At 41.3% G+C, this 288,358-nt stretch overlaps 5 protein-coding genes across 7 annotated transcripts in view; 2 read left to right on the forward strand and 3 right to left on the reverse strand.

Moving 5' to 3' along the window:
* The first annotated feature begins 34,239 nt into the window (after positions 1-34,239).
* EZR (ezrin) lies at positions 34,240-76,108 on the forward strand. Its single transcript, XM_063124493.1, has 14 exons — positions 34,240-34,342; positions 35,956-36,049; positions 50,136-50,219; positions 58,629-58,724; positions 61,866-62,140; positions 63,395-63,478; positions 63,972-64,118; positions 67,535-67,631; positions 69,334-69,497; positions 70,404-70,534; positions 71,544-71,704; positions 72,984-73,076; positions 73,781-74,032; positions 74,704-76,108. Exons 2-14 carry the CDS (start codon positions 36,038-36,040, stop codon positions 74,866-74,868), a joined length of 1,761 nt encoding a protein of 586 aa, XP_062980563.1. The 5' UTR covers positions 34,240-34,342; positions 35,956-36,037; the 3' UTR covers positions 74,869-76,108.
* A 567-nt stretch (positions 76,109-76,675) lies between these two features.
* SYTL3 (synaptotagmin like 3) lies at positions 76,676-118,055 on the reverse strand. Of its 2 annotated transcripts, XM_063125679.1 has the most exons (17): positions 117,977-118,055; positions 115,608-115,675; positions 115,081-115,244; positions 112,370-112,579; positions 109,809-109,873; positions 105,289-105,340; positions 99,740-99,806; positions 97,857-97,929; positions 94,103-94,230; positions 93,156-93,296; positions 92,551-92,729; positions 88,937-89,039; positions 86,155-86,325; positions 84,394-84,520; positions 81,364-81,472; positions 79,019-79,224; positions 76,676-76,927 (listed from the first exon to the last, which is right to left on the reverse strand). In XM_063125679.1, exons 3-17 carry the CDS (start codon positions 115,188-115,190, stop codon positions 76,797-76,799), a joined length of 1,872 nt encoding a protein of 623 aa, XP_062981749.1. In that variant the 5' UTR covers positions 115,191-115,244; positions 115,608-115,675; positions 117,977-118,055; the 3' UTR covers positions 76,676-76,796. The 2 variants fall into 2 exon arrangements, with proteins under 2 accessions (XP_062981749.1, XP_062981750.1); XM_063125680.1 differs by lacking the exons at positions 115,608-115,675; positions 117,977-118,055 and adding an exon at positions 113,597-113,661 and having other exon boundaries at positions 115,081-115,096.
* A 6,534-nt stretch (positions 118,056-124,589) lies between these two features.
* DYNLT1 (dynein light chain Tctex-type 1) lies at positions 124,590-130,663 on the forward strand. Its single transcript, XM_063125681.1, has 5 exons — positions 124,590-124,754; positions 125,807-125,848; positions 129,190-129,313; positions 129,571-129,648; positions 130,267-130,663. The coding sequence occupies exons 1-5, from the start codon at positions 124,728-124,730 to the stop codon at positions 130,335-130,337; spliced, it is 342 nt and encodes a 113-aa protein (XP_062981751.1). The 5' UTR covers positions 124,590-124,727; the 3' UTR covers positions 130,338-130,663.
* Positions 130,664-136,314: 5,651 nt separating this feature from the next.
* TMEM181 (transmembrane protein 181) lies at positions 136,315-172,869 on the reverse strand. 2 transcript variants are annotated; one of them, XM_063124494.1, is made up of 18 exons: positions 172,588-172,869; positions 163,710-163,754; positions 161,309-161,412; positions 159,145-159,200; positions 158,081-158,201; positions 156,623-156,744; positions 153,425-153,541; positions 151,052-151,132; positions 150,034-150,133; positions 148,568-148,698; positions 147,884-147,975; positions 145,807-145,864; positions 145,038-145,140; positions 144,895-144,946; positions 143,862-143,944; positions 140,980-141,069; positions 140,659-140,725; positions 136,315-139,741 (listed from the first exon to the last, which is right to left on the reverse strand). In XM_063124494.1, the coding sequence occupies exons 1-18, from the start codon at positions 172,731-172,733 to the stop codon at positions 139,663-139,665; spliced, it is 1,647 nt and encodes a 548-aa protein (XP_062980564.1). In that variant the 5' UTR covers positions 172,734-172,869; the 3' UTR covers positions 136,315-139,662. The 2 variants fall into 2 exon arrangements, with proteins under 2 accessions (XP_062980564.1, XP_062980565.1); XM_063124495.1 differs by lacking the exons at positions 163,710-163,754; positions 172,588-172,869 and adding an exon at positions 167,298-167,421.
* Positions 172,870-184,874: 12,005 nt separating this feature from the next.
* The window catches only part of TULP4 (TUB like protein 4), a 133,652-nt gene continuing 30,168 nt past the window's right edge, over positions 184,875-288,358 (reverse strand). The window contains exons 2-15 of the mRNA XM_063124498.1: positions 272,310-274,641; positions 221,668-221,796; positions 220,568-220,729; positions 209,792-209,972; positions 206,249-206,383; positions 203,942-204,108; positions 203,230-203,454; positions 201,664-201,898; positions 200,839-200,983; positions 198,636-198,780; positions 197,770-197,863; positions 195,870-196,013; positions 191,463-194,074; positions 184,875-185,946 (exon numbers count right to left, since the gene is read on the reverse strand). Coding sequence (XP_062980568.1) covers positions 185,830-185,946; positions 191,463-194,074; positions 195,870-196,013; positions 197,770-197,863; positions 198,636-198,780; positions 200,839-200,983; positions 201,664-201,898; positions 203,230-203,454; positions 203,942-204,108; positions 206,249-206,383; positions 209,792-209,972; positions 220,568-220,729; positions 221,668-221,796; positions 272,310-272,561 — 4,743 coding nt within the window. The 5' untranslated portion in view covers positions 272,562-274,641 and the 3' untranslated portion in view covers positions 184,875-185,829. The remainder of the gene's footprint in view (positions 185,947-191,462; positions 194,075-195,869; positions 196,014-197,769; positions 197,864-198,635; positions 198,781-200,838; positions 200,984-201,663; positions 201,899-203,229; positions 203,455-203,941; positions 204,109-206,248; positions 206,384-209,791; positions 209,973-220,567; positions 220,730-221,667; positions 221,797-272,309; positions 274,642-288,358) is intronic.

Here is a 288,358-nt window from a genome sequence, read left to right on the forward strand (position 1 = left end):
TATTGGCAAATGAGTCAGCCTTGTCAACAGTCACAGCAGAATGCTGATGGATTATTTTAGGTGTGGTTATGACTATGGATGTACAAATCAGTTGATATCCAGTCTGTGTTGGTTTCATATGTATTCACTCACATTTGTCTTTCTCAGTGGAGGCTTGTAGTTCCAATGTCAGTGGGGCTGTGAATCTGCTCTGGGTTTCAATCAGAACTCTAAAGGAGCTATTTGCACATGGACTAGCTCCTTTAGAGTTCTGACTGGTTGTGACTGAAATGCAGAGCAGACTCGCCACCCCACTGACATCAGAGCCACCAGCCTCCACTGGTGTGTTCCATCTAACTGCATCGTTCTATGAACTGTTGTTCTAAAAAGCCACAGAAAACTTCACATTTATTTCCATACACCACTTTCCTTAACATATTTTGGGAAAGCCACATACTCATTTTGTATGCAGCTTTCTCAAATATACAGTTTTGTATGTGATTTCTGAGCTGAGAACTGCATCACAAAATTCAGAGATGCATGGGATTCCTCTCCTGATCCATGTATTAATCCAAATTAGGTCAGTCAGCTTAAAAATACAGAGCAAATGAAATTCTCCAGCATTCCTAACTATGAGTGTATCCAGTCCAGTACAACTTCTTAAAATTTTGACCAGTCATAGGACAGAGCTGAACTGCATAATACACCCTTCTTTTCTATAATTCCATTTGCTTTTTGAGATTTGGCTGCTTGTAAAAACTCCATTTCATAAAGATGGGCCTGCACAGTGTGGTATCTCCTGCTATTCTGGTCTCTAGGCCCTTCAAGGTCAGAGCAGAACTCTTGCCAATTAAACATAAGTTTTTATGCTGCACTGCTGTGAGAACCTTACACTTACTTACACACACACCTTGAAAGACTGAATAAATTATTCAGCAAGTTAAGGATTGGCTAAGGAAGTTCACCTCACATTTGTCAAAGGCTTGTGGGTATAAAGCAAAATGGGGCAATGCTGATCTTCATCTTGATTTGGTGTTTTTGTCCTTCATCTTGCTTTTGACTTGTGACTCCTAGGGCCATGATTTAGGCCCTGTCCTATCTATGCTTAAGTAATGTAATGGGCAAGTCTAGGCAGAGTTTGTTTTGGTTTTTTGCCCAAGGCGTTGTTACCAAACGTACTCTGGTTCTTGCATGCCTTTCAGTCCTTCCCTACCCCCTTCCCCACTGTAAATAAATTTAACATGTACCTCAAGAGTTGTGTGTGCTTCCTTCCAATTAAGCCTTAGTACTAAATTCAGAGCCTCCTGCTTGGGTATTTGCTACTGTTTAACCTTTCAAGCTTGAGGTTTAGGTGTGGTGATTCAACCCTTATTCCCTAAGCCTCAAGAGTGACCTGCAAAGTCTGAAAGTATCCTGGCTCAGGCTGAGGTAGACGTAAAGAGTGCTGGCAGCTTACCTTGATAATTTGCCCTTCCTCCCTTCACACCTAGATATTTCTAATATACAACAACCAGAGCAAACTAGTGTTAACTCAATTCAAACAGAGATCTGGATGGTGGTGTAGTAACCTGATGAAGCTGGCTGGTTGTTCTCCACATCCCTGAGTTGGTAGAGTGTCTTTGTTTTGGCACAGTTAGATTTCATCTAACCATATCAGATGGATGGAGGGTTAATTCTGACTGAATCATTCTGTTCTACATGCACCATTCTACATGCAGAATGCCCTCACTCTGCTGCCTCATGGATCTTACTGCATACCGATTGCTATGCCAACAGTTCAAGTGGAACGTTGCCACTTGAAAGAACGCCGCTGCATTCCACTGTAGCAAATCGGTTTAATCGTTAACTGCGCATGGAAGTAGCCCCACCTTGTCAAAACCCATCACGTATTCTGCCTGTTCTCAGCAGAACAATCTGTAATTGTTCAACAAAGTCCATGTTATAAAGCAAGGCCTGAAAGTGAAATGCATGGAGTTGGATCTAGGTTTAGACATGCTTGGAGAAGGCTCATTGAAATCACTAAGATAACCAAGTTAAACCCCATCGATTTTTAATTGGGCTAGGTATGACAAAATCTGGATCTGAATATTCTAAGTAATGATGATTGTGGTGGTGGTGGCAGCAGCATGGATATGCAGCGTGTTTGCTTGTATAGAATTCTAGGTCTCAAAAGCATGCCTTTATTTGCTTGGCAGTAATTGAAGCAATGACTTGTATGGAAACAGCAGTGCAACCTTACCAACGTAGGGAGGTGAAATAGACATCAGCTCAGGGAAGATTGCTCTATATTATCTCAAAAGAGTAGTGGGTGCATGTAATAGCCATGACTTAGCTGCGAGCTGGCATGCTTTAAAACTTAAAGGCAGGAATCCTGAATGGCAGCTCCCCACACTGCAACATTTTGTTGCAAATTCCACTTGACTCCCGAAACACTCAAAGTGAATCCTAGCTGTTAGGAGATGTAATGCCAGCTGACCCCTTGAAGAAACATCAACCACCATCTTGAACTATTAGCCACCAATCCACTCAGCAAATGAATAACAGCAGCGGTACTAATGTGTTTATGTTTAACAACAAAGGTCAGGATCTATAATAGTTCTCCTGTAAGGATATGTCTTATATGGGGGTGATTGGGCCAAAGTTAAAAAATCTGTGATACTGATTTCAATGGGAAAGTTAAGTATGTGTTTAACTTTCCCCCACTGCAATCAATGGAGCTGTGTTTTTAACTTTGGTTGAATCATGCCATATGTCAGGCTTCTCCATCCTGGTACTCTCCAGGTTGGAGAAGAATATGTTAGGCTACAACTCCCATCATGCTGGGAGTTGTAGTCTATGTATAGACTCCCATCATGCTGGGTGTTGTACAGCTTATGATGGGAGCTATAGTCCAGCACCAGGTTGGGCAAACCTACCATATGTTAAATGGGGAAGGTACCAGATTGGGGAAACCGTCCATATGTTAAATGTTGCGATGTCATAGATTTTAAAATATTTGTTCTGGTCTTTGTAAATGTGTACACAATACTTAGTGTTAAATATATTTTTCTGTGTTTCTACAGGGAATCTAATATATGCAAGATTCTACATCATCATTTGGGAATACCTACCTAATATTGAATTTGTTCTGGTGAAAACTGTCCTGAAGGCAAACAATAAATGGAACATTACTGATTTTAAAATGTTTGCAAACTCAGTGATTTTGTTTAATCATCAACCCAAATTGTTCTAAGAAATTATCATTATTTGCCTTTATTTCTGTTCTTATTTATTATAATTGTTATGGATAACAAAAAGCTTACTATACTAATTAATATGACAAAAATATATAAAAGTTACATGTGCATATATTTTTCAATACATAGCTTTTATTATACTCTTTTTAGCAGTTATTAGTTTTAATATTGTTCTATTTTTGTGTTGATTGAATTTTGTTTACTGCCCTGGGGACTGTTTGTTAAAGGTGGATACAATTCTTATAAACAGAAATAAGTAAACATACTATCCATTGTTATATATGCTTTATATAAAGAGAATTAAAATGTATTAAAAATAAATAAATGTTCTACCTTTAGAAACTGTTGTTATATTTTGTAATAGTCTTATAGCTGTTCCTGGGATATAATAAATTACTTTCATATAATTACCCCCCTTTCTTCTGTTGAATTGTGGAGTATATACATGTTTGTAGAAAATAGGATAACTCTATTTTCACTCTATTTTGTTCCTTCCGAAGTCAGAAAGAGAGGCATTTTCCACTTAATGGTGCATTTAGACATGACAGGGCAGGACATTAGAGCACCACCAACCTTCTCCCACTTATCTTAGAGCCACTAAGGCTCCAATCCTATATCCACTATCCTGGGAGTTAGCTCCATTGAACTCAATGGGACCTCCTGAGTAGACATGTATAGGATTGCACTCTTACATATCACTTATAATTGCATGAAAGTTTTAAAACACAAATCGTTGGAGGGGGGCTGGTCAGGATACGGACTATGGCACACTGGAAATTAACTCTTTCCTTCCTGCTGCGATCCCAATAAACACCTCCACCCAGGGCCAGCCTTGTGCCCCGGCTGAGGAATGCCTTTGGTCTCCCCACTCCGTGGTCACCTGTGCAGGGCCATCCAGAGAGTTTATGGGGCCTGGTGCAGGTGTGATGTTGGGTGGCGCCTCAGAACAGCTTTGCACCCTCCTCAGCTCTGCTTGGTGCCCCCTTTCTGTTCTGCTTGGCACACACCACAGCTAGGCTTGGCACTCCACTTAGCTCAGCACCCCGGGCAACCACTCAGCTCACTCATCCCTAAGGCCAGCCCTGCCTCCACCACCTCAACAGGTTTTAGGACCAAAATGGAAGCTCCCATTGGTGCTAATGAGAGCAATCTTGAGTTAAATGGGTGGTGTGGCAATATTTCGTTCAGCATTTCCAAATTCCCTGCAAGCAATAGCCAGTGATGGGAATTTGCTGAGTGCAATAATGCAATGTCACATATTTCTTCTGCTAGATTTTTATGGGCAGAGATGGGGAAAGACACAGGTTTGCAGACACCATGTGTTCCTTCTGACATCTAGCTAGGCCCAAAAATTAACCTTTTACTGATGTAAAATCAACTACTGACTAAAAGCTCAATCACATGTGGGAAAACACACTCCCTACCTTTGCTTCTCTGCTCCTGGTTTCGTTGCTCAGTTACTTCCAGTTTCAAAACAGGAAGAAAACAATGAGCAAGAAGTTCATTCAGTCAGGCATTCTAATCATGCTGCTTCTTCTGCACACAGCAGGAGAGAGCAGCAACTTCCGGTTTTAAAAATATTTTGGACTTTCTGTGTTTTTTCTTGTGATGCAAGGAAGGCCAGAAGGGATGGAAGGCACATGGGAGGCAGACATCATGTGAAGGACCTGTGAAAAATCTGTGAGTGCCCAGTAACGAGTGTGCAATAAAACGCTCGTCGGATGGAGCCCTAACACTGAGAAGTAAAAGGAATGATTGCAGAATATTTAATATTCTGTATTTTTCTTTTGTTTCCCAGAAGGTCACTTATTTGATACTGGGACATTTCTGTGGCTGAGTTTACATTTACAGATTTAATGTCAGTCTGTAATCATATCTGTACTTTTCAGATTACATTAGTTAAACAAATATGACGTGACGATAATTCTATGATATAAACTTTCTCTGATAATAATAAAAAAAACATGACAGGTTCCCAAATCTGGTTTCATATGGAACATTTGTTTTATGATATGCTAGTAGTTCTAGGGCAGTATCCAATGCTGCCACTGTACTCTCATGCCACTGACATAGCATGAAAATAAGCAATTTCTAGAACCATGCCAATAGTGTATGCTAGAGCGACAGGTTCTCCAGGTCAGCATCATCAGCAATGCCAGTTAGATAATGAGCGTCATCAGACAGAGGGGGGAATTGCATTTCCTATCATTGCTTCCCCCCCCCCCCCCGCTTCTGTCCCACGATACTTCCTCTTTCTTCACACGAGGAAGAGGAAGTAAACAATGACCAGTGGGTGTTTCTATCACACTGCTTTTCCTGCACACAGCACCAAATGACGGCATGTTTCACTTCCCCCAAAAAAATCAGATTTACTGGGTCTTATTTTGTTGCAAAAAGAAGACCAGAAGGAGCAGATGTACAGGAGGTTGATGGCGCCGTCAAAAAGAGTCACAAGAAACCTTGAGTAGCCAGTAACAAGCATGCAATAAAATGCTTGTCTGATCACGCTCAATAAAAAGCCCTTTAGAAAATCTTGAATCCTCTCCTGGTCCTTAAAGTTTGAAATGAATTGGCTAGGGGAATCTCCTTTGGAATGAAGGCAAGGGGTCACATTATAGAGTTGTACAAAGTTATGCATGCTCTGGAGAATGTGGATAGGGAGATATTTTTCTCCCTCACCCATAATACTAGAACCTTGGAGTCATCTCATAAAGCTGATTGGTGGGAAATTCAGGACAGATAAAAGGAAGTACTTCTTCACACAGCACATAGTTAAACTATGGAATCCACTACTACAAGATGTAGTGATGGCCACCAATTTGGATGGCTTTAAAAGGGAGTTGCATAAATTCCTAGAGAAAGCGGCTATCAATGGCTACTAGTCCTGTTGGTTGTATACCACCTCTAGTAGCAGAGGCAGTAAGCCTGTATACACCAGTTGCTGGTGAACATGGCAGAGGAGTGTTATTGCACCCGTGTCCTGCTTATTGGTTCCTGGTCACCAACTGGTTGGCCACTGTGTGAACAGAGTGCTGGACTAGATGGCCCCTCGGTCTGATCCAACATGGCTCTTCTTATGTTATTAAGGAAGTTCTATGTAGAAGGTGGCACTTTGAAGAAGGCCCTGGCATTGGTAACTATCTGCTGAACTTCAGATGTTGGAAAATTCACAAGCCAGATGCCCTCAAGGCACATGTGGATGGTTTGGACTGAATTCCCAGTGGAAAGAGACTGCAGGGTAGATGATGGAGCAGAGATAAAACTTGCGCAGAAGACTGGTTTCTCCCCCTTACTTGTGCATTTAATTTCTTTACGTCACCTGTCCATACCTGGACAAATAGCATCAGGGGGTATTTCATTGGTAGAGTATTCTCTCATTTCCCCTTCATTGGTAGGTATACATCACCAAAAAAGAGTACAAAACAGGATACCAATTTGCATAATGATTTGCATATACTGATTTTTATATATAGTTGTAAATCAAGAAAGAATTACTATAACTTAAATGGAAATATATTTTGCCTTACACAGCAGAGATTGCCTAGAAGACTTGTGTGCCTGCTCAATCACCCGCCCAGGTGCTAGGTGTTGATGTGCAACTTCAAGGCCCTGCTCTCCATTCTTATGGGTCTTTTTCTGTAATCCGGACTTGGGACGGGACAGCCCTTCCAATTGGAGACACCTTCAAACAGAGGATTGTCCTCAATAAAGTAAGATACATGACCACCCTATATTGGGAAACACTGCCTGGGAAAACACATATTAAAATACTCACCCAATACCATAATACCAATCTGGATCCCAGCACTGGCTGCTATTTTGCCAAATATGAAAGAAACAGATCACATATTTCCATTGCCTCAACTAGTTTGGCCCCCTCAACAATAAAGGAAGGACTTCTGCCACAAACTTGGCACACAGCTATAGTACCAGAGCATTAATCGTTAGGCAGGATAAACATGTCAAGACCACACACAAAAAATGCTGCACACAGAGGGTGTGTTTCTCTACTTCTAATGATCCCAAAACCATTGCATCCTTGTGAAAATATACATTGTATAACGTTGCCAATATAATTGTTTGCCTGGAATCATCAGGGGAAGTGGCAGTTGTTTAAGGCAAATTGATCTTTGTGCAAGGACTGAGTGAAATGCAGGTTTTAGAACTGACAAAGATATTTCGAGCTTATCTTCTTGGCCAGCAATCTGGGATGCAGCAAGCCCTTCTTTTCTCAATTATCATGTCTGTTAACAGGACCTGGTATGTGGAATCACATCAAACAAAGTTTTGATGGCCAAGGAGGGAGGTCTGCCAATCACATTAAATACTTCTGAGGATGTAAAAATGGCATTACAAGTGAATTGCAGAGGCGTTACCTCCCACCACTTCTATACAGAGAAAGGACTACTTGAGGCTTGTAAATCAGGGATTTGCTGCTTGTAAAAATACCTGAAATTGTTCCTAGTGATTCACCAGAAGATATAATTTTAAGAAAATCAGGATGAATGCTAGTTGGAGTGAGATGGAAGTCAACAATGTAATTCATCAGGGCACCAGACTGGGGAAGGCTGCTCTACAAGGCTTAAAGGCCTGGTGTGGAATATATTGAAAACTAAATTCCAAAGGAAACGTACGCTGCAGTTAGTTTTCAGTAACTAAAATATACTAAATATGTTATGAACCTAATTGCCACCTACGTTCTTTCTTTTAACGAAGGAATCTGTGCCTTTGGCATGCAGCCCTTGGGCAGGATCTGATGCTGCCACTGTGACTCCACTCATTCGGTTGTGCCTGCAGGCCCTAGCACTAGTGCGCAACAGGAACTAGCGCTTCCTAAAGCAATCCTGTAAATGAGCAGAAATGCTCATGTCCAGAACGGGAGAGTCAGCAGAGCTCCCTCCCAGGAACTCCGCTGACTTGACCTAATCCAGAAACTAGCATTTTCACTCATTTCTGATTGCTTCAGGAACTGCTTCCTGTTGCAATAGCACTAGGTCCCGCTAAAACACAAGCATACTATGCCCCTAGTAAACAGTCCTACTTAATTCTTTACAATAGTCACTCCCTGTGTAAACCAATGAGCTGGCCACAAACAGAAATGCTTCTGAGGAATAACGATGTGCGGTTTGAAATGTGGGTAAATTGTTTGCTGCCCAGCTCTCCCTAAATATAGCTCCTCTTTTGTATCACTAAAGCTGGATATAAGGAACAAAGGACAGATGTGGAAGGTACCACTGCTGAAAAAAAAACATTTGGTGCGATCAAAGCAAAAACATTAGCTGACCTCATAGAGAATATGAAACTTACAGGCTCCAAGCCTATCTAGGGGCCATTTTTGTCTGATCCCACTAATCAGTCAAATCTCACAGCGCAAAGGGTACATCTCTTTTACAGATAATCAAGATGCATGATTACCCAGACTAGTTTTGTGCTGGCTGTTCAGCCTTGACATGCAAAGCTAAGTGCTATTCAAATGTTCAGGAAACTAGCTGCACCACCTCAACGTGTACCATGGAGCAGTAGTGCCTTGTCAAAATCTTCCAGCAGGTACAAAATTAGCATTTTTCCAGTTGGGGGTGAAAGCTGGATTAGAATCCTGCATAGTCATGCTCCCTTAGCACTCTGCCCCAGAGAAGTGTCACACTACTTCCAACAGTAATGCCAGATATGACATCCACTTGGACCTTTGTAAACTGTTAACAGGCCATAGCTAGACCTAAGGTTTATCCTTGGATCATCCAGGGGTCAAACCTGTTCATCTAGGTGACACACAGGGGATCCAGTGCTCAGGCAGGAGCGAACCCTGGATGATCCCAGGATAAACCTTAGGTCTAGCTGTGGCCTTACATCTCAGTGTCTGAATAGCTACAATGAGCAGAAAAGACAGTTCTATATCTCACTGCAGTAAGAACACGTCAGTTTACTGTTTAAAATCATATTCAAGTTAAGATTAAAAAAACATGTAAGGCAAGTTCATATATGCTTGCTCATCACGATGAGTAGCATCGAAAGTTACAGGCATATGGGAATGAATTATCATAGATCAAATGCCACTTCCATATCACCTCCAAACATTCTAAGGACAAGGCTTTCCTAAGACATCAGCTCACCCATTCAGCTTTAGGTCATCAAGTACTGAGTTATCAAGCAGTGCATCAAAGATGGACCATAGCTCAGTGTGATAGAGCACTTGCTTGGCACGCAGAAGGACCCAGGTTCAATCCCTGGCTTCTGCTGCCAGTCGTTGACAATACTGGGCTAGATAGACCAATGGTCTTAGTATTAGATGGTTTCCTTATTGTGTGAACCCACATTTCTTTTGCAATTGGTTGTTGTTGCTTTTGCATAGTAAAATGATTACAGGATTTATTTTTGTCAATGTCATTGTTTTAATTCATTTACAGATACACTCATATTGAGGTTTTTTTTTTCTTCTTCTTCTGTTTTAAAACCACCCAGTGGAATATATTGCATATTTGATTGAGTAAATGCAGCAAAAGTGATGCAATGCATGTATAAACCAGTAGGATATGCTGTACCTTATAGCAAATATTTATCTCTCGCCCTGCCTAAGTTCTTTGGGTTTGGGGGCCCCATCACACCAGTGGTTTATCGCACTCTTGCCATGCCTGGTATGTGGTTTTGCAGCATAGTACTCAAATGACATCATCCCTGTCCTGCACACATCTCGCCTCTCCCCCCCCCTTTTTTCCATCTTATTTTGGAGCAGGAAAAGTCCAGTTTTTTCCTCCATGCACAATAAAACCACTCTTCTGTCCCCATGTAAAGCTGTTCTTGCGCTATCGGCACATCCCGATTTTTTTGTTGGGGGCGTGTATGTTGAAGGGCGGTCTCATTGACGAAAGAAGAGGGTGGGGCAGTTCTCCAGTGCACCATTTGATTCCTTTCCTCATTCTGCTTGAGGACACGTGCTGAGTCGGTGGAATGAATGGTCAACTGTACTTTCACTGCTCCAACTCCTGCTCTTTCAGCTTTCCTCTTTTTTCTGCCTGCTGTACGGGTGTTCAGATGGAATTGTGCAACTACACCCTGATGCCTATCTGCTGTAACTTTTTTCAACCATTTACAAACACCCCCATGCAGCTCGGACGGCAGAAACAGGCGCAACTGATAAATCCCCAAATCGCGAAAACCTCCTTTCCGCTTATTGTGTGGTTCCCCAAAGGCATCCATCACCGATTGCCCATTGCTAACAACCCTTCCCCCCTTCACTCATATTGTTTAATACAATCCTAGGGCAAAGTGTTGTGTTTCAGCCTGCAGTGACTGCATACCTTTGTATTTGCACAGAAATAAAAAAAAATGGTTTCTGCCAACCAGGAAGCAGTTTTCGAGCAGCTCAAATGCCAGAAATGGGCAATAAACCCCCAAAATGTTAGACCGAAAACCCAGAATGAGTCAGGGAGTGCACCCACGTCCATCACAATGTCCCTCACAGCCACAACTACCAATGAACTTCAGGGGAAAGGAGAAGGGAGGTGGCGAAGAGGGTGTAATAGCAGGAGAGAAAGGAAATGAGAGATTTCACTGGAATAGTAGCGATACAAGGAAGCGCAAACCAGCACAGGTGAAAAGATGCACGAGCTGAATGCACACAGGTGAAAGTGACCAGCGCTGGCAAACCAGGACAAAAATCTAGGTGTGATGGAGCTCTACAGCCATATAGAAAGAGAAGGCAGGTGCCATAGTAGCATGGATTATGCTTGCTCTATCTGCTGATCTAAAACAAAATGTTCCCTTAAAGCGAATTCTGTGGATGCTCAGGGGTACCATGCACCTTGGCTTGGGAGAGGGGGGAATTTGCTGCTCCATCTCAGGCAGCAAAATGCCAGATCCTTGTTTGTCACAACCAGAAACAGGGAAAGGGGGACCAACCGTAACTTGCCACACGAAAGAAGAGTAACTGAGCCAGCCTGCAGCAATAACCATACGAACGGAGGTCAAGATTAGAGAGCATCTTGCGTTTTACGCCTCTGGTTTTATAAGCAAACGCACCCAGGCCGCCTTCCAAGCAAGCAGCCCGTAGAAGGCCGAGGCATAGCAGCAGATTCGCCTCCCCTCAGGTAGGGCGAGGCACCTGGCTCACCTCTCGACACGTATTCGTCTCACTCGCCGCAATCTCAGCTATTTATAAGGCGCTATTTTAACCGCTCTCGCTCATTGGCCGGGCGGCCTTTGTGACGGCACAATCGCACCCAGGGCAAAGTTCCACCGCCCTCCCATTCCCCCGGAGAGCGAAACTAGGCAGGGCGGGGCGCCGATCGAGGCAGGGCGGAAGTCGCGGCCGCCTCCGCTTCGTTGGTGCGGAGCTTGAGCCTTCTAGCAGGGCGCCTGGCCTTTAACGCAGAGGGAAGGCTGCAGATGAGCAACGCCGATGACGTCACCACGGAGCGCTGTTAGTTTCCTGAGTCAAACGGCACGTGGCGTGGGAATCCCGTAATTAGCATTCCCGGCGTCTTTTTCTGTTCCGACAGCGGTTGTGGGGCGCGGCTTGGATGGGTGGGGGAGGCTCAACTCGCCCACCGCCTCCGCGGCTGATTTTGACCAGCTGAGAGGTGGCACATAGATCAGTGGTGCTTAAGAGCAGTGGATTAATAAAATCTGGGAGACTATGAGTATGTATAAACTTAATTCAGCAAAAGCAGCGACCAAAGAATCCTAATGTCAAGAATGATTTAATGACACCATGGTTTCCATTGATAACCCTGGGCTGAGGCACTTCAAACTTTTGATAAAGTTCCAACAAAATATTTCCACACACTAATGGTGCAAACCCTATGTCAACTCAGAAGTGCATGCTATTGAGCTCAATTGGACTTCTGTTGAAGGCTTTTATTATGCGCTTGCCCTGCCTTCTTCCGGTAATGTTATGAAGAGTCCAGAGATGACTGCTTCTGTAGGTCACCCTCCTGTAGTTTCCCACCACTTCTAAGAATATAATAAGGACCATGCTAGATCAGACCAAGGCTCCATCCAGTCCAGCACTCTATTCACACAGTGGCCAACCAGCTGTCGATGAGGGACCCACAAGCAGGATACAGTGCAACAGCACTCTCCTACCCATGTTAACCAGCAACTGGTGTATACAGGCCTACTGCCTCTGATCCTGGAGGTAGGACATAGCCACCAGGATTGCATCTGCCATTTGGATACCCATACTCCCAGCTTGGAGAGATCCTTTTGGAGCTCCTCACAATCCCTTTTTGTTTTAGCTACCTTATTAAATTGGTATCATCAACAAACTTGGCTACTTCACTGCTCATTCCTAATTCCAGATCATTTATGAACAAGTTGATGGTTGTGCGCTATCTCCAGTATTCGAGGCAATAAGTCTCTGTTCACCAGTTGCTGGGAAACATGGACAGGAAGGTGCTGTTGCACCATGTCTTGCTTGTTCATCCCTGGCCAGTGACTGGTTGGCCACTGTGCGAACAGAGTGCTGGACTAGATGGACCCTTGATCTGATCCAGCATGGCACTTCTTATGTTCTTAAGTTGAAAACCTGGCCTGTGAATTTCTTATTTCAGGGGTGTCACTTCAAGGTGCTTCTAGAAGGAGGTACCTGTTCCATCTTTTCCTCCTTAATGAGTTTTTCTAGTAAGGAAAAAGATGAGAGGGTTACAAATGGGAGGCAATGGCATCTGGACTCGGTATAAAATTCCATGTTTGAAGTAGGGCAATTGCACTATAAAAGCCTCGCGTGTAAGTACTGGGGCACAATATTATTATTGACAACAGCAATAACAACAATGAAAATATATTATGGCCTTAGCCTGAGTTTTTTCTCCCAAGTCATATTCACACTGCTTTGGGTGAAAATGACTATTCTCAGCAAGATATAATAAAGCATGTTTTTGGATATATTCAAGATGAAATTGTAAAAAGAAAAGGCAGTGTACTTCAAAAGTTGTGGCTATTTTCTGTATCTCATAACTAGAAAACTCTTAACAGCGGACAGTCACCTCTTTTGCTTTTTAAACAGATTGGGTTGTGCTTTTGGCCAATATGCACCAGTTGCTGGGGAACATGGGTGGGAGGGTGCTGTTGCACCATGTCCTGCTTGTGGGTCCCTTGTCAACAGCTGGTTGGACAGAATACTGGTCTAGATGGACCCTTGGTCTGATCCAGCATGGCTCTCCTTATGTTCTTATGCTAGTACATGGGCCCATTTCATTATTTATAACTGTTACTCAGAAGGTAGAGCCTAGCCAACTGAGCGAAGATTTAGGTCATTAGGAATAATCCCATGTGGTCTGAAATACAGAGGGAGGGGGACAAGCCCAATTAACTCCTGATGTATTTTGGAAATTTGGTCTGACAATTTTGCTTGAATTATTTCTTGATCAGGTAAGTTATGCAATTGTTTTCCAGATATAAAGATCTCAATTATTTTCTAGAAGGATAGATACAACCATCTAGAGCAGGATAATTTAGGGCACAATCTGATGCATGTTTAGACAGAGAAAAAGTCTGGGGCATGCTGAGAGTTGTAGGACTTTTTTCTGTCTAAACTGACATGCATAGGATTACACCATTAACCTTTTATTTGGGATGGGGGAACCAACCCCTCTGTCAGTTCTTTAGTTCAGGCAATCTGACCCAAGATTCATTAAAGGCATAACTGTCCCATTAAGGGGAGATCTCAGATGCAAGGCTGTTGAGTAGATATTTTATACATCTTTCTGCCTAAGAAAAGTACTTTTATTTGCACTCCAGGTCCAATTTTATAGATGGGTGTTGGGAACACCAGTAATTGCTGGGGACAGGGAGTTGTCAGTTCTGCCATGATGCTGTATCCACCAAGTCACTTTTTGAATTCCATATAAAAGTTCCACTTTTTGCTGAGAAGTCTTTTCTGACTCTCCACCACCCCATCTTCCCTCTTTCCTCCTTTACCTTTGTCATATATGTATGTGAGCATGATGATCCCAGTGGGGAGGAATCATGCTGCTTTTTATATTCTGTACAGCAATAAACAAGCCAACTGCTGATTAAATTTCAAACAAACAATAACTGGCATCATCGATGCTTCATTCCCTCAGAATCAACTGCTTACGCACAGTGGAAAAGGCCAAAGTTCAGAGGACATCCTTTGCATGCAAAACTGAAACCACCAGTTAAAGCTAGGAAAGACTCCTATTTGGATCTCTGAGAAGCCATTGCCAGGCATTGTAGACCAAACGTGGTTAGAAAGTAGATCTTCAGATGTTTGGGACTTCAACTCTCAGCACTCTTGATCATTGACCATGCAGGCAGGGGCTTCTGGGACTTGAAGTCCAAAATATCTGGAGATCTACCTTCTGCCCACCCATGCAGTAGACAGTACTGGACTAGATATACAAAGTGTCCGACTAGGATATATGAGGGCTGCTTCAGTTCCACACAGCTTTGTCTATATAGCATAACCTCATGACGGCAAAGGACTAGGCTGACCAAGCTTTTGAATTTTGCATCATTAAAATGGCCTCCTGTATATCTTTGTTCACATGCTATTGGTGTTTTTTAAAAAAAAAAATCCTCAAGGCACAGTCAAGTTGTGGGGTGGGAGGGATTGAAATGACACAAGGCAGGCAGTGAAATAATGGTGCTAAGTGGGTCTAACTTAAAGCCTGAGTTGTCAAAGCCAGTCAGAAAAGGTGCCTTTAACAACTGAAATGGCACCAAAGTCATAAGTACAGAAGGCCTGTGTCACTTCTCCCACCATGCTGTGGAATAACCACATCAGCCACACATCTTGTGAAGGACACGAAAGCATCTTTCAAATCCAAATGCTGACAACCTCATTCCTTCAGCTTTATTCCTTCTTTTCTTTTAGTTTCCCCTCCCCTTTCATTTCTTTATTATCTCTCTGCCAAAGGGTACTCAAATAAGGTTGTCAACCGGCCAGAAAAATATCTGCCTGGCCTACGTGTGTCTCTTTAACAAGTGGTCAGCAGATGAAGCTTTTATGGCACAGTACTAAACACGCCAATTGCTGCAGTTCAAACTGCAGTTAAAGGGACAGGGACAGGGGCTGCTTCAAAGGCTGGCAACTCTATGCTCAGGGGCAGTGTGCAACAATACAACTGGAAGTTTTACAAATCAGGAATATCTCAGAACATAAAAAGACAGAGAGGTAAGAGAAGAATTGACATGACTACTTGCAGAATATGATCTGTTTCGGCAGGAGTTGCTAACCAACACTCCACATAGCTTTGCATTTACCTTTCCTACTATGAATCATAGCTAATTCCTCCACAGTTTTGCCCCTCAGGTTGGGTGTGTCACAAGGAGGCAGTTTTAGATTACCTCAGTGATTTGAATTATCAGGTGAGAAGGAAGCTTCATGCTGCCTTTTTCTCTATTCTATACCCACCCACAGTATAATGGGATTTGTAATGGGCCATTTGCTTCCAAAATGCTACTCCAAATGTCCCAGTGGTTGATTAGATAAGCAGCTGAAGTACAGGACATGCTGGAGCTAGGTTGTAATAATTTTGTAGGATGCAGTCCCTGTGAATAGGTAGGGTGACTATATGAAAAGGAAGACAGGGCTCCTCTATCTTTAACAGTTGTATAGAAAAGAGGATTTCAGCAGGTGTCATTTGTATGCATGTAGGACCTGGTGAAATTCCCTCTTCATCATAACAGTTAAAGCTGCAGGAGCCCTCCTCACAGAAGTGTAATTGTATTTTAGGATTATAAGACCATTTCATAAGAACATAAGAAGAGCCATGCTGGAACAGACTGAAGGTCCACCTAGTCCAGCATTCTGTTCACACAGTGGCCAACCAAATACTGTTGAAAATCCACAAGTAGGACTTGAGTGCAATAGTGCTGTCCATTTTTGTTCCCTAGCAACTGCTGTAAATAGGAATTGTGATACTGGAGGTAGCATATAGCCATCAGGACTAGTAGCCATTTCTTGTTTTGTACACCACCTTAAAATCATTGATGAAGGGTGTTGTAGTAGTAGCAGCAGCAGCAGTAGTACAACTGGAGTTGCCAGCTTTTCAACTGGGCCTGAACATATATCTTCAACAATAGCCTGACACACAGAAGTTAAGCATGAAGGGTTTCTCTTCACTTCCTCTACCAGGAAAAATTCCATTTGCTTAATTATTGCCTGTCAAGCTACAGCACAGGAGAAAGGCCAGTAAAAAAGTTGGCATTCCTTAGAGCAAGGGGTGGGTGACTTAAGGGCCTGCAACTCCCACTGTCCCTTGCTGGCATAGCTCATGGTGAGGATGATAGGAGTTGTAGGCTAAAACATCTGGAGAATCACAAGTTTCCCACACACATACACCTTAGAACTATGGGAGTATTTTCTCCCTGTTACTCAAAAACCAAGGTCTATGTTAAATTGTCCAGCTGACATGTAGTAAGGGTGGAGGTTCACTGAGTAGAGAGTGAACCTTACTGGTGAGGGGAGCCACTTCCCCCTTGTAAAAACTGCTGATATGCACTGAGTTTTCAGATTTTCCTGCACATCTACATTGCTCAAGCTCCTGTTTTGTTTAAAAAAGAGCAAAATTGGTCTGGTAGATCTGTAGTAATACGAGTCACACTAACATATTCTTATATAGATAGTGCACATCCCCTGTGGTCTACAAGTACTTTGATATCTGCTTTGGATGTCTAGTGAGCTTGAGCTATCAGGGTAAATTTTCCTAGAGTCAATCTATTCTCCTCGCGATTTCTCTTGTATTACGTTGAGTTGGATCCCAGGCAGATGGCTCCAATGTCAGTAGGGTGATGAATCTGCTCTGGGTTTCAATCAGAACCAGTCAGAATACTAAAGGAGCTATCCAAGGTTCTCCACGCCTTATTCTAACTGGTTCTGACTGAAACACACACACACACACACAGGAGCACCAGCCTCCACTGCTTAAACATAACATCATGATTGTCAAAGATACAACACTCTTGTACTAATAACTGCAGGTGAATTAGCCACTCATCAGTTGTTTTAGTTGGACCTCAGTCTCTTTCAGAAAAATGTTTTCATTGTATGGAGGCATTTCCCTTTAGGCTGCAAGTGTGACCTCTCAAATCTTGGGCAATATCTTCTGCTACCTATGCACCAGTGATACCCATTGCTAGCACAATGGTGAGCTAGTAGTTCTTAAAGCAACCCCAAAGGTATGAAACTCTTGTTTCTGGATCAGAACAGGCCAGCACAGCTCCCCAAACAGAGCTCAGTGAACCTGTCCAAATCTGAAAATGAATGTTTCCACTAATTTCTGGGGTTACTTTAGGAAATTTCCTGTTGTGCTGGCAGTGGGTCCCCCTGGTACAACAGAAAAAAGAAGAGTGCTGCAGTATTATTGGATACTGCCCTGTGCTTTCCTGGTAAAATTGTTCTCAAGAATTTATAACCCTTAGGAAGTCTCATGTTGACACCCTATGAGAACCTCTTCAGGGAAACTGAATCACATAAGCCTCCTCCCTGAACCTAGTAGAGGCCCACAAAACTGTATGTTGCAACTCCTGTGTTTCGGTAGCTCTACCCTTGCTTCCACCAGCAAGCTTACAGTATCATACGAGAAACAGGAACTCTTTGGGGTAGGTGTATTCTTTAGCTCTTGCCTCTCATTTTGCACTCTGTGTACAAAGGTTAATTATCCCCAACTGGGAACTCCTACTGAGAAACAAATGTGAAGCTCACATAGGTGGGATATAAATGCAATAATAAATAAATAGTTAATACAGTGTGTATCTCTAGATAATGTTTTTTATGGCAATCCATTGCATTTCTACATTTTGCTGATAGGAGAGATGCAGTGACCTACTGAATGGAAGACAACTTACAAATATCAGCCTATAATCATTTTCCTGACCACCACATTTCTCTTGGCTTTTTATTTTCCTCCTCCTTTCTAAGCCACTTAGGGAGCAATCCTATGCATGTTTAGACAAACAAAAAAAGACCCACAATCCGCAATATGCTGGAGGGGTAATGCTGAGAGCTGTAGGACTTTTTTCCTGTCTAAACATGCATAAGATTGCCCCCTTAATAGTTTTAATTAAAACTATTAAGCTGCAAACTCCCTTTATGGGTAGGAATTGTCTAATTTTATCAATCTCCCTCCTGCTCTAAAGATTGTAAACATTTAAACATTTACTTCATTCTGGTAATGTTTCCCTTTGCAGTAATTTCCTGAACAACACTGCTAGTTTCAGGTAAATTTTGGAAGAGCTGAACACCTGTGCTAAGATTGCCAGATCTACTGAGCGCATTTAAAGTCAGCTTGGGGGCTATTCAAATGTTATTACTGTGACATGCTTGCACCAAAAATCATTTCTGCATGTTTACGCGCCATGTGAGAATTATGTCTTGTCTTCCCACATGAGTTGCCTGGATTGTGTGGTAAGTACCAATGTTGGTCTCTGTGGAGGTGTAGTATTGTCATGTACATTTACCGCATAATCCGGCTAACCCAGGTCCTGGCTACTCAACCACAATGTGTATGACCTACCTAAGTATTAGGGGGGGGGGTTCCCCTTAGCATTGTTAGCACTTAATTGCATAACTTAATACAGTTCCTCTCTGAAGCAATTACTCAGTACAAAGCACTCTCTGTATTATTACCATGGGGTGAAATATTTTTCTAATTACTCATACTGCAGAGTGCGAACTCTGGCTTTTAACCAAAAGATTTGCAGTTATTTGTATGGTGGCAAGAGATAATAGCTAGTCTCAATGTAAGATAGATTTATTTTGTTTCCAACAGCTAGCCTCAATGCAAAATATATTTTAAAAAACAAAATATCTTTGTAAACTGTTCCTGTTACAGGCATTCCAGCAGTTTTTGAAGTTATTTTTAAACTTATTGCTATTGACTATGACAGTGGCAGCATAAACACAAGTATCACCAGCCTCTGCCTAAATTGAGGTTTTCTGCATATGATATAACATAAATGACAATTTACCCCCTTTTTCTTTTTCCCAGCACTCAAAGCTACAGCTAGCTAGTCTCAAATGCAGAACAGATTTTTTTAAAATGCCAGTTAAGCACATATTAGTCCCACTGATTTCACTAAGAGACATATGTATGCCTTTGCAGAGCTATGCAAAGTTATACCTCAACCCACTAGTTCCCAAATAGTCAGGCTGGAGGGGTGGGTCACATAAAATTACTATGTATCTCAAACATAAAATGAATGATGCTTCCTCTTCCCAAAGGGGCTTTGAGTTTACAAAAATAATAATTATGTCACAAGGAACTCCCCTGTCTTTATATAATTGGCTGAGTGAAATAAGGCTCCAGTTGAATTCATTTAGCATTTTCTGCTTGCTTGTAATTTTATTTATTTACTGTATTTGCACCCCACCCTTCCTCTAATGAGTTCAGGGTAATATATTATTTATTTTATTTGTACCCTGCATTTCCACCAAAAAAAAAAAATGGCAATCAGGGTGGCTAACATATGTAGTATCTTTCCCATTTTACCTTCACAACAACCCTGCAAAGTAGGTTAGGCTGAGAGTGCCAACTTACCCAGAGAACCCTTTGGTTGATTAGGGCTTTGAACCTATGTCTCCATAACCTGGCACTCACTGCCTCATTACTCTGGCTCTCTCCTTTGAATATTGATGGAGCAATTATACATGGAATGAATGCATCAAACTGATTAACGGACAATGTTTTTAAAACCACATATTTATTTCATTCAAAAAATTTATATCAGGCCCCTCCAATGCTTTTGAATTGCTCAAAGAAGCTTACAATGATTCCCATGGTGAAAAAAAGCATATAAAACAGAACGATATAACACAATATAAAAATAGAAACTGGCTCAGCAGACCAAAACAAAAAACTCACTGAACAAGGCTCTGTCACATAAAACATTATCTGCCTGGCAAGGCAAAAGATCCAGCAAGTGGAGGGGCCAAACTACTCAGGGCAAAATATCCCATAATCTGGGTGTTCTTGCCTCAACTCATGTTCGACTTGTCAAGGATAAAAAGGCAACTCTGTTTTATTAAGCGTAATACAGCTGTGTGGAGAAAGTCCTACAGACAAAGAACTTCTCAACTGGCAGTGAAAAGCAGGTATATTTATACATAGTAGGATCTTAACCAATTAGCAATTAGCAAAATTCTAAAGCAAAACAAAGACAGATCAAAGAAAATTTCTTCATTATACCTTATCAACAGATGGCCCCTAACTCTTCTGGCAATGTCAGATTAACCTGGATGGTCAGTCCTCCTTATCAAGCTAGCTTATTTGTCTTCTACTATACCAAAAGGTCTTGTCAATTAGAAATTCCAATTAAGCAGTTCCTTGCTGGTATAACAGTTTTAGTATTACAGCACGTTCAGGCACATATATTAGTCCAATCACATCGTGCAGTTCACTTGCAAGAACCAAACTACATACAGAGGCCTACATATAGAGCAGGTATATCAAGGCTTCTGGCCTTGTTTTCTCAACTGTTTGCCCAACCAGGCAGCTAAACTCATATCTAATCCATTTCCATATAAATCAAATCTTCAACTTTATGGAAACGTAACTTTAAAAAGTAAACACCCAATAAATGCATGGTTAATACACTGTAAAAAGAGGAGTTATGGCAGTTGAATTGAAAGAAAGGGTATGGATGACATGAATGGATGAGGAATGGATGAAATGGGATGGGTGGGGAACCAATACAAGGCTAGGTCTTCAAGCTGTAAACCAGAACAGTAGCAGAACCAAGCTACATGGAAGTTCCTTCCTAAACTGAGGACCAGCCCTTACAAACTTGATTAGAAAAGTTCTTCCTAGGTAAAACTAATAAATTCATGATAACAAGACATAGTCAGTTGCCAACAGATTGATATTGGGAAACTGGAGCAGTTACAAATGCAGAACCTAGGAAGCAAAATGGAGAGACGGGTAAGAAATAAATTTAATAATAACAACAACAACAATGAAATGCCCGATTAGGGAAGAACACTGGGTGCAGTCACCAAGAAGGTCCTTTCTCTTGTCCCAAGCAATCATGCCTCCACCACAGCTGAGACACAAAGGGTCCTCTCTACAGATCTTAGGAAGCAGGCAGGCTCTTGTTAGAGGAGATGATTACCGGTAATTTTGAAGCGCACCTGTGCACTTGTTGCAGGAAAGGTGTCATATGATGCCATGGGAAAACCCCACTAACATATTTGCTGCTGCATTCTAGAGCAACTGAAACTTCCAAAGACCATTTAAAGGTAGCCCCCATGTAAAGAGCACTGCTGTAGTCCAATCTGAATGTAACTAAGGGATGTGTTTGGCCAGGTCTGAACTTCTCAGGACCAAGCATTGTCACTGATCGGCATCTGGTTTAATAAGTTACTAAATTGTTCTCAGACTGTCAGGGCCTATCTGTGATGTTATTCTTGAACAGAGCCTAGCAAGTTGCAGGTAATTTAAAAATAAATTAATCATCAACTCTTCCCAACAAAAAATATTGGAGCATTCTTATGTTAGCATTTTGTTTGCATAAAGGCTGTAGGCAAATGTTGCCACTGAAAATATATATGTGCATACCACTGATTACCAGTTACTGGAGAACATGAGCAGAAGGGTTCTCATGTCCTGCTTTTGGGCTTCACAGAGGCATCTGGTTGGCAATTGTGGAACGAGGATGCTGGACTAGAGAGGCTTTTGATCTGATCCAGCATGATCCTTCCTTTGTTCTTACACTCCTGTGAGTGAGCTAGAGGTTTTCTTTTGTTTCATACTTCAAAACTGGAATTTAATGGAGCCAGTATTTCAACAGAATATTGAGGCATGAATTGATCTAAATTATGCTTGGCAAGAAGGTCTTCCTTTCAAGGGGTGATGGTGGTGGGAGAAACTTCAGCTTTGTAGTTTCTCACTGCTTCTGTTTTCCACCTACTGAGGAACCAGTGTAGTATATCTGCCAAGGGTGGAGACGGTTCAAAGTCACATTGGCTTTTATATTTTCAAAAATGAGGGATCAACCATTGTTTGTTTGTTTCTTCCTCCCCCAGTCCCAGATGCAACACCCATCACATCACCTAGTAGACCTAATTTGAATGTCTGCAACCCCCATCTCTTGCAATTCATCTTAAGACTCTGATCATGCAGAATAGTCACCCTCTCCTCTCGCTTCTTCCCTCTCCTCACACCTACTTTTTATAATAACTTGTCTGATTAAGAGAACTGGAAATATCAAAAGCATGCACATTTTTGGTGACCTTTAGTAAAATTATTACCCAAATATGGATTTGTTTTTTGTTTTTTCCCCCAGCTAATACCTTTGCTTTTCAAGAATTCTTAGCTGCAGACAGCAAGCAAAATGGGAGCATGGTTGAGAAGTGTTCCAAGGCAGAGCACAATGCCTTGATCAGCTAATCCACTTGAGAAGACCTTAATCCACTACCGCACATGATCTCTAGTACACAAAGACAGAAACAGAGGACACACTCACCAGGGGCTTATGTTCTCTGCAAGAATCCTCAGGCAGGCCACAGTTAGCAGCATCTATATCAGCCCAATGTAGAGGGTGTATGCTCTCTCTTACCTGAACCCTTGCATCCCTTTAAAATTTTATTTAAGCCCCAAACTGAATGGAAGGATTTTACACTTCTGTAACCAACTGAAGAGACAAGTACCTCCATCACATTTCTGAAGTATTTGAAAGAATTGCTACAAAGAAAAGTTCTGGGCATCGTTGAGAAAAACTTATAAGATGGGAAACACTGGTTTAAAATGTCTGTTAACTGGACTGACTTGCAAACATATTGTAACTTTTCCAATTCCCACAACTTGAAAGTTTGGTTTGTTTTTCTACCAACAAGTTAGTCCAGTGAAAGATATCATCTAAACTTGCTCTGACTCTCCAATGCCAATGTACCAGCAATAATTGTGCCTACATACCTATTATTATTGTTGTTGTGTACAATGGAATTTTTCTTCTGTGCTTCTTCCACCTCATAGCCCAGTAAAATCACACTTCCTTCTCTTTCCATGAGAGAACAAGTGTTCATAATGATTTACAGCGTTCAGATCCTTTTTCCCAACTGCCAAGGTGTCCATCATTCTCACCTCAAGTATTAGTCTGACAAGGTTTAAAGCCAAACTAGACTTGCTGGCGACAGCCATCACATATAAAGCAAAGACACTGCTCAGAGAGCTTCGGCTATGGGGCGGTATATTTATTTATCTATTTATTTATTACATTTATATATTGCCCCATATCCGAAGTTCTCTGGGTGGTTTACAAATGTAACATTATAAATGTAACAAAATATAAATAACTAAAGACAGGACTTATTTTAGCAACAAAAGGGGTGCATTGGAGAGGAGAGCTGAACTCTCACCCACCTTACTCTCCTACCCACTCTCTTACCCACCTTCATACACTTCCCCCAGCTCAGCTCTCTTCCAGTATTAGTCTGGGGTGAAAAGAGGTTTTGGGCAACCAACCAAAGGGAAATACAGCAGGGGAGAGGGTTCAACTCCCCACTTCCTTACACCATTTTTTATGTTAAAGTCAGACCCCTCAAGCTCTCCGCCCTCCTCCATATCAGGCCATTGCCATCCCATTTAATTTGGCCCTAAGCCAACAAGGTTGTGAGTTTCCTCATTGTCTGCAATAAAAACAGCTGAGGCCAAATGACAGAGTCACTTGCCAACATTTCTCACAATACCTTGGCAACATGACAAACACCTGCCTCAGGTAACAACCTCTAAGGGTAAGGAGCTTCTTTGTTCAGTCATTGGGGGTGTTTAATGAAGACTGCTTTGTGTTTAATGAAGACTGCTTTAATCTAGATGGCAGCTGCTGAGAGGTTAGCTGACCTGTGACTGATAGTGTGATATGGCAGTTAAAGAATTGGGCTTTAACCTAAAGGAGATCCAGGTTAAAATCCCTGCTGAGCTTACCAGGATGCCTTGGGCAAATCATTATCTCTCAGTCTAGCTTAGTTTACAGGGTTGTTGTAAACATCCTTTCAGCACCTTAGAGGAAGGGGCAGATTCAAGTTTAACAATTAACAACATGGCTATTCTATTCAGAAATACAACACAAATATAAAGTGCCAACTACAGTCCACTGTCAATATTTACAGTTAACACACCTTTTAACACCTATTTTTGGCCCATTAACTCTTAATGCTTCTGCAACCCCTGAAATATTAGAATTAATTTCTTTACCACCCATTAACATGGCTACAATTTAGCTATATAAATAATTACTAGATACGTCTAAGTTTGATACACAGGTCATTAGAGAGGAGTGAAATGGGGAACTGGAACATCCCATACTTGAAAAACAATGGAAGGTCATCTTTGCCTCTGTGCATTCCGTTTCTCTTGATTTGAAATTAAAATTAATACAACAGAATTTGCTTTTCCATTGTCTTTTTAGAAAAACATATCCAGTATTGGCATTGCAGTATGGACTTTCCATCACTCCCCCAAATGATGTGGGCAAGTCCTGTGGTGACTTTTTTTTTTGGTGGGGGGGGGGATGGAAGTATTTATTTATTTATTACATTTTTATATGTATTTTATATGTATTTATATGTATATGTATTTTATTTCTATGTATTAATTTTGTATTTAGAAAAAATGCTGAATTTTACTGATGTTCATGTGCTTTTGAATTATATTCCTGTGCTCTAGGATGTATCAGATGGTAAACAAAAGTGGATGTTGAGAGCAAAAAGACCATACATCGAAACTGGAATCCCAAGTCCACACCATTGACTCTTCAATGGACATAGGATCTTACTGCCCTTTCTACATTAGAACATGCAGCTTATTACAGATAGCAGTACCTCCAGATACAGATTTAGATATTTGGTTATCATACACTGATATGAATGTTTGAGTATCAATTATAGCTTTTGTTTGTCTTTTAATGTGTTTCAACTTAGTCCCAACCCCCTCCTCTATTTTATTTTTATTGTATAAAAAGAGACAAAAACTAATCAAAATATTAAATTATTATTATTATTATTATTATTATTATTATTATTATTATTATTATGGCTATTTACAGCTCATGTCATATAGACCGGGGTAGGCAAAGAAAAGATGTGTCTCCTGATGTTTTTGACTTCACCTCCCAGCATACTTGACCATTAGCCCTGCTGGCAGGGGCTTCTGGGAGTTGAGATCCAAAACATATTGTTTGTTTTTATGGTTTTAAATTTTGTATATTTGTTTTTAATGTTCACTGTTTTTTAATCTTTGTAAACCACCCAGAGAGCTTTGGCTATGGGGCAGTATATAAATGAAATAAATAAATAAATAAATAAATAAATAAATAAATAAAATCTGTCCACCCCTTTCTGGACTACCAATCTCAAACTGTTTACTCCAGTGTTACTTGAAAAAAACTACTGAAGCCATAGATAACAAAACAGCAGTGTCTTCTATTACATGACTGAAGATAGAACCAAGCAGGCAAGATATTTTGTACGTTCTGCTCTGGGGTTTGGGTGAATAATGAAAGGATTCATTTCATTCCCAGTTTTCTGAAGCTTTTTTATGACAGGAATATGAATGTTTGGGTAAAGAAAAATTACTGTCACCCACCTTGCACACATAGCATAGGAATGCCTACAAAAATAACCAGGCTGACTCAACCAATGAAGGGCTGCTGTAGCTCAGTGGTAAAGCATAGGCTTTGCATGTAAAAGGACCCAATGGTTTGATTTGCTGTACAGACGCTTCCCATATTCACAAGCACAGAGAATTTTGTTGTTTTATCTCAACCTTCCTTAACCTGGGAGCTGTCTATAGGATGCTGCTTTCACTACTGACCCCTCCAAAAAATTGCAGCATTGCAGCTGCGAAGCAGCAACAACAGCAGCAATACACGGCATTGAACAGACTATCCTGCCCAGAAAATTTGCAGCACCATTGTCACACAGTGGTAACGCAGAGCAAAGCTAGAGTAATGGAGGAACTGTCTACATATTATTTTTAAAAAAAATTCTGTGCAACTTTGTACTGTTGAAAGATTGTATCTGCGCATTTAAGCAGCTACAATTCATTGATTCTTTGCTATATGCACATTTACTATCCTTGCTTCATCCCACAATTGTACTCTACCGTTGCCATGGTGTCCTTTTGTAAAAACAAAACAAAAAAATCACCTGGATCCCACCTCTATCCTGCAATCTTGCAATGCTTCGTACATGCACAGAGATGTGTCCAGATGAGACATCCTAAGCCGCACTGAAGCCATCACTGATACATGCATAAACAACTGTGGTGACAGGGGAGCAAAGTTAAAAAAGAAGAAGCAGTAAAACAAGACCTAAAAACACGCAGCTTCATGACAAAAAGGATGATGTGGATGCGAATTGTCAGATGCTTCATGTAAACAAAGGTGTGCAACTTTGCAGCCACAATGGAGTACATACAGAATGTAGACATGCCCAAGGTGCCCTCCAGATGTGTTGGACCTCAGTTTTGATCATTCCCGGCTGGCATGGCCATTTCCTAAACATTATTTATTTATTTATTACATTTCTATACCGCCCAATAGCCGGAGTGCTCTGGGCGGTTCACAAAAATGTAACATTACTACATTGAGGAGCAGCACAAACTACTTGCTAAACTCAGACACATTATTATTATTATTTATTTATTTATTTATATAGCACCATCAATGTACATGGTGCTGTACAGAGTAAAACAGTAAATAGCAAGACCCTGCTGCATAGGCTTACATTCTAATAAAACCATAATAAAACAATAAGGAGGGGAAGAGAATGCAAACAGGCACAGGGTAGGGTAAACAGGCACTGGGTAGGGTAAAACTAACAGTATAAAGTCAGAACAAAATCAAGTTTTAAAAGCTTTAGGAAAAAGAAAAGTTTTTAGCTGAGCTTTAAAAGCTGCGGTTGAACTTGTAGTTCTCAAATGTTCTGGAAGAGCGTTCCAGGCATAAGGGGCAGCAGAAGAAAATGGACGAAGCTGAGCAAGGGAAGTGGAGACCCTTGGGCAGGCGAGAAACATGGCATCAGAGGAGCAAAGAGCATTCTAAAAAATAATAATAATAGAAGAAGAAGCTTAAAGTTTGGGGATGGGAGAATGGGTGTTTGAAAAAGCAGCGTCAAGCATGCCTGGGCTCGTACACCCCCCCCCCACAAAAACGCATACAACACCCCTTGTGTGCACGAATGAATGGGAGCTTGCTGCATCAGGGCCAAAGACCATGAAGCACTTTGGACAATAAAACTGCCATATCTTATCAATTATTTATAGTTACTCAACATTTCATCTAAATGTTTCCTTTCCTTTGTGGTGGTAGCTGTGCTGATTGCCAGCTTGGCACTACCAACAAAAACTGCTTTTCTCGGGGTGGGGGTGGGTGTTTAAATGCATCATCAATTCTGAACAATAGTAGACAAAAGAGGTGTTGTCATTTTGCTTTCACCTTCCATCCTGTTGCTTATATCCTGCACTCTATTTCCTTCTCATTTGTGATAACTTCCTTGCTTTGATAGACAGATTTTCATTTTCAAGAAAAGCCATCCAATCCTGAAGAAGCATCAAGAATTGAATTGGCCCTTAATATATACAACTAGTGTGAAGACAGGTATTTGTGAAGTATATTCATATGAGGGCTGAAACTTCTTTTTAAATGGCATCTCTATAATGGGAGGGAATTAATTGTTCTCCCAAGAAGGATGTCTCTTAATTGACAGTGCTACAATTCCAAGCTACATGAATCCAGGTGTTGTTTACCTGGGTACCATTCACAGAATAAATGAGAGCAGTTTAGATCTAGGGGGCTTTGCCCTGCACATTTATAGAAGTTAACATGGACACAGACAATGTTGCCTTCTACTTGTGACCCTCCTGTGCTTTCTTATTGCTTCTTCTGTCTTCTTAGAAAATCCATTAAGGAGAAAAAAGATGGAACAGCTGCACAATGCCATCTGATTGCTAGCCGAGAAGCACCCCTAGGAATACTTTGAACTCACTCTTCTCCGATGATCTTCCCAACCTGCTTTTTCCTCCATCTGCTGCTTTCAGAATTCCATTTTAGGATTGCAGAGAGAGAGAGGGGTGAGCTCCCAGTTGCTGCTTGTCTTCCATATGAAGAAAAACACTTCTAGAGTCCCAACACTCATTGACCCCCCAGGGGATCCTTTGTGCTTACGGACAAGGCTTTTATTGTACAATTGCAGTGCCTCATTTATAGAATGTTGTCTTCAATTTGTAGCTCTCCTTTGTTTTTCCACTGCTTCATCCATCTTTTTCATAACATAAAAAAACTCCCAAGGAAGAGAAAAGATAGAATAGCTGCATAATACCTTTTGATAGTTAGTGCTAGGAGCCTTCCATCTGGAACCAGACCTGGAAACTGTGAATCTGGGCATAACTAGCAAGTCTAAAAACATGAGCTTTATTGCTACTATGTGACTAGCTGGGTAACAAAGTGCTATGAATTCTGGGCTAGATTATAATTGGTAGCTTTGGAAGAATTGCAGATTATTTTTCTCCTGTTCTTTCCAAAGAACTTTGGTTTGCATGAAAAGAATGAGGAAGTTAATTCAGTGCCAAAGAGCCTTCTCAACTCTTTTTATTTGTCCACAGCCTCCTTGGACGTCTCTGACCCACAGCTCATTCAGACACTGGGCAAGGTGAAGGAAGAGGTGGTTATATTAATGAATAACCTGTTTCAAAGTATCCAACCAGCAAAAATAGTTAAATCTTTTCAAAGGATCAGTCACTCTATTTCATGTGATATTACATAGAAGCTTGCTTGATGAAAGCTGCAATCCTATACTCACTTACCAGGCAGTAAGCCCCACTGAACCCAGTTGGACTTACTTCTGAGTAGATATGTAGAGGATTGCACAATAAATGCAGTGACATCTTCAAAAGCCAACAACAGCCAGAAGAAAATAGAAAGGGCATATACCCTCCAACTCTTTGCCGATGAAAACAGGGCCTCTTGCAATGCCTCTGAGCTCATGCCAAGAAACACTGATCAGGTCCTCTCTGCTCAGACACATTGCTGAAGGTTGTATACTTCACCTTCTTTGCGTGTTGTACTCATTCACTCTGCAGCTGCTTGTTTCCACTGATGTAAATGTTGGGGCAGGGGGAGAGCAGCATCCATTTCTTTGGTAAAAGGTAACACTAGAAAAGCACAATCGTTCTCAAGAAAAGCACATTATGTTTTCAAGCCTCCTCCAACCTCGTCTCCTCTGACACCATATGTATTGGAGCCCCATCACACCCAGCCAGCACAGTCAGGATAACAGGTTCAAATGATATCCCACCTTGAGCAGCAATTTTGGGGGGAAAGATGAGATATAAATTTAATAAAATTAACAAATAAACAAAATACCTAAGCTGTGGCAGTATGCAATTGTCAGGTGATGTACTACATGGTTCTTTAGTGTTCATGCATATCTACTGGCATGATGCATCAACTGAAGAATGACAAATCTAGCAACCCAAACTAAAGAACAAATTAACAAGACCATCCCCCAACCCAAAGGCAAATATAGGGACAGTGCTTTTCCAAAGGCAGGAAACAGTCCAGAGTAACTGTCCTTATAAATAGGGACAACGGGAGCCCATGCATGGAACAAACAATGCTCTGAAGATGTTTCTATTTTGGCTAGCATGCCTACAGCACTGAAATCAATGACAGAATCCCTTTGGTCAATGGCCAAATCTCTTTGATGGAGAGACTTAGAATGCCTTCCATTATTGCAACCAAACAAAACAAACACTTCCCACCAGCTGTGTATTTTGGCTTGCCAAGTGCAAGACAGCCTACCTGTTTGTGAAACCTCAGGCAAGCAACAACACCATTAACAAGGGGGTTTATCAAGCCCCTGGGGAGATGCCATATGAGGCTGTTTGGCTACACTGAGGTCAGGGGTCATAGGTTGTGCAGGTCTGGGACTAGGAAGATCTGAGTTTCCATGCTGAGGCAGGAAATTCAGCGTGCGACCCTGGATCTCTTAGCCTAGCCTACCTTGGAGAAATGGTGGGACATTTATTTATTTATTTATTTATTTTACCACCATTCAAATTCCCAGGGTGGCTTACATTAAAAAGAAAATACAGCAAAACAGTTAAAATAAAAAAATACCAATAAATCATTAAAAGCAGTAGGGCAGTATATCTCAAAGCAATATAAAAACTGTCAATGGAATCCAAATTAAGATTAAATTGCTTGGGAAAATAAAAAGGTCTTTGGGAACAAAAAGACAATAACATAGGTGCCAGCCAGGCAAACCTCTCTGGAAAGACCATTTCATAGCTGGGGTGCCTTGACTGAGAGGTCCTCTGTCTTTGAGTTGCAATGCATAGTACAGAATTTGCCTTTGCATCCATTATGGTTCAGGTATATTGTTTATCCACTACAATTCAGACATAAATTTTTCAGCTTAGGAAAGCAAGATATTCACAAGTCTTGAACCTATGTACTCTGTCCTTGCACAGAGTCCACCTCTTCCCTCCTTCTTTTTTGGTGTAACTCAATAAGTACAGAAGTCTTCAATAAATTATAGTTTCCCATTTTGTCCAAACTGGGGAAACATGGTTACCAGGTTTGAAAGAATCTTAAACCATGGTTTGAAGTTGGTTTAAAATCCTGTCTTCTTCCAAACCTGGTATAACCAGCATTTCACAGTTCAGACATAAAAGGAAATTATTGTTAATGAGGACTTTCCTCTGGGGATAATTGTGGCATACCACAAAGGGAGGAAAGCTAGGGCAAAGTGTGTGCTACAGGACTTGTGCATATAGAATCATAGAATCATAAAATAGCAGAGTTGGAAGGGGCCTACAAGGCCATCGAGTCCAACCCCCTGCTCAATGCAGGAATCCTCCCTAAAGCATCCCTGACAGATGGTTGTCCAGCTGCCTCTTGAAGGCCTCTAGTGTGGGAGAGCCCACCACCTCCCTAGGTAACTGATTCCATTGCCGTACTGCTCTAACAGTCAGGAAGTTTTTCCTGATGTCCAGCTGGAATCTGGCTTCCTTTAACTTGAGCCCATTATTCCGTGTCCTGCATTCTGGGAGGATCGAGAAGAGATCCTGGCCCTCCTCTGTGTGACAACCTTTAAGTATTTGAAGAGTGCTATCATGTCTCCCCTCAATCTTCTCTTCTCCAGGCTAAACAGGCCCAGTTCTTTCAGTCTCTCTTCATTGGGCTTTGTTTCCAGACCCCTGATCATCCTCGTTGCCCTCATCTGAACACACTCCAGCTTGTCTGCGTCCTTCTTGAATTGTGGAGCCCAGAACTGGATGCAATAATCTAGATGAGGCCTAACTAGGGCCGAATAGAGAGGAACCAGTACCTCACGTGATTTGGAAGCTATACTTCTATTAATGCAGCCCAAAATAGCATTTGCCTTTCTTGCAGCCATATCGCACTGTTGGCTCATATTCAGCTTGCGATCTACAACAATTCCAAGATCCTTCTTGTTTGTAGTATTGCTGAGCCAAGTATCCCCCATTTTGTAACTGTGCATTTGATTTCTATTTCCTAGATGTAGAACTTGGCATTTATCCCTATTAAATTTCATTCTGTTGTTTTATCCCAGCACTCCAGCCTATCAAGAAGTTTGTTTCTGTCTTCCAGGGCATTACCTATTCCACCCAATTTTGTGTCATCTGCAAATTTGATAAGCGTTCCCTGCACCTCCTTGTCCAAATCATTAATAAAAATGTTGAAGAGCACTGGGCCTAGGAGTGAGCCCTGCGGTACCCCAACTCATTGCCTCTCCCCAGTCTGAGAAGGTTCCATTGATAAGTACTCTTTGAGTCCGATTCTGTAGCCAACTGTGAATCCACCTAATAGTTGTTCCATCTAGCCCACTTTTAGCTAGTTTGTTAATCAGAATGTCATGTTATGTCAGCTTATGTTTGTCTGAATCAAGCCACTGACTGGAGGATTGGTAGCAGCTGACCTAGTGTATAGATGCTGCATTGCTTAAGTGTTCATGATTACACACCAGAAGGCTAAAGAAAATTTAATAATATGAAGGCAGATGAAATTCAATCACAACCAAACATTACTTCACATTAAATGTTCTACATCTATAACGTATAATATTGCAAGTCAGAACACAATAAAGCTTTGTTGCAAATACTGTTTTTAAAGATATTTTTGATATGGTAAGTACAAGTGTTACCCAGGGTTTTGTTTCCTTAGAATGAGGTTACTGGAGACTGACTGACTGCTGTTTCATGATATACGGTTTATTTACACATGCATACAGGTTGAGCATAAGTGGAGCTGCACAGCGTTAATACTCCAACATTAGGTTTCTAGTAACCACCTTAAAAATGCTTCCAAAGCTCAGTGAACCACTCTGAATCCTCAGACTGATTTTGAGTCTCTCTTAACTACAACTGTACTTCAAAAAATTGCACCTTCTTCACAAAAGCCTTGATGACATCATCTCCTGCAGGCGGGTGCAGGGAGGACTAAAGCTGCAATCCTTTGAACACTTGGTTGAAGTAAGCCCCACTGAACAAAAGGGACACAACTTACTTCCAAGAATATTTATTTATTTATTACATTTTTATACCGCCCAATAGCCGAAGTATAGGATTGAATTGTAAGGCCTGATTCCCCAAAGGGTCTTTTCTTCCAGTAGAGTCCAACTATATAAAATATCTTTAAGGTATTTCGCCAGTCTTTTACCTGACAAAGCCCAACCTGTCAAGCAGGTTCAACCACTTAGCAGCCCTTGTATTGTCCAACCTCCAAGCTTGTTGTTGGACTACCTTGACCACTCATCAGTGGCTGGGGCTGATGGGAATTGGAGTTCTACATCATTTGGAGATTGACATGTTACCGACCCCAGGCGCAGAATTAGGCAAATTAGATCTCCTGGTTTAAAAGTAACTACAAGGATTAATTGGATTGGGGCCATAGCACTAAGGTATACATTTTTAGCCCTCTCTCCCATCATTATTTCCCTGATTGAAATTATTCCCCCTCCCCAAGCTCCTATTATCTGCATTGGGGAGTGGGGGAGAAGAGGACAGTTACAATATGGGCTCCGATCTTCCCCTTCCATGACCAAAAGCTGTGACCCATTCCCCGCAGTCCAATTCAGGGCAATTTGCCTGCATTTTTCAACAAAAACTGTCAGGAGATCTAATTACCGATCTTGTGCAGTAACATGTAGTTTCGCCCCTAATCACCATCCCAATAAATTTATGGGGCAGAGCAGGAGAAAGAGACCTAGACCAATACGTGGGGAGTAAAATAATGTCCTTGTTGAAACGGATCAAAAATCCACTGGAGTAGGATTATATAGGGAAAGGTGTGGGAGAAAAGAAACAAGACACCTTTTTCTCCCCTCCCTTTTGTTGGGGCTTCCTTTTTATCCCTGGTTGTTGTGGTTTGCTTTGAGTTGGGTTTTTTGTTTGTGTTGTTGTTGTTTGCTTAACATCTAGCGAACTCAACAGCTTACACATTTAGGCCGCGATATCTAGTTGTTCTTATTTTACTATCCTTGAGTCTCGTTCCCCACACCCAAACCTGGACCGACACAACCTGATGGTGGTAGTAGTGGGATTTCAACCAATTTCTATCACGGTTGCCCAAGTACTTCACTACTCCGGGCTGTTGTGTATTTGTTTGTGTATTCTCCCTAAGAACCCTGTTGCTAATGCGACGCGATTATTACAGCACCCTCCTCAAACGCCTTACAAGCTCTGAAGTAATTTTCCAGGCTGCGGCGCTGGGAAAAGAGCGCGGAGATTACATGGACGGGGGTGGGGGAGTACCTAGGCTCCGGACTTTTTCCTCCTTTAAGTAGTTAAGCCTCCGCTTAGGAAGCTTCACCGGTACTTTACAAATCACAGAACTGCAGTAAGGACGTCTCCCACCATCTTCAGGCGTTTTGGGTCCTCCCTCGGTTAAAAGCTAGCAGAGCCCTCGCCAGGAAGAAAGTGCTGTTGCTGCTGCCGCTTGCGCGCGTTGCTGGCGGGCGCTGGAGGAGGCGGGGTGGAGGCAAGGCTAGGCGAACGACCTGCAGCGCTTGCCCACTCCGCGCCGTCAGCCATATTGTACTTGCCACCGGGGAGGGGCAAGCAGCGACGCCCAGGGGAGCAGAGAGCAGCTGGAGCGGAGGCGCAGCAGCAGCTTTGCCCGTCGAAGCGAGAGGACGCGCCGCTGAGGTAAGGGCTGCCTGGCGAATTCCCCTCTTCCCCGGGGCTTCTCCTGGAGCTGGCGGGAAAAGAAAAACCCGAGGAGCCGAGTGGCGTTGTGGAGGACGCGGCTTTGGCAACAGGTGTGGCGGCGGCGCGGGCGGATTAACGCTCTGCTCTCGGAGGGGAAATGCTCTCCGCAGGTCCTTCTCGGGCCGGGATTTACGTTCTCCCTCGATAGCCACTTCGGTCCTCTTTCCTTTCCACTCCTCTCTCCTATTTTTTTTAAGGGACTCTTGCGCGTTTTAAAAGTTAACTAAGATTGCAATCCTGTACCCACGTAGCTCAATGGGGCAACGTGGGTGTATAGGTAAGTCCCATTGAATTCAATGGGGTTTTGTTCTGAGTAGACATCGAGCTCTTAAAGTGTGTCTTTCTCACCTACCTACCTCGTTTAGTATTTCCGCTTCCCACAGCCCTACCCCTATTTGCTTTATTTCGGAAGTTAAGTCCCACCGAGTTCAGTGAGTCTTACGCCCAAGTAACCGTGCGAAGGATTGCAGCTTGATCCTGGGCGTGTTTTATTCGCAAGGAAGCCCCGGTAAACTCTAGTGGGACTGAACTTCCTCAGGTAAGCGAGGATAGGATTGCACCCTGAATATTTTCCCTTTGAATGCCCGCTTGAGATTACGTACAGAGCAGGCCGCCTGCATGCTTACTTAGGAGTAAGCCGCCCAATGTTCGGTGGAGCTTACTCTCAAATATACGTGACTTGGAGAGCAATGTTAAGGCGGATTAGTTGCCCCTTGAGCCGCACTCTTTTTCAATAGTCACCAGAGTGGTGGAAAGGGTGGATTTCTCCCCCCCCCGCCGCCGCCCCACTTTCAGTGTATGTGTTCAGGACGGGGGTAAAGTAGAAATGGGTTTGGTAGCGGTGACTTGTTCTGGATTGAGTAAAATAGAGTGCAAGGGAGGGGGCAGTTTATGCACCTGGGCCCTGGAAGGAGGGTTCCCCCTCAAACATTTTTATTTGAATGGTGAGTTGGGAAGATTGTAGGTTACAGCAGACCGACATTTTGACTTCTCAAGGAACTGCTCTTGGCCTGCATAGCTCGGAGGCAAAGTGAGGTGATGACTACCTTGCTGGGAGCAAGATTGCCCCTGCGCTGTGCTTCAGCCATTTATAAAATCCTTGCCTGCAGTCTGCTTACACGGGATCATTGATTTCTTTTAAAGGGACAGTAGTTAGTGAAGCGGGTAGGACTACATTGGGTTTGAATGAGACACTTAAGTTAAAGTTTTCCTTCAAACCAAGTCAAGAGCTTTCGTTGGTTTTTGTGTTGCTTGGATACTTGCTTTAGGTACACCCCCACCCACCCCACTACACAGGCACGCATGCACACTTCTTCAAAAATCTTCAAATTATAGTTGCTCCTTTGGGTGTGGCTGGCCAAATGACCTTCTTTACATGCAATTGGATTCTTCTTTCATTGGGTGAGGTTGCTGGTTTTAATGTTTTTTCTAAAGCAGTGGCGTTACTAAGTAATTATTGGCCATGAATGAATCATCCTAACTTGAAACTCCAGCATATATTGTGTCTTGGTTTAACTTCTGTGTAATAATTATTTGGATTCTTTGCTCAGGTCTCTTTAAAGAAAGAACATCCTTAGGCTGTTGCATGAATATTGGCTTTTGGACCTTCAGGAATACTTCCAAGAACCAGAAATGCCAAAACCAGTAAGTGCTTTCCCTCCCAGTCGCAATCCTATGTATGTTTGGCTGGGGCATGCTGGGAGTTGTAGGACTTCTATCTGTCTAAACATGCATAGGATTGGGTCCTTACTCTGTTTGTTGATCAGTGTTCTCTTTTTTAAAAAAAGTATTGTAGAAGTTATATAAGCCATCATTTGCAAATCTTTTATAACTGCCTCTAAGCCAACATTCTCCAACCTGGTGCCCTCTATATGTGTTGGATTACAAATCCATCATCCCCAGCCAGTGTGTGCTGGCTGAGGTGATGAGAGTTGTTCATTACATCTGGAGGGCACCAGGTTGGGGACGTGGCTCTTAAATATAAATCAGATGTTTCTTAGCACTGTAAATGTTTCTTTACAAATTCAAATAAAATGTTTGGTTTCTTTTTCCTAACAAAAATGGTAGGGTAAATTATCCTTAATTAAATTTCTGATGAAGTTATTCGTAGTAGCAAATCAACAATGCAATTCTGTGCAGGTCTACCCAGAAGTAAGTCCTACTGAGTTCAGTGAGACTTATTCCCAAGGAAGTGGGTATAGGATTGCAGCCTATTTTTTATTTTATTTTTACTTTTCTGGTTATAAAAAGCTTAATTACCTGATTGAGGCTGCAATCCTATGCCCACTTTCCTGGAAGTAAACCCCATTAACTCCATGGAACTTACTTCTGAGTGTTTCATTGTGCTGTAAAACAAAGTTGCAAGAAATCTATGTGTGTTCTTCATGTGATACTAGGTATGAGACTACCTATTTTAAACATTTTAAATATTAAAATGGTCCTTTCTGATGTTTTTATAAGCCTGCCATATTTGTTTTTGTATTCTTCATACTGTAAGCCTTAGCAGAGGCATTTCACTCTTTTAGAATGAGGGGAAATTCACAGAAGCCAGGAAACCACCCAGTGTTCAGTAGTTGGGGAAAAGGGGCAGGACAAGAGGGCATGACCATGCTGATGGACTGGGCTCAATTTGCTTCCTGGGTTTGAGGTTCCCCACCCCTGCTTTATGGCTTCAAAGTTGGTTGGTCTAGATTTAGATTGCTGTTTTTCCCTACAGTGTGTAAAGTCATGCTGCATGATTCTAAACTCAGAGGTAGTCTCAATAGGACTTACTTCCTAGTTCAACTTAATGTTTTGATTGTGCCTCAGTAATGAAATTGGAAGTAACTAATACTTGTGACTTTTTTATTATTTAAAAGTTTTACGGGAAACTCAAGGCAGCTTTCACAAAGAAACCATTCAAACAATAAACTTCAGTGCAGTTTTATGCACGTGGAAAGGATTTAGTGTTTCTTCTTAAGGGTTTTTGACTTGAATGGCTGCTGTGGTCCCCTTCTGACCTTGGACTGTGTATTCACACTGAATGGCTGTTGCTCTAAATTACTTTTCACAGGTCACATGCAGACAAAGAATTTGCTTCTCCTGCAGAACTGGTATCTAAGGAGCAGTTTAATAATGAACTTGTATTTCAGGGAGATGGCAGAGTTCATTAGCTTGATAAAAGAGAGTTTCTTCCAGGAAAGATACTCTTGTTAATCTGTACAGTTCAAGCTTAGTAAATGTATACGAAGTGAATAGGTTATACCTAACTGTACCTAGAGATTAACTGTATACATAGGATATTCTCCAGTTCAGTTAAAACTCCACAGATGCTATACAGGTTCATTGCCAAAGAATACAGTTCCCAGGAGCCACAGTTACTTTGTCTCTAAGCAGTTGGCTTGTGTGGCAGTGTCTTGAAGATCGCTACGTTCACGCTCAGATTCTGCTCACCTTAAGATTTTGCAGTGAATAGTTCTCTTGCACTTGGTGCGAAATCTGTGAAGGGCTTTGTTCCTCTCTTCTCCCCTGACCTAGGGTGCTTCCAGATGAGGCAATGATTGTGCTATTTGCACTGTCTCACTCACAGAATTTTACAGGGGGTCCAGACAATGTTGTCTTTCATTTGTAACCCTCCCACGTTTCTTCACAATGTATTCTGTATTTTTTTTCTTGCTAGAAAAAAAGTCCTTTTACAGTGCAATCCTACAAATGTCTACTCAGAAGTAAGTCCTGGTGAATTAAAGGGGACTTACTCCCAGGTAACTGAGTATAGGTTTGCAGCCAAAGGAAGAAAAGGTGGAAGAGTTGTACAGTGCCTTTTGATTGGTAGTGCTAGGAATCCCCCATCTGGAAGTACCCTTGATCATTCTGTTGCCACAGCTGTAAGAATAAACTATGTATAAAGCATGAGCTCACCCCCCCCCACCCCAGCATCCCACTTGGGAGAAATAGCAGCTGAAAAGTTGCAGCAGTAAGAAGGTAGTCAGGGGAAGGTGGGTCAGCTGTTCAAGAGAGCTTTTCCCTGTCCAGGAGTAAGCCTTCAATCCTATGGATGCTTAGGTAGGAGTAAGTCCCTTTGAACTTGAAGGAACCTAATTATGAGTGAAATGGCATGGGACTGTGTTTTAAGAGTACCAGAGGCCTGGTTTAACAGGAATCTGTTAGCCCAAGGGGATCTGCTTAAGGAGAAACATTTTTTTTCTTCCAAGAAAATTATTGCCATTGCTGGTACCACTCTCTAATTTTTGGAAATTAATTGCTACATATCTGATAAATAAAATAGAATTGATTCTCTCAAGGAATTAGGACCAGCTCCAAAGCCTTTGGAATCTGAATGGGTTTAGTGAAAAGAGCCTGATTTTTGGAGGCAACTTTCCAATATAAGACCTACATATTTGAGGAGACTTGCTGTTACAAAGTCCTGGGAAGATCCATCTCTTTGACTCGAACTTTTTTTTATCATGAGCCAGCTGTTCATAAATCATACATATTCTTCAGACCATTAAGAGGCCTAGTTTAATGGTGATAGGAATTCTTGACTACCTCCTACTGCTGAAGACCTTTTTTTCTTAGGTGCAGCATAGCTCCACAGGTGTGGCAGGTGTGGGTTGTAATAATTAAAGCTATGACGAGAAAAGAGAAGATAAATATATTTGCCAGTTGCTGATTGCAGTGTTTCCACCCTTGGAAACCAAAAGGTTTACTTAATTACATCTATGTGTGACAGATATCTTTCTGTGCAAAGCTAACTTGTGTTACTCTTTTTTGTTTAAATACTGTTTTTAAAATCGTCTGAGGATTAAATTTGCCAGTTTCTGAATATCTTCAGTTTGTTACTTTTATTAACATTCCATAGCACTAACAGCACTGCAAAAGTGAAACTGCATTGCAGCCTTCAACTTCCTTATCCTTTAAACAACTCATGAGACAAGAAATGATTCCTAATTTACAGATGATCTGCCTCTGAGCTGGCAGTGGCTGACCAGGAAAGGGATCTTGGGGTCATAGCGGATAACTCAATGTAAATGAGCCACCCAGTGTGTGACAGCTCTACGTTGGAGATCATTAGGAAAGGAATTGAAAATAAAACTGCCAATATTATAATGCCTGTGTACAAAGCTATAGTGCGATCACTCTTGGAATACTGTGTTTCTAAGTTTGCCGTAAGCACAGTATATCCTCCCTTAATACTGATCTTTTTCAAGACCAGATGTTATACCTTTAAGTACAGCCATGCTGTCTTCTGCGTTTTCCTCCTTCCATCATGCATTTCCACTCTGCCTCCCCTCCCCCAAGAGCTTATTGCATTGATAACAGGAGGCCTTCCTCCAGCATAACATGAGGCTTTCTTCACTTTGCAATCAAGCTACATAGAAAGTGAGGTGAATTTGGCAATCAAAATCTTATGACATGGTCCTAGCTCAATATGTCCTCCTGGACTCTGGTTAGTTACACAGAAACATTCTGTAGGTTGATGGATGTTCCTTCCATCTTACCAACAAAAGCTGCTTAGAACAGTGTTCTTCTTATTTGTGCCTGAGCTGGGTCTGTCAGCTGACTTGTGGAGCGATAGCTAGGAGAGGTGAACTAGTTCTTCCTTCTCCTGCAATCAACACAAGTTAGAAGGCCAAAATGCTGGTTTGGTCTATGGGGTAAATGGGAAAGGGCAGGCACCACTTCCGTTCTAGTGGTTTCTGAGCTATGTAATGATGCTGCTAGGAACATGTAGGCATGGCTCTGTGACAGCTTCTAATATAGTGCATGCTCAGCGTTCTACATAATCAGTAATTAAGTAGCTCTTTGACAAATGCAATTATGAGGAAAGGGGGAAGAAGAGTCATATGGGGATTACCTGATTTAAACATATTGCTTATCTGCCAATTTTGAAAGAGGAAAGAGTAGCTTAGGAATTTCCCATCTCTTTCTCAAGCTTTATTCTCCATGTCTTCTAGTACCACTAAAGAGAGGTGTATATTTATTTTTGCTAACCATTATGGTATGTAAAATAATCCTATAGTTGCAGCATTGAAACTACCCTAAATTCTTTATAGTCTCATCGGGTTGCACCAGAGGATCACTCCCTTCAAAGCATAGGTGCCTTTCTCTCGGGGGAGAGAACCTTTGGATCTAAACCATGGTGTTTATCCCTGCTTGAGCTCTATGAGGTCACCAACTATTTTCAGTTTAGATGGGGGAACAAAAGCTGAGAGAGTGGCTCAGTTCAGACAACACGTTAGTCAATGCAGTGTGAAAACTCCACTCAACGGTTGAGTTTTTAGGAGGTACTACCCGCATGACATCTTCTAACTTCACCGTTGTGTGACTGTGGGCTACCATGGAGCTGAGTAAAATCCATCGAGATGTTTGATTAACAGTTCCTCCTCCCCTGTCCTCCTGATGGTATCCCATCAGCCATTGCTGCAAAAAAAAAAAATCCTGTGGCTCTCCTAGAGTGGCACTCCCTCCTTTTGCCACTCTTACCAGGGAACTCTGTAGCCAGTGGGAAAAGTCAACACAACGGAAAACTCCACAGAGCCCTCCACAAAACATGCAACACAATGGTTGTGCAGGAACTCTTCTCTGCACAGCATGGATATTCTGTGTGGAGTGTTCTAAAAAAAACACTACTTCACCATGGTGTGGAGTTTTCCTTCCAGACAACACATTTCTCAATGGTGGTGTAAAAACTCCACCGTGGAGTTCTAAAACCACTGTTGAGAAACGTGTTGTCTGAACTGAGCCATTGCCTTGCCTAAAGCAGCCCTAAACACCCTATTGTACACAGTGGGGTTTACTCCTGAGTAAACATGCATAGGATTGAACTGTAAGCCATCCAGTGAGGCTAGTGCTGTGCAGGGATAAGAACTTTATTAGACCTGTACCAAACTTCCAGCTATATTTAAAGGTCTCTCTTAGATATTAAGATTAGAATCGGTTTATTATAAACATTTTTTTCAGTTATCCCTTAAAAGTTTCCATTAATGTTGGGAAATGGGACTGCTCTTTCTGAATATCTTTTCTTATGAATTAGTCCGACTGAAGCATAAATCTAAAATTCATTTATTCTTAATAAAGAAGGACTCAAATATCTTAAGAGTCTGCAGCGTTAAAAAGGAAGAAGAATCTTACATTTTAGACTTTACTCAGTTGTGAGAAACAAAACCGCTCCTAACATCACAACATTGTTTTCCTGTTTCTCCAAGAGTTGCAAGTTATAGCTTGAGATACCAGTGTAATGGGTGGGGGTGGGGAGAGGATAAGCAGTGAGAGTATCAGCAAACACCTAGGCAGGTAGCACATTAATTGAAATGTCCAAAAACAATGTGATGATCTCTACTAAAACGTACAATTTCTCTGGCTTTCTGTTAACTGATAGTCCTGTGGTATATGTATGCCAAATGGGGGGTACGGGACGGTGAGGGGCAGAATTTTACTCCAAAGTTCTGTTAACACAAAAAATTGAATTAGGCAACCTGTATGAATTAGGCAAAATGTGCATTATCTCTTACTTTACACAATTGATTCTGCTTTTGCTAGGCAAGAAGCAAGAGGGAGCCCTGAAGCCCCACTGGCTACCTGAAGAGTCTTATTCGGGAACTACTTGAGATTTTGGGATTTAACACGCATTGCGTTTATACTTTCAGGCATGCTTTTGCAACCCTAAAAGTTCCTTTTTAAAATATGTAAGCCAAATTTCTTAAACTATATTCTGGAACCAATACTACATTACAGACCTTTTCTAATTTCTAGTATCCTGTGGAATTGTGACTTACAAACAGGCCTGTTTGTTTCCTGAGTATTACAGTTGTTGCGAGATCAGTTTGAGTTGTGAAATAATGAGTGAAACAGCAAAGGCTGTGCATGTAAAAATCATTTTTCACCTTCTGAGGTTTGGTTCAAGCTATAATGCTTGTGTGTCTCCATAGTCATGTACACACATCATTGTTTAGACATGCAAAGTGAGCTGCAAGCAATTTTAAACTGCAATTCTGCATGATTTGCATAGACTGGAATAGGATGAAAATGTTTATTAATGAGTCCTTTCCACCAAATTAAAGAGAAACACCTTCTAGAGAAAATGACTGGCTAGGTATAATTTGCTATTGAGTAACTATTTCAGCAAATATACATAGCCACTCAGGGCTGAGCTAGACAAGATACCATTCCTGCAAATAGCAATTCCTGAAATTGCTTTTTGTAGACTAACTAGTAGTTGTGTGGGTGACTACAGTGATGGCAAAGCCTTCCCCACTTCAGCCAGGGTCCCAACCAGGATTAAGCCCCTTGCACCTGCTATTTACTTGAAAAACAATGTCTGCAATTGCTCATTGTATGAATGGAATCACATCCAGTTTGGTGCTTAGATATACTTGTGCTTAGTTTGGCATGTAGGTATCACTTGAGCCCTGTCTGAAAATATTAAATGTTAAAATAAAATTGTCACAAGAGAGGTGTTGCTGCAAGCAGGGTGAATTTTACTTAATATGAAGGTGTAATATTTATGCTCCTGTAAATGCTCCGCTTCCTGTTGTCTGTTTTAGAGCAAGATCATTTATTTCTACATCCCCATCACTTAAGTGAGCACACTGTTCCTCTGCCCCTGCCACCCTCCTGCCCAGTGCTACATCTCCGATGTTTTGTCTGTTTTATCAAAATCTTGGCTAAGAAGTAAGTCCTATTGAGTTGTCTAAAAATGGGACTCATTCCCACATAAGGTTGTGTAAGATTTTAGCTGGAGTCATGCTTCTGCTTGCTTTATGCAGTAGGTACAGCTATAGTCAGGATATGGAAAGTGCAGCTAAAACGTCATATATGTTGCCCTGTTCCTTGTGCATAACAATGTTGTTGGTTTATTTATTTATTACATTTCTGGACTGCCCAATAGCCTAAGTTCTCTGGGCAGTTCACAAAATTGTTGCCTCCTTGGAAGAATTGGAGCTCTTACAATGTGAAAGTTTGTTTTACTTTCAGGGCCAGAAGCAGGTAGCTATTGGCGAATAACCAGTGCCAAGAGTGTTTATTGTTCTCTACTCACCCCTCCACTCTGCCACTAAGCTCTTTTTTTGTATTTAGAACACTTCGTAAACGAAGCTTGAGCATCTGTTCTTGTAGCATCACCATCTTGTTTATTAATGAACTACCAATTTGCATACAGCTGTTGCAACAAAGCAGTCTGTTTAAAGAAGAGTTTCGTACAATCGCCTGCTGCGTTTCTCTGTATTTATTTAGTCTTTTATACAAAGAGTCTGTCTGTTCTCTTTCAGTCTCTTTGACACAAAGACACATGAATCATTTGTCACCCCAAATTGGACAGTGCTAACTTAATCTGTGTAAATGTAAACATGTACCATATTTCTAACAAAATGTTTAATTCTGCTGGCTGCCAGCTTCAGAAGGATTTTCTTCCATCATGCAAAAATAGGGCACAATAAATGAACAAGCCTTATGGGTTTTGTGGGATTAATATACATTGTATATCTGAAAGTCATATGACCAGAAACCAACATCTTGAATGTCTTCCACAACTGAAAGGGATCTCTTAGGAAACACTGCTGTATCTCCATATCTCCAGAGATTGAGAGTTACTATTCCCAAATGAAAGTTAGTGAAAGAAGCTGTATTTATTTAATCAGGGATATACATTTTTATTACTGCCATATAACTCTTGCTTGGTATAGAGTTCTTTAAAAATCCAAATGGCCAGGTCATAAATAATCACAGAGATACAAAAGATATATAGCCAGGTGATGTTTTTTAATACTGAAAGGAGTTCCAATAAGGTATTAGGTTATGCAAAATCTTGAAATTTTAATTGAGAATAACCATTACCAAAACATGAACTAAGTGGGGAAGGGTTTAACAAATCAGTTTATTTCAAATATGTATCTCTCCTTAATATGCCAAAGCATCAATGAGTATGTTGGTTGTACACACATACCTTTTGCTTCTCACTATGGGTAAGTGATCAGATCAGGAAGACTTCATTAACTCTAGCAGTTGGGCCAGAAGGCAAACTGTTAATGCTCAGAGGTGTTCTTGAAAATAAAACTGGTTCTGGAGCCTGGCATTTCACTTTGCAGCATGCCATCCTCCCAGTTTTTTTTTTAAAAAAATGTTAAAAGATCAGGAAGGGCAGGGAGCCAGGTGGATGCCAACAGAGCTGTTTGGGTCTATAGACTATAATGTCTTGTCTGAATTGGAAAACTATGGTTAATACCTTTGAAACAAACCAGAATGTTAAGCTGTGGTTTGAAATTGGCTTGATATTCTGGCTTGTTAACCATAGTTTCTTGGGACCAAACTGGAAACTAATTAGATAAAGAGTTTCTGATTTGTTTCCTCCTGCAGTGAAAAGGCTGTATGTACACCTGCAAGGCTCATTCATATCTCTGTTTATTAAGCTGAGGTTTGATCATCCAGACCACCCCATTTTTATAGCTCAGCTTGTTTGATTTGATTTGGGTTCCAAAATAATCATGGACTGTGGTGTATTAAGTCTGAGGTCTGTGTTCCCATTTAACTTTTTTCCCTTTTGTCTTCAGAACTGAATCTGTAGTTTTGGCAGTGTCTGAAAAGAGCTTTGATTTCATGACACCAAGGGGGAAAGGGGAGCATAATGTGTGTTGTTTTATGGATACAAGGAGTTGGAGCTTGCTTATAATGCTGGAGCCCAGGGTTGGGGAACAGTGAAGCAATTGTACTTTGATATTTAAATTATTTGTATTGCATAATACCCTAAATGATACTTTAGACTGTTGCCTGTCTTGTGTTGCTTCAGTTTAGTCGCCTTTAAAGTTGAATGCTTGATGTCATTCACCTAAGTCAGTGGTTCCCAAAGAGGCCGGTACTGCCCCTTGGGGACAGTAGGATTACATAGGTGGGTGTTAAGAGGCAGGGGGGCACTAAGAGGCAAAGGGGCGGCAGGGGAGTGCTCGAGGTGATCTTTTCCGTACCAGGAGTTTTGGTTACAGAAGGAAACTTCTGATTGCTATCCTGCACTATGTAGAATGGTTCAGAAGCTCCTGGTTGCATTTCCAACATCATATTCATAGAATCATAGAATAGCAGAGTTGGAAGGGGCCTACAAGGCCATCTAGTCCAACCCCCTGCTCAATGCAGGAATCCACCCAATATTCAGTGGAATGTGTTTTTAGTGTGGTCTGCCTACTTCTCTCCAAGTAAAGAAATTGACTCCAGATTACTAAACGTGGTCATTTAAGACTCATGTTAAGTGCCTTTAAACCAGACATTGGGAAACTGGTATCACTTCATCAAGCCCATCCATCACATTAAGAATTTACAGAATAGTGAGGTACTCTACCCTAGTTACTAAATGTGATATCTAATATTCTTGCTAAATGACTATCAAACTTTGAAAAGATTATATCACTGGATCAAGTTGATCAATTATGTTTAATTGAATTGGATTTTGAATAAATATTCAGTTGTTACTGTTTTGAATTTTATTGTTATCTTCCTTAGTGGGTCATTGAAAACTGCTATTCTGAATAATGATTTTTATAGTGTAGGGTAGGGGGCACTGGGTATGAGTTTGTGGCACCAAGGGGGCGGTTACCTGAAAAAGTTTGGGAACCACTGATCTAAGTGAAAATCAGGGTTTTCCTGGCTGGCTTTCTTCTTTAAATATGGCCAGGATCTTTAAAGTACACAATTCATTCCATGCACTCAAGGAAGTTTTGTGTTTGTGTTTCTAGAACAGCAGCTGTCTCTGCAAACAACTTTTGAACCTTAGGGGACTTTGAGAAGCAGATTGTGATACGGCATGGAGGTTTACTGGGTTAAGGGGAGGAGTAAAAGAAAAAAATCCCACTGGATGTGCCTAAGCTATTGACTGTGCCTACAAACCCATAGATCTTACTAGGAGCATAATTCTGATTACCTAGAAATTTTTAACCATAATAGTTGAGTCCCACTCCCAAACATCTTTCACATCATAGAGGCAGTGAACATTAAAACTAATAGGTATTCCATTTTAATCTGTTTTATTGTGTATGTTGCCAGGGAACTATTGTTTTGGTACTAATAAATGGAATGAATTATGAACAATAAATAATCATAAAACGAAACAACAATGAACAATATCACTATCCAGTGAGCTCTGCATAGATAGATACTGCCCTTGAAATGTGTTTGGGAACTTCAACTGGTGCAAAATGCTGCAACCAGATTTGTCTAGTATATGGACTATATTATACCAGTTGCTGTTGCATTGGCTATCAATTTGTTTCCAAGCCTATTCGGGGTAATGATTATTACCTACCAACAAAGGCCTAAACTGCTTTGGGCCAGGTAATCTGAAGGACTACCTGTACTTCATGTTCTTTATATGAGGCCTTATTCTATATCCAACCACCATATGAGGCCAGATTGGTGGGAATATAGGACAGGGCTGTTCTGTGGCAATAGCCCTGTTTGTGGAACACCTTAGAGAGGTTAGATTGGCTTCTTCATTGCTTACCTTTCACTGAGCAGTGATTTTTAAAAAAAACTTGTATGACTCTTCGAATGTTTGTATTGTGCCTATTTCTACACTACGGTAGTGTAGAAATACTTTTAATTAATAAAATGTTAGTATCCAAATTTTCTCTCTACGTCTTTTTATTTTCTAATAAATTTCCTTCTCTTGATAGCCAACAAGACTTCCAATTACAAGTGAGTCTGAGATGTCTGTTATAATAGATGAGGGAGATGGCAGCTAATTCTTTTGCTCTCCTTTCTTCCAGAGGTTTTTTTTTTTTGGTGGTGTGTGTGGGGAGATTTGCTTCTGCTTCCCCCCACACACCGCACCCCCTCCATATACTTACATTGGTTATGGTTATACATTAGATGTGTGTTACCAATCAGCAAAAAGTCTTGTGTTACAGTTAGATAGGCATAATCATTCTTATCAGGAGATATGTGGTCTCTTGAGTTATTCCATGTCACATGACCCTTCTTTAAATAGGTGCATGCTGTCATCCCATGACAGTGCAACTACAGATGCTGGGTGGCCAAAGAGTTGGTACTGCTCCTGTCTCTTCTCCCACCCCCACTAACAATCTTCTTAGCATTAACTTTAACCTGCTCTGGGAAGATGGCCCACATAAAGATCCTGGCCTTAATGTACCTACAAAAGGCAACCTTTGGAAATCCTACAATGAACTTTAACCTTCTACATAAAAAAGGCATAAAGCTAACACTAGGAAAAGATCTGAATAAACTAAAGTATAATAGCTACTCATGACAAGTTTGAAGTGTCTCAGCTGACAAATATTTGTGTTTTGGTGATATGAATACTTGTTGTGCTGTGACTTTTAATGTGTGATAACTCCTTTCACACATGCAAGTCATTATTATGTTGCAGAAAACCAAGTGATTGTACACATATGAGCTAATCTTGATTCAAAACCATTTTGGGGGGGTGCATATTGGACTTTAAATGTTGCACATTTAACTTTCCCAGTGATTGTTATTAGGAAGCAACTTGAATCATTTTGATCCGTGATGCCTTGATAAGGGTGCAAGCACTTTTGAGATTGGTCTGTGTGGCTAGGGGTTAATCTGTATTCTTATAAATGCCTTAAGTCGGTACGTATGGTTTCAAATTCAGCAGCTAAACCTCTTTTCCTCTTCCTTTGTATAAAATGATGGGTCAAAGACAGAGTTCACTATCTAATAAGCAAAATTTCTATACTGGATAAGGCAGGATTTACATCACAGAAAAAATGAAAGAAACACATAGTTTGTTTGAGCTTTCCTTAGTAATTCAGTGAAAATTTCTTTTACATGGGTATTGGTTTTCACCAGGAAGTGTAAACAATATTCAGGACTTGCAGCTTTAGTGTTCCGTAAAGAATTTGATTGCACACATTCCTTAACCAGGAGCTAGATTCTAGCTGCTAGAGATAAATCTTATCAGATTTCATTATCTCATATGGGGTTGGGAAGGAAGTTTTCTTAATTTAAATACCTTCATATTGTTCAGTCACTATACACGTCATGGATATCCTGAGTTACTGAGAGAAAGGGGGGAGGGAGGGAGAACAAACACACACATTATTAGAAAACCGCTTTTGTTAAATTGAGGGAAATAGATTTGTATATGGAAAAGGTATTTTGAAGATCCAAACCTATTTCAACATTTCTCCATTCTGTTTAGCGCAACCAAAAGACCAAGTTCTGAGTATACGTAATCTACTTGTATTCTCGTAATCCCCTTTCCATTTTAATTGAGCCTGGAATGTTCAAAGTAAGAGTTCTGTCCCTAATTTTCTGATGCTTAAAATCATGAGAAATCAGTAGCAGTCTTGTACTGTAACACTGCATAATGTTGTCCCCCATCCCCAAGAATAGTTCTTGGCGTGTGTCATGATGGTGTCTTATAAAGTTGAGCTCAAATGTATGGAGTTCTTTTTTCTGTTAGGTAAGACTAATCTTTTTTAAAAAATTAGAATATAAAGGGAAGTTCTGTTAATATTGACCATGATAGCTAAATGGGAGTCTCCTTGCTCAAGAGTAATATATCTCCGAGATCCAAATGCCGAATACAAACGAGAGATGGCCATTACCTTTACCTTTGGAGGAAAAAAAACCTTGAAAAATGTTAAGAGTACTAAGTTTTCCTTCCTGTTCCTGAACCTGCTGCTGATCAGCTGTTCAGTAGGCAAGAAGAGGAGAGAGTTGCTTCCTGGCCCCACTCAATCTCTGCCCATCCACACAAACATTTCCCTTTGCATGCTCGCACTCTCTCTCTCCCTTTCCACTCCCAGCCTCTAGCCATGCTATTTCTCATTCCTACCACCTCTTTTGACTAGCCAGATCCCCACAGCAGATGTTATGTGACTAGCCACATCCTCTGTTGGAACAATTTTTGGTAGTGCCCACAGCAGTTTCTAAAATTTCAAAATGGGTCCAAAAGGGTTGAGAACGCCTGCATTAGATAGTCTGCTGTGGGGAAATGAATGTGGGACTAGATGATTGTTCTTTATATTAATTCCTGACTTACTAGGGGTCAGTATAAGAGAATAACTAGTTTAACAGTTGCAGAAAAACAACCTTTGTACCTTATATATTTTTTGTACAATGTGACTTTTTTCATGTACATCACTAGTTATACAGAAATACTTCAGTTATTGTATCTCACTGTCCATAAATCTCTCTAAACTCATTTTCTGTTTTCAGTAGAACTCCTTTTAGTGCTAACATAGTGCATGTTTATTGGATTAATGCTGATTAGTTTGGAAGAATAATCAACATCCTTTTAACTCTTTAAAAGCCAAGTAACTCCAGCTCTTGATATAAGAAGGAGGACTGTATTATAATTTAAAAGCCATCCCTTATTGTGGTCAGTTACTTGTCCTAATTCCAAAAGGATTTTAATTAAGAGGTCAGTCTCCATAGTAATAACAGTCCTGGTTGCTATTACTGAAACAGTATACTCTGAAACAATCAACACTAAAATGTCATCTTGCTTAACTAAAAGCTCAATCCAATTCAACGCTGAGTCACAAAGCCAGTAGAACACTCAGGTTAATTGTGTATCCTGGAGAAGTTGTAGAGGTCATTCCTTTTAAATGATACAATGATTACTTTTAATGGAGTTTACTAGTAAATTGCATTTTGAAAAAGCATAGATTTTTATTGCCAAACTATAGAACTAAAATCTTCATGTAAATAGCAATAAACTGTCAAACGCTTGGACTTTCATGACCCTCTGTTTCCTTACTCATTATTTTAATCTCTCTTCTAGGTCAACGTTCGAGTTACCACTGTGGATGCAGAGTTGGAGTTTGCCATCCAGCCTAACACTACAGGCAAACAACTGTTTGACCAGGTTAGAATGAGTGTGTGTGACATTTTCTTTAAACACAAGTGACCCTTGTAGAAGCAGAATGTCTTGGAACCTTGCATCTGGGTGGCACCTTGAAGATCTGTCTCTATAGAAATCAACAATAAAAAATGATTGTTCCTAAAGAAATCTTATGGGCAGTATCCAGCACTGCCCACACACCAGGAGGAAGCTAGTGCTTCCTAAAGCAACTGGGAATTAGCCCGGACACATATTTCCAGAACAGAACAGCTTAGCAAAGCTAGTAGAAGGGAGTTCACTGACTCCTTGCATTCCGTAAACGAGTGTTTCAGCTTGATTCTGAGGTTGCTCTAGGAGTTTGCCATCCAGCCTCACACTATACTGTCTTGCTGTGCTGGCCCTGCTGGTGCAACACAAACAGTGAAGGCATGGTAGCAGCATTGCATGTTGCCCTATATCTGCAAGTGCCTGAAATACTTAGGGAGGAGTTAAAAGAAGTTTTCCCTAGCTGTTCTATTTAAAAGGGAATGGGAGGAAACCCCTAACAATAAAAGTAGGGCATGACTTAACTACATCAGTGACTTCCAGCACCAAAGTAATAATGCATATTCTGTAAACCTGCAGTAATTCAGAAATAGGAGACATCTGTAATAAGGGGGAATCCTTCAATTTTTAAATGAGTCAGAAAACCTCATGCCGAGATTGTATTCTGACATCTACAGCTTTTATTTATTTTCTCTATAATTTACATTGAATCAACATGAGTAATTATAGAAGTATGCATTAATTATACTTAAACTATTCAGCATCTGTCACTGCTGTTGGATTATCAAGTAGAGAGAAGAAAATACCTTGTAATAATGAGGAAGTAGTAATGACTTAATGGTCTCTATCCCAAAGAATATTGGAGAGGCTTAAATGTGCTTGATCTGCATGCTTTGGAAATTTTAGCTGAGCAAGGACATCACAAAGTTTCTGAACGGAAGGCCTGCACCATTCTGCTTCATGAGTTATTTGATGTTTATACTATATCTTTCAGGGATTTATCTGCTGCTAGTAGTTTTAGAGAAAGAAAAGACACAAAAATAGGGGGAAATTAAGGGGTGTAAATATTCCTGAACATGACGAAGAGCGTGTGAGAGAGAATGAATCCTTTTCATCTTGGTGCAGTGATTGCATACAGGTGTGGTGAATTTCCACTTGCACCCCCTTTGCCATTCTTTTCGATGGAGGGGCCCAGCAGGAATAGCTAGGACTGCAAAACTTTTGTGAAGACATCTGAGTACATATTGGAGCTTTAGGTAGAGAGTGTTAACAAGCTGTGTAGTGCAGCATTAGAGCTGGGTCTTTTTCTACAACTGAGAATTCAGAGGAACACTACTGTATTACAAGTTACACTAGTTTCTTTCTGATACTTTGGGTAAGTATTGCACCAATTGTCGCTGTGTATTAAAAGCAGCAATGTCTTAATTCGTTTTCAAACTTGTTATGGAGAGAAAAAGGATTTTGTTAATGAACAACAACCGTAAGTGTTGTTAGCACTCAGTTCTTTGTCAGGAATATAATAACAGGCTTTTCTTACAGATTAAGTACAGGTTGGGCAGAGTATGTTGTAGTGTGCAGATTCTGTGCTCTTCATGTAGGAAATACTTCACGTTGGAGACTGAACTAGGGAACTGAGACAGTGGTAGCAGCAACAGCCTGCCTGATGCCAGGAGCTACAAAGCAAGGTTGTCCATAAGAACTGTGGATGTTTCACAGTTGTCTTTCTGGCTCAGGTCAAGGTTTGTCAAATCCTTAATTCTGTCTCCCAAGACTGTAGGAGATGTCTCTGAAAAGCTCATGCAGAGCATGACAGTGATAAGCCACCCCATCTCCAATATCTGGGACTCAGATATATAAAGCCTTTGTAGACCAAGGTTACATTTAGCTATCGTAACCTCAGTCTACAATTTAGCTAATAGTTGTTTAAAGCCTGTCCTCCATGAGTTTGACAAATCCTTATTAAAAAGCAATCTAAGCTAATGGCATTACCATACCTTATAAGGCAATCTTCCCCAGGTGGGTTGGACTGCAACTCCCATAACTCCCAACTAGCATGGTCAGTGGCAATGTTGGCTTGGAATGATGGGGGCAGGGGACAGAGAAGTGCTTCATTTTTGTTTGGCTTATATGAATCAGTGGTTGGATGCACACATAATGCTTAGCCATGATGGGTTGTTAACTGTCATGCATTGTAGATTATGCAAATGATCCACTATACTCATTCTGCAGGGCATAGGTTCTCAGAGTGGGGTGTTTGGGTGGATTAATCTCTCATGGGTGGTAGAAACATCCCACAGATGACACATGAACCCATCATGGGTTCTGCCAGTAAATAAACCATCATAGCTTAGCATGTTGTGTGAACCCAGATAGTATCTTTCAGTACCTCTGTGGGGCTGTTCAGATACCATGCTAACACATTATGGATCACTCAAAGACATGATCCGTGGTGGGTTAGCATGTTGTGTGATGGGAGATTTCCCTCCCCATGGGTGGGTCAATTACCCACACCTTCTGCAAGATGATTAGCAGGCACAGTGATTCCCATGTCATCTGGCACAAACACCATGGGGGTTTGGCCTCGAAACAGCAAAAACCAAGAAAAATGGCAATGACCATAGGGTCACTTCTGGTGACACTCTTGCCACCGCGGACATTTTATATGGTCATGGAACCCTTTCAACGGCTGGAGAGGCTGCTGCAGCCACTTGGATAAGGAGGTACTGCAGCACGAGGCTGCAAATTTATCCATGGAACGATGAGAGGTAAATAAACCACTGTGCGGCAGGCAGCCACGTTGTGGTTTTCCTACTCGCTGTTCCATGGGTAAATTCATGGCCTTGTGCCTGCATATCCCAATAGCCACAGCAGCCTCCCCAGCCACATGGATAATTTATCCTCCCTCTCCCTGTGATCATATGTCAATAGGGTATCTGTGCATAAAAGAGGGAGAAAGGAGATATTCCACTCCATCCCCTTATTTGGGGCTTTCTAGTTTAGAATAAGGGTGTGTTCGTTAACCTTTCTTCATAAGAGAGATGTTCCAACTCTTTAGCCTTACCACTGAGCGACTACAGCTTGTATCTGCACCTTACGACTAAGGGTAGGGGATTCTAGAGCAGATGCTGTGGGTCTTATTCAGACCTGTGAGGGCTATATAGAACCTATGCACTGTCTCACCTCCTTTGCCAATATTTTTTACAACCAGAACATAGTCATCCTCCTGCTAAAAATATAGTTTCTTGGTTGAATCACTGAAGATTATCCAATTACCCAAATGACTGTATATTCAATGGGAAGGAACTAAAATGGTTCAAGGTTCCAAATGCATGATGCTGGAGGAGGTGAAGAAATTTGGTTCAGTCACTGTAAAGAAGTTTGGAGGGGGGATACGGTACAAGCTTCCAAATATCTGAAGACAAAGCAGTAGACTTCAGACAATTGGATGGTAGATCCTACATCTCCTGGGGTAGAATTGGAAGTTTACAAAATGATGGCTGTATGTGGCCTCTCTAACTGGTGGCTTTGCTTAAAATGTTAAGAAAATCTTGCTGTACTGGGGAAATCCATTGGACTCTGTCTGCCCTGAGAATGAACAGATTATTGTATTCCTAGTTTAAGAATATTCATAGTTCTTGCCATTTTTTTAAGCCTACTTTCACATGTCCATTGGAATTCTACACATTGGCTTCTGTAAGGCATCAATAGACTAGCTTCCCTAACCCAGTACCCACAAATGGTGGTGGTGGTTGGGGCTGATGGGATTTATAACCTAACAGATCTGAGGACACTGGGTTGCAGAAGGCTTCAGTAGACGTTTGATGACTTTGCTGTGATACCTGTAGGATTGCTCTAGTGCAGCCTCTCCCAAACTGGCATTCTCCAGATGGTTTGGATTTCAACTCCCCATCCGCCGCAGCCAGCATGGCTGATAGTCAGGAAATCTGAGAGTTGTAGTCTAAAGCATCCCAAAGTCACCACGTTGAGCAAGGCTGCTGTAGTGGATTAAGAGATGGAATTGGTAATTCTTTCACGAAAAGGAAGACATGACCTAATTACAAGTCCTTGATCTAGCACATATTTATCCTAATTTGCCAGTCTTAAGACTAGGTTATATGATGTGCTGCAAGTGTATCACTGGGGTGGCAGCTGCAGGCTCCAGAATGCCTTCGGACATCTCACTTAGTTTCCACTAAGGCTCACTGCCTAATTCTTTTTAGAAAATACTTTTTCCTCCTTTGGGTGGCTGGAAAGTGACAAAGCTCTGGCCTCGGGCAGCCCTACCCTCCTCTTTGCCCTTGCCTAGAATCCCTCTGGGCCCCAATAGGGCAGCTTGAGATTCTGGCAATGCTGCAAGCAAGATGGATGCAGATAAATAGAACAAGAAATGACAATAGAGATGATGAGAGATAGAGAGGATCTCAGTAACGTATATCTTCACATATCAGGACATAATAACAATCATCTGTTCCTTAGCAGGTCTAAACATTAGGTAAATACAACGTCAGATGAACAACAACACATGACATATTACACCGTGTCATGATTTATTTAACAGAAATAAAGCCAAAATGGAGAAGCCATGTGTGAAAAAGTAAGTACACCCTTACTGCTTCTATAGGAATTAAGATGCTAAGTAGCAGACAAGTGCTGCTAATCAAATGCCCATGATTAATTGATCATCAGCAAATGTGACCACCTCTGTAAAAGCCAACGTTTTTTCAGTTTGCTGGTCTGGAGTATTCAGGTGTGTGTTAACACAATGCCAAGGAGGAAAGACATCAGCAATGATCTTAGAGAAGCAATTGCTGCTGCCCATCAATCTGGGAAGGGTTATAAGGCCATTTCCAAATTAGAAAAAAGACTGAACAAGTATGGTTTGTTTGGAAGGGTTGCCATGAGAAAGCCTCTTCTCTCTAAAAAGAACATGGCAGCACGGCTTAGGTTTGCAAAGTTGCATCTGAACAAACCACAAGACTTCTGGAACAATGTCCTTTGGACAGATGACACCAAAGTGGAGATGTTTGGCCATAATGCACAGCGCCACGTTTGGCGAAAACCAAACGCAGCATATCAGCACAAACACCTCATACCAACTGTCAAGCACGGTGGTGGAGGGGTGATGATTTGGGCTTGTTTTGCAGCCACAGGATCTGGGAACCTTGCAGTCATTGAGTCGACCATGAACTTCTCTGTATACCAAAGTATTCTAGAGTCAAATGTGAGGCCATCTGTCCGACAGCTAAAGCTTGGCCAAAACTGGGTCATGCAACAGGACAATGATCCCAAGCACACCAGCAAATCTACAACAGAATGGCTGAAAAAGAAAAGAATCAAGGTGTTGCAATGGCCCAGTCAAAGTCCAGACCTCAACCTGATTGAAATGCTGTGGCGGAACCTCAAGAGAGCTGTGCATAAACAAATGCCCTCAAACCTCAATGAACTGAAGCAACATTGTAAAGAAGAATGGGCCAAAATTCCTCCACAACGATGTGAGAGACTGATAAAGTCATACAGAAAACGATTACTTCAAGTTATTGCTGCTAAAGGTGGTTCTACAAGCTATTGAATCATAAGGTGTACTTACTTTTTCACACATGGCTTCTCCATTTTGGCTTTATTTCTGTTAAATAAATCATGACACGGTGTAATATGTCATGTGTTGTTGTTCATCTGACGTTGTATTTACCTAATTTTTAGACCTGCTAAGGAACAGATTATTGTTATTATGTCCTGATATGTAAAATCATATAATTCCAAGAGGGTGTACTTTCTTTTTCACACAACTGTAGGTCCTTACAGTAGAGGGACACAGGAGAATATATGAGGATGCCTCGATCCCAAAAGGAAAGTTGTTTAAAAAAAAAGAAAAGATTGTCAACAGCTGCCCTAATAGGGGCAAATCCTAAAAGAAATAGTTACAACTGTGTGCCCCTGATCTATATTCATAACCAAGCTGATGCTGTCAGTTCAGCCAATGTTTTTAATGCAATTATACCGCTCATTAAAAAATTTAATCAGATCTGGAAAGAGACAAACAGCTCATGGACCAGAAATCCTCATTAATTGTGGTCAAATTGTACTGGAGAATAGATTTAAATATAGTCCTGCAGAACATGAATTAACTTAAACCGGTTTAATATTACTGAGGCTAAAGACTGTTCTCTCTCTTGGTTGAAAAACAAGTTCGATATCATGAGACTTTTCTAGAATGGATAGTTCCAAATATCCTAATCTTTTCAATCTGAACCTGATGAAGGTGGTGGTTGTTTTTCCGTATGCAGCTCTTATTTTTGCATAGCCTTTATGCAGCAGAAAATATTTTATTCCCATGGATTCAGGTTGCCACCTTTCTTTCCTTGCCAGAAATGTTTTGAGGAAATTCCAATTTGTGCTTTCTTTGAAAGTACCTTTGAATATTAGAATTGTGAAACAACATGTTTTGGACCATACAAACCCTGAAATTCTGGATGTGTATGTGCACCCCCAGCCCACCACCATTATTTCCATTAACGTTGTGTCTTCTACTCTTAAGATTTACCATAGCAAAACAGTAAAAACCTGTAAACATTTCTAGGTAAAATAGGGAATGCTGAGAAACATATATGGCTCTTTTAAGTGATGACAGAACTGGGTTGTATCCAGTGGTGACTTTGTGCTAAGTGGAAACCATTTGCACAAGGCGAGACACCCAGGTTTTGCTGATTCCCCTCCTACCTGTTGCAGTCCTCTATGCCATATCCCACTGTTCCAGAGGTCCCTCCAGTCTTCAGGAGCAGCCTTTTGGGGGCTGCAGAGTATACAAAGGATTGGTGAATCAGCAGAATTGGGCACCCCACCTTGGGCGAGCTGAAGTGCTTTCCGTAGTCAAGGCCTCCACTGGATACAATCCGCTGCAATTAAACTGATAGCTATATTTTCCTATTACTTGAACTACCTCTTGGGTTTGTTTTCAAAGACAAGTTTTTGTTTTGTTTTTTGAGGCTTAGTATAAAATATTTTTTGTGTCTGAATTATTTCATTGAACAAATTAAAGTAGCATTTCCCTTGAATTGTGAGGTTTTACTTAATTCTGAAAGGACAAACAACTCTTCCTTCTCTTTGATGTATTTTAAGCTACAAAAATGCTGTCTTCCCTTTAAATAGGGCATCCATTTTTTTATCTTTCTGTATGTTCTTCCATCGATTCTCGTTTTGTTCCCAATTAGTTGTTGACATTAAATTAGTTACTGATTAAATTAGCTGCCACTAATAATCTAGTGCTCCTGAAGGTGACAGTCCCTATAGAGTGTTAATTAGGAGAAATGCCATAAATGTGCTCATGGGCTTTAAGGGCAGCTTATGTTTTCAGAGGAAATCACTGTAGAGGTAATGCCTATTAAACAACTTCTTATAAATCTAATTTTTGAGGTCTGGACCACAAGCAAAGGCTATGTTAGGTAATGTTATACTACTTTTAATTATTTCTCCTATTTTATGATTGTATAGAAATGTATTAATAAAAAAAAAGTTTCAACAAAGCAGATGCTGCTATTTCTTTAGTGCTGCATTCCGCTTCCCCAAAGGTCTGTGAGATTGCTTGAGCAGAAGAACATTTATTTATTGCATTTATATTCCGCCTTTTTTCCTCCAAGGAACCTAAGGCAGCGTACATAATCCTTCTCTTCTCCATTTTAATTGCACAACAATAACCCTGTGAGGTAGGTTGGGCTGACAGTCTGTGACTGGCCCAAAGTCACCCAGTGGGTTTCCATGGCTGAATGAGGACTAGAACCCGGATCTCCCGACTCCCAGTCCAACGTTTTAGTCACTGCAGCACGCTGGCTCTCACCAGTTTTAGATCTACTAGTTGTTACTCTGAGCTACTAATATTGGAATTAATTACAGAAAGCTATTATTAAAGCTTTCAAACAACCTTGTATGTTTTTTCTTTTTAAAGCAAGCTCGTAGATTGAAGACACAGGTCCTAGCTGAGTGTTCTCTGGGCAAGAGTCTTGCTTCTCACTGTTGCCTTTGAACCCTGAGCCTAATTAGAGAGTTGGTTTTTATTTTCAAAGAATTGCAAATGGACTTATCTCTTTGATGCCCATATTGCACACTCATTATGTCAAGGCAGCTTTTCCTTTTATCACTTGCATTCACAAAAACAAACAAAAAAAATATTTGCCATTTTCTCCCTTATCCTTCATTTTTTTGTCCACTTAAACCTGTCTAGAATATTTCAACCAAAGTTGCCTTCTAGAAGGCCTTGAAGCCCACATCTTCTTTTGTGTGGGCGAAGTGGTGATCAACATTTTCAGGCAAGCAATTGTTTAAAAAGTCAATTTTAGGAAGAATCTTAGAAAGTGTTGTAGCTATTTGATCCATGATATTTTCCTCCTCTTCCAGGTGGTTAAGACTATAGGATTGCGTGAAGTGTGGTACTTTGGTCTTCAGTACGTGGATAATAAAGGATTCCCAACCTGGCTGAAGCTTGACAAAAAGGTAAATGAAATTTGAGGTTAACCTTAATCCTTAAGAGTGTTAAACAAGAATCTCTGTGTGCACACCCAGGAACTATGTGTATCCACACCCATCCTAAATGTTTGCAACAGGAAATAATATTTCAAATTGAAAAGTATATCTTTAAATATTGGCCAGCTACTGAATCCAATAAAAACAGGACATACTCCAAATGCCAGCTTCTCCCAGGTACGTTATTCTTTACCTCCAAAAGCCAGCTCTATTAGAGTTTAATACTTCCTTAGGTTGAAGTTTAGGTTTGGGGCCTGGCAAGAAGAGAACCCTAGTTGTGCATCAGCCACCTCACCTGCGTCTCTGCATGCCCTTACTATCTAAATACGACGCCCAGATACCCTTGTTAAAAGAGTGCACTTGGTCCATATTAGTGTGCAATGCAACATGTAGGACAAGAAGCCATTGAAGGATTCATGTGTTGAAATCAGCACTCCCAAGTTGTGCCTGGCTGATACTGTGGAGCCACTATACCAGGTGCTCCATCCAGTGCTCCCAATAATTGCTGTGTGACTTTCACAGGTTAAACAACTCAATATGAAACCCTCATTCCAAAAAACAAACAAAGAAAAGTACAATTAAAAAAAAACATTTCAACACTCTAGTGACTAATGGCCTGGCAAACGGAGTTCTTGCTTAATTTCTCTGCATGAAGACTGACAATCTGAACTGTTTCATAGTCTAGTCCCAGCATGTCTCTGCCTATTCCAAATAGCTGGCTATTGTGTTTCTTTCAGTTAGCAGAACCTCTCAGTATACACTTCTTAATCTTCTAAAGACTTTGCAGGACTAGTTGCCAGGCTGCCTAGAATGAGCTGTTTTCATAGAAGAATAATGGTGTGGCAACTAGTCTAGACATATTGCTTGTTCTAAAGATTTCAGCTTTTAAAATAAAATAAGCCTCTGTGTGCACTTAGCTCTAACTATCAGCTTCCCAGCTTATGATGGCTGTTATGGTTGGTGCTGTGGTGAAAAATTATATGAAGCTATATTACTATAGGCCTCTCCTTAGCTGATTCGTTGTTTCATAGAGCACTATCCTTTCGAGAATTGTCTGAGGGAAATGTGCTTTTCTCCTGCCTCCTTGTGAACATTCATTGTGAGCTATAGATAATATTGATGTATATTAGGAATACGGATGAACTTGAAAACTGGCCCTGCACCACTTAATCCTCTATCAACAGGTGGGGACAAACACATCACAGCAGCACTGGAAAGGAAATGTTATGAATTGTGTTAATCTTCTACAATTCCATCTTCCAGATAAATATGATGAGTTGTGAATTGCCATTTGGTATTTCAGGGCCCCTGCTCCTTAGTTTAATTTTTAAAAGTAATATGTTTAGTCTTATGGCTGTTAGGATCAATTCTGTCCCTATTCGAATGACCAGAATAAGCCATCCATATAAGGTGCTTGGGGTCAAAGTGACCCCCATCCTATTTAAGGTTACTTGTCATGTCTGCAAGTGCTTAGCTCAAAACTTGTTCTGTTCATTTCACGTGGGAAAGGAGTGTAAAGGGTTAGAGAAAATACTGGGTGGGTGTTTTTTTTAATTTTCACAATAGACAAATTAATCATTCCTTAACGTCACTACAAACTATCAAGCGTCATTAGTATCCTACAGGTTTACAAAACCTCTTTACAAACCTGCATAAAAAACATTTTCTCCAATTAAGTTAGGACCTTTCTGTGATCCAGTAAAATATTTTTTCCTCATGGCTATAATTTTATGCAAAACTTGCTCCTCCAAATTGTGGGGGTCATTTTGGCTCAAGCTGCAAGACTCTACCACCTTGCTTCATATCATAAAAAATACTACAATTGATGAACAATAAATATCTTTTCAATGGAAGGTCCCAAATAAAACAGTATTTGGGGCCCATAGTATGTAATAGCCTTCTGGCTCTGTTGCGATTCCAAAATATCATATGATAATAATACTAGCATTTATAAGTGTGCCCCAGCAACTCGAAAACTTGGCCAGACAGTGGCTGATAAACTAACACTGTATTCCAGGGTTCGAGATGAATTATAATCAATGTTTTCACCAGTGTGCCACTAAAAAACTGACTCTGGGTGGCACATTGAAAAGAGAATGGGGAGTGGGGAGCCTGCCATTGGTCCTTTTGCACAAACATAGATGTGAGAACAGCAGATTTGACACTTGTTATATACCAAAGAAAGGACGGTGGCCGTCTTCAGTGCATAAACATATAGCAATATCAGAAAATAATATATTTTTATCTTGGTCTTCTCTTGATACGATTGCAGTTGCTGGTTTTATTGTTGGCTTTTATTGTCTTTATTGCTGTTTTATTGTGTTTATTGTTTTTAGCGCTTTTAATATTTTAACTGTTTTTATGTATTGTATTGCTGTAAGCCACTTTCAGGACAGGGCTTCTGTCCTGAAAGTGGCCAAGAAATAATTTAAATAAATAAATGCTTATTAACTTCCAAAAGGTATTTTAATTGTATAGCTTTTAGGAGCACATTTGACCCCAGTACCAAATTGGTACAGTCAGTTTTCTATGTATAGAGGGTTAAAGGTGGTTGGAAGTGTGTATGCAGCATTTCTTCATATAAGCACCTGGACAATTGCTATATATCATCCTGCCATTTGACTTAAATAAATGAAGAGCCCTGTTCAGAAAGAGCACCCAGAATGTAGTACAAGGCAAGAAGGTAAGGAGCAAAACCGGCTCGTTAAAATAGAAAGCCTTATGGTCACCTTGTCAGGTGAACCATACTTGAAAGTATCTGCTGTTGACAGACCATGGGTCTAACTTTGAAGGTTGTATTCCGAAACGTTAATAGTCAAAATGTTTAAAAAGTTAAAGAAGGAAAAGCAAACAGGTAGAGCCAATTATATGAAAGTGTGTTTTTTGGACAGGATAATTTTCCATGTCTAAATGGAGTTCTTGATTTATATGTCTGTATGAAAATTGCATACAAATGGAGAACTCCACCCTTCAAAACTGGAGAGGGCCCATGGTTAGAATCTCTGGATTGAGTCTGTGCAAATCTTATGATAGAAAATAACTTGTTTGTAAAATAAATTCCACTGTGCTTAACAAGCTGCTCATTCTTTGCTGGTCTTTTCTCCATTTTAGGTTTCTGCTCAAGAGGTCAAGAAAGAGAATCCTCTGCAGTTCAAATTCCGTGCCAAGTTTTTCCCTGAGGATGTTTCTGAGGAGCTTATCCAGGACATCACACAAAAGCTGTTCTTCCTGCAAGTGAAGGAAGGAATCCTTAGTGATGAGATCTACTGCCCACCTGAAACTGCAGTCCTCCTTGGGTCTTATGCTGTGCAAGCCAAATTTGGTGACTATAATAAAGAATTACACAAGCTTGGATACCTCAGTTCTGAACGTCTGGTCCCTCAACGGTGAGAACATCTGCTGAAAGTATATCTAGAGAAGTCACGTCCCTGGGATCTTCCTTTAATACTGGACTTGTAAAGATTTAAAGCAGGATTTGCTACTTGCTCACCACTGGTAATTAAGTCGTGAGCAAGTAAATAATTAAGTGCTGCAGATAACTTGCTTTGTTTATGGTGTTTGCTTTTTAAAGTTCAAATGAAGCCAACATTCTGAAATAGAAAAATAGTAAATATGTTGTAGTTCTTTTTGTGATTTGGCAGAACTTGAGACATGACACTAGAAGCAACTATTATTAAAATGTTTTGGAGACCACTTAACTGATGGAGACCAGAAATGAAGCTATTAACTAGCAAATAAATATAGTGGAATTGAAGGGGATTTGAGATGTTTTGCAAACAATTCCTGTTGGATGTTGAAAAGGGTTAGCTGAGACTTCTCAGTTGGATAGGCCTCTCATTACTGAGTCCAATTATAGTTTCAGTGCCACAGAATCATGAGCTGCCTTAAGAAATCATGAACTTTGATACTTAATCAATTGGAGAGTCTTTATGCTTGGGTTTTGCATTTCTTTGCAACCATAAGTCAAGAAACCTGCCATTCTTTTTTTTAAAATTGAAACGAGGATTTTTGGCAGTCTCTCTTTCGGGATCCCCTCATCTTTCCCTCCCTCCTAAGTGGTATCATTTGGCATTTTCAAGAAACAGGTGGACACAAAGACACAGGAATATTTCTGTGGGAGTAAAACCACTTCCTGGGCAATCATTCTTGTATAATAGAGACCTTTTCTTTTCATTCCCTGAAACATTAATAACCTCTGTGTTTCTCTTGCCGCTCCCTACCACTTATCTTTGAATAAAATTTCCTGATTTCACAATAAGAGGTGCAGAACATCCTATGCAATTTTGCATTACTGCTTAGAGCTGCCTAATACAATCTAGTTGCCCAGATGGGATTGTAGTCTGCGGAGTCCGGAACTTTTTTTAGTGCAAAATTAATGGGGCCATGTGTATATGTGCAGGCCCTCTGGAATAATCCTTTGGTGTTGGGCAACAATTCATACTTTCCTTTAACATAAACAGCAAAGAATGTGATGGATATCTTTCTGATGTAAACTAAACTTTGTAGGCAAGCTTCCTTATCTAAAGCTTTACAATGATTTTTTTGTAACTCACAAACTAAACTAACACAACCTTTAAATATTACAAATGAACCTTCCTAGAACTATAAACCTCATCAAATATCTTTTCTTTGTATGTTAGAGTTATGGACCAACATAAGCTATCTAGAGAACAGTGGGAAGAACGGATTCAGGTCTGGCATGCTGAACATGGCGGAATGCTCAAGTGAGTTCTATCTCCCTTAATATGCTTATTTTGTTTTTTATTAAGATTTTTTTTAAGTAGGGTTTTTAGCATTCTAGGACCCATGACATTTGACATTCCCATTCTATACCCAACTCTTAAATGGGAGCTAAGCAGTAGCCACGAACTTCAACAGGTTCTTAAAATATCTCTTGGTCTAAGCTTTTACCTTCTCGGCATTCATTATACAGAATTGACAGCTGATAGATACACACAGAAATTCTAGTGCTGTGCACATTGTATGGGTGAAACACAACATGATAGTCTTGGGTTGTTGAAATGATCTTGAAAGTACAGGGGGACAAAGACTTTAGCCTGAGGTTTGGCAAAATTGGACAAGAAAATAACTATAATAGTGAATCCTGTTCATGGTTTCCGTTAATCCATTTTTGCTATTCTAATGGGTGTCTTTATTTTCCCACTGCTTCAAAACTTTCATAACATTTCCTATGTATGATTCCTTCATGCCAAACAGAGAGAATGCCATGCTGGAATACCTGAAGATTGCTCAGGACCTGGAGATGTATGGAATAAATTACTTTGAAATCAAGAATAAGAAAGGGACAGATCTCTGGCTGGGAGTAGATGCACTTGGACTGAACATTTATGAGAAGGATGACAAGTAAGTTATTCTTTTGTGAAGTTGAAGAATTGGCACTGGTGCCAAAGTATTCTCACTATCTGTGCTCTGTATTTTATAGCAATCTTATCGAAGCAAGTCACCTTGCCTTTCAGAACAAGTGCTAAATGCAGTTGTGCTGAGATGCACATGGTACCAAAGTGACTTGCCTTTGCCTATCTTCAAACTGACCTATTTTTCCCCTTACGTTTACATACCAGCATGTTTCTTCAGAAGGGCAGGCAGAGGTCAAATGGAAGGATCCTTATATGGTGCAGAAGGCAAACTATATATCAGATACTAATGATAGGGCTGGAAGAAACTACAGAGGCTGTCAAGTCTATCTTCAGTGCCAAAAAAAACTGGGCAAAAGCAGGATTAATGATCTCCCTGACAGATGTTTACCAAATATATCTTTTGAGGCAGAGGGGAATCCGGAAGGCCAGGCAGAGCCTGGGTTCGGAGTCTGAGCCAAAGGATGAAGTAGACTAGGGGCTTTATATGCAGTATATCCAAGTGGTCAAGATAACCAGTTAGTCCATCCCTGCCTTTCCAGGTATGGTGGGTTCAAATGGAGTATGCCAGAATGTCCTAGTTTGCATAGTCACCATGGGTTAAACAAGCCACTGTGTGTGTCGGGCATCATTTGCCTAATCACTTCTCCGGGCATAGCTTGTCATGTCATCCAAAGCTGGATAGCATGGCTTGTTGAATGGGTGGGTGGGACGCAACCCTAAAATAAACCATGGGCTGTTGTTGGGTTATTTGAGGGATGTTTCCCCATCCAACAAAACATGCTGCCAGGTGGGTGATTAAGCAAATGGTGCCCAGGACCCACCATGGCTTTTTTAACCCGTAGTAATCTGGGCCACTGAAACATTTTCCTTGCTCACTCAATTCTTCCACAGAAGGTAGGAGTTAGAGGTGGCTTATACAATATGCTCAGCTTATGGAAATGGCTTTAAATCACTTTCCACAGTGGCGGTCTTCAGGCTGTGAGCCATTTGTGTGCACATGTTCTTAGCTGGCAAAGTTGGGGTTAACCTGGAAGCTAATTAGGTTGAGTCTTCTGGTGTTCACAGATTTGCAATTGATCCTTTTGAATAAGTAGCTGTGGGATCTCAATTATGGGAGAGAGGTGGGTAAAAAGCAGGCTGGTAAACAGGAAGTGAGAGAGATGAAATGTAATGAGAAGAAAATATAAAAAGAAACTGTTCCTGTTTACATACATGTTTGTGTAGTACAGGGAACAGGTGTAGGATCAAGAGCTGACGGGTAACAGTTTGGAGGAATCTGAAGTAAGGAGCATGCTTGAAATGCAGCAAATTATTTGTCAACTTTGCTTTATCATTTGTCTAAGGTGACGATAAAGCAAGGGGGGGTTGGAGCTATAAGCCACATTACCGTACAAGTGGTCTTCATGGACTGAAAAGAGCATAGGCTAGGCCTTGATAATTGCTTTTAATCGAAATTGTATTGAGACCAGAGAGCAAGCATGTTTTTTTCTCTGCAATGCTATTGTGTGCCATCACCCAGAAAACAAGGAATGTCACCCTAGGTATTGCATGAGTGAAACTACTTCTAGTTTCTTGACTGACAGGCCTCTTTGTGTAGCCACAGTCACGCAAACTGGTTTTACAAGCTGTATAAGCCTGCCGAAAGGAACCTTTGCCTCTGAAGGAGAATCGGGGAGGTGAATATGCACAGCAATGTAAACACTGGCACATCTAATAATTCTTAATTTTCATAACATGAAGTTCATGGATTCCCCCATCTCCCTTTATTTGTATTGTTAGATCTCTTGTTTCTTAAATGAATTAGTGCCGGAACGTACAGGGAGAAGAACTGCAGAATGGAATAGGGCAAACCACACCTGTGGTTGATTCCTTTGTTACATTTCTATACTACCCCAAAGCCAAAGCTCTCTGGGTGGTTCACAAAAATTAATACATATAGCAGGGCCTCTGCTTTTCACAATGAGAATAAATTCTTGCCCTCAGACACCTAATTGCTGTGACAGTATTTTAAAGGGGTGGACTGTGGGCTATTAAGCTCTAATGTCACAGTTATAATTTAGTAAATTATACTTTCCACACAAGAGATACTCTGGGGATAAACAGTGAGAGCGAGAGAGGGATTCCCTTATGGATCAGATTTAATTCCAAATTAAGCTTATAAACCAATGCGTATAATTTTTTAACATGAATAAAAGCTGCATAGGAATGATGGACAAAGGACAATTACGTCTCCAGAGGAGAAATTCTGTGGCTTGTTTCTACCCAATAGTATCAGGAGGACAGAAAGTGTAAGAGAGTTGAGCACTTAGGAACCCAAGAAAGAAAAACGAATACATTCAAGCACCAGTGAGTGGTCTGGATGCACCTGGTGCTTTAGCATTGTTGAAGCAGAGTTGATCAGTACTTGGACGAGCAACCACTAGGACTCCCATATAAACCATTTTGAGTTTTCAAGAGGAAGAACAGGATATAAATATGTCTCAATCTCAAAGTCTTAAAGTCAGGAAATTGAATAAGAATGTAATCCTATGTATGTTTAGAACTTCCTACAACTCCCAGCATTTCCCAGCCACCATGGCAGGCTGGGGAATGCTGGGAGCTGTAGGAATTTCTTCTTTCTAAAAATTCATAAGGTTGCACCATAAGTGACTGAGAATTGTTTTTATACCCCAGAGAAGATCCGACAGGCCCAGTTCGCACAATCATCATGGCTTAAACAAGCTACAACACATGCCGGGTGCAGCTTGTCATGTTTTCTGAACCCAAGCAGCATGGCTTGTTGGAGGGGCAAACCACTCTCAAAAACTCAACAACAGCCCATTGTTTTCCATCCAAAAAGCCACACTGCCTGGGTTCAGATGGTGCAACAAGCCACCCTCAGGCAAGTAATAAGGCAAATGGTGACCAGCATGCGCTGTGCCTTAAAACAGACACCATTACTTCATTAAGCCTCAGTGACTGAGAGAACCAGGTCTAATTCAGTACAGTTCAGGAATGGGCAGACTTCAGGATCTACTGTGTATTTTGCTAGAACCCCCAAGATGCAGCATCTGGATATTCATATAGAATTCAGGAACAAGGTGCCTCTCTGAGCTCATGTCTAGCCCAGGAATTTGTTTCCAGTACCAGAACTGAGCTTGGTTTTCCTTAATCTTTCTTTCTTTCAGCAGCCTAATAAAGGAAAAGGCACTTTTTTGCTTTTGATATTGTTAAACAATTGGCACCAGAAATATTTGCCCATCTACTGCAAGTCATCCAGAGCTCTATCAGTAGATCCTGATCTATTGTCTGCCCAATTCTGCTGTAAACTGGAACAATTTAGCTTTAACATAGTCATAATTAAGACTTCATGCAGCATCAATGTTTTTTATTTAAAACATATGCATAACTTTGTGTTCCCAGATTAACCCCTAAGATTGGTTTTCCATGGAGCGAGATCAGAAACATCTCTTTCAATGACAAGAAGTTTGTTATAAAACCAATTGACAAGAAAGCACCAGTGAGTATAACTGATGAGCATTTCTTGCTAAATTGAAAACTTTACTTTGATACTAACAACTCAGTTGTGAATTGCCAAATGTGTTAGCAAACAACCACTACTTCAGTATCCTGGTTATTAGACCCTTCATTGTATACTGTGGAATGAAAAACAATATTGGCTATATTGACAGTGGTCTGGTTTGCACATCTCATGCTCCTACAGGTTGCCCAATCCCTCCCAGTCTAAACAGGAGCAGCTAAACAATCCATGGACCTTTGTTCTGGACTTTGTTTAGAGTGACATGTGAACCCAGACCTCTGGCTTGCCTCTCTCCCAACAAGGAAGAGAAATAACCCACAGTTTGTTGTTGAGTTATCCTTCTGGCTTGTAGGGGGAGAGGCAAGCTAGAGATGCATGTTTGCACATCACATTAAACAAACCACTAACCAAAAGTCCTTGAAGCAGGGGCATTTAGTTTCTGGAAGAACCCTAACTTATTGTGATTGTTTAAGCCCTTCCAGTTCTTACCTGTTAATACATGTTTGTCTCTCTTCAGTGTTTTCTCCAAAATACCTCCAAAATAGACCCTGTTCAGTTGACACACTAAGCCACGGTAGTTATGTATTTTAAGGCTTTGCATGTTGTGTGAACCATTCCTAGCCACGGTGGCCACATAACCACAGTTTAACTTGTTCACTAAGCATTTGCTGCAGAAGGGTTAGTGGCATAACCATGGCTTAGTGTGTTCTCTCAACAGGACCATATCCTTTGTGACCTTATCCAATGTTCCTCAGGAACCACGAGGGCAACCCCTCATTAACGCTTCTGAGCAACAACCCACCGAATGTACTGTTTTCTGTAGCTGAAGGAAATATTTTCTCCCAAGACTTCTAAATAACTTACTCCACAGGCCAGCTGTTCTAAATAATTTGTATTTGCACATTGCTGTTTTATCTCTGAAGCTGTTCCATTTGAGTGTATGAAACCTCTTCAGTGATTGGTGCAGAGTTTTAAATATTAAAAAAAATATGTAATGTGGGGGAGTGGGCTTAATCCAAGCCTCCATCCCACGGGACCTTTGTTCCATTTGCTGATGAGAAGGGAGAGAGGTAAGAGTTGATGTGGAAATGCATTCAGAATGTGACCTTCGCAAGGGCATTGGAGAGACTGGGAATAGCTCAGAGGCAGGTCTTGTTGAGTGAACCTGCCTGTCCCTCCGAACTGTGTACTTTTGATAGTTGGATAATATTGAATGCTTTTATTTCCAAGAAATAAATCTGATTGGTAGTTGACACTGAATCATTGAAATCCAGAATGCTTCCTTCTTCCTCATCTTCCCATAAGTTGTTTATCATGTTATTTTTATTGCATACAAATATTTGTGAATCTTGGGCATAGCTTTCATCCCACTGTCCAATGCAAATTTGGAATGTTTTTTTTAAAATGGGAACTTGCAACAGACTATTTCCAAAATCAGCTTTAGCCAAGAGAAGAGCATAATATCTTTTATGTATGTTTGCTTTTACCTTGTAGTGTGCTTTACAATGGTTAGGTTTACGTGTAATGCTAAGCCATGATGGGCTGCTAACCACTATGCATCATAGATTATACAAACAGCCCACTATGCCCATTCTGCAGTGGGAGATGAGACTACTTAAGTGAAGCCCCACACGTATAATGTTTTTAACCTACTTGTTCTTTTCATACCACTTTTTGCCAGGACTTTGTTTTTTATGCTCCCCGTCTAAGAATTAACAAGAGGATTCTGCAGCTGTGTATGGGAAATCATGAGCTGTACATGCGCCGCAGGAAACCTGACACCATTGAGGTCCAACAGATGAAAGCCCAGGCCCGTGAAGAGAAGCAGCAAAAACAGCTAGAAAGGTATGATGAAGGCGGGAGGAGTAGGAAGTATATGGCTCCCTTGAATGGAGAAAGTGGCTGGACTTAGTCTGTCATTTAACTAAAGGTGGAACAGGTAGAGATCGGTGGTCAGGATAAAATGCCACCAAAGCAAATTTAGGAATTGGGACAACTCTGGGAGCTGCCACTGTTTACTCACTACATGAGTTGGGAGGAGCTGACATAAAGTGATAAGTAACTATTCAAAAGAATAAATGGTTTACAACAGTATCCTAGAGTGGTCATACCCAAATGCTCCAGAGACGCATTAAGAAATCTTAACTACTGTGATGAGGTAAATGTCAACTAATTCAAACAAAACCAGGGCCCTCATGTCCATAAGTCAATACCTTCGTCTTCCTTTACCAGGTCTTGCCCTTACTAGTTAGGTAAATCACACTCATCAACAGTATTGTCATTCCTCATGCAGCATATATTTTATTACATAGGTGCTGTCTACCTCAAAGCAGTTTGAGTCTGACTATTCTTCAGTATGGATGGAGATATCCTTACAGTGCTGTGGATATTCATGGTGGGGCTAACAGAAATTGTATCTACAGTGGATGTAACGTGGCGAAAGGCTGAGTTGCCTAATTGTGACCTGTGCACATCCTTTTCCATTTATTTCTGGATTCTTAATATGAACGTTTGTGGTGTCTAATTGTTGCCTGCCTGCCTGAATGATTAGAACTGCTGCCACTGGCACCATATGCAGCACTGCTGAATTAACGGGAGTGTTGGCTGCCATACTTTCAATATCCTCCTGTCCCAGTTATTGTAGAAAATCACAAAAGAGGCTTTTCACTCCAGTGTAGACATAGTTGTGTAGAGTAGGCAGATGTATAGTCTCCAAGGTTCTAAAACAAATTCATTTTTATATACTTGCAGACAACAGTTAGAAAATGAAAAGAAGAAGAGAGAGACAATTGAGAAGGAGAAGGAGCAGATGTTAAGGGAGAAAGAAGAGCTGATGGTGAGACTGCAGGAGTATGAACTGAAGACACAGAAAGCAGAAAAAGGTACTATTTGCATTCATTCAGCACTCAACTAAAGTCTAAGTTTATGTTTCTACCTTTCTTTTCCTCAGACTTGCTTAGACATCCAGCATAGCATTATGTTTACAAGTCTTACCTTAAACATCACCATCCCATGACATTTCCTGGTTGATGGACATGTGCAGACAGAAAAACATGTCCCTCACAAAGCACAGTAGACCCACTTTAATAGATGGGGGTTTAATAGCAACTTCCTCTGAGTTATAGTCTGTGAATCAATTATAACCCATTTACACACTTCCCTCTAAAAGGCTGTTGGCATCACTACTACTTACTCCAATAGCAGAAAGAGTAAGATAAGCAGTTTCTCAAAAAGTAACATCTAAATACCCTTGTTTATCAAAAAGGCACTTCATTAATCAAGCCATATTTAAAGGCGTACTTCCTATTCTAGTCCATAATCACAGCAATTATAAACAGATAATAGATAATCCATAACCATAGGGAAGTTGTATTGAAAACCCAACATATGAGGTCCAGTATTTAGCATTACTGTTGTACAGTTCCAAAAATGTCTGCCCCACATGGTGACAGTTTAACTGATGTGAAGCTTTAACTTTAGCTAAAATAAAGAATTTTCAGCTACAATGGTTGTTCAGCTTCCCCAGCTGGCCAGCAATCAAATCTGAATCAGTCCCCCTCCCCCGGCTTCCTTTACACTCCCAGGCATCTGTGAATAAAATTATGAAATCAAGGTTCATAACATCCCCTTGTCCTCCCTTTAACCTACACCATTCTGATACTTTAAAATCCATAACATTCCTGCATTCCTGTAAATGGCATAATACAAAACCGTAACTATTTAGTTTCAACTAAGATTATTTTGCATATAAGACAAGTGACAGCATTCAGAAAGGAAGATCCTTTGTGTCCTGTGTAGGCAGAAGACACTGAGTTGGTGTAATATCTTTTTAAAACTGGCATTTTACAAAAAGCTGATATTTTAATCATATGTGGATGTGTCTCTTTCCAGAGCTCACAGACCAAATCCAAAAAGCCAGACAACTGGAGGATGAAAGGAGAAGGGCTCAGGAAGAAGCCGAGCGCCTAGAGAATGAGCGTTTGAGTGCTCTGCAAGCCAAGGAAGAACTGGAGAGGCAAGCTGCTGACCAGATGAAGAGCCAGGAGCAGCTGGTATGACATTGGGGGGGGGGGGGAGAATATAAATCCTAGCAAACAAGTTTGCCCGAGTGCTACATTGTGGGACAGAGTGAAGTTATTGGCCAAGCCAATGCAAATTCTACAGTGGTTTGGAGCTGATTCATAGGGGATTATATGAGTCTGTATTTTTGAGGGTCTTAGAATGAAAAAAACAATCAAGCTGTGTGTGTGTTTTATAGAATTTGTATCCTGCCTTTTCACTCTCAATAAATTGCAGAAGGCAACTTAGAGTATTTAAAAATAATTTTAAAAACATTAAAGTTATGACAAGACATTAAAACTAAAGCACAGTAGAGGGGAAATACAATACAACCAGGCAAATGCTTGCCTAAGAAAAATCGTATAGAGACTGGACACTGCAGTTCTTGCACAGTAGGGAATTCCAAAATCTGGGTGCTTCCACAGAGAAGCCCCCTCTCCCTTGTTACCACCAGTTGTTTTCTCTGTAACAAGGCCCTCTTCAGCTGACTGGCAGGATTGTATTGGAGAAGGCCATCTTTATGCTGTCCTGGCCATAAACACTTTAGGTTTTTAAGGCCATAACCAGCACCCTACGTTGTATCTGGAAACGAACCATCAGCAAGTAAAGATGTTACAGGAGTGAAGTAACATCCTTGCTAAAGCTGGCTCTGATCAACAACATCGTGGCAGTATTTTATGCTATCTAAGTTTCTGAATGCTTTCCTAAGGAAAGTCACATGTAAGAGTGCACTACAATAGCCAAACCTTGAAGTAACTAGGCCATGTGTATCCAAGGCCAGATCTATTTTCCCCCCTCTAAGAACAGGTGGCACAGGTCCACCCATCAATGTGGATCAGAAGCATTCCTGACTACTGCTACCACCCAAAAATCTTAAGTGTAGCACAAAGATCCAGAATCAACCCCAGATTGCAAACCTGTTTTAAGGGGAGCATAAGCTCATCCAAAGAGATCTACAGAGAAAGAATGCATATTTATGAACCGCCCAGAGAGCTTCAGCTATTGGGCGGTATAGAAATGCAGTAAATAAATAATAAATCTCAATATGCTGGAAAATAAAACTTTATTTTATTATTGAAAATAAAGTTATATTTTCCAGTATCTTGAGTAAAGTTCTCTCCCTGTAGACCTGTGGCGGATGCTTTCCAGTTTGCTTACACTAATCCCATCCAAAACAGCCTTTTTCCCTATTCCTAAATCAACCAATTTACAGACCAGAAGTACTTCCATCTTGTCTAGATTATGTTAAGTCTTTTCTCTCTGTTAAACAAGGCCACAGAGCTTGCAGAATACACAGCTAGGATTGCACTTCTGGAAGAGGCAAGGAAACGCAAAGAGAATGAGGTGGAAGAGTGGCAGCACAGGGTAAGTGTGACATTTCTTTAGAGGTCTATACCACTTTGTCCTACCTTCTTCATGTGTTCAGCAGTTTTAGACTGCACAATTGAATAGTTTATTTCAGTACCATTAATCTGTGAATATGAATGGCACAAAAACGTTTTTGCTACTCTTGCAGCCATAAGAACATAAGAACCATGCTAGTTCAGACCATAAAACTTATCTAGTCTAGAGTTCGGTCCCCACAATGGCCACCCAATTGCATATGTTAAGCCCACAAGCAGGACATGAGCATAATTTAGCACCCTTTCATTCATATTTCTCAGCAACTGGTATTGAGAAGCATAATTCCTTTGTTACTGGAAGTAGCATGTAGCCATCATGACTAGTAGCCATTCATAGCCTTATGAATGTCTAATCCCCATTTAAAGCTGGATAAGTTGGTGTCTATCACTACACCTTGTGGTAGAGAATTTCATACTTTAACCATACCTTTTGTAAACTGCCCAGAGAGCTTCAGCTATGGGGTGGTATATAAATGTAATAATAATAATACCTCATTTAAAGAAACCCTGGAGGAAACATAAGAGTAAAGAGTGATCTGTATCAGGATTACTGGAATACAGTGGTGGGCTCAAGGCATCCCTGGGGGCTACAGTTTTGAAGCAGTTATACTGGGATCTTAATTAAAGGACACTGTAGAAATTTGCTTCCTTGTTCCATCTTTATAGGCTAAAGAAGCCCAAGATGATCTTGTAAAAACAAAAGAGGAGCTACACATGGTGATGACTGCTCCACCTCCTCCTCCCCCACCTGTGTATGAGCCAGTGAACTATCATGTCCATGATAACTTTCAAGATGAAGGAACAGAGTCTTCTGGCTACAGTGCAGAATTTTCAAGCGAAGGCATATTGGATGATCGTAATGAAGAGAAGCGTATTACTGAAGCAGAAAAGAATGAGCGTGTGCAAAGGCAGCTGAAGGTAAGATTAATCTGGTAACCACTGCTGGCAATGGCTGCCTGACCTAGCCCCTCCAGAGAGTAAGGAGCTTGTAATGTACTAGCTACTCTGGACACATTAGAATTTGCTATTTGACTACTAGGCAAAGAGATGGAGGGATGGTTAGGGTGCCTGATGCCCCTCCCTTTCCTAAAACTGAGCACCTGAGGAGTCTGATACTTAAGGGTTAATATCATGTGAGTAAGAGGAAAATCTAGAGAGGAAGCAGCAGATGCCAACAGACAAAACTTTGTGACTCAGAGAATTTTTTTAAAAAAATTATCACTGATTGCCAAGCCCATCTCTTTGGAGGAGAGTATGTAGAAATCTTTGCAATGGTGTGTAATGTCATAGGTGGGAGAAAGAGAGCTGGGATTCATGGAACAAGAGCAGTAGGAGAATAGAGCCCAAGGGTCATGCAGTGGTCAAACAGAACCTTACTACATTTCTTGAGCTATATAAGCGGGGGGGGGGCTACAAAACTCATCCTCAGTTTTTATATGAAAGCTGAGAATTCCCAGGATACCATGTGAGCTTCCTGGTTCCTCTTTAGCTTCTGCATATAATGGGTTTTCTCCTATTAAGGTTTTGTATGTTATTGCCCACACTTAGGTTTTTGTACCCCTCTATAACATTGTGTTCAAATATTGTAGACGCTCACTGATGAACTAGCACAGGCCAGAGATGAGAACAAGAAGACCCAAAACGACCTCATCCACACAGAAAACATGCGGCAAGGACGTGACAAGTACAAGACACTGAGGCAGATCCGACAAGGCAACACCAAGCAGAGAATTGATGAGTTTGAGGCTATGTAAATGCACCAACATAAGACTCTGGGAAAGGCAGATTTTGAATGCTGACTTTTCTTCCTGAAGGGTCACTGAGCGGTCATACCAAAAAAAAAAAAAAGTCCCCAAACCCTCACACTATCAGTTGCTACCTATTGACTGTATAAGGATAGCTGCCACAGTCAAATCTTAGTAATATTTGGTCATATTCTAGTGCCAAAAGGCTTCTGAAAATTGCCGTCCCCCCACCCTCCATATGTTGATAGTATGCTGCTGCTTGAGTATAGATATCTCTATTGTGGCAGATATTCTGGCGGGGGGAGAGCCCACTATTAGTATGTTGTGCCATGTTCCTTGCTTTTAAACACCACATGTAATTCAAGGTTGTAAAGATCTCCCAAGTTGTCAACTTCTCTTCCCCTTTCCCACTTGTTACTCCTGCAGAAATGTCCTAACAGTGTCATAGAAACCTCCTCTTAAGTGTAAGTCTGAGGAAACTTTTTAATTGCACTGTTGAATTGGAGAACTTCCCACAGTGATCACTCAGAAGAACTGCGTCACAGGCACACTTGGATGCCTTCTTGCATAAGATATAGTCAGGGATATTGTTGGCCTTCAATGTTATTGAAGTGTGGTACTCCAGCTTAACCAATCAGCTGTAGTGTAGTATTTATATATACCTATGTTAAAGATATAAGTGACAAAATATAATTCTAGTTTGAAAAGGGAGGATAAAAGTTTTTTGCTTTGTATATTTTGTTACTACTTTCAAACTTAATATGGAAAAGGATAACCTGTAAAGAAAATCTCCTAGTCTCTGGGGTGAGGCAGTGTAGGAAACTGATTGTGATCTAGAACACATTTGTAAAGATTTTTTTTTTACTTCAAAGAAAATTGTGATACATTCCTATGATTCAGTATATACAATTTCACTATACCTATTTTTTTCTAACAAATTTTCTAATTTTTTAAAAAATGATATAGTTTCAGACTCCAACCATGAAGGGATTTTGTCAGCTTTTTATTTTCTCTGTTGAAGAGATTGTCTATGGATTTCCTCTTCCATCATGCCCATGTGAACCTTCACCCCAAAAAATAATCCCATCTCAGGCTTTGGAAATCTGCTAGAATGTCAGAGTACAGTATGTTGTTAGCTCTTCCTATGCTGCTTTGTACTCAAGTTTGAACCTTTGTATCCTGATACAGTATTGTGGAATTTGTGTTTGTGCAATTTACCCACAAATAAATTAAAAAATCTGCAAGGCAATATGTTTTTGAAGTTATGTGGGGGGTTTCCTCTGAGAATTTTTTTTTAGAGTAACAGGGGAGTTGAAGTAAATAACATGTTCTTCTACCTCAGAGAGAGTGTTAAACTAGAACATGTGTGGAAACATATGGGAATCCAATGCAGAGCCTGCGGAGTGGCGAAAGTCCTTTCCCTGCTCCTTCCACTCTGCATTTTCACTAGACTGGCTGGAATGCTTTGGTGGCGGGGGGGTAGGAAAACGTCATTCCTTACATGGAAGCATCTGACAATCTTATTGAGACAATTGTTGCATGGGTTAGTCTGCTGTTGGGCCTAGTCTGTGGAGTTTGCAGTGAAATCTATCCAGGTGGACTATTTTTTCAAAACCAGCATCATTGAATTCCCACACTATTCTTGATGTGTAGTTGGAAATCTTTGCAGCTGACCTGGCTGGGATACCAAACCAGTTTCTCAGAGAAATTGGTGATTTATAAGATTTGCAGTTAAACACTTCTGCGTGAAAACATTAGATACACAGTTTCACATTGTGAAGTTTCTGACACCTATACAAAGTTCAAGAAAGCTGGATTGTTCTTCATGGCTTTTATTGTTTTTGGATTAAAATAACTGGTCTTCCATACTTGTCTGAGCATGCTACAACTAACTTTCCCTCTTCTGTTAAAGTGAGAGATGTTCTGAACATGATTGTTCAGAACTTAAATGCAGAAGCATTTGGATACAGTGTAAGTGTTATGTCTGTCCACGTATTTGGGCTGTTGAGCATCTTTTCCCACTGAAGACATGCTTGTGGGGTTGCATCCACAGTGCCAGTTGATGTTTCTGCAAACATAAAAAGGGAGAGTTACCCATCTTGACTTTATCCATTCAGCTGCTCTCTCATTTCCTTTGAAAAACCCAAGACCTCATGACTTCTACAATGTAATTCCATCCTTAATTGCAATTTAACAAAGTATTAGATGGAGGCTCCTTACGTCTAGAGTGTCTTTCAATTCACAGCATCATGTTTGCAAAACAGATATCTCAGCTGACAAAACTATCTGTTTCTTTGCTTATCTTTAATGCTGACATGCAAACTGAGATGTAAAGAAGCTCTAATTTCCACAACATCATCACTTTTAAAAGAACAGACATTTCTACATGGCAAAGGAAATTGTTTTCAGAGTGTGAACATGTTTAAAACATGACTTCTCAAGAAAAGCTATCCTTTCACAATAGGAGTTTCACAACTGTTCTTTGAAACTACAAGTTGTGACCATAGCAATGCTGAATTATGGGGCCACAAGCTCTGAGTACTAATAACATTTGTAGCTACTTTTTATTGACATGAAATGAGTATATATAACCATATCTTTCTAGTACAAATAGAACTTCAAAACATGGGATAAAAAGATGCTGAAATGAACAGATTCAGGGCTGCTTCCTGCGTGTACCTGATTGAGGATTATCTTTGTGTGGTGGAGCAAGGTGGAAGCAGAGGAGGGGACACTCACTCAGGAGAACACTGACTAACTTAAGTGTGTGAACCAATCTTGAGTATACAATAGTCAAGGATTTCTCCTGCACTCTACATAGCTTTATACATACTGTCATCCAAGGAAGATACAGATATATCTTAATTTCCTGGTTTGCATCTGTCACCTCAGATTCTGTGCAAACAGTTTACTAAATGATGATCTTTGGTAGTTGAACTGGATTTGGAGCAGTTAATTGGTACAGTTGTAAAGCCTCAGTCTTTGACCTGTTTTTAATTAGATGGGTCTTTGGCAGAGGGGAAAGAATGGATCACTACAGAGAGTACATAGCAGGATACAAAGCAAGCTGCGAGCAATTCCAATTAGTATTGCTAATGACATGTCAGTATTCCTTTGTCCCTTTGATTGTTTGCCAAAGAAAAGGATGTAATGAGGAGAGCCAGAATAGGGAATAAGGGTTATTTCAACAAGTAGCAACTAGGTCAGTGGTTCTCAATGTGTGGGGTAGGCCTCTCTAGGGAGACGCAGAAGGTTACTGGGGAGGTTAGAATTGTTCTCCTAGTAAGTAACCTGGCTGGACCAGGAGACCACTGCTAATGTTTATGCTGATTGGCTGTCTCAGGGACCAATAGGGTAGCCATTTGTATTCCCTGAAGCTTCCTTTTAAAAATACAATATGCTCCCATTCATACATTGAAAAGTCCCTTACATAAAGTCGTCCAGCTGTAGCCATAGAGCAAGAGAGTAGCATATGAAGCAAGGCCTGCACATATAACATCTCTCTCTGTGCTTGGTTGAGTGGAGATTCCAGAGGATTAAAGTATCTGCATGGATAACTTTGGGAGGCCCACTAGGGAAGCTTAAGAATCAGAGATCTATTTACATTAAAGATGAGTTCTCTTTCTGGGTGGTTTGTGGTTAACAAACCATGTTTTATTAGCACGACCATGTTCATACATTACAACAACCCAAACCATGGTTTAATGTGCAAATTAGGCCAGTCTGGGTTAAGATAATCACAACTCTCACTACAGCCTCAACCCCTTTTCCCCACAATCAATGGGAGGGGATGCCATGGGCCACATAAAATTGGGCAGCAGGCCAAATAGAGGTTGCAAATTCCCTACTCCTGCCTTAGGCAATCAGTTCTGCAAAGTAAAAGCCTTTTTACTATAACAGAAATATAGTTCCATATTCATTACTTTAGTAATCCTTACAACAGCTTTGTACTGTAGGCCAGTGGTATTATCCCTAGTTATGGATGGAAAAGAGGATTCGAAACCAGTGAATTCATAGCTAAGGTGAGCTTTGAACTAGAGAATTCGTGACTCTCACTCTGTTCTCTTAAAAACTCCCAATTCAACATTGTGCATTATGCTGTTATGTGTTATATAGCACTATTGCTCTACATATGTCTTTCAATTCTTTAATAACTTACGTTTTCCAAGTCTTGCTCCACCCAAGAACTGATCACGCAAACCAATGGGTGCTTGATCCCAGATGGTTAAATCCAAACAAGATTGATGCAGCTGAGATATGGTAACCCTGTTAAAAACAAACAAGTGCCTCCATTGTGGCTGGGCTTGTTTCTTCATCACAGGAGTCCTTTGTTTTAAGTCACGCTGGCCCAGGATGGAAAGGCAGCTTCCAAAAGAGAAAATTAAAAACCATTCAGAGAAAAAGGTTAGGTCACAAACCACCTAAACTTACGCATGTTGAATCTCCTTGGTATCAATGGGGGAGTTAAATGTGCCCCTTTGAAAGTAATGGGGATTTAAATATTTCAACAAAGATTGAACTGTGCCCTTATTTCACAGAAAAGACAGTATTTAAGGGTACCTTGAAGATGGAGTTATCTATTAAGACTTAAGCTTTCATAGATGAACAAATGAAGCATCAGATGAAGCAGGCTCTAGCCTGCAAAGATTCGTGCCTAAGTTCATTAATTGTTAAAGCATCAAAAGACGATGCCCTTTCCCCTGCAACAGACTAATATAGTTAATCTTCTTGAATTACTTACAAGAGTTTTATAAGATTTCCTTCATTTCTGCCATTTTTTTTACAATAAGACTTGTCATACACACACATACATATTGAAGGGAGACTGCACAAATACAACAAAGAAGTACGTTGTGCATTTCCCTAGTGCAAGAGACCTGCACTTAGAGGTAATGTTCTGTAACCCCATTCAATTAAGAGTATCCTCCCATCTCCTCCCACCAATGGCAATGGCTCCATCTCTTGACCTGATAGGACAAGCAGATTTTCAAAAGGTGCAGGGTCTTCCTGACATGGGAATGCAGTGATGGAGCCAATTGCACTTTGGCCAATCACACAGCCATGACAGGCACAAAGAACAACACAGTCGTATCTTGAGCATCGCTACTATGGTCTGGATTTCTCTCTGGGCCATCATGCATGCAGGTGTCAGTGCAGTACTCCTTACTATTCCATGTTATATTGGAGTGCTTCCAGATGGAGGGCTCTTAGCACTACTAGTCAAAAGGTATTGTGCAGCTGTTCTCTCGTTCCCTCCTTTAACAGATATTTTGTAGTAAGAAGTGGTGAGAAGGTTATAAATGGGAAGGCTATAAATGGAAGACCATGTCCCCACTTGTAACATTCTGGGTTTGGGGGAGGGTATCTGAAAGCACCCATAGTTACAGATCCAGGCTGATGACTGACCACATCTAGGGTCCAATTTGTTATGAACTTCCTGGCCAAAGTCAGATTCAACAATGCTGAAGTTGCATGTTCCTAGCAACTCTTTGCAGGATGTGGGTGGCTACATTTTGCACCATTTACAGCAACTACCTCCCTGAAGATTTAGGCCTTGATTATTATCTATCTTCACTAACAGGCCTGTTTGGTGAGAAGGCAGTGCTGCACATGACATTTTTATCTCGTTTGTATATTTTTCCTCCCCTAAGTCTTTCCAGCATTCCCAAGTCAGCTATAAGCCTAACCAAACCACCATATTGTCACTGCATCTTAAGATCTTTTACACATCAGAAAATCATCCCCACGTGACGCTGAGTTGGACCGGGCTTGGGCTCACTTCGTGATGCATAGAAGTATTCTGAGCGCAGCAAAGCCACCTTCTTGTTTCACTCACAATGTGCAAAAGTGAGCATTTCAATAGCAGATGCTTAACTCCCATAGAAATGAATGGAATTAAAAAGTGCTTCACTATGGGCTTGTTTAGTACATAGTTATGCTGCTCAGTCTTAATATCTTAAGATCTACCTCTTGAAATCTTTTAACATTTATCTTGCATACTAAGTCCTGGGTTCAAAGACCCATGTTAGGCACAAGCAAGCAACTTGATGAATACAATAGAGTTTCCTGTTGTATTATTATTATTATTTGCATTTTTATACTGCCCAACAGCCGAAGCTCCCTGGGCGGTTCACAAAAACTAAAGAGACCTACCATTTATTAGAGTTCTTTTGACTTTGGGGAATGGCTTCTTGGATTGTAAGCCATACGGCAGATTGTCTTGTTTTGTTTTATTTTGTACAGCGCCATGAAAATTGATGGTGCTTTATAAATAAATATTAATAATAATAATAATAATAAAAGGTATGAGCATTGCTTTTGAAGGAAGCTCCACAATATATACGCTCCCCCACCCCTGCCCCACCGCCTCCTTACAATCTTTTGGATCCCAGTCAGGGGTATGAACCAGAATCATGACATTTTTTACTAAAGCGATTTAAAAAAAACACAACCTCTAATAATGAAATAAATCTAAATTTAAAGTAATCATTCTGTCAACCATACCCTTTAACAAATGAGTTCAGTAGGCCATCTGGTTTTATCATGGGCAAGTTGTTGGCTCCAAGTATTACAAGATGAAGCTGGTAATCACACTGTTCTCTGTCTTCCATCCCTGAAAGAGGAAACACTATTTAAACATTAAGAATACAGGCTGGAAGAGAGTAAGTACAATGAGCAGGTTAAAATGTCCAGTTCTAGCTGGACTTTCCAAAATCACAACCACAACTGTTACTAGTTGTGTCCGATACTCTAAGTAAAGGAGTCATAAAAAGGCAAAAAAGTACTACAATATATTTCTTAGTTGCTAACGTTGCAATCCTATAACCACTTACCTGTGAGTAAGCTCCATTAAACTCAATGGGGCTTACTTCTGAGCAGGTATATAGAGGACTGCACTGTAAATGGTTTATTGCAGAAGGAGAAAATCTAAAAGTATCTGCACACACATGCACCTTCCTCCCCAGTTAACATATAAAATCATCTGATTCCCTTTAATGGCACTGAAAATCACCCACTTGAGGGCAGCTGCCTTATAGTAGGGCCGGCCCTGTGCTAGAGACGAAGTAGGATAAATAACTTTTGATCACAATGTACAATACCAGAAGCACTACTATAATCTAAATCACAATGCAAAGTGCTTTAGAACAGTTTATTTATTTGTTTGTTACAATTATCTGCTGCCTCTCCATAAAAAAAAATGCCTAAACCATCTAAACAATAAAATCCACAAGATACCATTTTAAAAGAAAACAAATAAGTAGCATAAGACCATCTAAACTCAGGCAAGAACAAATACAAATAGCAGCCAGTTAAAACATCATTAAATCAGAATACAGGTTAAAACACTGAGTTACAGAAAAAGAAAAGAACTATATTAACACCTGTTTAAATAAAAAAAGCCATCAATGAGAGGGCTAGTCTAGAGAAATCTCCTTTCTTAGGGAGTTCCAAACTCTAGGTACAGCCTCTGGAAATGCTCTTTCTCACACACACCGTTCACACATTAGAAGTTGGTGGAACAGAAAGATGGGCTTCTTTGGAAGATCTCAGTAATTGGGCAGGCTCATAGTTTTTTGGCAGTCCTATCCACTTTCCCAAATACTATAAGAATCTGGAAAACCATCATAAGCTTCTTCTGACGAGCGTTTTATTGCATGCTCGTTACTGGACACTCACGGAGTTTGCTCAGGTCCCTCACATGACGTCGTCTGCTTTCCGTCCCTTCTGGCCTTCCTTGTGCAACAAAAAACCCCTCATTAAGTCCAATGTTTTTTTAAACTTGGAATTGCTGCTCTCCTGCTATGTGCCAAAGAAGCAGCACCATTAGAACAGCGGACTCAATGGGCCTCATGCTTATTGTGTACTTCCTCTTTTGAAAAGAGGAAATAACTGAGGAACGAAAACACGGGCGGAGAAGTGAAGGTAAGGAGCATGTTAACCCCCATTGTGATGGAGCTTAATATCACAGAAGTGCAGGAGACAGAAGGCATGTGTAGTATCCAGAAAGCCATCCCACTTCCAAAACTCGAAAGCGTTCATTTCTCGGCACAACCTAAAAGCATTCAGTTCTCAGCATAACCCGGCCTCGATCAAATGGAGAGGTGGGTAAGAAATAAGATGATGATGATGATGATGATGTGCCACAGAATATTTGTATCTTTAATCAGGCTACTCTTCTAGAATTTCATATTTATGAAAGACTTCAGCCCTGTTCATGCATTCACCTGAAGATGTGAGGGCTTAAAGTGGGTGGAGGGATGGGGCCATGCACACTGATCCTGCTTCCAACATCTCCAGGTGTGCTGGTCCCGCCCACTTCAGTTCAGATTTTGCTGTATTGAATTGGCAAGGACTTGACAGGAGCTCTGCTCGCATTCACTGGAACAGAAGTAGAACTTACTGCATGACCAGGAACCCTCATAAGGCATTTATCCACAAATGCATAGGGAGTTCTACTTGCATTCAAGCAAACACGAGTGGAGCTTCTATTCAGACCTTGCCGATTCAACATGACAAGGTCTGAACTGAGGTGGGTGGGGCCAACACGCATAGAGAAATAGGGGACAGGAACAGTATGTACTGCTCCGTCCACCTACCTTAGCCCCTCACATGTTCAGACAAACACTGAACCGGGCTTTTGTATTGCTTACATCTCAATTTAATAGAAGCAGCCATGGAGGATGGCACTGAATAAGGGAGAAGCTTGCTTCCCACCTTCCAAAAGCCTTTACCACCACTACGACATCTACTACTCAACTTGAGCTCAAAGCCCAACAGTATGGCATGAGGTTTCTAGGCAGAGATCTTTAGAAAACAATTCAGTAAAAGAGGGAGGCCTGGTCCTCAGAAACAGCACATGAGATGGCAAACGAGACTGCACATGGCGACTTACAGGACTGAGTGCTTCCCTCTTCTTCTTCTTTTAATGCTGCATACAGAAAGCTAACATGTCATTGAGAAGGCTAGGCGAGAATCCTTCTCTGTGATATGCCAGTTTCCTATGCACAGGGAATGTGTTGGCATTCAATCTGACCCAGATTGAATGCAAACACAGTACTACCAGACTCAGGTTGCTTCCACTTCACCACAGCAGGCTAGAGCTCTAAGCTTTATGTGGCAGGACATTTTAGCCTCAGGAAGGGAGAAGGAACAGAGACTAGGGGTGCTTCTAGATTAGTTTTTTTTATAGCACCATCACCCTGCTCCGTTTGCAGAATTTTACAAGGCATCCACACGACAATGCCTCCCACTCATACCCCTACTGTGTTTTCCCACTGCTTGTTCAGCCTTCTTTTCTTATCACAAAAAATTCCATTAAAGAAAAAAAGGACAGCATTACTGCACAATGCCTTCTGTGAGGTAGTGCTGGAGCCTTCTGTCTGGAAGCATCCTAGAAATCAACAAGCCAGACTTCCCTGCTCTTCCATCTGAAAGCTTTTGCGACCAACCAGCACCTTAAGCAAGGAGAATGTGTGATTTTTGAAGGCTTTACATCAATTGGCTTATAATTATAATTGCAAAGGCAATACATACAAGGCTTTGTGTTCTCTTTTGTCTGCTCTTCATATTGGAACTTGTTACGCATGGAAGATGAAACCAGCCTTGCACGCACTAGAAGTTCTCCACTGTACTGGACCACATTATTTCCGGACTTTTCAGGCTGTGCAAATGTTGAGAGAGAAATACACACAAAAAGGATTGACAGCTTGTGATCGTCCTATGCCATTCCTCTGTTTTCATTAGTCATTCTACATGGTCAGCTGAGGCAGGCATTATCAAGAGATAAATGACCCACGCAAAGTTGTGTGGTAATCACAATTATGACATTAGATAAGCCCTCTTCAGAAATCTGGCATGCAGATAATCTCTGCACAAGAGGAAGGGAGTAGGCACAAGCACACCTCCACAAACACAACCTGCCCCCCGCCCCCCTACTGGTCACCCCCAACGTGTAAAGTGAACTCTACCCATGGAGGTTCTCCATACAAAACTGATTTTCTAGGTTTCTAAATTGCCTCCATGGATAAACGAGGCTTTTCACTGCAGGCACTCATCCTCTACATGTGGAGGGTGACAACAACAAAGAGAGAGCAAAGATTACATGCTCATATCTGCTCCCCATCCTCGCACTTAGCATTTACACATGTACCAAACACCTGTAAAGGGCTTTAGTAATATGGGAAAACAACATCATCTTTTGCTGATCTATTGATAAACTGGATAAGTGGCTCAACTCTCATCTAGGTCAGGCTGGGAATCCCCAATTTTTATTTTTTTCAACCAAACTGTCTTTCAAGGACTGAGGAATGCCTTGCTGCTGCCATTAGTATAGCAAACAGTCATCCCACATTGCATCATAGGGACAGGGACTATGAATAGATCCACCAAAACAGGAGGACTACTGAGATAAACCTGACTTCCAGTACTATCTCATCACTGTCTGCCCCATTCACATGCTCAAAACCACCTCCTGGCACCACAGAAGTGTTGGGGAATTGCAGTTCTGTGAACTTCCTTCCAACACTTGTGCTCTTTTTCCTACCACTCCAGCTCCTTAATGACCAAGTCCCAGTGAGGCCAGCTTAGTTTATTAAATGTTCATATAGCTTCACACAACCAAAAGGAATCCTGAAGCGATTTACAGAAAGGAATAAAATACAAAAATGCAATGTACAATATCATATTCATTTAAACCATTCAAATTTAGTAAGAATGTCAATCCAAAAAGGCCACCTAGATCCCCCAACTATTCTACATAAGACAACAAAAATATGGGGTCAGCTTTGAACAGTCCTGGCTGACGTTTTCACAATGATCCCTTTTAGCACACCCCCACCAAGTGCAAGGCAGTTTGGAGTCACAGCAGTTTGTATGGGACTTGAGGATTAAACAGATGACATGTATGAGAAGTGAAAGTGAGTTCTACCATGGGTCTTATTGACAATTTCCAGTCCAAGCCCATTTATGGATGGGGTGTGTAAAGAGCGAGCCAGAGGGCAAGCCCCTGCTGTGGACTTTGACACCATCACCCTTTGCACATCCTATCTTTTCCCCTGGAGAGGAGGTAGGGCAGGGCATGGGGATGAACGCCAGTGGTGCTGTGGTCACAGAAGGGTGGGACTCTCTGCAGCATGGTCTTTTCTAAAATTATAAGAACCATCTTGCCGGGTCAAAACAAGGTCTGTCTAGTCCAGGGTTTGGGTTCCAAGAGCACCTACTCAGATAACGACTTTGTTTTTGAAATAATAAGATGGAAAATTAAAGTTCACAGATCTAATGCTAAGCCTGAGTCACCTTTGATTTAAGTTGATACCAGCTGAATGACTGAGTTGAATTGTCTTCAAAATCCCAAGATTCAAATGAGATCACCACTTCTCCAAGGAATACTTGACGTCTGAAAGTTCCAGAGTGCCAGACGGATATCTGAAGCTGTCGGGTTTCCAGCTGGGAGTATTGAATCTTGTACTGTAAAGATAAACAATACTGCTAGTGTGCAAGGCAGAAGGCTAAAAAACACATTGTATGTGGTTGCAGCATAAAATCTGCCACACCCAAACCCAGCTTTTCAAATAAGGTTATGTTGCAATAGAGTGGGAAATAATCTGCCAGCCAGTTTACCTTTCCCTAACACACAACTAACATCCTGGTTTCTTAAAGGGTAGGGCAACTGTTTATAAAGGGGACACTACAACCAGGATCAAACCTGTAAGGAAAGCTCTTCAGCAGCAGGCATGGTACTGTCTAAGTGAGCACTGATTGGTGCTCCATTAGATTTGTTTTTCCAGACATGGTAAAGCAGGAGTTCTCAAACTTTTTGGCCCCAGACAATACTACTGCCAAAGAAGGAGGAGGAGGGCAGAGAACCCCTGCATACTGACATTCAGAGTTTTGTGGTTGGGACTCAGATCTCATCAATAGCTCTAACTCTCTAGCTCTAACTCCAGCTCTAACTCTCCATTTCAACTGATGCCAAGGAGGCTGTGGAAGTCCTAACTAAACCACTGCCTGGATGCAGTGAGGGACCGGATGTGGGTGAACAAATTAAGGCCCAATCCAGACAAGTCAGAGGTCCTCTTGATCAGTGGACAACCTAGCCTGGGATCGGGGGTACAACCTGTTCTGGATGAGATAGCACTTTCTGTCTGAAAGATCAGGAAAACAGCTCGGGGGTATTCTTGGATCCTGTGCTACTCATGGCAAGACAACTGGCAGTGGTATGCAGAAGTGTCTTTGTCCAACTTTGCCTGGTTCACCAGCGGCATCCTTTCTTGGGGAAGAAGATCTGGCCACAGTGATTCATACCTTAATCACCTCTCATTTAGATTGCTATAATATGCTCTAAGTGGGGCTACCCTTGAAAAGTTCTCAGAAACTAAAGCTAGTACTAAATGAGGAAGCTGGAGTGTGTTTTATGTATCGCATTACACTGAACTTGCATCAACCTGAAACAAACAGGGCACAATTCAAGGTGTTGCTTTTGACCTACAAAGACCTAAATGGTTTGGGGCCAGGACATCTGAAGGACTGCCTCCTTCCATATAAACCTGCCCATAATTTATCATCATCATCACCATCATCATCATCAGAGGTCCTGTTATATGTCCTACTACTTAGTAAGGCTAGGCTGGTGGGTACTTGCAAAACAAGCACCTTTGGAGAGCAGCACCCCCATTAGCGTGCATAGTACTGCACCCTTACATTGCTCTTCTTTAAGAGTGCTACCAGACCAGACCATTTTGGGTGATCAGCAATCTGAATCAGAGTACTGAACACCCACAAACCAGAAATTCAGGTGGAAGGGGTTGATCCCCATTCTCTCCACTACTAATCCACATGAGTTCACAGGATTAGCATGCAGATGAGGGCTATCATCACACCTAAGCAGAAATAATAACTCAGAAACTGTAGAAGTTTTCTTCTCACTCCTAATACTGATTTCTGGAAGTTACGCAACATCTTTCTGATTGAGATATGATTCCTCTGCTGCAGCAGCCAAAAGAATTCTGCATTAAAGAATAGGGTAGGTGTGAGGAAAATTCTACTTGCAACTAATTCTTGGATCAGTCTCTGGCTCTCCACAACGTTCTGATGTTTAGAAAGGCAGAGGGAGAGCTCTGTATGTAAAAGAGGGAACTTGAGCAAGTTCGATTGTCATGTAGGGACAAGAAAAGCAGCCATTATTGGAATTACCTCTTCTATACAACTATTAAAGATAGTTAATTGTGTTCTATACAACTATTATAGATAAGAGGAGCTATGTGCTCCTTTTACAGTATGGTCAGCCTACCATTCCTTATCTTGGTGGCTCAATTAACGTTTTAAAATAGAGACCTCCACGTGTACTTATAAAAGAGTTAACATCTTCTGAACGTTTGGAAATCCGCCCAGATACAACTGCCCTTTCCATGAATTGGGGATGAGTGTCCCTAAATCCTGCGTTGATGAGTCACTCATAGCAGCCAGCAAGTACTGACAAATTTCTAATGCTCTTATTGTGAAAGTTAAAACTGTTTAAGTGAACAAGCCCAAGCAGCAATGAATGAGACATTCATTGTGAAAAGAGGATGCTTACAAAGTGGATTGTAATTCCTTTCATCTTAAGAAGTATTCGGTCCTCCTCATGATCCAGTGAAAGATACACTTCCTTTAACCTTCATGAAAAGAGACAATTGCTCAGGATGTTAACCATATGTGGAAGTTGTCCTTTGTGAGTGTTCTCTTGTTATAGCCAGGAGTTGTTGTTTTTAGTGCACTCTAAATGGCTTGGCTACATCATAACTGAACAATAATTTTCTATACTTTTCTATAGAAAATGGTAACTTCTACCTTTCTAACCTGTCTTAGTATTTTTAAACGTCTATTTTGAACGGCTCCTTTAATTGTGACTGCATCTGTTCCCTCTTAAAGCCTAAGCTGATTTTGAAGTACTGGAAATAAAAACTTTATCCCCACTACATTGTGCTTTCATTCTCCCTGTGAAGAAGTTTGCTAGAAGTAAGCTCTGTCAATGGGGATTTGGTGGTGCCAGAGAATGGGGGCGGACAGAGACCTAGATTACAAATATATCTTAGTGTACCTTTAACGTTTCTTGGAACGTTGGATCCAGTGTGTTCTTTTTGACACAGGTCTTCCGTTTACTCTGAGAAGATTTATCAGGCAGCAAGCAAGTTTTGATGAACCTTGCAATCAGAGATGGAGACAATAGATAAGAGTCATGAAAAGGAAAAGGAGGAAGGAAATAGTCACATGTTTGCTATTAATCTCTGCAGCATTCACTGATAAAGGGACTCTAGGCCTTCCTGCTCTATCAGCTTATCATTTGTTACACACAATCCCCTCGCACTTCAGTTCCACAGATATGACATGTTCTGAGCATTCAAAATGCAGGTTTTTTTCAATAGGGGAAAAATAAAATACTACCCCCAACTACCCCATTCATTGGTGTTACAATTGCTGTGTCGAATGTGGTTGTCTGTCAGATTTTTCATTTTTCTTCTCTTTTTAGTGACCAGAGACACAACTCCTCACGATTGCTCATACCCCAATAATTTTATAAACCATTTATAAAGCCCTACACAGCACTATGGAGACATCTCCCCCCTCCCCCCCAAAAAATACAATTCTAGTGCAAGAGTTCTCATCCAGCCATGATTGTATTTTAAAAATAGCCATCACTGGCAAGGGTATCCTCAGTCCTCCCTCAGCAATGCCATCTCGTTTTTGAGAACCTTTTGTTACTGTTTATTTCATCTCATTTTGTCCTATTTCTCCTACTCAGGGCCATTTCACTTTTGCAAGTCCATCACTTGATGGCTTGCATGTGTGAATGTCAAATCAAGCCCAATTGCATGAATGAGCCATCACAGATGTTACACTATGGGCAGAACTTTCACAATACTTTTTAGTGATGTTCATTCATGCACCCAGCACATTATTTATTTATTTATTTATTTTATTACATTTATATACCGCCCCCCAGCCGAAGCTCTCTGGGCGGTTTACAACAATTAAAAATAGTAGACATTAAAAGTATACAAAAAATTTAAAAAACATAAAAACAGTATAAAAAACAACAACAGTATTCATTTAAAACAACTGATAATTAAATTATCAGGTGAAGAGAAATCAAGAGACTTGCAGGGGTGAATCACTGGCCCACAACATGGGTGCAGAAGTGATGCCTACCATGCTTTGGCAACCATATTTTGAAAAAGCCAGTCTATCAAATTCTTTTCTAACCGGGGGCATTTCTATATGAGGCTTTTATCGCACACCTTTCCTGAAGCTTCCAGATTCTTCGTGGGATTAAGATTGGCTCCTTTATGGGTGCTTTTTTCAGGGTGGGGCAGGTTTCTTTCTCTGCCTTTCTATGAATTTCATCATATGTGAACTGCTTAGGGATTTTAGTGGTATAGAAATATTACAAACAAACAAACAAATTATACAACCACTAGATGGTGCTGTGGTGTAGTGGAATTGTGCAAATACGCAAGAGCTCTTTAGCACACTTCAGAGAAAATACCAGATTTTCCTCCTTAAGGGAAAAAACACAATAGTGGTGCAAAGCACAGGAGAAGCCTTGGACTCCCCAATCTACTGTGAGTGAGGAATCATGAGCACACAATAAAAGACTCGTGTAGAAAGGTTCCAGATGTTACTGTTCCAGCTTGTCACAGCAAGGAAAATGTAACAGCCATAGTGGCCAGCATAGGTTGCCAGCATCTAACCTTCTTTTAACAATTTTATAAGCAGGAAATACTAGAATTCAGGATCATCCAGCAAAACATTGGCAGGAGATTCGAGACAGATAAAAGCTTCTTCACACAGCACTTCTTCACACAGTATGGCGTGATTTATTTATAGAATTTGCTGTCACGTGATTTCCCATTAGCTTAGACGGCTTTACAAGGGGATTACACAGATTTATGGAGGATGAGTTTATCAAAGGCCACTTGTCATTATGGTGATGTGGAACCTCTATGTTCAGAGGCATTATGCCACTGAATATCACTTGCTGGAGAGCATCAGTGGGAGCAGGCTGTGCTCTTCATGACCTGCTTGTGGGCTTCCCAGAGGCATCTGGTCAGCCACTGTGGGAAACAGGATGCTGGACTGGATGGATCTTTGGTCTGATCCTGAAAGACTCTTACATTCTCACATTCAACAGATGAGATGTCTCCCACCTAAAAGCCACAGTTACAGGAGAAGACACGTGCCAAGTCTCTCTGCCAGGAAAGGTACGAGTTTGTTCTCCATCAGTGCTTCATTTGTAAATGAGAAGCTCTGGGACTCAGTCCACACACTCTGTCTCTGAAGCCGTTCTTCCTAATCTCAAATGAATAGGGATTGTTTGTAAAACTGCTCAAAGGGAAGGGAATGTGAATGGGGATTTGAACAGTGGGGTCCCACAGGGATCTGTATTGGGACCAACGCTTTTCAACTTGTTCATAAATGATCTGGAATTAGGAGGAAGCAGTGAAGTGGCCATGTTTGCAATGACACCATATTATTTAGGGTAGTGAAAACAAAAAATGATTGTGAGGAGCTCCAAAAGGATCTCCCCAAGATGGGAGAGTGGGCATTTAAATGGCAAATGTGGTTTAATGTAAGCAAGTGTAAAGTGATGCATGTTGGGGCAAAAAAATCCCAACATCAAGTATAACCTTATGGAATCTGAGCTACTGGTGACTGACCAAGAAAGAAATCTTGGGGACAGCTCAACGAAAATGTCAGTCCAGTGTGCGGCTGCTATAAAAAAAGGCAAGCTTCATGTTAGGTATAATTAGGAAAGGAACTGAGACTAAAACTGCCAATATCATACTACCCTTATCTATGGTGAGACCGCACTTAGAATACAATGCACAGTTCTGGTCACCACACCTGAAACAAGATATTGTATAGCTGGAAAATGTGCAGAAAAGGGCAACTAAAGTGATCAGGGGGCTGGAGCAACTCCCCTATGAGAGAAGGTTACAATGGCTGGGATTGTTTAGCATGGAAAAAAGGAGGCTCAGGGGAGACACAATAAAGGCGTACAAAATTATGCATGATGTGGAGAATGTGGACAGAGAGACATTTTCTCTCTGTCTCCTATTCCTAGAACCTGTGGTCATCTCATGAAGCTGATTGGTTGGAGATTCCAGATAGATAAAAGAGAGTACTTTTTCACAGAGCACATAGTCAAACACCTCATGGAATTAGCTACCACAAGATGAAGTGATGTGATGGCTACCAATTTGAATGGCTTTAAAAGGCAGTTAGACAAATGTGTGTCTAATTGGCAGTTTTACTTATTTCATATGTAGCTGCTGACAAAGGACACTGTCTGAAACGCGTAGAGTGAGTACACTGAAGAATTTATTTGAAAATAAAAATAAAGATTCAAATCACCAGAACTTTGCTCTCCACTTTTTTCCCTCTTCCTTAACTAGCCATTTTGTCTCTTTTTGGCAATCATTTATTATTTATTTATTTATTTAATTTATTTATTACATTTCTATACTACGCAATAGCTGAAGCTCTCTGGGCGGTTCACAAAAATTAAAACCATTCAAAGTATAAAACAACAGTATAAAAACGAAACACTACGTTGCAGAAGGGAAACCCAATGTTTACAAGCCCATCACTGATTTTACTGGAGTAAAAATTGCATGCCTTAGGGTTTGGAAAAGTCAATCAAAACAAACATACGGATTGCATTTTTTCTTTTTCTCCTCTCCATAAGCCAAGTTCTTGCAGGCCTTGATGCATACTTCCAAAATGCCAGATTTGAAGTTATATCGGATGGCAAATTCTATTTCACCACTGACGTCAGCGTACTCAAAGTTGCCATCCTCAGTGCATGTGCTGTTAATGCTGCATAAGCTACCCTGTAATAAGACAATAAATGAATACCATGTAAAAAGCCAATGACACAATAATTTATCTGCTTTTTAGGCTAATTGGAATGTATGATACAATGCTAGAGTTTCAGCAGAGTTTCTGAAGGGGAAAAAGATTCACCATCCATGTGTCTGACCTTTTCCACTCCAATCTTATGTGAGTAAAGCTTGCTCTCCCGCCTCCCCACTCTGCTGTCAGGAACCAAAGATAGGTTATCGTAAGTATAAGCAAAATGCAATTGGATCTACAAATATCACAGCATTTCTCTGAAAGAGATTATTCATGAAGCTGTGTATATTCTTGGAAGGCAGAGGGAATTTTCCGCGGATTGACTGCAAGTATGCTTCAAGACTCTATTGCATTTTCCCTGCATAGTGATGAAAACACAGGTTAAAAACAAGATCACAACTTACATGTCTTATGCCGGCAGAAAATACAGTGTCACTTATAGGTCTCAATGGAATGATCTCTTCACTAGAAGTCTTCTTGGAAGCAGTTCCATGACCATCTTGTTCTCCACTTATGAGCCGGTAAAGACTTGGGGTATTATTTAACTGTAAAAAAACCAGATGTACTAATTAGTTTCTCATATTTATTTTTACTTAATAAAAAAAAATTGTACCCCACTTTTCTTTATAAAATAAACTCAAAGCAAGTTACGTAACATCATGACATATGCAACACATAACAAACATTACCAAAAAAAAAAAAATAGTTCAAATGACTAAAAGCAAGAGCAGTATAAAACAATTCAGTCTAAACACATGGACACAGAACTTTAACCCAAACTAAAGGCTCTGTTAAATAAAAAGATCTTAGCTGCTCGCTTGAAAGTTAAAAGAGATGTGCCCAAACAAATCTGGATGGCACAACAGAAACATTTGCTCGCTTACTTGTTCAGTTAAGACAGTTTCCCCAATCAAGCAATTGATAACAGGGGCAGGGGCGCTACTCGTACAGAGTATGCTCCCACTCCAAAGGACTGCATTCACTTCAGTGGAGGACACAACTTGCACAGGCCTCCATTTATAACCCTGAAATTACTTCTGAAGTTACAAACTGAAGTTACCAGGGCAGTCTGCACATGCAGAAGAAACACATGGAGGCTTCTCCCAACTCTCATTTTCTAGTCTGAGGGGTTTGGGATGGATCAAATAAAGTATTCCAAATTATACAAATATATGTAACTAAGGGCAGAAAATAATCACAACTATGTAAATATTCAGTTTGCATAATTTTTTCCATGCATAGTATCTGTTGCATTTCCTGGCTACAGAATTTGGTACTGTTTTAAGTGCAGAACCCTAGGTTCTGAAAGTATATTAGTTTCAATATATGATGAATGTGTATAACTGAATACCGTGGATGCAATATCAATGGCAGTATCAGACAGGCTTCTCCTCTCCTTCACTGGATCCTTTTGCTGTCCGTAATTTGCTGTTAGAAGATGGTTCTCAGTTGTCACATCATTCTGGGACTTTGAGATTTCTAGAATGAAGAAAAGGAGAGAGAATTTAAAAAAAAAACACCGTCAAACAAATTCAGCATATTTATGAAGATAAACATGTTAGATTATGAATGAAATATGAATCTTCTAAAAGGAAAAAAAGGCTACTGGCATATTTAAATGTATCATCGCATTTAAGGCCATGCTTGGATCGGACCTATGCTACTCAGATGATCTCTGCTGTAAAAAAAATGTGTATGTAACTAAACAAAAGGTATGGAATACAAGCTGTACATAATTGACAAAATATTTCAGATATATTAGTTGCTTTAGAAAAAAAACCCTATGAATTCTATGTCCAGCTGGGAGTTTATTTTAAAGGGAAAAATGAACACTTTACAGGGCAGTCATGTTTGTCATATGCTTTAGAGGGGAAGGTTTCATAGCCCAGGGTTGGGTAGAGACCCTGCTTGGCATGCAGAAGGTTCCAGGTTCAATCCCTGGCATCTCTAGATAGGGATGGGAAAGTCTAAAACCCCAGAGAGCTGCTGCCAATGATTTAACGTAAAATGCCATTGCATCACTGTCCTTTAAAAGAGCAATCAATGTCTACTTATTTTTACTTATTGATTTATTTTCCGACATTTATATGCTGCTCCTCTTCTCGACAGATTCCAGAGGAGTGAACAATAAAAGATAAAAAAGAATAAAATTCCATATTCAATTTAAAACACACACACACACAAAAACAGAATACCAATAAAAACCGTGGTTGGGCAGACAAGGAAGGCTTCCTGAAAGCAGATCCAGTCCTTTCTCCATTCCCCCACCCTGCCCCCACCCCCACCTGTTTCCACTATCCACACTGGAGTTTGACAGCTGTCAAACTCCACGCGGCTCATAGAAAATGTGTGGGAAAGGGGCGGAATGCACTTTTATATGAAATCGCAGTCCTGCCAGCTCAAGGTGAAGTAGATGAGAAAGGGGCTTCCCCAAGGGTTGAGGAAAGATTTTAAGTCCCAGAGGGCACTCAGCTAATTGGGTGATCTTGAGCAGTTTCCTCAGATGTCAAAGTGACCTCAAGAATTTAAATACTACCCCTTAGGGATCCCTTCCTTCTAGGACACACCTCCCCGAATATACAGCACCCTGCTTTCATATAAAAGTTCATGCCACCCCTTTTTCTCTGCCAAAGGGAGTAACTACTTCTAGTTTGACTGCTGTCAAAACAGAAGCAATTACAGCGGTTTGTAAAGAAAAAGTGGGTGGCGTCTTGGGCACCCTTAAAAACAGTTGCTGAGGATTCAGGCAAGTGGGGATTCCCAGCAGGGCAATGCATTAAACCCTGTGACTATCCTTGCTAGGGGTGTTGATCTATACCATTTCGCCACCTGTCAACTGTGGAAGACTGTTTTGACAGTGTGGACTACAGTGTAACTTTGACTGTTACCTTGTGCATTTGACATACAAGGGAGCAGCCAAGGTAAGACCCTATATTTTGGATACGTGTAGCTATTTGCGCACATAAAACAGGGCTGGGAAAATGTGGAAAAAATGCCTAGCCCCATTTTTGCATTATTATTATTATTATTATTATTATTATTATTATTATTATTTTAAAAGGCTCCAACTGTGAGCAGGATACAGAGCAGCTCACTGCCTGATGCCCTTTATTCACGATGAGCTGGCATGTCTGGGTTTGGCCAACGCACCAACGCGTCATGGGTAAAACAATGCCAACAACAAACCATGGGGTTTCAGGGTGGATTGTTTTAAAAAAAAAATCCTGATAAACTGCTCGAGGTTTGCATGACACACTAATGCGTCATGGGTTGTTCAAGCAACCCAACTCTTGTTTTGAGGCATGTCTGTATGCACTTTAACTTTCACTTGGTTGCATCCCTTACTTTGGTTATGAATTTGAAATTGATAAACAAATGGTCAAAGAACACCTAATTTCCTTGAATGAGTTCAAATCTCCAGGGCCCGATGAACTGAATCCTAGAGTAATGAAGGAGCTAGCGGAAGAACTCTCAGAACCTTTGTCTATTATCTTTGCAAAATCATGGAAGACAGGTGAGGTGCCAGACGACTGGAGGAGGGCTAACGTTGTCCCTATCTTCAAAAAGGGCAAAAAGGAGGAACCTGGGAACTACAGACCAGTCAGTCTGACATCCATCCCTGGGAGAATTCTGGATCAGATTATAAAGAAGTCAGTCTCTAAACACCTTGAAATCAATGCGGTGATCACTAGAAGCCAACATGGATTTGTCAAGAACAAGTCCTGTCAGACTAATTTGATCTCACTTTTTGATAAGGTAACCTCCCTTGTGGACCGTGGGAATGCTGTGGACGTCATATATCTTGACTTCAGCAAAGCTTTTGACAAAGTACCACATGGCATTCTGATTAACAAACTAGCTAAAAGTGGGCTAGATGGAACAACTATTAGGTGGATTCACAGTTGCCTACATAATCGGACTCAAAGAGTACTTATCAATGGAACCTTCTCAAACTGGGGAGAGGCAACGAGTGGGGTACCGCAGGGCTCAGTCCTGGGCCCAGTGCTCTTCAACATTTTTATTAATGATTTGGATGAGGAGGTGCAGGGAACGCTGATCAAATTTGCAGATGACACCAAATTGGGTGGGATAGCTAATACCCTGGAAGACAGAAACAAACTTCAAAGTGATCTTGATAGGCTGGAGTGCTGGGCTGAAAACAACAGAATGAAATTTAATAGGGATAAATGCCAAGTTCTACATTTAGGAAATAGAAACCAAAGGCACAGTTACAAGATGGGGGATACTTGGCTCAGCAATACTACAAACGAGAAGGATCTTGGAATTGTTGTAGATCGCAAGCTGAATATGAGCCAACAGTGCGATATGGCTGCAAGAAAGGCAAATGCTATTTTGGGCTGCATTAATAGAAGTATAGCTTCCAAATCACGTGAGGTACTGGTTCCTCTCTATTCGGCCCTGGTTAGGCCTCATCTAGAGTATTGTGTCCAGTTCTGGGCTCCACAATACAAGAAGGACGCAGACAAGCTGGAGCGTATTCAGAGGAGGGTAATCAGGATGATCAGGGGTCTGGAAACAAAGCCCTATGAAGAGAGACTGAAAGAACTGGACATGTTTAGCCGGGAGAAGAGAAGATTGAGGGGAGACATGATAGCACCCTTCAAATACTTAAAAGGTTGTCACACAGAGGAGGGCCAGGATCTCTTCTCGATCCTCCCAGAGTGCAGGACACGAAATAATGGGCTCAAGTTAAAGGAAGCCAGATTCCAGCTGGACATCAGGAAAAACTTCCTGACTGTTAGAGCAGTACGCCAATGGAATCAGTTACCTAGGGAGGTTGTGGGCTCTCCCACACTAGAGGCCTTCAAGAGGCAGCTGGACAACCATCTGTCAGGGATGCTTTAGGATGGATTCCTGCATTGAGCAGGGGGTTGGACTCGATGGCCTTGTGGGCCCCTTCCAACTCTGCTATTCTATGATTCTATGAATCCTCCTCCATTAAGTTTTGAGACTCTCAAAGCAAGACAAAGGGAGCTGAATACTCCCTTTGGATATCTGTTAAAAGCCTGACCCCTTTTGCATGGTGACAAAGTGAAACATATAAAACCATACTGTAGGATAGCAATGCCCTTAAGAACACTTACTTCTCATATGTGTTGCAAAAGACAGAAATAAGTTTTCCATAGACCTGTGGAAACTTTTACTCTGGTCACGCTCCTGCAATACAGAGAAAGAAAAAGATAAAAGGGTTGTTTTGTCAGGGCTTCTCATGTCACATGCACCCATTAGTAACGGCAAAGGAAGCCTTCATGCAAGACTGTAAACAGAGCTATCATTTCTGTAGCCAAGCAATTAGGGGAAACATTTTGGCATGAGTGGAAGTGTCAGCGCAAAAGGACAGAGAGCTCAGTCCAATCCTTTTGTATCTACCAAAGCATGTCTGCTTTAATTATGTGACAAATAAAAGCAAATGACATACCTGGAATATTATTATTATTTTTTTGTAATTTCTTTTGGAATGCATTTATATTGAACCTCTCACCTCTCTCTGACTGCTGGGACAGTCGTGGCTTATATACAAACCAGCATTTTTTTTAGCAACAATAACCACTGTTAACTCAGGGGTGTTGAACCCCTTTCAACCTGTGGACCGAATTGAATTTTGGAGATGCTCTTGGGGGCATCTCTACATTCTAGTGGTGGGTGGGACCGAAGGCAAAGGGGGTGGGGCCAAAGTTAACAGCATGTTTTAGCTTAAACCTCTTATTGCCAGTAACTAAGCCTTAGAAAAAGGCATTGCAACATAAGAAGAGCCCTGCTGGATCAGACCCAGAATCCATCCAGTCCAACACTCTATTCACAAAGTGGCCTACCAGCTGTCGACCAGGGAACCATAAACAGGACATAGTGCAACAGTGCCCTCCACCCATGTTCCCCAGCAACTGGTGTTGGGCCACTGCCTCTGATCCTGGAGGTAGCACATAGCCATCAAGACTAGTAGCCATTGATAGCCTTCTCCTCCAGGAAATTCTCCAACCCCCTTTTAAAGCCATCCAAATTGGTGGCCATCACCACACCTTTTAGAATGGGGGGAAACCGAACAAAAGTTGGGAAGCCACCAAAGTCAGGGGAAGGGGGAATGGCCATCTGGGCACCCAGGAGGGTCGCATTTGGTTCTTCACCACCAGCTTTTCAACACAACTGGACTTCTCCAGTCAACCCTACTTAGAAAACATCCATATTTCTCAAAAAATAACCTATACATCCCTGTCATTATACGTTTTTACACCATTTTTAAAATGAGAGGAGTCTCTTTTATTTAAGATGTTAAGTAACAGTCATGCCTACCATAACCTCATAGCAGAGTTATTGTTCAAGCCAAGAAGTTTAAGTGGCTGACTCGCTCAGTCTGAGGACCTGTTGTGATCAAACAAATCACTACAGAAAACGTAATGGCAGTCAGTCATGACCCTGTGCACTTCGTCAAAAGAGTTTTGGGTTTATTCCTAATGACTGAGGATCAAATGAGACATGATGGCTGCAGATCCCAATGTTTAAATCTGGATCTGCCACAGTCATGTAGAAAGTGGGGGAGGAGAAGGGCCATGGAGGGTGAGGAGTGCAGAATCCTCTTCCACCTGCCCCTTATCTACCTGTAGTCCCTCTTCCCAAGTTCAAGCATGCCTAGGAGGGGGGGATTACGTTGGGAGACAAATTGCAGAGATAAACTACAGGGGGGTAGGATTTGGCACCCTTTATCCATTCACTCCTTGCTCTTTAAATCCAACCTTCTTCCTCTCCACCACCACCCCACCCAATTTCCTATACAATCATACGTTGTATGATTGTATACGATGTATGATTGTACATTGTACAGTCATACATTGTACAATGCCCCAGGTCTATCAGGAAAAGAAACTAAAAGATTAAAATATAAGCATTATACAGAAAGGAAATAATAGCTAACAGCACTAACTGTTTTATGTATAGATGTTCCATTGAATTGAAAGACAGAACTATACATTACCTCTGGATTAGTTCCATCTGTGGATTCAGCAAACGGAGGGGGAGTCGGAGGAACCACCGATATGTCACTGAGAATTTAAAGGGGGTGAAGAATGTAACCAAAAGTATTTAAGTATATTTCTGTGATGTACTGTTCACCATAGCTCACTCCTTCCACTTTTCCAGAATTTAGAATGTTATTTTAAGCCATCAATCACCATTCTGAACATATGATCACTCAAGATGGTTTACAATAAAAACAGAAATGAAAGGATAATAGCATAAAATATAATCACAAAAGCAATCTAAATAGAGCAGTAATAAACAGAGACCAAATATCAATCTAAAGAATGGGAAAATGGTCATCTGATGCCTAACAAGGTGGCACGGCAGACCTTGCTAGCAAAGGGATTTCATAACAGAGGTATCACAACTGAATAGGCCATCGTCTAAATGCTACTCAGCATAAACTCCCAAACAGATCAGATGCAAAGCAGGACATAAACATACATCAACCTCTTGGCAACCTACTGAAGTAAGTCAAGAAGCTCATCACCTAAAGACAGTAGCCTTAGCAAAAGAAAAGCTAATTTATCTATCAGTCCATTATCCCATGTACTCTGAACTTCCCCAGTCCTCTGAACTTTGTATGCATTTAGCATACAAAGAGAGCAATCCCATGGACTAGAGAACCAAATGACAGTGGCCTCTGAGACTGGAGGTTTCTGTCCATCCTATTGCCTCTAGGCTCTTGCCAGCAGGGCAGGAGGAGTGACAAAGGCTCATCATCATCATCTATATCCCACCTTTTTTCCTCCAAGGAACCCAAGGTGGAGTACATAATCCTCCTCTTCTCCATATTTTTCTAGCCTTTCTGTTCTCCAATATAGCATTTTTCATCAGATAGGCCTCTGAGGTAGTCTAAGCCGCTCACTCTGGCAGAGGTGGGGGCTCACTGGCTGTCCACCCACTGGCCCACCCCCAATACACTCACTCCTTCCTTCCTGTGATAGCAAGCTTTCTGTTGGTGGCTGGTAAGGGACTGAAAGGGGAGAGATCCACAGTTTGTTGTCCTCCTCTAAGACCGGAGCTCTGACTAAAGCCTTGGAAGCGGAGATCCGCTGCCCCCTCTGGTCCCTGAGATGCTGTCTAGAGGTCATAGAATTATGCTAAAAGAGCATTTAAATACAACTAAGCTCAGCAACTAATGCTTCTGGGACCCCATGGTTTGTCTTCATTTCCCCCCACAACTAGTTCATGACTGTAGTTATCAGCATATGGGAATACACACTACATGGCCAAGGGGGGAACTGTTTGAAATTTCAGCCCAAAGCCTTCTTTAAAATGTTTTTTTTCTTAAGTGTAAAATATGTTTATATTTACAGGATTGGTCAGTAAAATTGTCATCTAACCATTAAGAACATTTAAAGAAATATAACATTTCCACTCACCAAATTAACATTTACTTTACAGAATAGTAGAAAACAGAATATGCCAGATATCAGGTAAAGGCCTAAATTAGATGTAGAGTTAAGTATTTTGCTGAGAAGTGGCCTTCCAGTCTTAATGACGTAAAGATTCAATGAGTATTCTTGCCACAACATATTTGCTGTCTGTCTGTCACATTCCTGACAGTCTTAGTATTTATTTTTAACCTTTGCTCTTTCAACAGAGCTGTAAATTTGAAAAGGTATTGAGCAAGAATTTACTGAAAATTTACAAACAACTTAAACCCTCTTTCAGCCTTATCTTAGCAAGCAAAGCAGTTCACGGAATTAAGGATAAGGGCCAAAATGCTAACGTGAGGTAGCCTGGAAGGGGGCTCCCTACCCCATCTCACAGTAAGCACGACACTTCCCAGGTCACTGCTAGGACTAATCCAGAAGCCATACCACAGTGCCACATGGGGGTATTGGACTGAACTGCAGCGCTGAGGGGCAGTGCTTTGGATAGTCATGGTTGAAATTTATCACAAGGTCGCTAGGATCAAAAGAAAGCTGGTACAATTCAGTACTGCTCTTTCCCAGTTGAAAGACTTGGGAGTGGAGGTTTCATTGATCAGTCGGCAGGGTTCTTATTATTATTATTATTATTAATTATTATTAATTTATTTATATAGCACCATCAATGTACATGGTGCTGTACAGATAACACAGTAAATAGCAACACCCTGCCACATAGGCTTACAATCTAATAAGTTGTAGTAAACAATAAAGAGGGAAGGAGAATGCAAACAGGCACAGGGAAGTGTAAACAGGCACCGGGTAGGGTGAAGCTAACAGTATAGAGTCAGAACAAACTCAATATTTGAAGGCTATAGGGAAAAGAAAAGTTTTTAGCTGAGTTTTAAAAGCAGTGATTGAGTTTGTAGTTCTCAAGTGTTCTGGAAGAGCGTTCCAGGTGTAAGGGGCAGCAGAAGAAAAAGGATGAAGCTGAGTAAGGGAAGTGGAGGTCCTTGGGCAGGCGAGAAGCATGGCATCAGAGGAGCGGAGAGCCCGAGCGGGGCGATAGTGTGAGATGAGAGAGGAGAGATAGGCAGGAGCTAGACCGTGAAGAGCTTTGAAGGTCAGCAGGAGAAGTTTATATTGGATTCTGGAGTGAATTGGAAGCCAATGAAGAGATTTCAGAAGTGGAGTGACATGGTCAGGGCGGCGGGCCAGGAAGATGATCTTAGCGGCAGAGTGGTGGACAGAGACCAGCGGACTGATGTGAGACGAAGGAAGGCCAGAGAGAAGAAGGTTGCAGTAGTCCAGCCGAGAGATAACCAGTGCGTGAACGAGAGTCTTGGCAGAAGAGACAGACAAAAATGGTCGAATCCTGGCAATATTATATAGGAAGAAACGACAGGATTTAGCTACTGCCTCGATGTGAGGAGTAAAGGAGAGCGAGGAGTCAAATATAAAGCCAAGACTACGAGCTTCCTTGACCGGAGTAAGCTTGACATCGTTGACAGTAAGAGAGAATGAGAGGAGAGGAGAAGGTTTAGGAGGAAAAACAAGCAATTCAGTCTTTGCCATGTTACGTTTCAAACGACAATGAAGCAGCCAAGCTGAGATATCTGAATCCTATATTAGATGTAGGACGGATTGCACCTCTGCAGCCAAACTGTATTCATAGCACTGAGCTGCCTGTCCACTAACAGGGACTGGCCAACGAGACCACATTACGCCAGTCCTTTCCCAGCTTCATTGGCTGCCAGTCCAGGTTCAGGCCCAATTCAAAGTGCTGGTATTAACATTTAAAGCCCTAAACAGCTTGGGGCCAGGTTATCTGAAGGAACGCCTCCTCCCATATGTACCTGCCCGGACCCTAAGGTCATCCTCAGGGGTCCTTCTCCGTGAGCCCCTGCCAAAGGAAGTGAGGCAGGTGGCTACCAAGAGGAGGGCCTTCTCTGCTGTGGCACCCCGGCTGTGGAATGAGCTCCCTAAGGAGGTTCGCTTGGCACCTACATTATATGCTTTTAGACACCAGGTGAAGACCTTTTTATTCTCCCAGCATTTTAACAGTCTAAAAATAAATTTTAACTTGGTGTTTTAAATTTGTAATTTTGCATTGCTGCTGTTTTTATCTGGTTGAGCTTTTATATTGTATTTTATATTATGGTTTTATACTGTTGTTTTATACTTTGAATGTTTTTAATTTTTGTGAACCGCCCAGAGAGCTCCGGCTATTGGGCAGTATAGAAATATAATAAATAAATAAATAAATAAATAAGAAAACTTTCACTCTGATACTTAAAATATACAGGAAATGTTCTATTGAAATTGTCAGAATGAAAGCAGAACCAGGCCAAGACATTTTGCTGTGCCAAACCATTGTGATGCATGATCCAAGACATGCACCCTAGGTTCTCCGCAGTGTTTCAGAGAATGCAAGAACACAATATTGAATTGTGAGTGGCTATGCGTGATATGAAACTGTTCCTAGTTTCTTTTGTGACACTGCAAGACATCCTTGACCATCCATCTGAAAACTATACGTTGTTTCACTGGTGTTCCAATAAATATTACTGCTGCATGACACTACTTGTCTTGCTTGTACAGTGAGACCTTACTGAATGTAATCAAATGAGAGTACAGGCATACCAGCTTAAAATGTGGAATTAAAATAAACATGGGGGCTTCCACCAAAAATGGAAGCCCAGCATTAAGGACCCAAATCTTGCTCTTTAAGGTGTAGCTCAACTTGCCCTTTGTCCCAGGAGTATAACGCTATTTCCTCAGGTCTGCTCCACATCTTTGGCTGATGATGACATGGGGGCTGTCTTGACGAGAGGATCTGCAGTGACCCCAGGGCTTTCCCCTGGAGCTCTGAATTTAAAAAGTCGGGGACTTACCCCAACTTTTTTTCTCTTGGACCGAGGCAACAACGCCATCTGCTGTCTGTTGTCTTGCTCCGGAGCTGCTTCGGAGGCGTGTCTGGGCAGATGATGAACCCTGATTGGTGACCATCTACCCAGACAGGGAGGAGGGGGCGGGCCAGCGAGCCGAATGGCTGCCTCCATGCCTCCTCCAGAAAAAAGGGTTAAAAAAACCCTGGAGGGACTGTGGAGGCATGGGCGCCCCAGTGCACGGGATGGCTGCTCCTCCTCATCTGCAAAGCCCACGCTTGCTCCTTTGTGTAGGGATAACATGGAGGAATGCAAATGCGGGGGTTAGAGGGCTCGCGGCACCAATGTGCTATCGTCAAGACAGGCTCATGAAAAGAGAAACATACAAAGTAATGAAATCAGGACATGGGGTAAGCTGCACTAGATATGATGGACACGGAGCTGGGGAACTTGACATGGGCCTGCCATTTTTCGTGGCAACCATGTGTTTACTATGTTTCATATTGCCCTAAGTCAGGGGTTGGCAACACAGCGCCTGCCAAGACCCCAAGTGTCACACTTTCCCCTGCCTCTATTAAAATTAATGGCACAAGATCACTCCTTTATTTTTAATAGAGATAGTGGAAAGGATCCCCTGCCAAAACACAGATGGGAGAGAGGAGGAAGCTCACCCACTGCCAAGGACCTTGTTGTTTCAAGGATCCTTGATGGGGCTGGGCTTCCCCATCCCCCTGCCATTTTTTGGCATGACATCCCCATCTTGCTCCATTGACTTTAATAGAGTTGTGCAGAACTGTGTCATGTTTTAAAATGGTTTGAGGCAGAGGGGAAAAGAAATGTGAAAATCCAGAAAGTGGAGGACAAGAAAAGTAAAAAGCCAGAAAGAACGGCAACGCAAGTGAAAATTCAGAGAAGGAGGAGTAAGAAAAATGAGAATCCAAAGAAGAGAGCATTCCCAACATTTACCACCCAGGCTGATTTATGGTGGTTCCTGGGGCACTTTTCAAAATGTCAAATGTGCACAGAAACCCCAAAAGGTTGTCTACCCCTGCCCTAAGTCATTCAAAGAGTGCAGCAAAGGCACCAAAACGTCTTATTATTCTGCTTATTCCATTACAAGCTCTTGATATTAAACATTGACATCTGATGGAAGCTTCAAGGGGCAGCTTATTTTGCATTGCACAATACACTCCTTGTACTGCATCAACCTCTCTAGGACAAGTCAACCTTCTTGTCCTTACCGTAGTTTTTGATAAGATTTCAAGAGCTTTGCACCAGCGGTTTCGTGTCTACCTATGAAGCAAGAAAAGAACCCACCAAGGTCATTAAGTAGCAATAAACTTGTATTTCACATAACAAATATTTTCATTGCAATTTTTTGTCAACTGTTTCTGTCTGTATACTTCAATACTGCCAACCATTTAAGGGTTAAAAGTTCAAGAGGTTTTGTGGCTATTTTTCTTTAAAAAAATGTGATCTTAAGTTTACTTCTGGATTTTGGATCAACAAATGTGTAAGAATAGATGGTACTAACCTAAATTGCAGCTGAAAAAAATAGCGAGTAATACTATGAAATGAAAGCTATAAACGTTTCTTTCTACACAAAACACAATTTGAGCAATTATAAATCTGTATAATCACCTACTATGCTAACAATAATAATAACAAATATTTTTCTGCTGATAGAGCTTTGGACTGACAATCTACTAAGAGGCAATTCACTGATTCAATTAATCAATCACATTTCACAAATGATGAATGACATAAAGCAATAAAGGTACTGAGTGTCAATTATTAACAGTGAAAATTCTGATATGCTATTGTATCTACTTACATGAGATCAATTATTAACAATCTAGAAAATAACTCTTTGGCATAATCAAATGAAGTGGCAGTAAAAATGATTTTCTCACAATGTTGCCTGATCTTCCATATCAAGTCATGCCACCAAAAAAGGACATGGTTGTGCATTGTACACCTTGCTTACTAATCATGTCAAGAGAACACTCGTATATGTCAGGAAGCTCTATCCCCTATGTCAGCACAGCCTGTAATACCAGTGCCAGTACAAAGGTTGCAGGAGATTGGGCATTAAAGAAATGAAGTGAGAAAGAAGCCAACTGTGCACAGGTTCTTATGTTCCCAAAGAGGATAAATGGAAGGAAATAATTCCTACTGTTAATTAGTAGTAGCTAACAACCCAATACATGTCTACTGAGAAGTCTCACTTGAGCTCAAAGGAAGTTACTCCGATGTGAGTAAGTATAGGATTGCAACATAAACCAATTAAGAGTCTCTTGTTTAGATCTATGCCACGAACTGACTGGATAGCCTTGGGACTCATCTCCTTACCCCAAAATACCAGGATAATCCTGATCAATACCTTATGGAGTTGTTAAAACTATTCCTGAGATCATGCACGTGGAACAAATACAGCACTTCAAATGTTAATTGGTGGGGCCAGTTTTAATCAATTACAATAAATTTTCATTGTTTGGGCTACAAATTAAAGCTCACATTTATGTATTTCGGTTCTGGAGAAGTATTGTAATAGGAAATGGGAAATAATATACTTTTTTTTAAACACAGAGTAGCTTTTGTTATTACATTTGGGAGAAGGCAGAGACTCAGTCGGACAGCACATGTTTGACATACGTTAAGGCAGCCTTCTCCAACCAGGTGCCTTCCAGATGTGTTGGACTCCAACTCCCATCATTCCCAGCCAGCATGGTCAATGGAATGATAAAAGTTACAGCCCTGTTTGTCAAGTTGGGGAAGGCTGCATTAAGGGATTAGATTCAATCCTGGCATCTCTAGTTAAAAGCATTAAGTAGTAGGTGACGGGAAAAGGCCTCTGCCTAAGATCTTGGGAGAGCTGCTGCAAGTCAGAATAGTCAATACTGGGCTAAATGGACCAATGATGTGACACTGATATGGAAGCTTCATACGTCCATTATCTCACCCTTCCTGTTCCAGGTGCTGCCACCCTAAAAATTAGGTGAGTAGTGACTACAGACAGACCCTTTTCAGTGGTCACATCCATAATGCTCTCCTTGGGATACTCAAGGAAAAAAGAGAGGAACCCTTGGGACACTGGCAGCAACAATTTTATCCTACTAGGCTTTTAATGGATATTTTACTGTTTCTTCTTTTATTGCTGCTTTAACTCCTGCTCTTAACTGTGCAGATGTTTTTTGTTGTTGTTTACTGTTGATGGAGGCTTTAAAAATGGGTTAATGTTAAATGGGGAGTTGTTTTAATATTTGGTATAGCTAGTCATCTTGAAAGATTCTGCTGAGAGGCAACCTAGAAATCTTTTCAATAAAATACATTTATTTGTTTTATTTGTCAAATGACTAGCCTGCTTTTTGTCAAAGGTTCTCAAGGCAGATTCCATTTAAAGACAAATACAGCACACCAATAAAATTATAACAGCAGCAATAGAACATTGTAACAGTTGCAGATTAAAGGACACCTTTATTGAGGTTTAATATAAACTTTACATTAATCAAGCAATTAAATGTAAATAATCAATTCTTAAAAGGAAGATGATTAGTTAACAAAAACTAACTGATTGATAGTCCTACTTTCTGCCATTCCCCATTTTTAACTCTGCGTCAGGAGCTTGTGTTGCCCTTGTGGAAATTACGGTGGACTGGTTGCCCACAGAGGCAATTAACTGCTGTTAGTTCATCCATGTGTTATTGCTCCAAGAGAGTCACAAAATAGGAAAACTTTGCTGCAATCCTTCACACAGCCAGTCAGCTTAAATCCCATTACCTTCAACGGGATTTAAGAAGATTCAGCTTGTGCAGGATTGTAGATTTTAACTGGACCAGCTTCTGCATAGTTTCTAGTGCTAGTAACTATTCAAGAGCTTAGTTGCTCTTTAATGAAAAGAAATATTCTAGTTAAAAATCCCATTTTACCTAATCATTTCTTATTCATTTTCTAGGACAAAGAAAGCAACGGCTCACTTTATGTAAATTTTTTGGTTCTGTGACTATGAGGCTGTTTGAGTTTTATTTGAATTCTACAAAAGGTTCATCTAGAGATTGCAATAGTGACAGATGAACTTTCTATTGTAAAAGCATCATCACACAGTGGGAAATCGCATTTGCTCACAGTCGCTTCTCCGCCTGTGCGTTTTCCCCTCATTACTTCCTCTTTTGAAAGAGGAAGTAAACAACTTGTATGTGGCCCCTTCAGTGGGCCATTTTGATCCTGCTTCTTCTCCTGCACACAGCAGGAGATAGTGGCAACTTCCATCTTTAAAAATAAGTCGGTGGTGTGAAGAAGGCTGGAAGGGACGGGAGGCATGCAGGAGGCAGACAACACTGTAAGAGGGACCTGCAAAAATCCTTGAGTGCCCAGTAACGAGCATGCAATAAAACACTCGTCTGATGGAGCTCTAAATCTATCATGGAAAAAAACCAATTACCACTAATAATGGCTATAGCAATACATTAAGCTACTTCAGGACTTCATAATTCCTTCATTACAAAAAAATGCCAAGAGAGGGCGTTGTTTGAATTCATCATGTAACACAAGTCACTGAGCAGGACAATGAATATTGTTGACAAATTCTACTCAAAGCAACACTGAGAATTATAGAAATAATCTTGTATATTTAGACAGTTGTCAAAACAAACATCTTTATTCTCATCCAGCTTTCTCTGAAAGAATTCCAAAAACAAATCAATCCATTTTTGTTTTAAACCATTAGTCTAGGAAACTTGTTGTAAACTATTAAAGACAGAATGATAACACTGCGTCAAAGACAAAGGGTGACATCTAACATTGCGCAAGCAGACTTTGACTCACACTGGGAGACTGTTAGGCAGTGGGCTGATCGGTACACCAATCCCAATCCTGGCTTGAGATCCCAACATCAGTTATTGACATCGAAAGCTTGCTAACTACTGGACTGGGTACCTGATCAGAGAGATGGATTCCCTAAAGACCAGAGCTACCCCTCCTCCCTTCCCCTCAAGCCGACCTTGGTGCTGTTCTGCAAAACCTGGTGCCCACATTTGGGGGAACTTGATCCCATCCTTTTCATCCAACTAGGCCTCAGTACTGCAAGCCAGGTTGGCATATTCTTCCAGAATTAGGTTTGAATTAATGCATCCTTTCCCATTAACTGACCCGGCATTCCATAGCAGCACCCACACACTCAAGGGGACTGTAGGCAAGCCCCAGCATTACTGAGGAGGCAAGTTGGAAGGAGAAACAGTTCCTCAATGTCTCAGCTGTCTTCCCCAACGGGGTTGCCTCCGAACACCATAGCACATTCTGGCACACAGGTTCCTCACCTCTCGAACACATAGCAGGCCTCAGGCAGCCCCAAGACCCACAAAGCCACAGTAACTCATCCCAAAGCCAGATTCCCATCGCCCTCTAGACACAATTCAAAAATATTTAAAATAATTGTAATAAAACTATTGTATCTGATATAAGGGGTAATCATTGCTGCCTATGGCAAATGGACATCGATTTAGTATAAACTGTTATTCACGGTGTTTACAGCCAATGTAGAATACATTGTACTGATTTAGCATACTTAATATAATCTCCAGTATTGTAGTCAAAAGAAATTGCATTTTGCAGTTTTATGCACTCATATGTTTGCATGCTATAGAATCTATTTTTATTCCAGATTATTCTTGCTAAAATATGAAATAGACATAATAGATTAACAATTTATCTTTCATCCAATTTAACGTTGTAGAATAGTTCCCTGCTGCTTTTTAATAACTACCTTCAGCTGGAAATTTCCTTGCTCGCTCCTCAAAGAACCACTCGCCTGTTTTGATTTTAATTTCCCTGCAAAAGCAAACAACAAATATTTTAACCTTCTACATACATTGTTTAAGGAAGAATTTTCATGACCACAAACCGACTCATTACAAAATAAAAACCATCTCCTTTGTGGTTTAAAGTAGAGCTTGAAACCAGGGTTTGAGGGTAGTTTGCAAACCTTGTTTAAAGCTAACCATGATTAGCATTAACCTTGGTGCAGACATAATACTACACCATGATTTGTGTTGAAAAGGGAAAGGGAAGAGAAAGCAGGACAGAGAACCAGAAGGAACTCCTGATCTTTCAAGCATGTCTAAGACATTGGGAAACATTATATCTGTAACAGACCACTGGATCTTTTCTTTATCTGACCAAAATTTTGTTCTTATATATTATCTATGCATGTCTAAATTCGGTTCCTTCAGAGTAAAGCAGTATGGGTTCCAAAACTGTACCTACTTGAGATAGGGAAATTACCTAATCGTAACAGGAGCTAGATAACCAGTGTGAAAATTTAAAGAATTTTAGATGAAGGATATAATGACAGTACTCAAATATACCCAATTGCAATTATTCACTGTTCTTGCTATGAGGACATGTCACTCGCCATGCCTGCTTCTTACAAACTGCAGGTGAGATGAAAAACCTGTTTGACTTTATCACTTCAGGCTGCAGGCTAATAAGCCAGATCTCTGGAGGAAAGAATGTTAGCTTAGCATTCTCACTGATATATCAGTTTTCTATGTGCAGGATTTTTTTTTCTATATAGAGAAGCATTCAGTCATGCAAGGTTTCACCTGCAGACTGAAGTTGTTTAGTCCAGGAATAGAATGCTTCCAGATAAAACTTTTAACATGCCATCACCCACCTCATTCACAGCCTTTTACCCAGGAAGGGGGGGGGCAGGCATTGTTATCTTCCATTTATAACCCTCCCATGTTTTCCCACTGCTTCTTCTGTCCTTTTTCTTGCCACAGAAAATCCATTAGGTGAAAACAGATGGAATTGCTGCACAAAGCCTTCTGAATGGTTGGTAGCATTAGTTGCCCTCTGTCTGGAATCACCCACAGATTGATCACTACATTGACTGTATGTGTACCTGCTATTAGGTGTGGAGGAGGAAACAGTATGTTTTTCACTCCATGGCTAATAGCAGCTTCGGAGGGGATCTGCACGGGAGAAAGATTTAAACTCTCTTTCCCTGATGCACAGCACTGATGCAAATCTCCCCTCGGAGCTTTTTGCAAAAGAAAAAGGTGTTGTGATTGGCTCCTGTATTCATTTGGTTCCAGCATTCATTTCACCACAACATTACAGGGAAACAGCTCCCATCTCACTGAAAGTGCATGTCAAGGACTCTGACTACCAAGTGCTGGGGACGATCAGGAGAGAAAAACCACCACTGTGCCCCTCCATCCGTGCAAAGCTCTCTTGAGACTGATAGACAAATGGCTGAGCTGAATGAGCCACTTCTCCAATCCACCACAGCCGTTGGTATGTTCTTACATATCTGTTGTTACAGTAACTTTTGCTGACAGGCAACACTGATGCGACATACTGATACATTTAATTACCCAAGAACCAAATTAGATGCGACACCACTTACAAAATTAGCATTGTGTGGATGGCTTTTCTTATAAATTGCAACAGGAGAACCTGGATTAGGACTCTGGAGTAGTAGGTAGTGTGGCTTTAACCCTTCCTTATGGGCTGTGGTCCAAATCCAGACCGAGGGCCCTACACCTGCTTTTTGCATTGGCGAAAAATATTTTTATTTTTTATTATTACATTTATATTCCACCTTTTTTCCTCTTGCAATGAGCCTAAGGCGAACCCAGAAAACTTCATGGCCAAGTGTGGATTAGAACCCAGATCTCCCAGTCCAACAGTCTAACTATCACTTTGGCTTTCCCTGTGGTTCAATGGGAACTTCTTTTCCCCAGTTCAAATAGCAGGCTTAGGGGGAGGAGGGATAGTAATATGGACTGGGGCCACTGTGGGGTGCAAAGGGTTAAAGCCCATTTTCCCCGTCCACCCTGGGTCCCGATCCAGTTTAGGAATCCTCTATTCCTGCAATTTACTTTCAAAAAGCCATCCATGCAATTGCCAATTGTGTTAACGGTGTCTTATTCTATCTAATTTGGTTTCCAGTTGTGCAGCAGACTTTATGAGCAAAAGTAGTTTTTACTCTGAAAATAACTCATATCTATCATAAACACTATCAACCATCTGGGTTACACACCTCCCCCCCCTCTTCAGGGCTCTATGCTGCTTCCATACACTTTCTTAGGATCCATGCCATTTCCCCTTCTCTGCTCTTCCCATTTAAAAACACATGCTGCCCCTTCCTTTTCAGCTGCTGATAGCCCTGTAATTCCTGCTGGCCTGATCCTCATGACATATATTCTGTCTGTCCAATGAATATACAGACTCTGCCATAATTAATTTCAGAAAGCAACTAATGAATAACCAACAACAACTGAAATTCTGTTTTTGAGCAAGTTCAGTAGAATTTCTCACTCATGAGCGTAGCAGACAGTGCACTTCCACAAATAGGGATTCAGAGTGATGCGACATCCAGAGCATACTTGATGACTGCACCCGTTGCACACTGCGCCTCTATTGAACAGCACTCCAAAAGACTTCTGACAACGGGCACACGACTTCTCCCGAAATTCATAGTTTGCACCTTCTGCCCCTTTCCACTGCTGCAGCTCCATTTTCAGTTTTCTATTTCCAGCCAGAAAAAATAAAATATGTACATTTGTTTACCAGGTGGGATTGCAAAAATATAAATGTTTCTGAAACAATTAGTAACACTGCAGCCTCTAAGTAGTTGCATGAAATCACTTTCATTCATAATATACTGTAATTGAAACAATCAATGTAAACTAAAAAATAAAGATCAACCCCTCTACAGGAAAAAAAATAAATGTGAACCCTATGGTTCTAGATAATTACCACACAGTTCCATTTTTGAGCAAGTTCCTGAAGAGGGGATGGCATCCCAACCAAATCCAGACACTCTTGGGTAGTACTGATTTCTATTTGAATCCGCTCCAATCTGGCTTTCAACCCAGTCATAGTGCAGAAACATCCTTAGTAATCCTGGTTCGTAATTTAATCTGGGAAGTAGATGCGGAGAGGGGGGAATACCACCCCTGGACCACTCAGAGACCATGGCATGCTTCTGGGTTGCTTGGCCAGGAATGGCCTGGCTAGCTTGGTATTAAGCTGGCTATGGTCTTTCTTGGCTGGGCACACCCACTCAGTGGTGCTGGGGAACTTCTATTCTGCACTGTGGCCTTTAGCTTCTGGGGTGCCACAAAGTTCTATCCTGTCCCCTACACTTCTAACATCTACATGAAGCAACTGGGATAAGTAATCTAGAGGTTTCAGCCAAAGTATAATTAGTATGCTGATAACACAAAGCTCTCTATCTCACATTTTTACATACTGATCACAAGGAGGCTGTTGAACTTCTGAGGGATGAGGGCAAACTACCTGAAATTTAATTGTTACAAGGCAGAAATGCTGAGGGTGGGAAAGCCAACAGAACTGGATAGAGATTTTCTGATAGTTCTAGATGGGGGTCACACTCGCTTTGAAAAAACAAATTTGCAGTTTGACGGTCCTCCTGGATTCTGGGTTGTCTATGAAGGAGCAGGTAGCTGCAGTACTCTGGAGTGCCCTTTATCAGCTGAGATGGGTGCATCAATTGCACTAGCTGGATATTGCGGGTCTCACCTCAGTTACTCAGCCTATGGTTACATCCATACTGGATGTCTGCAGTGCTCTTCACATGGAGCTGCCTTTGAAGAGAGTTCAGAAACTTCAGCTATTGGAGATACAGCGGCCTGGAGGTGGGGTGGGGTGAGGCACTTGGATATTACAACACTTTAAAGATAAAAATGCTCATTTCCTATAATGCAATGGATTAAGAACCTAATAATGCTATCAACATTTAAACAAGTGGTAGTTACCGCTCGAGAATGGACAAATATACGGATATTTGGTCTATTTTTGTCAACGTCTATGTATAACTCCTTTTTGGGGTTTTTAAAGAATATTGTAGCCTATTGAAACAGATATTTTCAACTCATGTACTTATACTATATAAAATTGTAAATTTTTCACTGTCTTCTTTTTCATGTTTTGTGGATATTTGCAATTAAAAAATCAATTAAAATAAGAACTTGGATCTTATTACAACAATTTTTCACCCATTGGCTACCTATTTGCTTCCAAGAAGGTTGCTTTAAACTGCTGACATTGACTTTAAAACCCTAAATAGTTTGGGACCATGTTACTTGAAGAATCACCTGCACCTCTACACACCTGCATGAGCTTTAAGATCTGTTGCGGGGGCAGGGGGATGGTAACTCATTTCCCACTGTCAGCAGCGATTAAATTGGTGGGCCCAATCTAACTCCCTCCTCCAGTAAATACATTCAACTCCCTTTCTGTTAATTTTCAGAGAAGCCCTTAAGACTTTCTGTTTCAGTCTACTTTGGTTAAGGAGAGCTTTAGTCTTTTATGCTGAGGTTTTAACTTTTTATCTCGCTGGCCTTTGAATGTGAATTTTAAAAAATGCCTTAGATGTTAAAGTTGAATTATTATTGCTGCTTTATTAGATCTTGTTTTTAAATTTTGCTTCTGATGTTGTAAGCTGTTTGGGGGAAATCATATTGAATAAAAAAGAAATAAACCCCAAATGTCTTTTTCTACAACATTTACACACTATAATGTTATGCTGAAGTATTTGGCTGACCCCAGGAGATAAGTGAGTGGGGCTTGCTTCTTTGTCCCTTTTGTAGATAACCATTTTGTAAAAGTCATTGAATGCATCTACTGGGGGGAGGGGGGTGTTTCTACCACATTGGAACATAATTGCTTTCCAAATCTCATTGAAGAATCCCTGGCATAGATAAAATAAGAGAAACTTGGGGTGGTGGGATCTAACCTGTTGGACCCTATTTGTTTGCCTGTGAAAGAGATAAAGAAGTTCAAGATCAGTTCTTAGTGCAAACAGTATGTATTGCAGGATTCAATGAACAAAAGCACTCCATAAGTTTCTTCTTGCAAATTGTTTCATCTAAAATTTCATCACTAAAGCGATCCAACTAAGAAGCTGAGAGGGGACCTTTAGCAATGAACAGACGAGAAAATTCAAAACCAATACAAAAACAGAGGGAAACAAGGGCACAGCATATTCCAAAATAGTAACATACCTTATTCTGTCTTCCTCCACCATTCTCAACATCTGGTCACGGTACAGGACATCTAAAATAACCTCTCGCTCCAGTCCCTTAGGTAAATTGAGGTCAAGATCCTGGGACATTTTCTCTCCTGATATTCACAATATCTTAGAGAATCTTGGTTTTCCACAGCACCCCTATAAAAGATGGATGTTGCTGAAGTCTAGTGATAGGGTTCAGCAATCAAAAGATCTAGGAATCCTTTTAACAGCCTGTGATCTTCTTTCATTTGAATTATGTCTTCAAGACGGATGAAAAGAGTCCCTTTCCATGCAAGCCATCCCCCACCCCCGCCAAATCTCACCACCTGCTGAACATGCTTGCTTTGCTGGGTCACAGCAGCCTACTGAAAGTAAGAGAACTTCAAGTTCCCAGTCTCTGCAAGTAGCTCCTAAACTGACAAAATGATAGTTCGGTCTAGATTAATTATTTTGCCAAGAAAAGTGGGCCGTGCTTCAAATTGAGAGGGAGCAGGAAAAGGGGGGAGAAATCCTACTTACCTTGTTTTAACTTTAGGAATTTCATATTAGGAAATTAATTTTGGGAGGGAGATTATATCTTATAAGATCTAGGGGGAAAGGAAAAAGGAAACTTTAGTTCCCCACCCTCATCTCTTTTCCATATTGTTACTAATTCCCGTTTTCTCTGAAAAAAGAAAACACACAGTGTGCTGACATACATGCCATAAAAGTTATTCAGCCATAGCTGAGCTATGAAATATGATTCATCAGTGCTCAGTCTCATGATGAGATAAGCATGACTGGCCAACGTAGGGCTTATTTACTCTGGTGCAACCCACCCCCTTCCCCGGCCACAATTCCTCCCCCACTTTTTAAATATGTTATTTTGCTTTATGTGGATTATGAAAAAAAATGAAAAAGAGAATAAAACTATTCAAATCTATAAAAAGAAATGCCAAGAAATTCAGAGTTTCCTTGTAGACAATTGCAAAACTAAAGATACCTTAACTAAAATACATATCCTACTATTTGCTACCTGATTTTCCTCTTATCCTATCAATGTGAAATATAAAACTAATATGGGGTGAGGACAGGATGCTCTACAGAGAGATTTTTAAATCAATTATTTATAGGCCATAATAGCTAATGGATCTGTCATCTGAATCTTGTCTGAATTGTGTCTGAAGATGCAGAGAAAAAGGTTTTGCACAAAACACTGCTATTATTAATGCACATCCCACACAAATCAAGAGGATGTGATTTCCTTTCAGGCATTATAGGTTTGCTAATGGCAGATACATGGGATTTCCTGTTTACTGTGTAAGTATAGATGACACTATATTTAAGTAAAAGCCTATAACAACCGTGGGAAATTTTGGTCAAACTAGCCATAAAATGCTGACTGCAACTGACTGAAAGATTACCCTTTGACTGGTGTTTTGCAAATGTAAGGCAGGCCACTCTACCAATTAGTAAAGGAGGCACAAGACTTTGGGAGGTGGGTGTGAGGGGAGGGATTGGGTGTGCACTGTGCTTTTGACCAAAGGCAAATTATGGCCCTGTCTTTATCCCAATTCATGTAAAAGTGATAGCTCTATGCCTTGACTGATGACACTCAAAACCAACTGAGCCAGGAAATCACTACTTTTGGCAGTATGGGAGGGGAGAGCTTATTTTACTCCCTCCCAAACTGCTAAAAGTAGTGATTTTCAGGCTCAGAGAACTGTTTAACCCTGTCAGCGCACTGCCAATGTGGTGTGTGAACAAAGCCCACTCACAACACATAAACTGACTCTCAAAGAATTTTAAGAACATAGTTCAATGTGCTCTGAAGCTATGGAAACTTCTTATTGTATAAATGCATATTAAAAACTCAGCTTCTCCAAACAAGCTATTTATAAAAGGCTTGTTTCTGGCCATTCGTGGAAGTTTCCGGGTCAATTTAACAACCCTGTGCTCAAACAGGAGGTCTCCCATAATTTCTCCCCCTCCCCTTATTCAATTTTAAAATACATCACAGGCAAACTAGAATAAAACCCTAACGGCACGAAATCGACATTGTGTAAAGCTGGCATTGCACTATGAACCTGCCGAGGAAGTACTTTGAACTGAGGGAGAAGAGGGTAAAATGCCTCTCTGCAACAAAGAGCTCCATCATACGAGCATTTTATTGGACACTCGTTGCTGGGAACTCACAGATTTTCGTGGGTCCCTCTTAAAACGATGTCTGCCTCCCGCCCCTTCTGGCCTTCCTCGCACCACCAAAAAAACCACCCAGAAAGTCTGATATATTTTAAAAAACAGAAGTTGCTGCTATCTCCTGCTATGTGCAGGAGAATCAGTGGGATCAGAACAGCCCACTGAATGGGCCATGTGCAATGAAAGCAGGCATGGAGAAGCAACGGTAGGTAACTGTAATTTCTCCCCCCATCTGATGGAGTTCAAAAGGAGGCAGATCCAATCCCCATGTGTCTACTCAGAAGTAAGTCCCATTGTATTCAATGGGGTTTATTCCCAAGTAAGTGTGACAAAGGTTGTGAACTTACAGCAAAATCTTACTTCTACTCAGAAGTCCTGGCTTTCCTGTGGGCTGTGAGGAAACAGACAAGAACCCCCGCTCCTTTGCATACATGCCGGGGAGGGAGGGGTTCCCCAATTCAACTAATCCTGCCATCTAAAGGAGCCCCAGAAAATAGCAGCAGGACCTTCCCTTGCCCCTCTCTTCCTGTGTAATTGAATTCATATCAATTCATATCAATCCCGCCAAGGAAACAGGAAGCACAACAGCGCCGGATAAACAACGGGTTTTCCATGAATGTAGAGAAGCTCTTAGAAAACAAAGTCTTAATGAGAAAGAGTCAAGAATCTTCTTCTTTGACATATTACTGAGCTTAACATAGAATAATTACCTATCTCTGTAACATTGGAAGGCATATGCTGAAGTCACAAATCTTTTTCTAAGGAGTAGGCACACAGGAATGATTGAGAATTCTCAGACGTAAAGGTTTTGAAGCTTGCAAAGTTAAAGAGTTAGCTGTAGAACAAAGAGGAAGGAAGGCACATAAAGTGTGTAATGCCTCATTTCACACTAGCCAACCACAGAGAAATAAATTACACTTTTTAACGTCACAAATTCAGATCTTCGTTGAGAAATGAGCAATTTACATATTTCAGTACACGTTTGTACAGAGAGACATATACAGTTTAATTAACAGTGGAATTTGTTTGTTTGTTTTTAAAAACTATTGTCTGCCAAAAAAAGTACTCTGCAACTTTCATCAGGCAGACTAACTAAACATAGATAGATGTAAACAAATACCATATCACAGCACAGCAAAGCAAAAAGGGCCTGGGCCTGGGCCTGTGCGTACAGTCAATCAGTGAAGATAACTTACTGCAAGTGCAACTCTTTGTATATTTAGATAGAAAGAAGTCTTGCAAATCCCAGCATTCCCCAGCCAGCATGTTGTAGGGCATTTTCTCTTTTTTAGTCTAAAACTGCATAAGATTACAACCTAAGTCAGTCAAATCTCTGAAGTTTAATTTTTGGTGTTGTACTACTGATGCATTTCTCTTCCAAATAACAGGTAACCAGCAAATATCCATCTACCTTGGGAAACTACTGTAAAAAGAAGTTCATGTACCAGCACTCTAATTCACTGCTACGTAAATTTGTTTTCTGAGTTTATAGGGCACAGTGCAGTTAAATATTCTCTATTGCTATATTGTAAAAGCAACAAAAGATCAGCTTTAGTAAGAATTAGATTTATTATTATTACATTTATATCCCGCCTTTTTTCCTCTAAGGAAGCCAAGGCAGCGTACATAATCCTCCTCTCCATTTTATCCTCACAACAACAACAACCCTGTGAGGTAGGTTGGGCTGAGAGTCTGTGACTGGCCCAAAGTCACCCAGTGGGTTTCCATGGCTGAGTGGGGACTAGAACCCGGATCTCCTGACTCCCAGTCCAACACTTTAGCCACTACACCACACTTGTAATTAGATGATTACAATTTTATGAGATGAGCCTTTGAAAGGATCTAACGATAAAGACAATAGCAATGGGAATTACCTGTGCAATCTTACAGAAGGTCTTAAAATAGCTGGCATGCCCCATATACATTATTTCAGTAATCCTAATAAAATTTGGCCAGTTTTACTCTTCTCTTGCACAAGAGCCTGAGGTTGAGAAATATGCCTTGCCTAAGAGCAACTCTCCCCCACCAAATGAGTTTGTGGCTGCTGAGGCAATATTTGAACTGAAAACCTTTTGGATCACAACTCATAGTCATAGCTGCTACATTATACCATACGAGCTCTCAATGGCTTCCTTATAGAAGTGCATTTTTAAAAGTCATCAAATAAATGTAACTGCATTGTTTTGCCATCCCTACAATAATCAATAATGAGAACAGTAAATCCGTAGAAAGTATAATAGCAAATAAAAACTGAAGTAGCCAATAAAGAATGTTCCCTTTGTTGGAAATAACTGACTTTTTTAATTTTCAGTATTTATGAGTAACATTTCAGGTACTTTTAACAGAACTGAGTTAGCTTTTGGATGTTAAACCAACAGAAAAATGTACAATATAATCTGAGTTAGCATGTTTATTGTTAACTCAATAACTCCTGAGGACAAAACACAGTAATTACAAACATGAGGGATACATGGCACCTGCCATCTAAGCAACACTGTATGAAAAATTCCCCATCTTTCTTCTCTGTTAGGAAAGATTGACTTACCTTTTTGTTCCATAGAAAAAGGAGGTGCAGAATGTTCACTTTATTGAAGAAAAATTGGTATCACTTTTCCATCTCTTTCCTTCTTGCTGGGCCTACGTTTGACACAGAGAACCTCATATCCTACAGTCATTTGCATCAGAAGTAACTGCTACTAACGTAATTTGCTATCAAAGAGAGGCTCTAAATGTTTTAGTGGTTTGGGAGGAAACAGTTCACTGTGAGAAAAGGCAACACTGTGTTCATTAAAATGCACTTGGAACCACTAAGTCACCTTACAGGAAGAGTAGTAGCTGTTAAGTATTCTACTTGCATGTGGTTTCTCTCTTGCTCGCTAATGTTAGATGTGTGCAACATTGCAAGCCTCAACTTCCGCAAAGATTCAGAATGAGAAAAACATAGATATCATAAATATATCAATTTCTAGAAGTTACAGATTTCCCCCCCTGATATCTCAGGGGGCTGTGTATTGTATGATTATTACAATACCTATTATGGTGAATCTTTTATAAGTATGGATGCACATCTTAAAATTCCAAAATGCATTTAAGATACCAACAGGCAGACTTTATCCAGCTATCTTTCCTATACATAAAAGGGTGCCATAGAGATGTTAAGAACTATTTTCCATTGCCACAGAAATTAGGTCCTGAAATAATGGGTATAAGTTACAGCTACCTAAATTTCAATTAAATATAAGGAAAAACTTCCTGACATTAAGATCTGTACAACAGTGGAACAGTCTACCTACAGAGGGTTGTGGGTTCTCCATCTCTGGAGGTGTTTAAAAAGAGGCTGGACAGCCCCCTCTCATGGATGGTTTAATTGGTTTTTCTGCACATTGCAGAGGGTTGGATTAGATGATCCTTGTGGTCCCTTCCAGCTCCACAATCCTATGATTCTATGTAGAAGCATCAGGTACAAATCCATCCCTCACTCAAATCTTCAGATGTCTGAACTGGAAGTTCCATTTGAAATGGTTATTGAGACTACCAAATCTTAACAGGCATTTTCCTCTACGTACAAGTTTTTCTTCCCAATTTCAATCCAATCTTACATATATGAATACAATTTTGGTGGCTTTGTGTTTGTTTTTTGAACCTTCTAGCGTGTTAACATAAAAAGATGAAAGATCCATCTAGTTCAGTATCCTGTTTCCCACAATAGGCAAACACATGCTATGTATAATCTGCAAAATATACATAGCCATCATGACAAACAAACATTGACAAACTCAACTTGTCCACACAAAAGAGCATAGGTTACCTAGATGATTACTTACCCTTCCCTCTCCTCTTTTTAAACGTACATCTCCTACTTATGCTAGTGAAGTGGTTAAATACTGTAAAATAAAAATGTTCTAAACATCTGCAAGTCTGTCCACCTTAGCTCTTTACTGGTATAGGTGGTAGAGATGAGAAAGTCAAAAGATAGTAATAGGGCTCCTCTAAACAAGCAATTTATTGCACACTTATGAAAGTTTGTGGGTCTTTTACAACACATCAACAACTATCAAGACGTCTCCTGCAATATCCATTGGAAATTCCACCTTAAAAGAACCACTTTTAAAGTGGTAACATCCTGAAAAAAGTGGGATCTTCCACTACTAGATGGCGCTGTCTCAATGGAACTGAAGGGTATTCAATTCAAATCACATGGTTGCCCATAACAATCACAACAAAACATTTTTATTTTATTTTTGCTGAATAAGATGTAACCTGAGATCCATAGACGCTTCAGATACAGATGTTAGGGCAACCGTCCATTGGTTAGTCAAGATAGGGCACTCCAATTCTCTATTACAATCCAGTCTTAAACTATGTGTATCATATTTACTTACTGCTACTAAATACATATATATGGGTCATGGATCGACGTGTCAGTTCAGCTGTTATAAGTGTTTCTAATAGTGCTGGAGGTTCAGATGCTGTAAAAGCAGCTTGCAAGTATTACCATTGAGCCGTAGCAGGTAAATTATATTTAACACACAAGTCTGAAAAAGACCAAAAAAACTCATTATCTGAGCCTATTAATTGATCCAAAGTAAAAATCACCTTATCTGTCCATGTCCTCCACAGAAATGCTTTCCTTCCAATTCTTAAATCTGGGTTTCCCCATATAGTCAATTCTGCATGAGAGAATGGATCAAACTGTAATTGACATATTATACACCACCTCTCTAGCAGCCAAAATTGTAAGGGGGGGGTTGCTTATTCTGATATGACAAGAACCGAGTGCTATCCATTTGGGAGTGCTATCCATTTCCCCTTTCAGTAGGGGTTCCGCAAGGCTCGGTGCTTGGCCCGTTGTTGTTTTCCTTATACATGTTGCCCTTGGGCAAGCTTATTCAATCTCATGGCCTCCAATATCATCTGTACGCCGATGATACACAACTATATCTGTCATCTCCGGAACTTTCTCCTGATGTTCACGATCGTATCTCGGCATGTCTTTCAGATATCTCAGCTTGGCTGCTTCATCGTCGCTTGAAGCTTAACATGGAAAAGACTGAATTGCTTGTTTTTCCTCCTAAACCTTCTCCTCATCTCTCATTCTCTCTTACTGTCAATGATGTTACGCTTACTCCGGTCAAGGAAGCTCGTAGCCTTGGCTTTATCTTCGACTCCTCGCTCTCCTTTATTCCTCATATTGAGGCAGTAGCTAAATCTTGTCGAGTTTTCCTGTATAATATTGCCAGGATTCGATCATTTTTGTCTGTCTCTTCTGCCAAGACGCTTGTTCATGCACTGGTTATTTCACGGTTGGACTACTGCAACCTTCTTCTCTCTGGCCTTCCTTCTTCTCACATCAGTCCGTTGGTTTCTGTTCACCACTCTGCCGCAAAGATCATCTTCTTAGCTCGCCGCTCCGACCATGTTACTCCGCTTCTGAAATCTCTTCATTGGCTTCCAATTCACTTCAGAATCCAATATAAACTTCTCCTGTTAACCTTCAAAGCTTTTCACGGTCTAGCTCCTTCCTATCTCTCCTCTCTCATCTCACACTATTGCCCCGCTCGTGCTCTTCGCTCCTCTGATGCCATGTTTCTCGCCTGCCCAAGGGCCTCTACTTCCCTTGCTCGGCTTCGTCCATTTTCGTCTGCTGCCCCTTACGCCTGGAACGCTCTTCCAGAACATTTGAGAACTACAAGTTCAACCGCAGCTTTTAAAGCTCAGCTAAAAACTTTTCTTTTTCCTAAAGCTTTTAAAACTTGATGTTGTGCAGACTTCTACTGTTACTTTCTACTGTTAGTTTTTCCCTACCCTGTGCCTGCTTACCCTTCCCTGTACCTGTTTGCATTCTCTTCCCCTCCTTATTGTTTTACTATGATTTTATTAGATTGTAAGCCTATGCGGCAGGGTCTTGCTATTTACTGTTTTACTCTGTACAGCACCATGTACATTGATGGTGCTATATAAATAATAATAATAATAATAATAATAATAATAATAATAATAATAATAGGTTCTAACCACAAGGCTTCCAGAACATACATAGGATTGCGCCTTAAGTTCCTGGTGGACTTAGGTAATACCGTGTTGCCTAACAACAGGAACCACACCAGCCAGCTGCTGTGGGTTCAAAGGGGAGAAACTAAAAGGCTGAGAGAAAACAGCCAGAAGTAAGCAAGGATGAGGAGCCTAGTGGGGACTGGAAAGTAGTGGAGTGCCCTGGGTTGTTACACCTGCAAACGTCTCAGGACGGAAACAAACCCAAACTAGAAACTACCCTGCTGAACTACACATTACCTCGGCAAATGCAAGTTCCTTAAACCCTAAACCCATGTTTGCCAGGACCACACGGCAGGTGAGGCGAATAAATTGATAAAACCTCTATAACTAATTGGACAACTATCAGTTATTGGTTGAATCTGCATAAACGTGCAGCTTTAGTAAATTCGTTTTAATAATAATTTATGGCAGAATACATGTATTAGTCTTTCAAAATACCACGAGCCTCTTTTGCTGTTTTTTAGTGTTTGTGAGGCCGTTGCCATAGCGACCGTCGACGAGCCCAACGTCCTGGGAGAAGGCGACGCGCAAAAGGACTCCGTAGTGAGGTATGTCACGTTGTACTACGCAGGCGTGCTGGGAGGCGAGACTGGGGCTGAGTTCGGACGATATGCTGACCAACTGGAGGGAGTAGGAACAGAATGGGAAGCAACCGTTGATTAGCGTGTCGTCCGAACTCAGCCTGGGTCTAAGAAGATACGGCATCACTCATCTATGGTTGCTTTTGACGCCATTGAAAACACCAGCGCAAGTTATACCCCTCATACCTGGGCGGTGGCTGTTTTAGATTGGCAGCAAAAAATATATATATTTAAAAAACACACACAACCGCATGCTGCAACTAAGGGCAGGGTAAGGAGAGAGCGAATTATTCTCGCTAAATTGCCACCTCCGTTGTTTCTTCAATCCCTTTCCCAATCTAAAACCAGCGTTCAGCTGAAATGCAGGCACCTTACATTTCATCCACTGTCGTGGTGCCAAAATAGAGTCTCTCAATCAAACAGGTTGTGTTCCTCTACATCTATTTATCTCTATGGTCGCGAACGCCGCCAGGCTCCGCAGCTCATCGCGAGAAGTACATCACGAACAGAAAAAGCTCCGGGCGTTTCCCCAACGCGTCACGGACGGAAGCAAATCCATCAACTCGAGGGGCGTTTGCGCAAGCACGCCCCAGAGAGCGTAGAAAAGCAGCAATATTTCCGTTATACTCATACGTGTCGGGTGATTGGTTGAGAGCGTAGGAACGTACTGCGCAGTCGCTCTAGCCGGAGAGAAAGAAAGAACAAACGCTTCGGCCGGGGCCGAGCGCAGGACTATTGCGCATGCGCCGTTGTAACGGTCGCAGTGGGTTGGGAAGGCTGGGCTGGAGGCGGGGTGGAAGCTGAAGCCTCTGGAGGGAGAGCGACCATGGACGAGCTCCAGTCCGCCGAGGAGGTAACGGCTTTCCCGGGGGCGGCTGCGGAGGGGAGAGAAGAGAAGAGAAGAGACGGCGTGTGGTTCTGGCCCGTTCTTCCCAGCAGGCGTTGCCATGGGAGAGACGCTGGGCAGCCGCTCCGCTCAGGACCCGCCCCCTCGCCCATTGTTGCTCCGCGTCCCCGTCGCGCCATTCATTCTTGGCACCCCTCTGGGCCCATCCCATCTTCCCCGGGTCCGATGAAATCCCGGTGGTGCGTCTCCATCTGCCCCCGGAGACGCGTTAGGAGGAACCGAGGAAGCTGCCTTATGGCGAGTCAAGCCTTTGGTTCATCTAGCCCAGTATGGTCAGCACTGGCTGGCAGTTTTCCCTGCCCTAGTTAGAGATGCCGGGGATTGAACCTGAAACCTTAAGCAAAAGAGATGCTATTATTCATTGTACGTGATAAATACATGTATGGAAAATGTACGGGTGCAAACTCTAAGAACAACAGACTCTCCTATGGGTTTGCATTACGTTTTAGTGTTTTGTTCTAAAGTCATCTTTGCTACAACAACAAAACACAAAAGGAAAAAGGGGGGAAATCTTCCCCCAACAGTTTTTAAAAGGGGAGGATGTCTGACCAGTCTTGTGGGATGTGGGCAAGTCAGGTTCTCCATTTGGCATGGGAGGATCCTGTTGGGTCAAAGCAATGGCTGATAACTGCAGAAACATGTTTCGATTGTGTTTATGCATGGGGCTCTGAAAGGGAACAGGCCTGGCCTTCTATTTGCTCCCTAAACCAGCACCCCTGTGTGACTGCCATCTCTGAATATGCTCTGAAGGATGTACGCATATGGGTCTGTGGAACTTGTTTCTGTGTGAGTACTTAGGTTTGCTGCTGTCACTAGCAGGTCACTTGGCACTCTTATGATGGATGGTACTGTATCCATTTAAGCAGGAACAAAGTGTTAGATGCTTAGGTATGTAATTATACCTGGTTAATATTTGGAGCAGTCCTACTGTATTTTTGTCAATTTTGCATAGTACAAGTTGCACGCTTGGTTTAAGTATTTTTTGTTTTGTTTTTTAGACTGCGTTTGTTGTAGATGAGGTCAGCAACATCATAAAAGAGGTAGGAAGCATTTATGCTACACTTTACAAGACGATAACTTCAGATACACTATTAAATCTGCCATATTCTTTCCCAGCTGTAACTCTTGAAAAAGGTTAATGGGTCACATCTGCACTGTGGAAAATACACATTGCACTTAATTGTAAGAATGAGCCCACATATTTAGGGGCTAATATCAACCTGCACACTTACAGTTTCCTAAGTCACACCACTATGTAGTATTTAAAATATTGTTCTAAAATGTATGTTGTGTACAAATTCATCTAATGGAATTCTGTACAGTTTTTATTTCATTTGAGATAATTCAAGGGGATAGTGACTCTGTCATACATTCTGATGTGAACATCGCAAACATAAGTATAAGATCAGATAGTGCTGTAGTGTTCTTTGTTCAAAAAGATAAGGCTGAAGACATAAACAGGGCTGCTTCCATAAATGAAAAAAGGTTGATCAAGACCTAAATAACCTTTTGCATAAATAGAAAATGTTTTCACACATGCATCTGAATTGCTTCTCCCTGCTCCCTACACACACACTTTGGTCTACAGTTATTGATTGCTATAACTAATTCCACTATGGGGATGTAATCTTATTTTCAGGGGATGTAAGGAGCTGCAGGGGGAAGGAGGTTCTGAAAGGCCTTTGTGGGTTCCATCCAACATGGTGCCAGCAGATGGGAGCTCACAACAGATTTCTCTGTCCCCTCCTTCCAGCATAGCCCCCCCCCACAAAGTGCTACACAGAAGGTGGGGAGACCCTTCAAAATAGGGTGATCTGTGGCCCAGGGGAAGGGGGATTCCTGAAGATTGGATAGAAGCACCTTCCAAGAGTGGAAGCTCTACCCACTAGTAGAATGACACCCTCCATTACCAATCTCTCTTGCACTATATGTATGGGTGTATACATAAAGGCTTGGTTCAGACAACACGCTAAACCGTGCTGCTTAACCACAAAATGGTTAAAGGAATGCATTAACCTTAATACATTACCTTAACCATTTTGTGGTTAAGCAGCATGGTTTAGCATGTTGTCTGAACCAGGTCATAGTGCAAGAGAGTGCACACATGAATCCATGCAGACTTTTAATATGCTAATAGAATTGCATTTATCAGGGATTGCATTTATCAGGGATTGTTACTGCCTTTTTAAAGATTAAACATATCTCCTGTAGGACTTTGTCTCTTACATCATTATATTACATTATGAGCTGACCTCTAGCCTGATCTGCAAGCTGTTTAAATCTACTTGATCTGCAGTTGTGACGTCTGTGAACTCTGTCTTTAATGCTTGTACTTTGGCTTAAATGGAATGGACTGATTTGTTCCATTAAATTACAACTTCAGGACTAAGTTGCTATTGACTTTGTGACTTGCAACTACAGAATCAGTGTAGTTAGCAGATTAGGGCAAATGTACCCTACTTAAGAGTTGCCAAGGTGCTAGTGCCCTGTTTACTAATCCTCTGTTGTGGCTACCTCCCTGACAACTAGTGGCGGTTTATGAGCATGCACCAGATACAGTATAAATTACAAAGCAAAATGTTCATGGCATTCTTTTTTAAGCAAAGTTGATTGAGTGCTAGCATATCTTTCTCCATGAGTGTTTGCAGTTTTAAAGTCTGCAGCAAACACATACATAGTGACATTTCAGTGAACAGCCCCTCCCCAGGCTCCACTGTTGGCACTCAGACTCTATAAATTGTAGAATTCATGAGTATAATCACAGGAAAAGATTGGGTGGGTAAAACACATTTTATTTTAAGTGGTTGGGGGAATTAATTTGGGGGACTCCATGTTCAGCCTCTAGTTCATGGGTGGGCAACTTGTAGGCAAAACATCTGTAGGGCCACAACTCCCATCAGCTCTAGGCAGCGTAGCCAGTGGTAATGGATCATGGGAGTTGTAGGCCAAAATATCCAAAGAGCCGCAAGCTACCCATCCTAATCTAGTTACAAGCTCCCATTGCCATTTCCTCTGTCGCTCTGGAAGTGGGAAAACTTCTATCTCCCTCTGTGGGAGTGTTCATGAACTGACTCAAGTGTTCTGAGCACTGTAGGAAGATAAAAACAACAACCCAGTCCTGTCCTGCAGGCTTACAATCTATTAGACACGGGGGGGGGGGGGGGGGGGAGGAGTACAGAGAGAGAAGCAAATTCTTCATGAAGTTGCAAAAATGTTTCTTGGCGAGGTGGAATGGCCACTGGGAGAGTAGCAGCCAGACAACAGCTAGTCCCAGCTGAGATGATACAGTGGGCTATGCTGTTTTGGCTCTCCTTCTGCTGCAACCAGGTGGAATGGCTGGGCATCTATCAGATTAATTAAGAAAGCCTGCTTATTTTAAAGTAGATTTTTAACACCTTTTTATGTCTGAGGAAGAGAGAATGATACATTTTTGAAGGGTGGAAATGAATCATTCCTACATTAATTTATTATGGGCTCAGTCCTATGAACTGAGCCCTCACTGCTCAAAACCCCTGAAATTGGAGGCTTCCAAGATTCCTAATCCCTGCCAGGCTGAAAGGAGGAGGAGCAGTGGAGATGATCCTTGCCTCCCTGTCCTCCAATTTTCTATATTTTCACTAGATGGACCTTTCAGTGAGGGAGATTGGGAGGGAAGGAGGCTGGAGCAAGATTAGGATAAATCATATCCTGGCTTCTCCAGTTCAAAATTCATTTTGTCCTTATGTCATGACTACTTCATAATCTAAGGGTGCAGTCCTATGCATATTTAGACAGAAATGCTTGTTTGGGGAATGCTGGGAGTTACAGGACTAATTTCTGCCTAAACATGCATAAGATCACACCCTAAAAGAGATGGAGATGCAGTCAAGAGCAGATCATCTCTGAACACACACACAAACATATACCAGTAAGTTTGCCAATGTGCCTGCTCAAAACCACCACCCCATCCCAAATTATCAAATGTTATAGGATGTATTTGGATGTGTCTGAATTTTGTTTTTGGATTAAAACAAAACTTGGCTTAAAAGTACTGATGATTGGTGGAAATATATACATTAAGGTGAGATTTAATTTTATTCCATCAGAACTTTTTGAAGCACAAAAAGATCTGCGGAACCATACAAAGGTGCACAATTATTTCTGTGCTTGGGACTTTAGGAAGAATTCACCACCCCCAAAGGTGGCAACTGAAGCAGCTTAGTTTACCAATATGGCAGTTTGGTTTTTGGTTTTGGCATGGGTTCTTATCTGGAGTTTTTTGTTTGGTCCAAGTTGCATGAAAAACAATCGGCTTTGATATAATGCATACATTTAAAAAAATGAGCTATTGGAATTAAAATTCCTTAGTATGATGGTAAAATGATCCTCTTCTCATTTGTAGGCCATAGAAGGGACAATAGGTGGTAATGCATATCTGCACAGCAAAGTGAACCAATGGACTACAGGTGTGGTAGAGCAAATTCTAAGTCAGCTAACAAAGCTGGGGAAACCATTCAAATATGTTGGTAAGTTACATTTCCGGGCTTACTATTGATATGACAGAAATGATTTCAAGTAAAACTGATGATTAAAGCCTAAGTGGAAGTTGTGGAGTGGAGGAATTCCCTCAGTAACCAATTTCAAAACTACTGTGTTCTAAAAGTCATAAAAAGTGATATTGGATAGATGACTAAAGCTTAAAGCAAATATGGATGTAATTGTGTAGCTCATGTAATGGCCACATGCCCTTTTCTAACAGCACTCTGTCTTCTTCAATTTACAGTGACCTGTGTGATTATGCAAAAGAATGGTGCTGGACTTCATACAGCAAGCTCTTGCTTCTGGGATAACTCTGCTGATGGTAGAAGAATATTCTTATACTTTTTCTTAGCTCCTCCGTGAAATGTTTCTTAGGATATTTGTGTAACTTTGGAAGCCATTTCCATTGGGAAGAATCTTCTACACACACTTACCCTATGGTAACACATGTCTGACTCAAGCAGATACAAGTGATCTTAGGTCAACGTGTGCTGCTTGTTACTAGTAATGTAGGCTGTAATCCTGTGTATGCTAACCTTGGAGTAAGCCCCATTGAACACAGAGCAAGTTACTCCTGAGTAAACATGTATAGGGTTGCATTATTCTTTTACTGCCCTGGGAAAGATGATGGGGGAAATCCACATGGTATATCTTTAGATTTGTATGGGTCTATGAAGTTTGCCTAACATCTGGGATTGGGTAGTTCAGATAACTTCAGATTCCACTGTCCCAAATTGTGAGAAGTTTGTCTGCATAGTGCTAAGTTGTCTTGGACCTAAACTTAACAAGCACAGCATAGGGTGTGATGTGAAAATAACCATACTGTGATGGACAGCTTTACTCCACATGATCTTAAATGTATGGCTTTAAATTTGATGCACTGATGTATTTTTTCTATGTATGCTGATGCTGCGGTATAATTGAATGCTCTTCTTTGCAGGAACCTGCACTGTGAGATGGGAAAACAAGACTATGTACTGTATTGTCAGTGCCTTTGGACTTGCAATATGATCGCCTTGAAATTTTTCAGCCTTTGTGTCATCACTTCCATTTCATAAGTCCACTAAAACTGTGAATTCAATGAACAATTTTTGTTTTTAAAGAATTTCTAACTTCTTCCAGTGAGAAAATGGGAGAGCAATTTCTATGCTGTTACATAAATGCATCACCCCTTATCCATATCAAAGCACTCTCTGTCTTAACACTTTAAGGACTCTTTCTCAAGGTGCTAAAACCTGAAACTGCTGCAGTTCTTCAGCTTTACTCCAACTTGTTTGAATAAGACTAACTTTCACACTTTATAGTTTTGTTTGTTATTAAATTATTGAAGTTCTGAACATGTCTATGTGTATTCATAAAAGCAACAAATTCAAGAGGAAAGTTCCATGTGCCATTAATACCACAGTTCTAATAGATATTTCTGAAAAAATGGGATGTTGAGTTATTCTTTTATCTCCTGCCCAACTCCCAATCTTTTTCAGGGCTTCCCAGGTGCTCTTAAACCTATTGAAATGTCAGAACTCCCATTGTTTAAACCAGGTAGCTAAGGGGAATATAAAAGAACCCCAAAATTTACACAGAGCCAAAATGTTTAGGAGCATATGAGTAAGCTGTAAATGACCCAAGGCACACAGTTAAAATAAAATAATGTTTTAAGATTTTAGATGAGAGTACAAATGAAAAAGGAAGAAGGCATTAAATGCAAAAATCTATGTGGCTCAAGGTTTGAATAGGAGGTTGTGCGACTGAAGTTGCTGGAAACAGTGCTTTGTTGATTGCATTCTCAAAATGGAATCCAGCATATGTTTTCTCAGAGTAAAGGGAAGAAGCAAATAGGTGATCAGTCTGGAACACAAATTCAAATACCCTATAGTCAAATTTCCAGGTCTGTCTTAATTGACAGAAGTGGTTTCAGGGAGAGGGAACAGGGAAACTGACCTTTGACAGGCCAATCTGGGTTGGTGGTATTGACATAGGACTTTTACCAGCCAGTCAGAACGTGTCTTCATTGTAAACTCTTATATGTCACTTCCTAATCCAGCAAGAAGCTGGGCCAAATATTCTCTGAATGCTGAGCTGTATCGTAAATGCTTTATACATCTCAAATATTCTGCCAGAAAACAGAACTTTCCTTTTGGAGCATCTTTCTGGGATGGTTGAGCTTGAGTTAGAATTACTTATATAAGAGATCCTATTTTGCTGTGCAAAGGATTTGGCTATGGTTGTAGTCTACTTAACTGCTTAGACATTTTATTACGTTAAGCAGTATTTAAGTAGCACTAATTTTTTAAAAATAAAGGATAGTAGTCGAGGTGTTTACTTTGAATGTTGACAGGCCCTGATTCAGTCTGGAATATTATTAACTTATTTTGCAAAGCATGGCTGGGAAAGACCTCTATCCTAGAGCTTAGAGAGCTAAACGCAATTGAGACAGAACACTAGTCTGATGTAGTGTAAGGTAGCTCAGTCTATACACTTAATTTTCCTGGGATTCCTGAGAATTTGTTTTTGTTTAGGAAAGGGTGATGGTAAATAGTTTTATTGGAAGAACTCTTGCATTCTGTATGGTGGCCTTAGTTCTGTTCCATAAGGTTTCTTGAAGCAATGTGCAGTGTTTAAAACATAAAAACAAGGAACATGCTGTTATTCAACTAAAAATAAGAAACAGGCTTATCTTCTAATTTAATGGGTGTTAGTAGTACCATACTTGTGGTTTGTCATTGCAACAAGAACATATGAAGAGCCGTGCTGGATCAGACCAAGGATCCATCTAGTCCAGCATTCTGCTCACTCAGTGGCCCACAAGAAAACCACAAGACATGAGTGCAACAGCACCCTCCCACCCATATTTCCCAGCAACTAGTGTACATAGGCAGACTGCCTCTGATATAAGCTCATCTCACACATACATACTGTAGTATTTTATTCTAGCTTAGTTTGCATTTGTTTATTTGAGGGTGACTGGGGTTCTACTTACCTGTATAGCAAGGTAGGAACTGTGAAGAGTAAGTTTAGCTTTAACTTCCAACCATATAATTTCATCTTATACCGCCTACAAGTGGGAACAAGATCTTGACAAGTGCACATTTCTTATTTTTGTCAGTGCTGAGAGATTGAATTGCTGGGGATAGAAACTAACTAGTAAACCAGAGGAACATTTACTACGTTGTAAAAAAAAATTGCTTACATGGAAACCCTGGGTATTTTCTTGTCATTTTTCCTAGCCCAGCTTTATTTCTACTTGCTCCAAGTCTCCATTAGCCATCTACTTTCCTCCATTTCCCTGCCCCACCCCCACAATGCCTCTTGACTCATGTGTGCCTCGATTTCTGGCTGGTAATGCTGTGGGTTCACTTACAGTGCACACATCATACTCCTGTCTTTGGGCAGGCCCCAGCACCAATGGTCCATTGTTTCTTGCTGTCAGCTTCTCCCAATTCTTTAGCAGCCTATCCTAGTTGGCCAAGGATAGACTGCAATCTCTTAGTTTTGAGGCCTTCAGCTTGGTGTCCATGGACATCTCTTGGCACATACCATGCTTTTTCTTGCCCCTCCTGTTTACTTTAAATATTTTTTTTTTGAAAAAAATAACCGGGGGGGGGGGGGGAGGTGGAGCTGACATCTGCAAAGTAAAGAGCGGGCTCCCAACACTGTATTTCCAAGAATGTCTCTAGGCTAGTCAGGCAGTTAATATTGAAGCATGCCCAGATACCAGAAAAAGGTCAGCTGAGGCTGCATGTGTTGGGGGGGGGTATAGAAGTGGGCTAAGCATCCGGGGGAGGGGGGGCAACTAGGGGTGTGTTTTGCTAGTGTGTGTATTAACTAGTTAATGACAGGTTTTGCCTGGGTCATTTGTGCAATTCTCAGCATCACCAGTTTACCGTCTGTAAAATGGGTAGTTTGGAGGCAAATATACAATATACCATTTTGAGATCAAGCTTCATCTATGTCTTGTATGCAGCTTCTTGGCTAAGTTACTTGTCTCTGACCCCCAATTTGCCTTCTGTGAAATTCAGGTTGAAGCAGAAAACCATGGGTTCAGGAGGCTAGTCCTGATGGCACTATTCTACCTCCAGTATCAGACACTGGTGCAATAGCACCCTGGGGAACATGGGCAGGAGAGTGCTGTTGCACCCATGTCCTGCTTGTGGGTTCCTGGTCAACAGCTAGTTGGCCACTGTGTGGACCGAGTGCTAGAATAGATTGACCCTTGTTCTGACCCAGCATCACTCTTATGTTGTTCTTACAAGTGGTTTTGTATTTTGGAATTCAGACCCCACTTCTGCCTTGTACTTAAGGCTCTTGAGCATGCTATTTTTCTTCTAGTTGCAGCAATTTGAAGGACTGGCTTAAGACATTTTGCTGCCTGAGGTGAAGGTACAGATGTCACACCCCATTCCACCTACAGAAGCTGACCAGACTGGCAGTTGTCTTTAACTCTGGGCATGGGGGAGCATCCTTCACCTCACCTGAAAGGAGCAGACTAACTTGGGGGGGGGGCACAAGTTGCCTGCTGCCTGAAGCCGCCCCTTACAGTAGCTCTGGTCCAGTTTGTCTTCTGGAAAATAGGTGTTTTCCAACTTGACACACCTACCATGGGAGCCATTATTAGATTTCTTCTTGCCTGCTTACTTGTTCAGGTGTCAATGTGCAAAGTTAAACTTTCTAAAAATTGGAATATTTTAACAATTTTAATTTTTAGAGCAGACAAATGCCATTTACCTATTTCTACCAAAACCAGTAAGACTAATAGCAAAAGAACTGTTGCATTTTCACTGTCAGCCAATTCAACTAGCCTTATATGCTGTCAGACTGATTTACATATGCACAGAAGGAAAATGAAGGGCTATTTATTGTGTGCAGGAAAAAACAACAACAATTGATATAGGTAGAGATTCAGTATAAAACTTTATTATGAACATATTGAACACCATGATTTTATTATGCACAGTCTCCAAAGCATTTCACCACCCAATGTTTACTAGAAGTAAACTTTAATTTTGCTCTTATATTCGTGCTCAGGGAAAGTTATCTCCAAAATTCCCATTGATTCATCATGATAACAAGCAGCATCTTTGCTGAAGCATGAAGCTGACACGTTAAGATAAGCCATGCATAGCCTCCCAGAAAGCAAAATGGTATCTACAGCTTCTCATTAACATGAACATCCACTTTGAAAATGCCGTAGCCACATTTCTATATAAAATATTCTCTAGAGATTCATGTAATTTTACATCTATTTACAAATGTTGAGTTCAGTTGTACAGTGTTGTAAGGAGCTCTTCATGTATCAATTACTGGCACAATTGGAACATATGGTTAAAAATGCAACACAAAGGATTACACAATTTCAATGTAACAATGGTCTTTTGGCTCTATCCCAAGTTTCTCATTTGAAGGCTGCAAATTCTTTGTCCCTTTATATGGGAGAAAGTCCCAATGAATCCAGTGGGACTTGCTTCTGAGTAAACATGTATAGGATCAGGCTGCAAGTCCCTAGATAAGCCAGTCTGTCAAAATATCTCAATACAAACACAGGCTTCTTTTCCCCAGGCATATTATTCAAATGGATTACATTTAGGGATGAGCCAAAATTACTGTTTTTCACGAACATTTTGGCAGTATTAAAAAGTTTTGCTTTTTTGTCAAGTATTTTCTTCAAAAAATGTTTGCTTGTTTAAATTACCTTTCACCCCCAGTGATGTCATAATACAGCCAACTCTGATTGGCTACATGGCAGTATGACATTATCCCCCTTCACTACAATGATATCTGATTGGATAGAATGTGTCCAAATCAGGAAGTAAGAAGCAGCAAGCATATGGCAAAGGGGAAGAAAGATGCTATAGGAGCCACCACTCAGGGAAGCCAAGGAGACACTGAATACTTAGTTTTAAAAAACTAAATAGTCACACTGTCTATTGAGGGTGGCATTTCCTACTCCTACCAGAATTGCTAGTTCCTACCCAAAACTTCAGAATGGAGAACATTCAATGCAGCCCTAGTCAGCTTTACTGGTACTGGAAGTGTCTTTCTATTTAGATTCAAGACTTTGACAATTGCAGGGCTTACAATTTACATATTCAAATATTTTTATACAAATTGGTTTATAGTACAGCCACAACGGGTAAGGCAAAAATGAACAATAGTAAACAAGAGCAAGAAAGGAGGGCTCTAAACTAGGCGCACACCTGAGCAGGTCACATACCTAGAGTGGGCAATGCCTGTGTTTTTTTTACCTAGAGATGTTTTGCACCAGCAGTACATTAAGCCAGCCTTTTCACACACTTCACAAGCCATTTTGTCAAGTGAAAATCCTTAACACATAAGCAGCAACTTTTTCTGTAACAAACCCACTGACTGGTGGGTTGTTGTTTTAGAGTGCTATTTTCTTCCACTGTAGCAGAATTATTCTTGAAGTTGTTTACTGAAAATTCTTTGATTTGATTTGAGGATCTAGCTCAAGTTCACCCAAAAGCCCAATTCAAGTAGAATTGTTTAGCAACTATTGTTTATGGAAGCAAACTAAACACCACATCAAAAGGCACTTTCCTTAACAGCTTCCTCAGCAAGCTGTAGAGAAAACAAACCATCCAAGGGAGTCTCCTACTCAGACACCTTGGCTAAGAGATCCCACCACATCAGTGCAAAGGTGATCTAACTCATAAGTCTGCAAATTGCCTCAGCTCCCAATTGGGGAGTGGGATACAAATACATAAACGACATTTCAGCCTCCATTGTAGAACATCCTGCCACTTTTTCCAAACCCCCCCCCCCCCATTTACAATAATGGGAACATTGCCTATTCCAGTAGTTTTACTCTGAGCTTTCAAAGTTACATTGTGACATTTTAAAAATATATAACCATTTGTATGAAGCATAAAACACTTGCTTCCTGCAACAGGTTTTTAAATGAAAATGCAGGTGGTTCATCTCTATGTCAAGAATAAGAACATTAACAGAGATAGAAACAGAAAGGAATACCTAATTCCATCCCACACCATTTTAAGCTTTGTCTAATGAACAGTTTAAAGAAACCAGTTTTAAAAACACATCTTAAGACTGTAAATATGGTTTCGTAAGTTTAAATTTAAGAAAACATTTTTTTTGGCATTTTACAAAACCCAACATTACCAGTATAATGCAGCCAAAGTTAAGAACTTGTCAGTCTCATTGACTTAATGGGAGAGATTGAAGAAAGTGCTTAATTCTCCCAGTAAAACCAACAAAACATAAAGTGCTTAATTCTGGCTGGATTGTGCTGTAATTATCTGATATGCAGCAAATCATTGTAGAGCTCAGTAAGCAACACTGATAAGTTTCAAAGGTAAGCAGAAATATTTTGCAAGTAGAAAAACAAATCAGCACCAAAATGCTGGACCAGTTTGAACATTAATGACAGCCCATGGGTTAAACAACCCAAGGAATATTGGGAATGTGCATGAGAAAGCGGGTGCCATGGGTTAACTGCTGGGCAGTTTAGCCCCTAAAGAAGCCAGCAGTCTGGGTTTGAACAACACACTGAGCAAGCTATGAAGGAGCTGTTCATGGATTGCTTAGTATAAGCAGAGGTGGCAGGCGGGCCCATTCTCATTTAGTAGAAAATAGAAAGAACTGGATGCTCCATGTTTGTCCCTTGGACACTTCAGTTCAATGGGATTTGTAGAGGGAAATGCAATTATGATTGGATTGCAAACATTACCAACTGAAAAGCTAAAAAGTTACCAGCTGAAAAGTTCAATAAACTTTAAGAAATGAAAACAACATCTTTCCCTAGAATTAAGGAGAAGAAATAGATTGGAAACCACGAATAGTAAAAAAAATAGGTATTTATAAACTTAGAAAAGCAACCATCAATAATTTAAAAATACACCCACCAAAAGACAAGTAGCACAATTTTTCCACATGATTACTAGCAACAAGCAGTATAAAGATTAGGGAGGAAATACACATCTGGTTTTCCAGATAGTTTTATGACATATTTGGATATACTCTGTCTCTTCGCTTTAATTTACTGCAAAAAAAAAAATCTTCATTGTGCTAACTTATACTCGCACTCTAACACATTAACTGTCACAGAACAGAGTCATTGATATGGTGTGCCAAAAGTTTGACTTTTAGCAAAAATGAAGTATATTTAGTTTATCATATTACTACATAACTAGATCTTTTGTTATGGAAAATGCATTGCACCTTAGTGAAGACATTGACTTCCAAAAATAACCAAACTAATCCTTCACAGTATATAACCTTGTAAAATTATTTGTCCAAAGTAATGGCAGGGATCCAAAGTACTGTGTGCAGTGTTTGGTGCACACACTCTTCCCACTGTAACTTCTTGCATATATGGAAGAGTCGGTGACCTCCAGATCTATATCCACCCAAGCATACTTACACAGCCTATGAATTGAACCAATAACTGTAGAATGAAACACTAATTAAACCATTCCTGTAGCTTGCAGTATATCACGACAAAGTTTGCAAAGCAAGAGATACAAATTTGTAGTAATTCAAGTGTGACCAGTGGAAATGCACGGAACTTTTACATTCAATTTAAACAGGGTTCATCCATCTTAGTATCTTTTATATTGGTCAATGCTATTTTTCTCTATAGTATAACAGCTTGAAGTGTTTACACTAGATGAACCTACTGAAGTTAATTATGAATAGGAACATGAGCTTGTAAAAGTGCATACAAATACTGGCAAATTCTCTTAAGTAATTCTCTCAAATAAAATCTATTATTGTACCAATTCACAGAACCCATTTAGAACCAAGGCAGGACAGTAAAGACACATTCCCAATAAACTGTGATTGGCACCACTATTCTGGTAAACCCTCTGAGGTTCAGGAGGGAGTACATTTTCGGCATAGACAAGCAAAGAACACACACTATTTGTGAAAGCAGCCATGTTAGGCATGTCTGAAGATGAGAAAAAATAAATACTTCTCTCCAAAACAGACAGGATCTAAAATGGCTTAGATTAAACCTTTTATTAAACCAATTGTGACTAAGTCCACACCTCACAATCATCACACCATTGAAGTAACACACAGAGTGACTTGCTCCCAGTGTGTGCATGTTAAGAGATGATCCATTTCACATTACAGTCAGCGCCTGTGACAGCCATCATTCAAAGGCTATTTCAAGTGGCCTACACACAATCATAACACGTTGTCTTGTTTCCAATAATTCTTGCAGAGCATTGTAATCCACTTGAATCTGAAAAGTCTACTTCACATTGCCAACACAGATTTAGTCCAACAAATTGGATCTCACCCAATAAAATTAGGATGTCTAAGAGCCCACCAAAGTACTCACCCAAAACATTGTGTGTTACATTATGTTACTAGTTATTAAAGACCAAATCACTTAAAATATTCAGAAAAAGATCTAGAGAGCATTTAAGAGAATGTGTGTTTAAGCTACATATTGTTCCCTTTCATAAAAACGAAACAAAAAAACTAGCACCCACTCATTTAAAATATGCAGAAGATACTCAGGTGCAAGGCTATGCTTTTCACTAAAATCTGTAATCTAACTATTTGAATGTTATTGTTGTTTTGATGTAAAGCAGTCTCAAAACAATTCTGTCTTTCAAATTATTTTGCACTCCTAATACAATTATAAAAAACTACATTGATCTCAAAAGTTGTGCCTAATGCAGTGTTTGCAAAACAATGCATTTTTCAGGTAACTGGAAAAAAATAATCTCCTTCATTTTATGAACTCAAGTCACAAACAGTGTTGAATCACAACTGTGATTCCTACCTGCCACCTCTCCATCCCTGAAATAAGGACATAGAAACTGAAGGTTCTCAACGGGAAAGAAGTGCCAATCAGTTTCCAATTTCTGAGTAATAAGATGCTGGGAGATGAGGCACCTTCACTGCCCCCCTCCACCAGATTGCGACTCCATTACCTTGGAGGAGGGAGAAAGTAAATTGCTAAATATTAACCACAATGTAAATAGTTATGCAGCAATTAGGAAATCAGGGTATTATCAGTGATCAATTCACAATAAATTAAGACCCTCCCAAAGCCCCTTTGATTTAGTAAACTGGTCTTGCAGCATCCCATCACAAGTGTTTTCTAAAATTAGTGTTATTAGCAGAGGTGTTCAAAGCATACTTCGGGGATTTTAAAAAATAAATCTTATCTAAAAATTATTCTCTCCCCATCCCTGTTCAGTTTTAGGTATGTAAACAGAAAAGGAGAAACAGAAAATTCTTCCACAGAAGGCAATGGACAGTTCACAGTAGACATGGGAGGAACATAGGAGAGAAGTGAAAATTTCTTCTTGTTCTCATATTGTGGGCCATTTCTACACAAACTTTAATCGCTGTCCGATTCTTCATTGAATTTGGCTCTGATAGCTTGGCCATTCTGAAGTGGCATTTCTTCATAGTCACTCCTGTCCAAACACAACATTGGAGAGCATTTCAAACATAAACAGCATAAAACTACAGTTCCGAGCAAGAAGAGAAGATGAATATCTCATTCTAAATGGGCTGTTGTTTCCAACACATGGCTTCTTCAGGTAAGGTTGAAAGCGTTATTCCTTAGCTTGCTTCCAGGTCATCTGAAGGTTCCCCTTTTCATCTTAAGCTTTCAAAATCTGATTATATTAGAAGCCTGGTACAGAGAGCTTCCTTTATTTTTATTTTTTAAAGCAATAAACTTTCCCCCCAAGGCATCCAAAATATAACACACGTAAACCGCCCAGAGAGCTTCGGCTGTGGGGCGGTATATAAATGTAATAAAATAAATAAATAAATAAAATTATTCAGCAGTAAATGTATTTTCCTTGATCAAGGTTTTGAAGTCAGTCATTAAATTGCACGATTCCCTTAATGCCCAGCAACCATTTTAGATACTGATAATTTCTACAAATGTTGAACACTTCGTGCCATACCGGCTACTTAAAATGTGGCCTAGTATTATTCCAAGCCATTCCACAAGCACTACATTCCTTATGCTTTCCTTTCATTAGTTACCCACCATTGGTGGCAGGGTGGTTTTCAAAAGGAAAGAAAAAGTCCAAAGACAAACATGAAATGCTATCGCTTACATTTTATAAAACCCAAGAAAATTATATTAAATCAATGATACTAATATAAACATTAGGTTGTATCTAATTGTGTCCTTCTACCAGTAGGATAGACACCATTTGCTGGATCAAATTTCCCCACCGCAACTCTGCTCCAATAAGGCTGGCGGGGAGGGCGCTCCCCAGAGCAGATTTGGGGAATATGCAGGGTTGCAGGGGAGAGGAGGGAAAGGAAAACTTCCACTGCTGCTCATGTAATGTTAATTCAGCCCTTTACTTACCCATAAATCACATCATCATCTGAGTCGTTCAGCATGGAGAAGGCAGGGTTGTCTTTCAATTGAGACTCTGAAAGAAGTTGCAGGAAAAAGTTTAACAAAATACATCTCTCCAGATCTGCAGGGAGAATTATAAAGTATGTCATGTTTTTCCAAGCCCTTATAATGCATGCCTCTTCCTCCTCCTCATATCCAGTACCAAAGCCCGCACATAGGTCAAGGCCTGAATATTTCAGACAATAGTATAACATGTCACCTTTTTGCAACAGAAATAGAACAAAATAAATCGACTTACCAAAACAGAAAAAAATAAGGTTAACTTACCATACAGGGCATTTTTTGATGGAGAATACACAAAGGCTAATGTGTACAGGTAGAAATTCAACAAGCCATAGAATGATAAGAATTCTGCAGGTAGTAAAAGTCAAGGATATCATGCCAAACAGCACACAATGCTCACCTCTGAGCACCCAAGTCAAATATTCTCCACATTTATGTAGGAAGTGAGCACAGACATATCCTAGACCCAAATGAAACATGTAAGAAAATAATTGTCTTCTGAAAAAGAATATGTCAAATCAGTTTTCTCTCCCCATCTAAAAGCAGTTTCACACTTTAAAGCACTGCTAATGTACAAAGCTGTCCTAACATACACAGCCATCACCAAGAGCTTCTAAACAGGTTCTTTGAAATGTCCCACCAACATCTGGGTTGCATATGGTTGGGATATGGAGAGGGCCTTTTCTGTAGGCTGTGCCAAGGCTTTAAAACTCCCTACCTAGAAAACTTGGCTTGCCTACTCTTTGATGACCTTCCATCACTATAAGACCATTTTTCCCCAACTGAAATTTGTCCTGCCAAATCACTAGTTTTAATTTCTGACATAACAGCCCTTGGAGTGTTTTGCCTGCTGTTGCTATCTCTTAACTGTTTATTAGTTGGCATTTTATTGACATTTTAAGATGTTTTTCTTCTGTTGTAAACCGCTGTAATGAATTTGCCAGGCACTTCCAGGACAAAATCTTTGACATCCGCCAGGACTTAGACTCCAGTGTTATAGCAGTCGAATCTAGTGAGGTATCCAGAGCGCAGGCTTGTCCTGTTTTCTTGGATGAGTTTCAGTTGGTACAGCTCGAGGACGTAGACAAGGTGCTTGGACAGGTTCGCACGACCACCTCTGTACTGGATTCTTGCCCCTCTTGGTTAATAAAAGCTAGTAGGGATGGAACAGCTGGCTGGGCCAAGGAAGTGATTAATGCCTCTTTACAAGAGGGAGTGGTCCCGGGCTGCCTGAAAGAGGCGGTGGTGAGACCACTCCTAAAGAAACCTTCCCTGGACCCGGAAAATCTTAATAACTATAGGCCGGTGGCAAATGTTCCATTCCTGGGCAAGGTCCTTGAGCGGGTGGTTGCGGGCCAGCTCCAGACACTCTTGGATGAGACTGATTATCTGGATCCATTTCAGTCGGGCTTCAGGCCTGGTTTTGGCACAGAAACAGACTTGGTCACACTGTATGACGACCTATGTTGGGAGAAAGACAGGAGAGGGAGTGTGACTCTGTTGATTCTTCTCGGCCTCTCAGCGGCTTTCGATACCATTGACCATGGTATCCTTCTGGGACGACTTGCTGAGCTGGGAGTGGGAGGTACTGCTTTGCAGTGGTTCTGCTCGTATTTGGTAGGTCAGATACAGAAGATGGTGCTTGGGGAACATTACTCGGCCCCATGGACTCTTAAGTACGGGGTCCCGCAGGGGTCGGTTTTGTCCCCCATGTTGTCTAACATTTACATGAAACCGCTGGGTGCGGTCATCCGGAGCTTTGGAGTGTGTTGTCATCAGTATGTTGATGACACACAGCTCTATTTCTCCTTTTCATCTTCAGCAGGAGAGGCTGTAGATGTGTTGAATCGGTGCCTGGCTGCGACAATGGACTGGATGAGGGCTAATAAACTGAGACTCAGTCCAAACAAGACTGAGATGCTGTTAGTAGGTGATTCCGCTGACAGGATGGGGGATGTTCTTCTGGTTCTGGATGGGATTGCACTCACCCTGAAGGAGCAGGTTCGTAGCTTGGGGGTTCTTTTAGATCCATCATTGTCACTTGAGGCTCAGATGACCTCAGTGGCATGGAGTGCCTTTTACAAACTCCGACTGGTGGCCCAGCTATGCCCCTATCTGGACAGGGATAACCTAGCTTCAGTAGTCCATGCTCTGGTAACCTCCAACTTAGATTACTGCAATGCACTCTATGTAGGGCTGCCTTTGAAGATGGTTCGGAAGCTGCAACTCGTGCAAAATGCAGCAGCCAGATTGATTTCGGGAACCAGAAGGTTCGACCATATAACACCAGCTCTGGTCCACTTGCACTGGCTGCCTGTATGTTTCCGAGCCCAATTCAAGGTGCTGGTTTTGACCTATAAAGCCTTACATGGCTTGAGACCACAATACCTGACAGAACACCTCTCCCGACATGAATATACCCAGTCACTATGTTCAACATCTAAGGTCCTACTCCGGGTGCCTACTCCGAGAGAGGCTCGGAGTGTGGCAACGAGGGACAGGGCCTTTTCGGTGGTGGCCCCCAGACTATGGAACGATCTCCCTGATGAGGCTTGCCTGGTGCCAACACTACTATGTTTCCGGCGCCAGGTTAAGACTTTCCTCTTTGCCCAGGCATATGGCAGCACATCTTAATAACCCACATGCTTATTTTTAACGGTTTTTAATGCTTTATGTATGTATGTTTTGCGTTTTAGAATTTTAAATTTTGTATACTCGTTTTTATCTCAATTTTAGAATTTCTCTAAAATTCTATGGGGGCGGTATATAAGTGTAATAAAATAAATAAATAAATAAATAAATAAACATCTTGAACTTTTTGATGGAACGTAGTGTAAAAGTATATTTTTAACAAATAAACTAAGCAAGAACTGGGGGAGCAATCAAGATTTGGCAGCTACCTGTGTCTACTTAAAGAGGTCTGCCTTATATATCAAGACTCGCATTATTCTAGCAATGCAAAATAGCATTTGCACCAAATACAAAATTCTATGTGGATGGAAGTGGAGAATGCAAGTCCTAGGTATAACTGGCCACAGAACCCATCTTCATTATACATGGAAGTGTACTGTACTAAAACCACTCTCATCCCCCACATATAACATTTGACTGAAACATCTTAACAGGATGTTACATTAAAAGGATATAGTTGTGATAATGAATTGACAGTTCAGCCACAAAGTTGTCCTGTAGAACCTGTGCTCCAAAGCGCAGATAAAGTATAGCGATGCTGCAAATAGGGGGAAAGAAACCAAGGGTTACTTTACATTCAGAAAATCTTTTTCAAATTAAAGCTCAGTTGAAAGGAATAAAAAAGTTAGTACTAGAGAAAGTATCAGCCTTCCTAATTAAATCGATAATTGGAGCACAGGAAAAGCCTTATTTTTAAAACATGAGTATATTGACAAGTCTGGGAGGGGGACAGCTCAGGGTGGAAAGGAAGACTGTGGCAACTATTACAGATCCAAAGTTTTGTCCCCAGTGGTATGATATACCTCTAAGCTAGTACAAGGGCCTAAAGCAGGGATGGGGAACATGTGCCCCTCCCCGATGTCATTGGACTGCAACTGCCATCATCCCTCACCACTTGCTAGGCTGGCCTGAGGTGATGGGAGTTGTGGTCCAATAATGTTGGAAAACAATACATTCCCCATACCTGGTCTAAAGGAATGGGACAAAGAACAGGATCTAACAGTAGGGGGCAATGGGAGGTGGAGGAAAGATGATGGAAGGGATTGTGGGGAGAAGGCTGCCTTCAGTCTTTTTTTCTTTAAAAAATCTGGCTGGCTGAGGGATACTGGGAGTTATAGGTCCACAGGGAGGGTAGCAGGTTGGGAAAGGTCACTCTACTGAATTGCAGCTTAGTATATTACACAGCATATGCAAGATTTATCATCTGCCATACTGGAAGTTATATGACCGAGAATGTTCTTCAGATAAGTAGCCAGTGTGGTGTAGTGGCTAAAGTGTCAGACTGGGAGTTGGGAGATCCGGGTTCTAGTCCCCACTAGGCCATGGAAACCCACTGGGTGACTTTGGGCCAGTCACAGACTCTCAGCCCAAGCCACCTCACAGGGTTGTTGTTGTGAGGATAACATGGAGAGGAGGAGGAGGATTATGTACGCCGCCTTGGGTTCCTTGGAGGAAAAAGGTGGGATAATACAATACAGTAATACATACCTAATGACAAGCACAACAAATGTCAACGCAGTCAAGAATTTCAGCCTGAGATCTGAGAAAAGGAGAAAAGGAGTGTTATCTGAAAGCAGATGCAACACTGGAAGAACAACTCTGCAGCAACAATGACAAAGAACAGAGCTTACCAACGTAGGGCATGTTACGGAGTTCTGAGCAGGCCCTGATTATCAGGAAGAGAAGATACAAAATGTACACCGTTGCCACCACAAGGAAGAAGACTTTCATTCCCTGTTACAAAAATATATTAACAAGTTTTACTAACTTTATTCTGATAACACTAGGCTTCCTCCTTTTCCTCCCCATTTCAACTATTTTATACCAAACACAGAGACCACCAACTCTACGAGATGACCCATCTATCCACTATAGTTCAGCAGAAGAGGATGCAACTTGCTATATCAGCTATCCCCAACCTGATGCCTACCAGTTGTGATGAACTACAATTCCCATCTTGCCCAGCCATAATTGATGGGTGTGATGGAAGTTGTAGTCCAACATATTTGGAGGGGACCAGGTTGGGGAAAGCTGTTCTACGTCTTGCCTTTCAGAGAAAAATCACTTGTTTTGACAGGAAAAAATCTTTAAAAAGGTAGTCATGGACACACAGAGCAGAGAAAAGCACTGAACAATTCTCTGGATGTGTGCACATACCATAAAGAGGCACAGAAAAGGAAGAAAGAAAGCAAAGAAGTATCAGAAATTTTAAATTTTTGAAAATTTGAAAATCTTACAATAAGAAAAAAAGACAAGAGGAGGACAAAAGACATACTGTTTCATACAAAGGACATTAGATGGACAGACAGGCTGATGAAAATAGCTCAATATTTTTCAAAATCTGGTAGACCATTCAGGATTTCCCATACAAGCCCAAAGCATCACTTAACACTAACTTACCTGAAAGTTATTTCCGTTAATCCCATACTGGTATGTTGGGTCATGTAGTTCATTGACACTAAAAGAAAGAAACCCACCAAGAGCGTGAACGTAAGGAGTTGTAGGTAGCATCATAAAGCTTATAATAAATACACTGAAACTAAAATTTTGACATTTAGTCTTTTCTTTCTTCCTTCAAAAGACACGGGTTTAGACCATTTGTTAGTATTCTCAATACAGCCATTTACTATAAAGATTTAAGATCCTGTTCCAATTTGGGCCTATTGATGTTAATAAACCATTCCTATTTCCAGAAAACTGATAATGCTTAAATAGTTCCATCCAACATGTTGCAAATGGTACTAGGGAAATATTTAAAAATCCTAGGTATAGTGAGTTTGGTTCAGAAGACTGTCAAGGAGTCAGTGTTGAACTGACCCAGCGTCCTATATGCTGTTTGTAAATGTATACAGACACCTGCATAGTCTACCATACTTGCTATGCATAAGTAGGCTTCTCACACAAGATAATTGGTACCAAGCAAATACAGCCATAGCTTCTTGGCCCTTGCAAAATGATCTCATCTCTTGAGATAAGGATGTTGTTCTTCACTCCCGTGAGGGGTGAAAAACAAGCCCGACTTTCTCCTGAGAGAAAGTGACGCCCCCACTTTCTCCAGCAGTGCTTCAAGACAGGCTGTGGAATTTAGGAGACACACCTATAAAATTCAGCAGGCTGGTTTTGCTTTTTGGTCTCACTCCAAGGGGGAAAATGTGCACCACCAGTCTGAAGAAATCTGTTGGCTTGTGGGATGGCATCTCATGTGCTGTGGGGACCCCAGCAAACAATCATTTGTGACAGACAACTGCTCTGGTCTGCTGAAGGACATGTAAAGTATCTTAACATTTATCATCTGTGTAATAAATGAACTGTTAACATGATCCATTTGTGAATTTGACTGGGACCTGACAGAATCAGGACCCCCCAAACTAATACATTAGGCCTACTCAGGGCTGAATACATCCTGTCAGTTTTTAAAGGCCAGCAACAAATTTGTATATGCCTTAGATTTTCCAGATCCTGTATATACATATTAATGGACAATACTGATTTTCAACTTCTGATCTTAGTCACCTCTTTAGCTACTCTTATGGGAAAAATCCCTAGTTTATTTCCTGTGTTATGCTATTTACATTTCAGTTTAGAGTAAAAATAAAGATGTTTCCCTCAAAAGCTTTTGATTTTTGAAGCATCGTATTACACACAATTCTTTATGAACACAGACATACTGCATGCTAATAGTTTAAACTAAAGTTTTAACTATAAATTCATTTTCACATTTAAAGTATGTTTTATCTATATATTTAGCAGCCATTCCAGCAGGTTGAACTGAGGGAGATGAAAAGGTGAGCATGGCCATTCCACCAGCCCTACTGAAAGAAGGCTACTTCCTTTTCTCCTCTTTCCTATCCATCCCTTTTTCCTTGTGTGTGATGAGTTTTTAGATTGTAACTTCCGGTTCCATTGTGGGTTATTGTATATTGCAGGAAAACATTGGACACATGTTCATAGCCAGGCAATCAATATAGCTTAGCAAATTCTCTTTTAATATAATCAACTACCATCAGGACTGGTGCAGGACTATTTTGTGCCCTAGCAAAGGTGAGCTACTTGCACACACACACACACAAATTGCCAACTTCAATTCAGCTGTTCAAGAAGAGTTTCTGAACTATTATATTTTCCTGTTATTATGTTTTTTCTTAAAACAGCTAATTTGTATAAAACTGTGACCCTTAAAGGTCAGTACTGCGCCCCTCTGAGGTCTGCGCTCTAGGCAGCTGCCTAGTTGGCTTAATGGTAGCGCCAGCCCTGACTACTATGAATGAATACAGCAGTCATTTGAGAGCATTTTCTCTATTAGTAAAACAAATGAGAAAAAGGGAAGTGTGGAGAAACCGTGAATCTCCTTATGGCTGTAACAATTAAAGAAAAAATGAAATACGGGGAAATAGGACTGCAAAGACTTCCATTAAAGTACTGCTCTCCTTGTTCACTGTTTAGCAATCAGAGAGGGGAAAAGAAGGAAGTTACTTACGTCTGCCATATTCCTAATGTTACAGAAGCCAACCACAGAAGACCAACAATAAGGAATTTAGGAAAATAGAATGTTATGCACTTCCTTTCTCCCTAATAAAAAAAAGACAGATTAAGAAAATTAAACTTGCTTTCAGCCATCAGTTAATTTACAATATTGTGAAATATTAATACACATTGCAGTAGTTTGTCTTACTAGCTGGAGTCAGCCTGCAGTTTGAAAATCTACCACTCTTCAGGGAATGGCAGTTAAATTTGTAGAGATTCTCTCTTGTAACAATGGGGTTGTGTACTCCCTGTAACCAGCCCTGGTCAACAGTATGGCCAGTGCATTCTGGACTGGGTGATGTTTCCGAACACTTTTGAAAGGCAGCCCCATGTAGAGCACACTACAGTAGCCCATACAGGGTGTTACTGAGGTATACGTGACCATGGCCAGATCAGACATCTCTAGGAACGGCCACAGTAAAAAGGTTGCAAAGTAAATTACACTTGCTGTTTTAACACGTGAGTCCATCTGTTAATATTATTTATTCATTTGGAGTCAAATTGTTCTAGAACTATTATTCTGGATAGGCTTTAATAGTGACCTAAGTAATGTTTATCCAATAAAAAGTAATGAACACACAGAGACATAAAAATGAAGGACAGAATTTAAGTAGCACTAATCTTATCTTCTCCTTACCTGCACTCTGATCCCATGGTAGACACAGAGCCAGAACAGCAGCAATGCACACAAGAATAGTGACTGAAAGAGGTCGTCTAGCATTCCAGGAAACCAACTGTTGATCAGGAACGAGAGGGGGAAAAATGGATCTGCAAGGAAATGGAAGACAGAGAGTCACAAGACACCACTGCAACTCCTACGATAAAGTGTTCCCTCTCTGCCCCAACCCGCTACAGTCTCATGACAGGAACAACAAGTAGGTTGCAATGTGTAAGAAGCATTTTCCATAGGCCATTCTCAGAACTTTCTGCTAAGGATTTCAGTTCAGTAGTGTTCTTGGAAGGAATTTAGTGATAGGACACCTCCTACTAAACTTTGTGTTGGATCTAGGATTAAATGCACATACAGAGCTTCGGAAACTGAGCTCCCCAGCCCCTCCTTTCCATCACATCCCTTCCCAAAAATGTTCCACTAACAGTCAGGGGACCCTGATGAATGGGCTGTAGTGCAAGGGGCTGAGGAAGAATCCCCAAAACTGGGTGGAGGCAGTGCCTTGGAACCTAGAAGACTGAAAGCAAAAATTTTATCCATAAGCTCTGTAACTGCTGCTAGGTTGATCTGACATCTGATATAACCATCCAGGGAAAGGATAACTGGGAGTGGGTCTAAGAGACAAGAGATTGCCAAACAAGGCATGGGAATATCTGAATATTCATCATATTTGTAAAGCTGCACTATGAAAAGTCACTGGTACTTCCCATTTTTATTTTTAGTATGTGAACTTGGGCACTGTCTTGAAGCCAAAGATCATGCTAGTAAGCCGGTAACAGAACTGTCATTTGACACAGGCTTCTCAGTGGCCATCCCCAGACTCTGGAACTCCCTTCCTACAGAGGCCTGTTAGCCCTTTGCTCAGATGGCCTTTAGTAGCAGGCAAAGACTTTTTTGGTTAGGCAGGCCTTTGGCCTCTTTTGTTGATTGTTTTCTCCTGCTGCTGGATAGATGATTTTAAGTCTACTACTGTTGTTTTTATCTGCTTTTGCTTTTCAGCCACTTGTTTTATATATTCTTAATAGTTTTATTTTATTATATTTAATTGTTAACCTTTTGTTAGCTGCCCTAGGCTGAAAGATGGGGAAAAAATGAATAAATCAAACAAACAAAGAAGCCATTCCAGTACTCAGTCAAGTCTGAAATTCTTCCCCGAGATCAGGAGTGGGCAATTTGTGACCCTCTAGATGTTTTGGCTTACAATTCCCATCACCTCTAACCAACTTAGCTAATTGTGAGGATTGGCAGGTGTTATAGCCCAAAACAACATGTTACACTAGATCATACTGGCTCTCAGACTAACTCCATTTTAAAACACAGTATAATTGACTGATTTTTTTTCCTTTCATAAATCTCACCCATGTGAAAAAAGCAGGTTTTGTAAAGTGTAGTCCCAGAAACCCTTCATAGCAGGATCTAATTCATATAAATACCATTATAAAGCAATAGCAGGGGAAGGAGGATAGACATCCACTTCTGCTCTATTCCCCAGTCTCGCATGGAGAACTTGCGCAGGGAGTGAGCAAAGAGACACTGCGAAGGAACACAAAAGAAAACAGCAAAGATTACACATTACCCATTTGTCTTCAGAAAAAGGGAAGAGGAGGAGGGGTGGAGGTAACACATCTCACATTAGAGAGCAAGCTCTGCAGGGATTTCTTGTGTTTCAGAGATCAGAGCAGACAGTTGATGGGCAAAGGAAGTAGCTAAAATCACTGGTTTTACATAGGGCAACATTTTGCCCTAGGAGAACAACAGTGCCAAAAAAAGCCACAGAGGCCGTGTGTGTGAGTGTGGTGGTGGTGACATAATAGGTAGAATTCATCCACAAAATGCCTTCAGCACAATGAAGAGGGACCAACTCCCCCTTCCCCCTGTGCAACCTCAAAATCTGCTTTGAAGGGCTTGGAGATACTCTGGAGGAGCTGAGAAACTTTTGTTGCACAAGGGAAGCCTGTTTGCGCAACATTGGTTTCTGTCCCAGGTACCAAATCTACCCCCTTATTTTATTTCTGTTTTCTTCTTTCTTTACTGCTCACACTATTTTGAATCCCACCTATGCCTCTGGCCATTTTTCTTGCCTCACCCCACCCCCTCCGACAAAGAAACATTTACCCACAAAGCTGGGTAATATGTGTTTCGTTAAACTGTAGACAAGAAAGCTTTCTCTCAACTATCTTTGAGAACCTCTGGCATAAATCAACTCTAATGTTCTGGACAGAGCAGAATGAACAACAAAGAAAACAAGAAGAGCAGACCAGCAACAGGTGAAGTCAAGTAGAGGCTAGTCTGTCTTAGGAAGGGCATACCTGCCAACACTGATCTATATTAGTTACAGAATAGCACAACCTATTTTTTGTATGATTTGGTCAGATGGTTCAAACACTAAACTCTCCCACCAGAGCCATCTCTGTATCTCATATTAAAGTTAACTGAGGAGCCGAAACTCACTGTGACTATGAAAGTGAGAACTACAAAGACAAATCGGAACCAGATTTCCACTTGCGAGAAGGCTGGGTTATATGTTTTCCACTGAAAGAAAGAAATAAACATGTTAATAATAATAAAAAAGCTCCAGGAATACAGATGGCACCAATAATATTTCACAGACATCATGCCAGCCAGCTGGACCTCCCTAATTAACCACCAAGGCAAATCCATTATATTGAATCAATATGGAAGGGTGAAGAATGATTCATCCTTTCTTCACATGGAAGGACTGATGGCCAACTCACACATTGGGCAGGTTCCAATGCTGATCCAACACCTCACCAACCTGCCCTTGTCCAGGAACAAGCATTTCCACTCATTTTAGGGCTTGCCTCTGGAACAGCTAAATTGCCGTTCCACAAGCAGTAGGGCCCACTCGTGGACTGGAAGTGGCCGGGGCTGGCTGTGCATGGACCAGAATTGGTGGTTAGTGTGGCGTTACACCCCACAAGTCAGTTCCCAAATGTATGTCTGAAGTTTGTAAGTCTGTGGTTTTTAGAATGTTGGCCTGAGTGGGTGGAGTCAGAATGTCTGGGGAGGGGGAGGAGTGATATATAAGGGAATGACTGAGGAGATTGAAGGAGACTTTTTAGGTACTCTTAGAGTTGTTAGTGCTCTCTGTGTGTTAACTCTGTGTTTAGAGTACTTAAAGTCTGGAGAATTTGAGGTTCAGTGTAGAGACTGCTGTCTTTGGAGTGTGGTGTGCACATAGTTGATGTATATTAAACAATACTGATAATAAAGAAAGCTCAAGAGTGATTGTGTGAGAGGAAGGAAAGCGCGTATGTGAATGGGTGAAAGGATTAGATGAAAGGCTTCAAAAAGGTTTTAAAATGTTTTAATTTGAAACAAAGCTTGTGAACTTTTAAAAAGAAATTTTAATTATTTTGTTTTAACTACCACAAAAATCCCACGTGTCTGTTTGGCATTTATCATCTGAAGTTTACACATTTAGCACCCACTCTGACAATAATTCACATCAGCACATATAACTCACAGTTTATATATTGAAATCCTTCTCCATTTAACCCCTTTCTCCACATAGTTTGGAGGAAGGTGGTTTTTATCCCTCGCCTCAGGCGTATCAAGCGGTGGTGCTTGGCTTGAGCAGGGAGTAGCCTTGGCCGGGTCTGGTGTTCAGAGCCTGTGTCGTGGCAGTTAGCTCCGCTCGTGGATGGGCAGTGTTAAATCCTGCCCTTTTATCTTTGGTGTATCTGAGACGCTTCACTATGGTTCCCTTCCACATCAACACGTACAGCGCTATCATGAGAAGTAGCTATATCGAATTAACTGCCTATGCTGTGCATGCTTTCTGATATTACTAGAGTGGTGTGGGGATGAATTGTGTAAAAATCAAAAGACTCAAATTATGAGAATTTCACAGAGACCAAAGTCAGTATGATCTTTCTAATGTAAATTTATACTAGCTAAAGGAACAGCATGGAATACACAAAATTCCATGTGGAACCCAAGCATCATAGCATATCAAACATACTCACAAAGATATAACATGTTTCATTGTAAACTCAATAACCTGATTCCTTTCAATGCGAATTTGTCCAACTTGAAGCACACCCCCTAAAACTTGTTACTTGCCTCTAGGGCAGCCTTCTTCAACTTGGTGCCCTCCTGTTGTGTTGGACTACAACTCCCAGCATCCCCAGCCAACTTCTGGAGGGCTCCAAGCTGGAGAAGTCTGACCTAGGCCATGTCAATTGCTGTACCAGAGTACACATTATGGGCCTGTTCAGACCACACACTAAACTATGGTTAGGCCGCTATTTTTTTGGCAATAAATGGTTAGTGTGCATGTTTAAACCATGGTTATACAACCAACATGGTTAGGAATGGTTCACATGACACACTAAGTCATAATGTTTAGCTCAAAATTATTAACGACTATGGCTTAGTGTGTCATCTGAACAGGGTCTATATTAGCATTTAGAGGCCAGCTGACAACAAACAGTGTGGAAAACAGAGGTGACTAATTACCTCTTTATTAATTTCTCTGATCCTCTTTCAAATTTGTCCTTTAGTAATATAGTTCACAATAAAAAATAAAAGGTATCGCCACACAGGCTTGTTGTACTATTGAGACCATCCACAGATGCTTTGCTCCCAGTCCCACCAAATTCTGAAATGTGTCTGGCCGTGAGAGGGCCTTTTCAGTGGCTATACCTCAGCTTACAAACTCTTCCCCCTTCAGACGTTCATTTGGCCCCTCATTACAGTCCTTTCACATTACTGGGAAATAGCATGCCCTTTTTATGTAATACAAAGATTTAAAATTAAAATTAAACTTTCATTTTCTTTTCCTTTAACTATTACACTTACTGTGAAGTTGTAACTCTTGACATGGTAGTCATGCGAAAGTTTCCCAAAGTCGACAGTGATCACATAGCGAATGTAGTTCAGGTAACCAAGATGAACCACAATAAATTCAGCACATTGCTATGAAGGCACATGGGGGGGAGGGAGGATTGGCAGGGAAAGAAACACAAGGATAGTCAGAACAAAATCACATGGATTGTCTTTTTACACTTCTGGGCTTTCAAGCCATTTAGGGCTGTGTTGACTGCTACAATAAACATAGTAGCAGTTTAAAGTTGTTACCTGTTAAACAAAAATAGAGATGCATTTCAGGTTTTTTTGCATAGACTTCTCGACACAGAGCATGAAAGCCACTTCACTCCAGTATTTGGTGTGACATGATACTGTCACTTTTAAGTTGTTCATCCTGGCACCTGACATAAAGAAGAGACTAGACGGCTTGCACCTCCGGATGAATGGGGAAAACTACTTAGTGAGTGATCTTGCCATGAGGTGGTCAAGTACACAGGTAAATATTAAAAAAATATGACTTCATCAAGGAGCACCAAACTAAATGCTGCATGATTGGGTTTGGCATAGTAATCAGAAAGTAGAAATGGATACCCCGAGCACAGAGTTGTAACCCTTCAAGGTGTTACATTAAATTGGTTTTAAGTACAGTGGCCAGACAGAGGTTCTATGAGAACTGAGAAGTACTGCCGTGAAGAGATTTTGGTCCATTTTGTATCCACCATATTAGATCCACTGTCTGCTTTGCCCAAAGCCATTTCCCACTCTATAAGAACCCCAAACTCCAGGCCTTCAGTGTTCTGGTGATCCTCGCCAGTCCCACTGGCTCTCAGACCCTCCCTCCTTTGCTGAAGTCACTTGGTTCCTGGCCTCCCAAGATCCAGTATCATAAGCTCTTGATTGTGTGACAAGCCCAGTTGTCCTGCTTGTATCTGTTGGAACTTGTTCTTCCGCTGAAATCACTTTTAAGCCATGGAACTAGAGATTCTGCTACAGAGCCTTGCAAAACTTTATTCCCTAGAACACACATTTTGGCCACCTAGGTTAGCCTTCTTTGAGGCTTCCTTCACTGAAGAGTTTCCTCACACCCTGGTGCTACCTCCAGGAAGGATCCAATGTGATCCCCAAAAGAGTATCTTTCAGCTCTGCTGTCTTCTAGAGGTCTTCTCCCTACAAATCATAGCCTCAATCACAGTACCCACTTTGGGCATGTGTGGGTGCATGTGTACAGTAATTCAATCAATCTATTTTTCAACTAGTTTTTGGTAAGAGGCCCAACCACTTTAGTGCAGCCTTGCCCTAGTCAACCAGTGTGAAGAATCATGACCAGGTCTCCTATTTACTGTATGTGCTTCCCCTTATTTCCTCTCCATGGTCATTGGGATCAAGCCAAATTCTTCAGAAAAGTTGGTTTGATAGGCAATGAAATCTGAAGCTTTGGTGGCTTCAATGGTGCTAAAGGTATGGAAGAGAAAACAAGAAGAAATGGTTGGCATACCAAGCACTAGAAATTGATGAGTCAGTGTTTACTATAGATACCCAATTCATCCTGCCTCACCACGGTGACTCTGCACAAGGACCAGCCATTGTGTACTGCCCTAGCTAGAGACTCTGTGAGTTGTTTTCTCTCCCTGATCTGGCATTACCTTCCCCAAGCCTCTTTCTTCTTTTCTCATTCCCAGATAGCTTTAGAGCCCCAATTTACCTAGCTCCATCTCCTGCAGGCTCTTTAGAACTATAGCCCAGCCCATTTAAACCTGGACTCATCATGCATGTCTGAAGCCTAGTCTTCCATGCACAGCAACTCTTGGTTTAGACACCAAGCAGATCTTTGAGCTATTTCTCCCACCCTGTGCACGTATGAGGACATTATCCATTTTATTCTATGCATCATGTGTATAATATGCCTAAGATGGTTCGTCACATGAACTGATTGAATCCGATTTAGGAGTCATATAACTGCTTTATTATCACAACAAGCTATTTCCCCATGATTGATCATTTGTACATTTTTCATTCCTGTATAAATAAAATCAACTTTCCTCTTTGAATATATATGTGTGTGCATGCATGCACGCAATTAGCACAAATCTGCCTAGACTGATACAACCAACATCAAAGAGTCCTTTGACGAACATATCCCTGAATGTGGAAATGCACTCATTAATGGTTTGAGTTTCCCTAGTGAGAGCACCTCCATCCTGTTTCTTACATTAACTTTCTTTAAAACTCTCTGTTGTTCATAACATCCTGGGTGCTCTGTCCTCAAAAGACAAAGAACGAAGACTCATCTGGGACCACTGGTTGCAATCAACACTTGCAACAAGAGTGCTGGTTGGAGCCACAGCATCTTCTTGGAAATTTGAGCTAACAGATCAAAAAACTGTTGGGGCTGTATCCAAGGGCTGTGGAAGCAGAACGTAGGTCATCTGCAACCAATTTTATTTTTCTCTTCCTCTCCTCTGCAGCCCCTTGTACGCCCCCCCCCCCCAACAGCCAAGAAGGTCAGGTGCTCTCCTGAACATCATGGGCTGCGTCACACAGAACTGTACTGAGAGGGGGAAATCGCCCAAATTTGGGCAGAGAGATCTTGTACCAGTGGAGCTCTACTCGTGAAAGGTTCCTCTGCCCGATTTCAGAGGATTTTTGCTTCCCCCCTGCAGTTTGGTGTAACACAGCCTGCACTGTTCACGAAGGCCTCTGATCCCCTTGAGAAGGTTGTTAGGGTTACAGGGGTTTGAAGAGAGGAGGAGGAGAAAAGACTGGTTGCCTTCTATTTGCACAACCTCTCCACACAACCCACAGTAGCACTAATAGCCCTAATCTTGTTTTGATTTGAAGATGCCAGAAGCAGGGCTTGCAGATTCATATTTATAAAGCATGCACTCTGCCATTCAGATATATCCCTTCCCTTCACGTAGTTTTCGTATTATTATTATTATTATTATTATTATTATTAATAATAATAATGAGTTCATTCACCTAACATGAATAGTCAGTCCTCACTGACAAATGTTTTCCAAGATTTCTCAAGAAAGTACTGCCCATCACTACTCCCTGAAATGCCAAATGTAAACCTTGGCCCTCATAAGCTGCTATTGTGTTTATAGGTTTCTCTAACAGATACGCCCACCCCTCACCTGTTTAACATGCTTTTTAACTCCTCTGTAAAAAATTTCACAATGCATTTACCTGCGCACAGTTGAGCGTCCTTGTGCTGGTGTAATTTTCCTTGTTGAAATATCGTATGCTTGCATTCTCTGTTATACCACATACTGTAACCGACATATTAAACTGGGCTTTCCATTTATTATCTGAAGTTTTAAAACAAAAGTGAAATACTGTTCAGAGACTATAAGTTGAGGGTTGGGATACATCCATTCGAAATAAGAAAGCAGATGCAGTAACCCAAAATCAATGGATCCAATAGTACATTTCAACCCTCAACAGCGGCTGTGCATTGAAGCTAGCACGTTTTGAAATCATACCAAACTATCATTGTTAGTTGTGATAGTGATCTGCTAACACCTGCCTTCTATGATCTATGCCTTGCGAACATTTCCCTTCCTGGTGCTTGAGCTCAGCTAGTTCAAATGCCAGGGATTGGTGAAAAATAACAGCTGTCCACTAGTTTCAGAGCCTTCTGTTTTGGTGCCTGTATGCAGGACAATAGCGATTGGTACTTAGCACAGCCAATAAGAGGAGCACTCCAGAAAGCACGCAAATAACCAGGCCAGTAGATGTTACATACATCTGTAACTTCAGCATACAGGTGTGAAATGTGTCATAGAACTTGACATCCAGAGAAAATTAAAGCTGCTTTATTCAAAAGTTGCTTATTTCCATGTTCATTAAGAACAGATGCCTCCCCAAGAAGAGCTTTATCTGCAAAACTTTAATGCATCTATTTGCAGGCTTTGACTCAGTATTCAGATAACTACAATTACTGTTTATTTATATTCTGCCCTTTTACAAAGAGTACACAATACAGCTTACACAAGGACACAAAAAGTACACACTGGCATAGAAATACACACGGACTGCTATGTACATACTAAAAGCCATCATAAGTGACTATGCATAATGCAGGCTATTGGCCATTATCTAAAAGCTATTGCAGAAGCCCTTACATGTTTTATGAAAATTCCATGAGATCTGATGTTTTGGAGCACACTCTTATTTTCAGAAGAGCTTTCCTCAAGAGGAAAAACCCTCCTTCTGGCTAACTGAACCCACTGAGCAACCATAATGATATTCTTCTGGCACCTTACTTTCCATAAGATTTTGCATACAGCCATTCTATACCGACTAGGTGCTTATGTTCCTGGTGTAAACTGGCACCACTGGATAAACCAGGGCTGCACAGCACCAATCCTCTGAGTTGTATGCATTACATCAGCAATGTACTGCAGTCCACCACAGGCTTAATAATGCCCCCATTTCTATTGCCTTGAGTTGTGTAAAACAAGGGGTTTAATCAAGCACCTGACAAACTGCACCACAAAACTGATACAATATGTATGGCTTAGGCACCCCTACATTGTACACCCATGCAATGCACACCCATGCTTATGTATGTAGTTAACATACTATAATAATTAATATAGTGTAATAAAACTGTAATCCAAAATAAATGTTAAACACTCTTACCGTAAGGTTCTTCCAACTGCACTACACATGTTAGCCATAACTGCTGATTATAAGTAGACAATGGTTGTGAACTGAATTTATAAGTAGATAATGGTTGTGAACTGAATTTTAACAGACTTATCTAGAACAAAATGGAAACAAAGGTTACATCAGATTAATTCATTCTACTGTATTAGCTATTCTAGATTTTATCAGTAAGTTAAGGCCGGTGAATGAAACATCTCCATACATAAAACTGACCACCACATTCCTGTTAAGTGTTAATTGTCTAAACTTTATCTAACCCAAGATCAGGTAAACTTATTTAGCAATAATGGAGCATATTTTTAAAAAATCTCTCACAAACACGAGAAATTGTATGTTACTTGTACAAAATTAATATAACTTATACATATGCCATTAATGGTAACTCATAACACTTGTCAAAAAAATTTTTTAGAAAAAATTCAAACACATGATTCAATTCTCAGCCACAGGAAATATTCTAGTCCTTAAGAAACCTTGAAACCTGCAGGCAGCAAGCTTTTCTGTGGAGTGAAAGGTCACTTCACAGAAAGTTGCCTTGGATTGCTGAACCTTACTGCTCATTTTTAACCAGAAATATACCAAGAGTTCTCCAAGAAGATTCTCTCCCCAAATGAGTATATTTTCAAGGTCAGAAGCGAATTTATGGGCTAATATGAAGCAGCCAGAATCAGACTGCTAGTCCACCTAGCCCAGTACTATCTACTCTGCTAGCAATTCTCCCAGAGTCAGGCAGAAGTCTTGCAAATATGGCTATGTGAAATCTGTAACTGAAGACACCTGGGATTGAATTTGGGATCTCATGTGTAAAGCATATGTTCTACCACTGAGCCACGGCCCTTCTACTTCAACATATTACACAGCTATAAAGATTGTTACAGGAGAGGTACACATGTTGAAGTCATAAGACACAGCAAAAGTGTCAATGGTAATGTCTTACGACAAAGGTGGGCCATGACCTAATTCTTAGGCACTTCTTCATAGATGAAGCTATGTAAAGTCAGAATGCACATCTATAAGCACACTTTAACAACACTTACCTTGGATCCATTATTCAACTGAGGTGTTTCATGAACGGAATCAATGACATGGGGACCTATATACAGAGACATGGGCTCAATATTCAAATAGTTGTTGGCGCAATGTAAGATGCAAATGACTACCTTTATTACGGAAACCTTACACAATTACACAAAAGCACCTGTCATGAATAGCAATTAATACTTGTTTTACACAGATATCAAACGAAGGGAAATCTCTTATATGCATTCCCCACAGAATTCTACAGCACAGCAGGGTCTAACACAAGAGTCTAGCCCCAGATTCCAGTACCACATCCTATATAATTCAAAGACTCTTTATAGGACAAACAGCTCATCACATGCTAAAACTATGGGTTATATCACTTTAGACTTAATGCTCCCCACATTAAAAACACATGTTTTCCATTTATCAAGGAACCTGTGTGTCTTTTCTAAAGATGGACACTGATCTAAATAACAGTCGAATTTTATTTTTTCAAAAATGGTGGATCAACCATTGTACATTTCCTTGTCCTAACAGACCTAGGTGCCAGCCTAAATTCAACCTAAAACCTGCACAGCACCTAACAGAACAGCCTTCTCCAACCTGGTGCCCTGCCAATGTTTTGGACTTGAATTCCCATCAGCCCCAGCCAGCATGGCCTATGGTCAGATATGCTCAGAGTTGTAGTCCAAAACATCTGGAGCATACCAGGTTGATGCCCTAATGGCTTCAACATCAGCCAGCTTTCTTCCCCCACACCTTGCCTGATGAAGATTTTTGTGATAGTGCCCTGATATAGATTTTTGCATTTTCCTGCTCACAAAACACTTGTATATCAGCGAAAAGATTTTCTGCCTAGTCTTCTCCTTCATAGGCTAACTCTCTATGAGTATGTTGTTTCCTCCTATAAGAGAAGCACAGATCTGTCAATGGCTATGGAACCTCCATATTCAGCATAGTCAGGTGAAAACCAGGTGTTGAGCACAAACAATGGGAGAGGGATTTTGTCTTCATGTCTGGCTTGTGGGTTTCTGGCTAGCCACTGCTGGAAACAAGAGGCTGGAGTAGACAGATCAAGCGAGGCCCTTCTTATGTTTAAGTATTCAATCATGCAGCTCCCCACCTGCAGTCAAGTCCAGAAATGACTTTACCCTGTGATGAGCTGTTTATGTAGAGATTCTCTTAGTCAGATACCTCCAAACTTGCATTGGGCTACAAACCACAAACATGGACTTATGAGCGCACACATGCTCTTCTGCTATATACATTGGCAGAGGGTCAGAAGAATAAAGGTTAAAATAACAAGTAAGTTGCCAAAAAAAAAAAGGTCCCACCATTATTAAGCCTCACAATTATACTGCTAATAGAATGACAACTGTTGAACTCATAACTTGACACTTGGCATCCATGACCTACCTGATGAGGTCTACAATTGTGCAAAATTACAAACCAATCTGATACAAATTGCCACGTCTCTTACAGTTATAGAACATTTAGGTAGGGCTACCAAGGCTAGATAAAATTGGTTTGAGGGCCACACCCACAACATTGATTGGCTATCCTTGTTTTCCACTGTGACTACATTGCTATTGCAATAGCAATCTCATTTTTTCAAGTACAAGTTCTTCTAAAGCCAAAATGGTACCACTCATGCACAAGAGGAAGCTATCAGAAGACATGAGGAAACCATGAAGTTTGCAGAAGTATGCATTATTATTACTTGGGGGGAGGGACGACTTGAGGGAACTCCTGTTCCAAAATCAGCCCAATGAGGATTGAGCGTTATTACAGAATGCTGATGGGGGAGGGGGATAAGAAAAATAGTGTGGAGGGGAGTTGATGGCATTCCAGAAAGAAGAAATAGGCATACTTTGAACCTTTTGATAGTCATATGTGAGACAGCATAGAGTAAGGAGTACAAAGGCAAAAATGGACCCATGAGTAGGATTGGTGGGCAGGGCCTCTGGTCTTTTGTTATTCTTGGGTGACACCAAGGACCACTACTCTCAAACATTTGATGAATTCTAATTGCCCCGACTACTCATTACACAAATATAAGGAAAGTGTGCAAACATGGATACCTTTCAGGCTGTTTATCTCACTAACAAAGCAACAAGGGAGAATGTGATATAAGGATGCACAGAATCCAACCTTTTAAAGAAAAGGCAAAAATCTTACCTGCAATACCTATTAGGAGAGTCAAACCAAAACAAACGAAGAAGACAACAAAGACCAAGACAAAGTGGCGCTTGGACAGTGTATACAATCGCATTGGAGCCAGCCTGCAAATAAGGAGACCAAGAATAAGTCATTAGTTTTCTTACAGCAAGTACCTAATAACAACACTTTATGTTGTTGTTCTTTAAACATACCATCAGAAAGCTGAAGAAACAGTAAGCTCAACCCATGAGTTGAATAAGTGTCTGCGGGGTTGAATAAGTGTCTGCGGTATTCAATCTATTGATTGAGCTTGATGTCCAGGCTGCAATCATATACACACTTACCTGGGAGTAAGCCTCATTAAGTGCAACGGGACTTGTGAGACTGTGCTGTAAAGTGCTGATAAGATTGGTGGCATGATCATTCTAACCATATATCCCACAGTATGGCATACCCCTTAAATAGCTCTTTACACAGCAAAAACTCGCTTTCATATCAGAATAGTTTTACCACCTCTTACAAGAACTTTTCCCTAACCCAGAAAAAAATATTCTCTTTTATGGGTACTAAGAAATGGTTATGGTTCCATTACCTATGATGTAAAGACACACATTAGATCATCTTATAATTATGGAAATTTGATCTTATAATTGTCACAATCTTTATGTACATGTACAACCTACTGTTGACTTACATAGAACAGATATGCACAAGTGGCAAAATCTGCTGTTTCATCCAACAATAACGGAGAGATGAATTAACATTTTTCCACATGCAAGGCTGTCCTTGAAGCAAAAGAAAGGCAGCAGAAAGGTGTATTATGGGGCAGACTTTCAAACTATGGTTGGTCTGCCATCTATACATTAACCAAACTAAAACAGGATTAACCAAACTGTAACAGGTTTACTGAAAAGTCATGTTGACTGACCATTAGTACTGATTCTAGTATTCTGCCTATTAAACTCAAAACAGAATGAAAATATTATTTTGAAGCACTTTCCTCCTGTTACATTTTTCTCATGAAACAAATGCTTTTACTCTACATTACAGAAATTATCTGGTTAAGAGGAACAGGAGGAGGAAGCATGAGCAAAGCAAAAGTTTAAAAAGCAAGAGATTTTTTATTTTTTTTAAAAAAGCATTCTGCAACAAGTAGGGAAAACCTTAATCAAGGGCAGATCACCATGTTCAGCTGCAAACATGGGGCTGGGAACCAATCTGAAAGGCAGTCGAGTATGGGTGCAAATCTTCCCAAGCCTGTTTTTCCTTTACACAGATACCCAGCTACAGTTCTTCCAACTGGGGTTTCTAGAAGTGGTGGGGAAGTGATTGCAGGAGGAAAGTGGCAGGCAGGGAAAGTTTAAGCGTACACCCACAAATCCCATTGTGAGTCACCCCCCTGTGTGCAAGCAAGTACACTCACACCCCGCTCTGCAGCAGACACTGGCTCAGTTCAGACAATACATTTCTCAACGATGGTTTTAGAACTCCATGGTGGAGTTTTTATACCACCATTGAGAAACGTGTTGTCTGGCGGGAAAACTCCACCCCACAGTGGTTTTTTTGGGAAAACACTCCACACTGAATATCCACACTGTGCAGAGGAGAGTTCCTGCACAACTGGTGTGTTGCATGTTGTGTGGCAGGCTCCATGGAGTTTTCTGTTGCACTGAGTTGACTTTTGCCACTAGCTACAGAGTTCCTTGGCAAGAGCGGCGAAAGGAGTGCTGCTCTAGGACAGCTGCCAGGATTGCTTTTTTGCAGGAATGGCTGATGGGATACCATCGGGAGGACCAGGGAAGGAGAGAGATTGGCGGAACTGTCAAACATTGTGATGAATTTTACTCAACTCCATGGTAGCCCACAGTCACACAATGGTGGAGTTAGAACATGTTGTGTGGGGAGTACCTCCTAAAAACTCAACTGTTGAGTGGAGTTTTAACACTGTGTTGACTAATGTGTTGTCTGAACTCAGCCACTCTTTCCTCCATGTAGCAGGAAACGCAATGAGATCCAACCTGGTATTGTACTGGGCCAGACATTACTTTCTAGTTAAAGACAGCAGGGCAAGGTTGAAAAGGGGAAGCAAGAGTATACACAAGCTGGTGGCTTGCTCCCTTTTCATACACATAATGCCAGAACTGGGAGAGGAAAACACCACTCAGACCAAACTCTCCAGTCAGTCTCTTCCCATGCAATCCAGGTTGCAATGCCCCTAAGCAGAGGAGCAGGTGCACTGCAAGTAAAGCTTACAGGGCAATTGCTTCAGAACTATCATGCAAGCCAGCCAAGTTGCAGGGAAAGATGAGGCCATGGGGAACCAAACACATTCCAAGGTCACAATACAGAAAAGAAATATTCTCTCTTTGGGGTATTAACCTGTGAGCACAACACATCCACCAAGTCATCCCTGATTTACCTCTGATGCAACAGTCCTAAAGGGAAAGACGTCTTAACCCCATCACTCAGCAGCATCAGAGAAGAAGAGAGAGAGAAAACAGAAGATTTAAAGGAGGAGAAGGGAATAAAACTACCTAGAATTAATTCAGGGCATATATTGTAATCAAGAGTGACGAAGTATACCCATGCCTCTCCCATTACCATCTTAATTTAGGCAATACATTGCAAAAATATTTCTAGAGGAGTAATTGCCTTAAGTCTGTTGCAGCAAAAATAACAACGCATCTTGTAGCACCTTAAAGACTAATAAAAAAGAAAGGCAGGCATGCTGACCCATGAGGGGGTGAGAAATCCAAAATCCACAGTTGGGAAAGACCAACCAAAATGCCACAAAAGAATGTGCAAGCTTTTGTGTTTTCTAGAACTCTTCATCAGGCTAGATACTATAAAAAACAGATGATGGGGAAAGAAACAAAGAAATCCCAAAATTAGGCCAGATGTTATATAGAATGATCATATGAAAAGAAGAACAGGGCTCCTGTATCTTTAACAGTTGAATAGAAAAGGGAATTTCAGTAGATGTTATTTTTATACATGCAGCACCTGGTGAAATTCCCTCTTCATCGCAACAGTTAAACCTGCAGGAGCCCTGCCCTCTTTTGTATCTGGTCACTCTAGCTAAAGCACCTCCGCACTCCTCCTGCTCGGCATAGGATGCCTATCATGATAGGATTGCACCCTTAGACACTGGTATAGGACAGGAGTCACAATACGATTGCTCCCTTAGACACTGGTATAGATGTGGCAGGTGTCAGATTATACCTAGCATTCTGGGAACAATGGCTGACCTCCATTCAGGATAAAAAATATATTATGGTATAAGCTTTCGTATACTACAGTCCACTTCATCATATGCATGAAGTTAGAATAGCTTTCTAAGGGCGAAATGTCATGCATGTTAGGTCAGAAAAAAAAGGCCTACAACTCCCAGCATGCCCCAGCAATCATGGCTGTCTGAGGCATACTGGGAGTTATAGTTTTTTCCGTCTAAGCATGCATGGTATTGTGCCCACTTCACAAGGGGAGAGATTGCAGCTCAGTAGAATGCATGTGTTTCATGCAAAAGATCCCAGGTTTAATCCCACACATCTCCAATTAAAAGGTTTGAGCAGCCACAGGTCAATATCTCTGCTTGAGACCCTGGGGAACTGTTGCCAATCAGTTTGGAGAATACTGGGCTAGATGGATTGATGACCCATTTGCCATGTCACCTGTGCAAATGCATGTTCACTAATACAAGCACTACAAGCCATTTCCCTAAAGGCAGAAGTAAAAGCAGTGATTCCACAAGGAACCGCTATGCATTTACTTCTATTACCTACATCAATCACAGGTCACACTGAGATCTGCTTTTGGCTAAAATCCTATGCACACTTTACTTGGGAATAAGCTCAGTGAGGTCTACTTTGGAGTCAACTCAACCAGGTTTACTTTCCATGCCTCTGAATACCAGTTACTGGAGAAAATAGTGAAAGAAAAGACTTGTGAGATTCCCATAGGTATCTGGTTGGCTACCATGGGAAACAGGAGGCTGGAGAAAATAGGCTTTGGTAAAATCCAGCAGGGCTCTTCTTATGCTTCAAGTATTCAAAGCACTTCACATACATTATCTAGTTGCAATACTTACAACAACCCTGAAAGATAAGTCAGTATTATTAGTCCCCATATTGCAGATAGGAGGACTGGTTGAGAGAAAGTGGCTTGCCTACATGAATCCATGATAGAGGCAAGATTTAAAAGAGACTTCCTGATTCATAACTCAGTCTCTTAGTCACTATGATAGCTCAGCCTCTTAGTCACTTTACATACTTTATGTAAAACTTGTAGAATACTTAGAGGCACTCTATAGTGCCACATATTATTCCATTATTGATGTGCAAATCAATTTAAAAGTGTACAGTGTGAGTTGTTTCCAGCATATTGCCTAAATAGCCTTAATTTCTGCTTTATTCAAGGCACTGTCACTGGAAGTGGTCAATGTGAAAATCCGCTGGGACCTGATATGCTTGCTATGACAGGGATTCAGCACATAACAGGGAAGTAACCCCCAGGTTTTACACTGACATTTCTATCAGCATTTTAAGGTCCTTAGCAGGAAACACAAACAGGAGAGGTAGGAAATGATCCACTGACCTTGCCTCTTAGGGCACAATGCTATGTATGTTTAGACAAAAGATGTCCTATGTCTCCCAGCATTCCCCTGCCAGCCATGGCTCTAAACATGTATAGGAATGCACCTTTAGCCTTCTAGATGGCCATGTTGGCTGGTGATGCAGATGGTTTTAGTCCTAGGAACCTGGAGGGGGCCAGGTTGAGGAAGGCTGTTTTAAAGCTAAGACCAGGTTCTTTAACTTGTGTCTGTTCATTGCTTCTGACAATGAGAACGAATGCAGCAAACTAAGCTGATCTTGTCTAAGACATCTGCAAACATTGCAAACAAACCTTCAGCTAAGCAATCTTACTAAGGATCTGCAACTACCCCAGAGTCATTCATAGGTTACAAAGAAACAAGGGAGTGCACAAACAAACACAAGTGACACACATACTGTTTCTCTGTTTTCCTTGTAATATATTAATTGGAGCATGTAGGTTTCACCTGCAGGGAGGTCTACTATAGGGCCTCAAGTGATTTCTAAAACTCCTGGGTCTTCTCAAGGACAAAGTCTGCAAATTCACTTTAGATGCAACAGCAGAAATTAAAGCATAAGGAACTCATGGGCTTCATTGAAACATTTAAGCTAGCTCTTCTATGACAATGTAACCTAGCCGACATTCTGGGCACATTTACACCCAACGTCCAAATTTATATACCCCAACCTTAGTTTTATCATGGCTTTTGTGGTGTTGTGAGTCAACTCCTTCTCTCTTCCACTGTGCATTCTCACTAAAAAAAATGTAGCACAATCCAACCCACTAAAATCCATAAACGACACAAATTCATTTCCCTCACAGTTCACTAATAAAGATAGGGAAGGGAAGAAAACCCCATTCTTCAATACTTCGTTTCTAAAATTAATGCTATGGCTCAAAAACTTATGTAGAAATGACACCCGGATCTTAACAAGGGGTGGAAGTGGAGGAACAGTAGTGGTGCCTATATATAAAATGTGCATTTCACACGTGTTCAGAGGAACTATTACTTTCCAGCTTTCAGAACTCATCTGTGTCACGGACAGTATTAGGGTGAAGGCTTGAGTGAGCTCAAACCAGATGCTGGGGATATAAGGTGGGGGGAGGCTTTTGTCTCCATGTTCTACTTGTGAGCGTCTGGCGGGCCACCGCCGGGAGCAGGTCCCTGGACTAGACCTACCCAAGCAGGGCTTTTCTTACGTTCTTAAGCCCTGCACTTTTCGCCAGCCTCACTAGGCAGGATAGGAGCCATTCTCTCGCAGCCTGTGCTTTTCAAGCGTTTTAAGCGGTGCCGGGTGGGACCGCAACCCCTAAGCCAGCAGGGCTGGCGAGGGTCAGTCGGCGGGCGGCCCGCGGTCTGGGCAGCGGCGCACAAGGCTCCCCTTTTGCCCAAGCAGCCCCCGCGCCCCCAACTCACAGGTCCATGTCCATGACGCGCACCGCGGCGCCTTCGCTCCGACAGCGGGTCTCCTAACTCGGCTGCAGCCGCGCATCCACCCAGCTCCGTGGCAGCATCAGCTGCAAGCCACCCACAGCACTTCCGCGTGCGTCACCCGGCGCACCAGCCCCGCCCCGACGGCACCGCGGAGGGGCTGGCACGTGACCGAGAAGCGCTCGTCCTGGCTCGCGAGAGGCGCGCGCCCGTGTGCTGCTGCGAAGGGCTTCGGTCCGAGCTGGACGAGTGGGGAAATTTGAACACCGAGAAGGGAGCCACGGAGGGTCCAAAGGGGCTGCCGCTCTTCGCTATTTGTCTCCTCTGGGCCGTTACGCGAGATTCAGGCCGATAAGATGCAGAGCTTTCCCGCAAGGACTCATGGGAGTTGTAGTGTTTTTACTTTTAGGCGGCTGCTGAGAGGAGCAAGAGGTTTCCCTGGTAATTCAGAACAGCCTTTAAGGCGTAATCCTATGCATGTTTAGACAAGAAAATCCTGGCTGGGGCGTGCTGTGAGTTGTAGGAATTTTTCTGTCTAAACATGCATAGGATTGTGCCATTAGGCTACCGGAGGCATTTATAATACCGTTACTCCGTTATCAGTCCACTGATGCTATTCATAGAGGTGTCAGATCGGAAAAACTGACAGGGATCCTGAGGAGTTGTGGGGAGTTTTCTTATGCCAGTGCTCTAATTTACGGGATTTGCTGCCACAAGATTGGGTGATGGCCAGTACCTTAAATACTAACACAGATTTAGGGCACAATCCTAACAATGTCTAGACAAGAAAAAGCCCTACAACTCCCAGCGTTCCCTATTCTTCAGTCTAACCATGCACTGGATTGCACTGTTGTAATCTAGGAATAAACTCATTGAATTTCTAAGTATAGTCAGTGTCAACCAATGTGTGACCACTGTAAAGAAGGCAAACTCCATGTTAGGCATAATTAGAAAAGGAATTGAGAATAAAACTGCCAGTATCATACTGCCTTTATACAAATCTGTGGTGAGACCACACTTACAACAGCTAGGATTGTTCAGCTCGGAAAAAATGAGGATAAAAGGAGACATGATAGAGGAGTTCAAAATTATGGATGGTGTGGAGATTGTGGATAGGGAGACATTTTTCTCCCTCCCCCATAATACTAGACACAGGGTCATCCCATGAATCTGATTGATGGGGGATTCAGGACAGATAAAGTAGAATCATAGAATAGTAGAGTTGGAAGGGGCCTACAAGGCCATCAAGTCCAACCCCCTGCTCATTGCAGGAACCTACCTTAAAGCATACCTGACAGAACGCTGTCCAGCTGCCTCTTGAAGGTCTCTAGTGTGGGAGAGCCCACAACTTCCCTAGGTAATTGGTTCCATTGTGGTACTGCTCTAACAGTCAGGAAGTTTTTCCTAATGTCCAGCCTGAATCTGGCTTCCTGTAACTTGAGCTCATTATTCCGTGTCCTGCACTCTGGAAGGATCGGGAAGAGATCCTGACCCTCATCGGTGTGACAACCTTTAACGTATTTGAAGAGTGCTATCATGGCTCCCTTCAATCTTCTCTTCTCCAGGCTAAGCATGCCTAGTTCTTTCCGTCTCTCCTCATAGGGCTTTATTTCCAGACCCCTGATCATCCTCATTGCCCTCCTCTGAACACACTCCAGCTTGTCTGCATCCTTCTTGAAGTGTGGAGCCCAGAACTGGACGCAATACTCAAAATGAGGCCTAACCAGTGCTGAATAGAGGGGAACCAGTACCTCAAATGATTTGGAAGCTATACTTCTACTAATGCAGCCCAAAATAGCATTTGCTTTTTTTGCAGCTACATCACACTGTTGGCTCATATTCAGCTTGTGATCTACAACATCAAGTACTACCACAAGATGTGGTGATGGCCACCAATTTGGATTGCTTTAAATGGAGATTGGATAAATTCCTGGAGGAGAAGGCTATCAATGGCTACTAGTCCTGATAGCTAAGTGAAACCTCTAGTATCAGAGGCAAAAAGCCTGCATACACTAATTGTTGGGGAACATGGGTGGGAAGGTACTCTTGCACCATATCCTGCTTGGGGCTACTGGTCGACAACTGGTTGGCCACTGTCTGAACAGAATGCTGGACTAGATGGACCCTTGGTCTGATCCAGCATAGTTTTTCTTCTGTTCTTATGAGTAGTGTTAAATTTTAAAGCGTAGGCGTTCATTATGTTCTTCTAATCTAAATGGAGTCACTGCTGGGCTGAAGAGGAGGAGATACGTCTTCCCACATTTTAAATTGCACGAAAGACTGGCAATTCTAATTTGCATAAGTACAGAACTATGGATGGCAGTTATTCCAGATTAATAAACGTGGGACTGTATCTAATAATGGCTTTGCACTAGCACTTTTGTTCACACAAGGTTAGGCATCTGAATTTCACTGATGCCTCCTAAGTAAGGAGGTTGGTGAAAATTGAGATTCTGCTAGTTCAAAGCCACTACTGTATACAACCCACGAGTGCAACAGGAATGGACAACTTTGGGGCCTGAGGGGGGCATTTCTGCTGCTTTCCCATGGACCATGCACACACCCTGCAGCACCGAAAATAGTTTGTCACTATGGAGAGCCAAAAGGTTCGGAATTAGCTTCTTTGCAAGCCTTTTTTTTTTTACTCTTGGTGCTCCCTAGAAGTTATAGTAGATATTGGACCACTAAAAGGAAAAGGAGGGGCCATGTGTTGCCCACCCCTGGAGTACAAAGTGTTCTTACCAGTGCCATTAAAGTTGGTTCAAACAGAGTTGAGCCTACCATTAGGCAGAATGATGTGGCCAACTTTGGCAGCTGACATTGGCTGTGATGAAAGGGTGGCTTAATTTTTAGTTATTCAATTTATTATTATTGTATTTTTACCTCAGGGAGAGGCATTGGGGATTTTCTCCCTTGGTCACTATGCACCTTGACTTGGGCATGGGGAGGGAAGGTGCCATTTGCTGATCTGCATCAGGCATCAAAATGTCCTAATAAAAGTATTACCACAGTATAGCTTTTGTTTTTCCAAGGGACCAACACAGTTACCTACAATTCTTTTGTGTTCTGTTTGTCATATGCCTGCAGTCAGCAACAGTCTATGCTATTTTTAACCTGAGTAATATGTTGTCTCTGCTTCAAGGGTGAAAATTAAAGTAATTTCCTCTTCAAACAAACAAAGACATGATACTAGTTTCTTTTCAGAAGATCACTTTTCTGTCTAAACAGCACTCCAAGGTTCTGACTGATTTGGTAATTCAGGTCAAAAGGATAAATCCATAGTGCAATAAAAATAATGGCCAACTAGATTTAAATATGCACATCTCTTTTACTATAAGACAATAGGTGTTGTTCCACAAGGCAGAGGCACAGATAACAATTGAATCACCTTTGGTTCATCCAGGGCAACCACAGGTTATGGAATTTGTTGCCCCAAGACTATTAGGCATATTAGCTGAAAGTGGAACCTCCCTGCTCAAAGATCATATATTCCTATCACTAGATGTTAGTGGAGATACTCAATGATGGATGGGGGGATGCTGTCTCCATCACAATCTGTCGTGAGCATGCCAGGGGTATTTCATTGGCCTCTGCTAAAGACGGAACTCTACACCAGCTTTCCTCAACTTGATGCATGCCATATGCTGCAATACTGTACCCACTTACATGGAAATAAGGCCCCCTTCAATGAAATGGAACTTACTTCTGGGTAGATATATATAAGTGTGCATGGTAAATTGCATGAGCAATTCTTATTTTCCTAGATCACTTCCTGTCAGAGAATTGTGATTTAAGCCTACAATCAATCACCCTGTCTAGGGAGTAAGTCCCATTGGCATAGTAAGAATTACTAGCCAGTAAACATACATAGGGTGAAATTCTCATTTTGTTGGAGATAGTACAGACCCTGTTGGTTTTAGTGGAGTTGGTTTTCAGCCAATATTACAATAGATTGATTTTTTAAAAATATTTTTCTAGAGTCTGAAGAATGTGCCTGCACCTCAAAGGGAAATAAAATTATGTGTAGAAACTGGTTAGTGAGATCATGCTGCATTGTATGTGCATGAACTAATTAATTCTAGTTATAGTTGAAGTTCTACTCCAGGGAGTAATAATTCTCTAGTTTCTGGTTAAGGGAAAGAACTTCTTTGATTTTGCAGAAATGAGAACATTTCTTTAAAAAAAAAAAACCCCAAAAAAGGGGAATCAGTTATCTGAAGAAGAAATATATTGACAGAGGAAGACTCTCATCCCTGGTTTAGGGAAGAGTGAGATCTTGGATTCTGAGGAATTCTGGGAGAAGGTGAAGCCCTGATTATTTCTCTTATATCTTCCAAGTCATCATAAGAGGATAGATTCTTTAGAAGGAGAGGGAGCTCCCAGCTTTTCAATTTTTTAAATAGAAAATGGTTAACAACAACAACAACAACAACAGTCAAGAAAATTACTAGAGCAATGATGTCTCATCTTTTTTAAATAACCTTCCCACCCCCACGAGCCACAACGGATCACTCAGCTGGGAGAAGTCAGCCCTCCTTTCCCAACAGCCATATTGAAACGAAAGAGCCCAAGCTGCTGCAACAGTGCTGCTGGCCACTGTCGCAGCCCCCCGTCAGGGGGAGAAGGGGGAGATGTGGCGGAATGAAAAAGTCTCACCTCTGGGCAAAGGAGGTCCCCTAAACTGCTTACTTACTAGCGAGGAGTCCCATTGACTACTGAGGAGTCCCATTAGGGGACTGCTCTGAATCTTCAATTACAGAGAGAGAGAGAGAGAGAGAGAGAGAGCTTTTGTAACCTAAGCTTTGTAATACACACAGAAAACTTTTGTGATCCGGCAGGTTAAAGATACAATAAATCAGTGAAATAGGCCCAGCCACTGGAGGCTGGTGGCTCCGTTTTCCGTGGGGCGATAAATCCATTCGGGGTTTCACTCAGAAACAGCCAGAGCTCTAAGAGAGCTACCCAAGGTGCTCGACCTAATTTGGGGCTAGGGCTCAGCCCCTTGGCTAGCTTCTTTATAGCGATGGCTTGCTCTGACTGAAACCCGGAATGTATTTCCAGCCCCACGGAAATCGGAGCCGCTAGCCTCCACTGGCCCCAGCTGCACCGATGATGCAAACAGCTGCTTCCCTCGAAAAGGCAGAGAGGGGCCTCTCCTCGCCTCTCCTCCGCCCGCGCTCTCGCTCTCTCTTCATTGCGCCGGCTCGAGGCTGAAGGGCGGACTAAAGACCCCGCCCGCCTCCCCCGGCGCTGCTCCTTTGCCCTCTTCTCTTACCTGTAGTAGCGATCATCCTTGTACGGGGTGAGGTCCTCCTTGATCTCCTTGTAGGTCTCTTTGAGCCTTTTGCAGATGTGCTTGAGCTCTCCGCAGAGCGGGTTCTCGAAGGCGGGGTAATCCGCCTCCATGCCGCACCCTGACATCGCAGCGGCTCTTCGTCCAGCAGCAGCAGCAGCCCCGAGTTATGGCCGCCGCCTCTTTCGCTCAGCCATGGAGCCCCGCTGGCGCTGAGCCTCTGGAGCACCCCGGGCTGGACAGGGCTGCCGAGGAAGGGGAGGCGGGAGCCGAAACGAGCTGGCGCTGACCCACTTCCCCCGCCGCCTGCTCTCCCTCTGCCTCAGTCCGAGCAGAGCGCCGCTGCTGGGCGCGGGAGGGAGTTTTGCGAGCTCGGGAGAGACGCCTCTCGCTCCCGCACCTCCAGCGTTACTCACGGCAGCTCTGCTTTGGCTGCTCGAGTCTATAACGTTTGGGAGGGAGGGAGGGAGCGGTGCCCTTTTCCAAACACACGCGAAGAAAACGACGCAGCAAGGTGGCCCTCAGGCAACGACCGCCGAGAAGAAAGTCCCCTGGCGTCGCGCCTCCCCCACCCTTCCCTATATTCCCCCCACCAGGCGGAACGGAAGAATCAGCACTGTGGACAGCGCCATGGGGGTGGGGAGGTTACTGTGAGGGTGACAAAATGGCCACCACAACACGGGCTTTTCCAGGCATGTCTGCATATGACGTCCAGGGGGGGAATCTACACTACTGCTTTTAAAGCACTTTGAAAACGTTTTGAAAATTGTATATGCCATGTGTCCTGGGCCCCAACAGTTGTCAAAGCTGTTATAAAGCGCTTTAAAGCAGTAGTGGCAAACCAGCCAGCTAGCCACAGGTACTCGCCCTCTAAGTACCGAGGGACTTTCTAGTCAATGCGTCTGCAATAAATGCAGAAGTGCTTGTCAGTGGTGCAGCTAGATAATGTTAGACCCTGGACTTAATGGCCTTATGGGAGCCCCATTTAGACAGCCCTCTACGATTTCAGTTCTATTATTATTATTATTATTTATTTATATAGCACCATTAATGTACATGGTGCTGTACAGAGTAAAACAATAAATAGCAAGACCCTGCCGCATAGGCTTACATTCTAATAAAATCATAGTAAAGCAATAAGGAGGGGAAGAGAATGCACCAAACAGGCAGTATAAAAGTCAGAACAATTCAAGTTATAAAAGCTTTAGGAAAAAGAAAAGTTTTTAGCTGAGCTTTAAAAGCTGCGGTTGAACTTGTAGTTCTCAAATGTTCTGGAAGAGCGTTCCAGGTGTAAGGGGCAGCCGAAGAAAATGGACGAAGCCGAGCAAGGGAAGTAGAGGCCCTTGGGCAGGCGAGAAACATGGCATCAGAGGAGCGAAGAGCACGAGCGGGGCAATAGTGTGAGATGAGAGAGGAAAGATAGGAAGGAGCTAGATCGTGAAAAGCTTTGAAGGTCAACAGGAGAAGTTTATATTGGATTCTGAAGTGAATTGGAAGCCAATGAAGAGATTTCAGAAGTGGAGTTACATGGTCAGAGCAGCGAGCCAAGAAGATGATCTTAGCAGCAGAGTGGTGAACAGAAACCAACGGACTGATGTGAGAAGAAGGAAGGCCAGTGAGAAGAAGGTTGCAGTAGTCCAACCGAGAAATAACCAATGCATGAACAAGAGTCTTGGCAGAAGAGACAGACAAAAATGATTGAATCCTGGCAATATTATACAGGAAAAAATGACAGGATTTAGCTACTGCCTCAATATGAGGAATAAAGGAGAGTGAGGAATCAAATATAAAGCCAAGACTACGAGCTTCCTTGACTGGAGTAAGTGTAACATCATTAACAGTAAGAGAGAATGAGAGATGAGGAAGAAGGTTTAGGAGGAAAAACAAGCAATTCAGTCTTTGCCATATTAAGTTTCAAATGACGATGAAGCAACCAAGCTGAGATATCTGAAAGACATGCCGAGATACGATCGTAAACATCTGGAGAAAGATCCGGAGATGAAAGATATAATTGTGTATCATCGGCATAGAGATGATATTGGAGGCCATGAGATTGAATAAGATTACCCAAGTTCTGAAGCATACAATAATATTTGTCTTCTCTCCCGCCCCCGCACTCCTTCGTTCCTATTCTATGCTTCACAGTTGCTTCTAAACTCCTGGTGTGTTTGAATGTTTGCCAATTCTGAGGTGCAGTTTTGCATTTTAAACCCATTTAAACCCTAGCACCATTGTGGCTACAGAAATAAAATGGAATTTGCTTTTGTTTCTTGATGCACAGGGAGGCCTAGACTGCGGGGGACTGGATTTTAGCTCCAAGGTCCAGGCCTACCTACACCACTGCTTGGTGTCCATTTCTTGGATGGGTTGCAGAAGGAAGGGCTCAAGGAAGGGCTTCTGTAGTTGGTTTGAAAAGCTGCAGCTTGGCTGCCAACTGAGACCAGCATGGAAAGAATTCCAATGGATGCCTGTCAATTTCCTAGCATCATTCAATGACAAGGAACCACAGGTGACAAGCTTACACCAAGCAAATATTTCAGACTATTTTTTCCCCAGATGAAAAATGGACAGAGTTTTGGTAACAGGTGAAACAAGAAATGACTTTGTTCTGTACTTTGGGTTGAGGAACTACACAGAATCCAATTGCTACTTGGTGGTCCTGGGTTATTTAATAAGGAAACGATAGGAGAAGCAGCCTCAGCTTTCAGTGTTTCCCCTCATGAAGTAACAAGTTCCATGATAGTCTTGGAGCTCCATCAGATGGAGGGAGATCATGCTTCCCTGCCCTCGCTTTTCCACCCCCATTTTTGATACTTCCTCTTCCAAAAGAGGAAGTAAACATGCATGTGGCCCATTCAGTGGGCTGTTCTGATCGCACTGTTTCTTCTGCACACAGCAGGAGAGAGCAGCAACTTCTGTTTTTAAAAATAAATTGGACTTTCTGGGTGTTTTTCTGTGGTGCAAGGAAGGCCAGAAGGGGCAGGAGGTGTGCAGGAGGCAGACAATGTTGTGAGAGGGACCCATGAAAATCCATGATGGCCCAGCAACAAGCAGGCAATAAAATGTTCATCTGATGGAGCTCTTACTCTTCTTGTCTAACAAACAAACAGGAAAACTAAGATTTTGATACAAGGTACTGCTGCTGGCACCTACTTCTAAATCTGAGATTTTTAGGAGCCCTATGGCATCAGATGTACCGAGCCCTGTATCTGGCACATGTGTGTGTCATAATGTCTTTAATTTACTGACCAGAGCTTTTGCATATCCCCCTCTCCATCTGCTTCTAAGAGTAAGTTATATTGTGCTGGGATCCAAAGTAGGGCCTTAGTACAGAAGGAAATCAAAGGCATGGGTATGTGGACCTCATCACCTGTTTCTACTAGCAACAAACAGATTGGCATCTGCATCAAAACAGGTTGTTTCAAGTAAGTAATATTTTGTTCAATAAAAGATTATAACAATCTTGCACCCCAGCACTTTATTAATATACTCAAGAGGATAAAGGCTTTACTTGAGAGAACATAGATATTCCTAGGAAATCTACTGTAAATTTGAAAAGAAACATAAATATCTTAATTACCTCAAGTAGTCAGAGGAAACTGGCAGTTTCCTGCTGTAGGGATCCTGCTGTAGGGATGACAACAGGTATGATTAATGAGTATTAGAATGAATGATGGAAGCACAGATATGTCGATGAGAGTAGCTGGTATGGATATTCAAACCTTTTAGTGCATACTAAATAAATAAATACATTCAAGATGTGAAGAACTTAAGTAGAGCCATGCTGGATCAGACCATGTGTCCATCTAATCCAGCATTCTGTTCACCCAGTGGCCAACCTGATGTTGACCAAGAACCCACAAGCAGGATATGAGTACAATAGCATTCTTCCACCCATGTTGCCTAGCAATTGGTGTACATAGGCTTACCGCCTCTGCTACTGGATGTAGCACAAAGCTCAATAAAAAAAAACACCAAATCCAACTATAGATTCTCTAGTTTGCAAAAATTTAATAAGCAACACCTGGACAACTCTTACAATCCCAAATCATCAAGGAAAATAGGGCAACTGACCCAATCCCAATCATGTAGACAGTCAAAAGTTTGGACAAACCACATTATTGAAGGGAAACCATTTAATGCTTTCTAGGTACCTTCTGCACAATCTATTACAAAGGGCACATAACAGGAGAGGCAGGTCAGGGCAAGGTTCATAATTACAATGAAAACCCAGGTCTGAATGGCATTAAAAACAAAACAAAACATGATTTTCAAAAGGCCATTTAAAAATATGGTAGGTATAGCGGAATCATCAGAGAAGTGTACCATTTTAGCTGCAGAACTGAGATTATCATGCAGATTTGGCATGGTTAGGAGATCTATACATTTGACCATATACATTTGTTAAAACTTGAAGAACCCCCCAACCCAAAATAAAATAAAAATAACCCTCAAAGAACAATAAAAATGCAACACAAAAGAGAGAGAAGCTAGTAATAAATTCAGGAAAAAATGAGCAAAGTTACAGTACCCAGATGATGCATTTATAAACAAATGCAAAATTAAAAAGATGAAACCCTTTTCCAGCAGACTATAGTGCCTTTTCAACCAATGTATCCCCATGCAATTCCACAACATACAAATAATTGTATCTACACCAAACAGCAAGATCTTTAAAAAGTAAAAATAAAAACACACCTTCCCACCAAAGAACAGGAGAGGATAAAATACAGATTGAGATGAACAAAATAAAACAGAAGGTCAAATGGAGACAAAAGAGAAAAGAAGAAGAAAAACTTACAGACCTCAACAAAAACTTGGAATGACAAGTATAATGGAAATTATGACAAGAGCTCATTGAGCACTATTTGAACAAAACACTGGAAATACAAAGCATCTTCGAATATATATTATTTTTGCAGTTTTACTCATTTCATCTTAACACACTACTTGAAGGCCTCTTTAGGACAAACCTTTTATAAGATAGACCAAACATTCAACAAGTGAAGACCTTTCTAACTCTCCCAAACACCTCAGTCAGGGGAACAATGTTTGGGATGCTATGTATTGGTTTTAAAATAGATTGCAACTAATAAAAGGCCTGAATCAGATTTTATTCCCTCCATGCCCCCATCATTTGCTATTGGTGTGAAGGAACAGGACCACAATTACAACATAGAACGTGGTCTTAAAATGTATATGTTTTAAAAACCCAGTTCTTCCAATGATATTCTGAAAAGGGTCACTTTTTAGAAGTTCCATATAACCCATGAAAGTCCCAAATGAGACCAGCATCTCTGTAGGTGGGAAGGGACTATGAACAGGAGGATTTGACCAGGTGCTGGCAATATGATGAACTTGCCCTGAGAGAAGTTACATGGCAAGGCAGGAAAGGCAGTTCCAGTGGTACATAGGTCCAAAGGTGCTGGAAGGACTCGAAGAGAAGATAGCCATTTCCCTTTCCACACACAGATCTATAAACCATTGCCACAGATGCTCAGTCTGTCTAATATAAATGCCAGTTCTAATATTTTCTCCTTGTTATATCTTTTCAGTTGCATGCAGGAGCTACTTCACACATTACAGGTGCACATCCAAAGGTGTAAACTGGAACAGAGAACACATGTATTATATAGGTACATTTGCCAGGAAGCTATAATTGGTTGTAGCTCTTTGTAGAGTTGGCAAACTTAGGTTTTGCTTTATGTAATGTGTGAAAGGTCTTGAGAAAGAGGATGGGGGTGGTGGCAAAAGATTTGAATGTAAAACCTGTAATTAGCAAAGCTGGTCCACTAATTGTAGGCCAGATTTGGGTCTAATTATGTTACCATCACACAACATTTTTGAGTCTTCAGGCATTCCCCCAAATTCTGTACACATTGTCTTAAAAATACTAGTAGGAAAAGGTAAGATTGGCAGGGGCCTGCAGATATATTCCACGCTACAGATTCTGTTCTCTACATGAAGCTAGGATTTATTTAATTTATATCCCACTCATTTTTATCCCACCTTCCTCCCATGGAACTCAAAACAGCTCACAGAGGGTTCCCATCTAATTCTGCTTAGCACCAGCAAAATTGCTGTATCATCATGTGCCTTTGGACTACTCCCCTGGGTCCTAGTCAGCTTTGCTAGTCAACCAGTTGAAAGTGTTCTGCTACAGCATCAGCACAGCCTAATAAGAGCTGTATGGAAGGTACTGGGTTCTGTTTTGGTAGACCCCCAAACTCAATAAAATTCTGTACAGATGTACGGGGAATCAATCTTGCTCAAACACACTACAGAGTTGGAGCCTAAGGCAAATATGGCCTTAACAGCTCCATAGTTTGTCCTCTTAATAGGTTAGTCGATATTGCCTTCCATTTCACAAACACAAGAACAAACCACAGCACCAAAACACTTTATTTTCTGTACATCTTCCAAGACTTGCCATCAAATGAAATGTTTACTTTTAGGCCCGGATTCTGTATTCCCAGAATATAATATAATTTCAAGTTTATGAAAACCAAAACAAATCATTAATTTAAAAGAAATCACTCTTTAAGACAATATATTAGAAGAGTCCTCACAGACATGTAGTACAAACATCAGTTAGAGCACAAAGAGGATCTCAGAGCTTGTTTCATTCCAGTAAGGAACAGTGACTGAGTTCACACCATCATGGAGGGGGAAATGAGCAAGGTGGCTTATTTCTTCTGCTATGTGCGAACCCAGTGTGGCTGGCTTGTTGCCATGGTTTAAACATCTTCCAGAATCCATGGGTTGTTTTAGGCTGCACTGGCAATTAATTATGCAAATTCATCTGACATGTGACCAGCACATGTGGTAAGGGAAATAAGCCACCATGGCTGATTTCCTCCTCTGTGAAAGTGTGAACAGGCCCAGTATGGACTCTATTTCACCACACAGAGACTGAGCTATACAGACCTGTTTTCTGATCCAGATCGCTCTTGTAGTCTGCTTTACAGGAACAGATACTTTTAAAAAGTAAAAAAAAAAACCAACTCATAGAACAGCCATCCTCAACCTGTTGCCCTCCAGAGCTGTTGGGAATACAACTTCCATCATCCCCCAGGCAGCATAGCTGTGGATAGCTGTCATAGAACCAATTTCCATCTTAAGGTTTTAATATGGCTGTATTTGCTTTTCTTTTTCAGGTTCTAGACATTACTTTGGCCTGAAGTTAACAAATTTAGGGCTGGGTCCAGGTTTGGGGTGGAGGTGGTAGCTGCCCTCCTCCATCAGTGAACCCTGAATGTGGTGTCAACACTACAAACACTGCTGAACACCTGGGTCTAGATGCTCTTTTCATTTCCCACAATGCTCAAGAGTGATGTTAGGTCAGGGGCATTGTGAAATTAAAAAACCCATGAGATCTAGGTGCCTGGGATGCCAGGGCGGTGGGGAGGGGGGATTGATGGGGGGCAGAGAAAGCAGCATAATTGCATCTTGTCAGGGCCCTGGCAGCTGCCGAGGATGCCAGGTTCTGGCTCCAGCCCTGAATGTGCTATCTTTTGTATCTGGGATTTTAGTTTGAGATTTTTTGACAAAAAACTACCAAAAATGTAGTTTCTAAGTGTGTTTCTAAGATGAATGGCATGTAGTGCTGCTAAACACCACAGGCCACACAATCAATTCATATTACAGATGAGTTTTATATGGGCCTGAATTTAAAAGCTTCATTTCACATTGTAAATCAAGGGTAGCCCTATTGGCTCAGAAGTCATTTCTCCTAATTAAGGAACAATCCTGAATCCTTGTATCAGTTATTAATTGATCTACTTAGCCTTTACCTCATACCCACGGTGATTTTCAAACTAGTATTCAGCTGTGGCTGCTGCTGCAGCTATGGAACATGTCTAGTGGCCAAAATTACAGGTACAGTGCACTGACGGTTGACTGTTTGCATGGCAGCAACAAGGGGCATGTCTACACCAGCCATTTATCCTGGGTTTGTCCTGGGATCATCCCTGTTCATCCAAATGACACACAGGGGATCCTGGGAGCAGGCAAGGATGATCCCTCCATTTTCCTGGGATAATCCTTAGGTGTAGGAAGGGCCAAGGAAACCACAAACAGGGAACACAAACCATCCTGTTGTCTGCAAGCTCTATGCCAGAAAGGGGACAACCGTTCCATCCAAGTGTTGTTGTTTATTGCAATCTCTTTTCTTGCCCCCCTCCCACAAGCCATTGGAGTGAATGCATGACACTGAATCGTACAGGACAAAGTACGTATGTGTTCTCCCTGCCACTCCTCCAATGCTTTTTCTTCTAGCAGCCTGTTTTTCCATCCCACATGAATCCATTGAGCAAATGCACATTGATCTTAGTGACCACCTTTGAGAGCCCATGTCTGGGATCATCCTATATGCTCAGAGAATGAGATTGTTCTCAAATGAGGCAGTGGCAAAGAATGAATATTGTTCTAAAGTGAAGACTGCTGGAGAATATTCTAATGCTGAATTATTGAGGCTTGTTAGTTTTCTAGTAGAGGGTGGCGATTACCAATGAATACAGGTGAATGAATGAAAGAAGCTTCACAATGGTACCAAAATAAACGAGGAATTGTAATAGTAATAATAAAAGGTTATTTTCCAATGGGTTTCAGCCAAAATCTTCCTTTGGGCACACAGCTCACTGCTCAAGTATTCCAAGAAAATAATATTCCTCTGCACTTGGAGGTGGTTTTTTGGTGAACTGCATCAGCTAGCTGTCATTTTTATGACAATTCCTCATATATTTTGGCACCATTTTGAAGCTTGCCTTTTTTTTATACTGTTCTTTTTTATGTTGTCCTTTTCTTTCTTTTACATTATCAATGAGCCAGAAAATCTTTCTCACTCCTTCCCTTGCTGAGTGAGAGCCCTGCTCTCAAGCCAGATTAATGGTTTACCCTGATGTACAGATGCTCTGGATAAAATACTAAAATCTTCCATTCTTCTCTCCGGGCATTGATTTTGGAGGTTCCTCACCTGGCAGCCTCCCCTTCCTTATTCTTCCCGCTCCTATGATTTGCTGAGTCCATTTTACCTCTTCTCCCCATTGTCTGTTCTTGCTCTTTAGCCAACTAGCTGAGATTTTTTGTCCCTTCCAATTATGTATTAACATTTCTCAGCCGTCAGAACAGGAAAGAGGCTATGGGGTGGGTGGAGATGATGAACATAACTAAGGGAGAGGAAGGGCAGCATGCTGCAGGGAGACTGGAGAGACAGGGGGCTTGGTAGGCAGGGGAGCATAGGACCACTAAATCAATGGGTCTGGGGGCCAAGGAGGCAGGAGGATAGGGGGAAATTCACACAGGGTGTAGGGCTGGGGTAGGAAACCTGCAGATGTTGTTGGGACCACAACTCCATTATCCATGCTTACTAGGGGTGATGGGAGTTGGTCCCTCCATGTCTGGAAGGACATAGGTTTCCCACCCCTGAGGAAGGTGCTACATAGTGTCAGTGAGAAGTGAAGACATGAAGGGAAGTGTGTGTGTGTGTACACAAAACAAAAATCAACTGCTAGAAAGCATTCCTAACCAATTTCTTGCTGCAAAACACGTTGCCAGCAACAATTACAAAGATTTCCCCCCTGTATTAAGGTACTCTTAAATGACTTAATAAAGTAATGGATTCAGACAGATGACACTTACTACTTTATGCACACACACACACACACCTATAGGACATGACAGGAAATCGGTATTAATGTATTTTTAAAATGACTGAAATTCCTCTCTAAAGTTAAATTCCCTGTCTGGACGCAATTATTACCCAATCTAAAAAAAAAAACTCCCCACAAAAAACAAATCTGGCATTTAAAAAGTATCTTAACAGGAGTGACATATAAAACTAGGTTGTTCAGAATTAGGATTGCCACCTTTCTCTTTTTATTGGACCTGCTCCTGTGCATTTAATAGCTATCTGACATACAGAAATTTGGCAGGTGAGGCTTTTTCCTGCAGGAAGGTATTTGCTGGGGTACTATGAACAGTGAGCAGCATGGGGTTTTTCTTGTATGGAAGTCCTTGTGCTACCACATCTGATGAGTGTTCAGAACTAATATGCTGGTTTCTCTCCAAATATGCCTTTCTCTGAGTGCTCAATGTCTGCAAAGTGGAACAGGGGCTATTGACAGGCCAGCAGGAAGTTGCATTGGGCATAGATTTGGAGCATCTTGAGAATCACAGCTTTAATTCCCCCCCCCCAATTTTATTTTAAGCAAGTGTCTAGTCCTTTAGGCTGTGAAGACAGACGCGAAAGTGTGAGCAATGCTGGATGAAATTTCAGAAGCTAGAGGCAGGCCAGGAGATGAATGGGATGTTCAAGCTTCAGTGCTGGCTGAGCTCTTGGGCCCCCACTTCTTGAGTGCTTTCAGACGGCTTGTATCAGGCCATTGACCTGTCTCACTCACAGAATTTACATGGGTTCCAGACATCGCCGTCTTCCGCTTGCAACCCTCCTGTGTTTTCCCACCACTTCTTTTTTCTTACCAGAGAAAAGATGGAATGACCGCACAGTGCCTTCTGAGTGGTAGTGCTAGGAGCCCTCTGTGTTAATTAAATAAATAGGTGCACATACGATACATTTATCACAGAATTTAGAGATTTTTCAGGTACAGAGTATGGAACACAAAATGTGGATTATGTTAGTTCACATGGGTCTTCCTTCTAGAGAAATGGTTTGCCAGGAGATCTTTTGCAAAAGACAACGGGGTGAGAAGCATGTTAAGGATCTCCTGCCTAGCTTAGGTCAAGCATTTATTTGACCTGCCTGACATCTTTTTTATTAAAAAGAAAGACTATGACTATTGTCCTTTGGGAGATGAATAAAACCATACAAGGCAGCCACCATCACCGTCTTTACAGCAATCAAGGCATTTCAGCAGCATCGGTTCCCAGGGATCTGGAGTTAAACTTTGTGATGTGGTCTGAAAATCAGTTTTATGAAATATATTTTGGTTTGCATATAGTCACTGGTGAAGTAATTTCCAGCTCAAACCCAGGAAAATATAGAAGCATAATGATTTCATGAAACAGACTCACTCTCTCTTAAAGCCACCTCTTTTGAAATACCTGTCATGGCCTCTGACACATAATGGAGAGTTCATCAAGTAGAAACAGTCTCTCACTACATAAAGTTGATTAAAGAAACCATTATATTCTCCATCAGTTTTGGCTTTCAATCCATTTTCTGGAGCATTGCCCACTCCAATTTATAGCAAGAGAAAACATGCTTTGACTGCAGAATAAGGAAATGGCAGGTATTTTCCAACTCTTCTTTTCCTATTCTCATCTAGAAGAGTACCAGAGTCAGCTAGACTCAAACCAAGAACTTTCTGATCTGTACACTGGCACCCCTGGTGATGAATACACTCCAAAGTTGAAGAATATTTGGAGAAGAAGAAGTACTGTCTTCCCTGGGCTCCAGCATGGTTCTACTTGTAGTGATCCACTGATCCTCCCTAACCTAGTTTGGCTATAAATACTTGTAAGTTAAGCCTAGCTGGCCAAAACCTATCTCTGGCCTAGTCTGGCTGCCTATCTCTATTCCAACATTCCCAAACCTGCAGATGTTTTGGGCTGCCCTGTGGACGTTTTGTGCAACTCCCAGCATTGCTGACCATTTGCTGTGTTGGGTGGAGCTGATGGGGCTTGAAGTCCACAATTTAGAGAGCAACGAGTTAGGGACAGCTGCTCTATTCCACCCAATATTTGCTCTCCAACCCTTTGACTTGTCACCTTCCTTCTTCCAGCCATCTTAGTCCATACAACCCTTGGCTACTTCCAGTGAAACTCTAGATTGACCTTACCCAACCAGGTGCCCTCCAGATGTTTCACACTTTACCTCCAATCAGCATGGCCAATGATCAGGAATCCTGAGAGATGTAGGCCTTAGCTAGACCTAAGGATTATATAGGCAAATGGAGGGGTTGTCCCTGCCTGCTCCTGGTATCCCGTGTGTCATTTGGATGCACAGGGATGATCCCGGGATATAGGCCTGGTCTAGCCATGGCCATAGTCCAAAATATCTGGAGGGCATCAGGTTGGGGAAAGCTACTATAGTTTATCCTTACCATAGACTCACTCTTCTAGGCAAATGACTCCTGGAACTCCCTGACAATTCTGTACCTGATTCTATCAGGTTTGTACCACTCATGAACTCAGATATGAGCAGGCTGCCTAGGGCACACTGCTGGTAGAGACAGGAAACATTCCAGCTTATGGCTACATCTTTCCAAATCAGGACTATAATATTGTAGAACTCAGACTGATTGTATAACTTGAATTGTTCAAAAGTTTTTTTATTTATTCAGCTGTAAACATTGTTAAATGAGGATCAGCAGATGTAGCTCTTGCTCAACTGCCTCACCAAGTCACACCTATATATCTCACACATTTGTACTAAAATCAGTACAAATGTTTTAAATCAATATGTATGTGTTTGCATGCCTCGCCATTCCCTACTCTTTCCCTCCCCCCTCCCCCACCCTGTCCTATTTTTCACTGTCTGGTACAGATTTATAATCCAAGTCACATAACACAAAGAAAGAAAAAGGGGGAAAACCTTCTTCCACAGAACGTCGCTGCAAAACCACCACAAAGGTAACAGATTTGTTTTCTTTTCGAATAATATTTTCGAAACTAGGTATGGACTTCTGAACAATCTCTATGGTGCCTACAGTGCTCAGTTATCGGAGAATAAACACGTGTCTTCAAGTATATTATAGCTTGTTTTGTTTTTGCTCTTGCTCTTGATGTAAATAGTATAAACTGATCAGGGGGTGGAGTTATGTTCCCTGCCTTAAAAAGAACAGCATGTTATAAAGCACTATAAAAGAATGAATGGAAAAAGAAAAAGAAGGGCAGTCTTTTAAAATCCCTCTATTAGCTTACATCAGCTACTTTTTGCAGCAAACACAGAAGAACCATCACAACAAGCCAAAAGCCACATTTCCCAACATAACACTGAATAGCTCTCATCCTTTGCTCGCCCTGAAAAACCAGCACAATGTTGATTCAAAGAAAAGAAATCCCAAACCAAAGAGCCCCCACCCCGCATCCCCAATAATGTTCAAAGTTGATGCCCTCCTTTGGGCACTCGGAGACTTTTCCCGGTTGCACTTCCTTCTTTTACTCCAGAATCTTTTGCGTGTCGCTGCCAGGTCTCCCTAGCACTTCCTGGGTTGGCCCATATGAGAAAAAATGATTAGGTTTTTTCCTCTCTCTGGTCTCGTTTCATTTGAGGCGTTGAGTCACATTAGCCAGAGCTACTGCAAAGGCCTGCACTGCTGAAAACGGATATTGAAAGTCCAAAATGTAAGCGTTGCCGTCAATCCTCCCAAACTGCATGACCTGAAGGACATAGTAGTGGGAGGAGAAAAAGAAAGCAAGTGAATAAAGGGACATCATAAATAAGAACTCAGGCAGCGGTTATATAAAGAGTGGGCTATTAAGAGGAGGGGGACGTTCACAACCTCTTGCCACACCTTGAGAATTCAATTGGTTGGTATGTGGTTCTACTGGAATCGCTGGAACTGTTCAGAGAGAAAAGGTGTTTTCAAAAAATGGGAGAAACAGCCCACAATACTTAGGGTGTTGAATCCAAGAAAGAATGCTGGGGAGGCCATGTCAGCAGAACAGGAGTTTCCCAAGCTTTTCAGTAGACTCAAGCATGAGTTCTATGAAGTTCATAGGCTTGGTCTGTTATAAGCATCATAAACACTATCATGGAAACTTTGGGCATGCCATGCAGTGTACTGTGCTTGATGGCTTGTTGGTGATGAAACATTTTAGAAGTGCTAGGATGTGAACAGCAAGTTTTTTTCGGATCTATGTTGTTCATGTGAAATGTTTGTTAGGCTTTATAACTGGTGTAATGGTGTGGGATGGTGAGTGGAGGCAAGTGCTTCAGATATAGAATTTTTGGAAGCTATCTCCAATTTGTGAAATAATATCTCTCTGAACATCATCACTTGGAATGTTAGGGGCTAGGCTAGAGGAAACAAGTGCTTTCCAAACTCAGAAAATTAAAAAACCAATGTTGCTTTTTTACAAGAAACTCACCTTTTGGTGGATGACAAGAACAAACTTTGCAACGATTGGGTAGTCTATGCTAGCAGCAATTCCAGGAAAGCTAAAGGTGTGGTTATACTAATACATAAAATGCACCAATATCAGTGTTACAAGCAATCCCCAATTCAGATGGGCATTTCCTTATTTTGGTAGTCAAATTTACAGACATGATCATCGCCATGGTGAATGTGTATGGTCCTAATCTGGATTCACCTGACATGGTTTATACATTCTTTAGTCACCTGCTTGCTATTACTTATATGACCATATGTTAATTGGTGGGTATTTGAATGAGATTCCTGATAAACTATTCCTAATAAATTTACCTACAATAAGCAAGGCTTCCAGCCTTGTTGAAGACTTATACCTGACACATACATTTCTTATAACAAAAAGATTAGGGTGATGGATATCACAGCAAAGTCCTTGCCCCACTCCGGACCTCTATCAAACACTATAATGTGCTAAATATGAATAGAATAAATTACCTCCATCTAAAGCAGAATTCATGTTGACTTGCCTGCACCAGGGGTATTGGGAAATGAAAGAAAGGTCTAGCAAGATTCTGGCATTTCAATTGAAACAACAACAACACTAACAACAACAAATGGAATTATATTCTGTTGATTAAAGATAACCATAACAATGTATATACAACTCAAAAGGATATAAATACAGAGATTCAGAAATTTTATTCTGAACAATATAGGATGGATAGCGATTTGATGAATCGGGAATTCCATAGACATCATCTGGGGGAAGGGATATAAGATTTTTCAGTTTCTGGGGACCAAGATTGGATCCAGGGCTCCGACCCCTTCCCCCTCATAGCTAGCACAGTTCTCACCATGCCAGCTGTGTCTCCATGCTCGGAGACAGAGCACAGAGAGGCTGAAAAGGGGGCAGTCCTGTGGGCAGGGAGGGGGGATACTGCAGAAGTTGCTTTATGCAGCTTCCTATGCGCCTCCTTCCCTCCTCTCCCCAAAGCCATGCCTAGGTGGGCGAAATCCCCCATCTAGGGAAAATGCAGGGTGGCCAGAGCACAGAGGTGAGGATCACCTCTGTGCTTTGGCCTCCTTGCATCGGATACTCTGCAGCCTCCGACTTCAGAGGCTGCCAACTATCAAGATAGGATTGCACCCTTGTTGTGTTATTGAAATTATGAGGAATGGGAAAGCTCTGGGGCCAGATGGTTTTCCTTTAGAATGTTATACGCTCACTTAAGTTGTTGTTTTTTGTCCTTTTAGTAAGCCTTTTAAATCAGGAACTTTACCAGCATCATTATATGATGCTTTTATTTCTGTTATTTCGAAAACTGGTAAAGATCATACCCATTGTGTAAATTACAGGCCAATTTCTTTAATCAATGTGGATGCTAAAATATTAACAGCAAGTCTTGCTAATAAATCTCAGCAGGTGATACATACATTAATACATCCTGATCAAGTGGAATTTAATCGCCAAAGGCAGGGTGCAGATAATTTAAGGCTTGTGGTAAATTTGATCACCTTGAATAAAAACCGAACAAATTAGGCAGTGTTTATTTCACTTGATGCCGAGAAAACATTTGACAGATTACACTGGCAGTATATGTCTATGACGTTAGAAAAATTCGGCTTTCCGCAGGAATTTTCAAGATGGATTAGAATTTCATCTCTCTCCCCCAAGTCGAGAGTGATGACAAATGGAAGTCTTTCAAGGTTGATGTTGTTTTTTGCCTACAGAGGGGTACAAGGTAGGACTGCCCTCTTTCTCCCTTGATATTTGATTTGTGTCTTATTGCATGTGCAATTAGGCAGAGCAGAGAAGTTCATGGGTTTATGCGTATATAAAACGGATTTATATACAGTTATTATTTATCAGTAGGTTAGAATATTCTATGCCAAAATTAATAAGATTAATTTATACCTTTGGTACACTTTCAGGCTATCCTATTAATTGGTCAAAATCTAAATTAATGCTAGTAGGCAGTATTAAATTACCAAATGTAGTTACTAAACGGCAACTCCATTGGTGTCCAGAGATTATGATGCATCTTGGAATACAGGTGCCATAATATTTCTCAAATAATTAAACTGAATTTAAGTGGATGCTGACAGAAATATTTCTGGATTTGGAAAGATGGACATCACTTAATTTAAGTATTTGGGGCAAGGTTAATATATTTAAGATTAATGTCTTACCACGGATAATTCATAAATTGTGTAATATTCCACTATATATTTCCCAAACATGTTTTCAAAAACTCTGCAGCATTTTGGATGTTTATTTGGGGGCGGAGGGGGTTGCTTAAGAGGATTGGAAGTTGTCCACATGTGTGAAATTTGTGGATAGTCATGCACTTTAAAATTATATTCCTTTGATGTGGGGATTAAGAGATGGACAGAAAAAGTAGAATCTGAGAGCCCTAAAAGTTGCCAAAAAACAAACAAACCATACTCCAAGCCTGGAAGGATAAATGCCCACCACCTATTATGCAGTGGACTGAAGATCTGTGCTCTCTTGCTGCATTTTAACATATAACTTACAGCCGTCAATTTCATCTGGATGCTATTTAGACATATGATCCGCTTAATATTAATACTTATATTTGAAACAGAAGTGTCAAAACTTTTTTTTTAATCAATGGTGTTGTGAACAGTTATTGAGACTGGATATGCTTTTATTCTTGTTCTTATGTTCTTGCTATCGGTGTTATTGTTTGCATTTCCCGTTTTGTTTGGTTTTATTATAATTGCAAATAAAATAAAAAGCATATTATTTCTAGCTGTTCTTGGTTGATCCTGGTTCACCTGGATGCAACATGATTGCAATCCCAAAATGACTGGTTCCAATGTATGGTCTGAAGTAGAGCTGTGCACAAGTGGCCTCTCAAAATTCTCTACTCCATTTGTGGGCAGAAAAATTGCGAGGACAATTTCATCAAATTTCTCCAGGGGGAAGAGAAATTCTCCAAAATTTCTCACAAGCAGGCATCACCATTGGCAAGGGCTGAAGAACAGCTTCTTTCTTTTTTTCCTAAGGGTCTTGGTTTTGGGGCGCTGTCGCTGCGAGTGGCAACAGCACCAACAGTGTGGGCAGCCTGGACCCCATTTTGCATTCTCCACAATGCCCCATATGCTTAGTATTACTCCAGGGCACTGAGGGGAGGGAATGCAGGCACCACAAAAAATGGTGAAGAAAATGTGGTGAAAATTCTGAAAAGTGTCCTTTTATTTCTAGGAGGCAAGAAAAGAAAAATCTCAGGAATTACCCCATGAAAGGGGCTTCCATTTTTCTAACTCATTCTCGGGGCATTTTATAATTTATTTTGAATGTGTGTTGGTGGTGTTTTTGACCTTAATTAATCCCTGTGAGATGGCTGAGGGTACTGTCTATATTTCTCTATTACACATTTCACCATTGCTCAGCAGTCTCCCAGGCTGCCTGCACTTTCTGATCCGAAAAGTCCCTATGGGAGGAATACCTTCATGATGGCTTCTCCTGGGCGGGAAGTGCATGCAGGAAGCCAAGGAGGAGACAGGCTGTCAGAGAGCTGACCTCGCAGTGAAAGACAGGACACTCACACACACTCCTCAGTCATCTCATAAGTAAGGTAAGCACAAGAACCCTGAACCAAACCCATGAGAATTTCTCTGAAATTTCTTCTCCCTTGAATTTCTTTTCAAAAGCAATTTCTTTTCTATCAGATTGAATGAGAATGGTCAAAATTTTCATGAGAGAATTTTCAGCACAGCACTAAAGGCAGATGAAGCAGCCACCTTGCGGGAGCTAAGCAGGTATGGACCTAGTCAGTGCTTGGAGGGGAGACCACCTCGGAACTACATGTAGCCCCCTTGAGTTCCACAGTGGAAGAAAGGGGTATGTAAGTGTAAAAAATGCATAAAATGATTTATGGAAATCACAAACCAATCTACAGTGACTTGGCTGCTCAGCCTCCCAGTAACCATGGAGTTTGAGAAATCACACAAAGAAGTAGTGATAGCACGTTCCTTTTCCAGGAACATACCTAGAATGTTGACAATTGTCTGAATGTTCACAAGATGACTCACTTCTATTCCAGATTGATCATTCTGAAATGAATAGTGTCACAAGCCAGTACTGTTCTCACATTCACATACTTAGTTTATAGATCATTCTCACTTCCTTGTTTTATTTTACTTCTATCCTTTACAAAATTCAGAATTCTTTACATGAGTCTCTCATCCAGGTGCTACTTGAAATGGATACCGCTGTTGGGAGATTGAACGCTGGACTAGCTGGAGCCTGCATTTCATCTGAGCAAGGCAATTCATATATTTCGGTGATAATTTAATTCTGAAATCACACTAATCATCCTTTTGTTCGCACCTCTTTAAAGTCCATATCTTTTACTCTAGATTAAACTAAAGTCTCCTTGGAAGCAATACGAAATAGATTCCTAAGAGCCTCCTGGCTAGTCGATGGAGGACGACGGATGTTCCATAATCTCTGAGGCCTACAACACAGCTGTCGATCAGGTAGGCTCCCCTAACTGTGCCTTAGCCCAGTCTCAATCTCCTTTCTTACCTGGTTTCCTGGAGGTAAGCCAAGCAGGAAGGGACAGACTAAGCTGGGCTGGTAGAGGGTTTCTTCTTTTCTCTCAACCTACAACTCAGATCAGACTCAATCTCCCTTTCTGTTAACTTACCTGAAAGAAAGGTGGAAGGGAAACACATCTGCAAGGAAGCGTAACTATTGCTTGGAAGAAATCACATCAAAACGAATTTGACCCACATGTCAAGGCCGAATACAAGAAAGAGCCTTGAACATCTTACCTGTCTCCCTTCCAGCTCAATCTGAAAGTTTTTTGCAGATTCTTGGGTCACTCTCCCTCCAAAGTCCAGCTGATAGACTTGGGTTGCCTCATTCCACAAGGGCTGCTTGTTAGCCATCACGTACACAAAGCCCTGGCTTCCTAGCCGCCCATCCTCCTTCTCATTCGCTTTCCGGCACTTAAATTCATCCAGTTCACTGGCTGTCCTCAAGTTCCTTTTGGTTTTCCACCCCTTTTTACTGCCCTGGCTCTGGTTCATCAATTCATCCCCACTAATAAACAGCTCAGGCTCGCTCTCTGAGCTGTCCTGAAATTCATTCATCTTGTTCAGTTTTTTGGACTTCAGCTGGTCCTTCTGATTTTTGACTTTCTTCTTCTCCCTGCCTAGTCTAGGGCTGGATATCAGCGAGTTGAAATCCGTCAGTGTTGTCCTGGCCTCCTTCTTGACTTTTCCCTCGGTGATAGCCTGCATGTTTCCTTCATCGGCCCGGCTATCCAGGCGCTTCCGATTCTTCTTCCCAAACTTGTCTGTCCGCTGAGGAACGGGGCTTTCCGTCAAGGAGAGGACTTCTTGGAAGTTGTCCGCTGTCTCCGCCATTGTGTCCGAGCCCACGTGACCCGGAGGCTCTGCCGGTGGTGGAGACATAACCGGCTTCTCCACCACAAGGAGTGCCTTGGGGGGCAGAGGGCCTTGGGAGCTCTGCGTGGAAGGGGGGCATGTGCTGTAGGAATTCCACGGGTGCAAGGCCATCGGTGGCAGCTGTAAACTCGAGCAAGTGCTATTTCCAGGGTACATGGGGGGCAACGGGCAATAAGCGAGGTTTGAGGGATAACCTGGCTGAAGCACAATGGTCGGCTCCTGTTGTGCAATCTGGGGTGGGGACAGAGCTTCTTTGGGAGAGCAAGGGACCTGCATTCCCTGAAGAGGTGGGGGTGGAGGGGGAGGGACACTGTAGCTCCCTGCATATGGTGCTCCAACCCCATAACTCATCTGGAAAGTGGCAGTGGGACTGGTTGGAGATTTGGGGGAAATGAAGGGCACTCGGGATATATCCAGATGCTGAGCTTGGCCAATGACTAGAGGGGCAGGTTTAATGGGGTTAGGCAAAGTATTATGGGCTGTCCTTTCTTGAGGAACCCATATCTCCTCGCTCACCATCGGTTCCCACTGATAAGGGGGTGGTCTTTTGACCCCAATGCTAGGCTCCGCCATGGCTATTGGGATGTGGCGGACTGATTTCTCCACAGGGCAGTGCTGAGAAAGAGCCTCGTCCTCCATGAAGGCAGAGTTTACGTAATCTGTCCGTTCACGGGAGCTGTCGGGCGGACTCAGCAAATTGTACGAGGACTGGGAGGCCAAAGGCGAAGTACTGACGGAGTGCGTGATGACGGAGCTGTGTTGGGAGCTGCTCCCTGTCGTTACATCTGGCCTCATACTGCCGAGGCCAGAGGCACCGCTGTTGGTGTTGACGTTGCCCATATTCCCACTTCCATTGTTAGTGTTGCCACCACCACTGTTGCTGCTGCACTGGCTGCAGGTGTATAGTGCCGTTGGCACCCTCTGCTGGTACTGGGCTGCCACAACGTTGCTCTTGAGTTTTGGCGGGAGTTGCAGAGTAGCTCTCTGGCTGTCAACCAACTGGGCCATTTTCAGGGCTGCCTCCCTGCTGTTCCTCCGCAGAGTAGCATGGATTATGCTATTGTCCAGCCTCTGTGCGAGGCCACGGCCTTGAGACAGCTGGGCTGCTATCTCTGGGTATGGTGGTGGGTCCCCAGTTGGAATGGAGTAGCGTGGAACCGTGAGCCTGTTCAGGGTGGCACTGGTGCAAGGCTGCTGAATCTTCTTCTCTGACGAAGTAATCCTCAGAGTGGCAGAACTGCCAGGCCCCTGCAGAGTGTAAGTGTTCTGGGCACACAGCATCCGTGCCCGGGGTCGGCACACCTCCTCCACATTCCCGCTACTGTCAAATGTGGTTATCCTTTCGTAGCCAAGAGGGGTCTGATAATGCCCTGCTGAATAAAGGGGGAAATCTCCCTTTTTCAAACAGAGGTCTATGGGAGGCTGTGGGGGTATAGGAGGAGGAGGTGGTGCTGTGGTCGGAGCTGCTGGTATGGTCCCGGGATATGGAGGGGGAGGGTTCATTTTGTTCATCTGGATTTCTTGGGCAGTGCTGAAGACAGCTGCTTCACCTTCAGCCATCTGTGGAACTGGACGCAACGTTTTGACTTTATGGAGGTGCTCGTGGTCTCTGTCCCCATCTCTGTGGTCGACGATTGCCATCTGGATTGTACCCTGAGGCGGCAGGGGCAACTGAGGGGGTGCCTGGATTATGCGCCCCATTTCCACTCCTCCAAAGATCACCTGGCCCGGGTTGGAGTACCTGCTTGGGATCGGGTAGTGGACTGCATTATCGGTCACGTGGTCTGCGACCGGCACAGCTGTCGTCTGATTGGCGAGGACGTCCAATTGCACATTCTGATTGGCCAACAAAGACTGAACCAACCCTATGCTCTGAGTTGGTGACATTGCTTGTGCTGAACTGTGAATAGGAGCAATTGGGATGTTTACGGTGCAAGGTGGGTTGTTCTCAGGAACTCCAGATGCTCCCGTCACTATGACAAAAACATACAGTATTATGTAATAGTATTATAGCTTTCATCTACAAGAAATCCACTAGCTTCAGTCCTTGTCATCTGTGGCATTGGTTTACATTTTAAAGGTTATTTGAGCAATTTGTTAGTCGAGTCCTTTACTCAGTTTTTGAACTTGCACTGCAATATTCTCTCTCGTCTAACCATGAGAAGCCAGGCCTGAGAAACCGGCACTCTCTCTGCAAAAGCCCCTCCACTCTTTGGGACGAATCCCCCTTCCCCCATGGTTCTCTAAATCCCCATTTTAATTCATGGTTTAAGGGAAATTTCAGATAGCCTTTTCTGCAATAAAATCTGTAGCTAACTAACTGTTTAATTAGTCACACACTCAAGAGAGGAAGTATCAAAGGCAGTAGGCCTGTATACATTAGTTGCTGAGGAAAATGGGTGGGAGGGTGCTGTTGCACCGTGTCCTGCTTGTGGATCCCTGGTCAACAGCTAGTTGGCCACTGTGTGAACAGAGTGCTGGACTAGATGGACCCGGTCTGATCCAGCAGGGCTCTTCTTATGTTCTTAAGGGAATTTGCCCCAGGGAGAGGGGCTGGACCTATGGCTGCCTCAGCCTCCTTCTCTCCCCTTCCAAATCGCCCATCTAACAGAAATCAATCCTGCATCAAACCTAATTCTCAGGATGAATAACAATAATCTAATGTTCTAGTATAGTGCACTCTGTTAACCAGACCTTTTTGTGCAAACTCATTGAAGTGGGTGTGATTTATGTAATAAATTATAGCCCTTAATGGTAACCTGATCTGAATCAAAGGAGAGAAGAACCTGCTCATCTACTGAAGTTTATGAATGCATGTAGTCACCACTGCAACCTCAGTTTCCAAGCACCATGATGGAGCCACTCTACCCTAAGGCTGTGAACTTCAGCCACCATTGAAGGCTGATCCTTGTCAATAACAAGTGCCCTTATTTCATGCAGTTTGTAAACTCTCACATCTAAATTCAGCTCCAATCAGCTTTCAGATTTCTAAATGAAGTAACATTTTAATTCTCTGAAGATTTTAATTCCCAATTCCACAAATGCCTGTTACATTCTCAAGAAGACCCAAACAACTGATTCTTAATGGATTCATTTAAAGTCAATTAATCAGGAGGACATCCACTGATCATCTAAATTAATCATGGCATTTGTTTTGTTGTTGGTATTTAGATTGCCAAATTTTCTGGGAGCCCTGAGCTCTCAGTTACATCACCGGGAACATACTTTGCCTGGCCTAGCATATTCCTCCACCCACCTCGTTTTTCACATTCACACTCCTTACAGAAGTCGGGGAGGCAGAGAAGAAAGTTCTACTCAGGCCAGGAAGGCTTCAGCTTCGAGAAGACTTTGGAGAAATTGCAACCAAGACAGCTCCCATGATCCCTGGATGCTTTGAATATACCATGCCTGCAGTGCAGTGTCTGAAGTCTTCCTGATGCTTGTGCTCTTCCCAGTCCAAGTGGGACCTCCCTGCCTCATTCCAATAAGCAACATGGAACAGGGGGTTGGTGGTAGGGAGGGCCCATCCAGGCTGGGAAGGGTGCATGTTTTAGGAAGGCCTCTAGGCTCTTCCAGATGACATCACTGGAAGAACAACAGTGTCCACAGGACTTTTCAGCTGTATTTTGCAACCAATGGCTTCCACAAAGAGTGGGCTCCAGATCTGCCCCATCACTACCCCCAAACACGTCCTTCAGATTGTTTAATAGAACCTTGTCTACAAAAACCAAATTCCGCATACCCTGTAGGTGTTGAGTTAAATCTCACCTGGCAAATCGTCTTCATCTTCACTAAAAACATTGGGGTTGAAAACAGGCAAGTTTATATAGTCCATGGAAATCTTCCGTACTTCTGGAAGATATATGGTCATTTGCCTGGGCTGGAGATGCAGCAAACTGGTTTTATAGATAACTACAGAAAGGAGGCAAGAAAAAGGAAGAAAGGAAATATTTGTAATTGGAGAAAATATAAAAGAAAAAGTCCATCATGACCAAAGGAATCAACCAGTTGGTGTTGGTTCAACCATGACAAAGTTCCTCCATGAAAACTACTTCCATGGGGTGACCACATGCGATAAGCACACACAAATGTATTTTGCTGTCTTTACAAACGCTAGGAAGCTGCAGAACAATGAGGCTTCCCAATTATGATATACAGAAAAAGTATACATGTATGCAGAAGTACTTTCTATTTGATTATTTTGTTCAAACTGAAGAAGCCTCTAGGCCAAAGGGAACAGTCTAGAGGCTCATCTATACCAAGCAGGATATTCCACTATGAAAGTGGTATGAAAGTGGTATATAAAAGGCAGGAGCCACACTACTGCTTTATAGTTATATTGAAGTGCACTGCAAGATCTACACTACTGCTTTATAGTGGTAATGAAGTGCACTGATAACTGTTGGGGCGCATGACACATCTACACCAAGCGGGATATAATACTATGAAAGCAGTATGATATGTGTCAATGGGCCTCAACAGTTGTCAGTGCACTTCAATACCACTATAAACCAGTAGTTTGGCTCCTGCTTTTTATATACCACTTTCATAGTGGAATATCTGCTTGGTGTAGATGAGCCCTAGAATGATTTATTTCCATCACTGGAAATAAGTTAAGTAAGTTTGGCCCTGGCCAGTGTCTAGATGGGAGACTGCTTGGGAATCCCAGGTCAGGATATGGATAATGGGAATAATGCAAGGGTAGACCATTAAAGGGGCTGCAGATGTAGGGCGCTAACATAAATTATGCTGCGCTGGTGTAAGGGACCTCTAGTGCCATACCAATAGGATTAGCTGGCACAATGACTTTTCTGGAGAATCCCATAGTGTCAGTTAATGCAGTTGGGTGTTGCTCTGGAGGTCCGTTATGCGAACGCAACATAATTTATGTTAGCACTTGTGTCACATTGGATAGTGCTTGTAGTTTATTGTTTAAGATGTGGTTTATATATTTATGAAACAAATAGATACAGAGTATATCCTTAAAAACGGCAATGAAATACACTCCGTAGCAGAAAGAATTTCTCCTTACACGGAACACTTTTCTGAAAACTCCCTGCAATTAGACCCTGAATTCTTTAAAATCACCTGTTCCAAGGAGTTTCACAACAACGGAAGTTCTCACAAAAATAGTCCATATGAATTGTTCTTAGCTACTGACAGGGTTAAGGGGTGGATGGGAAGAGGGATTTTTTAAATGGACAAGTTTTCTTTTAGAGATAAGCAAAGCAACATTATTCCTCAATGAGCTGGACAAGGGGATGTAGGCTTGTTGGAAGAAGAATGGTCTTGACCAGTGTGTTATGGTGCAATGTATTGTGGAGCCCCACTGGGCACAGTCTGCTGCTAGCTTATACGACAGTGGCTCAGAGAATGCTCTGAAAGCACACGCTGAAATTCTGCCACTGAAGTTAAGCCAGTCTGGCCCTGTAACGTAGATGGAAGACTCCTAGAAATTATATATAAGTCTCTCTGAGCTCCTTGGGAAGAACAGAGTATAAATGCAATTCATAATCAATAACAGGCATCACTAAAATTTAGACACCACCATGAGTTGATATCTTTTTTTAAAAAAATGATATGCCGACCACTAATATATCCAATAAAAATTTGACATGAACCAAGACTAGGAAACTAGAGCATGTCACACAACAGGGTTAATTCTTACCTGCACCAAGATTGGTTGGTAGGAAAGCAGCCAAACCCACGATTTTGAATTTGGTTCCCCAGATATTTGATGTGACCTGAGCAAGGTAGTTGTGCTGCAATGAAAAGACATAACAAAATAACAACAAACATTTATATGGTGCTTTAGCATGTTCACATATATTAACAGGGCACAATCCTCTGAAGATTGTTGGCAGCCTCTGAACTAGGAGGCTGCCCAGTATCCACAGTGCAGGGCGGCTGGAGTGTGGAGAAGACCTTCACTTCTGCTCTCTAGCTGCCCTGCATTTCTGCTAGACAGGCATTTTTGCCGTCTAGCAGCAATACTTCAGAGGGGGAGGGAGGGAGGGTGGCTGGGGCAGCCATAGGAAAAATCATATGGTTGCCTCCCTAGTCTCCTCCCCTCCCCACCCCCAAGAACGCCCCCTGTTTCCGAGCACAGAGATGTAGCCTGAACCTCACTTACTATGAGGGTTGAGGCAGGAACAGGAGCATCATTTCTGGACTCTAAGGTCAGAGCCCTCGAAGCCCAGAAATTGAACAATTCTGTAGCCCCCTCAGATGCTGTCGGGAGGAAATAGGATTGCTCCCTTAGTAGTCCTTCCAATATCCCTATAAGGTTGATCAATATTATTATCTCCATAGAGGAGATGGTAACACTGAGAAAGAGTGATTTGTCACAGGTCACCTACTGAGTTTGCTGTACAGGTAAAATCTGAACCAGATTACAGTCCACAACAAATAGTGTGCTCTATGGCATGCCATCGGACATCTCTCACCATGAAATTTCTTCTGCTTTGGCCCTACTCAGAATAAGGTGCATTTTATAAATGTTGGTAGATAGATAATTAGATAGCCATGCAGTACCTGAGTGATATCTTCCAAAGGAAACTCTCTACGCGTTAGGCTTGGTGAACCTATGGAGGGCTTCCTTATTGGCAACCTGGGAGATCTTGATATCTCCTGAGCTGCTCGTGATAACTTTGGAGATTTGCGAGCTTCTATATTAATTCTGCACAGAAAACCAAAATGACAATGATCAGGCAAGCACTAATCAATGGTGTCTGCCCCTCTGTAAACAGAACATGGAACACGATTAGCCGGGTGGTGGTTAAAATGAGAACATGTTTATAATTCAGAAATAGTTTCAAGCATAAACACAACTTTAATATCAAAAGGGAGCTCACAGTGCATCCCTCAGCCATGTGTTGAGCCACTGAACTGAACAGTGGCACAGGCATCAGCCTTGACTCTTTCCCTAATACTTCAGGAGGGCTGTCTGGCATTTTCTGTGCATTTTTAAATTGAAGTGCTGCATGTATGTTTCATATGTTTATCACAGCGGGGTGGGGGGAACCTGTAGCCCTCACATGTTGTTGGACAACAACCAGCAGCCTCCCTGATCATTGGCTATGCTGGCTGGGACTGATGGGAACTGGAGTCCAACAATATCTGGAGGACCACAGGTTCTCCTGGTTTCTGAGTTTATTTGTCCCCTACTAACTAAAACAGTGCTTTCTTTAAAAAAAAATGGATACAAAACTGCTTTGAGGACTAGAGGGAATTTTCTTGGTGATATCGCTGGAAGCCAGCTAATTAGCATCATGCACAGCTAGTTTCTGCTTCACACTTGAAAACTGGATTTTTTTTTTATTTTTTAAGAACTTGACACTGGAAAGAATGAGCATTCTGAGACTGAATGCAGGAAGAAAGCTCCCAAATTGGCCCCACCACTATAAAAATAGCACATCTGTCTGATCCCAGTTGGCACTGTCACATCTGTCTTCACCCTAACACACTAGAACAAACACAGCCCAACCAGATATTGCACAATATCTCTAGTTTGGGCTACTGGTAAACAGAGCAGGAGAACCTGCTTTACATAAATGTACAGAGCTTAGTGCAATTTGTATACCAGAAATGTGAGGTTATATTTTAACAATAGACAAGGAAAGCATTCTTCTTCTTTGTTGGCCTATCCCCAGGATCAGGAACTGGGGGACAGCAGCTGTTGTAAAAGGACAAGAACAGGGTTTCTGAGCACAACGCTCATGGCCGAAGAAGCTATGAGCTTCAGAGAAGCATCACTTGCCTCTTAGAAGCATTGAGTTTGAACAGTTCAAAGGGCCACCGAGCCCTACACAGATCAACACAGAGAACCCACAGGCCCTAGTGTTCCAAAAGCAGAGAGCAGAAAAGTGCTTACAGAACAAACTACTCAGGGAAGGGAGGAGGCAAGCAGCATGGGAAAGAGAATGTGTCCTAGCACCATTAGCAAATCAGGCAATTAGAGAGCGAGAGATTAGTTGTATTACATAGAAGTAATCTTTTCTTTGTGTCTTTGCATCTGATGCCCTTAAGACATATTGGCGGCAGCGTCTGAAACCTCACAAACCAGCAGGTTAGCTGAGCAGGATGCAATTTGTCAAGTGATGGCACTTCAGTGCCCTGGACAGCTTTTCTTCAGTGTTCCCTGCCTGCGGTACTTGCCTTTAGCCCAAATCATCAGAGTCTCTCCCATTTCCGCAGTGCCTGCCAATGATTCCAAATTCTTTGAAAAGCAAATATTGGAACTCAACAAAGTTTGGAAAACAAGCCAATGAATGAACATTTTAGTAGGCTGTGCTATTTTGGCCACAGAAACTGGGGTTTATTTGTGTGTGTTTTTCTTTTTGGTGCACATGCGAGTAGAATATAGAATTCTGCTTAAAACACTGGCTGGAAGCAAACAGAGAAATTGCTTCATCAAATATCTAAAGTTGTCCACTGTCAACTAGGACTAGCTTATCCAGTTGTATGAACAGGGTCTTTGTTTTGCCTGGATGAGCATTCTATAACAAACATAGAGAATATCTCTGTATTATTTTTGTAGCTAATCACAGAGGAGAATTCTAAGGTTCTTATAATGTTTCACTGAAAACCCTAAAATTTCTCAAGCAGCCCATTTCCTATGCACTGTGTAGGAATGTTTCCCTTTGTTCTAACTGTATAGGATGCCCTCTTGGCATGATAAAAATTCAAAGACCCAAAGAAAAGGAAGACGGAGTTTTAAAAAGGCTGAAGTGATTACCTGGGAAGTTTGGGTGATTTGCTAGCTCGAGTGATTTTGGGAGACTTTTTTGCAGCCCAGTCATCACTCAGTTCAATATCACTGGAATCAGAGCAGTTGCAGCTGTCAATCACGGTGGAAATCAAACTATTTCCATAGATTTCATCTGTCAACACAGGCCCCACACGCACACAAAAAGAAAGAAAAAAAGAATCATTTCAGAAACCACATCCCAATTACAACTGTCAATCATCCCTAGGATATCCTGCAAGCAGCAGTTGAGGCACAACTAGAGCAAGGAGCACTGGGTATTCTTTGAAACAAATGCAGAATCAGCAACAGCCTAAAATCAAGCAAGTGGTGCTCAATTATGGAGGCTGACAGGTATCTCTCCAAAATGGAAAAATGTCTACAGCTAATTAGAGACTCTTTCCTCTGCCATCAAGACACAGAATATTATAATGTAGTAGGAGATAACTTGAAGCATGCCTGCTGTCTTATGTCTAGTTCAAAATGGCTAATAGGAGGGAAAAGAGTATTGCCATTGGATTCACCTGTCTGGTGGCTTAAGAAGTATACATTTCTGCATCTCAGTCCACTGATTTGTTCCAAGAACAGGAGCTCCAACATACATCTGAAGCTCCACTACCTAGAATAATTAATTCCCATAGAGAGCAGATTTGCAGGGATATTTCTTTACACACAAATATCAGGTATCTATAAGAAGATTAGCACAGTTTATACAAGAAATCCATGTGCACTTCTGAACATGTTTGGATCTCACATCAGACTACCCAGAACCGGAATCTAAAAACAAGAATCAGCAGCCCATCTAAAGCTTTGTACCTGCTTTTCCATCTGTCTTCGGATCCATGATGACAAACTCAGGCCGCAGTTTGCTAATTCGGCGTCCTTTCAAGATAGGCACCAGACCCCCCAAGTATTCCAAATACAGTGTATAGCAAGGCCCTCCAACTTCTGGGTCATCTTCTGTCCTCTTCATTGTGCAGTGAAGCCTTTCATTGCCAGATGTTGGGTAGCTCACAAAATCTCTCATGTTGTTGGGGTCTGGGATAGGAGGCTGGGTTAAATATAGGAGGGAAGGGGAAATTCAAGTCACATAAGTCGTTCTGCACACTATTAAAGTCTTTACAGTCATGGAAGGACAGTCCAATGTTATTCAGAATCTTGTACATAATAAAAACTAGCACAGTTTAACCAACTGATCTGCTCTGTAGTCTAGTATTCTTTACTCCATGCTCCTGATTTGTTTTTGGTTTTTTGCCCCTTGATTTTTACTGTAAATGCAGCCTTAAAAAACACCCATGTGTGCAAAACAAAGCTAGCTACATTTTAAATAAGAAGTGACCACTTTGTGACTAAAAGCTGAACAGGTATGATGCAACAGAACTGAATAGCACTGACTTAAACCTGTGGCCCATGCAGAAGTATAGAGTGGATAACAGTAGAATCGCTTTGGGGGATCAGGTTTCTCAAGAAGAGATAAGTTCCTGTAAGTACAGCTGGAAAAAAGCTTTGTGATCCAGTAGGGAATTTCATTTGTTTATTGACAATATTTATATAGTCCCCTACCCCAGAAACATTTTAGCACTTGTCCCAGGAGATAATCAAATCCAAGCTTATTCACAAACTCAGACGCAGTTCTTCACAACATTTCCCACCCAACCCATGCTGCTGATGGGACTCAACAGCAGTCCCATCGATCCCTGGATGCACATTTGCTTGAACAATGTGGTATGTGAACCGCCTGATCATGAATACAGATGGCCATAATTTCAGCAGCTGGAAAAAGCGCCATCACAATCGAAAACAGCTGCTGGCTATGTGTGATTGACTAGTTTTATTCATGTGTATCCCTACATCATGCACATGTTTGAAGGCAGTCAGGACTGCTTACTTGTACAAGAAAACCTAATTTGTGAACCAGCCCTCATTAGATGGCCTCCATCAGGTTTTCATGTATTGTTCTTCAAAGTGAACATCAAAGCCCTCTCCCTGCAAGCTGTTTTGTTCATTCGCACAGCAATCTTCTGATCATCTATTCAAAGGTCAGTCCCAATGAACTCAGTGGGACTTACTCTCAGGTAAGTGTGTACAGAATGGCAGCCTTAAAATGCAACATGAATGATCGTGATTCATGATACATTCCCTGCTTGTGTACTTTATGGCCTCATTCAGACAACATGCTACCATTCTGCTTAATCACAAAATGGTTAACAGAATGCATTAACCTGAATGCATTCCATTAACCATTTTGTGGTTTAGCAGCATGGTCTAGCGTGTTGTCTGAACTGGGCCTATGTCTCAACTTCTGCCAGCTGTTTAGTGCCATCTATACATCCCCTTCTTTGTTCACATTTCATGGCAGAATTATCACCCCAGTTGATTTACCTTGATCGTTGGTGTAAAGGCAGTGGTGAGGTATGAGCAGAGCCGGGGAGGCAGGGTCAATTTACTGATGTCTTTGTCGTCCCGCAAGGAGCTAGCAATGGTTTGTTGGCACAGGAGCTGCAAGCTGGACACTCTGTGCTCCACTCTAACAACGTAGAGGGCAGGACCAGAAGCCATGAGCAGACGTGAGTCCCTGTGACCCCAGCAGATTGATATGATGGGGCGCTGTGTAAAAAATAGTATTTTAGATCTTTTCCTCTCAATGGAACATATTTAAGGATCTTTTTATAGCACGTATTTCACTGGCCACATCACCTTGTTTTGGAACACCTTAATTAAAGGCAATGTCTCAGAGCTGGTAGAGTCTCCAAGGACTATACCACTTTGGATTGCCTCATCATTCCAATTGCTAGGATAGGACTTTAGTTTACTTTTGGAAGAGGAAGGCGTATTTTTTCTATGTTTTCTCCATTACTTTTCATTCTTTGTTGAACATTATTAGCATCATTGCAAGTGTGAAATCAAAATTGATTTGTTGTGTGCAATGTTACACAGAATATTAAAAGAAATTACAGTGGGCCTGACCCACTATGCAAGTTTCCTCCATATATATTAGGAATACACAGGTCATGCTGGTAGGGATTTTTGAGAGTTGGTAGTACAGTTTCTTTTCATTTCTTGCTTCATTAATATACTTCAGCATAACCCTTACCTGTACAGGTGTCTCCAAGGTGTAGATATGTTCTCCATGAACATTGTAGAACTTGACCAGCGCACTTTTCAGAAAGGAAGCACTGCTAAGTTCAGCTAGTTGGCTTAGTTTTTCCATGCCTGCTACCGCCAGCAAGTCTCCCTGTGTGCACCACTGTGCCACTACATCTGAAATCACAAAGGGATGGAGGCTCACTTTTCAATGTCTTACCTAGGGCAATCACATCTACTTACTCTTATCTAAGTCTCATGGACTGCTTGTAAGCCTTCCTCACAAAAATGCTTGAGATGTCCGCCATTAATTGTGAAAAATGTGAAATGGTACATAAAAAGAGCTTATGTCCAGAAACAGTTATCCATGCTGTGACATCATCACACCCATGCGTTTTCCATTGCTGGTGGGAGTGGGGAAATGCATGACACAATGAGTGTGCCTTAATGGAGAGGGGAAAAGAACTTGACATGGCTGTCATTTTTGGTGGCAACCTTGTACATACTTTGTTGTTCCACCCTGACAACATGAAGTTCTTACAGAATATAAATGAATACTCAAATTTGTAATTAAAGTACTTAAAATATATATCGATGAACACAAGACTATCTAATCAGCAGGAAGTCTTTCCATAACAAAACTTTATTATAGGCAACATATATCCCAAGTGTTTGCTTCACAAGAAGGATATTGGTTTTCAACTTTCAGCACAATAGTTCTGCCCCCTGTTAAGTATATACCAGGAATGACAATGATTCTTCTCAATGGGAGTTTTGCCTGGATACAAAAGTACATGATGCCGGGTGCCTCTAAAGGAGGATGCATCTTCAAAAGAGTAGTGCAACACCAACAAACTTTAGAAAATTTATTAAAGTTTCCTTAATGCAAACCCCACTTATTAAAATGTTGACTTGCTGATTAAATTAGCTACTATTGATCATCTATGGCTTCAACCAATTTTAGCTTGTAGCTCTACTTTAAGCCTTTTGAAACACTGCTTCACATGAAAATTACTTTAGAGTCCAGCATTCTAATGGCTTCAGTTTTTTTCAGGTTTCATGAAACCCTTTAAAGCAGAGAACAAGAAAGTAAGTGAAAATCTAGCTAATTTACTTCACTCATCTTTGAACTGATTAGAAGTAGAAGGAATTTATGCATTCAGGATCTCTCATGGCGGCCTGAAGTCAAGCCCTCCACTGTCACAATCCTCTGTTTGACAAAGGTGTGATGGTGCACATAACATGCACACTGTGCACTTCTGATGTTTGGAAGTCATGACTCCTGAAGGCAGATTGTCCCACACTAGCTATGTGAGCTAGCAGGAGTCCAATATCATCTGAAATATGTCTCTGAAATGACATATTCCAAAACTAGGGCAACATAGACCTATCCCTGGTCTGGAGAAAAATAATAGATGTGTAGCATTATAAAATCCTATGGCTACAGAGGTCTTCAAAAGTCATCTATTCAGCCAGCTTCACTGAAGCTGAGATAACATAAACCAAATAGACTTGAGAGGTCAAACCATTTCATAAATATAGCCAATAATAGTGTACCACTAGAACCAACCTATTGTCTGTATATAGAATCATAGAATAGTCGAGTTGGAAGGGGCCTAAAGGCCATCGAGTCCAACCCCCTGCTCAATGCAGGAATCCATCCTACAGCATACCTGACAGATGGCTGTCCAGCTGCCTCTTGAATGCCTCTAGTGTGGGAGAGCCCACAACCCCCCTAGGTAACTGGTTCCACTGTCATACTGCTCTAAGAATCAGGAAGTTTTTTCTGATGTCCAGCTGGAATCTGGCTTCCTGTAACTTGAGCCCGTTATTCCGTGTCCTGCACTCTGGGAGGATCAAGAAGAGATCCTGGCCCTCCTCTGTGTGACAACCTTTTAAGTATTTGAAGAGTGCTATCATGTCTCCCCTCAATCTTCTCTTCTCCAGGCTAAACATGCCCAGCAATCATAATTTATACAATGTGTACTGCAAGCAGAGAATGAACCCATGAAATTAGTCATTTCATAAAGTTGGAGGTTATTTTGGAAAGCAGATTACTTTCATTTGGTACAGTGAGTGTCAGAGAATATAAAACAAGCTATCCATTTATTTCAAAAGGGATCCCATAGTTGAGTTTGGCTTCTTTTATTTCTTTTTTTCTTTTACCAGTAGGTGTCACTGCTGTTAGCAGAAATCACTGCAGAGGGATGCTGAGCTTTAAGAGACAGATGCTGAAATATTCATGCCAAAGCAATCAAAATGTAAAGTGGAAGAGAAACTGGGTGGAGGCAGGCAGGAAGACATCTCCTTTTCGTACCTTTCAACCCTGAGCGGATGATGGTAGGAGACAAGTCGTCATAGTTGTTCATTAAGCTAATGTCTCCTGATGTGAAACTGACGGTGAGTAGTGGTTTGGTGTTCTGAACCAGGACTGGATATGCAGCTGGACCATCTAGAAGCAGAGATGGGGGTGGGGGGAGAGATAGTTTGGGATGATGGAAGAAAAGTAGAATTTGAAGCCAGGTTTCCAGTTCATCATCAGCTGTCAGTTTCACCAGTTGTGACAATAAGTGGCCACTTTTCCACTATACCCTTTGAATGTTGACAAACAAATCCCATCCTCCTTCCACACGAGTGGGATGGTCTGCAGTGTAATGTGAACATCACAACACTAATGTTGGGTCCTCAGTGATCTTGTGAAGCCCGGCATTTCTCTACACCCACAAGAGACTCAATCCAGAAATGCCCCTGTATACACTCACTGGGAATACTTGCTTTATTACCTGTTACCCAAGTGACAGGCTGCTTGGTAGGAGACTCTCCTTACATTACCTTTCCCAGAGTGGCTGCAATACCCACCAAGGTTTCTCTCTCACTGGTCCAGGTACATGTAAAGATTTCTTTCCATGTGATTCAGCTCCAGCAGTTTGCAAATCATGCCAGCAACAGGCCTTCCAAGGCACCACATGTTATTTGCATAGCTTGGAAACATGACAGCAAACACCATATGAGTGCATGTCTTTACATATACCCAAACCAGTAGGACGAGCACATCAACTTGGGCCAGTCTAGAAGAAAGCACAGAGGCAATGCCAACCGTGCTGGGAAAAAGAAGGGCAAAGGGGTCTCCATAGTAAAGGTCTGGTATGCTTGTACCACCCCCACCCCCAATATCTAAATATGTCCAACTTCAATAGGGATGGCTGACTGGCAGCCTGTGAGTGTGATAAGGCCCTTAAAGCACCTTTATATGACCCCTGCAGCCTTATAAAATTCTAGTCAACATGGGGTAAAAAAATTACTTGCACCTTTCACTTGTAAGGAAAAGAAACGCTGAAATGTTATTTTCATACAAAGCTGTTTGTACTACCATTCTGGAAAGGAAAAGCATTATTGCCAATCTGTCTCTCAAGGAGATCTGATAAGAAATGTATCCCTCAGTCTTCATAGTACTAGAGCATGTGAGCCCCATGCGTTCTGTGAAGTCCTTACTGCTAGGCAATGCTGACAGAACACATACATGCACCCCACACACACCATGCATGAGAAATTCAGACAGAGAGGGTTCTGTCAGCACAAAAGTTGGCTATCCCTGTTCTAAGCTAATACATAAGAGCGCCTTTTTTCTATGAGGCTCTCCTTCATATTAGCTCTCTTTGTATTTAATTTTTCAACTGCCTACAGCACCATCTGTACCATTCACTATTTAATTCTTTGGTTTTTATCTGGCTAGTTTTGACAGAAGGTGCTGCCGTCCCTAGAGAAAGATGCTCCCAGGACACCAGCTAAGCGAACTCTTGATAATCACACTGGTTACAGTGGATTAGGAACAGAACCAAATGTTGTCATTCATGTGAGCTTTTAATAAAATGAGACAACTGAAACACAGGGAAATTGAGCCATAGATAGGGACATTAAAACCAATACCACATAATTGGTGTGGTTTTACAGATAAGTACAATTCAATCAAGCCCCTCCTACTCATCTAGGTGAGTCAAAGGCATACTTCCTTTGAAAGGTTTCTGAGGAACATACAATACTTCATAAGAACATGTCATATTAGAATACTCATTAGAAGTAGGCTTGCACCAAGCTCACCCACTCCTGATTGACTCAGCAGCATTTACACATTTGCCTACTTTACTCATCTAAAGGGATGCATCAGATGTTACAAATTTCCCCTCACAGACCTGTAAATCAACCTCATAACAAACATAACATTACAATTCTCATAAATCGGGATATACAGTGATTAAGGAAAACTGCAACGCTGGGAGCAGCCCTCCTATGGATTCATTTATAGATGTTAGGAATATATGATTTTATATGCCCAAAGTGAAAATCATAGGTTTGCTCTGCCAGATAAATGTCCCGAATAGGCAAACAGGTGTGCCGCTCCCCCTCCTGTTGAGTTTTGGGGAAGGGCATTTTGCTTCCACATCCTTTCAGCATGAGATGGTGGAAAGAGCAAGGCCTGGGCCTTGGGTCCAGATGCATGCAGCCCCAACCAATTCAGAGCCCCATAAGGTTGAGGCTATTTAGGAAGGCCATGACCTTTCTAGGTTTGATCCACCCAAAGGACTATCTAATCCAGTATGCTGTTCTAATAGTGACCAAGTAGATTTCTCTGGGAAGACCACAAGCATGTGAAGGCAACAGCCTTCTTCCACTGTTCCCCAGCAAGTGATATTCAGTGGCAGGCTACCTTTGAACATGGAAGTTCTATAGAACCACCATGACTAGTATTGATTGACAGCCTTATCTTTCACGAATTTGTAGAATCCCCTTTTAAAGCCATCTAGGTTGGTGACCATCACCAAAACTTGTGAGACCGGACTCTATACTTCATGTGCTACTACCCCACTGTTTCTTCACTATATGTCAATCTATTGTTCTTCACTCATCTGACTCACCTACACAATCTAAAGGAACTGAAAACCTTTTCTTTCTTTATGAAGAAGCTTATAATGAAAGCACAGTCTGAATCCTTAAGGTATGTCAAGGGAATAACACTCATATTTTCAGTGTAGCTGAGCTCCCATAAGGTGTTTGTAGGCACTTTCCTAACTGAAAGCAATGTTCTGAAAAATGTTTCTTTCTTAAGGCTGCATCTGAAGTGACTGCAGCTAAGGCTTGAATCTGTGAGGTCAGTTCCAACACATCTTTGTTTTCTTGCTCCATTATTAAGTGCAGTGTCTATAATAAGGAGTTTATTCCTTTATCTAGGGGTAGCAGATCCTTCAGCAGAAAGGATACCTGTTCAATGATCATTCTCTTGATTACATGATATGCAAATTAACCACCACTAAATTTCCCTAAGATCTGAACATTTTTGCTCCACATCTGGTCTGCCTTGTTTTCTTCTTTCTGTGTTAATATGGCCGAGGCTCACACAGCTGAATGTATTACAAACACACACACACCCTCAGCAAAAACTAGATGTAAAGGACAACGGTTCTAGACTAGCCTTCTCCTGGATTGCCAGTTTTGTAGGTGGAACGGATATTTTTGGGTGACAACCAGCATTGCATGAATGGAGTTCCTATTGCTTGATGGAGCTTTCCTTTCTCTTTCTCCCCACTGCAGTTTCCGGAAGCCCTCTACATCTGCTCTGGAGAAGATTTGAGGAAGAGTGGGGGCTACAGGGAGAGGGGTAATTGCCCTTCTTCCTTTCCCGCTGACAGAAGCCATATCAATGGCAGGAAGCACCAGTTGGATTTCACCCATTGTACAGAGGAGTGATCAAGCAAGTGAGTCCCCAATCTGCACTCTAAAGTGGGATAATCAAGATACAACTTTACCATCTCAGTGAAATGTAGGCTACACACACATAATGGATACGGAACTAAGGCAAAATGACCTTGTGGTGGGGAATAGTCATCTGAATCAGTGTCACTCTCACTACTGTCTTCCACCAAGAAGCTTGGGTAGTTCCAGGACATGCTTAGGATGCCATCAGACTCATGAAGGAGAACATGCGCCAGCATTCGGCCATGACAATCCATGACAATAACCTGACCATCAGCAGTGCCAAACAAGACCTGGGAAAAGAAGATAATGCCATGGTTAGCAAAAATGTAAAGAACACCCAGCTTTAAAAAAAAGAATGTGAAAAAGACAACTTTCTGCCATCAAATTTCAAGTAATCTTCAGTCTGTGACATGTTGAACTGCCCACATTCACAATGAATACAAGTCAAATCAAGCAGCTGTTCCTTATCAACCAGGAATAAATTCCTGAGTCTAAAAATCCATGATGCCCACTAGACTCTACCGTATAATCAAGAACAACAGTCACTGCTCTGTCATAGTTGTACCTCTTTCGCAAACAACATCTCTTAATGCCTTCCTTCCTGAAGATTCTTCTTCATTTCTGCCCTTTCCCACAGAACCTGTTTCTTTCCACCTCTCCCAGTTCCCTGCTCTTTTCCACTCTCCCTCCCTCCTGTCCAGCCTATGATCATGCTGTCACTAGAACCCTCCCCCTCTCCACATGCTAGCTTTCTACAAGAAAGGAGGTTTTAATTTGGTGAAGCATTCAAACACATGCTTCTCCTACTTTGGAGTCTACAGTGACATTGCCTGGTAAGGACGTACCATGAATTACTTCTGAATGGGTAGTGCACCACTTAGGCTTTATGTGGCACAGGATTATTCACCTAAATGCTAATACCATGACAGATCCAAAGAGACAGTGGCTTAATCACAAAATATTTAGCACACTGAATCCAAGATATGGCAGCCAGCAACAATTTACAAATGGTTGTGGATTGTGAGGGTGACGGACTGATCAACGAATGAGTAGCCAACCATCTAAGGGAAAGTAGATGTCTCTCCCAGCAGCACAACCAGCAAAAATCAATGTGAATCAATCAGGTGGAACTGGCACATTCTAGCCCAGGTGGAAAAGCAATGTTACAAGCTCAACAACAACAAATAAAAGAAAGTTTCCACCCACAATGTCAAATACAGAATGGATGACACAAGGCTTTTATGTTGTTTAAAATAGCAGTTAGCAGACAGCCAAGGTACATCATCAGAGATAAGAGAGATTATAAACTACAGATATGCCCCCCTTGAGCATGATTTTCCCCTCCAATTGAACAAGCTATGGCTTGTCCAGTCTGGTAGATTTTAGAACACCTGCAAAATAATTTAGGGGAGGGCAAATGCATTAACAGGGGGACACCCAGAAAAGCAAATTCTGCCCTGTGATCCTACTCGTGTATACTTCCGCTGCAGTTCCAGTCTACTGATGTTAATGGGCTCTCTTTCACGTGAACCTTTTCACGACTGCAGTGCTACCATTCATTTATATTGCCAGTTAGAAACAGAAAACATGACTATTAAAGAGGTTTGATCAGTAGATTTAAAATAGGGAGGGAGAACGTGTGGACCTCCAAATGTTGTTGGGCTGCAATTCCCATCAGCCCGCGCCAGCACAGCCAATAGCGTGGGATTATGGGAGTTCCAGTACAGCAACATCTGTAGGGCCACATTGCCTCATTCCTGATTTAAGAAATGAATGGGGCAGATCATGGCTCCCATCACATAGTGCTCAGTAATTCCTGCAGTTAAAAAGCAAATCCAACCATTGCTAAGAAATCATGGAGGATTCTTATAATTCTTATAAGAGATGTTAGTATGACAATTGCTTAACTAGCAAGACCAATGGATTACCAACAAATGATTCTGATACTATTAGCTTGACACGTACGCATTCTCCTTTAGTGGCTTACTGGCTTTGACTGGTTGTTTTAATCTGATGATTTAATGCTTCTAAATGGATTAGGGGGGAAAGTCATTTGTATCCTGTTATGTTATATGATGCTTTGGAAATTCATATGGATCAAAAAGGTGGAATAGTGCAATCCTATGCACACTTACCTGGGAGTAAGCCCCATTGAACACAGTGGGACTTACTTCTGAGTAAACATGCATAATATTGTGTTGTATGTCAATCAACCTTTGGAAAACAAGAGATAAATAAAGGCATTAGTTGGCATCAGTGTGACAGATACAATTTCAGCCTCTATATCTATGCCTCTCCTGAGTCATCTAACCCTACAAGGACAGTGGCAACAGCATGTTATTCTTGTCTCTGTAGTGTACTACAATCTGCATGCTTGCTATATTGTAACCGGCCTTTCTCTGAGCATTGTAAATTGGATACGTCTGTACAGGCAAGGTTTCTACCTCCTCGGGGTCTTGCCCGTTAAAGAAGAAACTTTGAGTCATCCGAGGTTTTTAATAACTTGCAGACAGCTGTATCTTCTAGATCAGTGATTCTCAAAATGTGAGGTAAGCTCCCCGCCCCCTAAGGAGGCATAGTTGCTGGTTGAGATGGGAAAAAGCCATTCAGGAAAAAAAAAACCCAATACAGATGGAGAATATTTGCTCACAAGCAAACTCTGCTTGGGAAACAGCATTCTTTGGAAAGGAGACAATGAGCAGCAACCACATCTGTTTTGTCAGAGGTATAATGCCAAAAGGCAACATGGGAATCTCTGTTTGCTTCAGTTCACCCATCTGGCCATTTATTAGGATACACAAGCTTGAAAATTACTTTACACTTTTTACCCACAACACTCTCATATTCATAAAGATAATTCTTTTCATTATCCAAGGTAAAGGAGCTATAAACTGATCAAAGAACCAAGCATACCTTTGGTCAAATTGGTAACTGGAAGCTGAGGCCACAGGTGGATGTATTTCAAACCGGGAGCTAGAATGCAAGTTCTCTTAGTCCCTAAGCAATCACTATTCCAAAGGGGTTTTATTGTAGACCAAATACAAGCAGCTGGAGCAGTAGACAAGCTACATAAATTCAGGTTCCCTTCCATTCTAAAAAACGTAGTTTAAAGGCAACTATCGCGATACTTTTAGGTGAGGGGAGGAAAGTAGAGCGACACCAAATCATGTTTGATTCTCAAGATGACAATCTCTTTTTCAAAGGGGCTAAGTTTTGGGGGGAAATGCCAAATACTCCCTTTCAAAAACTGATTTTTATATGGAAAATGGCTTGTAGTTTAAATCATTGCTGATCTTTTCCGGTGCCAAAATTTCTGTAATGCTTTACATTCATCATCAGTACTGTAAAATCTCAAGATCCTGTGAGAAGACTCAGACAATGTGCTGAAGTATTTTCTCTTTTGTGTCACTGTATATGTATTGCAAAGTTCATTGAGTTTGCAGACATTGTTATTTCTTCACATTGGATCCAATCATTTAAGAAGAGATGATATTGCTTGCCTTCCCAAATAGTTTCATGGAAAGTATGTTGCTGCCACTTCCAAGGTTTCCATGGCTGGCAATAATGTTATGTGATATTTTTTATTTTTTATTTTATTTTTTACAACATCTGTATGCTGCGCCACATCTAGACAGATTCTAGATGCATGGAGTGGTGAACAATCAATAAAAGATAACTGTGTCTGGTCACTCAAGGAAGGCTTCCTGAAATAAAGATGTTTTCAGAAGGCTCTGGAAACAGCACAATATTGGCGCCTAACTGATCTTCAAAGGCAGGGAGTTCCATAAGAAGGGACCCACCACGCTGAAGGCTCTTCTCCAGGTGGACTCCAATCAGGCCATAGGTCCATGTGGAGTCACCAGCAGCATGTCCTCTGGTGACCTCAGTGACAGGGTGGGTTGATTAGAGAGAAGGAAATTCCCTCAGGCATCCTGGGCCCGAGTTATTTAGGATTTTGTATGCTAGAACCTGGCCCAGTAGTGAATCGGCAGCCAGTGCAGTTCCCTCAGCAAAGGAGTTGCATGTTGAAAAGAGGCAGTTCCTGACAACAGCCAAGCTGCTACATTCTGCACTAGCTCCAACTTCCATAGCAACCTTAAGGGCAGCCCACATATAGTGCATTGCAGTAATTCAGTCTTGAGGTTACAAACGCCGGTACCACCATGGCCAAGCTCTTCCTGTCCAGGAGAAGCTATAGCTGGCAAACCAGCTGAAGATAGTAAAAGGCACTCTGAGCTGTGGCAGCCACTTGGGCCTCCAGCGACAGTGATGGATCTAGGAGTACCCCCAGACTACAAACTTGATCTTTCAATGGAAGTGCAATCCCATCCAAAACAGGCAACGAGCCTATCTCCTGCACTCAGGAACCACTGGCTCATAGGGCTTCCATCTTGCCAGGATTCAGCTTCAGATTATTGGCCTTCAACCAGCCCATTATTGAGTCTAGGCACTGATCCAGGACTTGCACAGCCTCACCTGATTCAGATGTCACAGGGAGATAGAGCTGTGTGTCATCAGCACGCTGATGGCACTTGGCTCCAAATCCCCTAATGACTGCTCCCAGGGTTGCACTCCCCCTGTCCTCTCTCAGAAATAGTTGATACAGTTCTATGCTGGAAACATCATGACATTCTTGCTGATGCCCTGCAGAATTACATCACTGATGTGTGATGAACAAAGTTGTGTGAACAAGGGAGAGAATTGGGCAATACATTGGCATTATATGAACATGCAATTACTAGAGAAGCCCCCCTTCAATGGTCAGCGAATATACGAAGAGGGGAGCAGAGTTGCACCTGCTGACCTTGTCCCAATGTTGTGCCCCCTAGCGCTGCCCTGACTACACATTTGGTAAAATGCCTGATGGTGACCCTACGTATGCCCAACTGTCCATGTAGGCTCTCCATTTGAGGCCTTCTGCTATACGGATAAAGGTCAAAGGGCTGGAGCTAGCAGGTGTGGCAACATTGGGCCAGAGTTAACAGGTGTAGCCCCGCCTGCTCATGCATGGAGCAAAGAGGCTCTTCTGAAAAATACTTATCTGGTTCTATCAGGAACCCAATCTTGAGCAGCAGAAGACTGGGTTCTGCCTTCAAAGAGGTAGGCAGGTTGGTTAAACCTGTAGTACCAGAAGCAGGAGTGCTGGAAACCAACCCAGGCCCCATATGGCAACTGGGCCTTATCACAATAGATCAGGGGCTCTTGAGTCAGAAACTTTTGAATGGGACCTCCCAAGTGCATGCCTGTGGAGACTGCACTGTGTTTGACCAGTCAACACACCTGGAGACAATGGTCAAAAAGGCTTGTCTCTTTAAGGCCTTTTATTCCTCAAAGAAGAGGTGGAGCCTAAGAGGGTTGAGCTTGCCTTGCAGACATAAAAGGTTCAGTGCACTCTTAGGGCCGGATAAGCCGGCAGGGAGGCGAGGCGATGGCGCGCTAACTTTAGCGCGCGCCGCCCCGCCTACTAGACGGCCGACACGCAGGGACGACGGAAGCCCTGCAGCGTCGGCCATTTTTTTTGTTTTGTTAAAGGGGCCATGTGCGGCCTGAAGACTCCAGAGAAGGTAGGTGGGTTTTTTAAAAAATTAAGCCCCCCCACCCGCTGCTGATCCCTCCCCATGGCCCCCTGCCTGCTCGCTCGTCCTACCCCCATCCCCGATCCCGTCACTGATCTTTGCCCCTCCCTTGGCAGCCCCGTCCCGATCTTTGCCCCCTCCCTTGCCATCGCCGATGTCTGGCTTCCCCCCCCCCTCCTGGCGGGTCCAGCCCCATCTTTGCCCCCTCCCTTGCCATCGCCGATGTCCGGCTTCCCCCCCTCTCTCCTGGCGGGTCCGGCCTTCCCCCTGTCCCTCTCTCCCCCGCCCGAGATCCCTCCCCCCGGGCCGATGGGCACAACGCTCATAAGAGCACTGTGCCCAGTCCGTGGCTTTTCCCGGCTACTCACGAGTAAGCGAGTAGCCGCAAAAAGCCACGGACCCTGCTAGACGTTCCGCAGCCCCGGCCTCAGGCCGGGGCTGCGGAAAAGGTGTGCCATAAGTGACTTCGCTTATGGCACGTTAGAGGAGGCTTCACTGCGGCCTGGGCCCGGATTCCCCTGTGTGTCATCTGGACGCACAGCAGGGAAACCGGGCCTCAAAGCGCGCTAACGCCTCGTCTAGCAAGGCCCTTAGACTTCCTTAGAGCAAGTTATTCACTTGGAGCTTCCCATGGTGCTGCAACTACTACTGGCCTGACTTTTTCCATTGTGCCTCATGGGTTTCTCATGTTGATCAGAACAGGGAAGGTTTTCACTATGAACTGTTTATTCAAAAACACAGCACCAGTCTGTTACCGTCACATGAACAAAATTTTGAAAGAGGGCTGGGGGAAAAAAAGCAAAAGTGGATCACAGCTTTTATAGCTGGCAAACACGGGTAAGTAGAACATTGGTTTTCAAACTCTGTTCTGGAGAACTGTTAATTTCCTCATTGATCGGTGAAGCTTCTCAGCCATTATGGAAAGAAGCTTGCTGACCATTACCAATCTTCCCGCACTGGATGGATTCTAGAATGCACTTAATTCATGCACTGCTCCAACATGATGGACCAGCAGCCAACACAGAGTTAGTGTACACCCTTAAACATATTCTAGAAAACTCTTCAGTGTGAAGGGACTCCTTGGCAAACTTGTTGATGTGGAAAGGATTCTCTGAAACGAGAAACTCCGAAAACCAGTATCCTAGAGCATAATTTGGTGTGTCACCTTTCTTGCAACTAAGGAAGGTAATTCAGAACCTGCTGAAGTAAAAAATGATGGCTTTTCTTCCTGTCCAGAAGAAAAAATGTACACCAACCCTGATTAGGAAGTGACTTAATTCCTTTGCTTCACTGCTATGAGTAAGACCACTAACATCCCATTTGACCCCTCCATGGTATTTATACAGGACACTGGGCTTCAAGCTACACAAGATACTTAACCTGCCATCCTGATCTGGCTAGGGCCACTGAACTCCTACCCTCTGAATTACTGCTTTCCCATTTAAAAAGAAAGCTTTACACTTTATTTGGACAGCAACCCCAAGCAAAAATGGGTAGGTGATATCACAAGTTAGGACTACCAAGACACAGCTATTTTCTTGACTTACAGTCCAATCCTATGCATATTTACTTAGATTCGAGTCCAATGGGATTTACTGTGAGCCCCAAGTAAAAATGTACAGAAATTCTGCCTTTTGATAGTGGACATAACAAATGTTCTTATAAGACACAGCTTACATTAGCTGCTTTAGTTCTATGTTTCCACAAGCAATTTGGTCTATAACACTTCCTAAAGAAAGGTGCAGGAAGGACCACTGTGCCTTAAAGAATGCTAGAAGGCATATAGGAACCTTTTTGCGCATTAATGGCAGTTCCATATTCATAACGGATTAATTTTTGTGAACCACCAGAGAGCTTTGGCTATGGGGTGGTATAGAAATATAATAAATGAAATGATTAGCAGTAAATATTGTGTCTTAACATAATCAGTTAAGGAAATGAAAGAAATGGCCAGTCCTCATAGTAGCCTCATTTCTTTTTATACAGGATCTATTCATTGTTTCATGGAGACTCATAAACATCAGGCAACTGAGCAAGAAGCAAAAGAGTGTTATTGGCTTTCATAATTTATAACTATATAAAAGGGAGCAAGTATCACTAAAATATGTTTAAACCTTCTAAATATAGAAAGAAAACCATATATTCAGTCCAAAAGACATAGCAATGGAGTATAAAACATTCATAAAGCTCTTAGCATGAGCAACTGGAGATCATTAATTTTAAATGACAAGACTACCACAAAAAAACTAAAGTAATTCTAAAAATAATCCAAAATATTATATGGTAGGATGTTTTGTTTAGACAACAAAAGAACCGCTGATGATATGAGGTAAAGTCTTCTTTGCTTGTTGCACTTGAACTTTCTGCATGGTACTGTCATTGGTTATTACAGCACTGTTTACATAGTCAAATTCGCCATTGTCTTCATTCCACGCAGCTGAAATGTAGTGCCAAATTAATTAAGAGTGTTTTCTACATGCTACATGGCATGGTCATAACAATCAGAAATGCAATTAGTATATTGGGATGAAGAATGTATTTGGAGTAGCAGCTTACGATACAACTTTGTACATAAGAAAAGGAAAACCAGTATTTCTTGCCATTCTCAGAGAGCAACTTTGAAAATAGGTCCAAGCTACTATATGGACCCTAAGGGGATAATAACCTCCAGATAGGTGGCTGTTGGATATCTTCTAATGTTGCTGTTTGATAGCTGAACCCTGGCCTAGATATTTTAAGGTCTCTGGCAGAGGGAGGCTCACACTAAGGACACAAGAGGAGAGTCAGAAGGCATCCCCCCTATCACCCGCTTTCCATATCAATTAACAAAATATACAATGCTATAATCTTAAGTATGTGAGGTTAAATACAGGGTTTTAGTTACTGTGGAGTTGGTGTCCCAATAAAATTTATTTTAAGTGGTCTGGCAAGCAGGTCTGTATAGAATGTGATTAATCCCTAAAATTCTATCTATAATTCTATTTATGCATAAATATTTATAGTCTGCCTTTAAGGGTGGAACCCTCTCAAGGCGATGTATTACCACGCTCAATCTCTCTGTACTTTGAATCTTACCAAGCTTCAGTTCTCTGACACGGTACAGCATTTTCTGACTAAAATATTAAATTCTCCATCTTCAGCGGTAGCTTTTGGTGACCAAATAGCAGCTATACTGCCTTCTCCTCTTCAGCTGTCTCTTGCTCAATTCCAAAATGCCACAGGGGCAGTATTCCCAGATCAAGTAAACATGGCTGTACTAAAAAGTGATGGTATCGGTGTCAAGATTTCAAATGCTATCAGTTTCCCCTCCATTTTTAACTGAAGAAACTGCAGTGTACTCTCCAGAATTTTAAATGAGGTAAAAATGAGAAGGAACAGAGCAGCAAGACTATGTTTCAACCAGTAAACTTGATATTAAAAATTCTACAGTGAGTACAGGTTAGCAATTAAGCGATACAGCTGGGAGCCAGCAGATCTGTGTTCTGAGTCCAACTCTCTCATTTAATTGTAGCCTGATAGTCCACTGAAGTCAATGAGAATTTTCCTATCAAGCTGCAATGAGATTTGAATCGTTTCCTCCCAGAGAGACTTTTAAGCAAAGGAAGCAATCTCTCTCTCTCTCTCTCTCTCTCTCTCTCTCTCTCTCTCTCTCTCTCTCTCTCTCTCAACATCAAAATGAGGAGCTGAGAAGATGCACCTCTGTAAGAGTAGCCTGAAGATAATTAATTCCCTCTTCAAAGTGATACAAGACCCCCCCGAGAGAGCCAAATGTTAAGTGTTAGTATTAGATTTCATTAAAACTTCTCTAAATCATTCACTACAGATTGCTGTGTCTGGTATGACTTGACTGATTTCCAGAATCTGTAAAATAGCACATTGAACAGTCCATAAATACATTTGCTAGTGCACCTATAGGAAGCATATCTTTTAAACTGGTGAGTACATTGTTTTGCAAACACAAAGTGAGAGGTGGACAGAGGCTCATCTCTCACCTTATGCCAAAGTACAGAAGCAAACAAACTTCTTGCTGATTCTGAGTATCTCTGAAGCCAAGCACAATGACCGAAATGGGCTTGTCACAGAGATGTAGAAGAATGATGGGGCAACTTGTCCTATGGTCATGGTGGGCTTCAGAGGTACTCCAAAATAAAAGATTTCTTGCTGCTTCTGCCTGTGAAGTTTAGTGCAACATCAATGATGAGAACCTGTTGCTCCACAAAATAGGGAGAGGGGCAGGACTGATGATGACCTCAAATTTTGGCTGCCTTCTAAAGATGTAATTGTGCCTATCAGTCCAGCTTGCCCATCTTTTCTCCAGCACTTAGATAAAATCTTTCTTGCTACGTAGGACAGCTAGTCCTCAGGATACTAGACCTTTCCTGAGGTGAGTTTTTCTTTTGCCAAACCTGTTGCAACCTTGCCAGGACATTATTCTCAAAGAGTTTCTCAACAAGAGACAACACTGGGCATTCTGATGGAGCTCCCAAGAACTCTGTATGTTTGGGTGGGTGGATGAGTATGGAATAGGAACAAATAAAGACATAGTTCATCTTGACTATCTAGTATAAGAAGCATTCTTGGGACTATTTAACTTATATTGTGCCTTTTCCTTATTTGAATAAAACATTTATTTTGACAGTGCTGGTGTGGTAATAGGCAAGTATTTGTGTCGGTTATCCAAGTATACTAATTTGTACCCCAGGTTCTCTAGATCAACCTTTCCCATCCTTCCCCATTTTTTCTAGGCTAGAGCAAACCAGTGTTGGTTTTGTTTTTCTATTGCCCCCCACTCACCCAACCACACACACTTTTTTGTTTTATTTGTTCTTTCTATCCTCTCAGTTTTTTTCTTTTACTAATGGTGTGTGTTGTGTGTGTGTTATGATTTCTATTGGTATTCCTGATAGATTGTGGATAGATGTGGGACCACATAGAGACCACAAAAATTAACCCTTTCTCCCTCTCTAATTCTCAAAGAAGGTAGGATCCTGTAACAGTTACTTAGCTCAGGACTGGATTGGGTTGATTGTATTAAAAAAGACAACATGGTCACAGATTGGCCACATATGTCTACAACTGAAAGTGCTCTCAAGTAGCTCCCAAATATTCCAGGCTTGATATGTATGTGTGTATGGGAATGTACACATGCATGTGGTTTGTATTATCACCGAACATTTGGAGATCAGCTAGTGGTGTGTGCCTGTCTGGTAGTTGAATTCATCTTTCTGTACTACATAGAGCAGAAAGGTGCTTACTTAGCCTGGGATATATACAGAGAGGTGCAATGTTTGCTTTCAAAGCAACTTTACCTGTTGATCATCAGGAGTCCATATGCCACAGGTGATCTGACTTTCCAAATTAATCTCCGAAGACCAATGTCTCTGTCCACTGACTGATCCAACTAGCACAAACCCATCTCTATAGGAGATAAGTGCTTGTGTTCCATCATGGCTCCATGTAAAGTCGCTCACCTTAATGCATATACATACAGGGAGTAAGACATTATTCTGACAATTTATTCCACACTTAAAAGAAACACCAGCATATAGAATCAATGAAGACTACAATCAAATGACATAAATATTTTCCAGTTGATGAGCCCATCTCTTTTCTTTTATAAATGTTGGCATGGGTGTTCAGCCTACAAATTGGGAGCGTCAACGTCAGATCATAGCTCTGATGCCAAGTGTTACCACTAAGTTACCACTAAGTTATGTGCTTGATCTTAATAAATTAAATATGTATGTGATTAAATCTCTCGTACTGAAATCTATGGGTTTTTGAAGTGTCTAAGTTTGACTAGATTGTCCCTTTATTTTTTAATGATTATTAGCTCCTGTACATATCAAAACAGTAAAATATAATGTGAGTCATTGTGGGTAATTAACACAAGGTGCTGCAAAATTTTCTTAGGTTTAAAGTTATTGTTACACATGAAAGAGAAATGGTAACCAGCTGCCACTATAATAAATGAATGGCACTATCACTATCTATGAGTTCCAGGTATTTTAAAAATAGACAGTAGAACAGAGATGGAGAATGTGTTTGACCCAAAAGTCATATCCACCCTACTCAGGATCTCTTTCCACATGCCTTGAATCTCCATCTTGTGGCAACTCACCCACAAGCAGTTGTTTCATTTTGTGGGCAAAATATAGCCCACAGTCCTTTTGCTGCCTGCCTCTGTGGCAACCTATAAGAAGGATGCTCTGGGTGAACTCATTTCAATTAAAATGTTCCTCCTAACACTGCATTTTCACTCTTTCCACTTGGAGCTTGGTTTTTGTTGTTTGAAAAAAATGTCAGGAAAATATCTCTAAACCACTTAAAGATATTTTTAAAATATAGTAAGCAGTATATAAATCTATTAAATAAATAAAAATTCTCAAACCAAAATGTGAATACTAACCTGTGCCCCACGATCATTCACAAGTTCCACCGACCATCTCCCTTCATATTGGATCCAAACAAATATTCCACCGTCTGCATCACATGTTGCCAACTTCTGGAATGGTTCATTCCATCTTACAAGCACCACCTAAGAAGATTCCAAAAAACAAAAATATTTCCAAGATTTTGTACAAAGCGCCAAGATACAGTTCACTAGAATTTCCACAATCATGCACAACAAAAATAAATAATGTTTGCTTAATTAGAGCTACAAAAATTAGAAAGGCCAGGTGATGAGGCTTCTCCTCAGTAGGATGCATTTCACTGTACCTGTAAAAGCAATTGAGAATCTTCATGGACACAATTCGTTGAAATCAAGGGCTTAACAGTTTGGCTCTCTCCAACATTTTTAAACAAAAACAAATCAAGTTCCTAATGTGTATCAGCTTTTCTCTCAGTCGTAAAGACAACTAGACTCTCTGAGATCAAGACATTAGGTATGTTTGGATGTTTCGTTAGCCTAGTTGAGCATGTACATCAAAACACTTTCTAGCAGAGTATAGACTCTGGTAGGGATGCATGACCAGGTTGTGCCAGATATGACATTTACTATGGACATTTACTATGGAAGGACAAATGTGTCAGAAGTCATGGATCTATCCAGAGATCTAACATTCTGAGGTAGCTACAAAAAAGAATTCACTCCTATTACCCCACCAAAGCCATTAAGAAATAAAAAGAAATAAGAAGATCTTTCTTGGATCACACCAAGGGCCTTTCTAGACCAGTGTTTTGTCTCCAACTGTGATCAGCTCAAGGCCATGGGGAATTAATAGGCAGCGTATGGTGTAAAAGGCCCTGCAACAGCTTTGCGCCTCTTCTCCTCCATAAAGTTTGGCAATCCAAAATACCATTTGTGACATCACTCCACTCCAGTTTGCCATGGCTCTGCTCTCCTTCATTGGCTGCCACTTGCGCAGGGCAGGGAGATTCCCAGTGCAATGGCATGGAATAACTAATTTTAGTTTACAAGATGCTACTGGGCAAGCATAGAGAATGACAATGAAAGCCACAGCCACACAACTCTTTAACATCTATTCTAGCCAATGCCCTGACCCACTGTTAGCCATCAGCAATCAGAAATACATTCATATAGCCAAAGAGATTCTGTTTGGATTATCATGGCAAATATCCATTGACGGACTTACCTTCTATGATTAGAAAAATTCATAGAAAAACATTAGTTTTATAAAAACCCATCTCAGCTAATGTCTGTAACCACATATTGGAGAAACAAATTTCAGAAGTTAATTATGCACTGTGGAAAGAAATTCCTTTTGTCTCTCCTGAAACTATTCCCAATCAACTCCAGTCTCTAGCAATGTGTGAAAGAGCACCTAGAACTTCAACCAGCTAATCTGATTATAATCAATCACTTCAGGATTTAGTGACTTATCTAGGAGCACTGAATCATATAACAATGAAGAGCATGATCTGTCCTGTCCTTAAGGTGTCATGAATGTGGTTTTAATAGCACTGAAGTCTTAAGATAGCACCTGCTGAAAATTTAGAATGCATTCATAAATCTGTGTAGCAAAACATTTCTAGAAAGCACTACTATGGTCCTAGCAAATCTGGGGAGAAGCGGACTTGATAAACATCTCTGCTGATTTCATGCAACAGCATCTTTGCCTGCAACCCAGAGAGCATTAGGAGGTATGTCCCCATGCAGTGGTGATTTCACCTTGCAGCCTTAAGCACATTTCGGCCACTAGCTAGTAAAGGCATTCCCTCCATATAGCTAGCGTTACACAATTTTGTCAGGAACAGAGCTCTACTAAGGCTCATTTGCTACCCTTGTTTACAGGAGAAGCAAGCAAACCATTGCAGTATGTTGTTGCTATGATCTGTTCTGCAGTTGGGCTGGAAACGCTGCCAGAACAGCTCTCTTCCACATCTATACAATAAGCTGAAATTATATATTGCCTTATATAACATCACTTCTCTCCCCCTCCTCTACCTCATGCCTTGCACTGTCTCTTACTTACAAATACCCCCTAAAGCAATTGCTTCTCCTATCCCTCTGGTGAAATGCAACAATAAATTTGACAGCACATACCCACAACGGTATCAAGAAGGAGGTGAAGAGAACACCTTGTTTACTGCCTGGAAAAACACAGCATGTGGTTGTTGTTTTCCAAATGGAATTGAGTTCTTGCAATTTCTACTGACTAACTATGGTTGTGGGTGGCACAGCACTTTGAAAAATGGGGGCTTTTAATATCTGATAGAACAGCAACAGGACTTTTGACAGATAAGATAATGAAATGCAAAGTGGAAATCAGGTTGAGGACACACCCTAATTACTCAAATAATATTATAATACTTATCTGATACCAACGGAAGCCAATAAATTCAGCTAAGGATGTCACAGCATAGTTGTTCTGTTGAGACTGATTCTTGTAAAAAATAAATTGTAGGCCAGATGCAATTTTACAAATCATACTTATGGACAGACCCAAGAATGGAAGCTCAGTGAAAAGTGGCAATATTTAAACTTGAAATGTCATGTCCAGACAGTTCTAAATTGGTTCATTAGTGATACGTGATGCATGCTTTTTCTACTTCCCTTCTTGGTGCTGAAGGATAAAATGAAATAGAAGAGACATGGATGAAAACAGAATGATATCTCTATGGTTTCTAAGAATTCGATATAGTGTGGCAAAGAATGGGTAGGTCTGATCATACACAGATCTGTTGTGTATGTTCTATATGAAGGGGAACCTAAAGGAAAGTATTGGGCACACTTCTCTTCTCCCTCCCCCACCCTGGGCAGAATTCTTAATGTGACCCTCATGCACACACTTGCATGCAACCTTGCTGCAAGCTTTTAATTAATCCACTGCTAAAAAACAGTGCTGGCACGTTGCATGGGCAAGGTATACTGTACTTGATTACAAATGTAGCCAAATAGGCTCCAATTCATACGAGCCATTCCATATATCCACATATGGTGTACAATCTGGGGCCATTTATTTATTTGCTTCTTTGCCACTCTTCATCTGAAGCTCCCAGGTGGCTTACAAGAATAAATAAAGTACAAGAAATATCAAACAGCAAAAACATCCCTCAGACTTGAACAGTAAGGAAGGTCTACACAAGCCCTTTTAACATAGCAGGATGTAGATTAATGAGCATACAATGGGAGCCAACATGGCAGCAAAGTAATCACTGATTATTCTGTCTCGCAGCCCTGATCATAGTTCACTACAGGAACACAAAACTGAGAGAAGCCAAGGTGAGATCCAATTCAGAAGCACGGTAGAACAATTAAACTATCATGTCATCACCAGTTCAACTCTTGGGACACTCCATTAACCTGCCACAGTATATGGGTGTTGGCTTGTCTAAATCCACAGAGCCAGGTGGATGCAGACACACAAGAATATTTACACACACACACCAAATTTGATTGCTAGGATTTAAAAGCAACATTCAGCTGTTTCTTATTTTCCCACTAGATTTTGATTTGATCTTTCAGAAAACAGTCAACATTTTTTCAAAGGAAAATGTAAACAATAAACCACAGAAGAAGAGACAGGTGTGCATGAGCCACTTACAAGGGGATGCACCATCTAGGGAGAGGCCACGCACTGGGGTGCCTGCTGGTAAGAGTGCAAGGCTCCCCTCCCTCTAAGTAGGGATGTATGAGAGGTGAAAACTCAATGGATTTTTCCAGTTTGGCACTGGTGGATTTTGTTCCATTTTCTTCCGCAGGCATCTACTCAATCTGTGGCAAGTAAATCCAAGTGGATTCTATGTTGTTGTTGTTGTTTTAATGGTGGAAATTTGTGCAAATGAGGTCTTTATTTTTTTAATTCCCACTGTCTTTCACAACAGTGCAGATTCAGCTGTCCAATATGTTAGTCTTGCCTTGTCAATTTCCTTGTACTTTTTAGCTGTCAATGGGAGCACCCAAGTGGAGTAGGTAACATGCAAGAAAACTGACAAGGCGAGTCTACATATAGGTTAATTTGTGCACAGTTGCAAAGGACCAGGAGGGAAATAATAGTAAGTCAAAGGAGGAACCCATTTGTGCAATTCAGAAGCACCAAAAAAGAAAATGAAAGAAATGGATCAAACAGGATGTGGGGACAATATCTCCCACTTGGCAATGGAATCCTCTTGTTATTACAAGTTGAACTTACACTAGTCAGTGTCCTCCTCCTTTTCAACACTTCCCTGAGTCTTCAGGAAGTCAAGAGAAGAAAGTTATTGCTTCCCTTGTCCACACACACACACACATAATTTTCACAGCTCCTTCTCATTGTTACTCCTGTTGCGCAAATTTCCCCTCCATTTACTTCCTAGTTTCTAAATTTGTGCAAATTTCCCCAGGGTACCTGTGTGGGGAAGGCTGCTTTGGCATAAGGCACCTGAGCAACAAAACCAACAGACAAACCAAACAGGATGAGCTGGAAAACTACAATTATCAAGTTGGTGAAAGGGAGAGAAAAATCACTTCAATCTGTTTCTGCAACAAAATTACTACCTAAGGCAGGCACTTAGGATCAACTCTGGAGCTTAGAAATGGCATAATTCTTCTGATTATATGGAGCAATGTGAACTGCAATGAAATCATCAATGTTCTATGCTACCAAGACTTGTACTGCTTGCTTCAACTAGACCCAGCACAGCTGATCACCATATGCCGACAGTATGCATCTACAAGTCTGTGAACCCAATTTGGCCCCAGAACTGGCAATTGGACCTTCCTCAATGGCTGAGTTCAGACGACACACTAATCAATGGTTGATTTCCATTTTGCTTCTATTACCACCACCCGTTGATTAGTGTGTCGTCTGAACTCAGCCAATGTCTAGCTAATAAAATGTGTGTTTTATTCACAGATGACCTCGTCACAGCTAACTTTTAGGAGGAGTGGGTATTACAATGAGAAACACACATTTCCACAGGTCTCACTCTCTGCCCCAGTAGAGGCTGAAAATTACCATTTTGTCCTCCATCAGCTTGATGTAAAGAACCAGTATTTTATAATGATAAGAGTGTTGGGACTGGGAGTCGGGAGATCCAGGTTCTAGTCCCCACTTGGCCATGGAAGCTCACTGGGTGACTTTGGGCCACACTGACTCTCAGCCCAACCTACCTCACAGGGTTGTTGTTGTGAGGATAAAATAGAGAGGAAGAAGGTATTTGCTGCCTTGGGTTCCTTGGAGGAAAAAAGGTGGCATACAAATGTAATAAATAATGAAATATGTAAAGAGGAAGGGGGAAATCAAACAGCTGCCTTCTCACCCCGTAAACTGAGCTAAATTAACCTGTCAGGCCAATCTAATTTCCAACTACTACCATACTAACTACCAAACAGCACTAGTACAACTGAACACCAGTGGTGTTACATAGTCATGTGTACATAGGAAGCTGCCTTATACAGAGTCAGACCATTGGACCTTCTAGCTCAGTATTGTTGACACTGGCTGGCAGTGTCTCTCCAGGGTTTCAGGCAAGCGTTTTCCAACCGTCCCCGGGCATTGAACCTGGGATCTTCTGTATGTAAATTACATGCTATATCACTGAGCCATGGTCCTTCCCCTCATTACTTGATCACAGATTCTTGGTCAAGATACTTGATCATACTTAGGTCATTTCCAAAGATATTGGGAAACTGGGTGGGGTGGGGGAATAGTTGAGGGTCAGCATGAACCCCCGGAGCCCCTCCAAACCACAGCACTAGCAGCACATGGGTGTCCTACATGCTACGAGACAATATTCCTAGCAAACATAGGGCAACATGCTGGTGCAGGGTCTTGGAAGTAAATGTCACCTCTTCTAAAATGTGTCTTTAGCAGCAAAGGAGGACGGCTGTTTCACCACTGAAAAGGATGCCCAAAGCAGGGTGGGTGGCTTATGCTCCAAGAGGGAGCCCAACCCATGACTCCATAATGATTCTTTTGGAAGAAAAAGTAGGCCAGGCCCCACCTTTACCAAGTAAAGGATCATGAGGGGGGAACTGGGCCCATGGGAGCCCAATCACCCACCCAAGGAACACTGCACACATCCCTACATGTGAATTTAGGGTTTTTTTTAAAGTCAATTTCCAAAGATTCTGTATCAATTTTGAAATCAAATGGTGAATATATTACTGGAAAAGACATGTGCTTAGGCTGAGTCAACTTCAATCCGCACCAGCCAAATTACCACAGGACAGCAGATGGCTGAAATGGGTGTTTTTCAAACTCCCCCACAAAATTTGAGTTGAGGTTTGTCCTGTTTCTGATTGGTTCTGGCTCAGCTTGTAAGTGATGTTGTAGCATACTCTTACTTGTGACTGACTGAAGCAAGTGTTTTATACTGAAACATTTAACATTTTAAAATCTGTTTATATCCGTGTGTATGTGTGTGTGTTTAAAACAAATTAAGGCTATAAAATTTTATAAACTGGATGCGCTGCTTGTGGTCGTGTGTTTCATTTTAACTTAATTAACTTTTCCCATTAATCTATAACCCCCAAATGACTCATGTGGGCCTCTCACTCTCAAATAGAATGTCCTTTTATATGTTCTGCTTCTATAATTTTGTGATTATTGTGCTGTGTTATCTTTTATTGTAGCTACTGTGGGTTTCTTTTACGACAGAAAAGCAGGATCAAAAATTATTATTTATTCCACCTTCTTTCTCTGCTCAGAAAAAAAAAAGCATTTTCCCTTTCACACCCACCCACCTAAGGCCTGAGGTTTCTCTCTTAATTCATCATATTGATAGGCTGAGCTGTTATTCTGATAGTCCTAGATTCAATACTTGCTGACACCCCTGAATACTAATCCAAGAGCAGGAATCAGTGCTTCAAACTATAGTGGCAAAAGGGACTTTATAAGAGTGGCCAGGATAGAAAGAAACTTCTCTTGAAACATTTTGACTTTTAGTCTTCAGGGCTCCAGTTACTTCCTTACTAAACAAGACTCTCTCATTAGTTTTTGAAATATTTATTAGTTGCACGTCAATTTAGTGAAGCAAGGAAGAATAATTTTAGAATATTTAGAATATGAAAAAGATCAAGGGTTCAAATTATGAAATAAAGGAAATGTAATTCCTTTGCATTTTCCATGTCAATTCACTAATAGGATGATTATGTACAAGTCCACTTTAAACACCTGATACTTACAATAAAAGCTGTTCTTTGCTGTAAAATGTGTCTTTAACTGTACATAACAGAGGCATTATCTCTCTCCCAGTTGTAGGGTATTAATTAATAGCTTTCTATTCCAAACTGTTGGCTCTTGAGTTACTAGAGGGAAATCAAACAGCCCAAAACATTTGGTACCCGAGACAGAAAATTCAAAACGGAGCTGATTTTCTCATGGTGGTAAATAATATAATTAAATGAACGAATTGACCATTTGCTGCCCTGTAATGGTGCCACTTACTGATAAATCTGTCACTTAAGGTGACCTATTTTCACACTGTCTAATTGTTAGTCTGGCCATGAGGGGAACGGAGAAATATTATCATGAATCTAAAAAAATTGCAGTGTTGTGGTTTTTGGAAATCAACAAAACTCAAAGTAATCATTGGCAGTTTTCAACATGCTAAAGTGAAGAAATCACATTTACTGAATAGCGTAGGAAAAAGAATTAGCATTCCACTTCCCTCCTACTCCTTCACAGCAAATCAGTAATGGGTATAGGAAGAAAAATCCTGAAAGTTATATAGACAACTTATAAAGTCATGAAGTTATATAAGCTGAAGATATATTTTTCAGTTATATTTTCAGATAGTAATAATGCGTATAATATGAGGAAGTAGGAAATAATTGGGTGTGCTGAGTTTAGGGAAACAGGAGAATACGACTCTTGCCATTTGCAGTGCTTTAAAGGTTGACCGGGGGGGGGGGGGGAGTTAAGGGCACAATCCTATGCATGTTTAGACCAGCAACAAAGAAGTCCTACAGCACAGATGACTGGGAAATGGTGGGAGTTGTAGGACTTTTTAATGTCTAGATATGCATAGGATTGCACCTTAAACTGAGTCCACAGAGAAGAAGATAATAAAGGATTTATATTGCACAAAGGTTGATGAAGGGCTGGCTCTAATTCAGAAAACAAGGTGCTGAGTAATGGAAGGGTGAGTTCGGATGACACATTAGGCAACGGAGGGCAGGAATAACACACTCACTGTGCATTATTTTGCTAGTACTCCCCACACAACATGTTGCCCTTCCCCCTGTCATGCGGCTGAAAGTCCCGGCATCCTTCTCGGAGGCTAGTGGTGCCTCTCCCTCCTTCCTCCTGGCTGTATTCCATCAGCCATTGCAAGTTCTGCTGGCTGTACAGGAGCAGCCAGGGTGCTTTTGGCCACTCCTGCCATAGAACTCTATGGCCAATGGAATAGTGAACTTAATGCGGGGAGGGAGCCCTCCACCCGACATGTTAATCAACCGATTATTTGATAATGGAGCAGCCCGTTGTTTTTCTGTGTTGTTTAAACAAACAAAATAATGTACTGACAGTTGTGTGTCCATTGTGTGTGTCCCCCCAACACACTAATCAACTCAACGGACAGTTGCCTCATCCCCCGCCCCCGGTGATTATTGCGACATCCAAACCAGGCCGCAGTCTTTGCTGCTTCCAATGGAGTATGAAAACAGACATGGATGCTCAATCCAGCTCTAGAGACGGATGGGAATACACATCTTCATCCACATAAGAGTGGAATGAGGATCTGAGAGGCTGCGCTCCCTGCCTATGCACATCTGATCCCATAAGTCCCATTCCACACTCGCATGTCCTATTAGGTTGCATCCACCCTTTTTTTCACAGTACAGGTTTGTGCATTCTGACCAGGCAAGCCTTCAGCATCTCAATACACTGCTGGATAAAGGCAATTTTGTTTTAGAAATTAAGAGATTTTACCTTTTTACAGCTGTAAGACTACTTGCAAATGGCTCAATTTAAATGAGGTAAGTTATCTATGTTAAAAATTTAAAGGAAAGAAAAGATGTGTATGTGTGTTCTAAGGTGAACCTTAGAATGCTAGTTGAAATTGGCGGAAAATATCTTCGTAATCCCTGACAAAGCAATAGTTTTCCAAAGGGAAACTTTAATCCAGTCAAACTCTTTGCAGCCTAACCTTATTTCTAGTTAAGGCAGCCCCCAATGTCAGAAAGCGCAGACTAAATCACCACAAATGCCTTATCATTCTCAACTATCATGAACACTTATATAGCTTATTTCTTAACTTTCTTCTTTGTCTAAACACATTTGAATAATGGTTCAACGCTTGTCAATACTTCTGGATTTCTTTGACTGGAAAACCGTCTGCTTCCAAATAAAAGCAAGTCACATTCTTATAACCACGCCCCCCACCAAAGGAAAATGGAAAAAAAACCAGAAGGAAAAGAAGACATTATTCTTTAGGAATAGCATTTGGGAATAGCATTCAGCTGTTAGCGGAATGGCAGGGATATCCTTTAATGACCTTAATCCCTGCTATACACTGGAAGCAAAGGAGTAAAAGCTGTCATTGACAAGTTCAACTGACAATGACAGGAGTGCAAAAAAAAAGATGCATGTAAACCCTGAAGGCTGTGCCGGACAGTGGCCTCCAGTTGAACTCACATTTCAAATGCTGTTACTTCATCCTATGTTTATAGTTTTACTTCAAGAAGATGAATTATTCTGCCAATTACTGTCATCTTTGGTTCCTTCCTCTAAAGAGCAGATAATAAATTATGCACATATTATTGCAAGATGGGAGATTAAGAGTTTTAAAACTAAGTGCTACAATTAAAACATGTTTTAAGCATTGTTCGATTAGTGGGTTTTAAAAATAGACTTCCTAAGTTTCTCTCTCTCTCTCTTCTCCTTCCTCCCCCCCTTTCTACAAAACAAAAACAACAACCCCCCCCCACAATAAAAATAATGATATTTTAGCTCAAACAAGCAGCCATTTGGCTGGAAACTGAACACAAATGAATGTTTAGTGAATTAATTACCAATTGTTATTAGGCTGAATATCAGAACTCTCTTCAATTAGAACAGAAGCAATTATGTTCCAGGCGGAGTCAGTGGGATTGTTTTCAATCTCATACATGATCAAGGGAATGTGTCAGCTGCTTATGTGGTACAACAATCTCCTTTCCATAGCTGCTTCAGGATTACTATAACCTGACATCTGAGCAGAGGGTGCGACCGGGATGACCACAGAGAGCATGAAGGAAAGGGAATGAGAGGATATGGAAAAGCAAATATAATCAAGATAGTGAGAAACACAAAAAAGATCTCCCTGTGGTTTCCAGATCACCTTCTACCAGTGTAGCCTGCTAAGGGCTCTTTTCTAACCTGTTTCCTACCTGTAATTCTGCCCTACTTGGCACTTCTTTGTAAACATAGCATGTCATCAGAGATTCATGCTGTAGCTTTAAAACTCCCAAAGGAAGAAAAGGAGACAGAGAGAGATGTAGCACGCATGGTTTCTCCTGTGCATGGTTTTCCTGGTCTTTTTATCTGCTTCCTTCCCTCACCTGGTACAGTAAGCAAGGTTCAAGGTGTGTTGCCCAGTAGATGGCAAATACTGGTGAACAGGGGAAGGAACAAACAGAAGGAGATCTAGCTCTGGCCGGGGATGATAAGAGTAATCCATCACATCTGGAGGGCACCAAATCGGGGAAAGCTGCTCTAGCTGTTTCATCTCCACTTCCTCATTAGTAAAAGTTACAATGCTAATCCCCACTCTGTAAAAATGCAAGGGCTCCTCAAGGTAGCATTTCTACCATATTTTTCTGGAGCAGCTCATAAAATACTTTTAGGACAAAAAATGTGGTCAAGATATAACACTGGCAATGACTAGCAACACTAGTCAAACAATCTAGAGTTGCTTCACATTGTTTATTTATCAAATGTAAACACAGCACTGATAAGGGGGAGACACTGGCAGTGATGGCCAAAGTGGTGGCCAAAGTTTAATCTGTCATTAGAAGATTTACTAAACTGCCTCATGAAGAAGCATGACCAAAATAGCATTGACCTTTCAAAACAGAATAATGTGATGGGGTCTTTGGGGTCCATTACAAGCCTAGTGAATTTTAAGATGTTAATGAATTTAACCCAATATTATCATTGGGCAGCAAGAAAATCTACAATTTAGTGTATGTTGATTCACACATTACATTTTAATCTCAGACAGTTGTGCAGTCAGATGAGCTGACACCAATATCTTTAGTGAGGTGCAGTCCCACCTTTAAACAATGACAAGAGGTCATTCATTACAGACCACCCCTCAAAAAAGCTTCTCTGGACCCTGAGGATTATTCTGTTTCCCAGCAGATTGCAAATATTCCCGTGGTGCTTGAGTGGGTGGCTGCTGGGCAGTTCTAGCAATGTTGGATGTCACAAATCAATCTGGTTTCCAGCCTTGGTTTGACAATGAAAGAGCCTTGGTTGCCCTAATGAATTACCTATACTGAGAAGATTAGAGGGAGTGCAATCCTATTCATTTTCTTGGACTACCTTTAGACACAATCAACCATGGAAATTATTCTAGATCAGCAATCCAGGCTGGAGATTTGAGACCTTGTGCTTTAATGGATATGTTCTGTTTCCACCTGGATGGCTGTTTCCAGATGGTGACTCTGGGGACTACTGCTCTGCCCCATGGCAGTTATGCTGTAATGTACCACAAGGCTCTATTTGATCTCCTATGTTATTGAACATCTACATGAAGCCACTGAGCAAGGTCACCTAGGGATTTGGAGTAAGGTGTCATCCATACACTGCCAATACCTTACTCGGTTTCTCCTTTTTGTCAGACTCAGATGAAGCTGCAGCACTGCTGAATTGGTGCTTGGAATCAGTAACAGACTGTGCAACAGCCAATATATTCTAGCGGAAACAGAGGTACTGTCGGTGGGCAGTTTAGCTGCTTGGGGAGGTAGTATACAATCTGTTCTGGATGGGGTTCCACTCCCCCTAAAGTAAAGGTAGGCAACCTGGTTCCCTCCAGATGTTTTGGATGATGACTCTCATAACTATAGGCCATACTGGTTGGGGGTTAAGGGAATTGTAATCTAGAACATCTGGAGGAACACCAGGTTGCCTACCCATGCTGCAAGGGATCAGTTTTGCAGTCTGGGGATGCTATGAGATCTGGCCTATAATTGGAGGCCCAAGTGGCTTCCATGGCACCAAGCACCTTTCACCAGTTTTCACTCTTGGACAGAGATAGTCTGGCCAAAATTATATACGCTTGGGTAACATTTTAGGGTTACTGCATGCACTGTATGTGGAGCTGCCTCTGAAGACTGTTTGGAAACTACAGTTGGTACAAAATGTAGCAACTTGATTACCAATAGAGCTGGGTAGAGAGAATATATTTCACCGTCTTAAAAAGACTGCACTGTCTTCCAGTTCATTTCTAGGCACAATTAAAAATGTTAGCCTATAAAGGCTCGGGATACAGGTACCTCAATGGCCTACCCTTATGGCAGTGTACTGAGCTCTCTCTCACAGGCCCTTTGCCAGATCCCACTGCCAACAGAGGTGAAACAAGTGGTGGAACCCTAGCTTTGGAATTCTTTCTAGAATAAACCACTTTTCATTTTCCAAGACCTCTTAAATAACTAAATTTTATTTCTGGCCTTTCTGTAGGCTGTGCTGTTCTTAATTTTTGGCTTTGTTTATTGAAATGTTGATATTGTCTTTTCTTATATGGATTGTTTGTTTGCCATGTGTTTTTATGGATTCTGAGCCACTTTCGGGGCACAAAGCCACCACTGTAACCTACCAGTATTAATAATGTAAGAATAGCAGCTACCCTGTAGTAAATTCTACAAGTGTGAAGAAAGCAAAACACAAATTTGGATTGGTTATGGAGAACCCAGTCCAAGTGAAGCTTCCTGGGTTGTCATAGAGAAAAAATAGGCAAATCAGGGCTCAATCCTATGCTTGTTTAGACAGAAAAAGTCCTGCAACTCTCAGCATTGATGTGGCATGACACATCATCCCTTGCACCATTCCCACTTGCAAGTAAGTGAAAAACCTCTTCCTATTGCACAGTAGTAAAGAGGACTGTTTTTCATTTTTGACTGCTATATATAATAAGCAAATCAGCCTACTGCTTTGCAAAGATGAAAAAATGTACATCAACTTGTCATGTATTTGTCTTTCTTGCATAGTGCAGAAAAGAGAGTTTTAAAGTAGAAAATGCTCTGCCTCTGTATTTCAGCAAAATCCTGAAGGGGATTCTTGGGGACAAGATATGTATACATTTCCTGCCTCGGGACAATGGCTTGCCTACAGAGCATCTGGGAAATGACAGGGCCAAAAAACCAGCTGAAGAAATGAATTATATTTAGGCAAGACAGACCGTACCTTGCCTCTCATTATCCTCCTAATACTATTTTCCTCCTTCCTTGTCATGTAAAACAAAAACAACCAAAAAGTCCAAGCCTCAAGGCAACTGGCTTCTCCCTCTCAGGCATTCAGTAAATCTGGAATTAAACTGGATAAATTCAGCAGAGAAAGAGAAGCAGGTTTCTGTGAGGTTTTTTGACAGAAGGTATAATTATCTTAAACAAGGGAAATGTTTTGCACTGTTTAAAAATTCTCTACAATTTCTTTCATTCTATGTGACCTAGGAATGCCAACGTTTATAGCTAGAAGCCCTAATTTAACAACAAAAAAAGTGTTTCCAAAGCACCCACTCTTCTCAACAGTGAAAGCTGCTGGAGAAAGTCATCAGGAGGTTTAGGCTAAAGTGTCACCAGTATGCAGGTGACACGCAGCTCTGCCTCTCATTATTATTATTATTATTATTATTATTATTATTATTATTATTTATTACATTTATATACTGCCTCATAGCCATCTGCTAGTCTGAGGGAGGCAATGGTTTGGAAACAGTTTGGGAATGGATGAGGGCAGAGAAGCTGAAATATAGTATGGATAAGACTGAGAGACTGGGAGGAAGCCTGCTAAGCTGAAGGGAGGTGTGCGACCTCCAGTACTGGATGGGATTCCACTCCCCCTGAAAGACCGAGAAGAGGTGCCATTGATACATGTGCAGGTACATCAGATGCCATGAGTGCCTTTTATCAGCTTCAACTAACTTGCCAGCTGCAGCCCTGTCAAGAGCAAGCAGACCTTGCCACAATAATTCATGCTCAGGTTACATCCAGACTAATCTACTGTAACTTGCACTATGTGGGACTGCCTTTAAAGACAGTTGGGGAGCTACAGCTGGTGAACAATGCACTGCCCCATTGTATGCTGGGTCCACAGCATATGACACCTATTCTGTACTAGCTATACTGGCAGTTGGTACACTTCTGGGCCTATTTTAAAGTGCTGCAGATTATCTTTAAAGCCCTAAATGGTTTGGAATCAGGTTATTTGAAGGACCACTTTCACATGTATGAACCTGCCGGGGCCATAGATTCTGTATTCATAGGCCCTCCATAAAGTTAATGTGATTGGTGGGCACAGAAAAAATGCTTTTTCTGTAGTGGCCCCATCTTTGTGGAATTCCCTCCCATAGGATATGTTTTTGACTCTCTCTGTAGGGGTTCCAAAACCAGACTTTTTTAAAAAAATACACTTCATAGGATTTGTAATTACAAAATCTCACAATGGCATATAACAAACAAATAATATATCCTTAAAAGGCCTGATTTTCTAAAATCTTTAACAAACACGTTTCAAGATGAAAGTCTTCTTCAGTGGCCTAATAACATAAAACCAAATGTGTAAAGAATGAAAAACAATGTGAAGTCAGCACTAAAAAATAAGAATATATTGAAAAAGACAACATATACACTCACACAGGCATTGGCTCACATATGCAAAACTTTAAATGAAGGAGAACTAAACAATACCTTTCTTGAACAACCATCCTAAATAAGCAGACAATTTACAATGCTTGATAGTTTAGATTGTACATCAATTAAAGATCTTGTACAGCATTGAAAAAATAAAACAAACAAATGACCTTAACGTTGTTTTGGAAGTATATTTTTTGTTAAGGAATATTTTGTGCCTTTTTGATCCCCTGCCCCCTTTAGCAGGCCTTAAAGACCTTTTTATTCCAATCTACTTTTAACTACTGGTCCTGGTTTGGAGTCTTAAGCTGTTACTGCCTTCAGGGTGCAATCCATGCTGGGAGTTAGGACTTCTTTTCTCTCTAAACATGCATTGGAAGAGATGATGATGATGATGATGATGTGATTTTATCTTGCTGTCATTTGATTACATGTTGTAAGCAACTTGGGTGTGTCAAAAGACAGAAATGCAGGATATAAATTGTAATAATAGATTAACGTATTTCCCTATCTTCCACTAATTAAGGAAATGTTGGAGGAATGCTACATCTGATTAGCATACTGCTTTCTTTTTTTAAAAACCCTCTGGGAGCTATGGAGGATGCCCTCCTGCCAATGCTCCTCCCTCCACAAGTTTCATCCTGTTCGTGTATGTGCACAGCACTGGGTGTAAAGGAGCTGGATGAGCTCATCTTCTCTTTATTATAACTATTTTTAAAATTTCACATTAAAATGTCTTGGGATCTATTAAATGGGGGTGTGGGGAACCTTTGTCCATAGTCATAGAATATTTGTGTATGAGTGTATGTGGTATAATGGACAGAACGTTGGACTAGGGAGAACCGCATTCAAATCCCTTGGGACATATAGGGCAATATCCAACACCGTCATTGCATTAGCAGAAACAAGCGCTAGCACTGGGGAAACCTAGAGCTTGCTAGCCCAACTGGAAACTACCCCAAATGAGCGTGTCCAGAGCTCTGCTGACTTGTCCCATTCCACAAGTACTAATTTGGGCTAGGTGCTGGGGTTTGCGCTAGCAAGTGCCAGCTCCCGGTTGAATTTGTGTTTGACTTCCACTAGCACTGCCAGTGCTCAATACTGCCCTTGGTATGCCAAACACATACTCTAGCGCTCTGCTATGACCCCTCCCAGTAGCTGAGATGGACTGGATCATTTCCCCTCACAATTAGAAGCCTTTGCCAGTGTGCAAATTAACCCAAGGACAACACATGAGATACCATGTTCAGCTGAGAGTTACAACGTTTTGTAACAATTCGTCCAACTACTCAGCTGATTTGCCCTTTAAAATGACAATATAGTCAGTACAGCATTTATTACAAAAAGTATCTTATCATTAAAGCAGCAGTGTTATTGCATTTGGTTAGATTTATATTCAAGCTAAGCTATTTCTCTTTTGTACTTATTAAATAAGGTAAACATACACATTATTTTTTCATCATGAACAATCTAGAGCAGTGGTTCTCAACCTGTGGATCGGGACTCCTTTGGGGGTCGAACGACCCTTTCACAGGGGTCGCCTAAGACCATTGGAAAACACATATTTCCGATGGTCTTAGGAAACTGTATTGACTGAACTATGTCATGTATCATCTTTTGTATTATTAAAGCTATTGTTATGTATTATTTTCATTAGCAAACCATCCCATGACAATGGATCGTGTAGAGAAGAACGAAAATAATTTTATGGTTGGGGGTCACCACAACATGAGGAACTGTATTAAAGGGTCGCGGCATTAGGAAGGTTGAGAACCACTGATCTAGAGGCTATATTTTCAATATTTGAGACAGATTCCTTATGAAGCAGATTCTTGAGATAGGTTTCTCCTCTTTGTAGACTGACAGGGTTTCATCATAGTCCTTCCATATGTGCCTGACTGGTGCTATAAAAGACAGAGGGCCTATAGGCTTTTTCATGTTAGCATGCAGATCAGCAAACAGACACACACACACCACAACTGGCAAGCTGTCATGTATGAGTTTTGTTTTTGTTGTGCTCATGCCCTACAGCAGCTTCTGGAGACAGCTTCTCCACAAACTCATTCTTTAATCCAAAAGATTAAAAGAAGCAATTCAGTGTCATGGCTGTGGAAACGAGCAGATTGTAGAAAACCTGATGGCCTTGATCCTACTGAACACGGCTGGTACTTGGAAAATGGCAAGTACCACATAAAATGGTACGATGGTCCAACACTCCCTGAAAATCCTGAAACGGCCCCAGAAAAGGACAGTGAAAAAGAAGACCAGGAAAGTGATTTTGACAGTGATGATAGCAGTTCCAATGAAAGTGAAGAGGACATCCGATGAAATGTATTTGTTAACCCTTCTCACAGAACATAGTTTTTATTTTGTAAATTGTAAATTTTTGCTTAAGATTTTAAAAACATTTGTTAAAAACAATTCAACCTAATAGTTTTTAAAAAATATTTCATCATACTCGTCCTGTTTGAAATTTTGTAAAGAACATTTGAACATGTTCATCTGTAAAAATCACAGTTGAACATGTTCAAAATGATCTGTGCATCAGATCGAGAGATATTTCAGGTGGATACTTTTGAAATGAAAGCTCTCTATGGTAAACTGTAAAATCATACAATCCTAAGAAAGTGGATGTATAACGAGATATCACTCATAATTCCCTAAGTGTTGGGGTAAACCCCATTTTATTATACATTTTCTTAATCCTAATTAAAAAATGCAACTTTTTATTCTTGAGTATTCTTTCAAAAGTTGTAAAGTTTTTGAGTAAAACATGGTTAAACGTCACACATATTGTAACCAATGTGAACACTGATTTTATACGTTCAAATGAAATTATCATAAAACTAATAGAGTTAACAAAAATGTGCAATTACAAAACGGATTTGTCATTAAATTTGAAACATTTCAGAAAAAAAATCATCTCTGTAGCATAAACGGGTAAGAAGTTATGCATATTTAAATGTGGCAACTACATAATAGCATGGCAGCCATATTGATGATGTCATCACGCAGCCCACCACCACTGGAATTTTGTAAGACTCCCTTTTCTGAGACACTTATGTCATATATAAACAAAAAAATATTCATTAAGCTTTTGCTCTCGTTGGGGTAAATAAATCCTGCCTGGCTCTGGGACTAAAAAGCCTGATGGAACAGGACAGTCTTTACTGCCTGCCTAAAGCATAATAGAGAAGGAGCCAAACTAACTGTTCTAGGGAGCGAGTTCTATAATTGAGGTGCTGCTATGGAAAAAGGCCTATCTTGAGTACCCAATAACCTTCCAGGTAATGGGACATAAAGAAGAGCCCCCAACAAAAACTATAAATTAGATACAATGCAGTCCTTCTCCCCCCCACCCCCTGTATCCATCTGCAAAGCTTACCTCTCTCCAGTTATGAGAACAAGCAAACCCTTTCATTTCTTTCCCAAACTGAACAGGGCATAACAATACATGGTCTTTGTGTGCTACCGATTCAATGATTCACTGCTGATCAAGAAGTGCAGGGAACAGGGCAAGATGACATTATGGGGATTGGGGATTGTTCCATGTTCCCCTGCATCGAGTGTGCAGGGGAACATGGCAGTTTGCATGGACAATGAATTAGCAAATCCAAATCCTGTCCCAAACCCCTTGTGGACATGAGGCAGAGAAGCAGATCTATTAACATGTAACTGGCGACTGTGAAGCATGAGTGGATCCTGCCTTAGAGTTCTTGAGTAGGCAACAATTCCCGCTCACCTCCCATTGCTAGAATAGGCAGCTCCAATAAGAGAATGGCCACACCACACAGGCTTTATGGAGGGAGTAAGCAAGATGTTGAAGAAAAGAAAGAGATGGATAAGCCAGAGGTCATTTTGGAAGCAGACCAGGGTACATGGGGTGCATCGACTGACAATCTCCCTTGCTGAATGAGGTTATTATGCTTCTTCTTCTTCTTCTTCTTCTTATTATTATTATTATTTATTTATTTATATAGCGCCATCAATTTTCATGGTGCTGTACAGAACAAAATACAAAACAGCCTGCCATATGTCTTACATTCTAAAATCACAGTAACAAACAAACAGGGAGGGAAAGGCCAACCAGCATGGGGGACAACAAAACAAATAATAAAACTAGTATCGTCACACTACAGATTATAAGCTTTTGAGAAAAGAAATGTTTTCAGATAAGATTTAAAAACTGTGATCGATGTCGTGGTTCGCAAATGCGCTGGAAGAGAATTCCAGGCATAGGGGGCAGTGAGCGAAAACGGGCGAAGACGAGTGAGAGAAGAAGAAACTCTTGGGCGAGTAAGAGACATAGTGTTATTAGAGCGAAGGGTGTGAGCAGGACAGTAAAGTGAAATGAGAGATGAAAGATAGGGAGGAGCCAGACCATGACAAGCTTTAAAAGTCAAAAGGAGAAGTCTGTATTGAATTCTGTAGGAGATAGGGAGCCAGTGAAGGGATTTTAGAAGCGGGGTGACGTGATCAAAATGACGAGCCAGAAAAATAATCTTAGCCGCAGAATGATGAATGGAAACCAATGGGGAAAGATGAGAAGAAGGAAGACCAGTCAACAGGAGATTACAATAGTCCAAGCGGGAAATAACCAAGGCATGAATGAGAGTCTTGGCGAAAGAGACCGATAAGAACAGGCGAATTCTAGAGATGTTAGACAAGAAGAAATGACAAGACTTAGCTACAGCCTCAATATGGGAAGAAAAAGAAAGTGAAGAGTTAAAAATAAAACCAAGACTACGAGCTTCCTCAACAGGATAGAGTATAACATTATTAACTGTGATAGAAAATGGGAGAAGAGGAGAGGGTTTAGGAGGGAAAACTAGCAGTTCTGTTTTTGCCATGTTTAGTTTCAGGTGATGCCGAAGCATCCAGGCTGAGACATCGGTGAGACAGGCCGAGATATGATCCTGAACATCGGAAGACAAATCAGGAGATGAAAGGTACCATCGGCATACAGATGGTATTGAAGACCATGAGAATGAATAAGATTACCCAAAGATAATGTATAAAGAGAAAACAACAACGGGCCAAGCACAGAGCCCTGTGGAACCCCGACTGAAAGGGGAAAGGAAGCAGACGAGAGGCCATTAGCCAACACGTTAAATGACTGGCCGGATAAATAAGAGACGAACCAGTCATAGACTGAATCTCAAAAACCAAGGTCGCGAAAGGAGTCCAACAGAAGATCGTGATCGACTGTATCAAAGGCTGCAGTAAGGTCCAGAAGAATAAGGACAGAGTAGAGGCCTTTAGACTTGGCAAGAAGGAGATCGTTAGTAATCTTAGTAAGGGCGGTCTCGGTGGAATGAAGATGACGAATACCAGACTGAAAAGGATCCAAAGCAGAGGTAGTAGAGAGAAAGTCAAGGCAATGGGAGTAGACCACCCGTTCCAAAACCTTTGAGACAAAAGGTAACAAGGAGACAGGGCGATAGTTAGAAAGTGAAAGCATGTCAAGAGATGTTTTTTTAAGAATAGGAGGAACTGTGGCATGCTTATAGACAGAAGGAAATGAACCAAAAGACAAAGAAGTGTTGATAATGTGGAGCAGAGAAGGAAGAATAACAGGAGTAAGATTAATAAAAACATGGGAAGGGATGGGGTCAAGAGAGCAGGTAGAAGGATTAGAAGAGGACAATATTCTTGAAAGTTCATCTGCCGAAGTAGGAAAGAACTCAGAAAAGGTAGCAGAAGGAACTAACGAAAGGGGGGCCAAGACAGAAGAGGGGACAGAATTAGAAAGATCCATGCAAAGTGTTTGAATTTTAGAGTTGAAGAAGAGAGCAAGGTCAGTGGCAGACAGAGAAGGACGGAGAGCAGGGCTTCAAAAGAGAATTAAAGGAAGCAAAGAGCCGCTGAGGGTGCTTGGCATTCAACTGAATAAGCTGAGAGTAATACTCCTGTTTGGCCAAGGAAATAGCAGAAGAGAAGGAAGAAAGAATAAATTTATAGTGGACAAAATCTGCCCAGTCCCTGGACCTCCACCACAGCCACTCAGCCGCCTGAGAGCAGGAACGAAGATAGTGAAGGTAATTACAGAACCAGGATTGGGGATGGGAAGGATGGACCAGCCGTGTCTAAGAAGGGGCAAAGATATCAAAAGTCGAAGATAAAGAAGAGTTAAAGAGAGAAACTGCTGAATCCAGTGAACACGCAGAGGTGACAGAAGGAAGAGAGGAGGACAAAGAAAGAGAAAAAGCATCATAATTGATAGATTGGAGATCACGACAAGCACAAGAGACTGGCAACAAGGGAGGGGGAGTATGGGTAAATGAAAGGGAAATTAAATGATGATCAGACAAAGGGAACTCAACAGTTGAGAGATTATTGATGGAGCAGTTCCTAGAAAAAACTTTACCCTCCCTAAAGTTTTCCATAAAGTCAAGGCCAAAAAAGCATCCTTTCCCTTTGTGATCTTAGAAGGATCATAAAATGTCTTTGTTCAACCCAGACAGGTTCTCTGCCTGTCTACACAGCAGATTGGTATGATCATGAGGTTAGTGCAGTTGGTACAGTCTGCACCACAAACAATGCTTTCAATTTATGTGTTAGTTTATGTTCTTGCAGGCATCCAATTGTTTTCACGTTCTAGATTTTCTGAACTGAACTGATTTTTGGCATGTTCTGTAAACAAGCGCTGTGTGTGTGTGTGTGTGTGTGTGTGTAGACAGTATGCTTTTTGACTTGGTTATATTAAAGGATATCATTCTGCTTTTAATATATTAAGCTGCCTTGACAGTTGTCCCATGTAATGCAACCATTTTTTAAAAGAGCACAATAACGTCACAGACTTCTACTGCAGGAATAAATGAAATGAACTTAATGGCTCTGTCAACAAATCCATGTGCAGGAGACCAACTGACATAAGCTTTCACTAAAAAAAATAAGTCACTAAGAGTTGTTAACAATTTTGCTACTACCATTCCTAAAAAAGATGGAAGTCTTTTCTATTTTTAATGGCATGTTGCCATATCATGCACAAATCCATCCGACAGCTATGTCAGTACTTCTAAACAACAACTGTCATGCCAAGTTGAATTTAAAGGCACAACAATCCTGGTCCAACTAGATGTTTGGGAATCCAGCTCTCTCTCAAACAGCTAAAAAGCAGTGTTTGTGTGGGAGGTGGGGTACGATTTGACGTGAAGAGGTCCTTAACCCTTCCGTCAGCAGTCTTTTGCCTTTCCTGTTATTATTATTATTATTATTATTATTATTATTATTATTATTTATTTATTTATTTATTTATATAGCACCATCAATGTACATGGTGCTGTACAGAGTAAAACAGTAAATAGCAAGGCCCTGCCGCATAGGCTTACAATCTAATGAAGTCATAGTAAAACAATGAGGAGGGGAAGAGAATGCCAACAGGCACAGGGTGGGTAAGCAGGCACAGGGTAGGGTAAAACTAACAGTATAAAGTCCGCACAACATCAAGTTTTAAAAAGCTTTAGGAAAAAGAAAAGTTTTTAGTTGAGCTTTAAAAGCTGCGATTGAACTTGTAGTTCTCAAATGTTCTGGAAGAGCGTTCCAGGCGTAAGGGGCAGCAGAAGAAAATGGACAAAGCCGAGCAAGGGAAGTAGAGGCAAGGGAACTAGTTCCTGGACTCTTTGTCCCCATCTATTTTTCTTTCAACCGTGACAAAACACATCTGGTAACTCTACATATTTCTTTATTAACACAGTAAAATGTAGGAAAAGAAGCAAGGAAGTCATACACACCCTCTCCTGTTTGTTCTGCTCTTAAGTCTTGCACTTCTCCCATGATTTTTAGATACTTGGGAGAGACCAAGGTTCCCAGACCCAGGTTGAGATAAAGGGACAAATGCTCCTACCTTTCTTTTGAGATAGGACAAGCTGAGAGTCACTAACTTCTTAAGAAATCAATATGCCCCCCCATCACCCCGGTTATTCCCTTAGTCTGGGCACATCTGTACTTTTTTGCAGGGAGAAGGGGTAGACCTGGACCAGCTCCCTTTAATTAACTGGGTAGCAAAGTTATTCTGTCAATTCCAGGCTTCTAATACAAAGATTTGTTAAATGAATCTGAATAGGTGTGTAGGCAAGGACAAGAAACTGCCTGAAAAGTAAACAAGCAATTTCTAGCTAACCTTACTGATTCAGTTCTGAAGTTAATTTTAACAACTTACATAAAGCATAGCACCCTTGTACGTGCAGAGATGCATGGAACTCCAAGGTTGAAGAGGACAAGCAGAGATTCTGAAGGCAAATGAAGACTGGAAATTCTCAAGCTACCCCATTTTTATGTTGAGTTCCAGGATGGACAATGATTGGGGCAAGGAAGCATCCAAGCAGATGGGATCCTGGGGCTTGCCAGGTCTAACACATACGCAGGGAAAAGAAGACCTAGCACCTTGCTTAGGCCATGCAAATTGCTTTACAAGGCCTAGCCTTGAAGAGAATTCCCTCTTCCTTCCCTGCCTGACCCTCCTTTTGTATCCAGACAAAGCTCAGGGTCTACGTGTTCTGCGTAGTTGCTGTTATGGAAGAAGAGTCTTTGGGCAGACATAGGAATTCTTAACAGAAGAATGGTTGGAGCTTTGTTTTCATCATGCAGGTCTTCTGCCAAACATCTATTTTGGCTCAAAATAAACTCAGAGGTCAACATTAAACCAAATTATAACACAGTATTTAATAACACACACAAACAGTTGTCCCAAGTGTGTGTGGGGGGGAATAACCCCATAAAACTCTTGCAATTCTAAAATACTTTCTCCTGTCATCCCACCCTCTTGATTATGCAAACAGTAATATTTGTTTTCTAAGCAAGAGCCATGCTGAAAAATGGGGAGGCATCAAAATCTATTCTGAGGCAGTGTGTGATGTCAATGTTGGTATTCATGCATGACTGAGCCATTCAACTGCAAAGTTTCACATTCTGCCTCCCTAGCAAGAATGGTACCAAGTAATTCCAATTTATAGAGGAATGCCAGGAACAAATATATTGAAATAAATAAATAGACAACGTTAAGGTGAGGTGACAGCTTGGGCAGCAAATGTGAAATGCCTTTAAGAACAAAAGGATAGGAGACAGCTAGATCTGAATCACAGGGCACAATGCAATGGGAAGCCTCCCCAGAACAAGCTTCATTGACTGAGTTCATGCGCTATGCCATGATGAGCATGGCACCTGCAGGCGCCATCCTGAATATTCAACCCGCAACCATGGGTTGTCTGTTGTGCAACCCCGGCCGGTGTTGGTTATGCAAGGGTTAAACCTCCTAGGGAAGGAGGAGGTGTGTTCACTGCCAGCAACTGTGTCAAATCTGCAAGTGTTCTCTGATGCAGCATGGCAAGGACGGGGAGCTCCCTTGCTGCTTTTGACACAATCAAAATGCGGTTTCTCAACTCTGCTCCTCAGCCCTGGCTTAATGGTGACTAACTCCAGAGAGGAATGTATGTTCTTAAAGCCATTCAAGTTATTTTTGGCTTCCATTGTCAAACAGCTCTTCCTTTCAGTGCATCACAATTTACTTAGGCTTATTCGAGACCTGGTTGTGCTGATACAGCAAAAAGAATAAAGGCAGCCATCATTTTTATACAAATATGTCTCAATAGGTGATGACTGCTCAATTGTGTAGATGGAAAGAAACATCAGCACTGGGGTAGTGTTCAAGAGGACAGTTTGTGAACGCACAATGGCTGGCCTTGTGGGTAAAACCCACACACAGCACTGAAAGTAAATACCTGGTGATTTTAAATAAATCCAGTAATGCCAAAACATCAGCATTCAACCAAGGCAAAAAAATATAATCATGATGGTATGGCTTGCTGAGCATTCCCAATTGTGTATCCCACCTTCAAATCCATCACTCAATCGTCAAATTAGGGAATGCAGTTCTGTCACTACAAAAATTAATGAGCTGTGTGCATGTATCTCGTGTTTTTACTACCTTTGCGGCTGACTTAATGAGGGACTGCTTGCCCATCCATTCTCTAGTCAACCATTCCAGTTTCCTTGCCTCGCTTTCTTAACCTGCTACTTCCATGGCTTCCCTTGAAAAAGCAATACAGCAAAATGGTGACAAAGGCGTATATCCCCATCTCACCTTAGCACCAAAGCTGATTCCACACTGCAGCAGGGCTGGACAACTTGTGATCTTTCAGATGTTTAGGCCTACAATTCCCATCAGCCTTAGCCAACATAACCGATGGTGAGTGACGATGGGAGTTGTAGGCTAAAATATCTGGGGGGGCACAAGTTGCCCATCCCTGCTTTAAAGGTTCTGTAGTTTTTCAGGCAAAGGCAAAGGCCAGGCCCATGTGGCAGTCAGCAGACTTGGCTCTCCAAATATATTTGCCCATGCAGCTGACTTGGGATGTATCCTGCATTAAAGCACAGCGTTGAACCAGCTATGTGCACGTGAGTAAACATTTTGGTCATAAGACACATGTTGAATCAGACCAAAGGCCCATGTTTTCCAGCATAGTCAGACACCCGTAGGAAGCCCACATGTAGAACAGGAGTACAAAGGCACTCTACTGGTATACGGAGGCATACTGCCTCCCATCCTGGAGGTAACATACAGCCATTATGACTAGTAGCCACTAAAAGCCTTAGTCTCCATGAAATTCTCTGATCCCCTTTTAAAGCCATCTAATTTGGTGGCCTTCATTGCATATATGGTAGTGAATTCCATAGCTTAACAATGTGCTGTGTGAAGTACTTCCTTTTTATCTGACTTGAATTTCTCACCATTCAGCTTCATGGGATGACCCCAAATCCTAGTATTATAGGAACACAAGAAGTTGTCTTATACGGAGTCTGACATTGGCCTATCTACCCCATTACTGTCAACATTGAGTAGCAGTGGCTCTCCAGGGTTCCAGGCAGGAATTCTTCTAGCCCTACCTGGAGCTGCCAGGGATTAAACCTAGGACCTTCTGCATTCAAAGCAGGTGCTCTAACCACTGAGCTTTGGTTATGAGAGAGGGAGAAAACTTCTCCCTATCCACTTTCTCCACACCATGCATAATTTTCTAAATTTCTATCATGCCTCCCCGTATTCACTTTTTATCTAGGGTAAACTGTCTCAGACTTTGTAGCCCTTCCTCATAAAGGTGATGTTCCAGCTCTTTGATAATTTTAGTTACCGTTTTCTACACCTTTTCCAACCACAAAATAACCCTTTTTAGGTACAGTGACGAGAAATATACACAGTATTCCAAGTTCACACCAAAGATTTGTGTGGGTTGGTAACTTTTGCAGGAGCATGTTGGAAAAGCTATCCTTAACACTCAACAGGGTATAAATTATGTTTCTAAAACTAGACGCTATTCAGATTCCCTGCCTGGGTCTACTTACTCGCTCCTAGTTTGCAGAGATAATCAATATATTATTTATTTATTTATTGCATTTCTATACCACCCAATAGCTGAAGCTCTCTGGGCGGTTCACAAAAATTAAGACCATTCAAAGTATAAAACAACAATATAAAACCATAATATAAAATACAATATAATAATAATAATAATAATTCTTACCCGCCTCTCCCTTTGGATCGAGGAGGGGAACAACATTAGTACAGAATCAATACATCTTAAAAATTCTTGATTTTACATTGATCTGGATATAAAATTGGAAAAAAGCACAACCAGGATAAAATCAGCTCAGTGTAGAAATACAAATTTAAAACAGCAAAGTTAAAATAAATTTATAGACCGTTAAAATACTGAGAGAATAAAAAGATCTTCACCTGGCATCTAAAAGAATATAGTGTAGGTGCCAGGTGAACCTCCTCAGAGAGCTCATTCCACAACCGTGGTGCCACAGCAGAGAAGGCCCTCCTCCTGGTAGCCACCTGCCTCACTTCCTCTGGCAGGGGCTCACAGAGAAGGACCCCTGAGGATGACCTTAGGATCCAGGCAGGTACATATGGGAGGAGTGTCCTGCCTGGGCTGGATTCTGGTATGTCTGAGGCTCCAGAACAACCAGGGCGGGGAAGTGTTCCCCTGGAAGCACATTTCTTACTATTGATTAAGATCTGTTAACCAGTTACCAGATATCCTTTTGTACCGGTGACTTCCCTAGTTCACCTGTCAACACATAATGTCGTCCATTAATTGCACACATCAACAGTCAGAATAAAATAAAGAATCAATTTTTTTCTACTTTACAGATGCTCTTTCAACTGGCAAACATACAAGGGGGCTATTTACAAACCTTGCCAAGAATAAAATGGTAGTTCTGTTGATGTGTAGTGTTTTGTTTTTTCAAAGTAACTGCTGACTAGAACTGGCTGCCTTTTCCAAGTGCCTTCAATTTTGTTTGACAGATATTTTGAATAATCTTGTTAACCTCATATTGGGCTATGATTGCATTCTCAAGAAAGAAACATTCCACCTTGTAAGGCCAAGCAAAAAGAATATATAGTAATTATACTTAGGAATTAATTATATCACAAGAAGTAGATCTAAATTATGTGAACCATTCGTGGCCCAATGAGACGAGCAATTTGATTTGAGAAATGCACCCTAATTTGCTGCCTTTCATTGTTCTCTGCCATATATTATTAAAGCAAAGCTCTCATATCTAATGATGCGGCCACAGTCCTTTCAAAACAAATTGTTCTCTTAAAGGCTATGGGCACAATTCATCTGAAAAGTATCCTGCATGAGCCCCAATGGAGTGAATGGCGAGACTAACCAAACCAAAAAATGAGTTTCTTTTGAATGGCTATGTCCACATCAACAGATGTGTTATATTATATCTGGCATTTTGTTAACCTCAGGGGAATGAAAAAAATAAATATTTATTCGTTATATTTCTATCCCATCTGCCTGCCAAAAAATGGCACTCAAGGTGGTTAATAAAATACATATTTAAAAAATCTTAATTAAAACATTACATAAAAACAAAGCAATTAAAAGCAACAACAATAAAAGAAATAGACATCTCCTAACCAGTTAAAAACCATATTAGCAGTAGACCAGCTTATATACCAAAGGCCTGCCTGAATAAAAATGTTTTTGCCTGCTGACAGAAGGACAACAGAAATGGAGCCAACTCAGCTAGGAGTTCCCAGACCCTGGGAGCAACCACCAAGAAGGCCCTGGCTTGCATTCCCACTACATGCAACTACAATGGCAGCAGAACCAAGAAAAGAGCCTCGCCAAAGTTCTGGAAACTTGGTGAGACTCTTGAAACATTTGAAACATCCCAGTATATTTCTCAAGTGAAATCATTTGTCTCATAGATTTTTGAAGAAAATCTATAGTTTTCATAGGAAAATGGATTTCACAGATTTCAGTTCCATTCTGAAAACGGATTTCTAACTGAATTGTGAACCGCCTAGAGAGCTTTATCTATTGAGCGATATAAAAATGAAATAAATAAATAATTCTAATATATAATTTCATTCATTCATTCATTCATCCTTGTTTTGGCATTGTCTCTTAAGATAAAATGTTTGGGGTAGGGGGATTTGTCTAGCCCAGTGGTCCCCAACCTTGGGCCCTCATATGTTGGTCAACTACAGCTCCCACCATCCTCACCTATATGGCTAATAGTCAGGAATGATGGGAGTTGTGGTCTGTCATTCTCTGGAGACCCAAAGTTGGGAACTGCTAATGAAAGTCTGTAGCCCTCATTGATTAAATCAAGTAAAAACTGTTTTAAGGCATCAGTCAGTCAACTTTTAGAAAAATATCATTTTAAATATAAGTTCTGCGGATGGCAGGCACCATCTTCGAAGAGGTGTGACTCCATTTTAGAAGAGGTGTGTTTGACAGCAGTATTGTCTTTAATTATGTATTTATGATTTTAGAATTATGCTTTTAATAGTGTTTATGTGCTGAATTTCTTTTATAGGTTGTTGCTGGCAGGAACAGGCTCTTCAGGAAGAAGGGTGGGATATAAATAAATAAATAATCTAAATACAAAGAAAGTATGTCTTGTCTTCAAATCTACATTTTTATTCATATGCAAATGGGTGCACATTTAATCAACTAATTAATCTATTAATCAACTGGATGACAGCCATACTAATAGCCTAATATGAAGTTAATTTGATTACTACCACATTCTTGTGCAGTTCCCTATGCGTTCCACTGGGTATTGAGGAGAACCTCCTCAGACTGATCAAACTGGTCTTTAATTCACCTCTGTAAATTTAAAACTTCAATTTAAATGAATAGAACTGCTCAAGGTTTGTCTTGCTGCTGCCTGTTTTTCAAAAAAACAATACTGAATGCAAGCACCGTTCTATTCTTCATCTCTAAAATTAGGTGAACCACCATATGGCTGCTTCTTTGCTAAGCTATAATTCCCCCCGCCCCCCTCAAATGTTACTGAGATTCTGGCAGTTCTCCGTTAAACATTAGGTCTAAAATATAAACAAACAATTCCAGCAATCGTTCCTTTGAATGGTTCTTTTTTTCCTTTGCAAAACAGAACCCTCTATAATAACTTAGGATAAATATGAACCGAGATGGTTGTAGCACAACCTATAATCCACTTGATGGAGGGATGGGAGAAAATGTCGCTGCCCTAAAGAAGCACGTTTGATTTCTGGCAGCTTTGCTGGAGTCAGGCTGGTGCATAATCAGGCATCAAGAGAGATGGCTGTGTTTCCTTGCCACCCTCACAATTCCGAACATTATAGAAAAGAACAAATGCAAGGCATAGCTAATCAACTAGGAAGTCCACAAGGATGTTCGTCATGGAAGCATCAAGCAACTAAATGCTCAAGGTGAAAGGAAAGAAAGAAACTCTTCACATTGGTTCAGTACCTGGCCCAGAAAGATGGTTTATAAATATTCAGATAAATAAAAATAAATAAAACCCCCAGCCAAAGAATCATTAGTAGAACAGTAATTAGTAGCAATATAAGAACACAAGAACCACCATTGTGGATTAGACCAAGGGTCCAGCATTCTATTCACAACCAGCTGCCCCCAGGACACCCACAAGCAGGGCATGAATGCAACAGCACCCTCCTCCCCATGTTCCCCAACAACTGGTGTACGTAGGCATACTGCCTCTGATACTGGAGTTGGCATATAGCCCTCAAGACTAGTAGCCACTGACATCCTTATCCAGGAATTTGTCTAATCCCCCTTTAAAGCCAACCAAATTGGGGGGCATCATTACACCTTGTGGAAGTGAATTCCATAATTTAACTATTTCTTTTTATGGGATGACCACAGGTTCTATTATTATGAGAGAGAGAGAAAGAGAGAGATGTCACCCTATCCAATTTCTCCACAACATGCATAATTTTGTACACCACTGTCATGTCATGTCCCCCCTTACTGGCCTTTTTTCTAAACTAAACAATTGCAGCTGCTGTAACCTTTCCTCATAGGGAAGTTGCTCAGCTCTTAGATAATTTTAGTTGTCCTTTTCTGCACTTTTTCAAGCTGCACAATATATTTTTTTAGGTGTGGTGACCAGAACTGTACACAGTATTCTAAGTGTGGTTGCACCATAGATTGTATAAAGGGAGCATGATCTGGCAGTTTTATTCTCAATTCCTTTTCTAATCACAGTATGCCTAACATGGAACTTGCCTTTTTCACAGCTGCCACACTGGGTTGATATTTTCATCGAGCTGTCCACCAAAACCCCATGATGTCTTTCCTAGTCAGACAACGCTAGCTCAGATCCCATCACCTTATATTTGAAGTTGGGATTTTTTGCCCAAACGTGCATCATTTTAGACTTCTTTACATTGAACCACATCTGCCATTTTGGTTCCCATTCTCCCAGTTTGGAGAGATCCTTTTGGAGCTCCTCAGAATTCCATTTGTTTTAAAAACCGTAAATAATTTGGTGGTTTCAGCAAACTTGGGTACTGCACTGCTCTCTCCTGATTCCAGATCATTTATGAATAAGATGAAAAGCATTGCTCCCAATTAAGATCCCTGTGGGATCCCACTATTCACATCCCTCCATTGAAAGAATTTACCACTTATTCCTACTCTCTAGTTTAACCAGTTACTGATCCATAAGAGGACTTCTCTCATTCCATGACTGCTAATGAATGGTTGGTCATATTTGTTACAACTTACTAGATGTGTACTCAGAGGTTTCTGTTTACACTCAAAAGCAGAAGTGAGGGGAAATAAAGATCAAAATTGTAGCATTGGTGAGAAGGTGTGATATGTGGATGTATGTACCTTTAAGAGGCCTGTAGCAGCTAGTCTCCAGGTCCTCATCGAAGGCCTGGGCGGAGCCTCTGTTTCTTCCAGTTGGTGTTGTAAATTTCTAAAGCCTTTTCTCCTATGCAGTGCAGCATTACAGCAATTTTGTAGTCTTCTGACTCTTTCTCCGCTTTTGTAACTGTAAGGTATACTTGTAGTCTCTGTTCCCATTTCCTCCATTAACCCCTCCCCCACCTTTCTGCTGTTTCTCCAGTGTACATACCTCCCTGAAGGTTGGGGGTGGAAGGGAGGCAAAAGGCAGGTTTCTCCCCCTGCCTCCCAAGCCAATAACATTTTTAAGTCCAATATTTAAACCTTCAGTGGCACACCAGTCTCAATCTGGAGGCCTTTTAGCTGCTTTTAAAAGCAAAAAAAGAAGACAGTAGATCTTATCATGGAGCTTCCACATCAGGTCCAGCTGGCCTTTTGTCTTGGGTTGTTAGTGACCATAAAAAATATGAAGGACAAAAGTTATTTCCAGCCACTTGACACTATAAAGACTAAGAGATGTTATGCCTTTTGCCCACGCTTTTATACACTATGTGGGTGCTTATTCATTCCCCCATCCACCTTTTCTCCACAGCGCGTATTGCTTCTGTTCCATCTGTCAGCCACTTCTCTGCCTTCTCCCTCTCTGTTTTCCTCAGCACATGATGAACTACAGAAAAGAGCTTCTCCAGTTTCCCTTCATGTAATCATAATGGGCACATAAAGATTGATAAAACATAAATCCACCAAATTCAAATGAACAATCTGGCACGACAATTTCCTACTGAGAGTTAGCCACCACATCTGTTTTTACCATGACATGAGCACACAGAGATCTCTTTCCCAGACATCAGGAGAAACCAGTGCAGACCAGCTAACCTTCTGGAATTACCATTAAGTCAGTGAGAAGGGAGCGGGGGTGGGGGGGAGGTCATAACAATACTAGCACATTTCTGCTTCCACCACAATATTTTCTCTCTCAGTTTCTCAGAAGTCACCATCATGTTTCATTCTTTGTTCCCAACGACACAAGTGGGTGTGCTTTGACGTTTTCTTCTTATTCAGAATGATGTATGGCATTATTCACCCTACTAGTCGGCTTTCTAGCCTTGTAAATAAATACGAGCAATAAGGGAAGCGAATCAACAGCCTCTAAACTAAGGAAATGGGTGAACAAAATTAATGTTTTCTCCCCAAGGGGCAGAATTTTGTTCTGTACAGGCACAAATAGATATGCTTTATTTCCACCACTTAAATAATGTACAAAAGAGCAGTTGGCAGTACTTTCCCCCTTTACCAATTGCAAGTGTAAAGTGGGGCTATAGGTGCATTTTAGTGTAATTTTATTTATAGATAATTTTAGCGGGACAGAATTAGAATTCAGAAAGTGAAAGATGAGCCTTCATAATGAGGTACAGACAGTTGTTCCATGCAGGCCAGTTTTCATGCACTGATGTATCACTTCCAAGCCCAATTTCCTGATCAATGTACTATTTGAACAGCTGTGTGTCTCAACAGTGCCATGGGACCACTTACTTTTTGCAGAAGGCTCTACTGGAGGCCTTTAGGAATATAGCATGTTCACAGGACCCTGCTGCCTCCCATCTTCCATTGATGTGAAGGTGGTTGGTTTTTTTTACTGAAGTGCTTTAGACTGTGAGTTGGTGGGGGGGGGAGAGAGACATGTTTATTTCTCCAAGGGAAAATGTCCCTGCACATAGAAAAATAGCATCATCAGGATTCTAAAATTAACCCATCTCACCAACATGCTACTTTCTTTGTACAGTGAGTTGTTGCCACCTTATGAGGGAGAAAATATGCAACCCTCCCCCATTTGCAGCCTGGAATAGTTCAGTTCAAGGTGGGAGGACCTTTACCACTGGAATGTATAAAATGGCTCTGGTCTGATTCAGTCTGACCTTTGCTAGAGAAACGGCTAGTCTAGACAGTCAGGAACTACCTGGTTTCCTTTTAGCTAATATCCCCACCCACCTCCTTGCTAAGCTTTGGACCAACTCCTGAATTCTTGTCTTGATAACTGTATCTCGTATGTCTGTCCTTTATGTACAGAGGCCCCAGTTGCCATGATGAATAAGAGTTTGTTCTCCGAGGTCTATCTCCTACTAAAAGAGAGATACCGTGAACCGTGCATTTCTGCTGCTGAAGCTCAAACATGGTGGCTACTCTACCTGCTTCTCTAGCACTTTAACAGCTGGAGAAGATACAGCTCAGGCTGACCTGGCTGCATTCTGCTATTCTGTTTCACTAGAGAAATAGCACGTACAATAGCAGTACAATGTGAATGTAAGCTGCACACATGCATGTGCTCTGTCTCTGTGCTCTGTCTTTAAAGGGCTATGAGGCCTTTTTAATGTCAGGAGAAAGGAAAGGTTTCAAAGGTATAAAAAAGTCACAACACGTTAAAATCAACAAGGCTTTCACAATGAGCTGTGATGGGAAATGGAATGCACCCTAAATCCATTTATTTCCTCCAAACAGAAAAGTATCCTTTGGTTATCAGAGGAGGAAGAAGAAGGTCTACAAACTGACATTCATCAAGACGTGAATGGTAGGGAGCAGCAATACTACACAAAAAGCTGTTCACTTTGCTTTTTGCAAGAAATCTGCCTATTGTTGTCCTGGAAATGACACAATAGATGTCATGGGCAAAATAGGATACAAATATCTCTGGCAACAGACTGGAGGTGCTGCTTTGAAAAAGACTTAACTATGACAAGATTTAACAGACCAGTCAGTCTGACATCCATCCCTGGGAAAATTTTGGAGCAGATTATAAAGAAGTCAATATGTAATCACCTTGAAAACAATGCAGTGATTTCTAGAAGCCAGCATGGATTTGTCAAGAACAAATCCTGTCATACTAATCCGATCTCATTTTTTGATTGGGTAACCACCCTTGTGGACTGTGGGAATGCTGTGGACATAATATATCTTGACTTCAGCAAAGTTTTTGACAAAGTGCCCCATGATATTCTGATTAACAAACTAGCTAAAAGTGGGCTAGATGGAACAACTATTAGGTGGATCCACAGTTGGCTACAGAATCAGACTCAAAGAGTGCTTATCGACCGTACCTTCTCAAACTGGGGGGAGGTAACAAGTAGAGTACCGCAGGGCTCAGTCCTGGGCCCAGTACTCTTCAATAATTTTATTAATGATTTGGAAGAGGAGGTGCAGGGAACACTTACCAAATTTGCAGATGACACAAAATTGGGTGAGATAGCTAATACCCTGGAACACAGAAACAAACTTCAAAGTGATCTAGATAGGCTGGGGTGGTGGGCTGAAAACAACAGAATGAAATTTAATAGGGATAAATGCCAAGTTCTAGGAAAAAGAAACCAAATGCACAGTTACAAAATGGGGGATACTTGGCTTAGCAATACTACAAACGCGAAGGATCTTGGAATTGTTGTAAATCACAAGTTGAATATGAGCCAATAGTGTGATGTGGCTGCAAAAAAAGCAAATGCTATTTTGGGCTGCATTAATAGAAGTATAGCTTCCAAATCACATGAAGTACTTGTTCCCCTCTATTTGGCACTGGTTAGGCCTCATCTTGAGTATTGGATCTAGTTCTGGGCACCACACTTCAAGAAGGATGCAGACAAGCTGGAGCGTATTCAGAGCAGGGCAATGAGGATGATCAGGGGGGACTGGAAACAAAGCCCTATGAGGAGACACTGAAAAAATCTGGCATGTTTAGCCTGGAGAAGAGAAGATTGAGGGGAGACATGATAGCACTCTTCAAATGCTTGAAAGGTTGTCACACAGAGGAGGGCCAGGATCTCTTCTCGATCATCCCAGAGTGCAGGACATGGAATAATGAGCTCAAGTTACAGGAAGCCAGATTCAGGCTGGACACCAGGGAAAACTTCCTGACTGTTAGAGCAGTGCAACAATGGAAACAGTTACCTAGGGAGGTTGTGGGTTCTCCCACACTAGAGTCATTCAAGAGGCAGCTGGACAACCATATGTCAGGGATGCTTTAGGGCAGATTCCTGCATTGAGCAGGGAGTTGGACTCGATGGCCTTATAGGACCCTTCCAAGTATACTATTCTATGATTCTAACACACCATCCTACATAGGATTATCTACATTTATTTTTAAAAGATATATCTATCCATTGATACAACACACACACTTTTATACATTATGCAGGCCTATGTTCACATTGCATCCTTTCACAGGTGTACATTTTAAGTGACTGCATTTTGGAGTCCACTGGTACAAACAAACACATCGAAGCCAGCACACAGAGAGCAATGCACACCAAAGCACAGCAGGCAGGACTGCAAGTATACTGTGATTCTGTGTAAGTTAAAGAGAGACTAGAGGATGTTATATTGGGTGAAGAATTAATCTTCCTGAGAACTTCAGGTTTCATTTAAAGGAAACATAAAAGCAAGTATCTAGCCCTTCTGGTTGTGGAAGATCTGTCATTTAAAGTCTGTGGGAAATGTCGGGTGAGGTCTTAGAAGTCAGAGGGGCAGCACATACCTGCCTGCCTGTGCACCTGCTAACGCACAGCAGAAGCTTCCAGAGTGGGAAATATTTCCTCCAGGACCATTGTAAGTGTCAGGTTGCCATTTCAGGGGTCAAACAAGGATAGCAGACCCTTTTCTTGACACTCTCAAAGAATTCTAAAAGATTAGAAAGATGGGACTTTTTGCAGAAGCCATGTTGATGTGTCTTCAGCATGACTTGTTCTTCTATATCAGCCTTTCCCAACATTAACTCCTTGAGATGTTTTGGACTTCAAGTCACATCAGAGCCAGCCAGGACAACCAATGGTTAGGAATGCTGGGAGTTCTAGTCCAAAACATCTGGAGGACACTAAGCCTATGCGGCAGGGTCTTGCTATTTACTATTTTACTCTGTACAGCACCATGTACATTGATGGTGCTATATAAATAAATAATAATAATAATAGCTGGGGATATTAGATTATTTGCTTTATAATTTTATCTTCAATAACTCTTTCTACCAATTTACCCAGAACAGATATTAACTGGCCTGTAATTTCCTTGGTACTAAAAATGGGCATTAAATTAGCCACTTTTAGGCCATAGCTAGACCTAAGGTTTATCCCTGGATCATCCAGGGGTCAAACCTGTTCATCTAGGTGACACACAGGGGATCCAGTGCTCAGGCAGGGGTGAACCCTGGATGATCCCAGGATAAACCTTAGCTGTGGCCCTAGTCCTCTGTACAGAGGCCATTCTTAGGACATGTTACATATTTTTGTTAGGAGAGCAGCAATTTCACATTTGATTTCTTTAATAACTCTTGTCAATAAGGCCCAGAACATCATTGCTATTTGCCTTAGTTCCTCAGAATCCCTTCCTGAAAATATCCATTCAGGCACAAGTATCTGCCCTACATCTTCTTACTTTTTTTGTGCTTTAAGAAATAAACTGGCTCATGTGTGGGCCAATGTGTGGCCCAAGCACCACAGATGATTTGCCACATTGCTGGGCTGCTCAATCCCCATTGTCCTCAGGCAACTGTCCATCTACTTAACCAAATCAACCCTTGTATTTCATTTACCTTGTACTACACCATACGTTGACCTCATTCATTCTATTTTTGACTACATCCATGTTGTCTCTTGAGTTAGCCTTCAGTTCCTCATTCCTTCTGGTCGCTGTACACAACAGCTGTCGTTGATTTCTGCTAAAATGCTCTGAAGATACATTTTGCAAAACAGACGGTAGCATTATGTATGGTCTGCTACCATTTTTAAACTGCTCCTGCAATTAGCATTGTTTCCTGTTTATGCAGGAAAACCGAAATGAGTTTTTATTTAATTTTATTCTGAAAAAAGGTGGCTATGCTACATCATGAGGACATCACAGCTAAGGCAACCAAGTTCATGCGAAACCATTCCAACACCAAAATGAACATTATATGTAACTAATGGGAATGTTCTGAATGTAGGTCCGCCGATTCATTGCTTTGCCCCTTAAATATGTTTTTGTTTAGCGCTAATTACCTGAGTTCAACAGTAATTTGCATGCAGACGATCCTGGGTTACATCCTTGACATCTGGTGAAATTCTCACACAGTAAAGATCACTGTGAAACCCTTATCGCATTTTTAGCCAACACAGGTTTTAACTATTTTCATTCAGTTACAGATACGATACAATACAATATATATATGATGGAATTAATTATGTATTTTATATCATAATTAAAAGCAGTAACTGTCTTTATAACAGAATGTGACATGAGAGGTGTGTGCTCTGGGCAAATGACCACAGTACATCACCTTAGTCCTGGCACTACATAACCATAGGTTACTAACTCATTAGTATACTGCAGCCACATTATATTCTCCAAAAGTGGTTCAAGTCACACTAACGTGTTTGTTCAGTTGAATTTATATGAGCGTTCTTGCAATCCTTTGTTCCATCCTTCTCTCAGAAGTTAGGAACATAAGAAACCACCTTACACGGAGTCAGACCATCTAGCCCAGTATTGTCGACACTGACTAGTAGCAGCTATCCGGCAGGGGTTTTTCCAGTCCAACCTGAAGATGCCAGGGATTGAACCTGGGACATTCTGCATGCTAGGCATGTGCCCTCTTACAATTAATGTTCATTACTACTTTACTGTCACCTTTGTATTAAGGAAGGATTGTCTTAGGCTTAAAAAATGGTTAGTTTTTTTGGTGGCTGAGAAATCACTCATCACTTAAAATAAAAAATATGGGGTAAACTAGAAAGCTGGTCTACGGTAAATATTTGGATGAATAAACGAAATCCAACCATTTATTATATTAACAATAACACTTTCACAGCATCAACCTGCACTTGGTGACCTTCAGAGTAATCCCTAAATAAAACCATTTTTTTATTTTCTATTTCTAACCAAAATCAATAGAATGCCTCAAATATTATCTTGATGGGCTTTTATCAAAATGGTATCGCAGACACAGATGGGGTGAAGATCAATTTTAAATTTATTTTTCGTTTAAAACACAATACCATTGGCATTTGCAGAATATTTACAAATGCCACATTAATGAATATGCTCAAATTTCCATTTTAAATGGGTCCTTTAAGAAGATTTTTCAGTCCTACCATCAGCATTGTAGAAAGAAGGATCTAATTATGAATAAACATCCCTAATAGATATAGTAGCTCTCTGGTCTACCCTATAATTTTCTTTTTAAGTGACAGCAATTTCCCAACCTTCCCTGGAATTTTTTATTTATCCAGACCTCATGCAAATGCAAACACACACACACACACAAACACACACACACCACAAAACCACTTTTTAAGCCTAATAAAGTCCTTCCTTAATAAAAAGGTGACAGTTCGATTTTAGCAATATTTTGATAAACACTGATATATACACACACATACATGCCTGGACATAACAGTTCCCTTTAAAATTAACATGCAGAGATTCCTCTAGCTTTGTTAGCATCAGAATTGATAAGATAGTCTCTCTGAACATTCACTGTTATGTGTGTGTGTTCTGAATTTAAAAGAATCTGAGCTACTAAGTTAATACTAGAAGATCATAGAGCCTCCTCTCCAAAAAATCACCACAAATCAGAATAAAACAGAGAAAAATTACACAGGTAACACTGAACACAGCATATTTTCCACAGGGTAGGTATCATGTTGCCTGAACGCAGCCAGGGTGGCCTGTTAACCACCCTGAACAACCCAACAACAAACCATGGGTTCTCAAGGTGGCTTGTTTGAGAAAATAAGCCACACTGCATGGTCAACAAACCACCATGGCTGCATTCAGACAACGCAATAACCCACGGTTCAACACAACCCATACTCAACCACCAAATGTGGGGTAGCATGTTGTGTGAACAGCCCCTATGTTATTGAGGCTGGTCCAAGAAAGAAAAACAAACATGCTTCTTACATCTAAACTAGTTATAACGGCAATTTAAAGTAATGTGTGTATCAAATGGGCCCTACATATAGGTTGGAATTTGTGATTTAAAATACAGCTTGCCAAACACTTTGTACCAGTGATATAAACACAAATTTTATCATTCTCTTCAGCGGGACGTGAATTTTATGCACTATGCACAAGTCACTCTTTCACCAGTAATTGCACAACTACCTCATCTTTTTCTGCACATTCAAAGGATACATTAATTCTCTACTGTCCACTTCTTGCGGCTCATGTATCAAGGCCCTCTTCCCCCTACCTCCCATCCTACTGTACTTCATCTAAATTATGTGGCATTCCACCTCCCAGCAGCCACAACTACACCTTTTTCTGTGCCTGCAACAGCCAGCATTCCCTGGCAGTCTCCCATCCAGTCAGAGGTTGGGCTGGAAGCTTAGCTTTCAAGATCCAATGATTTCTAAAGCTGCTAAATTCTCAGAGGTTATTGGATACTTCAGCTCCTGTTTCCAGTCAGCAAGAGTTACTCCAGCACATCCACTATCCATCAAAAGAATTTACCTCTAGCTCCACTTCTGACTCCTTAATAATGGTGCTTCACAAGAAATCAATATAGGGAAGTCAAAAAAATGCCCCCATCAACCGTTTCGTGCAGCACACAAGACTTCACTTCTTTTCATCTCCCCTTCCTAATCTAACCATAAAATCATAACATTAATTAAGGTGAGGAATGAAAAATGAAAAGAATAAAAATGGAGCATTACATGATTCCAATAGAAATCTGGTCAGCTAATGACATATCCTCACATTGTTGTTGTTGTTGTTGTTGTTGTTGTTATTCAAGTGTCTGAAGGCCTGTGTCTATGGTAAATTACTCTCTCATGTAGTGGTAATTTAAGTACGTCCTGCTTTCAAGCATCAAGACGGATGTTTGGCTGACAAGTCACAAATACTTCACGCATTTTGTCATTAGCAGAGCCCTTAAAACAAGCTACTTGCTAAACTTGGGCATCCCCTAGAATATCAATTTTAAAGGCAAGATTATCAAGAATTAGCTGATTTCTTGTCCAAAGGACATTACCAAGAGGCAACTCAACAGCATGTGTCATTGTAGCTTCTAGGTGAAGAGGTTTTTGAGTCCTTGAATCTCCCTTTCTGGTGCTACTGTTTTTGTGTTTTGTTTTTATGTGATGGGGTATAATTAAAAAAAGTAAGATTTACACAGATTGTGACACAGATTCTATCATATGAATTAATAAAAAAAAGTGACTGTACCACTTGCTATTCAATAATTTAACTGCTGCTACTTTAACTGCTACTATAAATCAAGAGGTAGTGGATGTATATGGAAATCCTGATCCCGGTCAAGTCATAAAAAAGGTATCACAAGGTTAACATCCCAATCTTCTAACTTCTTAAACTTGTGGCTGCTCTTTTGCACTTTTAGGTTATTCTTTTGAAGAATACATAGTCTGTAATCCAATAATTTTGGGATTGCCAAAGAAGTAGCATACGAGTGCTACAGTATATTCATTCTAGACCTCCCCACCACCACCCAAGAGGCCTGGAGGCATGAACTCATAATGCACAATTTAGAAACCTATCAGAATTAGGCCCTACAGCCTGTCAAAGCTGTAAAAAAATCAAACTATTATTAAGTCAAAACAACTGAATGAAGACCTCAGCAGCTTGACCCTTTGACAAGAAACTAGTAAAATTCATTGACCCTGTTCATACAACACACTAAGCCACGGTGGTTAAGCATTTTGAGCTAAATATTATGGTTTTGTGTGTCATGTGAACCATGATTTAGCATGTTGTGTGAACCATTCCTAACCATGTTGACCAGAGTTTAAACACGCTCACTAACTGTTTGCTGGTAAAGGGTTAAGGGCTTAACCATGGCTTAGCATGTTGTCTGAACAGGCCCACTGACCAGGTTCGGACGATCACAGTGAGGGAAGCAACCATCATGGCTGCACCTCCCCATGTGCATGACCACCATTTTCATTATTCCCCGCACTGCAGCACCTGGTATGGTGCAGTAGGGGGTATCACCCCACCCTACAGTCTATAACAAGCGGTAGAAGATGTAAGGCGGGTCCAAAACACACACACATACACCAGATTCAGACAACATGCCAACCCGCGCTGCAGCGCAGGGAATAATGAAAATGGTGGTCATGCGCACAGGATGCGTGGGGGAAGCAGCCATGATGGTTGCTTCTCTCACTGTGATCTGAACCCGCCCATTGCCACAACCCAACAAAAATAGCTCCAACCCCTTCATCATTTCATTTGCTCTTTTCTGCACTATTCCAACTCTACAATATCCTTTTTTAGGTGCAATGACCAGAACTGTTCACAGTATTACAAGTATGGTTGCACCATAGATTACTACAAGGTCAGTATGATTTTGGCAGTTTTATTTTTGATTCCTTTGCTTTTTTCAAAGCAGCTGCACATTAGGTCCATATTTTCATCCTAGATGCCAGCTCTTTGTTTACGTGAGCAGAGGCTGCTTCAAGTACTCCGTATGGGCTTCTTTTAAACATTAGGATTTTCTATTTCATATTGAGGGGAGTGATGTCCATTTACTCCTATTTTGAGAAATTTTCAAGTCAGCCCCCATGTTTTATAAATAGCCCTGAGTACTGATTAGCCTAGTAAACTGGCCAATGAGGAAGACTTCGTGTGTGGAAACGCGTCTGGCCAAGCCAGTCAAGTTTGCTGAGCACTTTTCTTTTTGTACCATTTTAATTGTGTGATTAGACTATTGATTCTGTTAATATAAGTGCTCTTTAAAATCTGCTTCTATTAGTGTATTAAACCTTGTTTATTGTTTACACCTTTAACTTTTTTGTTATCAATTATATGAAGTTGCCCAACTTGTATCACTTTACACTTACTTACAATGAACCGCATTTGCCATTTTCATGCCCATTCTCTCAGTTTGGAGAGATCCTTTTGGAGCTCTTTGTAATCCCTTTTTTTGTTTTAGCCATCCTAAATAATTTGGTGCCACCAGTAAATTTGGCTACCTCACTGCGCACTCTAATTCCAGATAATTTATGAATAAATTAAGAAGCACACAGATACAATGCACAGAAGTATTCTAGCTGTCGTCTAGTTTTGTACGTTCATGGAATTTGGTCTATGGAGGAACATTCAATCATGTGCATCCTCATCTGCCGTTTGAAATGGTGTAGTCCAGATAAGGTTTAGCAGCTTAATGAGAGCTAGATCATGGTCTAAGGCTAGGATCCTAAACCCTCTGACTTTGAAGAATGTGCCATTGAGTCTTAGCAGCTTGTGCCTTCATTGCTTCCCCAAAGCAATCAAAACCAACATTTAAACACATCGTTTTAGTGTGTTTACCTTCTAAACAGATTGATGCAATTCTCTATTTTATTTGGCTGTTCTTGTACAGCAGAGAATGAAAATCATCCACTTCCTCTCTCTTATTTAATTACTTCACACATTCCAGGCTTCAGCCTGGCTTTGAAAACAGATGCTAGGGGCTAAGCTCACATGAGTCCTGTTTCAAATTAGCTCTCAAAAAAGGTTTTGCTAATTTTATTCTCCCCTCATATTTATTATATTTAAATTGGATGTTATTGTGTTTTAGTTTTATTTTATTGTGAGCCACTTTGGGGGGAGTTTCTGCCACTAAAGCACAGGATACAAATATGTTCAAAATAATCTAAAACTGAAGTAACGACAACAAAAACATGGCATCCACAGTTTTAGAAGAGACCTGAATCTCTTTTTATTGAGGCTTTTTATGAAAACGGTGTCCTTAATTCAGATTTGAAACTCTCCTGGTCCACAATTCAGCCCTTCATTTGTGTACATAGAAGGTAGCATGCAGAATCCCCTGAGCGCACAATCAGGACATAGAGATGCATGCTCAAAAAGTGCACCATGCCATTGCTACCCTAGGATAAATGTGTATGTGGGTAAAAAAAAATCCCAGCTTCACCTATAAGTAGATGGCATCTGAGCAAGTGGTGACTGGCCAAGAAAAAGACTCTGGGGTTGTGGTAGACAACTTGATGAAAATGTTGATCCAGTGTGCCGCTGCTTTAAAAAAAGGTAAATTCCACTGTCAGGTGTAATTAGGAAAGGAATAAAAAATAAAACTGCCATATACAAATCTATTGTGTGACTGCAATTGGAATACTGGGTACAGTTCTAGTCACTACACTTAAAAAGAGTTGGAAAATGATCAAGGGGCTGGAGCAACTTCTCTATGAGGAAAGATTACATTGTCTGGGACTATTCGGATGGCTTTAAAAGGGGATTAGGCAAAGTCATAGAGGATAAGGCTATCAAAAGCTACTAGTGTTGATGGTTATATGCTACTTCCAGTATCAGAGGCAGTAAACATATATACACCAGCTGCTGGTCAATGTGGGTGGGAGGGTGCTGTTGCACCGTGTCCTGCTTGTGGGTCCCTGGTCAACAGCTGGTTGGCCATGGTGTGAACAGAGTGCTGGACTAGATGGACCCTTGGTCTGATCCAGCAGGGTTCTTCTTATATTCTTATGTAAGGTGGCGTATTTTCTAGCTATCATGGCTTAAAATACAGGCATTATGCTCAATTCTTCACCCTTGAACCATTTGGTAGATTTTATTATTCATGTTTTGCAAAAAGCTACTATATATGGTCAGAATTGTCCTCTTATGGCATGACTTCTCCTTACAAAAAAGTTGGCAAATCGGTTGTCTGCACCTTCTCAGCCCAAAGGCCATCACATTACTAACATTTTCCAGCCTACAGAAATGAATGGTGGGTTGTGTCTGCCAAAGATGGGTTATAACATCTGAACAGAAGTTAAAAGCAAATCAGTTTTCTATTTTGTTGAGCATGCTAACAATTTTAGTTTAATTCACAAAATAAAATATCTTGCATGTAGACAGGAGACACTGGGAAGACATATGCTTAACTTCACACTACATTTTAGTCTGACAGATTGAATTTTTAGGCAGACACACAGAACTCTACTAAACTGTAGTTAAATTGTCAGAAATGGCATATTAAAAACAAACGTGTGAGGAGAGAAACTCCTACAAGATCTGTAGCAAAGCCAAAATCTTCAGAAGGCCAACTGTTAAGACCCCATAGCCACCTGTCCCCCAAGCTCCCCGTCCAGCCAAGTTATCCACTCCATGGTGGTCCGTCACCTTGCTTCCCTCACAACTTAGCTGTTAGCACTCCCTCCTCAATAGCCCTTTATTATCTATCTTCCTTGACTTTCCTGAAACAACCATCATTCCAACCTACTTGCATCCTCCACCTTCTTCTCTAGGTTCCCCATGGCTTTTCCCCACGTTGGTAGCAGAAGCAGAAATTGCCTTGGCCCAAAAGATCCAGAGGGCTGGAGATGAATTAGAATCAGAACAACCAAAAAGAAAGGGGGGAAAGGTCTGCTCTTGAAGTGGATGAAAATGGCATGCTGCTGGTGAGCTGCCATTTGGCCATTCCTGCAATATATGAATTCTAGATGCAATTATACGGTTTTATGATTATGATTTTTTTGTAGGGGGCAGGTAGATACTTTTAGAAGAATAGGCTACAAATAAATTATTTATCAGCATTGTTGTTATGAATGTTATGAATAGGGTGTGGTTTCTATACAATGGAACCAGTTACCTAGGGAGGTTGTGGGCTCTCCCGCACTAGAAGCATTCAAGAGGCAGCTGGACAACCATTTGTCAGGGATGCTTTAAGGTGGATCCCTGCACTGAGCGGAGGGTTGGACACGATGGCCTTATAGGCCCCTTCCAACTCTACTATTCTATGATTCTACATCATCGACAGTCTGCAATTAGAAGCATCATCATTTTATATATAATAAAGAGCCTGGCTGGACTCATGTGCTCTTTCCTCACCTTTGTGGCACATCAAAGGGGGAGACTGGAAGTCTTTGCTTCTGTTTTTTAAAAAGCTACAGTTCCCACAAGCAAAAGCTTGTGATCTCCTCCTCACAGGTGCCAGAGAAGAAAACGGAGATGGAGGCATGTGAGCTTAAGGCTTGCCATGGCTCATTCGCACAGTGGAAACTTTAGTCTTTTAAAAGAACTGTATAAAACAATGGGCTTAAAAAACAGCTCTGAAAATTGTGCGTTTTAAGTTAAAAAAATAATACACTCCTATTCATAAAACTATAATTCATCAATTATACAGCATCTTATTGGGCAGAGTTTATTATAATCCCTTGGCTTGTTCAAGCTACTACTCCAGGGGAAGACAACGTGGCACCCACAGGCATCAATGTGCTTTCTGACACCTTTCTTGGTGCCCAACCTCTGTTACTACCCCACCCATTTGTTAACAAATTACATATTTACTTACTGGCAGCTAGAATTGCTGTTTCTATTGGTGCTTGAAACTATGGATTCAAAGGAGTTGTTTAGTGTGTTGGGAATCAAACCCACCTCTGCCTTGTACTCAGTCTTTTGGGCAGGTCTCCCATGGCTGCCATTTTGTGGTGGTACCCAAGTCAGTTTCTCAAATTTCCAAATGGGCTCATGGCCCAAAAGGTCCAGAATTCTAGAAACCTGCACTACTCATTATTTCCATTTTGTATGGTGACCAGAAGCTGAGAGATATGACTTGACTAAGGCCATACACTGAATTCATGGATGAGCTAAGAATTGATGGCAGGTCTCTCACCTCACATTCTTTAACTTTCTGTCCTTCAAGCAACAATGGCCCTGATCAAGTTCTAAAACAATATCATCTTAAAGACCATTTTTTCCTGTGTCTTGGATCTTGCTATAAATCAAGCTCATGCAAGCTTTTATGCCAAGTTAAGGTTGCTTTAGAAAGACGCATTATCCCACAAAATGCAACAAAGGAACATGCTTCATGTATGGTAACTTCCAAATTAGATTACTGCAATGCCCTCTACATGGGGCTGCCTTTGAAGACGGTCCGGAAGCTGCAGCTTGTGCAAAATGCGGCGGCCAGATTGATAGCTGGAACAGGGAGGTTTGAGCATGTAACACCGATTCTGGCCCGCTTGCATTGGCTGCCTATATGTTTCCGAGCCCAATTCAAGGTGCTGGTCTTAACCTATAAAGCCCTACATGGCTTGGGACCACAATACCTGATGGAACGCCTCTCCCGACATGAACCTACCCGTACACTGCGCTCAACATCTAAGGTCCTCCTCCGAGTGCCTACTCCAAGGGAAGCTCGGAGGATGGCAACAAGGGAGAGGGCCTTTTCAGTGGTGGCCCCCCGACTGTGGAATGATCTCCCCGATGAGGCTCGCCTGGCGCCAACATTGTTATCTTTTCGGCGCCAGGTCAAGACTTTTCTCTTCTCCCAGGCATTTTTAACAGCATTTTAACAGCATTTAACAACGTTAAGTTTGTTTTTAATGGACCCCACAATTGTTGTTTTTAAATGGATACTGTTGTTTTTATACTGTTTTTATGTGTGTGTGTGTGTGTGTGTGTGTGTGTGTTTTTAAATTGTATACTTTTAATGTTTACTATTTTTAAATGTTGTAAACCGCCCAGAGAGCTTCGGCTGTGGGGCGGTATATAAATGTAATTAAATAAATAAATAAATAAATAAATTCATCCCACATGTTTTTATGTTAGTAAATGCATGCCATTTTTAAAGAGATTGGATTGCTAGTAAGAATAAGCCATTTTCAAATTTCAGATTCTAACCATTATTTAACTCTAATTACTTTGCAGTAGAATTATATATACACATATACACCACCACAACCCTACTGAGGGGATTGTCATATTCCATTGTTAAGGCTCTATGAGTCATTTCAGATTTGAGCGGATCAGTCTCTGTTCCAGGCACTGTAAGTAATCTGTTATCAGAGGGGTCTTCCCTGGCAGTGATTAAAGAAAAGCTTGAGTACTATTAGACTGAGACTGGCTTCTGCAAGTCAGTTTCGCTGGAATCTTTTCCATTATAATTCCACCAAGCTAGAAACTATTACTAGCATTTAATTTCTACCTGCCTTTCACAAACATATCTTAGCAGATACTCCATGCCCACATTTTCCTGCAGCTATAACCAAGTACTAACATTTACCCTATGAATATATTATTTATTTATTGATTTGTAACAATTCTTTGTTGCTTTTCAATATCTAATTCACAAAGCAGCTTAGAGTATAAAAACAAAAATATGACTAATGCCAAAGGGAATAATACATTAAACACTAAAATAAAACTAGTAAGATTAAATAACAAAAGCAACAAACCAAGGAGTTACAAGATCAGTGTCCTCAGATCCTGGAACACCAGTTCCAAAGAACAAAGGCCTCATTCTCAAAAGAGCCGGCAGAATTAAAATGTTGTTGTTTACTTGCCTCTAAAAAGAGGTAAGTGATAACACCAGTGGGGAGGCATTCTACATTACTGGAGCAGCTACTGAAAAGGCCATGCTCCAAGTGGTTGCTATTCTTGTACCTACAAAAGTTTGTATCCTGAGCAGGGCCTCATTGGCAGATTTCAGAGCATGCACATTGGGTAGCAGGGGTTCATGTAGGGAAAGATGCTCCCTGAAATACTCAGGGCCCAGACATTTTAGGGCTTTATAAGTCAAAATTGAATTGTGCTCAAAATCATTCAGATAGCTAAGGAAGTTGCTGTAATATGCTCCCTTCAGCTTCTATCAGTCAAAAGGCGGGCAGCAGCATTTTGAACTAAGTGAAATTTCTAGATGCCTTTAAGAGCAGCCACACATGGAACACAGACCAACAGACTAATCTGAAAGTCACTGAAGTACAACTGACTAAAATCTCAATGAAGAGGAGGAGGATCAAATGGAGAGGATCATCTACCTTGGACTCTTTGGAGGAAAGACGAGTTATAAATGTAATAAATGAATAAATGTAACAAATAAATAAATGTCTCAGAAGTCAGTGTAGCTTGAAGGCATCCCATCCAAACCTACATTTCCTAACACATCCATTCACAATTCAGAAATTTGCAAGGCCAAAACCCTACGCCACATGATTTGTTAATTGAGTAAAGATTTTCCAATGTTTATAATGAATAACATGCCAATGTTAATGCAGGTGGGTCAACTAGAAAAAGACAAACCCGATTTCCATAAAGGAAGTGCAAAGAGGCATGCTCCATTAGCAAGCTGAGCAAAGAACATCAAATTCAGAGACAGCACCTTCCCATTACAAAATATCTTCCATGGGCATGTCTAGACGGGGCGATATCCCAGGGACCATCCCGGGATCGTCCCTGTGCATTCACATGACACACAGGGGATCCCGGGAGCAGGAAGGGATGATCCCTCCCTTTCCCCGGGATATCGCCCTACCCTTCTATCCCGACTTTTCCTGCGGTCTCGGGATAATCCCGAGACTGCGGGACAAGTGGCAGGGCGTCCCGTTTTCGTCCCAGCTCCTCGCGAGTAACCGTGAGGAGCTGGGAGCCGGGTACAGTGCGCGGAGCTCTTCAGGAGCTCCATGCTCATCAGTGGGGGGGGGGGAGTGGGAGCATTATTATTATTATTATTTTAAAAGACTTACCTTTGTGCTCAAGCACTCATGCACTCATTTTCAAAACAAAAACAAAAAACAAAATGGAGGGCGCGACGTCCTCTGTCCTCCTGGGACATCACACAATGCATGTAGACTGAGGGGGAGGATCTCACGATCATCATATTGCAAGATCATCCCCCTCCATCCCCCTCGCCTAGCCATGCCCTAAGTGTTAAGGATAAATTCTTTGGGGCTGGCTTGTAATAGCCACTCACTTACTCACCTACAGCAAGCAAGAACTGCCACCAACCAAATCAGGAAAGACGGCTTTCATAAAATGGAAAGAAGTGGGTGCCAGCTCTAACATGATGCATAGTGAGTCAGTCACCTCAGGCTACACATACTGGGAGATGGCATCAAGGAGTGCCACGTACCCTGTACAGCATCCTGTAAGCTAGTCTGCTGCCTTCAGATGCAGTGGAGGATGCTGTCCCATTGCCATTATTGAAGTAAGATTCAACTGCCAGTCCATTCAGCTCTTGTACACAGAATGGCAGCAAAATGTCTTGGGCCAGGCCTGGTTGGTACGGTTTCTTTAGTTAGTCATTCTTTGCTTGGCCTTCTTCCATGGAGCTCAGGGTGACATACATAATTCTCTTTATACTCTCAAGACTCTGGTAACAGATTAGACTTAGATAATGACTGGTTCATGTGAGCTTCATTGCTGAATGGGGATTTTAACCTTAGCTTCTCCATTCCCACTCTGGTAAGTTCACAAATAGCTTTTGTGAATTGTTGTGGACTTATTTGCATGGCAATAGTTGTTCATCTTCAATATTACATTCAACAGATGTAACTCATTCTGGAAGTGGCCCAAAATTAATACAATGAAACGCTTGGCACACACTAGTGATTCAAGAACCTAAATCATAATAAAAACTATACTTTAAAAAACCCTATAGCCACCTATGTTGCTATAATTGATATTGGGAACACACCTATGCAAGCAAAATTTCTCGCTCCACAAGATTCCTTAATACTGAGTTCCGAAGGCCTCACTTCAGCACTGTGATCTCTGACGCACACAACAAAAGGATTCCCCAAAGTTAGATCTCACAAGAAGCTAGACTTAACCATCTTTCCTATTTAGAGCAGCAAAAGATAAAGAAAAAGGACAAGATTGCAATGCATATTGGCTTGAACAGGAAAATCCCCTCACTAAATGAAAATCCAGTAACTAAAAGCCAGCCTGGATTAATTCACAACAGAGAGCCTTCAGCTTTCCTTTTGATTCCACTTTTCACCACTTTGGGCATCAGCTGTACGCTTCCTGCCACATTTAAAGTGAGGAAACGCTTAAGGCAAGTGTAGACTCTGCTAATAAGGTGCAGAACATTAAACTTCCTGCTCTCTTTTCCCCTTTAAAGAAGCATTTTGCATATAAAATATATGCAAGATACATTTGAAATATTAAAACCTACATATGAAGCTTAGACCCTAATTTGAAACAGAAACAAAAACACAACAGCAATTTTAATAACAAAGCACTATTCCAATGTCACACCCATCTTCCTGTATCACTTTCCAGGGAATGCAATTCACTGAGCTCTGTTACAGCTCTATGCAGCATGGCCAAAAAACATTGCAAGGAATCTGAAACCCCCAGTTTGAAATTGGCTTGTTTTAAAGCAGTGGTGTGCAACCTTTTTTCTGTCAGGGGCTGCATGCAGTGGGCTTTTGAAAGTAGACTAAGGGCCACACGTTGCCCATCCCTATTTTAAACTAACTATAATGTTAATCACAGTGGCCCTGTTCAGAAGACACTTTAAACCATGGCTTTAACCCCTAAGGCTTTTGCCATTGTTACCATGGTTAAAGCCATGGTTTAAGGTGTCTTCTGAATACATCCCAGCTTTCTAGCTTAACTACTGTGGCTAAAGCCATGATTTAAGGTGTTTTCTGAATGGGGCCAAACTGTCACTCCAGAGAAAACAACAAAGCACAATTAAGGGAAAGCAAAAGCTTCTGAACACGTCCTCCAGGTCACACAAGAAGGGGGGAAGGAGGCAGCACACAACCCCCATACTCACTGTGGCTCATTTCTGCTCATATGCATCCTGATAAAGCATGGTTTAGAATGCCTTCTGAATGTGGCCACAGAAAGGAATCATTATCTACCAAGCATTTTCAGCATCTAGTTACCTGGCACATGCATTTTGATCAAGACAAATATTTTTGTACTCTTTGATAAACTGAAACTTAGTGGTTTACTTACCTCGCTGTTGTGGCCCCTCAAATTAAAGTTGATTCGCTGGGGTGTGTTCCTGTCTCTTCGACAGTGGCTAGAGGTGAAGGTAACACCTACCACTCCACGGCCGTTGCCTGTTGCCAGCCAGCCTTCCTCATAATATCGCCTCCGGCATACAGGTTTTTCCTTCTCACTTTTAGGAACTCTGCCTTTCCAAGACAAGCAGAGGATGTTCGAATCGCTGCAGAGAACAGGCCCATGTTCCACTGCTGCATACATGCTTTGCTGTATTTTTTCCCTTTTGACATAAGAAAGTACTATGTCTAGTGCAGAAAATATAAATCGCTTTTTTGTTTTATTGGTAAGACCAAACGTTGAGACAGATCAGAATACGAGGGGGCGGGACGCAGAAGGGAAGGTTAGTTTTTATAAATATCCACCAAATGCATAGTGAAAAATTCCTCTATAAAAGATGATGACAGTTGTCTAAGAAAAAGTAATGCTTAAAAAAACCAAAACAAATCAGGTTCATTTTGATTTGGAGTCATTAGAGTGAGGGTATACTCGTCCTTTGGAGAAACAGCTACTGCAGAAGAGGCGTTCAAAGAAACGGCAAGCCGTCTTTTTGCTCAATTGGAAATAATCATCGTACAGCCTGAGATTTCCAGTATAGCATTATGCAATTCCAGAGACAAAGGTTTGCAGATGTGTAGGTTTCAAGTAACTTAAGGCTTTAAAAAGATTTCCTCCAGTTGGATTTTCACACGTACACATATAGGACATTCATTCATAGTTCCCCAAAGCTGCCCATTGGCATATCTTCCCCACCAGACCAAATTTCTGCCGCTAAAGCTGAAATAGATTGCATAAAGGGGGGAAAAAGGCACACAGACCATGCGAGACCACAAACCAGAGTCTTGTGCAGTTAACAACGTGCCAGGCCAGATGGGAAAGCCTTTTCTGAACTTAACGGCTCACTTTTCAACCCAGTGGTCTTTGCAATCCAATAGACAGTCCCATTTCCTTTGTAGCTGATGATTTCCTCGCCACTTCCACTGGAGTCTTAGTTTATCATGCTGTCTTGCCTGCTTCCTCACAACTGGCTGCCACACACAGGCATGAAAACAAAAGCCCCTTTTCATTTAGTAGTTGTGTTTTTTTTATAAAAAAATGGTCTGAAGCTTTTAAGCTTTTGAAGCAGATCAGTTCACCTCAGGTGAACCATGAAGTCTCCTTCAAAACACTGGGCTGTTCTATGCCTTCATCTTCCCCGTTTTTCCTACTGGGAGAGAATCACAGAACTCACTTTTCATCCTCTTGTGAAGAAAAAAAGAAGTCCCAGTACTAAAAGCACATCAAGTAAGCAATTATTGGCAGATCCCGTAGGATTCAAGAAAGGAGGGGAAATAGCCAATTAAAGACAGATAGAGGAGATGCGCAAAAAATTCCAACTTCCCCTTCTTCCCTGTGATGTCTCCTCTGCTTGTTTAATCACCTCCTTCCTGATTGGTGCTTGTCTAGAGCGCAGATTCATAATTCTAGCCAACGCATTTGCAAGACGTAGAATTTAATTTTTAAAGTGTTCCAAATGCATTGAATAATATTTATTATCAAATATTTATGAGTATTTGCACCATATTAACAAGGAACAAAACAAAACAAAACAAAAAAAGAGGGTGGAGAAGAAAAAGCAGCAAATTCAGTTGCAAAACTCAATACACAATGAAAAAGTCTCTGAAGTTCAACCCCTCGATCTGTCCCACTGCTCCTGAACTCGCTTTCTTCCAGTCATCACTACACAATTATTTGCCACTACTTATTCGGCAAGCATATTAAACCCAGCTGAATCTGTCAGAGCCCAATGCAGAGAAGAACCGGAGACTTGTGCATTATTCCTCCTTCAGGGATGACAATCTCAATCTCCTCTCCACTCAAGACTGTTGTTTTTATTTCATAGAGGTATTTTTGTCATTTACTCTGTGCAGAGGGGTGTTTTCCTTCTTCTGCTTCTCAGAATTTTTTTCACTCGCTGTAGACCATACTGAAAGCTGACCGTTAGTAACAGATGGTTTTCCATGGGTTTTTGGTCCTTGTGCTGTCAGGTTGCTCCATCTGGTGCTTGAATTAATTTTCATCAATTGCAAAAAAAACCCTCTCTAAAGTATGCAACCAGTGGCCTGTGTGGTTGGAGAAATATCTGTGTGTGTATATATATATATATATATACACATACATACGGTACGCACAGGCGCTCCTTCAATTTGGCAATTTGGCCGGCATCTGGGCTTCGCAGTTTAGCTATGGCAGCCTCTTAAGCCATCTGTCTCTCGAAGTCAGGGCTCCCTGGATGCTTCTAATTCTGTTTAAAAAAGAAAAGAAAAGAAGAATATACATATACACACAAGTATAAAAATAACAGGATTGCATGACTATGCACTCTGAAGTATACGAGAGGTTTACTGGAAAAGCAATTCTTGTCCAACAGTATGTACAGATTATGTACTTCAAATTTATGGTTTCAGTGAATCCAAACGATTTCAAAATGACTGTTTACGTACATGCAAAACAAGAAATGACACAAAATATTTTATATAAACACAGACATACTGAAATAGATGAGATAGGATTACTTGAATGGATGGAAAAGACAGATACTATAGTGAACACTGGTTCTAAATCCTTGTAAATGGGGTTGTCAAACTACCAAAAGCCAGTCTTCAGGCCAATGCAAAGGTAACATGCGAGAGAAGATAATTCCATGGAAGTCAAGGCATTTTTTTGGCCACTGTGGAACACAATGCTGGATTTGGCCAGAGAGACTTCTGGCCAGATTCAGCATAGATCTTTTTACATTCTTACTTAATCAGATAGTAGTACGCAATGAGAGGTTCAATTGTTGGAACCTCCTTGATGAAATGTTTCTGAGGAATTGCTACCTAACAGAAGATTCAACATTAGCTCCAAAAGAATGAAAGAGTTCTTTTCATATTGTTTGAGTGATTCTCAGAAATCTGAATAGTGAACTGGACTACTCTTCAGTTACACCACTGCTTGCTTATGCTTTCCACTGTCTATATTTTTACTACTGTAAATGAATTTGTTGAAATGTGCCTGGTATTAGAAGAGGGCACTGTAATCCCTTATATAATTCTCAGCATGTTCAAATGGCTTATGAAGTATGAAATTGGGAGGGGAGAGAAAGGGAGCAGAGAAAGGGCGCCTGAATAATGTTCTGTATTTGGAATGGGAAAAATTATCCCTGAGCATATAGTTTTATCGATGTTTCGTATGTTAAGGTCAAACCAAAAGACAGACCAATCACCTCTGGTTTTATTCCATCTAAATCCATGATTCTGCAAATATAGAACTGGGACTACCTAAGGAGACAGGTTAGGTGCAACTGCTATGTTAGGCATAAACTCCTATCTAATACAATATATACTGTTTTATTTCGAATAGGAAGTATAGTGCCATTCCAGTAGTGTGCTCCATGATAAAAATGCAGTATGTATGACAGTGCAAGAATCCAATTATGTTTGCAGACTTTTTGTTTCTTTGGTGTCCTTTCACCTAGAACCCTGAAGTATGCTGCTGACAGACACCTACCATGTCAGACAGTGTATCCTCAATTCAGAGATAAGAGCAACATTCACTACCATTCAATCAACTCCTTTTTTATTGTCTTAATTGTTGTTGTCAATGTGCATCAGCATTCGGCAATGTCCAGTTGGTCCTTTATGCTTATTTACTGGTATTTTACATTTTCCCAGTTTGCTATTCTCACTTGCTGCCACCGCTGACTGTTTGGCCTTTTCTACACCTGAATTTTTCCCCAGGATCATCCCTGGATCGTCCCTGTGCATCCAAATGATGCACAGGGGATCCCAGGAGCAGGCAGGGACCATCCCTCCATTTTCCTGGGATTTCTGGGACCACTAATATCCTGGTTTTACCCACAGTCCTGGGATGATCCCGAGGAGTCTGGGCAGTGTGGGCGCTCGTCCTGGCTTCTTCCCTCCTCCCCACAAGTAGCAGGGGTCAACACAGGGAAGGAGCTGAGCCAGGGAGAGTCCAGGGACATCAGGGGCAAGAGCAGGGCTTTTTGTTTATTTGTTTTTTCCACTTACTTTTGCGCTGGAGCACAAGTGCACTCTAGCTCCTGTTCTTTTTTCCTTTTTTTAAAAAAAAGGCGGCCATGATGGGCATGATGTCCCTCTTCACTTCCAGGACATCGTGCAGCCATCTGGACACAGGGTGATGATCCCGGAAGCCGGAAATCCCGGGATCATCTCCCCTGCATCCCTCTACACCCCTAGGTGCAGAAAAGGCCTTTGTCTAAATAACAAACTTGCTTATGGCTTCATACCTGAAACAATACAACCAATTACTGTTACAGTGCCAGACGTTTTTTCATTGCGAGATCTCCCCCTCAGTTCACACATGGTGCGCGACAACCTCAGACAGAGGCGTCGTACCCACCACTTTTTTTCTGGTTAAAGGGCCAGCAGCGCACAAACACTCGTGCGCAAAAGTTAAGTGATTTTTTTTAAAAAATAATTACTTTCCCCGCTCCCCCCACCCAGCCCCAATGGGCGCAGAGCTCCTGAGGAGCGCTGCACACCATGCGCTGGTCTTGGCTCCTTGCGAGGAATCGGGAGGAGACGGGACAAACCGCGGCGCTCGGCCACACATTCTGCGGTCTTGGGCTCAGCCTGAGACCATGGAAAAACCAGGCCTAAAGGGTAGGGTGAGATCCCGGGGCAAGGGAGGGATCGTTCCTCCCTGATCCCAGGATCCCCGTCCAGTTATGGGCCATAGATTCTTTAGAAATCTCCCTTAGATTTTTAAAAATATAACTTTCATAATATCCCCTCCCAAATTATTAAAGTTTTTTTACAGACAAGAAGTTTTCTCAAATCAAGAGATCGGCACAACATGCACTTGCAATACAACACTTCACAAAATTACTGGTTTCAGAGTATAAGAGTTATAACTGAAATAGTTAGTTGTAACTTGATCCGGGCTTCCTAAAATGGGATTGTTTCATGTTCTTGAAGGTAATGTTCTGTTTCTGTCAAACCTTATTATGAATCTATTGTTAGCTGCTGAAATAATCTGGGTGCATCAGTGGAAAGGTTCTACCTGCTCCATCTATTAGGGAATGGCTTCTAATTCTGAAAGCAGTGGACATAGGTGAAATTGACAAGTTATCTAAAAATGTGTGTATGAGATCAGTACCAATCAACACTTCAAGTACAGTAGAAAAATGTACACCCTTTGCATTGTAGTGGATTAAATACTGCCTGCATTTCAGATTGAAAGTCATTTGTTTTGTAAATTATTTCTTTACATACCCCCCTCAAATTCATAAAAAAAAATCAATAATTGAAAACCCAAATTTAATTTTAATCTTATGTTATTCACGTAGTGCTCCTGGGGGTGGAGTTTTGTAATGCCAAACTTAAGTAGTTTTACAAAACTTTAGTTTTGTTATGGAAAACTTTAGTAATTTAAAATACCTGCTAAGAGGACTCTGACAAATCCCCCAACAGTTAGTATTGTATCTATAAAATAAGAACATCAGTGACTACAAATAAGATCCCACACCCACACTGAATGGGCTTAGGGTTTTCTGATGGGATTGTAAATAAGAGTAAAGCAACCTTCCCCAACTGGGAGCCCTCCAGATGTTCTGGACTACAACTCTCAGCATTTCTGACCATTGCCCATGCTGGCTGGAGTTTCACCTCACCAACACAGTGAACATCCATAAATGAACCTGTGTCTTTCAGCAAAGCAACACCGAGACAGGTTTTTCGCCTTTGCATTCCTTCTGCCAAGTAAAAATCTGGCAAGGGTTCCAGACCTTGTTTGTCGTACTACACAAGAGCCCACAGCGCTTACAAATTATCAACAGCTGGCTGGCACTGTGCAGAGGAAACCCACACAGTTACTTTTTGTCTTCAACCATCCATTTCATGACTAATCTCCACTAGAGAGTCATGACTTGGGGGTTATCTCTGGAAGAAAAAAGAGGAGAAAACAACAACCCCAAGCCAGATATACCTTCTGTACATCTATGTTTATGTTCTATAGAGTGGCCTGTGCTTTATCCCTTTCACCAGCCAAAGCCAGCCACTCTGCCAAAGAAGAAGGAAGAGTAGCATGCTCCTGGACTATTATTCCCTTGCACCTGCTGACTACTGGCAGTCCAGAAGATCACACATGGCCTTGGTGTTAAGTTAGGGAGCAACGCTACTGAAATCAACAGCACATCTTGCTTGTGCCCTGAAACTGTCAAGAGATACTGAAAAAATGACAGCAGGAATTATTCTCTGTTGCCACATTGTCCCATTTCACTTTTTAAATCCTTGGGAAGCAATATATTTAGGCTGTAATTCTTAACACCTTTATTTGAAAGACATTTCCATTTAAATAGATGTGATTGTCTCCCCAATATACATATTGAATACTACAGTGTAAGAGCTCCATTGCACAGCAGCTAACGTATAGCACTGCTCAGCATAACTCTTCCCACACATCCGTCTCTCCTAATACAAAAAGACCAACAACCCTGCTGGAAAACCAGCTCCTCTTCTCTCTTAAATTAAGAGCAAGCTACCCAACTTCCATTGCAATCTCAGAGAACAGTGAACTTCCAATGATATTGAGGAGAAAATGTGTGTTTGTGTTATCTATTCTGAAGTTTCAGGCTCAGAGGTATTCTCTACTAGCATGCTAAATGCTCAACAGTTCTCTCACAATTCTTCTTAAAAGTCATGTAGTATCAGTAAAACCCAAGTTACAAGCAGCCCTTTGTAGCTTCAAAGGATCAATACATTCTTTATTTAAGCACTATAAATAAATGCAAACTAGACAATACCTCAGGGCAGAACTTTCACAAATGTGATGCAAAGGTGCCTTATTTCTATTGATTTCTCTAAAGACATTAGACAGCCCCATTCCTCAGAACATTTGACCACTCATTAAAACCAACAACAAACCAAAACACACACACACCAGGGATTCCATTTGTTGACCAGTTAGCAATGACGTTCAAGTGTGTTTTCCCCCATTAAAGAATATCCAACAGAGGATAAATACTACAACATTATGGCAGTATTTCAGGTTGCAATTCTATACCCACTCACCTGAGAGGAAGCCCCAATGAACTCAATGAGACTTACATCTGAGTAGACATATATAAGATTGTGCTGTTAAACAATTATAGACTGGCCTCTGTTTGGATATAACGATTTCAACAACAATTCGTGGGTTAATTAACCCATGAATTTTGGGGAGATGTGCCGTGCATGAGCCACTTCCAGTTTTAAGCAAAGAGTCATTCATAGACAAGAGCACAAAATATGTCCATGCTTCAAGATCTTTTCATCAGGCAATTTCCCCCATCCCCCACCACAAAACAGAGGTTTCAGAGAGGGGTATAGGAATAGGATGATTTGATGGTGAACTCACAATATTTGCATGTTCTGAACCTCAAGATGAAGTGGGGAAGTCTGAGTCTGCAGATATTAAAATTAGGCTCTTGCAGGTCATGTGATGGTATGGGGAAACTGCTCCCTCACTGGGCAATCTCACCTATGGGGTTTCTTATTTTTCAAGCAAACTGTTTATATTTCAGGGCCTAAGGAACTCCACAGCACTATAACTCAAGGGAGTTCCACAAGCTGACCCTTTTCCACTTCTACCAATTCTTTCAGAATATTTCAAAACCTCCTAATAGCTTGGTATAAGAGGCTTAGGCATGAGATGTGCACCAACACTAGAGACAAGGTGAACTATTAAACAATTAGTTTCTTAAAGGGATATTTTGTACATAAGGGAATATTTACTTTGGGGTTTTCAAAAGTCTGCTTACAGGGAATTCTTAAGGCCCAAAGAGACACTTTTGCTGATACAAGCCTCTTAATTACATTTTTTTTTTTAACGGCAGGCCAAATTCCCTAAACTTCCACCCCAACCAAATTCACCCGCAACCAGGTCCATTTCTTGGGTACAGTATTCCTCTGATACCAAAGCACCTACTGTGGTACCTGTGGCTGCTTGGACAGTTTATCTGGTTTCTAATGCCTGCTTGTATAACCTTCTTCTAGTAAGATCATAGGGCAGCCTCCTAGCATAACACAGCTACCTGTTCCCTACTCCAGATCTTCACAAGTCATGCATGGTTATCCCAAGGAGAAGAGATAGCTTAATATTCAGGATCCACAATGAAGGTGGGAAGGTGTGGATGGATTTCTCCTGTGGCTTGACATTACAGCCGCAGGAGAGAGAAATAATTTGGGCCCCACCCCAGTAGCTACAAATAGGCTTCGTATATTGAAGTGGAGGGGTGTTTGGATCTCTCCTGCAACTATAACGTCAAACCGTGGGAGAAATCCATCCATGGTTTACCGTTGCAGCTGCAGGAGAGATCCTTACACCCCTCCACCCCAATATCCATTTGTGCACATCCCGGTAAGTGCAGTGCCCCGCCCCACCCAGGGATAGGATGTGCACATCCCAGGAAGCACATGGGAAGCCGCAGATCATGGTGCCTCACCCAGGGACAGCACAATTGGTGGCTCCCCACATGCTTCCCATGGATGACACATGCCTACAGAGCCCCAGTGGACAAGAGTGGCAGGGGTTTCTGCTGCTCTTGCCTCGTGACTCTGAAGGCACGTGAAATAGTCAACAGAGCCTGTCACACAACACAATAATCAATTGTTGTGCAGATAGTCATTGGTTATTTTCTGGGAAATAACTAACCGTTGTGTGGAAAGGGCTCACCAGATGACACAATAGTTAACAGTGGATTATTTAAACTACGGTGGACTATTTAAGCAACCGTTGACTATTGTGTCATCTCAACCCAGTCACTGTCACCAAGCACTACTCCTATGCAGACCTTTGACAGTAGCAAAGCTGGGCCTCAGGCCTACACAGAAGCATTATAGCCTCTCATAGGCCACACAAAGTAAACATTACAAAATAACAACAGTTATCTACATGTCATTTCTTCCCATATGGTTTCAGGTTGGACCTGGAGCTGCCCCTAGGGTTGTTGGGAGAGAAAAAAGAGAGAAACGCTGGATCCCCCATTTTGGAAATATACAATTCAGCTGTTACTCAGAAGTGACTAATTTTTGTTATGGTCAACTCCTTTTTTTTTTTTTTTTACTTCCTTCTTTAATCTCCCTTGTTCCCCAAGGCTAGCTTTTAAGCAACTGTTGCCTGTTTTAGTCTCCAGGGTAACCCTACTTTTTTCTGGGAATCTGTGCAGGCAAATAAGGAGTTTTTAGCCACAATGACCAGGTTTGCATGTAACACTCAATTCCTGGGTTAAACAATCTAAGAATTGATGTGGCCATACAGGAGCAAGTGAGCATGATGCCTCCTGCCCACTCACACCACTTCTACTTTCCAAAACAAACCAGGAATGTCCCGTTGCTGAGTTGTTTTGTGACATCCAAACCCAGGAACTGTGGATTGTTTAGGGGTGAAATAACCCAGAGTTAACCTTGGGTTGTTTAACCATTAAACAACTCGGAATTCCTGGTTAAGACTTCATGTAATACCCCAGGAATTGCTACACCAATTCCTGGATTGTTTAATAAAGGAATTGAATGTTACATGTGAACCAGGGCAGTAACTAGCACAAAGTATATTACTGGGAATGCAGATTAAAAATAATATGGCACAGACACTGGATTTTAAATCATGTCCCATGGCAATCCTAGCCACAGGTAATCAAGTCCTAATTTTGGGATACCAACCTTGCTGACAAGGAGACATCCACTCTGCTGATTAATCTTCTGATCAACCTCTCTGATCTGTATGACCTGATGAGAAATGGCCGATTCTGCTTATTAGTATTCCTAGAGCGTTAGAAAGCTGTCTCTTGCTTCTTCAATCTCACATTTCAGTCAAAATACTGAGGGCTATTGTAGGGTTCATACTAAACAAAGATGCTTTGATAACACAGAAAATATTATACATGATACAATTCTCCACAAGAGGCTTTTCTGTGACAATAGGATGATATCACCATAGTTGCCTTGAGCACCTTTTATTAGTGGGCAGGTGGGATATGAAATAAATAAATCCACATATGTAAAAAATTAAACAAAACACCCAGGCCCAGAAGAAGACAGTCACATCAACATGGCAAGATAATTCCTTTAAGAACAAAACAAAACAACAACAGAATAATGCTTCTGAACCCGTTGTGCCAGACTGGAGAAAAATACTGATTGACTGATTGATTAGATTTATATCCCGCCTTTCCACAAAGAAAATGTGGCTCAGGGCAGCTAAAACAGAGATAATGGACAGAAGCAGAAACTAAGCTTTAGACTGGGTACATTCAGCACTTTAGAAGTGTGCAGAGTTACAAATACCTCACCCTACTATCTGGGCTTTTATATGAATAAACAAGATCTATAACTCCAGTAAAATATCAATATTATAACTCATAACAATGCACTTTTGGTTGGCTGATCTCTGCACAAGAGTACCTGCATCTGTGAAGTCTAGAATCATTCCTGATGCCTTCTGCTTCTAATCAAGAGACTCTGAAGAAAACTAGGGTTGACAAAATGGTGTAGGAGGAGGTAAGATAACCTTTGCAGTGCCCTCCCCCACACAGGCACACTTTTTTCAGGCTAGGTAGGCCACACAAGGCAGGGCATTTATGCCCTTTCCATTTGACCAATTCTCCTCAAAGGTTGGGGAAGGAAAGCAAAGTCTGTGACTCCCATTAAAAAAGCTTACCTCTCCACTGCTCTCCAAACAGCTGGAGCCTTTAAGCTGATACTGTTGGCTTCCAGGGCACGTCGACTATCTTAAGTTAGTTTTTTATGTGTCCGCCTATGACCCTTTGGCTATCTAGGCTTGCTTTTGGGTGGGTCAATCTTATATGGTCAAATTTAGTATGGAACACACTATACTAAATCTAAGTATATTAAAGTAAGATTGTTGAGGACTGGCTCTTTTTGTGAGTAGCGTGGGGTGCTGAGTTTGAATAAGAAGTTGGTTTAGCTACTTGAACTGGATTTCACCCGTTAAAGTAAATAAACAGGAAAAGCAATTTCAACGTAACATGTCTTGAGCAGAGACACACAATATGCCCACTTGCTTAACAAGAGTTCCACATTGATCAGAGCTGCCTGATTTATTTCAGCAATTTCCTTCAGAATTAATAACATGGGTTATTTATATCAATTTATGACACATGTGAGGAGATGTGATGCTCCTAATGGGATTTTAAAATGATGGGGGAAACTACCAGCAAGGTTTAATACCATCTAGTACATCAAGCTCTTTTTGAGCTGCTAAATCACATCTGAGACATGGTACTTTCTAAAGTCTCAAAGTGACATATCCGCCCACCCCCCCAAAAGGACTGAGAGCCATGGCTATCACAGATGTATCTCGTCTCTTGATTAATAATAATGTAGCCAGCTGGTGAATATTATGCCCTGCATTTTGATGCTGATTATTTTTTAGAAACTAGACGGAGAAAGTTTACGATGGAAGAAATATTACTGCATATGTTAATTTGATATTTCAGCAGGATTCATCATACCCACTGTTGTACCCTTGCCTTTGTGAATTTGGCTATAAGAATAAAGAGCAAGCTAGATTTCTTTTGCTTTTAATTAACAGTGAGAGATGTAAGTTCTGATAGAAACTGAACAAGGCCTGATTTTCAGATCTGAATAGTATAATCCAGGGATAGGAAACCTTGGCCCAGGGGCCAATTGTAGACCTCCAGGCCTCTCAGTCCAGAACTCTGCATTCTGCAGGCCATGCTCCTCACCAGCCCGGCTCCAGGTTATTGATATTATTTACTCCAACAGTCCCCAATGTGGCACCAGCAAGAACCTTCAATGGCACCCATGAAGGCGTCCCCAACGTAGTAATCGCAAGTGTCTGCAAAACCTTCTTTTTTCCCTGTTTAGTATATGTACATGGATTTGTATATATCCATAGCCACGAATACATATGAAATGCATACAACTTTCTAGCAATTATACATAGGCTTCAGCAAAAGTGGACCAAATATCCAAATAAGTATCCATTTGAAGGTAGCATCTATATGCAACCTGTTCAAATATTGAAAGCATTGCATTATAGGAAGTGAGTGTCTATCCTTCAAATGCTGTAATATCAGCATTTTAGCGGTCAAAAGGGTGCAGGGACTCCATTTATGATGACCATTTGTTGCAATTAGTTTCATTAAACAATCCCTTATTAAAGAGACTTTGCAGTGTCCAATAGATATGAAACAAAAGTTTTTGCTGAATAAGACACAGCCTAAAAGCCATAGACACAATAAGTCTGGCGAGGTGATGTTTACCCTGTCCTGGACACTCCCTAAAGGATCAGGATTAGGCTGATATACCAACTACGCCCTTATCTGGACAGAGATAGCCTAGCTACAGTTATCCATGCTCTGATAACCTCTCGTTTGGATTACTGCAATGCGTTATACGTGGGGCTGCCTTTGAAAACGGTCCAGAAACTTCAGCTGGTACAAAACAGGGCAGCCTGCCTACTAACGGGGATTGGACGGCAAGATAATATCACGCCAGTCCTTCTACAACTTCATTGGCTGCCAGTCCAGGTCCGGGCCCAATTCAAAGTGCTGGTATTAACATTTAAAGCCCTAAACAGTTTGGGGCCAGGTTATTTGAAGGAAAGCCTCCTCCCATATGTGCCTGCCTGGACCTTAAGATCATCCACAGGGGTCCTTCTCCATGAGCCCCTGTCGAAGGAAGTGAGGCAGGTGGCTACTAGGAAGAGGGCTTTCTCTGTTGTGGCACCCCAGTTGTGGAACGAGCTCCCCAGAGAGGTTCGCTTGGCACCTACATTGTTTTCTTTCCGTCACCAGCTATAGACCTTTATATTTTCTCAGTTTTTTAACATCTAATTTAATTTAAATTTAAACTTTGCTGTTTTAATCTCATATTTTAATCTATATTAATTTTTGCTGTGTGGTTTTATTCTGGTTGTGCTTTTTATATTGTATTTTGTATTTGTTTTAAATTTGTTGGTTGTTTTTATGCTCTTCATGGTTTTAATTTTTGTGAACCACCCAGAGAGCTTCGGCTATTGGGCGGTATAAAAATGTAATAAATAAATAAATAGACACCAAAGCAGTGATCCATTGATTAGGCATTTTGTGGTGGTGTCTACAGCAGTTCCTCAAATTGCTAAATGTGTCCACAGGCCCAAAAGGGTTGGGGACCCCTGATTTATGCCATCCTGTTCTGTCCTCCAACTACAAAGCTGATGGAGGGAGCCTTGCACAAGTTGGGGGAAAGGAATGCTTGGATGCAAATGTGATTGCTTGTGCCATACTGAACAAATGTAAGAGTCACATCCATAACAGTATGACTTTGGGCTTTGGCCATGCCCACTGCTTGAATGTGGACCCTAACAGATTTTAACCAAGGTAAAGCAGATCTTGACAAGGATAAGATTCCCCCCCCCCCCCGGGTGCAATCAATTCCGTTAACACTTCTTATCTCTTCACTCATATTTCCATGGGAAAAACAAGTCACCTTGCCGAAGACAGTATGACCAAATTGCCCTTAAAAGCCCTGTGCATGCCTTCGTATTGATTACTACTGGTAGATCTTCAGAAAGCTTTACCAAGTTAATAAGTTCACATAATTACTTTGCAACAGGCAAGCCGTTTCAAAGCTGATGGTTCACATTAGCGGTACAATAACAATAAGCAGCACTTTAAACAGTTGCTCAAGTCAGGAGAGTCCCCAATTCATACTTAGGCAAGGCATGAAACTTCCAGGCCTATATTCAAAGGTATTTTTACTCATATAAAAATAACAAAGGACCTTGTTTTTCAACCATAAAAGGTGTCTGCTGAAATCCCACATGGTATTTCTGCCCAGACTACTTCACCCTGGAAGTCTACAACTGGCACCATCATTGCTAATCAGGCTCTTTGCTGAGAAATAATGTACATCAGCAGCTCTGCCAAAGAATATTGTATTCCTGTTCATCAGTGCAAAGCAGGCAACATGGACGTCACGCACGCTCATGCAGAGATTCACTGCGTTTATCAGATTGCAGAGCCCGTTTGAAGGATAGGTACGAGACCTTGCGTTAGGAATCTCCATCAATTCATAGCACGAGGTTTTATTCTGTCACAGAAAGGCAGAGAGAGTAGCAAAATGGGGGGTAGGGGCAAGGAAGGAAGAGAAGGAAGACGCAAGCACAAAAAATCAGTGAGAAAGTGGGGGGGGGGATCCAGCTCCAGGGGAAAGGAACAGCATCCCATATTGCCCAGGTGGTTCTGGATTTGAATATAATTGATACAGAACAAATAGCTATCCATTTCCTGGCTTTGCCATACAAGTAGAATCAGGTTATCCAAGTGTAGATGTAGAATCTGACATTCCCTTTCTTTTATTTTTGAAGGAAAAAAGCACCTGTGATCCCACTTTCCCAACCTTTATTTATTTATTACATTTTTATACCGCCCAATAGCCAGAGCTCTCTGGCCGGTTCACAAAAATTAAAAACATTCAAAGTATAAAACAACAGTATAAAACCATAATATAAAATACAATATAAAAGCTCAACCAGAGAAAAACAGCAGCAATGCAAAATTACAAATTTAAAACACCAAGTTAAAATTTATTTATAGACTGTTAAAATGCTGGGAGAATAAAAAGGTCTTCAACTGGCGTCTAAAAGCATATAATGTAGGTGTCAAGCAAACCTCCTTAGGGAGCTCATTCCACAGCCGGGGTGCCACAGCAGAGAAGGCCCTCCTCCTGGTAGCCACCTGCCTCACTTCCTTTGGCAGGGGCTCGCGGAGAAGGACCCCTGAGGATGACCTTAGGGTCCGGGCAGGTACAAAGGAAGTGAGGCAGGTGGCTACTTCTCTGCTGTGGCACCCCGGTTGTGGAACGAGCTCCCCAGAGAGGTTCGCTTGGCACCTACATTGTTGTCTTTCCGTCGCCAGCTGAAGACCTTTTTATTTTCTCAGTATTTTAACACCTAGTTTAACTTAAATTTAAACTTTGCTGTTTTAATCTCATAATTTAACCTATATAATTTTTTGCTGTGTGGTTTTATTCTGGTTGCGCTTTTTATATTGTATTTTGTATGTGTGTTTTAAATTTGCTGGTTGTTTTTATGCTCTTCATGGTTTTAATTTTTGTGAACCGCCCAGAGAGCTTCGGCTATTGGGCGGTATAAAAATGTAATAAATAAATAAATAAATAAATGCTTAACTCTAAGGAATTGAGCCTGTCTACCATTTGTGAAATGTACTGCACTTCTTTTCAGGAATTGCAATGATCTGATACTGTTCACAGTCTTACATGACATTCTTTCTTTACATAGATTTTAGAAATAATTCTGGGGGAGCAAAGGCTGGGTGTGAGTTCATTGTCTTAAACACTGTATTCATCGTTCTAAAAGAAAATATTTCATAATCCAAACATTTTCCAAAAATGAAAAAAGTAAAAAATGCCACAGGAAGAAAACAGAAAAAAGTATGTTTGTTTTTCTGAAATTTTCCAGGTTTTTATTGGAGGTCCAGTTTCTCTAAATAAAGTCTCCCAGACCAGGGTGCTGTTAGATTACTGGACTGGAATGCCAGTGTAGGCCTCAGTTCCTGTCACTTCTTTTCAGAGGAACAACTGCTGGATAAACACTGGGTCAGAGCTGCAGGTTGCACGTCCTTCCTCCACTGTCTGTTCTTTTCCTCTTTCAGTCTTCAGCCCTCCCTCTCTGAATCTTTTCAACTCACTCTCCTTAGTATTTCTTTACTAAACCCTCAACCCCACCCTAGAATGACCTCAAGGGGAAACGAACACTACCGCTGCCCCTTCTGGTCAAAAGCTTTGGCTTCAGGCATCCCGGAAGGGATTTCAAAGCTTTGTAGCCTCTCTGATGATAGAAAAATTCTTGACTTTGTGCAGTTAACTGCTAATGAAAAGCTCTAAATACGGAGACAGGCTAAGCAGGACTTCAGCTTTCAAGTGGGCAGGTTGCTGTCCTCTATGCTCCCATCTCAATTTCTTCTGGAAAAA

Source organism: Elgaria multicarinata, chromosome 4 (genome assembly GCF_023053635.1).
Source record: "Elgaria multicarinata webbii isolate HBS135686 ecotype San Diego chromosome 4, rElgMul1.1.pri, whole genome shotgun sequence".
NCBI classification, from domain to species: domain Eukaryota; kingdom Metazoa; phylum Chordata; class Lepidosauria; order Squamata; family Anguidae; genus Elgaria; species Elgaria multicarinata.

Excerpts from the sequence above, each read along its gene's own strand:
- EZR (XM_063124493.1), top strand. Across the intron at positions 50,220-58,628 it reads GCAAACAACTGTTTGACCAG|GTGGTTAAGACTATAGGATT; the intron begins GTTAGAATGAGT and ends CTCCTCTTCCAG. Across the intron at positions 63,479-63,971 it reads GAACATGGCGGAATGCTCAA|AGAGAATGCCATGCTGGAAT; the intron begins GTGAGTTCTATC and ends CATGCCAAACAG.
- SYTL3 (XM_063125679.1), bottom strand. The coding sequence starts at position 115,190 with ATGTCCCAGGATCTTGACCTCAATTTACCTAAGGGACTGGAGCGAGAG. Across the intron at positions 112,580-115,080 it reads GTGGAGGAAGACAGAATAAG|AAAACTGAAAATGGAGCTGC; the intron begins GTATGTTACTAT and ends GGCTGGAAATAG. Across the intron at positions 97,930-99,739 it reads CAGATGGAACTAATCCAGAG|GAGCGTGACCAGAGTAAAAG; the intron begins GTAATGTATAGT and ends TCTGTATTGCAG.
- DYNLT1 (XM_063125681.1), top strand. The coding sequence starts at position 124,728 with ATGGACGAGCTCCAGTCCGCCGAGGAG. Across the intron at positions 124,755-125,806 it reads AGCTCCAGTCCGCCGAGGAG|ACTGCGTTTGTTGTAGATGA; the intron begins GTAACGGCTTTC and ends TTTGTTTTTTAG. Across the intron at positions 129,649-130,266 it reads CTGGGATAACTCTGCTGATG|GAACCTGCACTGTGAGATGG; the intron begins GTAGAAGAATAT and ends TCTTCTTTGCAG.
- TMEM181 (XM_063124494.1), bottom strand. The coding sequence starts at position 172,733 with ATGTCAGGGTGCGGCATGGAGGCGGATTACCCCGCCTTCGAGAACCCG. Across the intron at positions 158,202-159,144 it reads AGTTGAATAATGGATCCAAG|ATAAGTCTGTTAAAATTCAG; the intron begins GTAAGTGTTGTT and ends ATTTTGTTCTAG. Across the intron at positions 140,726-140,979 it reads ATCAAAAAATGCCCTGTATG|AGTCTCAATTGAAAGACAAC; the intron begins GTAAGTTAACCT and ends AACTTCTTTCAG.